Here is a 284,475-nt window from a genome sequence, read left to right as displayed (position 1 = left end):
TGACACGCTTACTCATAATACTTCTTTATGTGAAATGTCATTGACAGCCGATGCACGTCCGGCCCCCCTTTGAAGGGACGATGACAAACGTGGCCCCATTGCTCATTCTCACCTACTGTTCTTATGAGTGACTTTAGCAGACAGACGTATGGGGGACAGGAGCCTGGTCTGTCTTCGTCACTACACTATGTGCCTTCCTCCTTTTTCTGCTCTCTCTTACACACACACACACACACACACACACACATGCCGAGTGACGCAGCGGACAGCTACGGATTACACCGGCGGCCGATTTCTATCGGTCTGAGGTTGCTCCGTCACTTTCTCTTTAGCCGACGTCTCCATTGCCGCCGGCTGATTTAGGAGATGAGAGCTGCAGGTCCACAGATAAACTCTTACTGCCATTGATTCCCAATTATCTTCACCCCTCCCCATGCCTCATACGCAAGATTTATCCCCTCTTCGTCCCATCCTCCTCTTCCTCTCCAGAGAGCCACCACCAAGCTGGGAGCTGTCGGCTCGTGGGGGGTCTGTCACCAGGATTTCAATTAGAGGGCCGCGTTAACGACGGAGAGGAAGCTGTTAATGACAACAGGAAGTGATTAGTGTGAGTAATGCTGGTTTGGCTCTTTAAAAAGGAAAGGCATCCATGCAGCGCAACAATAACAACAATACAGTATCCAGTAATGCACGTGACAAGCGTTGCATCTGTACTGTCACTGTCTGAGAAACAGGTTCCTGTAGAGGGGATGTTAGTAGTGGCTAACTTACTCGCCTATGAACCAGAAGACCCAGGTTCAAATCCCACTTACTACCATTGTGTCACTGAGCAAGACACTTAACCCTGAGTGTCTCCAGGGGGGGACTGTCCCTGTAACTACTGATTGTAAGTCGCTCTGGATAAGGGAGTCTGATAAATGCCGTAAATGTAAAGTTCTAAAGGCCTGGCTGAGCCCATCAACCTCTTGCGAAATCTACACATCGTTTATTTATACAGCTAAAGAAGGCAAAGGGAGACTAAACTGGGCAAATTAAATGTGAAAAAGTTCTAATAAAGGAAAGTCTCCTTTCTGAATGATGGAGCCTGTGATGGAGGTGCAATTCTAAATATTGGACACTAGTTAGCAGTGGTGTCTCACCCTTCAACACACTTTACTCCAGAACATGAAGGTACGGAGCGTTTGTGTGTGTGTGTGTGTGTAGTGCTACAGCAGTAATTCTTGACTACTAACACTCTGCATATTCACTCCGGGCTCTCACGGGTTATGCCCAGAGGTCTTCTAAATCAGCGTTGAATGAGAGCGATCGAGTTGAATGAGATTGATTTTCCTTCTACAATCAACAAATTGACCTTCATCACACTTCAAATGTTACCTGCTCCTCTCATTAAGATATTAACAGCAGGTTCTTTGCTTTAACAGCAGAACATCATATAGGGAGGTAGATAGAGAGGTGGATGGATGGATGGATGGATAGATGGTTAAATACCTTCTGCATTGAAATTCTGAGCTGAACGTGGAATATTGTTCCCTTAAGGTCTTTTTTGCCAAGATCTGATTGGTCGACACAGAAGTATGTGACCTGACAGCCTAATATCAAAGGAGTCGGAGAGACACAGGAGCACGCAGACTCCACCCTCCAATGGAGAGGCTCTCCAGACCTCGGTACTGGCCTCTCCTCCCTGTACCTAGCGACACCTGGTTGCTATGGGAGCAAGGGGCAGCGCACTCGAGTAGAATCCGTTTGGAGGACCCTCTCGATGACTGCGGCTTCCTGAACCCACAGCAGCAAGCAGTGACTTCCGGAATATTCCACTGAAAACATCCATGAGTACTGGACATTGGATGTCGAAATGAGACAAGGTGGCACATCATTGCCAACAACCTTTATCATCAGTGCATATTTCATATTGTCATCACCAAACACACACATTAACTCTTAAATGTACATCTCCTGTGCAACAATCAAAACCTGAATTAAAAATGAATATTGCTCTTAATGATGTCAATCATTCTACACTAAAACGTCTACCTGGTTACAGGCCGTCTACCTGAATGAAAACGGAATGTTCTGGAACTTCTTTATAGCATATGTACCAAGGTGCCCTCCCCACCACGCTGTCTCCAGCACACAGGACTCTCCGCCAAATCAACGCTCAGAAGCTTGGATGGGGTCCAGTAGACCCTAATTTAGGCAAGAAGCTCTCGTCATATTGTTAATGTGGATTTTCAATTCCGTTCCTATACATGAACCGCAGAGATCAATTTTCCCAGATGGAATAATAAGAATTCAGGCCACATCATATCATGAGGTGGCAGTTCCTGGTTAACTGGCTTCGGATTTCAATGTTCCCAAAAGCTTTAACAATCCCACTATCATATTCTTATTACTTCATGAAGACCTGGAAGCCATGTTTTATGGAAGGAACAAAATCTGTACATTTTGGAAATTCTCAGCATCTGGGCCAATTATCAGCATGAAAAGACCATGTCTGGTATTTAGGTAAGTTAAATAGCAAAACTAAAATTTTAAATCTGCCAATCCTGATCCATTCCTGGTCTTACTCTACTGTACTTTGAAGGCATCATGTCACTCGGCTGCAAACCATTCTAGTGCATGCTGGGACAAAAGGTCATGCAGAAAGGCCACCGTCCTGATCCTCTTCCATGCCGCCCTGACCTTTCCACAATTCTTCACCAGGCTCCAGAACACACCTTCCAAAGACTTCAGCATCTCAGCAGTGAGGTTTCTGCTGTGTGGCCAGTATAAAGCCAGGAAGGATCCTAACTAGCAAAAATACTTAATATGTATTTTCACAAAGTTTTAATAAATCCTCATTTATTTCAAATAATTTTATTATTGTATCAGATCTGTCATTCTATTGATCTCTGAGCAAGAATACAGTGTTGTTTCCCATCTGTAGACTTTTGCTTGTAGGAGATCATTCATTACTTTACAGAGCTGGCACATTAAGCACAGAGGCTAATAATACATTAAAAGAAGTGAATGTGTTGAGTTCTTCGGCCATTTTTACTTCCTGTAAGTCTGGTAGTTCACCCGACTCCCACTGGGCTCTCAGATCAGTGGAAATCAACTTCAGTTCAGTTGAAAAGGGGATCATTAATTCAAATATAATCAATCCATAAGTACTGTACACATCTGTCTCTCGACAGAAATCCTCTTTCAATTCAAGTTCATGTCCACTACATGTGGGTCAATGAATTCTGCTGAGTGATGGCATAATTAGTGCACTTCATCAGGGCGCGGTGTTGAAGCCGAATGCAGAATGAATTATTATTAATTTTGGAAAATCAGGTCAGCTAATGGAGGTTTCCCGCCCACAGGCGAGGACTAATTCAGGCCGGCCGTGTGACTGACAGAGTTTATTTCTTGCCGAGAATTATTACTCCGCTCAGCTGCTCTGCAATAACAGCGTCTCCCTGGAAACAGCTGTCAATCAAGCGGCCGGATTTGCGTCCGGGGGACATATTTCCACGTCCTGCAGCCGCCTCGATTTAAAGCGAGATCCGTCGAGGTGGCAGAAACCTACATTCACTCTGACACTTTTTCACCTGCATTTTTTTTTTGTCCGGTTTGCTCGGTTTGGCCGACCTTTTGGTCTTTTGCCACCAGTGCAGCCCGTGGCTGGAAAATCAGAGGGTCTCTGCACGGCTCCAGATGCTCCCCGCGTTCTGGCAGTAGCTGTAAAAGGCAGAGCTGGGGGGGGAGGGTGTGAGCTGGAGAGAGATGGACACGTTCGACGACACACCTGACCGAGAGCTGGCGCGAAAAAAAAAAAAAACGCCCTGCACATTTTACAATTTTCTCACCCTCACGCTGCGCGTCAGCGGGCAGATTGACCGGATTGGACGTGATTTCGCTCACGAAGCAGGAAATGTGCTGCAGAAATGCGTCTGAGTCTGGACAAAGCCATCTAGCCAAAGGTTTATTTGCATATTGGGATCCATTTCTATAAATCAGCTGTAAACCGCCGAACGTGAATCGGTGAACGTCGTTGGAGCGTTGCCCAAACGTTCCCGGTGGAAAGGGCATGACTTCACGTCTTCCTATGAGCGCTGCTGTCAATCAGGTGCTTAATGGGTGCGAATGAAGCACGGGAGGGTGGGGGTGCTGATTTCAGCCCTGGATCAATTCCAGCCATGTGATTAATGGCAGCGGCGACTTTAACAATAGTTAAAGAGCTTCGCCCAGGGCTCTGAACCTGAAACCCATTAAGCCTTTCACTCCGCCTGTCGGAGGAAATGAAGTGCGTTTAGACGCCACCGCCGCCGCCACACACCTTCCTGGCCACATGGAACTGACTCTGGAAGCCCAAGTGTGTGTGTGAGTGTGTTTGTGGGTGCGTGTGTGTGTAATAGTGGATAGGAGATCCAGCGGGGTCGCGGTTGGGTCAAACTTCTAGCCACAGTATGAAGAGGGGTACTTCCTGTTTCCTGGTGGAAACAGCCTCGGGCGTTTCCACGTTTTACGCACCACACCCGCTGTTCCAGAGAAAATAAATCAGTCACAAAGAACTAATGACTTTCATTTGAAAGAAAATAAATGGTGTCCTGGCTTTATGTGGGTTGCGTAATTAATTAGCACTTTCAGGCACGGTACTCATTTTAATTTGGTTTAAAGTGAAAAATATCAAAGAATTGAATTATTATATAATGTAATTAAATATTGTTATGTAAAAATATATATAGTTTAATATAACATGTACCTCCAAAGGGCTGTTATTGGCTGATTTAGCATATGATGAAAGGATGGGTGCTGACAGCCAAAACCCTGAGTGGTTCAGGGACCGATGGCACAGAATATATTTTTATTTAGAATAGAATACATCAGGACATTAGGATTTTTATCTTAAATTCTTGTTTTTGATCTTGAATAACAATCGTCCAACTTACTTGGAAGCTTTAGCGGCAGAATAGTGCAAACTGATTCTGTTGGATTTAGTAAATGTGGTGTATTGCAACACTAGGGACAATACAATGAGCCCCTGCGACACCACTCAACAACACTAACAGGAGGGCAACTACAAAAGGGGGAATAATTACTAGTAAAGGCATAGAGCAGACTACATGTTGGTCATTATAGATTTGTCAGTAGGCCCTTTTACATGAGATATCCACCCATCGGATGTGCATTGCAATGCACCGCCTAGAGTGAGCAGGTCCGATCCACTAGCACCACTGGAAGTGAATAGATGTGTAGGATGCTGGATGTGCCTCATGTCTGGATGTCCGGTCACCCTAGTCAGTCACGTGTTGAGATTTCGATTCCAGTCGAGTTGCATAGGTACTTTTGAACAGCTACAGAGTGAAGAGGATGTCTGGCTAATTAGATACGGCTTTATTAATTTGAACACGTCCGTTTTTAAGTAGCGTCCCCTGCTGGTTTGGAGTCATGGTTTTGGTTTTGACGGGCAGGTTGCATGTTTGGGGCTCGGGGGAAAGGTAGAGTAAAGCCACGGCTGTCGGGAAAGTTCTAAGGGAGGTGTGACGCACTGAGCTGATGTCAGTGACTTTGAGGTGACTGCCCCTTTGCAGAACACCTGCCTCAGATGGCACCAAGCGAACCGCCGCTCCTGGGGAGCTGGAACTGAACCGCCACTTATTTCCAATGAGCATTTGATGAGCAATTATTTTACATTTTTTTCTGTGTGTGTGTGTGTGTGTATGTATGTATGTATATATATATATATATATATATATATATATATATATATACATACACACACACACACACACACACACACACACACATATATATATATATATATATATATATATATATATATTTTTTTTTATCTCATGTTGTTTTTTACTCGCCGAGTTTTGGCTTAGCCGCTGACCTGAGCGACGCCGTGTCTCGGCTTGTGCTCGCCGATCTCTGTGGTGCTTCAAAAAGCAGGCTCCTTTCCAGAGAAAGGACTGTTAATCCTCATAACAAAAGCACAAAGGGATCCCATCTCTTCATGCTACAGAGACAGTCCAAGCCTCCTGACACAGGGTTTTCATCCTTCCCACTTCAGCCTGTTTAGGACCCACTTTGGTGGCCAAACATGGGAATCACTTTCCAGTGTCTGTGCTGAAGCGGAGCATGCAGAGGATTTAAATAGTGGAGACGCGTTGAACGTCTCGGGGCCTAAATGCTGCCCATACCTACCGTCAAAATAACAAAGTCCTGCCGTTAAGTCCGACAATGGCCCAACTCATCATAAACCGAGTTGTGCTCTCCAGTAGTACTTCATCAGCAAGCCTGAAATTCCCACCGAGTGAGGTAATGTGAAGCAGATGAGGTAAACTAACAACTCTTGCTTTCTCCCGCTGATATGCTGCCACTTTTTTTTTTTATTTCAGTCGTTACGAATCAGGAACATGAATTGTATGCAGAATAAAAAGCTTAATTTCTGCAATACAAAGCACAATACATTTGATGTAAACGTAGAGGTACATGACAAGGACGTGTTTGTGCATGAAAGGCATGTAGAATATGGAGCAAACATGGATAATACGCCTCAGAGGCTGAAACGTTGCTGTAGATCATAGGGTTTTTTTTTTCATGTACAGGTAAACCATTGGTGTAATTCCCAGGGTCAGTGTTTTGCTCAACTTTGATTCTCCAGATCGGTATCTGCCTGTTCTTGTGAAGCGGATCTCAGCATCTGTCCCACAGTCGGCCAGGCTCCTGGGAAGGGGCCCATGGTGAAAACATCTCGAGAAATCACACATCTGTTTACATTTCTGACATATCGGGGAAATACTCGCTCTCAAACATTCAATATTTTCAGAAGCATCAGGTACAGTGTCACAGCTGATCTGATTTTTATGAATAGACTGGGAACGTATAACAAAAGACAAATATGATTAGCATGCAGAAGCAGGGATTAGTATGAAGCCTTCAAGGCCTCTGATGTCAAAGGTCAAGGGTCAATTCCCTTGACAAAATATGAAAATGAAAAGTGACAAGAAACTAGATTTCCCAGTAAATATTGAAATATTATTCACTGGCCAAAATTCATCATAAATTCATCATAAAATTAATATTAATATTACTGAAAGAATTAAGGATATTCTTATTTAAGGAAATTCTTATTTAGCTCATGACTGACAGTCAGAGCTCTCAATGCACTGCCATCACCAAAAAACTGACAAACTCAACAACAATACACTTCCAGCCTTATGCATCAGATTTTTGCACATCTCAACCTGTTTTGCACATTCCTGCACATGTTTGGCTCATCTTGTGCGTCCTGTTTGAAATATCCAACATATCCACTTACAAGCATCCTACATGATGTTGTCCAGTTATGTCCTGTTTGACCTGTTCATTGTACAGAAAAGTTTAAATGTTCTCCTATAGAGAGAAAGCTTTAGTTTTAGTTAGTACAGTTTAGCTTAGTGTGTATATACATAGTAGTAGCGTAGTGGGTAACAACCAGAAGACCCAGGTTCAAACACCACTTACTACCATTGTGTCCCTGAGCAAGACACTTAACCCTGAGTGTCTCCAGGGTGACTGTCCCTGTAACTACTGATTGTAAGTCGCTCTGGATAAGGGCGTCTGGTAAATGCTGTAAATGTAAATGAAATGATGTGAGTAAGTCATTAGTAAAACAGCAATCTTTCAGAAAGTGTGCATAACGAATGATGTCTCTCATTCTGAACCGATTTCTTCTCCTTGTAAGTCACTTTGGATAAAAGTGTCTGCCAAGTAAAGTAAAGTAAAAATTTATACAGTTATCCACGACAACAGAATCCAGGCACATTAAAAGCTAAATTGTTCTTTCTACCTGAAACAACCTTTCAAAAATCTTGCATATAATTTTTTCCCGATCCGCAGTCTTCAAATAAGCTCTCTTCCAGTCTGAAGATTATTCATTCAGTGCGAGTGGCCAGCCGATGCATCATTTTTATACCTCTGAAATCCTCGGGATCATGACTGATGCCCGGTTTTGACGTCATTTCTTCCAAATGCTTGCAGAGACACAGAGAGAAAAGCTCCATTCAAGATTGAACATCAAACGCTTCTGGTTCAGAGTGCTCCTCTGTGACCCGCCTGGACCGAGATGGGGTTCCACTAGGTAACGGCAGCTGAGGCCAGGGCTCTGGCCTGCAGTGGGGACCCTTTCATCCTTCCACTGTGTTATACTTGCTGATGGCGTACAATATGTTGTATTTCATCTATATCGCTTTATTTTAATATACTTTGTTCTCAGAAACATCAAAAAGGCAACAATACAGAAACAAATTCAGACCCACCCACCTCCAATGATCTCTGTATGAGAGATAAACCAGCCTGTCATGCTCCTCTTGGCCATATGTAGGTCCCTAAGTTGTCACACAACGACTCATTTGTAGATGATGAGCAGTTCTGCAAGGATCTATTCCCAAGCCTATTTAGTTCTTTTTAAAGTCGCTGAAACATTCTATTTCAGTATTGTGGAGCCAACTTCCTCGCTTGATCTTTTGTGTCATCCTAATTTTTTAACTAGTTAAAATGATTTCTTTGTGATTTTGCATTAACACAGTAGAAACAAATAAATAACTAACCTGTGTTCTAAACCAGCTTTATTGTACCATTCTGAAGTCAGAGAGAGAGCACAGATGCTGAGGACAGCAGGCATCTGCAGGCCCCTGTGGTTAGCTCTGGGCTTACTGCAGATGTCCCCAGTGGTCTCCGAAACAGACAAAGCCCTCTGAAAGCTTTCATCATCACTGGCCACTGCGCTGATTTAACACACATCTCTGAAGGCATTAGCCACATTCCCCCGTCGCCCAAAAATAGCAGCCGTCCCGCTCGACGGAAGCCATTTCATTAACAACAAAAACACACGAGGGGGAAAAAAGCGTGCCGGGGCATGAATCAAAGCTTCGGCTGTTTACATCGGTGGCTGCAGGCCTCTGCCCAAACTGAGGCATGGAAAAGGGCCTTTATGTGGCGCTGCATTTTTCGGAAGCTTCCCGGCCGGAGAGCGGACGCATCGCCGGGATGCCTGAGGACCGAACCTGGCTGCTCTGCCATGAATCAGCAGGACAGAGGGGCTGCAGAGGAACGCCGGGGAGGAACGCCGGAGGTGCCTCGTAACACAAACACGTCAGGCCAGATGGTTTGTCTTTGAACAGTGGTGGGAGCCTGGACACTGGTGTACCTGCACCTTCGCCTAATTTACTTGGCGCATGAACTAAAACCAGGACTTCCTTGGACCACCTTTGGTCAGGGCGTACCAGGAAATCCCCCAGCGAGATGCTCTGTCTCGGCCATTTTTCCTGCTTCCAGCACGTCCCCGTCATCAGCTGGTTGCTGACTTCCTGTCTAACACATCCACCCCTTGACGGGTGCCACCGTAACCAGATCATCAATGTTCTCGACTCGGAGGGTTAATTACGTTGCCGATCGCTGTAGACCAATTGAGCCGAAACAATGGGTCACAAGCGGAGCCACGCGTCCAGGACCTCGCCGAATAATATAATCAATCAACATTAGCAATGCAAGAACACACCCACTGACATGTGGTTTACGCATGACTGACAGGAGGCTAAACATCTATTTGCATGCAAGTCTTATATTATTATTAAATATGGCTTGGTCTCAATAAATGTACTTTTTATTCTTTATAATGTAAACAATGTTACAGCTGCAACTAAATAATGTAACTGTAACAGAGCAGTTGTAACAATTGAAAATATGAATTTTGCAATAGAGCACATTTTTTCTGACATATTCTACATTTCTGTATGAAGAAGGATGCTTTAAGGTCTGTGAAGGAATCAGGAATTGCAGGACCACAGGAAATCAGTGGGAATCCACGGTTATCTGCAAATAATAAATTTCCACTCTAGCGGCGGGAATAGAGATGACCTTTATACAGGGATTCCCACAGTTCCCTCATTTAAAAGAAAAATGCCATTTTACTTTCACTCACAGATATTTTTCTTCTTAGGAGATTCACCGTTTGTTTTCTTCCTGTAGGATCAATAAGATTTGATTTTTATGCCCCGGTGGTTTGGTGAGGTTTTACATTTTACACTGCATCCCTGTATACACTGGTGAATGGGAGTGGTTTTGGTTTGGGGTTTTGTTGTATTATTTTCGACATGCACTAATAATTAAAAAGAGCAGTAAAACAGTTAAGCTTGAGATGCACACGTTTTGACATGCACACAACGCAGAACCCGCTTTTGCACAAAGCTGTAAAGAGAAAGCCATAAGATCAAAACCATCAGAATACATATTAAGCATAGTGCCCACCTGAAACCCCAACATTTGTGGTTTGTTATACCCCAACAAGAACCCTGTCACAGGAATATGATGCAATTTGTTAAGTGCTCTGGGTACTTTAAAAAATGATTGATTTTTAAATAATGAAAAAGCTTTACGATTAATCCATCTGTCTGTCAAGAAAGAAATGAACAGAATAGCTATAAAAAAAATAAAATCTTTTTTACTTACAACCTCAGCGTGTGACTCCTGCATTACGTTCAGAATGGACAGGGTTGGATTATGACGTGGTCATGGTGCAGCAAGAAACCAAAGGCAGTTCTCCAAGATCAAATTATTTTTTTCCCTCAGAATTTTACACACAACATCATGAGGTTTTGGCAAATTTATTAAAATTAAAAAAACACATGTACGTAAGTGTTCATAGCCTTTGCCATGAAGCTCCAAACTGAGCTCAGGTGCCTCCTGTTTCCCCTGAACATCCTTGAGATGATTTGGAAAGGCACACGCCTGTCTATATACGGTCCCACAGTTGACAGTTCATGTCAGAGCACAAACCAAGCATGAAGTCAAAGGAATTGTCCGTAGAGCTCAGAGACAGGATTGTCTTCAGGCACAAATCTGGGGAAGCTTACAGAAAGAATTGAATGCCAGGCATCACATTTGGAGGAAACCAGGCCAATACCATCCCTACAGTGAAGCATGGTCATGGAAGCATCATGCTGTGGGGATGTTTTTCATCTGCAGGAACTGGGAGACTGGGAGGATAGATGGAAAGATGACTGCAGCAATGTACAGGGACATCCTGGGCGAAGACCAGAGTGCTGCAGAGTGCTCTGGAACTCAGACTGGGGCGACAGGTTCATCTTTCCGCATGTCAACGACCCTAAACACACAGCCAAGATTTTAAAGGAGTGGCCTCGGGACAACTCTGTGAATGTCACTGAGTGGCCCATCCAGAGCCCAGACTTGAATCCGATTGCACTTCTCTAGAGAGATCTTAAAATGGCTGTGCACCAACTCTTCCCTTCCAACCTGATGGAGCTCGAGGGAATTTCTGTTTTTTTTTTTTTTTATAAATTTGCCAAAACCTCAAGTAAACTTTTTTTCATGTTGTCATTTATTGGGTGTTGTGCGTAGAATTCTGAGGGGGGGGAAAAGTCAATTTAATCCATTTTGGAATATGGCTGAAACATAACAAAATGTGGAACAAGTGATGAGCTGTATTGATAAAGCCAAATAAAAAAATGCTATTTTATATTTAATATAATTAAATTTTTAGATTCCCGACCCCTGCACAGAACGATGGACAACATAGAAAGTTGCTATCGGTGGATGGAGGTCAGACAGTGAAATAGTGGGAAAAAGCTCGAAATTGTTCTCGTCCTACACATCTGGGGTCCCGGACATCAGCAGCAGCAGCAGCGTCCTGTAAATAATGTACACGGCTCTGAAGTGACTGCAGGAAGCCACTCCCTTTGTCTCGCTCTGGCTCTCCGCCCCATCCCGTCTGCTCCCTTGTTTCTTTGTTTCTCGCAGCACTTCCCTCCCCCTGTCCCTGTCTCTGCGTAATTCTCACCTCCAGCAGCAGAGAGTGTGTGTGACTCACCAGTCTGCTCATTAAGGCCCTGCCAAATCCCTCCGATTAAACAGGAGGAAGGATGAGAGGGGCAGGAGAGGAGTGCGAGAGGGGGGGGGGAGAGGCCCTGCAGGCGCCCTGCACGTTCGGCGACAAACTGGAGGTCACACGGACGGCCATAACGCACCGGTGGCGCTGCGCCCCCGTCCGGACCCTCATCACGCCTCAGCGCCGGGTCATGGCAGTTCTGCACCGCCGGTTCGATTTATGTCCCTGATTCAGCGCCGCTGCCCGTCCGCGGCTCTGATGGAGCCGTTCACGGTGGCTTTAACCTGTCACCACGTTTCCGCCCTGCGTCACGTCACATCGCTCACTCTCACTGTATAAATAAAACAGGGATTAAACATTTAGATCCCAACTGCCACCCACACCAGCCATCAATCAAGCACATATATTACACCTCGGAATGGTGGGAAACAGAGGAAACCGGCAGGAGATGGATGCTGTGCTACACCTTTAAATTTCCATCTGCACTCTGGACTGTGAAGCCCTGACGCTTCGCAATTTCAAGTGTGTGGTGAGACGACAATTAAGTTCACTTTAACATTGACGTATTGATGGGAAAGCATATGATATTTTACCATTTCATGACAGTTACAGTACAGGCAAAAAGTCTGGACACCTTCTCATTCAATGTGTTTTCTTTATTTTCATGACCATTTACGTTGGTAGATTCTCACGGAAGGCATCAAAACTATGAATGAACACATGTGGAGTTATGTACTTAACAAAAAAGGTGAAATAAGTGAAAACATGTTTTATATTCTAGTTTCTTTGCTCTGGTTACTGCTTTGCACACTCTTGGCATTCTCTGGATGAGCTTCAAGAGGTTGTCACCTGAAATGCTTCTCCAACAGTCTTGAAGGAGTTCCCAGAGGTGTTTAGCACTTGTTGGTCCAGCTCACCCCAAACCATCTGGATTGGGTTCAGGTCCGGTGACTGTGGAGTTCAGGTCTCCACTTTTTGTTAAGTACATAACTCCACATGTGTTCATTCATAGTTTTGATGGCTTCAGTGAGAATCTACCAACGTAAAATTAAAGAAAAATTAAATCTACCAACATGAAATTAAAGAAAAGACATTGAATGAGAAGGTGTTGGCCTGTACTGTATTTGCCACATATCACATCTCATGGTCAAGGCACCATCAGTGTTGAAAGGTTTATCCAGATGAGGTCTTCTCAAGGAAGGCCTTATATAGTTCAGAAAATTTTGTTTTTTCCATACAGAGTGGCCTTCAGGGTAAGGAAGAGGACTGTAACCAAAAGATTGTGGGTTCAAATGCCACCACTGCCACTGAGGTCCCCTTGAGCACGGTTCCGTCCACACACACAGCTTCCCAGGTGCCTTAATGTGATGGGTTAAATGCAGAGGACACATTTCAGTCACTTTCACATGGATGACACTGCAAGAATCCTGCATCTGTCAAGAATCAGGCAGTTCCTCGCTCACAACTCCAGCAACTGGTCTCCTCACTTCCCAGATGTTAACAGGCTGGTGTTACAAGGTGTATGGACCCCCATGACCCTCTCGTGGTACTGCAGCCATCTCTATATTATACTGTACGTTTTATAAAATATGAAATGTTTTATATCAGTTCTGTCTCTGGAGATTTAATAAAGGGTTAAAATGGGGTGAATGATGCAAAAAGAAACCCTAAAGTCCGGAACGGCGTTCATGGAGGAGCGGAGGTGAGAGCGGAGGTGAGGTGCTCTGTGAAATGATTTTGGTAATGGCTCTGATTAGCCGCCGCGTCCTCCCGCGTTAATTGCTGCGGCGACAGGCCTAGCGTGGACGCTCCATGCTTCCGTGCCATGGCGCGGCACCGGCCTCGGCCCTCGTAACACAGCCTCATCACCATTACCGTGTGTCTGAACCGCTTCGAAAGCAATCTCCCATCGACTTTTTGTTTTTTTTCCAGCCTCTCGCACTTTCATTCTTTTTTTTTTTCCCCCCCACCAACACTCGTCTCTATTTCATTACTGAGGCATGTGCAATACCATAATTAGTATTGTGCAGTCCGGCCCTCGTTCGCCAGGTTTAATAAGCACGGCAGATGAGTCATCGCCTGAGATGGAGGGAGAGAGAGAGAGAGAGAGAGAGAGAGAGAGAGATGAAGACATGACACTTCTGGGCATCAAACACACCCTGCTGCAGAGGCTCGCAGTCAATGTCCTGCTCACACACACACACACGCACACGCGCGCGTGCTCAAGTGCTGCACCATTCCCGTCCGCACGCACGAAGCAGCTTGCGACGTGCGGAGGGACGGACGGAGGGAGGGAAGGTGTGGTTCTCTTCCCCCCCGTCTTTCCTGCTCTGGAACACGGAGGACGGCGGTGAGGTGGTAACGGGGCCGGATGTCCGCAGCTGCAAACGTTACAGGAACGCGCTGCAAAACTACAGACTGATTGGCATTCTTGCGTCCTCTCAAGCGTCCAAAGAGTCCATATTTGTGATTGCTGTTTGTCCATTTTCCATTTTGTCTCGCTGTACATAAAGGAGGAAGCTGACCGATTTGTCTCGAGGTTTCAGGTCGGGGCTGCAGTGGCGTAATAACATAGACATATGAAATATAATCGTCAATTCCATTAGACTCCTTGCTTCTCTGCTAAAACTAAATGTCAGATCTGAGGTCAGTTTTGTCCCAAGAACCATTATGTCTATATTTATATTTTATTTTTCATCTGGAACGCTGGCCTTCTACGAGGGGGATTTGGTCCAAGATTAGGTTTAAATCTCCTGCGAGTGGGGCAGGTGGGCGGCTTAGGCATCTTCACCCCGTGGGAGAGCACAGTGTGGGCCACACATCATAATCCACAGTCAAATGTCAGACAGCGACCGGTCGGGTCCGCCTTGCTGGGTTTCGTTAATGAACAGGAGATGGGCATTCGCCGCCGCTCAGAATGCATCAGAGTCTTGCTGGCGATCTGTTCTGATGGAAATAAGCCCCGCCCAGCCTTTACGGTGACCCATCCATCTGTGTTTCAGCTGCACTCTTTACGAACGCTTCCGATCCGCCATATTTGCAAAAATAAACAACAAAATACAAGCGCGGCCCTTTCCTCGAATGCATTTTTAATTCCGCATTGGCGGTCAGCTCCCGCTATGTCGCCGCAGCTTGGCGAGAGCACTTCCGCTCAGCAGTCAGCAGGTGTCAGTCCATCCAGAATAGAGTGAAAGGGCATGACCAGACGCTGGTGATGATGAGGAACATCCAACATCCTGCACCCAAGGGTGTCTGGATGGACCGGGTTTGTACGGAGGGCCACATGAGGAGTCGCACCGAGCGAAGTTCCGATGAAAACAGTCCTCGTCACAGAAAAGGCCCCCAAAACGTTCACTTCTTGTTCAGTATTCACATGTTCCTCTGCAAACAATGACTCTTCTGTCCTGACTTTTCTAAGGGGCCAGAGAATCTAAAAATGGTCCGGTCTATAGTACCTATCCTTAACTTTTTAAACTTTTTAGTTAACTCAGCCTTTTAGGCCTGATTTACTCTCTAGCTCAGACTCAGTGTCCACCAACAGTTGGTGCTCATTTACATTCCTGACTAATAGCTGTCATATGATTTCAGTGTTATATGTCAATTTCCTAGGCGTGACCTGCAATTGCTCAATATCTTCTCATTAAAGGTTCCAAATATAACAAACTTGCTGCAATGTGTGCACTATAAATTACAAACATCAATATCTCAAGATACTTATCTCGATATACACTCTGCATGGTCACTCCTCAGTCATTTTCTAACTGGTGACAATGACTGATTAAAACAACTATTTTTACATAATTAATAAAGTTAAAACAACATATACATGAATAAATAAGAGACTAATAAATAAATTAAGGAGTAAATAAATAAATGAAAGCAATGTATTTTAAGGTTTTTGAGCCAAACAAAAAAAAAAACTCTCATCGCTTCTCTCTTTTTTTGACTAACACATATCTACAGTACAAACACTCATTGAGGATAACAATGATTAAGTGTATAAAAAATGTATAAAAGCAGTCAGAGTGATGGTCTTTCAAATGATTACCTAACTTGTCCTGCTGCTCACTTTGAAAGTGAAGTGATTGTCATTATGATGCACAACAAGCACAACGAATTGTGTCCACTGCTTTTAAACCATCACCGTTAGTGAGCAGTGGGCAGCCATGACAGGCGCCCAGGGGACAGTGCGTGGGGACGGTGCTTTGCTCAGCGGCACCTCGGCAGATCGGAATTCGAACTGTCAACCTTCTGATTACGGGGCCGCTTCTTTAACCGCTTGGCCACCACTGCCCCAAAGGCCGCCACTGCCCATACTAGTCCTTTGAGGCATTTCCTGCAAACAGGTTTGTCCTCATCTTTTGGTTGTCCCTGTTCATCTGCTATCCAAAATAATTCCAGATAGTGCTCTTGCTTTTCAGATTTTAAAATAGTTGTAGTCTGAGATTTCCATTAACCAGCAGATACAAAACAAAAAGTATTGCAAAAGTATTGATGCCAGTGCTAATTGATATCGAAATCGATACTCAATTTTAGTATTGATTAGTATCTTAGAATCTATTTTTTTTTGACAGCATTAGTTTGACTTGCATGATATCGACAGAATATTGATATCACCAAAGAGAACTCAGAGGCTTCAGTGTTGCCAGACGTAAAATAATTATCATCTTCTTATCATAATTGTACCCTCTGTTGCAGAAATCCCATAATGTATGATCATTTTACCCCTTCACTTTATGATATTTCATTAGCACCCGAGGTACAGATCTCGGTTTTCATCTGGCTGCACAGACATACTTGGCTTGTTTATGTGCAGTTGTCTCACATGACTTTGCATCCAGTTGCTGAACAATGTAACACATGGTGATGTACAGAGTGAACAACAATGAGTGGTTTAAGTGTGGATTTGCATGGCGGAGTTGCAGTTACGGAAGACCCCAGTAAAGCTTTCTGTTGCTGCTGCAACATGCCAATGACATTCTGAGTAACTTCAGAATGGAATATTGTGTGTGTACGATCATTTTTAATTATCAAAATTATTAATTTTAAGCTCCTGGTATGATGCTTCAACATTTAGAATTTGGCAACCCTTCCAGGCTTGGACCCAGTCCTGCATTTCTGCAGGTCTGGTTCGTTTTGTACCCTGGCTATTCCAGATATTCACCACTCATTATGGCCAACAGTCTCTGCTAGTAATCATGCAGACCCTGCAGGCCCCAACTCCATGTTCCTGAGTACCATTGTCTGGAATCAGACCTGAAATGACAGAAGGAATCCTTTCCAGAGACGTCTTTTCTTGGGGTGTGTAGGAAGATGCCGTAAACATGAGCCACTTATCTGGTACAATTTCATGCAGAACTCCTTTTGAGACATTTCAGTGTCAATTTTTCATTCCCAAAAGCGAATTAATCGATCCAAGTAGGGCACACACAGACCATTCACTCATGCTGTATCAATATTATTGATGTTAATTCACCATGGATGCTTATGCACTTGATGGGCAGAGTGTTTTTGTACACATTTGAAATTTTTTAAAATTATATGCCGTTAGAAAATACAATGGACAGAAAGGGGCATAGATGATATACCGTAGATAATAATGTAGATGATAATGTCATGAAATGGTTTATCGAGGCTACATTATATTAGGATGGATGGAATTAGGAGAGTCATGAAATCAGCTGTAGCTTATTTCTACTATATTACTCATGTGTTATATGTATCAATAAGGAATAATTGTCAATAAAGGAACAAGAAATTAACTTAATGGAAAAAAAAGAATCTTTACAATGTGATGTGATCGGTACACATGCACAATACACAATATACACATATCCATGGGGTATTCTGATAAATATAATTGCAATATATCAACATTTTTAATTAACGACATACATTGCTCAGCCTTGCTGAGACCAATGAACAAATTTGCACATATAGATAATAAGCACAAAACATACAGTACATATATCACCAGTGACATGTTATGAGCACATTGCGGGAGGAAAGGAGGACAAAGATGTGCACAACTCTAACACAACTGTGGGTTTAATGCACGTGGGAACAAATATAGCCACACGCCAATATACTGTCATTGCTGCCTGCTTTGTCTAGTTTTTCTCGACCTGCACTATTTTATGGTTTAGTGCACAATATCCACAATGTCCGTTGTCATGTTTTTGCATTGCGTGTTGTTCCATTTGTTTTTTTGCACACTGTGAATCTCAAAAGCTTCGCAATCTTGACTCTCTGTGTACTTGTATATAGTGAGATGACAATAAAGTGGACTTTGACTTGACTTTGAAGATTCACACACAACCCAATGTAGGAATGAGGGTGGACAGACATGGACTGGACACCTCGTGGAGAGATTTGTACATTATAGTTATTGTTGGAGGCATGTCTTTGGAAAAAGTAGTTATTTTAGTTTTTTCAGTCACATGACGTCCAGGCTCATTTTGTTCTAGTCAAGTTCCAGTTTGAGCATTTTAGTCTTGTTTTAGTCAGAATTATCCATGAATGTTTTAGTTTAGTTCATTTTATTTTTGTAGTTATTCAATTCTATTTTACCCAGTCAAATATAGTACGACCATCTGGTAGAACAGACAAAAACATTTTCGTTTAGTCATACCCATTTCATAATTAAGACAAGGTTATCTTATAATTATATTATTGTTACCTTATAGACTCAAGAATTCTCTACATTAAAGACGCTCTGATTTGTCCATGTTTGACGACCGTACATTCTGTTTTCTTTTCCACTTCATTGTACCGAATGTGTGTTCAAAGATCACTTCGTCTTTTTCTTCCAGCAATCCCACGTATTCTGAAATCTAACCTATGCTGCGAATCAGGACTAAGGACATGATGTCATCTGTGGAACCGAATGGGAGACAAAGGAAACAATAATACTGCATAACACGGTTCTGATGATAATGATAACTTCATGAAATTGAAGAGACATTTTAGTATCGTTTTTATTCATCAACAATATTACATGATATATTTGGTTATAATTATCATCAAATGACCAGCATTTACGTTACGTTGCTCGTTTCTGTCACGGATGGTTAGTTGACGAAGAGGCAGGCGGCCGTGGTGACGTCACCTCTGGCATGGCACTCAGCGGGCCACTGCGAGATGTTTCCTCTGTTCTGTCCCACAATCGGCTGCCCGTGGCAGGCTGTGGGCGGGTTTGGTTCAGGGGTGGTGTTTGTACTGAAGTTTAATTGCCCGACAGAAGGGCTGTGGTGTCTGGCAAAATAACCCACGACTCACAACAGAAGCTGTGTGTCTCCCAGCAGGCTTGTCCCCGCATGAATGAGTCAGCCCAGCTGTAATGCAGATGCGGCGACAGCTTGCTATACATACATTCATACGAGAGGAACGAACCCGCATCGTGTCCGGGCGCAGAAAAATAACACGCTGGTGGAGCTGCTGAGCTGAAGGTTGGTTTGCATCGCTCTAATAAGCCTAAAGGGCAGCGCCTGCCAACAGCAACCCTGGAGGTGTCCTCCAGGAGGTCATTACATGGATCAGAAATCCATTTTCAAAGTGGGTAACTGAATTCGAACGACTGGACGCGTTAAATCAGTTGCTGGTGACTGAATTGGGTGCGACCATAGATCAGCCTGCACCACCTCTCTCCAACTTGAAAGGTCAACAACACACGTAGGGCACGTGTCAAGCTTTTCACAAGACATTGTGCAAAGGACGAGGCTGAGGGGCTGAGAACGATGAAGGAGATTTTCGTTGCTCTCATTAGGACGTGGAGGAGCCTGAGCGCTACAGAAACCCTCCGATCTACACTGCCAGGAGGGAGCATGCCCTGCATATGTCCCGAAACTGCGACTGGAATCTACACAATGACAGTCCTTCACTATCTTCTCCATCAGGCTGGTGTCCAGACAGGACGAGAGAGAGTTAACGAAGATGCTTGGGATCAGTTAAATTTTTCTTTGAATGGCACCGTGTATGATGACGTCGTCTCACGGCAGCTCAGAACAGCTTGATGGTGTTGATGCAGTTTTTTTCTGAAATAAATCTTTCTTTGTACAAAAAAAATTGAGGATTTTCCAGTGTATAGATGCATCTCCAGGAAGCTGGAGAACTGCACAAAGTGTGCAGAACAATGACAATGGACAATTCACAACTAAACATCAAACCTTTATCTAGAAGACCGACAGTAAGAAAAAGTGGTCTATGCATGGTGGTGTAACTCCATCATTTGTGCCAAAATATGCTATCAGACGTTAAAAAATCCCGCCTTAAGCTTGTTGGTGTTCATCAAAAGCAGATGGGACAATTAATTGACTCCAATCTTATTTTTTCATTCTGAAACTGAATCATTCTTCTCCTTCAACACACAAAAAAAGCAATATGCATGTGGTGTACTTTTGACCATAGCTCTATCTCTGTAACAGGGATTCGGCAAGGTGCTGAAAATGTTAATTGGGGATTGTGGTCTTGGAAGGTTGACTCAAGCAGTTCCTGACATTTCCTGCTCCTCAGAGTCATCACTCGGTCTGTGTTTCCCCGGCTGCAGACTTTAACATAGACGCTAATCTGGCAGCAGCCTTCCAGGCTTCCACGTATTGATCACGTGACACGCGTAATAAAACCATAGCAGATATCAGACAAATGTCAACAGACAGTGCATTGGAAACTGTTAGTAAGGCAAGAGATGTTTTTTTTTTATCACACATGCCTTCCCTCCAGGACTAAATCTGGTGTCCTCATCCATGTCCCACCCCAGGTCTGGGCTGCAGCACAGAAATTTCCACAACGGGTGACAGGGCCGTGGTTGGACTTCTTCCGATTTCGGGATTCGCAGAGTGACATCAGTTGGCAGAAAGATCCGAGCGGAACTCTCCCTCCTCAGGAAATGGCTCACAAATATAGTTCTGGGCCATTTGCTGGTATTACTCTTCCTGTCACCACTCGTGGCAACGTCCAATGAAAAATGTACGAAATAATTAGGGGACGCATGGCGAAGTGTGACTCAATGAGCGACGCTCTCGCGCTGCCAGGGCGGCAAAGCACTCCATTTCCCCTCCGCCCGTAATGAAAGCCATCTGCCCAGAGCCAGTAAACAAGGAGCCTCCTTTCAAAAAAGCAATTGGCACGGCACCCAAACTGCTGTGTAAGTGGTGTGTGCGGCGCAGCCCGCAGCTTTCCCCGCATTTCACGGCGCAACGCGAGGCGGGTGGGACTGCTGAGCGTGCAACGTTCGGAAGAGGGCGGCGGGGAACACCTGACTCAGGTCGTTTCACTTTCCTTTCGATTTTGGTCCGGACACGGAGCAGGGCCTGATGGGTTCCCGAGGCAGACGCCCATATTCACAGCTCACAGGAATTTGGCACGGCCCTGATATTGCAAATCAGTCGCTGTGTATATGATAATATGATAATGCTAACGTTGCAGGGCCTTCCCACTGGTCCTCGCCATGCACGTCGCATTTTTTTAATTCATCCCATGGACAGCTGATAATGCAGAAAACCTTTTATTCCATTATGTTATATTCATTTTATTTTATTCCAGAACCTCATCCTGTGGAACTGATCTGTGGATGAAACATTGACTGGCCTGGTCATTCTCACTGTCACATTTGCCATGCATGCAGATGCAGAGGAATTTGTATAAACGATCCAGTGCGGAATTGTGCCATGGCAGGTGATACCATTTAGCAGCATTATGTTATAAAAAGTGCACACGTTGATCGTGGTAAAAACGGGCTTTATTAGGTTGCGGTTTGTTTAGCAGCCTGCAGGTAAAGGCAGGGATGTGGCGGTACCAGATGGCAGTCTGGTAAAGAGCAAATGATGTGATAAGCTGCCACAGTTAGAGGGCACGAGAAACGAGCTAGGTTTGACGGGAAAAACTACCTTTTACATTTCATTTTGCGGTTTAATGCAACGCAGACCCGATTGTGCGAGGTGCTCCAGCGATTAAGGCGCAATGACATCACCGACCTCCAGCCATGGCCATCTCAGGCCTGAAATAGCTCCGCCGCCGCAGACACACATCCGTCTGGTTACGAGGAAGACGGGACGGAGTAAAGTTGAAGAAGGAGGCTGGTGGAAATCCGTGGCATTGGGAGGTAATGCAATCTGGTGCTAGTGGCGGGGGGGGGGGGGGGGGGGGGGGGGGGGGGGGTTAGTGACTCATAGGTCACAGGAAGGGGGAGGGCCAGAAGACCTAACGTGTTTAACGGCGATAATGAGGCTCCGTGCTGCTCTGAAGCACCCTGCATTAAAACCTATGGCCTGGTGCGTTATTTCTCCAAGCTGGAAGCAGCGACCAGTAGTGGGGCGAAAACTGGTCACACTGGTCGGAACCGGTCATCCAGAGCGCCTTACGATAGCAGTAGACAGCAGACAGCGATTGTCACATGTGATACACAGCAGCACAGCACACGGTGCACAGTGAAATTTGTCCTCTGCATTTAACCCATCAGCCTGAGTGAGCAGTGGGCAGCCACGACAGGCGCCCGGGGAGCAGTGTGTGGGGACGGTGCTTTGCTCAGTGGCACCTTGGCGGATCGGGATTCGAACCGGCAACCTTCTGATTACAGGGCCGCTTCCTTAACCGCTAGGCCAGCACTGCCCCAAAAATATGGAACGCTTCACGAATTTGCGTGTCATAGTTTGCGTGATAGTTACAGGGAACAGTCCCCCTAAAGGCACTCAGTGGTAGTAAGTGGGGTTTGAACCGGTAGTGACCTGCTAATCCACTACAGCACTAATCCTCACCGCCCGTCTGTCTTTCTCGCCTTCACGCCGCTGACACGAGCGCACGTGCGAACCCGCCTCCCCGCTCACTGCCGCACTCTGCAGCGTGCCTCTTTTTGCCAGCAGACCAGCAGGCCCCGATCAGCCTGGACCGCGGCTCCGCCGCACCTTCCCTGGCACCGCCGGGTGTCCAATTTACAGTGTGGGAAAGGTGGAGAGTTTGTTATTTCCAGCTCTCTCGGCTGCCAGATTCTTTCCAACTCGGGGAGGGTGGTGCAGTTTTTCTCTGCTCTGTCAAACTTGTGTCACTGACTCGGCAACTATTATTACTACCTTTATGTATTACTTTTAATGTGCGAGATGCTGTGAATAAGAACTATAAAAATGTACTGAAAATGCACATTTTTTTCATGGATAGCATGAAAAGAAGTGAACAATAGCTAAAATGGAATTAATATTTTTGCATGGCCATAATGTGAATAAACCAAACTCGGCTGCTGTCACTAGCATTACAGTAAAATTAAAAACAACATTTTACAACATTATAAGTATGAATTTAGACAGCTTAGTTTAAAGGAGCAAAAGAATATTTAGTAAGTACTGAGCTGAGAAAAATACACAGTAGCCTACGGGGTTGACACACCTGCCTCGGGTGCAAACCCCGCTTACTACTATTGTGCAAGCAAGACACTTGACCCTGAGTGTCTCCAGGGGGGGACTGTCCCTGTCGTGATAAATGCAGTAAATGCTTCAGGGTCCCGTTTTCCTGATTGTCTGCATCTGACTTTCTGTGTATAAATTCGGCTTCCTGTCGGGTTGTTGGATGTGTGGCTTTGTTTCCCTGGTCCGGGTATTTTGGGATTTTTGTTATAAGTAGAACCCCTGTCTGTGCAATTGTGTCCTGACATACAAACATCTTCCAGGGGATGTTGCATGATTAATTTGACTTAAAATATTAATGATGCCAGCTTGCAATTACCATCTGATGTCTTAAGAGTAAAACGGAGGTAAGAAGGGTTGCTAGTCAGGAAGACCAGTTCCTAGCATGAATAAACACATCCTCGTGGAACAGGACGTCCCTGCGCTGTCGGCTCCTTCCCCGAGTCGTCGCATGAGAAGGTCAGCTTAGACTCGGCAGCTTCCCCGCCGCAGGGATCCTCTGCTTTATAGTGTGTTGGAAAATTACACTCGAGTCTGTCTGCGTGTGTCGGGTAGACCCCGTCGGGCAGAGGTTATCGCAGCAGGCCCCGCTGCCCGAGAGAGACGGCGCGCGTTTAACGCAGCCAGAGCGGCCTGTTAAGTACGAGCAGGAAGTGGAGGAAACCGCCCCTCCCCTCCTCCGCCTTCCTCAGCCGCGTGTCTCCGGGAACTGCGCTGCGCCGGTATTTAGGAGCTGGTGGAGGGTCAGGCACTTGGAATTCCAGGCCCATCACTTCCCCACTCGCCACTCGCACTCGACCGTTCTTCTGCCGATGCTACGTAACGATTGTGACGGTCAGATCGGAAACGGTGAGGGCAGTGTTGTCGGTAGGCATGCCAGGGCTCCTGTCTCACAATGCCATCACTCTGACGCCATCTTTTTCTAATATTATTTCATCTTGTTGCCTTGTATGCGGTCACAAGGTCCCGTGACCAGCTGCTGCTGCTGAGAGACGTTGCTTAGATACCGAAGATGCCAGATTGTTCCCGGGAATAAATAAAAATAAACAGGTCACCTGTGGTAACGGGACTGCAAGTGTTCACTTGTGTCACACTCGAGCGTGTGCTCATCAGAAGCTCCGATAATCCATCCGCATGTCGGGCTTGTTAGTAGATGTGGTCCCAGGATGAACGTGACAGAGGTCACGCTCGTGAAATCAGGAATGCATAAAAGCCGGGGAATTACCACAGGCCCCCAAATCACTACATCTTATACGCCGTCAGGGAAAAAACTACAATCCTGCCGCTGTACTAAGCTACGTTTTTCTTTCTAGCACGAATATGCATGAAGCGGCCCCCCAAATCAGAAGGTTCCAGTCCCGGTCCGCCAAGGTGCCACTGAGGTCCCCCTGATCGAAGGTACCGTCCCCACACACTGCTCCCCGGGGCGCCTGTCATGGTTGGCCACTGCTCACCAAGGGAGACGGTTAAAAGCAGAGGACACATTTTGCTGTGTCACCGTTTGCTGTGCTGCTGTGTATCACAATGACAGTCACTTCACTAAAACAAAAATGTAGAAGATAACATGATGACGTGATGAATGTTTTATCATCCAGACCAGTCTGCCATTCATTTAACTCAACATACACAAATCATTAAACATATATTGCAAATAACTGTTTACTCGTCCCCAGAGGTCTCAGATTTTGACACGTGGCTCTAATTTGTAAATTTCCCACTTGTGGGACTAATAAAGGATCATTTTATCTTAATTCAACAAACTGATTAACAGCTCTGGTGGGGCGGCCAATCAGATTTCAAGGGTGGCCGGTGGACACGCCCCTGGCCTACAGATAATTACTACTTCGTTGTACACTACACGGTGTGAACTATGGATGTCCTTCTCGATCCGACGGCGGGTAAAAATCTAGTTGGTTTCGGTGATACCAATCCAATACCGATACTTCATACATAAACTCAGTGTGTCTGGATAGTCCAACTAAAAAGTGTGTGTCCTGTGTCGCCATGAGATTTTCCGGGGGGGCAGAGTCGAGTGTCAGAGTACTCGTATTGATTACTGAGCTGCTGGGGGCGGGGCTTGTGCTCACCCAGGGCTCCAAACAGGCCGGGACCGCCGCCCCTTTCTGTGACATCAATGAGTTGGAATGTGGTACAGAAATAGAAGATCAAAAATTTCGATGCTTGTATCGACCCAATACTGATACCAGCTTGGTATCGATAGTATCAATACGCACATCCCTAGCATGAACAGTTGGTTCCTGGATGGGGCCACACTGGTCTCGGCATTAATTAAAGCCGTATGTGTGTGTGTGTGTGTGTAATGCCTGTTAATGGCGTGCTACAGGTGTGCGGACAGCGGTGGCGTATGATCGATGCTGTTTGCCGAGGAGACGCGTATGGGGAAGCAGGCGGTGGGCGCGTGGCGTGGGAATGCATAATGCGTCGTGTGAGCAGAACAAGCGTGGCACAGCTGCAGACATTTGCATTCAAATCTGGCATTTAAAAAACGCCGGCACAATAACAACACTGTAATTGTAACTTCTTCTTTTCTCCCCCCCGGATGATAATTAAATAAAGCGCGGTGAACATTTTATTATTTTTTGGTAACTCTGCTTCTAATGAGAAGGAGGGGGGGGGATTCATTTATTTCGACTTTACCTTTGGACTACAGAGATCCCCAGAGCCCATGAATCAGCGCATGAGTCATCTTCATTTGAAAAATGCTCCGCAACGGCATCAGGAAATCGGCTTTGTGAAATGAATTTGAGCCTCACACTAATTACGCTCGAGTCTTCGCTCTGCGATACAACCGCCACCAGTTTTGCATGGCTGCCAGCAACATACAGGACTTTTTAAGAGGCCAATGGCACCCTCATGCATGAGCAGCAGCTGCCGAATGACATTGCTTAGGGACAGCTGGATCCCTATTTCATTTGTTTAACCTTTGACCTCAGGCCACAGCTCACCACTGCTGAGTTCTCATGTCACAGCATGACGGCAAGTGGATTACAGCTTCATTATATCCATGTCCTCCAAATGGACCATTAATGAGAGAAGCGCTCACGCTCATTTCCTGCTTGGAATAAATGATTGTACGAACTTCTGACACAGGGGGAAAGTTCAAACTGCACCGAAGTGAAAAAAAAGACCCCCAAACTCCCATTTATTTTCTTTAAAGATCAATGAAAGGCTGGCAAAGTCTGAGCAGATTAGATCTGGTAACTGACTATAATCCATTTCAGCGCTCCAAACTAGTTCCAGTCCTGGTAATAAAGTAGGTAAAGTGAAGTTATTGTCACTTGTGATACACAGCAGCACAGCACACGGTGCACACAATGAAATTTGTCCTCTGCATTTCACCCATCACCCTCGGTGAGCAGTGGGCAGCCATGACAGGGGCCCGGGGAGCAGTGTGTGGGGACGGTGCTTTGCTCAGTGGCACCTCAGTGGCACCTTGGCGGATCGGGATTCGAACCGGCAACCTTCTGATTACGTGGCCGCCACCACTGCCCCGTTAGGCCGCCATTAGGCCCCGTTAAGCCGTTCATTTTCGTTCTTCAGACAGCAGCGTAGCCGACGAACGGCCAGGGAGTGCAGCGGCATGACAAAGCCGCAGAAGAAACATGACTTTCTTCCGGCTCCCTGTTTAAGCATTCAGAGAAAAACGTCCCCACGTGTCACCTGGCTGCTGTTTTATTGCCGGGACGGCGCCATGAATCACATTCAGCCAAACAGCAGCTTGTCTGCGTCTGCAACGTCCATAAAACCCAGGCGCTACCTGGCTGCCTCCATCACGCGTCCTCCATCTGTCCCAGGCTGCTGTAGGCGTGAGTCAGGAAGGGAGGAGAGCACTGAGGTCAAAGGATGCTTCGATATCTAGAAGAAACCAGCGCTGAGTGCTGCAGGGAGGCATCCGCGCCCACTCCGATCTTCCGCTACAAGATCCTGTCGCCTGGATGAGACGTTTCAGGGGAGATTTGGTGCTAGTTTCTACGCGTCTCGTCGTCGCGCTGGCTGAACGCTAACCTTCTCCTAAATGAGCTAATGAGCCGCTAGCGAAAATGCAGACATGTAACAAATGAGCCGAATTAGCCTGAGTTGGAGAAATTGTGATTGCCGCGGCTGGTGTAAATGAAGTGCTCTTAATTCTGGAGGAAAACAGGGCTCCGGATTCCTTCCGAAATTCATCATCGGCGCAACGCGGCCGCGAGCAGGAGCCGAGGGGATGCGCGGGCCTTCCGGAACCTTCCGGAACGCACTTGAAAGCTGGATGATGCAACTCTGGACCCGTTCATGTCAACGAGCTTCAAATAAGAATTGTCACACATCCAGCGAGTTCTCAAATTAGCCACCGAGCGATGAGGGGACGGTGACGCCGCTCCGTGCCAGGTGTGACTGATGCGCCACCAGACTTATAAAGTCCTCCAATCGCGCGGCTTTCTTCGTACCCCGACAGTCAGCAGTGGTAATTGTGCTACTTTATGTCCCTTTTATGACTCATGTGATGAACGAGGTATAAATAAAGCATTCGAAAGACGAACATTTCAGATTAAAAAAAAAAGCACAGAATCTGCATACAGTAAGTACAATAATAACGGGTTCAAATACCTCAATGTTATCATGAATTATTCCATATTTGTTTTTCACGAGGTCTCTGTCAGCCTGACCTGTCTGAATATAGATGTTCGATGAAGAATAGACATATGAAAAGTGCCGCAGTCAGTTTTGTATATTTGCTCTGCGTACTGCGACTCCAAATCCAAGTCGTGGCACATCAATATGCGTTGGCATGTGATAAAAATGAAGCCGTCCTCCTGGAGCCTCGGCACCGCACCGCAAACAGGGGAAAGGGCAGGCTGCATATTGCCGGCTCCGCTCATCTGGAGCCGAGCGGGTTTAATTAAGATGGGATCTGCCTGCAGCCTCTAATGCAATAATGAGAATCTGCAATGACGACTGCATTAAGGACCGACCGGCTGGACGGATCGAGTGTGGCCGCCACCGAGCGCTCCACGCCCACGAAATATTTCCAGTCCCTGATTAACTTGTGACGCCACGTCCCCGAACTTTGTACCGATTAGCAGGTCCGGGTGACAGAGGACGCTGGAGGGACTTCTGTCGTGACAGAATGCATCTTTGCTGAGAGGCCTTTAGGTTTTAAGCTAAACGCGGCTTTTGCGCTCATTAGCGCTCCGCCGGACTGGAGCTATTTCCCCGTCGGAAACGCGTCCTTCGTGTTCGTTTCACAGCAGCGTTGCCCAGCAACGGCCTTTGCTGGGAGGAGAAGAGTGACACCAGGGCCAACGGATCATGTCGGGTCACAACGTGGCACTGGAACGGTAAACATCAGATGCGCCTTTGCCGTGAGTAACAAAAGGCACGTGGCCCCTGCGCCGGGGCCCTCCCCTCAGGATCTGCAAGGATTTGTCAACGCTCTGAGCGGGCCGCATCGCGGAGCGTGTTTAACGGAGTGTGTTTAACGGAGGTCTCGGTTTCCTCTGAGCGACGGATGCATTTTCTCACACTTCCGTCGCGTTCATTCAGGAGGCGGAACGTCAGGTGCATCAGAATGATTCACCAGAGGGGGGGGTGGGGAGGAAAAAAACTTTTATATCACCCGGGATATTTTCAGCATGCTTTAGCATATTTCTAACGAACTGCTGTGGCGATGCATTAATTGGCAAGGCGATAAAAAAAAAGAGAGAAAGGAAGGAAGGGAGTGGGGCGTTCTGCTTGTTAGTTCCAGGATGACGCCTCCCCAGTCCCACCGGCAGCCTCGGCCGCGTCCCTCTATTTATTTTCTGAATGAAAGGCTAAAAATACACCTGCCGTTTTTATGAATGAAACATTCATCCATCGCTCGGCCCCACTCCCTCGTCCCCCCCCCCCCCCCATCTACTGTGTAATCGTACGGTGACACCCGGGGACGGATTCATTTCCTGAGCCGGGACGCGGGACGTCGGGACACATTATCGCCTGAGGACCTTGCCGTGGCCGTCAGTCCCGGAGGCCTTGGGGAGCGGCAGGTTTGTGAGATCCCACTGGCAGCGTCTGTCTCTCCGTGGCACATGCCCAGATTGACAATGAACTACCACCCTGCTCTCTCTCTCTCTCTCTCTTTTTTTTTCTCTCTCTCTCTCTCTCTCGGCCGGGTCCTGATTGGTCAGCGATGTTCAGGGACAGCGGGCCCGTCCCATTCACATTTTTTCACTGTCGCCACCCGAAGACACAGCCTCAATGTCCACCCACGAATCCCATACGCTCGAATTTACATTTACAGCATTTACCAGATGCCCTTATCCAGAGCGACTTACAATCAGCAGTTACAGGGACAGTCCCCCCCTGGAGACACTCGGGGTTAAGTGTCCTGCTCAGGGACACGATGGTAGTAAGTGGGGTTTACCCACTAGGCTACTACCGCCCACCTAATAACCTGTATGAATGAACCTCGTTGATGAGAAAGGGGTCACGTGGCTTTAATCGGTCTTGCTCTCCTTTGCTGACATAATCAGCTTTCACGTCTATTATTATTATTACTGACTTCTGCCCCTTTGTGTCAGATTAATAAAGTGCCATTTTCCTTGACGTGAACTGTGTGTCGATTGTTTCATTATAGTTCTGTAGGTGGTATTGCGACGCATTTTTAACCAGTGGCAGCCTGCGCTGAGTATGCCGTGAACAAGCTGCGTAATAACGTCATCAAGTCCGGTTCTACATTTACATTTACATTTACATTTACATTTACTGCATTTATCAGACGCCCTTATCCAGAGCGACTTACAATCAGTAGTAACAGGGACGGTCCCCCCCTGGAGACACTCAGGGTTAAGTGTCTTGCTCAGGGACACAATGGCAGTAAGTGGGGTTTGAACCTGGGTCTTCTGGTTCATAGACGAGTGTGTTACCCACTAGGCTACTACCACCTATGGTGTTCTAGGGGAACGTTCACATTTACGGTCTTACAACTGTAGTTACAGGGACAGTCCCCCCCCGGAGATCCTGTGACTTTGGGTTCTTCTGGTTCGTAGGCGGGTGTGTTTTTCTTATCAGCAATCAGAGATTGGCATCCCGAGAAGATATCTGTTCCTTCAGAGCGAACAGGAGAACGCAGGCCATTAATCTTCATTATTTCCTCGTTGAGAAATACGAAAATAACACTTTCTGCCACGAAATGCGGCCCGCTGGGCCCCCGAACGGAGCTGTCTTCCGGCAAAGGAACACTGGGACAGCGGCAACTATTCCAATTATGCCGCGATGCACTGTGGGCAGCCCTGAGCAGCCAGTGAGCAATGTGAGCAGACCTCACCTTACTAGGCTGGCTCCCCGGCCCGTGTTGACACTGGGTCAGCGATTCGTCAAAGTCGCCACTTCGTCGTGTTTCCAGCCGGTGAGGTAACAGAAGAAGTCCAGGTCCGCGCCGATGCCCGCCTGCAAGCGCGCCAGCTGTTTACATTCGGCCCATTCGCGGAAATGTCTGCACCGGCGCGGGAATGTAAACCACCATTATCTGTCTGGCCTAACGCAACATCCCCGAAATTCCCGCGATGCCTCGCCGAGGGCCAAACGCGACGGCGGCCCATTAGGATATTTACACGAAAAAGTGGGAAACGTTCTGCAGACTCAACAAGAACGGAGCTGAGTGGGTTAGAGGGGACCCGTTCCCGTTCGTCCACACGGACAGGACATTACATCACAGAGGTGGTGGCGGCGCGAGAATGGCGGCGGAGGTTTTTACTCTGCTGACAGTGTTAGGAATTCGGGTTCTGCACCCAAAGCCCGCATACCAGTCAAAATATTTTAATAGTTAGAATAGTTAAATCAGAACAGGTAAATTGACATCTTTTCCATGCAACTTTCCATGCAATTTTTTTTTGCAAAATGTACGGTGATGCTGTACCACAGGCCAGAAAGAGCGACGGTCAAGGTTTAGAGGTGACGGGGTTAGTAAGCGCAGAGACGGGACACAATGAAAACAACGATTTATTTCAACAATAAAGGAACAAAAAGGGGACAAGTGAAACCAGCCCGCAGGCGCGTGCCGATGGCCTGAACTCGAAACACATCAAACCGTTGCCAGGTCCACAACGAAGGTCAGGTTCAAGAGTTGGCGAAAATGTCGGCGCCGCCCATGGGCAGAACCGCGCAGTCTGGCCAATCCTGACACTGTGGAACGAAAGCGGCCACCTTTTCACCAAGCCGGCGACAGCTTCACCACGCCTTTATACTCTTAATGAGCGGTGGAAATCTGGGACCCAGGCTACGGAAATCCGCGGGCCTTGCCGGGGACTCCATACGGAACATTCCATTGTTAAGGAACGCCACGCACCTCATGATTAAATACGAATTATTGCTGCCACAAGCCGCGCCGCGGTTGTTGCGGCCTGTTGTAGGTGCGCGGGGGCATATGCAGGGTGCGCGCTCCCAGCAGTTAATTGGACGTTGTGGCGCGTCCCGACACCATCAGAGCCGGATTGCTCATTAAGTGGACATAACTGACTCATTTAAATGCATCAGGAGTGAATGATATGGGAGTGTGGGCGACCGGTGACGATTTCACCCACTGAATCGGGTCGTTTCTTTTAAACGCGAATGAGCTGAAGACCGAATTTTTCAAAAGAGGCCGCTGAAGCGAGACGGGCAGCATCGATTAACAAACCCACCGGTTTCAATCTTGAACGGCGATTCCTTTGGCTCCATCTCTGTATTGTTAAGCAGAGAAAAAACACTGCATTTAAAGGCCAAGAGTCTATCCCAGGGGTCGGCGACCTTTAACACCCCACGAGCCAAAGAGAAAACGGCGGGTCCTTTTGGACACGTAAAAAGAGAATAACACTGCATATCGTATGTGCCGTAAAGTGCCGTAAATGTAAATGTGAATGTTTATGCTGCATTGAGAGTCTCTTTCCAAGGAAATAAAAAGGCCAACTTACAAGTATATACGCAGCAAACTAAAACTGACTGTTGAGAGTCAAGATTGTAGTTTCGGGGGTGGGAGGACCGGGACGTTTGCGAAGATCGTACATGTGCGGATTTTTTGACGTTTTTGTTAGTAGAACGGAAATGCGCATAGAAGCGCATCGAAGAATCACCCAGACAAGTCTAAAAACCCAACCAGACGTGTTCAGGGGAAAGAGGACATCTGGTCACCATTACATAACTGTACACAACTTATTCATCAATTTAAATTTAACATATGTACTGTAAATCATTACTTACCCCAAGAAGCGTCAAATTTCAAAATGCTACTCTAAGTGATCCAATTGGTTAACAGCTCTGGTGGGCGTGGTCAGGCGTGGCGGGCCCTGGCTTAGCCTGCCCGCTGTCAAAAAGCTTGATAGATGCACGATAGAGGTTTGATGCATTTGCGATGCGTATTTTGTGCGACAGGAAAGTAAGTGCGTTGCATTTTAACGTTACAAGATCACGATGCTCTTCACATTTCGAGCTACAATTAAAAAAAACGACACAAAATGGAATCCGCTGCAATATTTTCAAAGCCACAGGGAGCCACAGTGTAAGAATGAAAGAGTGCGATAATATCGCACGTGCGGATGAGCAGTCGTTAAATGTCAGCTGACAATAAAGAACAACAGATTGGTGAGAAAATTCAATTAAAAAGCTTCCACGGTGAAAAATAGTTCCATTTACGAGTTAGCGGTTGACACTGTTGCTAAGTGACGCCGTGCAGTCTGGCTGAGACCAAATAAATCCATACCATGACATATGAGGGAAATAAAAGTGGATCGGACATGCTGAATGTTACAACCTGGTCTTTTCAGAGTTTCTAAATGGCAGAATTTCCCAGGGCTGGAAGCAAAAAAGCATTTTTTTTTTTCATTTCTGTGTATGCAAACGTTCTACACACACACACACACACACACACACACACACACACAGTAATGCTTTGGGTGGTTTGAAAATGAAGAGTGGGCCTTGTGACTCCCCATGCAGGAATCGGACAGGCTCTGCCAACTTCAAACAGGCGAGTCAGCGAGCCAAACGTCTGCCAAGCGCTCAGCGGGACCCCCTCCGCTCAGGGTCTGCAGCAGGGGGCGGGGCGGAGGGCTGAGGCAAGGAGAAAGAGGGGCGGCACGCACAACGCAACCGGCAAAAACACTGCAGACAGGCCACGATCGGTGGAGCTCCTAACAACGTTCCGAAAAGCAGCATGCCTCTGGTTCCGCGGGCCTTCCTCCTGCCCCCGTCTGCTGAAGTGTCCCTTAAAGCGAAACTTTTCGAAGCACCGTGTTCTTTGCCTGACCTCTCTGCCCTCGAGCGAGATTTCGGCAGCCGGCACCAGGGTGTCACCGCGTGGGCCGAGAATCCCGACGTATGAAGGAGTGAAGGGTTGCGCGCTGCCCAACGCGGGTCAGAGCCGCAGTCCGGACCTCCATAAATCACGGCCCATCCACGCCTCGTTCTAGCGGCGGGACTCACGGGGCGCGCCCTTCAAAAGTTGGTCAAAGGTCAGGCCCATTTCACCAACTTAAACCACAAAGCGAGTGTCATTAATATGATTGACAAAGTCGTTATTGGCCATTTTACATCGGTTTAGTGATAACTGGCGTCTGATCTGCGATCAAAGGCAAGGATCAATACAACGCAGCAGACACATTGGCTCTCCATAGCGCTCCGCATTCAATATTTTCTCGCTGCGGCGGTTATGAGAGCGTTGCCATGGTTACTATTAAATTAAAAAATGATTTACTTAAACCAGGAGCCTGACTTGATCTCGTAACAGACTAGCTTTCTATCTACCTGCCACTCTGAGCGGAATTTCATTTTAATGGCTGGTTAGCGATTGTCTGACGATGTAAAATCAGCGCATGGGCCGGGTATTAGGACAGACATTAATTAGTGGTCATTTCGTGCAGTAAATGTCTTTTAATTGCGAGGGGGTCACACACTCGACCACCGCCATTTTAAAAGCAGCCTAGCAAGACAGCGCAGAACGGTGTGGGGGCTCACTGAAGTTTAAGTTTTAGTATTGACCCACGATACAGACTGTCTGGGACACGTTGAAGAACACCGAACGCGCCAGATCCAACTTTCACCGCTGTAGAGTAAGTCTGTGGGCAGGGGGGTAATATTTGACCTTGATTCTACCTGTCTGGGACGTGTTGAAGAACACCGAACGCGCCAGATCCAACTTTTCACCGCTGTAGAGTAAATCTGTGGTCCCGGGGGGGGATTGTTGGTAATATTTGACCCTGATTCTAGCTGTCTGGACATGTTGAAGAACACCGAACGCGCCAGATCCAACTTTTCACCGCTGTAGAGTAAATCTGTAGTCCCGGGGGGGGATTGTTGGTAATATTTGACCCTGATTCTACCTGTCTGGACGTGTTGAAGAACACCGAACGTGCCAGATCCAACTTTTCACCGCTGTAGAGTAAATCTGTAGTCCCGGGGGGGGATTGTTGGTAATATTTGACCCTGATTCTAGCTGTCTGGACGTGTTGAAGAACACCGAACGTGCCAGATCCAACTTTTCACCGCTGTAGAGTAAATCTGTAGTCCCGGGGGGGATTGTTGGTAATATTTGACCCTGATTGTACCCGTCTGGGACGTGTTGAAGAACGGCGAACGCGCCAGATCCAACTTTTCTGTGGGCGGGGCTGGTGGTAATATTTGCCTCAGTAACACCTGTAAGCCCGTGAGTCGCTGAATTCCGCATCATCTGAAGAGCAGGATATTCATAACCCAACACAGCCCTCCGGTTCCGCGTCCTGGGCAGGGAGGGAGGGGCAAACTCAGAACTGGCCAACTGAAATAAACGCCGTTTGACATCATCGGGGTATTTATAGCAAGTAATATTTGGCCATGGAAGTGCCTTTTCATGTCAGAATCAAAGTACACTCTCACAAGACATGTAGTGTGGAACGCGGTGAACACACATACACACACACAGCCAGACGGACAGACAACACAAGCCTGGCTGAGTGTGTGTGTGTGTGTGTAAAGAAGTGAAACACACAACGCTCTTAAATAAGAAACCGATACACAACATTCACCCACGGAGACAATAAATAATGCATGAGCGTGCATGAATAAATCAGGTGTAGCGCGACAATGCACACATCACACACATAAACAAACGCACACGCGGACGCGCAGTGCGCCGCGGGAAAAAAACATATTTGACACGAGCGCACGGCAAAGGTCGGGTGAAGCCTAGACGTAGTGCGAGCGTGGCGGCCCCCACACCCCACGGCGCGCCACTTTTGCAGATAAAGAGGCTGACAAGAGACGGAGCGAAGTGTCTCGGGCCATAAAAAAATCATGCGGGGCTCAGGTTGTGCCGCGCCGCGCTCCCCTTCTGTTTGTTTAGCCGCGGCCTTGCGCGGCGGGTGCGGAGCGCCTCTACACGGGCCTCCGGCATCGGCGGGAACTTCCAGTCACGTCCCGCGTCCAGGACAGTGCGGGAGTGCTGCGTTTTGTAAATTAAATTGTGCTTTATATCCGTAATGTAATTAGAGAGAAGCATTTTCCTGTTCCAGAATACGGCCAAGATTTCATAATCCAATTCCTGGTAAGGGGTCTGCATATGAGAATCATGGGGATTATCGGCTGGTGGAAATGATTTGTTTAATGGGTTATAAGGAGCTTTGCATTCCCTCGCTGGAAGAAACACACAAAGAAGGAAAACCAATTTACTGCCATCTAATTATGTGTTAATCTGACCTTATCCACCGCACATTCAAACCCCCCCCAACCTTACAGGAAGTGGAACAAATCGTGCTACTTCTAGTGTGTCTGTGGTAAGAGTTGCAGTGAGAGAAAAATAAAACATTACAAGAAATTTTAATTGCAGCAAACCCTTTTTAGGCAGATTTACACATCAATAGAGCTCAAAGCTCTCGTTTCTTAGTCAGTCAAATGCAACACAAGTAAACACAAAATATGTTTAAGTGAAGGATTTTACTATTGAGGAAGAAAAAATAATCCAAATTCACATGGCCCTGTGTGACAAAGTGCTTGCCCCCTATACCTAATAACTGCTTGGGCCACCCTTATTAGCCACAACTGCAATCAAGCCTTTGCGATAGCTGGCAACGAGTCTTTTACAGCACTGCGGAGAACTTCTGGCCCACTCATCTTTGCAGAATTACTGTAGTTCAGCCCCAATGGAAGGTTTTTCAAGCATGAAGCGCCTTTTTAGGGTCATGCAAAGGCATCTCAATGGGATTCGGGCCAGGACTTCAACCAGGCCACTCCAAAGTCTCCGTTCTGTCATCACTCTGCCACGCAGGCCAGTATGGTGGAGTCATGAACACTGAACTTAACTGAGGCAAGTGTGGCCTGAAGTTGTGAGGTCAGCCACTCCTGGGAAGGTTCACCACTGTTCCACGCTTTTGCCATTTGGCTCTCATTGTGGTTCACTGGATTTAGAAATTACTTGATAACATTTATAACATTTATTTTCCTTTTGATATCGGCATGATGTGAAGCTTTTGGGGACCTTTTGGTTGATTTTTTTGATTGAGAGTAGGTGTGGCAGTAATCAGGGCTGGGTTTTTGATGTTCAACTTGCACGTGATGAACCAAGGTTAAATTATGTTTTAACAGTAATAATGAAATCATTCCCCTTTTGGACTAATATCTATTATTTTTTGATGATCTGAAACAGTGTGACTAACATGGAAAGAATATATATGCGCTGTTAGTATTCAGATTAAATGTCCGGTTAGGTAGCCTAATGGGTGGCCACAAAATCAGGAGATGATCTCCAGAAATGCAATGGCACTGAACGCCGACAGCAAAACCGTCTTCTGACTGACTTCAAGCAACAGTTCAGGCAGGTAACAGGTTTCCAGAGTTACCAGCGAGTCTGCGATGTTGCTCATGGGAATTTTCTCACAGCGGATGAGTCACTGCTATACTTAGGCCTATATATAACATGCAATTCATTCCTGCTCTAACACTTCATTTATCAACCAAGTTGCCGGAATGCATAATGCAACAAGCACAGGTGACGTGATGTCTTTTATCTGCGCTTTCTTCTGATGCATCTGAGCTCGGCATGTCCTCAGTCAATCAGTCACCGCGCAGTGATCAATAATGAATAATGATGAGAAGAAAAAAAAAAAAAACGGTTTTGACTGTTCAAATGTACTTTCAGCTTTATGAGTTTTTGTAATTGGTTTTCCGGGCAACGAGAGCAACGAGACAACCGACAGCACAATGAGCTTATGGTGCATAATTAACAAGACCAATCAACAACTGATCATTGATTCAGATGACTTGTTACCAATAAAACTCAATATTCCTGTCATGCGCCATCTTACAAACTGTCGACCCTCGAAGTACTGTTTGAGCTGGACAAACTGGGCTACATAAATGACCCTTCGTTCTTGCTGATGAGACCGACCACGGTCATGTCATCGCTGGACAGTCGTGGGTCAGCAGGGTGAGCAGCACTGGACTGAGCACACAGCCCTGAGGAGCTCCAGTGCTCAGTGTGGTGGTGCTGGAGATGCCGTTCCCGATCCGGACACACCGAGGTCTCTCAGTCACGAAGTCCGAGATCCAGCTGCAGAGGGAGGTGTTCAGGCCCAGCAGGCTCAGCTTCTCAACAAGGTGCTGAGGAATGATGATGCTGAATGCTGAACTGACTGAAGTCTATGAACGGCATTCGTCTGTATGTGTCCTTATTGTCCAGGTGGGTGGTGGTGGAGCATGGAGCGGACGAAAATTGCAGTGGGTCCAGGGTGGAGGGTCTTCATATGTTTCATGACCAGCCTCTCGAAGCACTTCATCATCATGGGTGTAAGTCATTAAGACACGACACACGTTGGAATGGTCCCCAGTGAGATGTTAAAGATGTCGGTGAGATACAAGTGAGTGTCTCCAGGAGGCACTGCCCCTGTCACTACTGATTGTAAGTCGCTCTGGATAAGGATGAATATATATATATATATATGCGCCTTTCAATGCCACGCAGATAATGGATTATGAAAAAGTTGGAGTCTGCTCACATGCCACTGCGCGGCCGATTCAGGCCTTGTGGTCCAGTGCACACAAGCCAGCATCGTGGATACTGAATTGGGGTGAAAGACCTCAAATACCGGACGCAGGGGCAGACAACAAAAGACCTGTACAACAGAAAGGAGTAATTCTGTTTTTGTAGCTCTGTCCTCTGGGGCAGGAAGAGTACGTGATAAACTGGGGAGACCTGCAGAACCGACCCCGTGGCGGGTGATCCGCTCTCATCGCGGCAGAAGGTCAAAAACAAGGACTTTTAGCTCACGCCGACTTGAGGTTTGTGGACTATCGCAGCAAGAACCACGTGTAGAACGAGTGCCTGCCAAGAAACGACGTCTCCCTCCATCCAGGTCGGGGTGTCGCCTCTTTCGCAGGAGCGGATGGTTTAAAAAAAAAAAAAACGGCAGAGCCTGTTTACTAGAAATTTCATTCCACGAGACGTTCAGACCTGCACTCATTCAGGCTCATTAGCATGCGTGATTAACGCACTTCATACAACGACTTGCAAATGATTTCAGTAATGCAATCTTAATAACAACCAATTTATTACGCCGCATAAAGATGCTATAGTATCTTATAATAGCTTTAATGAAAGGCATTAATGAAATTTAGCTTGAATGACCAGAGATGATCACCTAGTCTCATTGTAGCTGTAATTCTATTCCTCTTGCAGGCGTGTCATGGTAAGGCCCAGTGACACGTGCACTATGAGGCAGGATTTCGTACCTGTTCGTTTGAGTACTTCTCCTGCATTTGACAGGCGTCGCCTGGATGCTCTACAGCACGAGCTGAACATGGAGGAGTTTGTGCATGATGCGGGGAGTGTGTTTGTGCAAGATCTGGCTCGGCCCATTTGGGATTGTGTTTGTTTGCACGTCTTTCGGTGAGGAGGGGGGAGGGGGGGGGCGGGAAGGAGGCATGGCGTGGTGGATATCAGTCGGTAGGGGGAGGAAACACTTCGCCCGGCTCCCGGCGACGCTCCTCTCCCGCCCCTCCCCTCGTTCTTCCTTCGTTTCTGCAGCGCTGCTGCTTCCCCCACGGCTCTCCTTCCAACTCCGTCCATCCCGCCGCCTGCTTCTGCTTCTGTCTCTGCTTCCTTCCTCTTTTAAACCCATCTTTATCTCCTTCCCTCCCTCCTTTCTCCCTGCCGCTCCTCCCGACTCGGAATGTGGCGAGAAGCGGGCGGCTGCGGAGACGAGGCTACGTGTGAAAAAAAGAGAAACGGGCCGCGATCCTCTCCACGCCATCAATAATAGATGAGGATTACGCACACACTCCCGTGCAACGGCCCACTTCCCCCCACCCCGGTCCCAGGGCCCGTGATACGCTGTGCGCGGGGGCAATGGCCGGGTATGGCAGTGTGACACGATCCGTGCGCACACACACACACAGTAACATGCATCTCAGGATGTGCTGAAGCTGACCTCTGGTAATCCGGCCACGTGCCAGCGATGTCGCACGAGCAAGCTGGAGTGTCCCTGTCCCACCGCGGACATCGCAGCGCGATGCTGAATTGTCATTTTTGTCAGCGTCAATGGGCCGGCGGATCGTGCGGTCTGGCTGATAAGTCGTAGGTGCATGCTTGTTGGTCCGCGGTCCCTCGGCCACTGTGAATGCCGCCGCCCCTGAGATCAACACTCACAGCTGTCGTCAGCCATGATGGATCGGCGCGCCGCCGACTTGTGGCATTCCCATAAACCGCGAGAAAACAATGCATTGCGCCGAAGTAACGGTGAAATAAGAGGACGACTTTGCACTCTGCTTGCACAATTTTAATTATTAATCCGCGTTATATTCGGCTCTTCACATCCCTTCTGTTATGCATAGTTTGTAACGGATCTGCCATGTCCTGTCCTGTAAAGTGTGCCATTGTTCAGTGGAGTGTTCGACACCCATTCAACCCGTATCTACTGTAATATATCCCCACCATGCCACCCGCAACTGTACCGCAAGAACTTCACCGGATTCCGAAATATGAAAAAAGTGCAGTGAACAGCTGGCTTCCAAGTTGGTCCAGAAGAGCCAGGTTCAAATCCCACTTACTACCATCGTGTCCCTGAGCAAGACACTCAACCCTGAGTGTCTCCAGGGGGGGACTGTCCCTGTAGCTACTGATTGTAAGGCGCTCTGGATAAGGGCGTCTGGTAAATGCTGTAAATGTACAATACAAGCTGAAACTTTATACAACAGAGTCAGCGCAGGTAGAGCATGTCGTTGGATCTTCCACTTTTACAGCGGAAGCTAATTTGCTGCCATCATGCTGCCTCCAAGTTTTTACGGGGAATATCGCAATTACGAGTTCCGACCAATGTCGTATTTATTACGAGTGGGAAACATTTTAATGATAGCAGAGTTATGACATAGAAACACGACATCAGCTGTAAAGTACAGTTGTGTCCGACTTGGTTAAATGATGTCACGTGATGAACATTTTACAAACACAAGATTAGCTAACAGGCTGCAATTGCTGAAACTCAATTTCCTAAAAATGTCATTTACAACTGACTAGCCGGATAGTTATTGTTGATTCTCTACTGGCGGTAATTCTTAATTAATAAAAGCAATGGAAAATAGCTAAACGTTGCACTTTCAGAAACATCAGTAGATCGTTGTGGTACCTTATCACCTAAAAAAACCACACGAATGTGATATAAGTTGTTTTATGAACTCGGACGTAGGAACTTTGCAGCATAAATTTGCATGGAACTCGATATTTCTGATGCAACAATAAAACCCGCCTGCTCTTCTTCCTAGCGCTTATGCTGAATGACAGTGGAGCAAATCCTTCCCCTTACAAACTGCATGTGCGAATTGAAATGTGTGCAGTTTTATATTTTATATAAACAGATGAATGAACACACGTTGGTTCCCCTAAAGAGCAGGCCCGGGACAGCAGTCGAGTGGACTGTTCTGCTCCACTGTTCCTTCGTCTGCTGATCCCACCAGGACTTCCTGTATATGGGCGTGAGGCAGAATTGTGTACATGCAGGGGGGAAGATTAATAATAATAATAATAATAATGATAATAATAAAAAAATTAAATCCCCCAAATCCCCCCCGGAGCCACACGGCGGACAGGGGAGCGGATTAGTCTGCGAATTTATGGTTTCTGATTGCTATAAATACCTCTCTGATAGATGGGCTGTTCCGTTCTGTCACCTCTCCACACACACACACACACACACACACACACACACACACACGATTTTCATCCCTCATGCAATCGAATGAGGGCTTTACCGCCCCGGACGCTTTACGTAAGCAGCCATTTGTCACCGTAAGGAATTAAATAAAGTAACTGAGGTGGAAAGATGCTCTCATATTAGACGAGTGAAAACAGAGGCGTTTCAATTGTCTCCCAGTTTAAAGTAAGTCAGAGTGAACGTGTCATTTGTCAATTTTGACTCTCTCGGGCTGAGAGAAAAACGCATATGGTAAATAATGTGCTGATGTCAGGACTTCCGTTCCATCTCCTCGCCATTTCTCCCCTTCTCTTACACACGCACACCCAGCATTTAAAGATGAATGTGTGAGAACGAGACACAAGACAGGAAGAAAAAAAAAAACGGAGGAGGAAAGGAGGGGAGGAAGAATCCGGACCGGAGCGGAGGGGAGGGGCGAGAGCCGGAGCGCTGCTGTCGCAGACGGCTTGCAGGGATACTCCAGCCAATCAGGAGGCGGCGGCGCGGGAGGTGGGCGGGGCCGCGGTTCATTCACAAAGCGCGGAGCGGCGATGGCAAGCCGTCATGGCCGACAGGCGGCAGGTTGACGGCGCGGGTTTGAAAGGTGACGCCGTGAAGAACGTGGTGTTGCTGCAAGGAAACGTCCTGGGTAACGTGTGACGGCGTAAAAGAGCGGCGTTGAGGGGCTTGTTCGGGACGCCGTTCCTTTCGGCGTTATCTTCAGAAACGCGCGGTACCCTTGACGATTATTGGCCTTGACGGCTTGCCATACTAGGCGCCATCACGTTCAATCAACATAAAAACGCTCATTTAACGCTCACTTTTAATTAGCAAATGAAATGTACGTTTTAAAAAACAAATAAATAAATTGATATATTATTATTACTATTTTGGTTCAAAAAATATACATTTATACTAGCACCCAAACAGTGACAGATGCCTTCAAATTATGACCACCTGCACAATATTGATTAGGTCCCTTGTGATTAGAGGCAGTGGTAGCCTAGTGGTCATGGTAGGTTAAATGCAGAGGCCACATTTCGTTGTGTCACCGTGTGCTGTGCTGCAGTGTTTCACAATGACAATCACTTTCCTTTACATTTATGCCGTTTATCAGAAGCCCTTAAGTGTCTCGACAAGCTCAGGGACACAATAGTAGTAGGTGGGGGTGATCCTTTGTGGTCTTCTGGTACATAAGCGAGTATCTTATCCACTAGGCCACTATCTATTCCTACATGTTATTCCTACATTTAAAGAAATACCAGGAAACTGCTTCTCCTCTTCAATGGGTAATAGGCTTTTCAGAAGGATTTCAGTAAATATTTTCTATATATTTGCATATTTCGTATGTCATATGCCATATATATATGGCATATTTCACAGCATTTAAAAATAATTTTAAGGCCCTTCCCCCATCCACAGGGATCTCATGCTTGGTTTCAATATCTACAGAAATATTATTTTCTCCTGCCACCTATGCCGGCTCCTCCGTAGCTGTTTGCCAGATAATATTGTGAAATTCTGTTTACATGGAAATAACCACTATTTAATTCAGCAGTGTTATAAGGAAGACCATCTCTTTTTCAAAGTTATTTTAGTGATTGTAAAGTTCCTGCTAACTCCTGCATTTTCTTTTTGAGTCAAGAGATCTTGATGGCACCTTGGGACGGAGAGACTGAATGCTGTTCCTTCGGGAGACAAGATGAAAAGGTGATGAATACCAAATCTGTCAGCAGGCTACAGCAGTGACATGCGGCCAGTAGGGTGCACCTGTATAATTGATAAGTGAAACATTAGGCCAGAGATGCTCTCCAGTGAAAGAAGGAAAGAAAAGCTGCATGCCAAACTGCAGCCACACTCATTAGTTGTCTTTTAATTTAGTAATACTACCGACATTTAGGTCTCCATTGGCCCATCTGACAGAGCAGAACAATTCTGCATTCAGAGTTCATTCACATTTCTCACGAATTATTCACATGGCAAAAATTCATACCAGGCACGCTCATACATCTACGCGTAACAATCTGCAAAACTTTTACAAGGACCCGACACAAAGAGCGGACTCTTGCGCAAGATGGACAGACCCTGGGCCTGTTAAAATACAAAACAGTGGTGCCCAGCAGCCAATGACACCTCTGCAGTGCATCTAAATTGAGCAGGGAGTGATGACGCTGGGCTGGAGTCAATTGTAAATGCACAATGAGCTGAAGGACTCAGAAGAAAAGGCCGAGAGAAATAGTGTGGAAGCACATTTTTTTCTTAATGAGAATTGAAGAGGCTATTCAGGGCTCATGGTCAGGTCTGACTTAAATTCTATCAAACGGAACTTGGTGCCCGCAACAACTGCCATGGGAGGAGAAAAAAGAGAACGGCCTGGCCAGACAGATGGACAGAAACACTTGAAAATGCATGAAACATGGCAAGGTGACCTGGGTTCGAGTCCCAGACATGAGACAGCAAGCCCTGCCCATGTTCTGTTTCTTGTCTTCGGTCCAATTATAACATGCAAAGATCTGTCCTGGATAAGCGGGTACAGGACGTGGTTGGCTGGATGGATTTATACACACCAGATGATAAAAGGGTCGATCTAACTATATCGACACGTGTGTTGGTTTTTACAAAGCTTCGTGCCACGCCTGCCATTCACAGGAGGTGTTAATCGATCCTAATACTGTCTGGGTTCAGATTGGGACCTTCATCTCATTGACGTGTTCTACTTCATTCACTTTTACCCTGCAAGAACCTCAAGGCAGAGCCAAACCAGCATCCTGCTACGATCCATACACCTCTGGTCCAGTTCGGATTGTTCTCAAGTGAATGTGAGCAGTGGGCGGCCATGAAAGGCACTCGGGGAGCAGTGTGTGGGGACGGTCCCTCGATCAGTGGCACCTCGGCGGTTCAGGTCCGCTCCCTTACCCGCCAGGCCACCATTGAGGTCACTGCAGGGCGTGTGAAGCTCTTCTTTGCATCGTGTCGAAACCGATATGTAAAGCGTACTGGTTCTGGGGTGTTGTTGCGTTTTTTGGTCGTGAAACCTGCGGTATAAATAATGTTTAGAGGTGTAGAGGTTGGTTTTTAATTGGACTGGCGAGTGCCATATATATCTATTAGGCTTGAAAAGCGGCGGACTGACGCGCGGACGCGCGGGCCTGATCGGCGCGAGGCTCTGATGTGGGCTGCTGATGAGCCCGGCCACGTTTGATCAGGGCTGCAGACGGGCGCATGAAAGGGAGCGCAGGCGAAAAAACACCATCCCAAACATCGACTGAGGACGAGCGCGGAGATGCAGAAAGCCAGCGATGACTAATGCAGGACGGAGCTGTAACGCCCCAATTTTGCCTTTGTTGCCGGGAATAAGCGGTGTCCAAGGGCAAGGTCCGGGTGGTGGGGCGCATGGGGGGTTCTGGGTAGCCGGGGACCTGGGGGGCAAAGTGTCTTTGCTTTGAACGCGGTCTGAAATGTTAATGGTGATAATGTATGACTCACAGGTCCTCTCTTCTGACCAGCCCCAGCAGCCCCCCAGAAGCCCACTAATGAGCTCCTTGTCCGCTCCCACCCCCTCTCTGCTCAAACAAGTGCTTAATTGTTGGCTAAGTCCAAACTCTAATTGGGGAAGGAATACCGAGTCAATTCCACTTCTGGGTACCACCACGCCCGTCCCTAGAATCGGACATATGCACCCGCGTCTGGGGTGGACGGGTCATGAATCCTTCCACTGCTGGGCATTCACGGTCCCGTCCCGTCCTGCTTAATTAGGGCTGAAAAAGGACTCGGGGGCTGCAGCCTCCTCTCAGGCCTCGAAATGAACAACAATCATTTCCTCTTTGTAATCTACACCGTACAAGTAACGTCTCATTATAAAACGGACAGTTCTGGTTCTGTCGTCTGATTGGAGGAGCCATGGTCAAAGGTTGAATTATTGTAGTCAGCCATACCAACTAGGCCAACTTTGATTCAGTTTGGCATCATACATTTATAAGCCACGCCTCTTAATAGTGATGACATCACAGTATCCCATGACCCCTCGCTGCTCACAACCTCAAAAATCAGCTGGAAATCCACAGATATGAATGTAGTAACAATATCTTATTTGATAAATGTCACCAATGATCCCAATCAGTAACATCTCATTGTGTTTTATTGTGTTTTCAACTATGACTTAATGGTGGAGTTTTAATTAAGCACTTGGACGAACATCTTGACCTGTTTAATCTTGGATCGAGTCTCTTTTGCCCGACACTAGAAGAAATTTGCTTCTTCTAGATGACTTCAAAAGCAGCTATGCACCAAACCTGAGCAGCTCTTACAAAGGAATGATGTAATCTTAGCATTAATAAATGGACATTATAGTTATACATTACATTTTAATAACCAATTATCAGTCCAGTCTTTAATTAATCAGAGTGCAACAGAAATAGAAATCTTTTTCATTTCAAATTTGTATTGCACTGTACCACGTTGCGATGCTAGGCTAGCTGTTCCGAGTCGCTGCTGGACTTCATTTGACGTGCGCCATGGGCTCCTGACACGGTCCGGCTGTGGGACAACAGGTGGTCTGCCGAGAATTAATCCCTAATGGCTAATGACGGGTGACTCACGGCCGCAGCATTTCAGCCTCGCTTCCAGCGCCGCTATCAATTTTTAATCCCTTTTACAAACACGCATTAGATTATGCAGGAGATGGTCAAATGGGCCACCGTGTGCAGTTTTATATATATACACATATACATATATATATATATATGTTCCCCACGCACACTTTATACAGACCCACACATGCAGCACGCTGTTTAATGAAATGATAGAATATCGACATAAATTCTCGCCGCCTTTCGATGGCCCTCGTTTAGCTGGAAAGGGCCGACCCTATTGAGAGTCGTGTTCTTGAGTAATAGCCTCCGTGGGGCGAAGGCGAGACCCCTCTGTGCATCGCACTGACAGGATCATCAAGATGTTGGGCCGATTTGCAACAGTCGGCCATGTGCAGAGGGAGAGTCCTCACCTCACCATTTTTGACCTTGGATATATATATTTTTTCCATTTATATGCTGCTTGGGTTAATGTCTACAAGTTCTTTTCCGTCATTGAACATTGTAATGTAACATGATTAATCATTTACATTTCATTTCTGGCATTTATCAGACAGTCTTGTCCACCAATAATGAACAAATGCCTTTTTCTAAATCAAATAACCAAGCTGTGCAAGAATTTTTTTTTCTCATGAAATGAAGGGTCATGCAAAAATACATTCACAGGTCCTGTGAAAACCCAGACGTTTGTACACTCAATGAGGCCAGTCAAACGTTGTAAATTTCATAGGCAATTTCATTTCAATCAAATTATAAACACACACAAACAGCCATAACCTGGTTTCTTGCATGCTGGATTGAATATCTGGATTGAATTATGGGCGCTAAATGCATCACCGGCTTCTTTTCTCCACCAGGTTTCTGCTGCACCGGAGGCTGATCCAGATTGATTCCTGGGTTACTGCAAACTCTGCAGCTACCGGACGCACCTGAAGTGTGCGCAGACAGCTGTGGGTTGTGATGTAAGTCTTCACCTCCGGCTATTTTTACTCGGGGAACAGAAATAGAGAATTCCCAGGCCGTTTGCCTGAGAATGAGAACAAATCCTGGCAAAAACCTGGACAGATGGTGCTTCTAATGGCCTTTTGGCAAGGCCACGTGTCTTCTGCACAATGGAATTGTGCTACTTACCCACCCTGCCTCTGCAGAGACCGGACCGGTGACGCAGTCGCAGCGTCACCGCCTCGCCTCTCAGTTACACACAGACAGACGTGACTACATTTATAGAGATATTTTAGGATTGGTTGTTTGTTTATGGTGTGTGTGTGTGTGTGTGTGTGTTGTGTTGTGCTTAACTTGCTCAGACAAACATCAGGGATGGGTAAAGTCAGCGTGGACATATTTGCTCCTGAGAGTGAAATATTGCCGGGGCTTGAGCCAACATGAATGGAGCTGTCTTTGAGGAAGACAGTGACAGAGAGAGTGTGTGTGTGTGTGTGTGTGTGTGTGTGTGTGTGTGTGTGTGTGTGTATGCGTGTTAGCGTCGGTGACGCTGCTGTGGCTGCAGAACCTTCGGAGGCCGCAGCCCGTCTCTGACTCACCCCTCTCCCATGGGGCTTTGCTCTGACGTCAGGCGGCTCTGAGAGCCCAGCCCAGCCTGCCTGCTGTAGCATCCTGCACCACACACACACACACACACACACACACACACACACACACACAGCGCCAGCAGAGAGACAGACATGCAGACAGGAGACAGACGCGGGTCGGCACGCAGACAGGCGGACTGAAAAAGACTTTTAGATGAACAGAGAGAGAGAGAAAGTGGCCGAGACTGAGAGAGAGAGAGAGAGAGAGAGCGAGAGAGAGACCAGAAGACATGTCAACAGACAGACAGACGGACGGACGACTGGTGGTAGGTTGGTAGGTGACAGACTGGTAGACATTTGAATAGACAGACAGACAAGCACAGACCGGAAGATATAAGATATAAGTCAGGATATAAATGTAAAAATATCAAATCCCAAACTAGATTTTACACCACAGATTTTTCAAATAAGCAGCAAGCATGAGTTATGGCCAGTAATGCACCATATATGATATAATCTCCCAGCAGCCTGAGCTACATGATGGGAACGTTCCCGTCGCGGGCAGGCTGGAGAACAGGAAGAAGCGCCAGCTCTTCTGTTTGTGTTTTATGGCCGTCAGCTATTTGTCTCCGGAATGGTTTATGTGCCGTCTGCCTAAAATGTTGCTCCTGGGGGGTGATTGGTCGACCCTTCCTGCCCCCTCAGCCGGGTGCCGTAAAGAATAGTTCACCGTTACATAATCATCAATTTACTTGTGCGGCTTGCCGACTGTTATGACCGATTGTCCACTCAGAGGGTCTGATAAACAGCAGTGAAGAAAACAGCCATATAACACAGACGCAACAACTACAAGACTACACGTATATCATAAATCTTTCAATTAAAACAAAAAATTGATCAAGTCAAATGAAACACACACTATGGGTTTTAAATTGCTCTATGTTCTATGAGGGGCAGAACTATGACTAAAAGAAAAAAGTCCAAAAAAAAAAGGGAAGTGATTGTCACATGTGATACACAGCACACGGTGCACACAGTGAAATTTGTCCTCTGTATTTAACCATCACCCTGAGTGAGCAGTGGGCAGCCATGACAGGCGCCCGGGGAGCAGTGTGTGGGGACGGTGCTTTGCTCGGTGACACCTTGGCGGATCGGGATTCGAACCGGCAACCTTCTGATTATGGGGCCGCTTCCTTAACTGCTAGGCCACCACTGCCCCTGACTGCCACTGACAAGATTTGGTTCTGGCCACCAGTGACTGACGGGTCGTGCCCTGTCCATGAGACCTACCAGAAAAACGGTTTTGGCCCAAAACCATTCAGAAATGTGTTCATAACAAGCAATAAAAATGATGTGCATGATTTATTGTGGCTTCGAGTCACACGACTGAGTCGTTCTTTGTCTGTGTGATTGACTGCGGCGAGCGGCAAGCGGCCAGCGGAGTCACAGAGCCCTCCAGAGCCACGCGGCCTCGGTGACATCCACTCGCTCGCAGTCATGTGACTCAGCCTTAAGTGGCACAGATTGACTCATGAAATGCCGAGACGGAGGCCTCCGCGCAAGCCGCGAGGAACAATGTGACAAATTCTGCACATGACTAATTCATTTAATACCGACCCTAATCTCCCCCAACTGCTGGCGAGGAGTGTGACTCACCTCGCGGCACTCCGGCAACATGGCGGCTGGTTACACGGGGACAGGTCCCGCCCACACACTCGTCTCCATTAAACAGGTTCAGACCAATGTCGCCGAATCGCTCAGACACCGAGCGGCCGCGCGGTGACAGGCAATCACGGCAATAACGACCTCGCTGACACATGGGTGCACTGTGTGTGCCGTAATGGCCGCGTTCGGGCGCCTGCGGCCCGGAGGGATGGGGTCTTTGTGTTTGTGACCCCAGCCCGGCGACACTCAAACAGGAAGCGGCTCCCGCTTCACTGTAATCAAAGTCCATGTCGCCAAATGTCAGGAGGCGGCCGGGAGCGAGCTGTCTGGCCGGCCATCAGAGTGATGGACGGCTTCGGTCTGTGGGGCCGGAGGACGGGGGCGGGGGGTAGAACCGGTGGCAACGGCTCCCTCCGGACCACAGGGTTGTGTTCGCGCCGGGGCTGAGTGGCCATAAGCAAACACGAGCGTCTGAAGCTGCACCTGAAGATGGATTAAATCGAAAGGTCATCGGCCTGAGTCTGTACGACGGAGAAACCGCGGCCATTTCTGCTGCCCCCTTCCGAAGGGCCTGGGCCTTATGACGTGGGGACGGGGACATTCGGCCTGTTTTTCAGATAAGGGTTGGTAGTAACGTTTTTTTTTTTTTTTGCTGTGCATGTCCACCTTCTCCCTCTCACCGTCATGCTTGTCTACCAAAAAAAAAAAAAAACTTGCCTATAATAAGCCATGATTTCCTGAAGTCAGTTTATTGGTATTTAATTTTTAAAGGGTGCCGTTGGTTTTTTGGCTAATTCTGGAATTCTTCTCATGAAGATGTTTGCTTTTCACCGGAGCCAAGGTGATGTCATCATTATAGGTTTTTTTACCTTTAATAATCGTCCCAAATATTGTCAGCTTCCGTGTAGCTTGTGTACAAATACAGATAAAACACTGTGATTTTATTTAAATTAGGTGATGGGAGGGGATAGGTGATAATTTTTTGTTTCACTTTTATGTCAACAAACATAAATTTATGGGGGAAAAAAAAAGTGGTTTTGCAAGAAATACTCCCTCAGCATTCATCACAAACGCTGAATAAAGAGGAGAAAGGAAGCAGACGTGCTGGAAATGAATCAGCCCCGCCGGTACAGTCGTGGTTTCCCGCGTGCCCCTCCTGCGTTTCGGTGGTGGGGGAGCGGGGCGGGTTCCAAGGCCGTCATCTCGGCTTCTCCCCATCAGATCCTGGCAGCCTGATAAGAGCGGAATTACGGGAAAACGGGGGGCCTGGAGGAGAGTGATGCATCCACCGTGGCACTTACATTAGTGTAATCTCATTAAAATTGCCCTTCTCAAACGCTTTAGCGCCGACGCGTTCATCAAGCCGCTTCTCTTCGCTCAAGTCGAATAACAATTCATCAGCACCTGTTTACCGCGGCAAAGAAACGTTCTGTTAACACACAGAGATGGGGGGGGGAGTCACACCAAATTAATTCCAGCATCGCGTCCTAATTCAAATTTGTTGTCAGGGGCACAAATAGTGTAGAAACTTGCACATTAAAAATAACGAAAAGGCAAATGACGCAAAAAAAAATTGGAATTAATAACATTTCTACGACGTAGAGTGTAGAGGCATTAGGGTGATGTAGGATGGGCAAGGATCCGAAGCCAAATGACTGCTAAATTGTTCCCGTTATGACACTTTCTTGATGATTTCTCAGGCGATGTGCTGTAAATTTACATTTACAGCATTTACCAGACGCTCTTATCCAGAGCGATTTGCAATCAGTAGTTTAGAGGGACAGTCCCCCCTGGAGACACTCAGGGTTCAGTGTCTCGCTCAGGGACACAATGGTAGTAAGTGGGATTTGGTTCATGGGCGAGTGTGTTACCCGCTAGGCTACTACCACCCTAATTTTTAAGAACATGGATTCCTACTCCTGCTCGGTTGTTTTTCGAACTGATGCAGGGGTGATGCGGCACGAGGCGGGCAAGTGGCGGTGTTACCATCAAATGGTGGCCTAGCGGTTCAGGAAGCGGCCCCGTAATCAGAAGGTTGCCAGTTTGAATCCCGATCTGCCAAGGTGCCACTGAGGTGCCACCGAGCAAAGCACCGTCCCCACACACTGCTCCCCGGGCGCCTGTCATGGCTGCCCACTGCTCACTCAGGGTGATGGGTTAAATGCAGAGGACAAATTTCACTGTGTGCACCGTGTGCTGTGCTACTGTGTATCACATGTGACAATCACTCCACTTAAAAAAAAATTCAACAAGGCCAAGCGCGGCCTCCTCAGTGTGTGCTTAGCTATCAGGGCGAACTGCGGTGGCCCTTGCGACAGCGTTGGTGATACAGAGCAGAAGGCTGCCTGTTTCCCAAGCCTCCCGACATTGTGGAAAATTTGAACTTACACCGTTAGCCAGGTGGAGTCACTGGAATCTCCACAGATAAAGTCGGGGATTCCGGAATTCGGTTGCCTTTTTATGTGTTTTCAAGTTGGCCCACTCATCACATGTGGATCACATTCCCATCTTACACTCCCAGCTTTGTTTTGCAACTCAACCTTATCCGTCGAGCTTTGCCTGTTGAAAACGAGGTTTCTGTGGTCGTGATGTGGATGAAATCACCCAGGAATCCAGCAATGGACGTACAGAGTCAACCTCGAGAACTGAGTTCCAGCTTCACCCTTCGCTGTGCTCTCTCGGCTTCTAAATGTCAACTAAGAGGTAAAAGACGTGTCTGGCTGACTTGATGGTAATTGTGTTGGTTAATAATTAATAGGCCCAGTCTCGGTGTTGCTGCCGTGGCGTGATGGTGCGAGGGCGGGCTGCGGAGCTGCAGATTTACACCGATGAAATGAGACGTGAGTGTGAATGTGCTGATCCCTCAAGTCACCAATCTGTTGATTGTGGCATATCATGCCGTGTATATCTACCACATCTGCCCAATGGAAGGACGTCCTCGCAACAATGGAAATGGCGCCATTAGAATGCTGTGATGGGCTCCTGCCACGTTTAAAATCTCTGCCGCACAAATCTCCACCGTCCAACGTCAACAGAGCAGGGAGGACACAGGCAGCAGCGGCACATGACACTGGGATGCCATGGATGGAGCGGTTGGATTGAGATCAATTCCATGTCCTGTGGATCATCATCATCATCATCCTGGATGACAGAAAACATGGATCTGCAGCACATAGATCTGTCATCCTAAATTAACTCTGTCCTCTCGTGTCTCCAGGTTTGGCAGCGGTCTGTATAAAATAATGGAACTATGACACCGCATCTAATCGAGTCACATGTTTGGTGGCGAAGTGGGGCTCACAGGCGCAATATTGGGGATCAGCGGGTAACGAGTCTCCACCCCGCAATCACTGTCGAAATCCCACAATCACTCTGGAAGTTGTGTCCACGTTCCCTCTCCGCGCCTCGGCGCTTTTTCGGCGAGTTTCCGGGGGATTTTATTCATTCCGGCTTCATAATAACCCGGCCCTTCAGATCATATTGCTTTCAGACGGTAATTACAGTTGTCCGAGTAACCGGCCTGATATACTTTGAACTGATTTAATTTTCTCGGAGTCGAGGCCTTTTTTCAAGTGCGTTGTGCTTTGTTTTAATTAGAGTATGATTAATGACTCCGGGCGTGCTCTTCTGTTTGTACACACCACGTCCTGCTATTACCCGGCCCGGGGGTTGAGATGTGGGGAAATTTGTGAACCCCAATGTTGTGGGCTACGGGGTTTTTTGGGGGGGAGGAGAAGAGCCAAACCCGGGGAGTCACAGCAGTGACCCCCCCCCCGGGTAATGAAAATGGCTGTGGCACTTCCCACCAGGCAGCTGTTGCATTATGCAGCGACTCGAGCCTCGAGTGGCCTGAGGTCGGACCACCATCTGTCGAAGCGGCCATCTTTAGCAACTGGGATACCCTTATAATATATACTTTTTTTTTTTTTTGCAACCTGACAGTGAGGTCATTGAGGCCTTCATGATTGTGGATCGAGACACCGCTCTGCCACTCCAAAACAATGGAAGAATGTGAGAATGTCAGGTACGTGTGGCGGGAGGGAAAAAAGGACGCAAACCCTGACTCGTAAACACAGGGTTTAATCAATCTTTATTCATATGATGCTTTTTACCATGTACATTGTCACAAAGTGCCTAACAAATAGACCAGTGCTCAAAGCCCCAGGTGAGCAAGCCAGAGGCTCCCTCTAACCGGAAGAGAACCTTGAGAGGAACCTAGAACCCATTCTCCTCTCCATACGAGGGTTATTTCAGTCACTTGTGCATAATGAGATGGCATCCTTTCCGAACCAGGAAACTCCCCAGGCAGGATATACCATCCACAGTGGAGAGGATGATGAAGGATCGAGAAAAGAGAAGAGTTAGTGATGAGTTAGCACCAAATGACAGAACAGTACCATTAACTGCTGCAGCATAACTAATGGTTAACGCCTTGACTGCATAAGTAGGTTTTTAGGCTGGATTTAAATACTGATACTGCCTCTGAATCCTGTACACTCCTCAGAAGATTGTTCCAAAGATTTGGGGCTCTATAAGCAAATTCTCTATTTCCAGCAGTGACCTTGCGTACATGGGGGACAGCCAGTACGCCTTCTCCCACAGAACGAAGGGGGCGTGGCGGGTTATGAGGGACTAGTAGGTCACTAAGATAAACTGGAGCAAGTCCGTGCAAAGCTATATAGGTGATAAGCAGAATCTTGAAGTCAATCTTGGAAGCCAATGCAAATAAGACAATGCAGGCATAATGTGATCATTCCCCCCGACACACACTCGCACTGTGGACTAACTCTGTTGCACCTCTGCACTTTACACCTCATTGCTGCAGTTATGCACATGCTGATATACGGACTACCTCTTCATGTAATACTGATTGTAAGTCGCTGGATAAGGGCGTCTGATAAATGCTGTAAATGTAAATCTGTACAATATATAGAAGAGATGACAATAAAGTTTACTTTGACTTTGAGCTTCTAGTGCCTGTCAGAACCCTGGCTTTTGGATGAGCTGAAGTTTATTTAATTACAGTAATCCAGTCTAAATGCTATAAATGTGTGAACAAATTTCTCTGCATCAGAGCTGGAGAGAAACGTCCTTGCTCTACCAATGGTTCTTAGGTGGAAGTACGTCTTCCTGGAAATATTTTGAATGTGACAATCAAAGGACAAATCAGCGTCACACTCAAATTCGGATATGGCAAACCCTCAACCTGGGCTTGCAGAGTCTTAACTTATCATTTACTAGTCTTGATTTATGCCATTACTATTGCTGGAAAGTTCTGAATTTCTTCTAAACAGCTTCTTTGCATTTCTGCTGTTGACTCTGTCACTCGGCCTGCAGGGACACAAATCTGTATAGAACATCATGGTCCACAGTACAAAATTGGCCAATCCATCACAATATTGTGCCCCGGGGGGTCAATTGCTTTTATTGATGCCTACGTGTTTTCCTGACCATTGCACTTTGCAAAAACTACTTGTATCAAGGAATCCAAATGATTCACTCAGATGACATCACATTTCATCCGTGATCTGGAACAGGTGAAGAATCAGGCCAATGAAACGAGACCTGATAATGGCATGCCATCAATAAAACCTTATCAATTTCCCATCCCTCACTGTAGGCACATGGTTTCACTGTCTGTCCATCCATCTCTCCATCTGCTATGCTCTCTGTGAATCAATGCAGCTGTCCATGAACATCATCACCACGGTCCACCGCTGTAAACGGCTCAGGGCTGCATGGCCGCCAAAACGTGCACGCCGCTCCCAAACTGCAGGAAACCAGCGCGAGGAGAGGAGGGTCAGCAGGCTAACTGCTGCTAATGAGGTCTGGGTCAGCCATTTAAAAACCTCTCTGGCCATCGCCCAGCCACGGCTGGCCAACACTTCCACTGCCACCGTCTCTCCCTCCCTCCCTCCCTCCCTCTCTCTCTCGGCTCGTAGTTTCAACAAATGACTGCGGGAAAAGTGCACTTGCTAATGAGCCTCGGAGTGGATTATTAAATGTTTACAGGAAGCTTGACGTAGGCAGGTATCCTTCGACGTGATGGGCTGTTAAGTCACACCAAATTAAACCGCTGGGAGCCATTGGCAGACGGGATGTGATCCAGAGGTAATTTGCGGAAGCGGCCTTTTCCGATATCGGCCCGGGATGAGGCTGCTCGCCACTTGCACATTAACGGGAGGGGCGGTGACATGTTAAGATGAAGTGGAGGCCGGCCGGCAGGCCGGTGGTAGGGGGGGATGGATGGCCTGTGGCTGTAATATTCACTCCTGGCAGAAGACTGAACCGAGTCCATGAGAGCAGGGAATTTATTAACAGAAACAAGGGGAGGAGGGAAGGAGAACGCTGGAGCCCCGTGCAAAGGAGAAGTGGAAGTGTGTCAGGAAAGGAGAAGACAGGAGAGAGGTTGATTACAAGGTAGAAGGAAAGTCACAGGAGTGCGTGGGCGCAAGGACCAGATTGAATCCTGGCATTTAAAATGCAAATATCTTGACTGCGTGCATTCCCGTTTCATTACACTTAAAAAAGGAGATGGAGGGATCAGATGGTGGGACAGGTGGAGCAAAAGGAAAAGGAGGTGAAGAGAAAGGCGGATGAGTCAGAAGCAGAGAGTCGTGATTTTTTTACCCAACGCAGCAGAATGTTTGAGGTCTGCTGGAGGAGATGAATACAGTCAGGTCGGTGCGGCCATTTCAGCTCATGGTGACCATGCTTGGTTCTCCGTTACCAAGACATCTTGGAGGTGTAAACGTCCTCCAACAAAAACCTATTAGGATCTGCACAAATCCAGCTCTGACCCCAATGCCATCCAGCTCTGACCCTTCTAAATCCCATTCGGGAAAAACAACCTCACTGCTGCCAGCAAGAGCACGAAAAATACAGAACCTCACAATCACAGAGCCGTAGATCCAAGGTTTTCTGTTGCGTATTACCTCCACATGAATCAAGATCAGCTCTAGCCTTGGAAAGGCACTTGAATACATTTTGTGGCATTTGCACTGAATTCTGTATGTCACATAATAGTAACAGAACAAGAGAACTCGATAATAATAGACGTTCTGACCTATAAGAAATGCAAGAGTATTAATTTATAAAGCATCACAAAACAATTGGATCCTCTCGAAGGGCTAGCTGTAGCACATGTCAGGAGAATGATGAGGCTGCTCTTCATCTTTAACAGACCAGGTGCTGTGCACAAATACATGCATTAAAGAACAGCTGTTCCTGAGGGACCTGAGATTCGAAAACCTTCAGATGTCCCTTATAGAAGTCCACATCAGTGCACAGCGCAATCAATGCACATCCTGGATGCTTATCTCTGGCTGACCTATGATACCCAGGGGTAGTGGGATTATGTAACCTTTGACCTACAAACAAATGAATATAAATATGGTCATAAAAAGAACAAAAACGTCCATTACAGCGGCTGAAATTAAAATATCAGAATGGTTGAATTAAAGCACTGATAACCTGCATGTTGGTGTTGGCAGTGGGTGTGGTCATGTTTGTATATAAGGGGTATTAGGAGTGTACAGAACGGAGAATTGGAGGAGAAAGGGTGGAGATGGACGCTGCGCTACACCTGGCCATAAAACATATTGACAGGAGGGCGTTTAAATCCTCCAGGACGAGGGAGTAGGGTGTGTGACAGCTGACAGTCATGCATACAGGCTCCTCCCCTTTGTGAAAGTTGTCTATAAAATCATTATTAAAGTTCATCTTGTGGGTTTCAGAAATAATTGTTCACCAATAAAAAGGTGCCGATTGTGTAGCTTCAAAAAACGCATAGTTCAGAGGTTGTCACTACTTTTTTTTAACGCAAATTTTTATGCCACCGCCAGAAAATCACCAAGCGACGTTATCATGACGTAATCAATTATGTTCTGCACTGCATCAATGCAGAATGCCTGCACCATGAAGCATTGATTATACGATTCATTTCAACACCCCTACTAGTTAGTTCCAACTCAAGCAGTTTTTATGCTTAAAAACCCAAATGTAAAATTCTTGTGAAATTAGAGAACACTCCCCACTGACTTATTTAGTTTTGGCTTGTTTGCTGTCGGATTGATCAGCCTTGAAACTGAAATATCACAACTAGAACTTCCATGATCACCATCCCACACGACTGAATTTAATATTACACATTTCCCTTCACAAACCTGAGCTGTGATGCTGCATTGTAGTTTTTGAAGGAGTATATGTTACTGTTGTAGTCAAGACCGCCTAAACTGAGACCAAGACATTGCCGAGAGTGGAGGGTATCAAGACCAAGACTGAAACCAAGACCAAGACTGGTCGACACTGAGACTGAGACCGGAAACAGACAAGGGCAAGAATCAACATCAAATTACTCAGATCAACTATAGAGAAAAAAGGCATTGTGTCATTACTTCTTCAAATTCATGTTCTCTCTCATTTAAAATCTCTCAGGCTAATTCTCAGCCATCATCTCCTATAAAAATTTTATCAGACCTCATCCAGTGAAAGAGATGGGATGTACCAGAAAGACATTCATATTAAGTCTCTTATACCAGGGACAGAGGCTTCGGATAAGATATAAATATGGCTATGTAATGATCCCTTGCTTTGAATGGTAGAAAATGGACGTTTGGCTCTAAAAGGTTCACTGACACTCTTAAACATTTTCTTCTAGTGAATTAGCCAAATTAACATTAGTAAGACAGTGCTGGTTCACTGATCTATAGACTTAGTATATGCAGACCCTAAAGTACCAATTTAATTAAAATAATTTAATCTAAATTAATTTACATCTCCAAAAAACGTAAGGTACATTCTTCATGATGGATAGGACTCAGTTAATCGAGCTAATCATTTTTATCTTGGAATGTCATACAATGAATTCTGCTCTCGCACATAGACATGGGATTCTAATCAGCCGGACACATTTTCTGTGCATACTGAAAGATAACAGGCTCAGGCGATGGAAGGACTGCAAGACTGGGGTCGTGTTACTGACTTCATCCAGGAACAATTACAAGGTCCGGGGAAAATGGTTATAGATGGATGTCCACAAAATGCAGAGAAAAATGGCCTTAAAGCAAAAAGGAAGATGTTAGAATCGCATTAGCAGAGTTGGATTCCGAGGGGTCAGCATACAGGTGTAAACAGAGACTTCACAGGAGACATTGCGTCTCAAAGGAATATTATTATATTTGGCACGTTGATTCATATGACAAGTTTTTTTCTATGTGACAAACCTTTTGCCGTGTGTATTAATGGGTGTATCAATGACTTTTCATGAAAAAATTATTTGTCTGAATTCGTGCAAAACAAGCATTGACCCAAGAGTTATTGGGGGCCATTTCATAGAAGCTTTAGACGTATTACATAACTGTCCTAAACAGACCATGCTTGTGCACACAAGATAATACCTTGTGCGCGGAGGATATTTTTTTTCCCATTTCATGGTACTTAAGGGGCTCCATAGTAGTGTCATTTGCTTGTTTGTTCAGGGGGAGATTTTTTGTTTTTTTTCGCAAAATACTACGGAGCCCCTTAAGCACCATAAAACAGAAAAAAATAAAAATCCTAAGAGCACAAGCTTCTTTAACAGTCTGTGGGCACAGGTTTAGGACAGTTATTTAATAATTCTAAAGCGTCTAAAACATAGTCCCAATAACTCTTCTGGGTATCTGCTTGTTTTGTAGGAATTCAGACAAGTAATTTTTCATGGGAAGCTGTCGATACACCCAGAAAACACACAACCAAAAAGGTGTTAACTTGTCATATTGAGAAATATAATTTGGTCCCTTTGAGATGTAATGTCTCCTGTGAAATTTTCCCTGGACCTTATAATTGTTGGACAAACCATCACCAACCCTGCACTGACACCACTTGCAGGCTCAGTCTACCCTGTAAGGGCGTCCCACCTTCCTTTTATTTTGTGGAGTTTTTCCGTGTGTGCAGAAGGGTCAAGTGTGGGGGTGTCAACTGTAGTCAAAGCCCACTGAGACATACTGTATGTGATCATGGGCTATATAAGAAATAAATGTCATTGTTGTTGTTGTAGTAAGTTACCTTACTTTTCATGCCTGGTAAAAAGGGGTGCCAACTTTCTCAAGACCGAAGCCAAATACAACCCCACTACAACACCAGAAAACATAAACCACATCCAGTTAAAGGCCCTTATTTTTCATGAAACACTTCAGACATTTCCAGCCTCGACTTGCTACCAGGGTTTCAACCTGAAGATCACCGACAGACAACGACGAGCGGAAAATGAAGAAATTAATAGCTACAAATATACAGAAATCAAAAAAAAAATGTACAAAACGAAACAATTCAATAAAGAAAAGTGAAGACCGTCTCAGGGGTCCGGCTCTTCTGTTCCGTGGCATGAAGCTGCTGGTCCTGTAATTGCGTTAGCACCTGCATACACCACCGCTAACCATGAGGGACAGGTATGGTAACCGTTAGCGACGGCGCTTGGGCCTCGTTTGCAGACCACGCTGGCAAACTGACAAACCCTCCGCCACGAGCGCGGCGCGAGGCGAACAGCTTCATCTGCTCAACGCGCCGCTAATCGGCTCCTTCGCCGAACCCTGTCATTATATCAGCCGGCGGCCCGCGCTCGGTGTTTTTCCAATTCACCTCCTCCTCCTCCTCCTCCTCCTCCGGGCGGAGAGCGTGGGGGAAAATTACAGGCCCGCCGCGCAGACAGGACATTTCCGAGAGCGCGGCGAGCAGGGACTCCCGGCGGGAGAGGAACACACACACAGACACACACACAGAAATGGCCGCGTTCGGCGCGCGAAGGAGATGATGCCGCTGAACCACGGCGGTAAGCAACACCGCCACGGGCCCGCACAACACACATATGGAAGATGGCGCGACGGCACCAGCGGGCAGCCAACTTGTAATTGGTCACAACGAATTTAACACTAATTCTTTGTAAAAACTCACGCTGTGTGCGTTTATACGCCTTCGAACCGCTTCAAATCACGGCTGGAGCAAAGAGGCCTAAAATCAATAAAATAACTAAAAAGAATAAATGAGTCTGTTATCATCACACGGTTTATCTCGTCTGCGGATGATTAAATAGACGCTCTTATCGACTTACATAAATGTCTCTCATTGAAAAATTCCACATAACACTGAACCCAACTGTGTTATAAATATTTTAAAATCGAAATAAACATCCAGTCATTTCCTAAAAAGCTCAGTTTTTAGCTTGCATTTGAAGAATTAAAGTGAACGTGTAGTAGAAGTTCATTCCACCACCAAGACTGAGAAGAGTCTAGATCCTTTCCTAGTACCGTGAGAGATGGTGGTGCCAGTGGAGCAGGGCTGGAGGATTGGCGAGATGGAGGAATGGTGAGAGATCTGAGGCAGGAGGGTGTAACTCAGCCTTGGCTTTGTAGGCCAGCGTCAGCATTTTAAATCTGATGTGGGGGCACAGGAAGCACAGCAGTGGAGTGATGTGGGAGAAACTAAGTCGTGCTGCAGTGTTCTGGATCAGCTGCAGAGGTCCAGTAATCCTTAGGTTCAGACCAGTCAGAAGTGAGCTACAGTAGTCCAGTTTGGTGATGACCAGTGATTGGACAAGTATCTGAGTAGCCAGTGTCGATAGAAATGGACAAATCCTTCTAATGCTGTAGAGAAGGAATAGACACCTCTCAGTGCTGATGGGTGAACAAACCAGGAAGCATCATCACATCAGGGATGATTCACACATACAGTACAGGCCAAAAGTGTGGACACACCTTCTCATTCAATGTGTTTTCTTTATCTTCATGACCATTTAGGTTGGTAGATTCTCACTGGAGGCATCAAAACTATGAATGAACACATGTGGAGTTATGTACTTAACAAAAAAAAGTTAAATAAGTGAAAACATGATTTATATTCTAGTTTCTTTGCTCTGATTACTGCTTTGCACACTCTTGGCATTCTCTCGATGAGCTTCAAGAGGTCGTCACCTGAAATGCTTCTCCAACAGTCTTGAAGGAGTTCCCAGAGGTGTTTAGCACTTGTTGGTCCAGCCCACCCCAAACCATCTGGACTGGGTTCAGGTCCGGTGACTGTGGAGGTCAGGTCTCCACTTTTTGTTAAGTCCATAACTCCACATGTGTTCATTCATAGTTTTGATGCCTTCAGTGAGAATCTACCAACGTAAATGGTCATGAAAAAAAAAATGAGAAGGTGTGTCCAAACTGTATGTTGTAATGCTGTAGTTGCTTATGATGACATTTTACTCATTCTGCAGCCTTTTCCCATCCTGTGAATGGCGTCAGAATTCCAGCTGGGGATTGGCACATGAGGAAATTCATATCACATGACTTTCCACAACTTTTTTATAGGACAATACAGAGTAGGGGCGTCCATTGGGCCTGTCATGAAAATAGGTCCAAAAAGTGACATGGGAAATGGATGACTAACAAGCGCTCTGAGTTGTTTCAGGAAGAAATGAACAAATACAGTAAATATGTTGTAACGCAGGAGTAGTGAGTCCGCCTTTTTCCATCGTCTTGTGTTCCATGTTCTCATTGGCTGTAGCCAACGAGATAAAAATAACCATCAGTCCATTATAGTATAATGCTGAGCTGTACAATCTCCTTATAATGAAGCAACAACACACACACACACACACACAGTGGAAAAACACACACATACACACACAGTTACGCAGCGAAGGTCTTCCTCTGACGTCGCTGTGGGACTTCCGTTGTCCCCGTCCCATGGGCAACTCCCTGGCTGCACTGCAGGAAAAAACAATCAGTAACACTTAACTACACACACACAAACCCACAACCACACATACACAAACTGACCACCACTACACAGACACCATACACAAACACTGAAAAAGCCATGATACATGTGATAAGAAGACAAACAAAAATAAGACCAGTACATGCAGAAAAGCCAGAGAACTGAATATTTCTCTTATGTCAACTTATTCTTTTTTTTTTTTAAGAAATACTTTTGTCAACAAAGTTTATTCTAAAAAATTAGACAAGCCCTAAATGCTAGTCTATAATGACTAACAACTAAGACAATCATATTATACCAAAAATATACTGAAATGTCTTATATAATAATAATATTGCAGAGACTCTGGAGGGTTCCCCGGCTCCACGATCCAGACCGGAGTTCTGCGTGTCGATGTCGTCATCCCAAGATTCCCAATTCTTTGCAACTGTGTTGGGGTTATACATGGTTGCCTGATGTTTCCCGTCCTTGTCGGGTCATTGATTGTCTTGTTGAAGTCATGATGTGCTGGATATTAAATGCCCATTGTAGTAGTCGTGCATTTGCATCCATAGTTTTGGCGTTCCACCATTAGTTTCCAGTGTCTCACATTTGCTCACACATATGACATCCTTCCTTCTAATTTGAGCGTTATTTCGATTTCTGAATGGTTGTAGTGGGTCATACATGGTGGTGGGTTATCAGATGGACCCAATTTCTTTACAATGAAGTGTGTAGTGATTGTGTGCTCGAAAACTACAGGTAGAAATGTGACAAATGGAACAGATGTACAGGGAGTGCAGAATTATTAGGCAAATGAGTATTTTGTCCACATCATCCTCTTCATGCATGTTGTCTTACTCCAAGCTGTATAGGCTTGAAAGCCTACTACCAATTAAGCATATTAGGTGATGTGCATCTCTGTAATGAGAAGGGGTGTGGTCTAATGACATCAACACCCTATATCAGGTGTGCATAGTTATTAGGCAACTTCATTTCCTTTGGCAAAATGGGTCAAAAGAAGGACTTGACAGGCTCAGAAAAGTCAAAAATAGTGAGATATCTTGCAGAGGGATGCAGCACTCTTAAAATTGCAAAGCTTCTGAAGCGTGATCATCGAACAATCAAGCGTTTCATTCAAAATAGTCAGGGTCACAAGAAGCGTGTGGAAAAACCAAGGCGCAAAATAACTGTCCATGAGAACCTGTGGTCCATCATCAAATGTGAGATTTACAAGGAGGGAAAACAGTACACCTCTTTGAACAGTGTCTGGGAGGCTGTGGTTGCTGCTGCACGCAATGTTGATGGTGAACATATCAAAACACTGACAGAATCCATGGATGGCAGGCTTTTGAGTGTCCTTGCAAAGAAAGGTGGCTATATTGGTCGCCGATTTGTTTTTGTTTTGTTTTTGAATGTCAGAAATGTATATTTGTGAATGTGGAGATGTTATATTGGTTTCACTGGTAGGGTGGTAGTAGCCTAGTGGGTAACACACTCGCATATGAACCAGAAGACCCGGGTTCGAATCCCACTAACTACCACTGTGTCCCTGAACAAGACACTTAACCCTAAATTGCTCCAGGGAGACTGTCCCTGTAATACTGATTGTAAGTCGCTCTGGATAAGGGCGCCTGATAAATGCTGTAAATGTAAATGTAACAAGTTTTTGCCTGTTCTACTAGGTACCTGTAATATTTTGACTGGGTTAAATAGAATATAATTAATAAAAAATTAAGAGACAAAAATACAATTTCATTGTCTAAAAGTAGACTAAAATAGTCATGGATATTTCAGTATAAAATAAGATTAAATTGAGTATTAAATTGACTAAGACCAAGAGTAAGTAACTGAATATTCACCTGAACAGATCATCTACATATCTTATGATATGGCAATTATTGACTGTGGACCCGCCAACTGTCACAGAATAAAGTGAAGTGAAAGTGCTTTGCTCATTGGCACCTTGCCAGATTGGGATTCGAACCGACAACTTTCTGATTACAGGGCCGCTTCCTAAACTGCTAGGTCACCACAGTTCTACACTTACGGTATAATTTCTTTGTATTTTCGGTATATATTAAATCTAGACTATACGACTGTGCTTGAGAGACACAGTCAACCAGGATCAAATTCCTTGTATGAGTTCACTCACACACTTGGCCAGTAAATGTGATTCTGATTCTGATGCGGCTCACCATCTCACCGATTCCCCGTCAGGAGGGTCGCACTGTGTTCAAGCACATTTCTCATTAAGGAGCGGCTATTCAGAGGGGTGACTTTGGCATTAATCATGTCTGCACGACTTCAGCAACGTGTGCAAATGTCAGGGTATTGCAGGGGGCCAGACTGAACCCCCCCCCCCCCCCCCCCACCAACCAGGATGCTGTTAAAGCAGCCCTGCCAGCAGATGATGGTGAAGGAGCCGCTTTTCAGTGCGTCGTACAGTCAGGCAGTGATTGAAGACATCTTGGTTCCGTCGTGTGGGGCGACCAGCTTCAGCAGGCCAGAGCGCCTTAGCAGTTAACCAGAGGTTCCAGATGTGATGAGAAAAGGCTCCACCATACACACAGAGAAATAAAGGTGCACACAGGGTACAATATTAAACCTCCAGGTACAAAACTGTTCCTTACAGTTGACTGTACCCCAAAAGGTCCCTTGTGATACCATGTTGTACCTTTATAGGTACATGATTTGTGAAAGTACACAGTTGTACCCATGAACCTGCACCACATGAAAATGATCCCAATTAACCCCAATGGACCAAGAAAAATGCTTGTAAATTGCCAGATTTCCACTGGATTTCAAAAAAGAAGCTGATGTTCATGTTTGTAAAAGAGCAGATTAACGCAACAAAGGACAAAAGGAACGTACATGAAAATACATCAATGACAGAAAAACACAGCAGCGTATAGCTCGGTGGACTAAGACTCTGTGCCTGTGAGTTGAAGGTGGCCGGTTCGAGCCCAGCCTCTGTGTGCCCACGTCTGCTGCCCTTTGCAGGTCCCTACATCACACTTGTAAATGTAAATATAATTTTAAATTCCAGTCATGAAAGGTACACAATTGTGCCTTAAATAGTACAGGTGACTAAGGTACCTGCGAGGACGGGTACATTATTGTTCTTCAGAAGGGTACTGCACCAGCGACAAGCATTTTTACCCATACAGGTACACAGTGACACTTCCTTGGGGCAGTGGTGGCCTAGCGGTTAAGGAAGCGGCCCTGTAATCAGAAGGTTGCCGGTTCGAATCCCGATCCGCCAAGGTGCCACTGAGGTACCACTGAGCAAAGCACCGTCCCCACACACTGCTCCCCGGGCGCCTGTCATGGCTGCCCACTGCTCACTCAGGGTGATGGGTTAAATGCAGAGGACAAATTTCACTGTGTGCACCGTGTGCTGTGCTGCTGTGTATCACATGTGACAATCACTTCACTTTGTATTGTACTTTGTTCTCTGTGTGTAGGCCGTCGCAGAACCGACAGCGTTAACAGACCTGATGCTCTGCAGAGTGTTTTATTCATACGGCCCATGAAGCTCCATCAGATTAAATTCGACCAAAATCAAAAACGGAGCTCCTCTCCCTGGAATTTCATGGGCACTATTTTAACTGTCATTAAGCGCAGCTTAATCCTGATACTCCGGGCCAGGATTTCTGTGTGCTCCTTGTTCTGTGTTCCCTGTTCCCACCGGTACGTATTGGATGAATGTAACTGTGATTATTGTAATCCTCGTTCCTCGTCGTGTATATTGTTTTCATCATAATTAAATCCCTGTGTGTTCCATGGAGCCCTGCGCTGGATGCCCGCATCACTGTTCCCTGACCGCGGAGGTACGGTTCGCCCAGCAGGGTCGCGGTTCGGGGAGATGGTGAGGTATTACATGAATGCACCCCGTGTCACATCACGTTACATTAGCGAACATGCAGAACGCTGCACAGGGCCCTACAGTCTGCTCTTGTGTTGTTATAAAATGTGGAGACAGAAGACTGATTCACCGAATAATAGTCTAAAAGCCCATTTATGAAAGATTTGCAATTTGTTTTTGTAATTTCCACCGATCGCGTGTTTAATAAAACCGGGGCTTGATATTGATATTCCATGATTTTCCCTCACGTTTCCATACAAGCTGCGCTGGACACTTGGATAGACGTGGAAAAAAACTGGAAAAAGTAAAGAGGACACGAATGCAAAGTGCGAGATTTGAGGCGAGAATGTACATTGAGCAGAAAAGGTCATTGGAAACCTTTGGATTTTATAGCAGTTAATAACAATAGCTTATTTTTAGTTGCCTGTCTGGGGCCATAAATTCCATCCCTGGTCCTGCTCACGATCCCGTTGTATTGATCCGTGGAGATGTTTCACTCTGGGGGATGGGTGTAGATGAAATGAAACGCTTCATGCGTCATCCATGCCTCTGCGTATCGGAGAAGGATGACCACGAAGACCACCAGTGATGTGGCCTTGGCCACAGCTCCTAAATCCGGAGTATTCTGCAGGGTGCATTTTTATTTTTAATGATGGTTCATTAATTATCGTTAATTGTCTGGAGATTCGATATATTTTATTCCTTCTCTTGGTGAGGTTTAATTGTAAGTCGGCCGGCAGCTTCCAACATGGCTGTCTCTTCTGCCCGGTTTGATCTGCCTCCCATGAGGCCGCGGGGCCCTGCGTCATTCACAAAAATCATTCAAATGGCTGCGACCTCAAAGTCTCTTTTTTCATTCAAAAATCTTTTTATAGCCCAGGCTGTGCCAGCAGCAGGAACTGGGGGTGCTGTGGGGATGGGAGGAGGGGAGAAGACGCTCGCGCCCCTACCTGACAAGAATGAGACCTTCCTACTCTCGCCTGTGTGTGTGTGTGTCTCCACACCCTGCCTCGCACTTTGGCTCTCAGCTCCGCCCGTCTCGGGCCTGTAGACTGCGGATTGGGTGGTGCAGCCGTGGCACGAAACTGCCAGGCTGTGCCGTCATTGGACGTCTCCGCCTTCCTTCGGGGCTGGGTGGCAGGGGATTGGCCCGAGGCAGGAATGGCTGGCACTGACTAGCGGAGGTAGTTATTCAGAAAATTCCATGGCCTAGTAGAGTGCGCACACACACACACACACACACACACACACACATTTGTTTGTGCACGTTTGTGAATACCATAGTAATAACTATGTAACATATGTATTCTAAGCATGTTTCTAAATAACGTTTACATTTTCATTGACATTCCATATGTTCTTTATTTCTAAGGCTTTTCGGTCCTCACAAATACACACACACACACACACACACATATTTGTTTGTGCACGTGAATACCATAGTAATAACTATGTAACATATGTATTCTAAGCATGTTTCTAAATAACGTTTACATTTTCATTGACATTCCATATGTTCTATATTTCTAAGGCTTTTCGGTCCTCACAAATACACACACACACACACACACATTGCCACGCTCACTTAACCTACACTTGCCTCCTCTCACTCTCACTCGTTTTTATATAATTCAGATCTAGTTTGCATATCATAAGCCCCTCGAATGCAGACTGCACTTGTTCCTGCGGGGAATTATGTCCCATCATTACATGCGAACAGTAGGACCACTCGGCAAGAGAGACGATGATTTGACTACAATGGATCTATTCATATGTCCATGAATCTCTCTTTACAGAATTAAATTCAGTGTAGGACACGCTGGTTAATAACATCATCTCGAGATCCGAAGGCATAATGGCCCAATAATGATGCGGGACAGGCCGGGCGAGGTTCTCGCTGTTCTCCGTAGAACGCAACCTGTCGGCTAAATAATAATTACAAAAATCATTTCAATTTCAGCTCCTTCCTGTTCAGAACCGTTATTCACGTTTTCCTCCAGCTCTGAATCAGGGAAACACCAGCCAGCAGTCCAGGAGATCGGCAGTCCACAGATTGACAAAAAGGAAGCGGCCCCGTAATCAGAAGGTTGCCGGTTCGAATCCCCATCCGCCAAGGTGCCACTGAGGTGCCACCGAGCAAAGCACCGTCCCCACACACTGCTCCCCGGGTGCCTGTCATGGCTGCCCACTGCTCACCAAGAGTGATGGGTTAAATGCAGAGGACACATTTCATTGTGTCCCCGTGTGCCGTGCTGCAGTGTTTCACAATGACAATCACGTCACTTTCACTTTTAAAGGAGGGGGTGGGGCCCATTGGTGGAAAGCCAAGGTACCCTGGTGTCCCACAGCGTTTCCACCCTTTGTCCCAGTAATTTGTCCCTGTACCATCAAGGCAAAGTTCCGTCTCTAGAAGTCCAGAAGCCCTCCTCTGTGAACATTATATGCAGAAAAGCCGTGAGAAGTTCGGGCTTCATTTGCTCTACTACAGCTTCACAATAACGCCACGTTTTCCTTGGGAGTCACAGTTTTTTTTTTGCTCAACATCAATATAAGTGAATTTTTACCAATACGGATTTTTATCACAGGTGCGGGTCGACGAACGGAGATCAACCCGTCCTTATAAACCCACAACCACCCTGTTCCCACTGGGCCTCGGTGCTTCATAATGAACTGAGGCGAGCTCTTACCTCAACCGTCTGGACCCGCCCGCATATCCAACTCCATTTCACAGGAAGTGCTTCCTGTTTCCGGAAACACCCGCCCTGACCGCATTTCGCAGCGCGGGCACGCAGCAGAAGCGTCTTTATCCTCAGGAAGGAGAGAGCGCCACGAAACCTGATCATTTTGTTGAAATACAGAAACCGCGAGCCGGTAATTTCCTTCAGCACTTCTGTCACAACAACACATAATATCTTTGTATAAATTGGGTGACGAAAGGACGAGAAAAACGCAACTAGCGCATCGTAATAATAATTGTATTCCAGATCCACTTCATCACCCAACCCACCACCACCGCTGGATGAGCTGACGTCCGAAACCTGGACTTCACAGCACAGATTATGGCTAATTAGCGGGCCGGGGGGGCGAGTGTGCTATCATCGTTCGTCCCGCACCCAGCCAGGGACATGAGGGGACGCTGTGGGGGTCGTTTTCGGCACCAAAAATATTACTACGTTATTACATTTACATTTACGGCATTTATCAGACGCCCTTATCCAGAGCGACTTACAGTCAGTAGTTACAGGGACTGTCCCCCTGGAGACACTCAGGGTTAAGTGTCTTGCTCAGGGACACAATAGCAGTAAGCGGGATCTGTAATACATGTAATCCATTCACTGGGTGCCCTCCGCTGCAGGGTCGCCTTTCGATCCCGCCGAGGCGCTAAGGGCCCTGAGACACACACCTGTAGACTGGGTGGACAGCAGATGTCCCGCAGAGAGATGACAGAGCTCACGCTGGGTGCGCGTGTCACGGATCAGAGAGGCGGGGTGGCATCTCAGACATGTTCAGGCCCACTCCGTGCGGCCCAGAACTCCGGCTCTGTCCGCCGCTTCTCTTTAATCATTTGCAGGGAGATGCTGCACGCGTCTGCGGTTCAGGGAAACGCCGGAATCCATTAAGCTCCCCGGTCAGATAAAAAAAAAAAAAAAGACGCGAAAAACGACGCATTTCCATTTCCAATGAGAACGGAATCGATGTCCGATTTTCCGTTCTGGAGAAGCGGAATGCCCACTGCACCCAGTTCACAGTGTGGGTGGGAGAGAAATTCAATACGGCAACACACTGCTGATGTCCAGTGTCGGCAGTTCATGTGTGTGTGAGAAACCGGACAGCAGTGATGTTAAAACATTTAGAAATGGAGGTTTTTGTCTACTGTTAAAACATAAAAGTGCAGAATTGCTTATATGTACATATGATGATTGTCTCACAATCGTCAGTCATGGTAGTGGCCTAGCGGGTAACACACTCGCCTGTGAACCAGAAGACCCGGGTTCAAATCCAACTAACTACCATTGTGTCCCTGAGCAAGACACTTAACCCTGAGTGTCTCCGGGGGGGGGACTGTCCCTGTAAGTAATGATTGTAAGTTGCTCTGGATAAGGGCGTCTGGTAAATGCCATAAATGTATTAACGTGATGTCATTACAAAGGACAACGCATCAATATTTGAATATTTTATTAACTGCGCTTTTAAGGCCCTCGCTGGAGTTGGAGGAGTGGCCGGGTCGGGGGGCGGATGCCGGCCCCTCTAGTTGGTAGCCGGCGAACGCGCCGCAACACCGCTAACTTCGGCGTGCCGCTCAGTTTCCACGGTAACAAAGGAGGCGAGCCGCATTTAGAGCCCACAAGAACACGGACGTGGAGGAGAGGAGAGAAAACAGCGGCGTGTACCCGTACCGTACGCGGAGATCACAACACCTTAATGAAGCAGCGGACAGCCGCGTGCCCACACACACGCATTCTCGTTCCTTGACTTTTGTGACACGCTTGAGTCACCGAGTATTTAAAGACGCTGATTCACGCGGTACAGTACAAACGAGATCAGGGCCTGTTTATTTCTCTCTTTTACGCCCACTAATAAATGTCATCTGAATGCAGGGGCAACGTCAGAGGGACAGGCTGCGCCACCACGCCCCCGTCCCCCACAGAGGAACCCGACTGGAAGTCCATCTCCAGGCCGCAACCCCCAAAAGGGAGAAGCACACAGAGGATACTTGGGCGGGGCAGGGGAGTTTGGGGGCGTGGCCATACTGTACCTGATGAGGAGGGGACGGAGGTACGGCGCAAGCCACACTCAGGGCTCTGCGGCGGTACGGAGCTTATTGCCATGGCAGCCACAGTCCTCGCCTCGACCCACAGGTGTGTGAGTCATCAGTGCGCAGAGACAAGAACACACACACACACACACACACACACACTTGACTGACGCACTATATAAAACACCCACACGAACCTGAGCGCCCATTCACACGTTGGCACACACACACATACACACACGCCATTCACTCATCAGAGAACTTCTGTTTCCATGCACACACACACACACACACACACACACACACACACACACAAACTTCTGTTTCTGTTCCCTACACACTTCTGTACACGTCCGCACACACAGCACCAGAACAGGACGCCCTCTTGCCCACACAGACACAGAGTCACGACCGAACGGCACGATCAATTAATATTATTATTATTATTATTATTATTATTCATGGACGTTACAGATGAAGCCCCGCCTTCTTTCTACATGTCCGTCTGCCCGGCTTTCTGAAAGTGAGAGCCCATTTTCTCCCCTTCGTCCTCTTCCATCAAATCACCATAATCCATCGTGTGCTGATATGAGGTGACAGTCCGAGAGATGAGACGGTCACAGCCGGAGCCTTGCCCATTAGCGGGAACAGCGGGACGGGCCGCGTGGACGTAACCCACCGGAGAACAATACGGGGGTCAGGAGGGTGAGTTTCTGAAGCTCCTCCTGAGGCAAAGACGGACGCCACGTGGCAGTTTGGGCAACTTGCAATTAAGACATTTGGTTTAAAACAGAACGTGATCCAAGCTGAAAACCACCATTTAGACTCGAGGGGAGACCGTACGTGAAATCCTAAAATGCCACGACGTGACCGTGACTCCGTGTGCATCGCACCACCACGGCTGTCTGGCGTGAACTCTTCAACTCGAACGAATCGATACGGGATTCCGGCGTATCAATAATGCATCGCTAAGGGAAGCGGGCGCGATACATACGCACGTATCGACTTTTGCTTTCACCTTCAGCGGCGCTGTTCTTTTTTCCCGGCGTAAAAGGTAAATGACGCGCGTGGCAACTTCGCCGGCTGTTTGCAGCTGTACTACAAATGGGAACACGTTACGCGCTGAATACTTAATTACGTTTTTTTTTTTTTATTAGGTTGTTATTGAGAAAATATATATAAAAAGCACATTTGTCCTTGTCAGGGTTCGGGGGTCATCTGGCGCCTGGCGGCCGCTCGTAGTTTTGCGGAGCGCCCCCGCGGGTTTGCCTGCACCTCCTCGTTGGTGGGCGTGGTCATCTTCCTCAACAGGACCCACCCGCCGGTCTCTCCAACGTCACCGGCGTCATCGCCATGGTCGGGGCCTTCTCCCTTCTCCTCCCAGTGCCGGCTGCGGGCGTGGTCTCGGATGTTGTGGCGGGGCGGGGCCGACAGGTCCTCTCCTCGCAGGAAGCGCTTCACCGCGCGGTCCTCCAGCGAGTGGAAGGTGAGGACGCACAGCCGCCCGCCCGGCTTCAGGTGGGTCCGGGCGGCCCTCAGACCCGCATGCAGCTCATTCAGCTCATCGTTGACGAAGACGCGCAGCGCCTGGAACGTCTTGGTCGCCACGTGGGTGGGGCGCTGGAGGCGGTCCAGGCGGGAGTAGAGTGCAGGGGCGGCAAATGCACCTAGCAGAGAAGAAACACGGCTTATCAAACGTTCTAAGCCGTAACCACCTTGAGAACGTTTCACAGAACAGCATCCGTGAATATTTGTGCAATTGCGACAACTGCAGAAGAACAACGGTTCTCCAGCAGAACAGCGGTCAGAGCTGAAAGGCTGGGAGCAGAAAGCCAATCACCTCCTCACTGCCCACTCTTTACCCAGGAGGCCGTGCTTCCAAACGCCCACCAACGATAATGAGACGCTTTAAAACTTTGCTTGAGTAAAGAACGGATAACGACTTCACCGTTCCGTACTCGTATCATCTATTAAGTTGTAACCCGACTGCTAGTTCAGACTCGACTATAACAAACTGTTCAACATTCTCCTTTAGAAGGGTGGTAGTAGTCTAGCGGGTAACACACTCGCCTGTGAACCAGAAGACCCAGGTTCAAATCCCACTAACTACCATTGTGTCCCAGAGCAGGACACTTAACCCTGAGTGTCTCCAGGGGGGGACTGTCCCTGTAACTACTGATTGTAAGTCGCTCTGGATAAGGGCGTCTGATAAATAATGTAAATATAAATGTTTAGAAAGAAAGTTTATTATTATTAAGTCCTTACTAGAATGTTACCCACAATATTTTTTTATTAATATTATTACACTCAATACAGGTTTAATTAAATAAATAAATACAATAACTGTAAATATTTGAGTGCTACCCTAATAAAATGTGACGTTTTTTACATTTTTGTTTATATCACCTTTGCATTCAGACTTTAAGTTGATTTCTGCTGAAGGAAAATGTCGTTTTATGGTGTTTTTACAGGACTGACTGTAATAACCTGCGCCCGGGTGCTGCTGCTGTGGCCCATTTAAACAGGGGGGGGGGGGGGGGGGGGGGGGGGGGGGGGGGTTCACTCAAACTGCTTCGTGTCAAACAAACGAAAGGATCATTAAGGCAAACCATACAAGCGGCGAACTATGAAGGACGTCGTCCTTTTTATCTTTTGCATGACTGTCCAGAGTGGCCGCGGCCTTCGGCAGGATCTGAATTTGGAGTTTACATCATCTCCCACGCAGGTGCATTTTCAAACACTAGCCTTTGTTTTACTTTTATCACGGTTATTATTGGCACGCTCGGCCAAGTTATCTGCCTTGATCTCCTTTTATTTATCTGCAGCTGTAAAGTGAGACCTGCCGGCGTGATGGAGACGTCTGTGGCCCCGCCTTTAATGCCATCCATCCGGCAGCGGGGAGGGGGATGCGGTGGCATTTCTGTCGTCCCGCGGTCGGCTGCGAGTGACTCACCCTGCGATCGATGCGAGCGCGGCCCGGCCCGGCCCGAGCCCACTCCGCAGCCCCTCGTTCATCTTTAACACCGACAGGCGCGGCGGAGGAGGGGGGTGCGGGCGCGGCCACGCCGTTATTACAGTCGGCCTCATTTACACTGGCTGCAGGTCCGGCTCACGGCCCCGTCTGCTGACCCGACCCCGCCTGACACCCGTATTTACGGCCCCACTGCGCTCGAAGCTCAAAGTACCGTTTAATACGGTGGAAGCTGATCGCCACTCGTGTGTCAAAGGAAGAAGAATACATTTACATTTACATTTACAGCATTTATCAGACGCCCTTATCCAGAGCGACTTACAATCAGTAGTTACAGGGGACAGTCTCCCTGGAGCAACTCAGGGTTAAGTGTCTTGCTCAGGGACACAATGGTAGTAAGTGGGAATCGAACCCGGGTCTTCTGGTTCATAGGCGAGTGTGTTAACCACTAGGCTACTACCACCCTGGTTCATGGACACATTTACATTTACAGCATTTACCAGACGCCCTTATCCAGAACGACTTAAAATCGGTAGTTACAGGGACAGTCCCCCCCCCCATGGAGCAACTTAGGGTTAAGTGTCTTGCTCAGGGACACGAAGTGGAGTTCGAACCTGTGACTTTGTGGTCGTCTGGTTCATAGACGAAGGTCTCACTCTCTAGGCCACCTGCACTTTTATTCAGAGGCGGGAAAAAACGCTAAAAGACTGGGCAGACGTGAAATAAATATGAATAAAATTTCGAATGGTTTACTTTTTGCTCGGCCCACGTTGTGTAAAAAAATCATGAACGTGGCACACATTTTACTGACTAAGTATGATCCATAACGGGGGAGTTTTATAGGGAAATAATCAATTGTTAAACGCGGCCTCCAGGAGGCGTGACGCCGGCTCTCAGCCTTTAGCAAGCGGCTCTAATTAAGGCCACGATCCCATTGATTAAACGACATCCAACAACTGTTATTCATGGTGCGTTTTTACAGCCACCGGGGAGGCGGGGCATGTCGCCCTGGTCCCGCCGGCCCAGGGGAGGGGCGTTATTACTGGGTATCACCTCGATTTAGCACGCGCCAGACGCCGGGGCGGGGAGGGATTACTGGTGCCACCCTTTTGTTGGTGGGAGAGATAATTGACGGGGTCCCTTTCATTTGGGGACGGGGCGGGTGGGGTGTGTCATTGTGAGAAGAGGGGTGGAGAACGTTGGGGAATAAAATCCCCCATGGTGGCACGCTCGAGTGGGGGGTGAATAAATTGTAGCCCCCCCCCCCCCCCCCCCCCCCCCCCCCCCCCAACCCCCCAAGTCACCTGCTCCCCGCATTACCAAACCATCAATTATCTCGCGTTTGTCATGTCAAACCTCTCAACCGACGGAAAGTGTAATCAGTTTACGGATGCAGATAGAAGCGGCGAGGTACATTTCATCATTCAATAAATACAGAGAAAGATATTGTATGTGCAAAAATGTAGGCGAGTGAGAGATTTAAAAATAATTTAATTTTGAAATAAAATTACTGGATTGAAAATGTATACAAAAAATATATATATCGGAATTCAAAACTAAAATTAATTTATTATTAAATTACATGCGGAAATCTTATTTTATCTAATCTACAGGATTTAATTGCATTTTATCTAATCTACAGGATTTAATAAAAATGTCACAAAATACAAGTGAAATGACAAACAAAATATCTTAAATGTTTTTCATTTCCTACAGCTGGATTGGGAGGTTGAGGGTGGTTATTTCCTGCACGGACAGAGGAAATGTTCTTATGTAGCATATTCCACAGTTTGCCGGTGTTACGCAGCTGGCTTGGTATTTTGCATGGAAATGTGTACAGCTATCAGTCCTCCAGCGTGAAAACCGCATGAGGAACCCTGCATAATAACACATAACCAATTACCTGATCCCATGAAGTGTACAGACCACAGAGGGACCTTAGGTTTGTATTAAAAAAAAAAAAAAAACACAGATCCGTCACATTCATCTGGAATATGGAGGTTGTAAGACGCCATCTGCAAGCTCCTCCCTCCGCCCCTCGCCAGGCGAGAGGCGCACCGCCATCACTCTCCCCGGTGCGTCTCAGTTGTTTTCTGCCCATTTGAATGGTGTTTCTCAATACAGGGACATCATAGATGCCACGGCGACCAAAGACGAAGTGTTTAATATCACCAGATATCCCCAATTTACGTTGTTTTTTTTTTTTTTCTTTCAGGAGGCCTGGAAGGGCCATTACAGAAACCCACCAATGTTACATGCTAGTGAGGCATTATGCAGGTTTTATGGTAAGCAATACTTCATTATTAACTCATAAATCCGGCTTTATAAAAGCGGCGGGCCACTCGAGGATGCACTACATCATGAATATTGTTCTGGCTCAGCGTGCCACGCTGACACCAGCTCAGGGAGGAACTGAAACGATGGCTGAGTAAGCCAGACAGCATTGACTCTGTGATCCGCAGCAGGGTTCGGGCCAGGCCTCCACCCTCATGGAAAGGTTAGCCCAGGCGGCCAAATCATCTCCTCATTTCCCCTGGTCCAAGCCCAACATGGATCCACACGCCTTCCACACCAACCCCTCAAAAGCATCAAATACAACCTTTTTTTCTAATGTTAGAAAGAAATAGTTATTGATCATGTGACAGATAATAAAAATAAATGTGTGCAATAGTCATGCATAATGCAAGAAAACAAGTGATGCCAAGTCTGATGTTCATAATTGTTGGTGAGGCTGGTGAACAACAGATTTAGAGAAATGTTACACAATACACATAATATGCAGTTAATAACTAATTGCATAAAAAATATAGTGTTGGATAATACTGAGGCCACATCATGGTACACTGATCACTGCCATACATTGTTAGAAATGAGAAATACCTCTGTCTGTGTAGCCTCAAGTATTCAATCAAGACTTTTTAAATTATTAGATTAGATTCAACTTTATTGGGCAACGAAATGTAGTTTTATTTAACTTTATTTTAATTATCAGGAAAATTCTGACTTCTGGCAAATCTGATGAACTAATGTTTGAATTATTATGTGTGTGGGCAAGACTTCAAAGTATTTGAAAGACCATCACTCCAAAATATATGTTTTCGATACGAGCTTCGAGAGAGGAGTTAAGTTGTTGTTCAAATGTAATATGAATATTTTAATTGTCACTGTCAAGATATACTGTTCACATGCATATATTTGTTCACTATTTAATAAATCAATTGCTTCATTAATTTATTCGTTTGTTTTTATCAATTTATCAATTTATTTATTCAATTCTTTATGCACTTTATATATTATATAGTACATAATGATATTTTATATATATAATTCTGTATAATTCTAATTTAATTCTATATAATTCTAACTTAACAAAAAAAATTTAAAAACCTGCGTTTGTTTTTTCTCCCACTGTAGCATCAAACATAGTATCGAGTATTGAGTACCATCCTTAGTATCAGTATTGAGCCTAGATGGGAGCTGCAATTTCCTATAGCCCGACCTGATGCCGCTTTAATGGGCATGACTGACAGCTGATGGGAATCGATGAGGATCTGTAAATCAGTGTTAAAAGCCATGTCTGGGACCTTCTCAGGAAAGTCCTGATCGGTCGACTGACCGGCCAGAGAGCAGTAGAGGCGCGTTGGGGGCGCCAAACCCCTGTTCCTAGAAACAGAAACTCTTAACAGATCCAGAGAGATCAATTCTAATCACAGGCATAACAAGGGAACACTTCAAAGAATGATCAATATACTCATGATTAACAGGCCACACCGGTCCTACAGAGGTCGGGCAGCTTCAGCACTCGATGAACTGCTCTGGGTCAGAATTTGGAGTATCAGAAATGAAAAACGTTATCGTGCAAAATGTAGAATCGCTGGTTGCGTTTATGATGCTGGATGCATTGGACGCTGCGCTAAGTGCAGAGCTACGTACTTGTAAAGGGTTTCCATAAGTACAAGATCGAACCAGGATCTAGAAGCCTGAAGACTACGACCGATTGACACAGGAACATACTTTTTGTACACTTGTGGCATTCCTTCTGTAATCTTGGTACCATGTTGTGGTGTAACCATTCCATTCCTTAATGAGTTTAAAATGGGAGGAGCCTGATCTCTGACCCCTCATTTTGGACAATTTAAACGCACGCCCGTCAGTACGTGTGCAAACATCAGTAAAGACCGTGTCTCTTTCTCGCCGTTCTATTTGACGCTTAAAGTTTAGTGATGCACAGAGTGCCGGTTCAGGAATAGTGTCTATCTATCCATCACACAATTCATACTCAGACCTATTCATTTTAAACTTTAATTCGCTGACTTTTTCTTTGTTTAGGAAACAGTGTTGGCCTTTGCTCTGTCTAAGTGTGCAGGAGACGCCTAAGGCCAGGACCATGAGCCCCATCCGAAGACGTCCTGCCTCTGCTGCAACTGACAGCAGAGATCACTGTCACAAAGATATGACGTTGTGGCAGAGGACAGAAGCGCTGTGCTCAATGGCCGAGAAGCCGATAACCGATGGTCATTAGCAGGCGTGCAGCTTGTGATTTGTTGCCTACCAGGACAGCTTTCACGAGCAATTTGCATCCGTTCACGAGTCCCAGGGCTCCAAGCCAGTGTGTGTGAGGGGGTGTTCCACAGAATCGGGGCATAAAGCAGACATTTTCATACACGACCGCTGCAGGGAAGGGTCTGAGCCACACCCGGCCGGCCCTTTAAAGTGCAGCGTCACTCTGACGTCAGTGGAGTCTCCGTCCTCATGCACCTGTGTTCTTTATGAAAAACATGCGCAACTGAGCAAAATGCAGCGGCTGCAGCACACTGGCCGTCGGAGGGGGGGGGGGGGGGGTGGGGGGGTGGGGGGGGGGGGCTGTCGTGTATCAAAAATCAATCACGAGGTGAGAGAACAAAAAGAAAGAGAGAGAGAGAGGAGGGAGGGGCCATTACCCAGAACTCACTGGGGCCACTGAGGGGCTGGAGCCATCTGTATCCACGCCGAGATGGAGAGAAAGTCCCCTGGCACCTCTCGTTATAACACCCCCACCCACCTCCGCACACAGCCATGCATGCGTGCGTACGTGTGTGTGTGTGTTTTTATTTTTAATTTTTTTGTTTTTTCCCCTTCCCTGCTCGGCAGCGACTCCGGTTTCCCGCGGCAACCGTGTAGCCGGGAGCCTGACCATGACCCTGGGGACCCGTGGGGAGTCGTAGCCTTCTGGATTGATTGGAATAAACATTGGTGTTGACTTGCTCGCCCCCTCAGAGGAGATCAAACAACTGCCCTCCATCACACCTGTTTCTGCACCCGTGACGCACGCGCCGGGCTTGTGCCCCGCCCCCTCTCGCAGCCCGCCCCACCCCGCTCCCGCCAGCAAATAAACACGTAAATATAAACAAAGTGCTCGAAAAAAAAAAGGGGCGTGGAGTAGCGGCGTAAGTGTGTGAGTAAAGTGCTTATGTGTGCACATACGTGCCGCATGGGGGTGGGGGACTGCAGTGTGGGCCGGCGGGGGGGGGGTTTAAGGCGTGGTTTACGGGAAGCAAACGGGGAAACAAAAGGAAGATGGTGGAACCGGGAGAGGGAGAGCGCAAGTCGAAATGATGACGATAAATCTAGACGCCCCAAAGCGGCAGACGGAAAAGTCCAAACAAAGAACCCCGCCCACCGCCACTCCTGCCCTCCTTCCTCCCGCTCGCCCCGTCGGTGGACATGCGTCTCCACAGCAGCGACGGAGGCGATGCTTTGACCCTGGTGCATGATGAAGAGGGAGAGGAGGACCGTGATGGTCGGGATTACGGGGAACCAGCGTCTCATTCCTATTTTTCTCTCTTCGCTGGGACAAATAAGTCCCGAAGGGAGGACTAGGATTAAAATGACCCCCTCCCTCTCGTTCCCTTTCCACTCCCTCGTTTTTTTTTTTTTTTTTGGTAACCGGGAGACTGTGTTGGGAATTAATGAGGAGGGATACCTGCCACTACGCTGGCCAGCTGCTGGGTCCGGAGGATGGGGTGGATGCTGCGCGCCCGCACGATGGCTGCGGCGATTTTCCTGGCGTGCCTCTCCTCCGCGTACGATGCCAGGATGGACGCAAGCGCCTGTTGATCTAAGGCGTTCACCGCGTCAGCCGCGCAAGGCATGTTGGGGTACCTACGCACAAAGAGGAGCCCAATTAAGCCGCTTGACGTCACAGGTCCTCGCCGACACGCGCAAACACTGGCAGCCCATTGACACCACTGAACCCCCCCCCCACCCACTGATGTGGGCTTGAGATCTATAAAAAGAGGAGAGAGAGAGCTGAGAAAACTGAAATTAAACTGTCTTCATCGACATATATTTAACTTAAAAAAACAAAAACATCTCAGAGTTAGATGGGTAGATGGACAGATAGACAGATAGACAGATAGATAGATAGACAGATAGACAGATAGATAGATAGATAGATAGATAGATAGATAGATAGATAGATAGATAGATAGATAGATAGATAGATAGATAGATAGATAGATAGATAGATAGATAGATAGATAGAAAAATCCCCAGTGGACTATTGAGGTTCCGTGCCGCATCAGCAGCGCCGGGGAAAATGCAGCTCCTCGCCCGTCATCTAACCTGAAGACATCTGCAGGTGTTTGAAAAGTGATCAAATTTACGTCTGTCTCGCAATAGCTCGCCTATGAATTTTCTATATTGAGCGCACCGTCATCAATACAAGGCCGCGCTCTAATTTCAGCCTCACATAAAACATAAACTGTGACTGAATAAATGATCTCAGCAATTTCACCCCTGCAGACCTTGCGTTAAAAATGGACTTATTTTCGTTCACAGCGCTGGTATAAAAAGAAGAGGGAAACATGGGGCTAAATAGACGCCCACAAATCTGCAGTACAGCTTAAAAAGCAACCAGCGGTTGATCGGGGTACTTAAGAGACGAACAAAAAAAAGTTACCACAATAAGCCAAGTGTGAAAAGGATGCCGCAAAGTCACAATATAAGCATGAACGCACACCTCAAACAACACACATAAATCCAGAGAGAGTGGTTCTGGGGGGCTGATCTAAAGTGAACAAGGAGGCCAGCTCATATCTTGGGCCCGACATAGAGAAATCTCACTCAATTTCATGCCTTAAGTGGCCATGTAGGATGGAACACAGAAGCCCACCGGATGACCTCAGTCTTCCTGGAGGACATTCGGAGACGGTTTTTTTTTTTTTTTTTTTTTATATCTTGTTAGTGCATAGACATTTTGCTTCTAACTAAGTAAGAACTATATTGCAACTGTAAAGGAATAAAAGGTTCATTTAACGTCTCAGAAATGTATTCAGTGTAAACAAACTTGGAGCACAAAACGGAGAAAAACGAACTGGGGATGAATAAAAGGAACTCTAGTTGGCATTGTCTATATTATTCATGGTGACAGTATACATCACACTAAAACTGCCATGAATAAGAAACTGGCATGTGACTGTAAGGATACTTCGAATCTGGAGGAGGAATCGGTGCTCCAGAACAAAGGTCGGCTGAAGTTCATTAATTCATATTCATGATGGCCACATACGTGTAAGGACAGGTTCCACCACAAGGACATTTCCGGAGTTGTTGGGCCACGCCTTTTCTTCCTCTAAGAAAACGCTCCCAAGTGGGCGGAGTCTTGAGCGAACGTGAATGGACTGTCATTGTGAGACACTGCAGAAAATGTGTCCTCTGTTTTTAACCCATCTCACTTAGTGGGCAGCCATGAAAGGCGCCCGGGGAGCAGGGTGTGGGAATGGCCCCTTGATGGCACCTTGATGGCACCTTGGCGGTTTGGGATTCCGCTTCCACTGCCCCAATGCCAGCTGCACTACTGCTTCTGCTACCTTTTGCACGTCTGCACTGGGCGACTGGCCTGTTGGGACGGGTGGTGTTGTGCCTGGCAGACTGACAGCAGGATCACACTGTGGATAACTAGTCTCCAACGGATCAGAGCAATGAACGATTATTCTCCAGACAGTCGTTACTCATTAATTAAGCAGTTCCAGTTCATACCTCGTGACGAGCAGAGCAGGTCTCCCTTTATCCATGGGGTGAACCTGACATTTGATAAATCTGGGTTCCACTGAAGAAAACATTTCATTTACAAGAAATACAGATGTTTGGCCAATGATGATAAATTTCGGCATAGGGTAAAGTCACGTGTTACACTGAGGTAGCCACACATGTCTACAACTATGCATGTTTTTGGCGGCCTGTCTTAAATTTAGTTTTAGTCTAGTCTTCACGTCCAGCTGTCATTTTAGTCTTTATTAGTCATATGTCCAGACTCATTTTAGTCTATTCAAGTTTCAGTCAACTAAAACCAAAAAGCATTTTAGTCTTAGTCAGAAGTATCTAAAAATATTTTCTAGTCGAGTTTTAGTTAACACTTTTTTTATTTTAGTAATGCAGTTCTATTTAACCCAGTCAATATAGTGAAGTGAAGTGATTGTCACATGTGATACACAGTAGAACAGCACACGGTGCGCACAGTGAAATTTGTCCTCTGCATTTTACCCATCACCCGGAGTGAGCAGTGGGCACCATGACAGGCGCCCGGGGAGCAGTGTGTGGGGACGGTGCTTTGCTCAGTGGCACCTCAGTGGGCACATCGCTAGGCCACCACTGCCCCATTAATGGTATTAGTAGTTCGTAGTCAAACCCATTTCATAATTAAAACAATCATTATTATATGCGTTTAAAGATCACTTCGTCATTTTCTCGCGGATATCTGCTAACCCATCACAAGAATCCTGAAATCTAATTAATGCCACGAATGCATATAGTTGGTGTGACCGGACGGGAGACACAAAAACGGAAACCGTGATAAAGTCTCACCTTGTCTTTGTCAATGAAAATGAAGAGATATTTTACTACATTTTTTAAATTTGTTAACCATATTAAGTCTTGTTTTTGTTAGTCAACAATATTATATGACACATTTTGTCACATGACCAGCATTTACGACTCATCTTCATCCCGTCAAAAATGTATATTTAAAAGATATTTAGTCATAAATTTGATTGGCGAAAACAACACTATCTATAACTACAGTTATTACCGTAGGTCCTCACAAAGATATAAACTCAAATGTGCTGGCGTACGTGTCACAAGGAGCTGAAAACAGAATTCAGGGGCTGCACTGGAACCTTGAACAGGAACTCCACGTTCCCAGGAAACCCTTATTTTTCCAAAATGAAGGCAGCACACAAACACACAGACTCTCTCTCTCTCTCTCTCTCTCTCTCTGTATTTTAACAGAGTACAGTGATGAGTGGAAGCCTTTGTGCTTTGGGCAACTTTGACTGGAAGCGCACAGCGGACGAAGAAAATGCCCTCATTACATCGACACATCTGTATGCTACAGGGCCGCTACTTCCCATCTCAGACAGATCAGCGGAGATCCGCCGCAGATAACGCCACCAGTGCCCGGGCCCTCCAGCCACAGGCACGCGTCTCGGCAGGAGCGAGTCACTTATTTCCTCCGTTAGGCCGTCATTAGCACGGAAGATCTGCTCGGGTGGGGCAGCACCTCACTCACCTGGACACTGAGGAACCACTCATGATGTCACGTTGGCGAGCTGATGAGGGAAGTAAGTGCAGAGACGGGACATACTGGGAACAGCAAAAAATCAAAACGGCGCGATGGCCGAAAACAGGGAAAAGGGAGAGAACTTAAACCCGCAGCGTCCACAGTGCAGATATGGGGGGGGGGGGGGGGACTACAATTCCCACAATGCAGCGAGAGTGGCTCTGAAATGAAAGTAAGGGGAGGCTGAGGACGGGTTCTGGAGGGATCCGGGTTAGTAACGTGAGAGCGGCATTGGCAGAACGCGATCTCTGGGTGACTGATAAGATAACACCTCTCCCCGGACATCTGATCTGGGAACAGCGTGTCTGTCTGCTGTCTGTTGGTTCAACACCTCCATCAGGTTGTGTTACAAAGGAACGGGTGCCGAGGTAAAATGGCAGATATTTCGAACGGTGCTGGCGGAGGTCAGGAACCCAGGAGCAGGAACTCTCTAGGCACCTCGATCGACTGGTCACTGTCATTGTCAACTTTGACTCGTCAGTTTACATTGGGAGTGCAAGTGAAGTGGCCCGGAGCCGCGTTACCGATGTCGAGTTTAAGTAAAGCCGCCGGCGCCAGACTTACTGTTGCCCCGGGCGCGCTCTAATTAACGAAGCGAACGGGGTCACGGCGAACGCCGGCTGGAACGGGAGGCCCTGCTAGACTTCTCCACCGGACGGCGAGCCTTCACACTTCCTCCCTGTCTCCGCTCGTTTCGGAGCGCGGAGGCGAGGATTACTCTAATTAACCCCCCCGTTCGTTACCAGAGAGTGTAATTCACACGGGAACATCAGAAGCAGTTTCAGCCAAGCTCAGACGGGATGTCTGGAGACTGACAGACGAGTTGAAGCCGCACACCAAGGTGTCGCTCCCGTGCGGCGCTCCATCTGAAGTGTGTTCGGCTAATTATTTGCCCCTGTCTGTGGAAACACAGCGTTGATCTTCACAGCAGTGGTGGCCTAGCGGTTAAGGAAGCGGCCCCCGTAATCAGAAGGTTGCCGGTTCGAGACCCGATCCGCCAAGGTGCCACTGAGCAAAGCACCGTCCCCACACACTGCTCCCCGGGCGCCTGCCCACTGCTCACTCAGGGTGATGGTTAAATGCAGAGGACAAATTTCACTGTGTGCACCGTGTGCTGTGTTGCTGTGTATCACAAGTGACGATCACTTCACTTTCTTTCTTTCTTTCTTTTTCACTCATGATTCTTCTCCACGGCCGCAGTGACATCCGCTCCAATCAAATGGCATAACTGTGGCATAATTATCACACCCTGTCCCACAAGCAAAGTACAGAATAGCCCGGTCCAGACGAGGCACTCACCTGTCTCCGTCCATCCTCATGTCCAGCGGGCCGTCCTTGCTGAGGGAGAATCCTCGCTCCGCTCCGTCCATCTGCATGGAGGAGCAGCCGGCGTCCAGCAGGGCGGCGTCCAGGCTGCCAGGACCCAGACCCTGGCCACAGAGCAGAGGGCCCAGCTCACTGAAGCGGCCCAGGAGGGGCAGCACGCGACCCCTGCAGGGGCAGGAGCAGGAAGATGGAGACACAATCAGAAACAAGCGTGTTGGTACGTTCAAATCTGCAACCTGGGGCTCTTCAACTTTTTAAAATGACTTCTGACACACATGCGCAAGTTAAATTATACATTTCGGGGTGCAGTTTTCTGTCGGTTTGGGGAAGGGACAGGTGAACGCAGCAAATGGAAACGGGTGGTTTAATTACCCACAAGCCACTGCACACTACAATGACTGGCACATTAACACGTACCCCACGCCTTATGCATATTTTGCACAGTGTGTGCTAACATTTATGTAATATTATCGTTGCACAAGGTAAATAAAAAAAAAAAAAAGAAACTTTACCTATCACCGTAGAGACAAGGGAGGACAGGCAGAACAAGTGTGATGGAGAAGGAACAGCGCATGGCGCTTGAACACCCACATGCATGCAGCGTGTCCATGCGGTTTCGTTCTTTTTTTATATGCGCACGTCTTATGCAAACTGCAGCTCAGTGTGGGAAAAATACCTGGGTGGGTAGTAGCCTAGTGGGTAACGCCAGAAGACCCAGGTTCAAACCCCACTAACTACCATCGTGTCCCTGAGCAGGACGCTTAACTCTGAGTGTCTCCAGGGGGGGACTGTCCCTGTAACTACTGGTTGTAAGTCGCTCTGGATAAGGACGTCTGGTAAATGCCATAAATGTAAATGTACCTGAAAAGGCCTAATTTACCTGGTCTGGTGGCAGACCCCCTTGCCGCTTCGCCGCCAGTCCTCGCACGGATCTCCGGGCGCGCGGAGGCGACATGCATTTTTTATGTGACCTTTTCCGTCGCCGCGTGAGGGGGACGGAGGGCCCAGGTGAGGTGACAAATAATCAGCCCTCACATTGCGGCGAGGTCCCCGGCAGGGGCGTGTCGGGGGCCGCAGTGCCGGCGCCCTTTCACCCCCGAACGATCAATCACCGCGGCGGGAGCCCGGCTGCTCCGCGCCGGAGCGGCGTCGACACGGGAAAGCCCCCTCAAAAAAGAAAAAGAAAAAAAAAAACACAACGAAGCTAAAAGAAAAAGATCCGCCCCCGCCTGCCGGGGCTTTTACCCAGCAGGCACCGGGGTGCCAGTGTTCACCCGCCCACAGGCAGCAGAGAGATCAAGGGCACGGGGACGGCGTGCCCACGCTGCCCGGGCTTTCCCTGGCTCCTCGCTTCCTCTCTCATGTCCGACTTGCTCTGCGCCTTCATTAATTTGTGGGGAAATCTATAAGCGAGTCGTTCTCCGCGGCACCCGCGCGAACTGCACGGCGGGGGAGGAGCCAGGCCTGACCCCGCATCTCTGGAGGCTGTTTAACTTGGACGTGAAGCGGTCGCAGCGGAAGTGACTGGAAGTGACTGTCCTCTGCACCAGTGGCACCTCGGTGGCACCTTGGCAGTTCAGGATTTAAAGTGAGAAAGTGAAGTGATTGTCACTTGTGATACACAGCAGCACAGCACACGGTGCACACAGTGAAATTTGTCCTCTGCATTTAACCCATCACCCTTGGTGAGCAGTGGGCGGCCATGACAGGCGCCCGGGGAGCAGTGTGTGGGGACGGTGCTTTGCTCGGTGGCGCCTCAGTGGCGCCTCGGCGGATCGGGTCTCGAACCGGCAACCTTCCGACTACGGGTCCACTTCCTTGTGCGAACGCAGCCCCAATCTGCAGGTAAAAACAGTAGTTCCCACCCTGAGGGACCAACCTTCTGCCACGTTCACCATCAGAATGCTGGAATTCGAGTGCTGACAATATGCACGTCCAGAGTGGGCGTGGTCCCGTTTGTGACGTCCACCTGTGCACAAGTGGTATTAGGACTGTAGAGGACGGAGGGGAAAGATCCATGATGTTAATGAGCTCCATCACGTAACATCAGTCATATTTGAGAACTAACTTACTTTTATTAATCTTTCAGATACAGTCAGGCCATAAAGATTCAAACCCGCAAAAACGGAATGAGGTTTATGATTTCAGGCTTGTTCATGTCGTGATTCAGCAGGTGGTCCGTCCATCTCCTTCCCGTGTTTACCGTGTGAAATTGTGGGGTCTCTGGTGTGTATAAAAGCTGACCGTGCACCGTGGGATGTGGTGGCCACTAGTTAACGAAGCCGTCAAACGTCTGAGCGTGCCCGGGGTGGGAAGTGGTGGCGGGAAATAAAGTGCACCTGTCGCCTCGCGGCGCCCGCCCACTTCGCCCGAAGAGGGGAAATACAATAACGCCGCCTGACGGGCCCGGATCAATACCCGAGCAAAAAGCCCGATCAGAACGAACGGCGCAGAGGCGGCCTGCGTCCTTCAGCTAAAGGCCAGATTGTCTCTGCTTGAGCGCCGCGGCGCTCCTCTGTGGGGTCGAGTAGCCGCCGATCAGCTGTCGGCAATAGCGCGCCAGCGACTAACACATGAAGAAATATGCAGAGCTCGAACCCTCCTGCACGTTTATCCAGCCGACGAATGTCTTCGTGAGCGACGGGTGGCTGTTTGCAATGTACCCAGATGGGGAAAAAAAAAACTGCGAGCAATTCATTTACATTTACAGCATTTACCAGACGCCCTTATCCAGAGCGACTTACAGTCAGTAGTTACAGGGACAGTCCCCCCCTGGAGACACTCGGGGTTAAGTGTCTTGCTCAGGGACACGATGGTAGTTAGTGGGATTTGAACCTGGGCCTTCTGGTTCATAGGCGAGTGTCTAACCCACTAGGCTACTACCAAACGAGACTCAATCCAACCCCAAAGTGAGTTTCACCATTCGTAGCAATATGTTGGGGCAGTGGTGGCCTAGCGGTTAAGGAAGCAGCGCGGTAATCAGAAGGTTGCCGGTTCGAATCCTGATCCACTGAGGTGCCACTGAGCAAAGCGCCGTCCCCACACACTGCTCCCCGGGCGCCTGTCATGGCTGCCCACTGCTCACTCAGGGTGACGGTTAAATACAGAGGACACATTTCACCATGTCACCGTGTGCTGTGCTGCAGTGTTTCGTTGCACTGTTGCAGTGGAAATCACTTCACTTACACAAGACTGTCCATGAAACACGTTCCATTGGCTGTAGCACCAGTCATGCAGGAATGTCTTGTGGCGCCATTTTGTCATCTACAAGGCAGAAGAAATATGATGTCGATTCAAATTTTGACATGTTACAACGCTGTAACGCGAGATAGTCTACCTGCATGATGAAGGGGATCCCAGGAACCCCGGAAGTGGACAAATCAATTTTTAAATTGCACCAAAGCATCAAATTAAGTAAAGAGTAAAAATTCTCTTCTATGCCAATGTAATATTGGTCTTTACTTTATTACACATTAACCAAATTATCAGAAATAATAGGTGATTTCTGACATGGAGAAACCAAATAATAATTGTGATGCAGGTCTCCAAAAAGAGGTCTACTAGCTTTTGTTGAAGCTGATCAACACTTCTACTGCAACACTCTGCCAGACATTTGTTAACACTTGTCATTAGGACTCCAATTAACAAGTTCACTAGCAAATCTGCCCTCTGAAGACGCCACTTCCTCAACGTGACTGTAAACGTGCACACATCGGCTGAGTATTTACGCGGATCCTGGTCCTCGCTGCTCCGCGGAGGAACGCTGCTCCACCTCGGGGGTTTGTTAGCCACAGAATGATTTGAGGATATGCAAAACCCTTACATAACACTTCTAAATTATTAACTTCTTTATGTGTCTTAAACAGAGCGTAGGAGATATAAATGTCTTATGCAAGGCCGTATATTATTAAAGAGGACAAGTTTCGCTTGTGTGCGTGTGTGTGTTAGAATAGTCGAATGACCTATTTATATGCGTGCATCCCATCACACTGACATCACAGTAAAAAAGTGTACAGTAGAAGAAAGGCACCCCCTCCTGACCCGAACACCCCCTTCTTTGATGAGTGAAAAGCAGGACAGAAGAGCAAGGCGCCTGCAGTCGCCCTCGCCGGCATCTGCAGGAAGTCACCGGGACGTGCGGCGCACCGCGCTGTCGGCCTCGGATCACAGGACCCAGGCGGGACGCTGACACGGCCTGGGCGGGGATGAGTCACCGGCGCAGCCGGCATGGAGACCTCGGGCAGGTGAGTCAGAGAGATGCGCGGAGGGCCGAACACACACCTGCACACACTATACCTGCTCCCCGAGGCCGCTGCATTTGGGAAACTGCGGGCGGGGCAAGCTCGAGTGTGAAGTTAATGCAAGTTATTGTTGCAGATGGTGAGCCAGTATTGCATGCTTCAAACACAATGCCACGCAACGCAATTTTGCACCATGTCAAGCACCACCCTTTCAACAGGGTCTTTAAAAAAGTGAAGTGATTGACACATGTGATAACACACGGTGCACACAGTGAAATTTGTCCTCTGCATTTAACCCATCACCCTGAGTGAGTAGTGGGCAGCCATGACAGGTGCCCAAGGAACAGTGTGTGGGGACGGTGCTTTGCTGAGTGGCACCTCAGTGGCACCTTGGCGGATCGGGATTCGAACCGGCAACCTTCTGATTACAGGGCCGCTTCCATAACCGCTAGGCCACTTTCAAATGTAGGGACTGATTCCCTAAAAAGAAGGGACCTTGACAGTACCCAATGACGCAAGGTACAACATGTGTGTTGTGTATGTCTACCGTGAGATTTGAATGTTGAAGGAGTCAACGAACTTGTTGACTTTGTACAGCACCAATATGACTTTTAGGAAGAAACAAACAAGCACAATCCACATCTATTTCTCTTCCACCTACATTCCACTGATGGGGACTGGCTGCACTATTCAAAAATATAAAGTATAAATCCGTATTTGATCTCACATTCCATTCTGAGAAGAAGAACTGACCATAAATCAACTCAGAGATAAAGAAAACTGTACTATTTTTGCCACAAAAATAATTGAGATGAAATGCCAAATTGGCACACTCTTTTTTTATCTCAAGCAGGGATAAATATAGAATTTAGTTATTCTAAAGGAGAACAGTTAATATGAAAATAATATCTAGCATTAATTGTTTTATTTATTGTACATTAGACAGGACTGAGGCTGGACTGGGAAGAGAATCCAATCAATTATGAGACTTGGGGCCAGGATTATCGTAGAGGAAACACATGCAGATTAGTGTGATTATGATGGCATCAGGGCAGGACAGGAGCATCATTACAGATACAACAGACAAGAAAACACATTTTGCTTTTCCTTAATATTAAGGGTAAACATTTCAACCCAGTTAATGTCTGTTTACGAATGCAGAACCATTAGGGATTTGGGAACAGTGCAGATCTCCAGTGAGGATTTTATTAGCCAATTTACTTTTATATTCCAGCCAGTCCACAGCCAAATTGTACTACAACACAGAGCTCCATCTGTAGTTGTAGTAAACATCTCCAAGGCAACAAACTTTGATTCAGCAAATCCACCACAGCTGCCAACACCCACAAGAGCTCCTGACGCCACCAAAATATTAAAAATTGTTGGTTATTTTTGTCCCTGTTGACTGAAAATGTCAAAACCTGCAGATTTTAAATATTTTAGCTAACCAGTGTCGACCCATTGAGACCAAAGGGCTGTGTTTTACCCACACTCTATAAAATATTGCATATGGGGCATGTTCACTAATGTCAGTGCATTTATGTCATCTAAATGTGCAGAAATACACAAGTGGAAGAAAGACGTGTCTACTTGCTAGTTCTCAGTGTGTAGGGGAGGGGAACTAAATCCCCACCCAGCGCTTTCAATTATGTTTTAAACTTTAAAAGTTTTAAAGAGGGAGGAGCCTGTAGGCATGACTGACAGTTCTCAAACAACCTGGAGGATTCTGGACGATCAAGGGTGATCTCTGCTGTAGACTATTTTAGAGATTTACTAGATTATTTTTTAAACACTTAATCTAGCACTTATTTTTACAATGCATTGATTAATCTAACAATGCGTTTTCCCAAATTGGCTCGGTTCAATACGATTCTCAATTGTTTCTCGATTCTCAATTATTTCCACATGAAACCCGTAATCAGAAGGTTGCCGGTTCGAATCCTGACCCGCCAAGGTACCACTGAGGTACCACTGAGCAAAGCACCGTCCCCACACACTGCTCCCCGGGCGCCGGTCATGGCTGCCCACTGCTCACTCAGGGTGATGGGATAAATGCAGAGGACAAATTTCACTGTGTGCACCGTGTGCTGTGCTGCTGTGTATCACATGTGACAATCACTTCACTTTCACATCGTCCAGGTTTTTACAGTTGCCCAAAATTTGAGCTGCTTAAACATTCGTCACGTCAAGGGCATCCATCCTACAAGCCTATTCGTGCTAGTGGATCGATTTCCTGTCCGCTCACGATACAAAAATACTTCTAGGTATGCTCTCATAGCCTAATCCAACATATAAAGAGTATAAAGTACAGATTACAATCTAACTTCCATTTACATTGAAGTACGTATACATCTTTGACGATTGATAATTTTTCTTGCACTGTTGAAACTCTGAGTCACTTGTGTTGCTGCTACCCACCCGCGTCGCCATCTTTGTTTTGGGTCCCAACACATTGGCGCACATATTTTTGATGGCGTCGACGTGTTGGCCCAGCCCTACTCCAACAGTTGGTGTTTTAAACTGTTAACTGTTGGTGTTTTATTCCAAACCGTGAAACAGTAATGTGACATTTGTGAACACCCACCCAAAATATCACCTGGGAAATCATTTTTTTAAAAGTCTCTTTACCAAGCAAGCCCTAGCTTTATTACTTTTATTATTAAACCTATGCTAGTATATATTGTTTGTTTACACACTAATTTCTCTGCAGATGACAATAAACCCCCGGAAAGAGAATCCAGAAGTAAACGTGACAGAATGATGAAAATAATCCAAAAAATTCGAAATATCACTATGATCTATAACAGGTTAAACAATAGTCTCAGGTCTGCTCTGAAGGTCATTTGCTGTGAGGTTGTGACCTGTTAGTTGTGGTTGGACGCTTGGAGCTCAGCAGAAGAGAGGAAGAGAGAGAGAGAGAGGTGGGGGAAGAGCAATGTGGTTACCTAGTTACCCATTTACAACTGCATCAGCACCACTTCAGCCTCGGATCCGCAACCACACCGGCCACATCTACTGCTCCACTCATGCTGGAGCTGATTCCCTGCTGCCTCCATTTTACATACCTCTACTGAAGGTCAGCTGGGATGAGGGGTCTTAATGGCTCCTTCCTCACCACTGCACAAACAGCACTTCCTGATCAAGTGGATCATCTCAGCAGCGCGAAAAGGAGGAAGAAAGAAAAAAAAAAAAGTGCGACTCAGGAGTTGGTTTCCTCCTCCAGGCTTTACTCCACTTTCTACTTTTGGTGGAGTCTCGAAATGCTTGAGAAACAGGCAAGATCTCCCAGAGTTGGCTTTGACACACTCTGCTGATTAAAGCTTGCGTCTCTCCCTGATCTAGGGAGGGGGGGAAAAAGGCCAAAGAGTGGAAGAGCCTCGCGGTTATCGGGTTTATATAAAAGTGTCACACTTGTCCCCCCGTCCCCACCATAAGCTCTTAAGCCGGATACACATCGAATGAGACTCTTTAAATAATCAAACTGAAACAATTTCCTGTCTGCGTGGGAAAAATGGTGACCCGTGACAACATCGCCACCATCAGTCGTCGGGGCCGTCCTTGAACTCGTTTTTGCCGCACGGCTTCCATGCAAAGCAGATTAACCGCGTTTTTTTTTTTTTTTTTTTTTTTGTCGCATAAAGCCGTGCCGAATGTGCTGCGTGTTTGCCCGGGAGAGGAACAAAAGGTACATGTCCTCAACGGGGAACAGGGGGGGGGGGGGGAGATGTCCTTCACCCTGCCAGGACCCATGACGGGAAGAGAGGGCTTTAGTGTACCTGTCGCTTGGGTCTGATGTGGGTGAGAGAGAGACAGAGACAGCGCCTTACCTACGTCACTCTGGTCAAAGACGAGCAGCTGATTGATTTCTATCAGCAGGGGAGCGGGGACTGAAATATCTCCAGTCTACAGGGTAGGCGGAGCCAGGAGAGAGAAAATAAAGATATAATAATAAAAGAGAGAGAGATTGGAGCGTCACTCACAGGCTTTGGAGTTCTGAATGCTCCGAGGACGGCCGCTCACCTCAGCCTCCGAGGTTAAAGCTGAACGGAGAGATGTGCGGTCGATGTGCAGAGCTGTGGGACGCGAGGAGACGCCGACTCTGAGGTCCAACTCCCTGACAGTCGCATTTAGCGTCACTTCCAGTGTGAAGTCAAGCAGCAAATGTCGTTATCCGCAAAACTTAGCAAACAAGATGAATCGGGGAGCTAAGCACCCGCAGATTCACGTCACTTTCAATCGGTTCATTGCCTTTTGCTACTCTTAATCGGTTTTGCTGCTAGTGGGATGTTCCTGGTTCCTGCAGTGGTCAGGACCTACATAAAGTGGTCCAAGGAAGGAAGCCGGCATCGTGGGTGGCTAAGGCCCACTGGCGTTGTCCAATCTAGCAGACTGGCTAATGCCGGTTCTGATAGAACCACAGAGCAATGGAAGAAGCTGCCCTGGTCTGATGACCACAAAGTCACAGGTTCAAACCCCACTTACTACCGTTGTGTTCCTGGGCCAGACGTGTCTCCATGGGCACGGTCCCTTTGACATGCAACCCCTATCTAAACAGCATTGTGCATCCTGCCACACTGCAAAAATGGTTCAAGGAAAAAGCCCCCGTCTACACGACAACAACAACATTTACAACATTTATTTCTTATATAGCCCAAAATCACATACAGTATGTCTCAATGGGCTTTGACAGGCCCTACAGTTCACACCCCCCACACTTGACCCTTCTGCACACAAGGAAAAACTCCACACAAAAAAAAACTCTAGGAGAGAGAAAAAAAGAAAGGAAGAAACGTTGGGAAGGAGTGATACAGAGAGGGACCCCCTTCCAGGGTAGAGTGAGCCTGCAAATGGTGTCAGTGCAGGGTTGGATATGATATAATGATAAGTCCTATGGTTGTAGGGTTGGAGAAGTCCAGGATGTATTCAGTGTCATGGTCTAGATGTCCGTAATGATGTTACTGGTCCATTTGAAGATCCCTGAAGCTGTAGTTGTAACGGTGTTGGTGGCTGTGGTGACCCTCTGGTTTGTTTCATGTTTTGTCCTTGTAAAGCAGTTGTCAGGAACCAGGATTTTTTTGCTGGTCTGATCACTGGGGTCTGCCAGTAGTCTGGGCGCTTGATTCCGTGTCTCGGAGAAAAAAAAACAGAAGCAGCGGCAGACGGTTGCACTGTACGACCGATACTGAAATATGTGGTTATAGTGGTATATTGGTGCTACAGTGGCCCGGTACCCTAACTAGGACAGCCTAACTGGTGAATTTAACTTTGTCTGTGATAAACTGGACTTTATAATTGAAATCAAGTGAAATGAGGGTCTAGGACTTTAGCAAAAAGCCAGAGAAAACAGATAGGTTTTTCTCTAACGTTTTTCTCTAAGTGAATTTCTCTTTTCTGCGAATCTGTGTGGAAGGTAAAGCGTGAAAACACGGATGTATTAGCCCAACCTCCAACTATAAAACAGTGTTCGGGACGTTCGTGGGCGACAACATTTCAGATAACACTCCCGTGTGGACCAAGGTCTTTTCAAAATGACAACCAGTTTTAGAGGAGAGGCTTCTGGTGTGGCCCGGGCCTAAATTTAAGGACACAAGAAAAACTTTGAGTACAGAGTATCTGAGGGATGGGTTGGAAATCCAAGCCATGTGTTTGGAGGGACACATTGTTGGGGCAGTGGTGGCCTAGCGGTTAAGGAAGCTGCCCCGTAATCAGAAGGTTGGCGGTTCGAATACCGTTCCGCCAAGGTGCCACTGAGGTGCCACTGAGCAAAGCACCGTCCCCACACACTGCTCCCCGGGCGCCTGTCATGGCTGCCCTATGCTCACTCAGGGTGATGGTTAAATGCAGAGGACAAAGCAGCTGTGCTGCTGTGAATCACATGTGACAATCACTTCACTTTCTACTTTCTACAGTGACGGGGCCAACATGTTGACGGCGTCATCACAACACCTGTCACACGAAGTGTTGACACATTCCTAAATATCTGCAAAGAAAGTTGTGAGTACTGCTTGTACGTGAACGTAAGCCTGACTATAGTGTGAACGGAAACTTTCGCCGTCGAGATCGCTCACATGGCGCTGACAGATACGGAGCGGGGCTCCTCCTGGCCACGCCACTTTAGGCGTGGGCTTGCTCACGTAAGAGACGACATTTGGTCATTATAAAAGGCTGCACACGTGATCTTCCGTCAACGGGAAATAAGAACTAATTAACGATAATCAGTGCGCAGCTATGAGATATTCCTGCTGCATTTATTTACTTTTCTCACTTTCGCCGAATGGTCAACTGGTACCCAACAGAAGGTGTTGATGTCACAGCTGACGTGGTTTAGTTGGTGTCTCTGTGTGTGTTTGTGTTTGTGTACGTGTGCATGTGTTTGTGTGTGCCCGCTTAAATCTGTGTATGTGGGAAGTTGTTTAATCAATTGAATAAGACCAGAAGAAGATGGACAGATGTCCTCGCCATGAGCCTCGCTCTGCCGCCAAGTCGCCCTGGCCAACAGACCCAACTGTAAAAAAAAAAAGAAAAAAAAAAAAAAGTCCAGCTGAGATCACGTTCCCTCACAGCAGCATGGACTAAAATAAATGAATGGACTGGATGACTGGAGCCCATGGATGGATAGTAATACTCCATGATGGATAAGATTTGAGTAGCCCATAGTAGAGCTGTTATCGGACCCTAAAAAGTTAGAATCCAGCCCGAACTGAGTTTTTTTTAAAGCCTGGCTTTCTTTGCACGTATTACGAGTGACAGTAATACGGTGCTTTGCTCGGTGGCACGTCAGTGGCACCTTGGCAGATCGGGATTCAAACAGGCAACCTTCTGATTACGGGGCCACTTCCTTAACCGCTAGGCCACCACTGCCACACCAGGTTACAACCCCACCATTTCCTGAGTTGGATGGCCCAGAAATTGCTCTGGATAAAAATGTCAGCTAAATGGGTAGAATGGATTGTGGTATTTCGTACCAAGTAGTGTTGTTTTCATTAACAGAATTTCTGAGGAAATGTCCTCATCAACTAACCTTTTTGACCCTTTGAACCTTTGTTGACCTCATCCGTAGATGCTCCAAGCATAACTTCAAGCAAAGAGTAAGTTATCTTCTGTTTTCATGTACAAACAAATTCACAACGTGTTTGACAAACAATGACAACATGACTGCTGAGAATGTTACCGAGGTAATGAGAATCAGTTTTTCAATGCTGAGTGTCCGTAGCCTAAAAAAAATTCAATCAATAGTTCACTGACAAAAGAACTTGTCCAGAACAAGTAGTCTCGGTCATATTTCAATATCACAGGATGACTGATATATTCTCACATTTTAATCATCTCTCCATCTCCAAATAGGCAAAATAATTTTATTGAATTGTATCAAATCTTTTCTTTCACAAGTCTGAGCAAATAATAATAACAACACTAATAATAAAATTATTAACGAAAATGGTGGTATTTAGTGGAATGTCACTCTTAGCTGTCTTCAAAACTTGAGAGCCCTCCGTCCAATTAGCCTTTACCTGCTACTCGTTGGGATGGTGATTTTTTTTTTGATGTGTCTTTCTTTCAAATTTAAATTTGAAATTGGTTTATTCAAATAAAATTAATTCTAAGGCAAAACTATTCAGCTTCTTGTAACGAAAACTACACTAGCAGTGGAACTTTCTGCAATGCACGGAGCTCCAAATTACGGTCGACCCTGAATAATATAATATAAAAGGTAACCTTGTTTTAATTATGAAATGGATTTGACTCAAAGAAAATTTGCCTTTGTCTGTTCTACTAGGGGCTAGTACTACATTGACTTGGTTATATAGAGAAAAAAAAGGAGATTAAATTTTCATTGACTAAAATGTCATCAGTTTTTTTGTTGACTAAAACTAGTGTTAGTCGGTTGACACTTGACTAGACTAAAATGAGTCTGGACAAGACTAAGACTAAAAATAACTAAAACGAGGTGAAGACTAAACTAAAACTAAAATTAAAACAGGCTGCCGTAAAAATTTACATTTACAGCATTTACCAGACGCCCTTATCCAGAGCGACTTACAATCAGTAGTTACAGGGACAGTCCCCCCCTGGAGCAACTCAGGGTTAAGTGTCTTGCTCAGGGACACAATGGTAGTAAGTGGGATTTGAACCTGGGTCTTCTGGTTCATAGGCGAGTGTGTAACCCGCTAGGCTACTACCAACAACTATAGTACCAAGTGTTAGGATCAGATACATGAAGTCATGAAGGAAAATTGATTTATACAATTTAGGTAGTAGTCCAGAGTGGAAACGCAAGTGCCAGTGAAGTGAGAAGAGAAGAGAAGAGAAGAGAAGAGAAGAGAAGAGAAGAGAAGAGAAGAGAAGAGAAGAGAAGAGAAGAGAAGAGAAGAGAAGAGAAGAGAAGAAGAAGAGAAGATAGAGAAGAGAAGAGAAGAGAAGAGAAGGAGAAGAGAAGAGAAGAGAAGAGAAGAGAAGAGAAGAGGGTGGTGGTTCAGGCTCTGTGTGGGCAGCATCAGCTCTTGCTAATTGCTGGATTTCTCCTGCCTCTCTCACCTCTCATCAGCAGTGGGTGTAAAGGCCTTTCTGTCGGGGTACATTGCTGCTGACGGAATGCCTTGTCCTGATATTCTCTCTCTCTCTCTCTCATCTCTTCATTCTCCTCTCCTACGTTCATTTCAGTCGCAGTAGCAGAAGCTCCCCAGAGACAGGCTTCCCCAGAATCAACGTTAAAAAAAAAAAAAAAGAGGAATTGCTGCCCACACCGTCGTACCAGGAACATCTCATTTTCATCCGCCCTCACTCTCTCCCGCGCTCACACACCAACACACACTCTCCTGCTCTCTCTGGTCTCCTCCTTATTAAAACACGTCCCGTCCCCCCCCCCTCCCGTTCTCTGGGTTCTCCTCATTATTCGCTCGCTCTCCTCCGCAGTGTTACGTTGGGAGAACGAGTGGGCGACGGCGTCTCTCCCTGCCACTGCAGCCCCGCGGCCCACGCTCACAATATCCTGTTACCACGGCAGCCTGGAAGAGGGGGATCCTGCCTGCATCAACTCTGAAATGATCCAATAGGCCATGCACCCTCCAACAGCCAGGGCCTGGTGGGAGGGGCCGCGATGGGGGTGTGAGCACTATGCCAACAAACCACGCCCTGTTTCCGGATGTGGCAGTAATGAACATCGGCTTCAATTATTTCTCATGCAATTGGGCCTATGGTGCTTCTGGAAAAAAAAGGTTTTTAAATTACAGCATCATTTACTGAATTGGTGGGACTAGCAAAAAGCCAACCCAAAATCTTCAATACCATTGGTATAGGTAGCATGGGGCAGCTAAGGAAGCGGCCCCGTAATCAGAGGGTTGCCGGTTCGAATCCCGATCCGCCCAGGTGCCACTGACTGAAGCACCGTCCACACACACTGCTCCCCGGGCGCCTGTCATGGCCGCCCACCGCTCACCAAGGGTGACGGTTAAAAGCAGAGGACACGTTTCGTTCGTGTGCTGTGTTTCACTATGATAACTGTACAAAGCTCACCAAACAAGCAGATCAAACCCCCACAAACCCCCCCTAAACCACTGTCTCGATGTGAAGAAAAGCAGTTATAACATCTCAACATGACAGCAGAAGGATTTGCGATGGTGCAGTCATGCCACACTAGGCCAGAGTAAAGGTTGGATGTAGGCTCTCTCTTTACAGGAAGATTAAAAAAAAGTTTTTTTTTTTAAGAGTCATCCGACTCCCAATTGTATCCGTGTGTGTGTGTGTGTGTGTGTGTGAGAGAGTGTGTATACATGTGCACTTCAGACTTACGGGTGTTGTTCTGAAAGCTGCTGAGCCAATCTGTAGGCAACAGGGTCACGGTCTAGTGTCACCACTCTGACACCTGGGCTGCCTTTCAGAATGGCCTTAGTGTGACCTCCAGCCCCGAACGTCATGTCCAGCACAACCTGTGAGAGCCACACGCAGAGTCTTAGACGCATAAAGTGAGGCACTTTACATCCCATTCATGCAAGGGGCTGGTAGAGCCTCCCACTTCCTACACATGTAATTAGAGGCTGGGAGAAGATTGCAGATAACACCGTGGAGGTTGCTTAGCTCCATTCCAAAACGTTGAAAAATGCATTTTCACCTGATAACACAGCAGCCCAAGTGGACAAGAATGCCACACAACAGTGGCGGAAATTAATATTTCCGGGGGGGGCGGAGAGCACGAATGTATAATGCATACGTTTTTAATTGCAAGAGCTTCCTGGAGTGGTTATAAAACCGCTCGATCAGACGCGCACGCGCGCGTCAGCAAGACTGTCCTCTATTCTCCCCAAAAGTCAATGAGTGACTCATCCCTGCTCCTCTTGAAAGATCTTCAGTAGTCTCACTCTCACAAGACAGTCGTGAATTCCCCGGGCGATCCGCGCGCCCACGCTCCACACAACGCGCCTCCCGAGCAAATGCCACCGAACAATAAAGATCCGTCCCCGGCGGTGGCACGGTATAAATATTTACAATCAGCCTAGCTGCCAAACCGGGGGCTCTCTCGGGACCCCCCCCCCCCCCCCACCCACCCCCCGGCCCTTGAACGTCGCCGCTCCGCTCTCGGCCGGAGAACGGCATGTACGATGAGGAGCCGTCGCCTCGGCTCGGCACAGTCCGCTCGCGGTCGATTATCGGCGGAGCAAGTGAACACGCATCCTCTGGCACTTTGCTCCCTTGATGAGCGGCGTTGGGGCGGCATTTCTTGTCACGACTGCAACAGGTCCCCTTCAGAAAAACCTCTACTGCGCTTTTATGGGCCGGCGGTGGCCTAGCGGTTAAGGAGAAGGTTGCCGGGTCAAATCCCGATCTGCCAAGGTGCCACTGCTCACTCAAATTCAAATCAAATTCAAATTTTATTTGTCACATACACAGTCATACACGGTATGATGTGCAGTGAAATGCTTTCTGCAACTGCTACAGACCACAGTATTGCAAATGTTGCAAGTAAACAATGAACCAATAACCAATATGCAAATATTGCAAACATAACCAAGTATTACACTTTTACGTCTTTAACATAAAATATGTGTAACTGGTAGGGTGAAGGTGTGCAAATGAGTTACAGTTTTTTTTACAATGTTTAAAGAAAGAGAGAAAGAGCCATAAAAGAAAGAGCAGTAAGGACCTAAAAAGTGCAGAGTCATTTTGTGCAAAGTGATTTTGTGCAAAGTGATTTGTGCAAAAGAGTCCAGAGTGATTGGAGGTGAAAGTGCATGAGTTCTATGTACTGTTGTTGAGAGCTTGGACAGCCTGCGGGAAGAAGCTCCTCCTCATTCTCTCTGTGTTGGACTTCAGGGAGCGAAAGCAGGGTGATGGGTTAAATGCAGAGGACACATTTCACTGTGTGCACCGTGTGCTGTGCTGCTGTGTATCACACGTGACAATCACTTCACTTTAATCCATTTGTCTTCCTGCCTTTTCGCTAATAGACTTGGGTTCTAAATCGGTCAGGAGCAAAAGCGCAAGGCTGATGTTACCAGCCATGTAAATGGCTAGTAAAATGCAAAAAGTCGCCCTTCACCACGCCACGGTTAGAACTTTTTTTAGGCAAAAGGATCAGCTATGCTGAAAAAAATACTGCAGTCTTCTTATTGGTCAAAGAACATAAATGCATACACTACCATCAGCTACCCTTACATTTACATTTACATTTACATTTATGGCATTTGGCAGACGCCCTTATCCAGAGCGACTTACAACGTGCTTTCAAGTTACCATCGATGAAGAGATCAATTCCGGTTCACTAGGACCCCAACAATTAATACATCTATTTTATTCACTCTGTTGTAGATTCTGTACACAAAGTTCGACAACAAGAAAATTACAATTTAATCTACATATTCTTTAAAGAGGAAGGTCTTGAGCTGTCGTTTGAAGGTGCTCAGTGACTGAGCTGTTCTGACCTCGAGGGGAAGTTCATTCCACCACCGAGGGGCCAAGACGGAGAAGAGTCTAGATGAATGTTTTCCTTTTACCTTCAGAGATGGAGGGACCAGGCGAGCATTAATACGCCGTATTAATATTTCATATCCTAGAACATTCCACACCAAATCGCTAAAACCAACACTGAAAGTTCACCGGCATCTAGAACACAGAAACCTGCTGAGAATTTTACCACAGAAGGCTGACATCACGGTCACACACTGTTGTGGCAATACTGAAAAATGTTAAACAGCGTCCTGACAAAACTTGACATAAAATCCAGACATAAATAATTGAATTGACATTAAACATCCACATTGAAATAAAATTCAAATATTTGCAGTGAACCAATACTGCAGCTCTAAAATGATCAGGACACAAAGACATAAAAGAAGCCTCAGTTACAAAGGGTGGCAGTAGCCTAGTGGGTAACACACTCGCCTATGAACCAGAAGTCCCAGGTTCGAACCCCACTTACTACCACTGTGTCCCTGAGCAGGACACTTAACCCTGAGTGTCTCCAGTGGGGGGACTGTCCCTGTAACTTCTGACTGTGAGTTGCTCTGGATAAGGGCGTCTGGTAAATGCTGTAAATGTACTTTAGGGTCCAATTCGCCCTCTGACCTGCAACCTCGTTATTAAGCCTGTAAATGGAGGGGTAAACACAGTAAGTAACTGAGCAGTGTTGGCTGCTCTATACACCGTACACGCTTTAACGACCAATGATTTCACGAATTAATTTGACGTATTTGGTTCACCCCAGAGTAACCCATCAACGGCCGCATCATCACCTGCCTGAAAATCCGGTACGTGTGCAGGGACAGAACATGATGTTCTTGCCACCTCCACGAAAAACGTTCTCCACTTGAAGGAGTTCTCGGCGGCACAGCGAGCCGTATAATAAGAGTCCCGATGTCCCGAGTCGGTAAGAGAGGGAGCCTTATCTTTAACAGGTTAATGGTGGGGGGCGTGGGGGGGACGACGACACACAGAGCCAAGTCTCTTGAGCCATTAGCCGTGACGAGACAAAAGCGGACGAGCACCTCGGTGTAATCTGCTGCGGGAGCGGCCCTAATCTCGCTGCCGCCGCAGCGGCGCGCTCTTAAAGAAGGCGAGATCTCTGACACGATCTGGCAGCCGGCAATTACGCCGCTATCGCTCCACGAGAGGAGGGAAAAAAAAAAAAAAACAATTAACGAATGAAAGGGGAAGGCGCTATTAAACCACCCCCCTCCTCTTCCAGACGGCCTGATCGTGGCCAATGGTGGCCCGCGGCGGGCTCAGGCAGCAAGTGGATGCGCGTCTCCGGCGTGGCGTCAGCGGTTAAGGAAGCGGCCCCGTAATCAGAAGGTTGCCGGTTCGAATCCCGATCCGCCAAAGTGCCACTGAGGTGCCACTGAGCAAAGCACCGCCCCCACACACTGCTCCCCGGGCGCCTGTCATGGCCGCCCACTGCTCACTCAGGGTGATGGGTTAAATGCAGAGGACAAATTTCACCGTGTGCTGTGCTGCTATGCATCACATGTGACAATCACTTCACTTTTATTTTTTTTCCCATTTGATCTCGCTCCGAGCGTGGCTGGCTTGCGTTCCTGTGCCATCCCCTCGCAGGAGACGCTCCGAGTGCAGTGTTTTTTTTGTGTGTGTGTGTGTGTGTGTGTGTGTGTGTCTGTGTGACTCACTCCACCGCTTTGATATGTGACTGAACAGAAGTTTTTTGTTTTTTTTTTGGCAGTCCCAGCTTTCCTCGCACACTGCTCGGGCGGACGAGAGGGGGTCGTGCCACAAAGTGCTGAGCCGCTTTTCATATATTTTTTTTTTCCCCGCATTTATATATTTATATCCTCCTTTCTGAGTGATTCATCAGTCCTGAAATTTAATAAGCCACACCGTTGTTTCTCCTGGATGAATGTGTCATCGGAGTTGTATTATATTTTTAGTGGTCGACCATGAAGCCGTACGCCTATTTTAAGGCGCTTCTTATTTTAAGGCTCAGGAGTCTGAGTTACTGACGTAGACATTAAGCAGCAGCCAATCGGTAACCCTCTCCCATAATGCATCGTCCGTGGGATAAAAATAAACAGGTGCTTACGACACACTTTACTAAACACCTCAGAATAGAAACTTTTTTTGTTTAAGCGAACACACACACACACGCCTCGCATTTTCAACCTATGAACCCTGTTATAATATAAAGAGCCCAACTTTCAAAGTGCTATAAAGAACAGAAATCAAGAGGAACTGCTTGTTAGGGGGGAAGAAATCATTTGTATGTACCTGTATTCACAGCGCATCACTTTTTCCACATTTTGTTATGTTACAGCCTTATTATAAAATGGACCAAAATCATTTTTCCCCTGAGAATTCTACACACAATACTCCATAATGACAACATGAAGGGTTTTAACTTGCCGTTTTGGCAAATTTAGTAAAAATGAAAAGATCTGAGAAATCACTTGTAAAAAAAAAAAGTATTCACAGACTTTGCCATGAAGCTTAACTTGAGCTCAGGTGCCTCCTGTTTGTATATACATGTATTAAAAATTAATGAATAAATATATATTATTTATTTATTTATTTATTGAAATACTTTTTTTAAATTGTTTTTATGCCAAACTAAAAAAAAAAAAAAAAACACTCAACATGCTGCAGAAGTGAAAAATATATGCGCTGTTATTCCCCTTTCATAATTCAGAGTGATGGTCTTTCAAATTGATTTGCTTAATTTTTCGTGCTGCTCGCTTTGATAGCGACAACTTTGAAGCACTTCTCGCAATCGGGCTTGTCCACATCTTTAGGTTTTCCCCGTTCGTCTGAAATGCTTCCAGCCAGGGCTCTTGCTTTTTACATTTTCTAGCAAGCTTGGTAATGTGTCTCCCGTTGGGTCCTCCAGGTGGCCGAGGAAGGGGCTGGCTGCCGCAACGCCTGTTGAAAATAGTTTTTAAAATGTACACTAAATTATTATTTTTTTTTTTTTAGACAATATGAGTTGCCAGATATTTTCAAAAGCACACACAACTTCGGAAACGATCTGATAGGTTGCTATGTGATTTGCTGTTCCTCAATATGTGTTCTGAACAGGTAACTTCTCCCAAAATATCAAACTGGAAACAAAGAGAGCACGGCCCTCTCCCCTCCCTTCCTGACGTGTTCCCCTTCGTAACGCATCTCGGGGCCGCTGTGACTACAGTGCCACACATGCAGAATCTTACACCCGCAAACGTCTCCAACACTACACGCGAATGCATTCCTCCTGCAGACCGTCAGCAATCCTTCCTTTTTCAAGATTTACGTCCAACTGGGTCTGTGTCTCATTCACTGGCCATGGAAAATGGCCACTGGTCAGCATAGACCCGGACTGCAGCTGAAGCGCAACGTGCACTCTCGCTCGCAACGTGTCTTCGCTCCAGCTCTGAGGGACGACGGTGGAGGGACGACGCTTGCCCGGGAGGTTGACCCCCCCCCCCCCCCACGCCGCAGCCAGGTGGACTATGTCCGGGCGAAGCATCAGTAAAATGTGAAGCATTCGGATCGATAGTGACGTGGGCGGCCGGGGTGTGTGTCTGTGTGTGTGTGTGTGTGCGTGCGCAAGTGTGAGAGGAGGTGATCAATGGCAGCGAGGGATGCGTCTCTCCTGCCTTTTCTCTCGCGCTCCTGTCTGAATCCGAAACCCTGCAGCAGATGGGGAGGGGGGGATGACTCACGGCCCCTAATGAACTCTCTTGTTGGGCCATTCAATACCAGGAAAGGGAACGGGGGAGAATAACACAACACAAGCGGAAGTGGCACGGTCGGGTGGCCTTTAGTAAAAAAAAAAAAAAAAAGGGTACCCGTACGCCGGGGTGTAGCGCGTGTGGTTAACGGAGAGCGGGGGAGGGGAGCCGGCAATCGGGAACAAAACGACGAGCCTTCCCGCAGAACGTTCTGGAAAGGTGACGGTCTGTACTCACTTTAATCACACAGCCCGACAGTTCATATTGTCCACATTCCTGTGACAATTTCCGGGTGTGTGCACCATGCGCAATAGGGGTGGGATCGATACAGGTCACTCACGATTCAATTCTGTGGCGATATGAGGCCGACGATAATGATTATCACGATTCGCGATATCTTCGATATTCAATATATTGGAAGGAATTTCATCAACGATATATCACGATGTATGTGACAGAAAAAGAAAAACAAGGAAACAATAAGGAAATCTTATGCATTTATTAATGCCAATATTTCCAACATTGTGCATGGAAATGTTCATTTGCATAATAACTCACTGCCTCCTGGTCTTAAATGTAAACAGTGTACAGCTAGACAGATAAAAGTGCATGAATGTCAGCAGTAAGTTACTGTAACGTACTCGGTTTGCATTCATCATCACTTATCATTTATCATAGGTATTGTTCACAAGTGGGAATCCAAATGAAACGGAAACATCATCATAATAAGCATATAAGGTCATAACAGGCCATCACTCAGTAATAAATAAATTGAAAATCTACAGACATAATATCAGAATGATTTGTTTACCCATTATGCCTTTTGAATGAATCTAATTGATTGTGCATAAACTAGTTTGCTCACCATATCTGGACATTCCAGAAATGTCACTATACAATAAGATGCTCCGTCAATAGACACGACTGCACATGTATACAGGGAGCCGTCTTCCCACCACTAGAAGGAACAAACGGCAAACAACTGTCCAGACCCCTCAAATAAGACGGTCCCAGTGGAGGACCACTGAGATTATGGCTCTTCTTATTTATGTGTCCAGTGTCTGGTTTCGGAGGCGAAAACAACCATAAAAATAAATAAATAAATAAATAAATAAAAACGTAAAATATTGATGGCCACTGCGGCGCCTTTAAGAGCCTGGCTTTTACACTACTGGAGATGGACGCCGCAGCTCCCTCAGGGATTTGGATATAATGGGCTTGGCATTTGCAACGGCGATTGACACAAGTTGAAGTGAGTCATCTCCATTGATATTTTGTACGAGGTGAAGCCGGAAAGCCTCGCGCCGGGCCTGCCAGGGCCGGGTCTTCTCAGATCGGAGAAAGACGCGGTGGTGGTGGTGGTGGTTAAGGGCCTGAAAACCTGCTCCTGGTGGCACAGGGGCACGGGTGAGGCCCAACCGCACAGCTCGCGGCGAATCAGCGGCCCTCGCCAAGCGGCCTGCACTAACTGCCTTCGCCAGCAGAGGGGACAGGTGGGTTGAAGGAGAAGCGGGCAAAAAAAAAAAAAAAAAAAAACGGCGGGACGCGTCCAGGGGGGGCCCTGGTGTGCGAGGAGGGGGCGCCGGTGCGGCACCTCGCCTCCACTGGTCGGCCTGAAAGGAGGCCCCGGGAACCCGAGAGACGGGAGGCGCGGCGCTGCCGCTACCTGTGGCTCCCCGGCCCAGTTCAGTTACAGCGGGGGATCTAAGATGTCAGCAGGGGACTTTTGGAAATATCTCCTTACACCAAAGAGACGTCGCATTAAGGCGAGAGAGAGATTGACTGGAACCGGATCGCCGTTGCCATGGCAGAGTTTTTTTAAAAGGTGGTAGGGCTTGGTGGTGGTGTGCACATGTGTGTGTGTGTTTCAGAAGGCGTGTGTGTGTGTGTGTGTGTGTGTGGGGGGGGGGCGGGATTGACCCCCCCCACTCCATCTTTTTATTCAGCACAAGCCTGCGCGGCGCGGGCGCCGACGTAATTTGCACGCTCGCTAATGGAACACGGATTTCATGGCTCTCGCTGGGTTCGCCTCGAGCTGTTGGTTTCAAAAGCAGCGTGTGATTGATGGGCGTTGGGGGGAGGGGCGCATGCTCTACGGCTGGGTAGGCACCAGCCGCGGCTCCGCCGATCACGCGGCCGACGGGCCAGCGACGGTCCCTTTGACTTGCGAAGGGACGCGAGGAAGACAAGCGTGTGGAATGCGCAGAGAAAATGCGACTCCCCGTCCAGCAGCCGAGGACCCGGTGATGGACGCCACACCGGAGGTCTCAATCTCAAACTCCTTAAAAACCTTCATTTTCTAACCCCTCCCCAATCGAGCCATAATCTGATTTGGTCGTTAAAGGGCGTAACCGATGGCGACGCCTCCAGTGGACATTTGTCCAGGACAAACGTCAATAACACTCAAATTGAATAGTGAGTGCTGGCTGATTTGAGTTACGGTGAGACAGAAAGGGGTTGAGTCGGAAAACTCGGGGACCCGCAGATGAGAACAGTCTGGGGACTGGCATCTCCTTGTGTGTAGGGCAATACTTCATTTACATTTACATTTACAGCATTTATCAGGCGCCCTTATCCAGAGCGACTTACAATCAGTAGTTACAGGGACAGTCTCCCTGGAGCAATTTAGGGTTAAGTGTCTTGCTCAGGGACACAATGGTAGTAAGTGGGATTCGAACCCGGGTCTTCTGGTTCATAGGCGAGTGTGTTACCCACTAGGCTACTACCACCACTTCATGGTCTGGACAGAGTGGAAGCCTTCAGGGACGAACGTCTTGCGTCCCGGCGCTTCACTCAGCAGTGATGAGTGCAGAGAAGGGAAATGCACCTGGTGGAGCCAGCCGGTTGGCTGGGCCATCTAGTAAGGCAACCGGAGCGCCTGTCATGGCCGCCCACCGCTCACCAAGGGTGATGGGTTAAATGCAGAGGACAAATTTCACTGTGCGCACCGTGTGCTGTGCTGCTGTGTATCACAAGTGACACTCACTTCACTTCATCACTTCAGAGGGACGTCCCTTGGCCGGTTTGCGCCGCCTGACCCGCAGCGGCAGGATGTTTGTAACGGTTAGCGTCAATCTGCCGAATTCGCCGCTTAATTCCTGATAACAGCTGTCCTCGGCCAGCAGTAATTACAACGCTTGTCAGTCACGGCTGGCTGGTGCGCGAATAAAACTCGACGTGATCATCATGTCGTCTCTCCACCGGCTCGGCGCTTTTGTAAACACGGCATTAATTGGTGCAATCAGCACTCGGCCGTCTCCTTGGCTCCCTTCACGTCCGCGGCGGGGAAATAGCGCGTAACGCTCCAGGTTTTCGCAAGACGCCGAGAGAATTAGCCAGACGGGCCGTAACGAAGCCCGAGACGCGCTAATCCGTGATATTTACACGCAGCACCCCACTCGAGCGCGGGCCAGGTGGGGGGGCCGTGGAGAGACAAAAGGGCCGAATCAGAAACGTACGGGGCTCGGGCACGGGGGTGCGCCGGGAGCGGGGTCTCCCACTGCTCACTCGGGGTGACGGTTAAACGCAGAGGACAAATTTCACTGTGTGCACCGTGTGCTGTGCTGCTGTGTATCACAATCGTGCGCGTTGTTTGAGGCGGGACTATTTGGACAGGTACCCGGAGCGACCCGCCCAATACTTTTCAACATGGCCGCCGCAGCGGCAGCGGAGTGGATTGTGTGATGGATTAGTGAAAAGGGGAGGAAAAAAAAAGTAGGCCTTCAGGGCAGATCTTAAATTTTATCTATTTTATTTTTTTAACGCCTTTAAAAAAACCTTTGTTCCTTGCAGTCGATACAGCCAAACTTATTTTAAAAAAGTGATGTGATACACAGCAGCACAGCACACGGTGCACACAGTGAAATGTGTCCTCTGTATTAACCCATCACCCTTGGTGAGCAGTGGGCGGCCATGACAGGCGCCCGGGGAGCAGTGTGTGGGGGACGGTGCTTTGCTCAGTGGCACCTCGGCGGCTCAGGATTCGAACCGCCAACCTTCTGATTACGGAGCCGCTTCCTTTACCGCTAGGCCACCACTGCCCAGTTTAACGCGGCAAACTGGAAAGAACGCCCAACTCTTTAAGACAGATGTTACAATGGGGTCAACGCAGCTCAGTGTCATGGCAAGAGAGATCCTGTTCGGGACAAAAACTGATCCCCGCTTCGTGTCACTGTGTGGGTGGGGCAGACTGGGTGCTAGTAGCCTAGCGGGTAACACACTCGCCTATGAACCAGAAGACCCAGGTTCAAACCCCACTTACTACCATCGTGTCCCTGAGCAAGACACTTAACCCTGAGTGTCTCCAGGGGGGGACTGTCCCTGTAACTACTGACTGTAAGTCGCTCTGGATACGGGCGCCTGGTAAACGCTGTAAAATGTAAATGTAAAAGCTTGGACCGTCCTCTTTTCCCGCTCTCCGAGCTGCAGAACCCGCTCACCTCGGCCACCCCTGGCCATGCACATTTGATGAGGCAGCGGGTACACATGTAAGCTAGATGTCAGCAGTGATACGGAGATGGCACAGAGAGAGAGAGAGAGAGAGAGGGAGTGTGTGTGTGTGTGTGTGTGTGTGTGCACGCTTACTGTAGGTTCACTGGCCCAATCGGCTTACGCCCGCTGTGCCAAGTGCATCATCCTGTCGGAATATCCCCCGTACCCGGGCTAATTTGGATGCGCACAGGCCGCGTGGCATTAAATAAACAGGCGGCGCAGAACTGTCGAGCGCGATTATTTTCAAATGAGCGCTGGCGCGTGCCCCCCAACGCCACCCGTGACATTAAGGGCCGTGTTTTATTTAGAGGCTCCGTATCTGCGCGGCCCCGAAGGGCCCCGGGGCGACTTGGTTTCCGCTCCCTTCCTCGCCAAACGTGGACGAAAGCGGCGAAGTAATAAAGTGCAGCGACGTCCAATCAGACGCCTTCGTGCCCGTCGAACCGTGGCCTGGGTGGGGGCGTCGTGTTAATGTGCCGGACGCACGGGGGCGGGCGGGGGCGCTATTGATTTCCGGACACTTTCGCGGATGGTTAGCGCTCTCATTGGGCCAATAAAGTCTTTAATGGGGTTGAGATTGGCCGTCCTCCGACACGTCGTGGGCAGCGGTCCGATGCCAACGCTGGAGGGGTGTCTCCCCCCCCCCCCCCAACAAAAAGGCCGATGCCAAGAGGGCGGAGGGCCCGAGTCTGAGGATTTATTTCCCAATCTGCACCCCCGTACACGTCGCCGGTGTTCGCTGCGGCATCGACCGCGCGTCTCCCTGCCTCCCCCACAGTCGCCCGCTGCCAATCCGCTTCCCCGCGGCTCGTCACCCCGCGGCAAGACGGCCTTTTGTGGAGCGAGCGAGAGAGAGAGAGAGAGAGAGAGAGAGAGAGAGAGAGAGGAACACTATTTGCGGCGAGTTCAATTACGTAAAGGTTGGGATTGCTGTTTAATCGAATGACAGGAAAGCGTGCGAAGAACGGAGCTCGTCTACAAGTAGTTCCGCAGGGAAGTTGTGACAAGTCGGTTTCACCGCATGGCAAAGCCATGGACTCCGCGAGAGCGCTGAAGGTGTTCTGTGATATCTGGTGCCAGAATATCACAGAACAGCCGGGGAGCCTTCAAGTCCTGCAAGGTGCGAGCCGGCGCCTCCGCGGATCAGACTCGTCCCACAGACAGAGATCTTGGCCCCGAACTCTTCGTCAGGCTCCCGGAGCGCCTCTGCGGTTTGGCAGGGCGCGTTACGGGCACCGCCGGCAGGATACGCCGCTCCCGCGAGAGGGTGTAGGTGGTGCGTGTCAAACATCCCCATGAAGGCACCGCTGTTCCAATGGAGAAGGCCAGCAGAGCTTCTACATAAACACACACACACGGTCATAGAAAACTACACATGCAACGAGCATAGAAAAACAGCGGGGGGGGGGGGTATTTAAATGGCTGCGTCGGATGAGTGACAGCTGGTAATGAGCTGTTTTGATACTGCAGGTGATGGAGGCAGAGGTCTTCAGAGCGAGGATGACTCACCCTCCACCCTCCCGGCCCGCGAATTAGGAGCGCCGCTCCCCTCTTCCCGCGGCCCCGCGCAGGAATAATGCTTACTAATGACAACGCGCGCCGTCGTCGCCATCATCGCCATCGCCGCCGCGACGAATGCCAGCGGCCCCGCCAGTCAGTTTCATCGTCGTCCCTCGTCTACTCCGATAGGGGAAAAAAAAACAAAAAAAAACAGGAAAACTGCGAGGAATCAGAGGAGATAATATCTATTCCTTCCCGCGCCTTACTTCAGGCGTACTGCATTCATTATGACAAGGGCTTGTTTTTTTTTTTTGTTGTTTTTTTTTATCATGCATTTTTTTTTTTCTTGTGTTCGGTCTGGTTTGTCAGCTTGAGCTTTATAAAAAATATATAAATATATATAATAAAAAAAACTGGGCTAAAAACGAGCACGCAAGGTGATGCGTTTTAACAAGAACAAAGCAGGAAAAAAAAAAAAAAAAACGGGTCAAATTCTCAAATAAACGAGTGCTGGTCTCCGCGGCCCGACGGACGGAGGGACGGCCCGGGCGCAGCGTGCGGGGAGACAATGCGCACTATATATAACCCCAATGAAGCAGAGTCGGGCCTGCCGAACGGGAGCGGCCCGGTCCTTCTAGTCCCCGAGCGCAATTTTTATGGCACTAAGTGAGAACAAAAGGGGGGCTCCATTAAGACGTGTAAAGAAGGGGAGTGGGGCGAAGCGAAGGAACAAGTGAAGGAGAAAAAAAAAAAGGAAGTGAAGGCCCAGGATGTGGGGTTGATGGGGGGGGGGCGAAAATATGAAAAAGTCATGAATCGCGTGTTAATGTTTCTGTGTGTATGTTGTGGGGTTTTTTTATTCAATCCACGCCACCGGACCTGCATCTGGAGGAGCGAATTAGGCAGACGGCGTTTTCCAGAGGGACTTACCACGCGCCATCGGTCAAGTCATCAAATGTTTGCATGTAAAAACACAATTTTGCATCAATTCAGCAGACAACTTCAGAACTTCGAGACACATAAATGCCCTGACATGATGGGTGGCAGTGACGGTAACGCTCTTTCACCCATATGAACATCACTGAAAGGCGTATTTCAGTGGTAGTGACCTAGCGGGTGACACACTCACATATGAACCCAAGGACCCAGGTTCGAACCCCACTTACTACCATCGTATCCCCGAGCAAGACACTTAACCCTGAGTGTCTCCAGGGGGGGACTGTCCCTGTAACTACTGATTGTAAATGGCGTAAATGTTAATATTGTTAATATTGCAACGTGCATGTGGTTAAGCAGTTCATATTTACATTTACAGAGCGACTTACAATCAGTAGTTACAGGGACAGTCCCCCCCCCCTGGAGCAACTTAAAGTTAAGTGTCTTGCTCAAGGACAAGATGGTAGTAAGCGGGACTTGAACCCGGGTCTTCTGGTTCATAGGCGAGTGTGCTACCCCTAGGCTACTACCACCCTAGCAGTTGAAGGTCTCGAGCCATCCTTTTTAAATACTTCACAGTCCGCGGCACTCAGACTGATGGGTAAGGGGAAGACGCCGGGATCACTTTACCTCACAAAAAAAAAAAAAAGCGGAGGGACGAGGGAGTAAAGAGCGGATTCCGCGAGATTCTGGGCCGCTTCCAAATGGTGAGCTGCCAACCTGCGAGCAGCAGATAACCGGCAGCGCGCCTGCGTTGCAAGCGGGTGACACCGGGATCACAGAACGCCGCTGTCTTATCCGACTTCAAGGGACGCCGCCGGCTGAGTGGCACTTTTTCCTCCCAGAGACGCCGCGCAGGACGGAGTCCGCCGCCAATCGCAGGGCCCTGCCTCCGAGCCGCGCGGCGGGAGGGCCGCGTTCAGCCACCGCTTCGAATCCCGCGCTTTAAATGAGTCACGAACCGTTACGTAACGCGGCGGCGACGCCGGGGAGCGCTGACTGTAAACACGTTCGTGTAGGAGAGCGGGGAGAAATGCAAATAGGCACATGAGCATCTACGAGGAGCCACGCTCAATGCAAATGAGCAGCCCCGGCACGCTACTAGTAAAGCACGGCTAATATCAGCACGGCTATCGATACGGTGCTAAAGCAATAAACAGACCGGCCCTCCTGCGGAATTAATAAAAAGATATTAAGAGTGATCAGCGGCACTTAAAGTGATTGTCATTGTGAAACGCTGCACGGTGACACAACAAAATGTGTCCTCTCAGCAGGGGCCTGAACGGAGGGTTGCCGGTTCGAATTCCCGATCCACCGAGCAAGGCGCCGTCCCCACACACTGCTCCCCGGGTGCATGTCATGGCCGCCCACTGCTCACCAAGGGTGACGGTTAAATGCAGAGCACACGTTTCGTTGTGTCACCGTGTGCTGTGCTGCAGTGTTTCACAATCACTTCACTTTCATTTAACCATCACCCATGGTGAGCAGTGGGCGGCCATGACAGGCGCCAGGGGAGCAGTGTGTGGGGGACAGTACCTTGATCAAGGGGACCTCAGTGGCACCTTGGCGGTTCTGGATTTGAACCGGCAACTTTCCTTAGTAATACCGTGCCTGTTTCGCAACCACAAAGCACCGTCCCCACACACTGCCCCACAATCACAGTGGTGGCCTAGCGGTTAAGGAAGCGAATCCCGATCCGCCCAAGGTGCCACTGAGCAAAGCACCGTCCCCACACACTGCTCCCCGGGCGCCAGTCATGGCCGCCCACTGCTCACTCAGGGTGATGGGTTAAATGCAGAGGACAAATTTCACTGTGTGCACCGTGTGCTGCTGTGTATCACATGTGACAATCACTTCACTTTCACTTTTCAAATAATGACTGGAAATGGCACATCGTTTATTTGTTTATACATATTATTTGTTTCGTTTTTTATTACATCTGCAACTAAAATTTAACGGTATAAATGCAGAACAATAAAAATGAATACAAACAACTTAATTGGCTAAACTAAAAAAAGTAGGCTATACAATCCTTAAACAAAGCCCCGCTACAATGGCGACAATAACACAAACATCACAACACGACTGGAATCATATTATCACTGGTCCTGAAATCAGAGACAGACCCTGCCAATACGACCGAGCCAGCAGCGGCCCTGAACACGGCCTGGTTTCTACTGTGCTCTACCGTACCCCGGAAACGCGTGTTTACACTGGCCTTTCAGCAGCGCGCACACACAGGCACAATTTGAACAGCTTGTGGGACAAACAAAAGCAATAAAGGGCCCAAATATTCTCTTCTTCGTGCAATGAGACATGGAAAGCGTGTCACTTTTAAACATTTCCGTTGGTAAGGATTTCGGAGGAGTGATTATTTCACCAGCTTTACACGCATTTGTGGGACGTGAAATACATACAACAGACCAACCACATAAAATACGACAGGGCCTGTTTACCCCACCGCGCTGAGACGTGTGTGCAGAGCGCGGGCGGCCTGCTATGACACCGATACACTGCAAACAGATGACGTCCAACCAATGACAGCACGGCTTGTGATAGATCTTGCGTTTCTATCAGCACACAAAAATACAACTGGCGACGGGCAGGACGAGAGCGAGAGAGAGAGAGAGCCCCCTGTGACAAAGCCACGGTTGCTAATAATAGGCCGAGCCAGCAGTCACCCGGCCACGCTGGGCACAGACCGGGCGAGTAACGCCGTCACATGCTATGGGTGACAAAACCGGCGGGGCTTTCGCCGTAGAACTGTTCACTTCACAGTCGTATGATTCCACCACGAGTCACACAACGCCGATGAACTCCACGCAGTGCAGTCTGCCGTAGATGAGATGAAGCTAAAGATGAGCTCGATGCTTTATGTGACATAAGCAGCCCTTTCACTATATCAGTCATATCAGTAGCATACAGACTATTAACACAAGCAGTAAACACAATGTCTGACCTGAAATAGTTCTAATCAAAGATTATCTTCTTTGTAATGGTTCTGCAATTAAAATGTGATTTTACACACACACACACACACACACACACACATATATACATATATATATTCATACACATACATAAATACACACATATCACATTATATATATATATATATATGTGTGTGTGTGTGTGTGTGTGTGTGTGTGTGTGTGTGTGAGAGTGTGTATATAAAACACACACATACACAAAACTGCATGTTACTTCTTGACGTTGGTGTTTTTTCTGACGCTTAGGGGTGTGCACCATGCCCGTGGTTCCCAACCTTTTTTCCCTGAAGCCCCCCCTGCCTGTGTCCAAGAAAAGCCAGGACCCTCCAGGCCCAATTCCATCCCGCATTCACACATTAAACGAATAAAATGATATAACATTTTATTAGCAAAAAATAAAAATAAACAGCTCCACTATGCTCCTATTAAAATAAATGAGAGTCACACGGTCAGTGTTTTTACTGCAACGGTTCCACACAACCATGACCCTGCGAGCTCTTGTACAGTATTTTAAAAGCGCGAGCTACGAGCAGGGAAATGGGCAGATGTGCCTCGGTTTCACCTTGTCAGTATTCCTTTTCGCATCTCCCTCAGAATAATTAAAACGCGTCAAATTTGATGACTGAGCCGAACTGACCCAACCAAAGTTATAGAAATGGAGTACGAAGCCGACGTTCACCTGGTAAACGCCCACAGGAAATCAGATAAAAGCGCATAGCTCGTCATGAGCACGTGTTTTGTTTGTTTTCGCTCGTTTTCTTCCCCAGGCTCCTCCCCCCAGGCCGATTACAGCTGACAACACCAGCACTTCATCAGGAAATCATCTGCAGGTGGAGCAGGGCGGAGCTTCATGTATATCTGGCCTCTCAAACTAAAGGACTGGATTGCTGCCATTCATGCTATTGACCTTGGAGTGGTGACTTTGTAAAGAGACTTGACTTTGTATGGCGATTAGCTGTGTGGTGTTGTGTTGTGTAGGTTCAAAATGAAGATATATGTATACACACACACATACAGTAGAGGCCAAAAGGTTCGACACACCTTGTCATTCGATGTGTTTTCTTTATTTTCATGACCATTTACGTGGGTAGATTCTCACTGAAGGCATCAAAACTATGAATGAACACGTGTGGAGTTATGTACTTAACAAAAAGTGGAGACCTGACCTCCACAGTCACCGGACCTGAACCCAGTCGAGATGGTTTGGGGTGAGCTGGACCAAGTGCTAAACACCTCTGGGAACTCCTTCAAGACTGTTGGAAAAGCATTTCAGGTGAAGACCTCTTGAATGTAAATGGTCATGAAAATAAAGATAACACATTGAGAAGGTGTGTGCATATATATATATATATATATATATATATATATATATATATATATATATGGGTGAAGTAGTCAGCCAGTGTGTTATTAACAGTTAGACAAGGGGCTTTAATAGGGCTAAAAGTGTTTTTTCTTTCTTTGCTTTACCGCTGTCCATGTACCCTGCCACGCTGCCACCTGTATATGTAAATAGTCCCCTTTTTCACACACCTGACCACACTCGTGCATCACTCACATATTCACCACCCTGACCCCAGTCTAGATTTATATGCTATACAGGATCATTACGGATTTATTGTTAATACATTTAATATTTACTAGTAAAAGTCCATCTCCCTTCATTCTCGAACAGCGATTAACTGGCAGGTGACCGTCAGACCGACTCCTCCAGAATATCTTCATTTTGAACAGTTTGGTGAATTGATTTGTGTACAATATTCTTAGAGTGGCGCTCTGGCCCTGCGCGCCTATACGACGCAAACGCTCAGCGTAAAAAATGAAAGGCAGAGTATGGACGTGCCCTTTCAAACCGTACGCCAATATTAACTATTATAACCTCCACCTCTGTGCAGGAGGGGGTGGGGGGTGGGGGGGCTCCAGTTGCGGTGAGAGCTGCAGGAGAAACGCAGACGCCGTGTGCATTTCTTTTTCAGCAACACACATACACACACAGTTCCCTCCCACTGTGATTTGCTGAGTGATTTCGGCGGCTCCGCCTGCTTTTTTCCAGGTGTAAGGTGGCAGCGGCCAGGTAATGCATCCTACCCCACCTGAACTCGGGGCGCCGCTGCTCGCTCGCCCCGCCCGCCCCGGCTCGCGTTACAGGCCGCGTGTGCGTTCTCACATGGTGCGTAGGAGTGTGTGGCGCTGTAGCGACGTAGGTGCGCAACATTACCACCCTACGTGGGCCTTGACCACACGCCCGAGTGTATCTGCGAAGTTCTTACTAACGTAACGCCTGACATGCATCTGTGCGTGCGCGAGTGTGTAGGTGCGCCGAGGCTCCACAGTCGTGTGTGTGCGCGAGTGTGCGTCAGACCTCGTGGCACTTCAGACTTGCTCCCACTGGTTTGCTGGCTGCCCACCTCTCTGACTGTCGCACACACAAGTTCAAAGGAAAGTTTATCTGTTTAAGTGGAATGAGATGAAATAAGTCGACTTTTACGGTATTTTCTGTTCATACGTTGTTGTTTTTTTTTTACATTTTACAGCATTTATGAGACGCCCTTATCCAGAGCGACTTACAATCAGTAGTTACAGGGACAGTCCCCCCCTGGAGACACTCAGGGTTAAGTGTCTTGCTCAGGAACACGATGGTAGTAAGTGGGATTTGAACCTGGGTCTTCTGGTTCATAGGCGAGTGTGTTACCCACTAGGCTACTACCACCCTACCACATACGTCCGTGTGTTCCCTCAGCGAAGGATCTTTGCGGACCGATAATGACCGTGAGGGATAACCTTTCTCCTATGATGCGGATAATAATGCCGCAGCATGTTCTGTCTTCCTTATTCACCCAAATAAGCAAGAGAGCAGAATTAACTGCTTACTTGGTTTCTGTATGTTGGAGAGGACGAATTATTTCTGACACCCAGAAAGCCTTTTTTTTATTATTATTATTATTTTTTATTAATAACATTTACATTACATTTATCAGATGCTCTTATCCAGAGCGACTTACAATCAGTAGTTACAGGGACAGTCCCCCCCACCGGAGCAATTTAGGGTTAAGTGTGTTGCTCAGGGACACAATGGTAGTAAGCAGGATTTGAACCTGTGACCATGAACTTCTGGCAAATGTGTTACCCGCTAGGCTGCTACCAATAACAGCTCTCACTCACCCTACGTCCTTATTTTGGTCAATTTAACCCCCTCCTCTCAATATGACGCACACCCTAGTGTCCATCTCCTCCCTTTCTCCCCTGTTCTCTACACCCCTAATGTCCCACGTACACACAAACGTGACCACGCCCACTACCGACACCAACGTGCAGGTTATCAGAACTTTAGTTCCAGCAATGTCCTATGTTGCACTAGGAAAATATGACTCTACAGTTGCTTCTCACACGTTCCAACTGTAGATCTAGGAACTGTAGGATTGGGTCAGGGGTCATGATGCTTACAATTTGCACTTGCAGTGTTTTCATTAGCAGCATATTGTGTGCAGAATTAATGGCTTTTGGTTGGACGTGGGAATTAGCAGCTCAACAGCTCTGGTGCAGGCGTGGTTGGTTGTTATCAATGTTATAAATGGACTGTGTGGTAGGAGAGGTGCTGTATTTTTAGGGAACCCGCGGTAGCCTACGTGTTCCCTCCGACGAGTGAGAATGAGAAAGCGCCGATGCCCGGCACGCCTTCAGAGGTGCTGCACCGGCAACTGTCAAAAGAATGGACAAGCCCGCTGAACCTTGCCAAAGTTGTTCATTAAAGGAGATCAAGGACGGCATGCTTCACCCGGCACTGTTGCCACTCGGCGTCACCGTGGCCGTTCCTGGTAAACGCCCACAGGAAATCAGATAAAAGCGCAGGCCTGTTCATTGCTGGTGAGGATTCACTGGCCACAACGCCATATTATTGAGACCAGTTTTAAAGAGGAGGCGATTTTCGGTAAAATGCCATTCTGTTTTTAAATGGAACATTTTTTCTTACGCGTCATGATCGTATCGTACGTGAATTAATTCCCTTTGCAAAATCAGTCCTATTGGGATGTTTATCATTCAAATGTACCGTAAGGAGCACTAATTCAAGCTGATGCGAAGTTCAGCGATACGCAGTAGGCATGCCACTTGTTCGAGTGTTTAAGGTCAGACATTGTAAGGACTCGCATAAATAAATGGATAAAACAAGAAGGAGCTGCCTGGTAGTTATCGACAGTCGTCACAGACGCTACTTCCTCACCCTGGAAAATTTACATTTACGGCATTTGGCAGACGCCCTTATCCAGAGCGACTTACAACGTGCTTTCAAGTTACCATCGATGAAGAGATCAATTCCGGTTCACTAGGACCCCAACTATGAATACATCTATTTTATTCACTCTGTTGTAGATTCTGTACACAAAGTTCGACAACAAGAAAATTACAATTTAATCTAAATATTCTTTAAAGAGGAAGGTCTTGAGCTGTCGTTTGAAGGTGCTCAGTGACTGAGCTGTTCTGACCTCGAGGAGAAGAGTCTAGATGAGCGTCTTCCTTTTACCTTCAGAGATGGAGGGACCAGGCGAGCAGTACTGGAGGCTCGGAGTATACGAGGTGCAGTGCGAGGTGTAATAAGGGCTGTGAGGTAGGATGGTGCTACTCCATGTTTGGCTTTGTAGGCCAGCATCAGTATTTTGAACCTGATGCGTGCAGCTACTGGGAGCCAGTGGAGGGAACGTAGTAGAGGGGTGGTGTGGGAGAATTTGGGAAGGTTGAAGATCAGTCGTGCTGCTGCATTTTGTATGAGTTGTAGAGGTCGGATGGTACATAGTGGTAACTTGCACCCAAAATCCACTATTTCTTTAATTTGACGTGAATCCTGGAAATCTTTGGCCAATATAAATCATAAGCTATATAAGTGCATATCCATTTCAATACTTTCACCAAAATTCCATGAATTCATTAGCATCCTTAATATCATACGGTGGCCTAGCGGTTATGGAAGCGGCCCCGTAATCAGAAGGTTGCCGGTTCGAACCCTGATCCGCCAAGGTGCCTGTGGCTGCACACTGCTCACCACCAAGGGTGATGGTTAAACATTTTGTTGTGTCACCATGTGCTGTGCTGCAGTGTTTCACAATGACAACCGCTTCACTTTCGTCATAATGCATAATATAAGCATCATTACATTTCTGCGCCGATACTATTATAGATTCTGCGTTGTAACAGGGACGGTGCGGTTTCGGTGGATTTCTCGGTGATGATGCAAGCGGGCGGCCGCGCGAACGGCCGCTCGGTCCAAGGGCTTCGTGTGTGTGGGCGGTTCCTGTTTCCTGGCGTGACGGAGCACCGGTTCCCCCGCGGTGGGAGAGATCGGGAGCCAGCTACGAGAGCGCTCGGCTTCTCCCGGCCTCCACAACAACCTCGCTTAAGTTGGGAGTTCAAACCATGGCAGTGGAACCAGGCTATTATTGGCCACCTTAAAGCCTTCGCCTTGCAAGGATTTTTTTTTTTTTTTTTTTTATGTGAATAAATAAATAAGTGACTCATGCTTTTAATTAATCACTTTCTCCATTTCTCCAGGGAGAGGGGAGTGGTGCCAGCTGCTGAGGGAACACAAACATGGCACATATATGTTTCATGTGTCCGATGTTTTAAGGCTTCTTCGCCAAAATAATTCCATGTAAATGAGAACATGTTTAATCCTCGTACTTAGAACTAGGTAATATCCAAAAATTACTTCTTCATGGGCCTCAGTTAAGAGTTCATATTCTTTATTCATATTCGGTTAGTGTTTAAATCCTCCAGAATGAGGAAGCAGGGTGTGTGAGGGCTGTCAATCATGCTGGAAAGCTTCTAACCCCCCTTTTAAATTAGTTTAATGAGGTTTTTAAAGTTCTTCTGTGTACTCAGCAACAAAAAATACATTTATTTCCCTACATCTTCAAGACATAAAGACTGTGATACTGATAAACACTCAGCCTGTACTAAATTTTATATAGCCTCCGGGAAATGTGTTCTTTTATACTCATACAGCAGGTGGGCTAGGCTCGTCAAGATTCTGAAATTTCAAACTTGATACCGGGACTCTAAACGGAAAAAGAACTTTTGAATGAAGCCAGAACACCGCCGAACAACGCTGGTGAATTGCCACTGTTTTTCAAACAGTGCAGGTAGGGTGTGGCTCTTTAGGTCTTCCAAAAAAAAAAAAAAAAAAAACCCTACATCATGCATGTCGTCCCACGGCCTCCTCCACGTCTCCTGATGTACTGGCCTGTCTCCTGGCTGCGCCTCCATGCTCTGGACACGACGCTCGCCTTGATGTGCCATCCTGGTTTTCCTGGTTTGTGCGTTGGTGGTATAGTGGTGAGCATAGCTGCCTTCCAAGCAGTTGACCCGGGTTCGATTCCCGGCCAACGCAGTCCTCCTTTTACGGGGCAGTGGTGGTCTGGCGGTTAAGGAAGCGGCCCCGTAATCAGAAGGTTGCCCCAGGCACCTGTCATGGCTGCCCACTGCTCGCCAAGGGTGATGGTTAAAAGCAGAGGACACATTTCACTGTGTGCACCGTGTGCATCACAAGTGACAAATATTATTATTATTATCCTGGATGAGCTGAAAGCGCCGCCTGCATTCAAAAGTGACCAAAACATCAGTGAGAAAGCCAAGGAACCGAGAAGAGGTCTGTGTTCTCCACCTGTGGGACCGCGCCTTTATTGGGGACGTCTCACTAAATGCCTATAATCTCCACCCGTTGACTGTTCCACTTGCACAACAGCATGTGAAATTGTGGACAGTTTGATTTCACAGAAGTGTGTTCCCTTTATTTTCCCCCAGCAGTGTAGCTCTTGCTTTTCACATTTTCTACCAAGCGTGGTGCCGCTGAATTACTGCTAATTAAATGTTTAACGTGTCTCTCTCTCATGTAAACATTGGGTCCTCCAGGTAGCTGTGGGAAGGGGCTGCCCACTGCAATGCCTGGTGAAAGTTGTTGTAGTCTGCCGGAGAGTTCGTCAACCGGCAGGTGCAAGACTAGCATTTAATTTGGTCCAAATTGATATATGAAATCGATATAAAAACCGATTGGTATCTTGGAACACATTTTTTGACAACATTAGAGTCAACATTCCTGGAGATGTAGATGTGCACAAACCCGACGTCGGGCGCACCGGTTCTGACGGCTCCACTTTCATTAAAAACGCTGCCTGCTCCCAATTAACCAGTCCAGATCACGGCCAGTCTGCAACGCTCTGAGTCAGGCGGACTGACTCATCCACTAAAAGAAAACTTTTTTTTTTTTTTTTTTAACTTTCTCTTCTTCAGTTGTTTGTTGTTCCCTCACTCTTCCCGCTCAGTGCAGATCCGACTGAGAGACAATGACTCAAAAAGGAAGATGGAGTTGATTGTTAATGGTGAAACGGAGGAATTGCCAAGAGGAGCCTGGAATTCCTGGACTATGGAATCTTTATTGTTTACAATGGAATTACTGTGATTGCACATATAATTTATACGCATATGAAAAATACTAATATTTTAACGGTGAGCCCCAAAGGTGAATGGATTATTGTGTAGAAAATGTGTAACATTTCCACAGCCTTATACTGTATGTCCGGGCAGTGGTTGGCCGAGCAGGTTGGGAGGAGGAGATGTAACCGAATGGTTGTGGGTTCAAATCCCAAAAACCGCCGAGGCGCCACCGAGGTCCCCTTGATCAAGGTACCGTCCTCCCCTGGGCGCCTTTCATGGCCGCCCACTGCTCACCAAGGTGACGGGTTAAATGCGATCACACTCCACTAATAGTAAGAATGTGCATTGTACCTATAAAGTATACTAAATAAATAACGGAACATTTCTCATGCTGACTAAATGAAAACCAATCGCATATGCAATTGATGAGAAGTTCCTTTTTGCAGAACAAAATCAGAATGCCTTCACTGCCAAATTTGCATGTATTAAACAAACAGTGTAAGAAGCAGGACACGTTACAGACAAAACGTCACCAGCAACCACCCCAATGAAGGACCCCAACGAAGGACGCGTCGCGGCGGTGACTCATGTCCCCCCCCTTCCCAGCTGCCTGTGGGGCAGACATCTGATTTGCATGCCCGCGCTCACTCACCCCGCGCCAGCGTAAATATTGTAATAGCGCCCTCGGTAATACCGTCGCTCCCGTGTCTCGGGGGGGACGTGTGTGCGTTGCGTTGCGTAAAAAACAGGTTTTTTTTTTTATTCGTTGTGTGCTTTCGATGTTTCCCCCGACATCCCTCCCTCTCGCGTCATTCGTCCTCTGTCTCCACTGATGGAACGGGAGCGACCGGTAGACGCCGTATCGCCCCCCCCCCCCCGCTCCACCTGCGGCCCGGACACCGTGCCGCCCCGGCGGAGGGGTCGGGCCGCCTGGCGAGGGCAGCGGACGCATTTGGCTAATGAAGCCGCGGACTCGCTTTCACGACGCGCCCCCGCCGCAGAGGACCGATTGTCTATTCATGAGCGTAATGAGACGTCGGCCGGGGAGAGAGAGAGAGAGAGAGAGAGAGAGAGAGAGAGAGAGAGAGAGAGAGAGACGGCCACCAATAACCCCTGACCAAGGCCTTCATATCTGGCCGTCAATCAGCCCCACATCCCAGCTCCGAGTGTTTAATTACAGTTATCAATAATTAAGCAGCGTCCTCGTCCTGCAACACCAGGACAGGAGGGAGGACGGGGGCGAGACGATGGCCCATCCCTCCCGCTGAAACGGTCCGGTTGTCGCCGCTGACGAATCTGCAGCGCCGGGATCAAGGGGACCGCTCGGCTCCCAGTGACATTCGCCGCCATCTTCCTTCACCCAGGTGGCACGCCGCCTCGTCTCTACCCCGGAGGGACGGCGCGTTGGCGGACCCTGCCCTGGACGGAGGACTGACAGCTAATTAATCTGAACCCCCGGCACACACACACACACACACACACTCCTCCACGGCGACAAAGCGAGGATTCCCCCCGGTCGGCGAGAGACTGCGGGGATTCCACCGGCAGATAAACAAAACAAATCAACCGCCCACTCGGCGTGGGCGCGGGGGTGAACAGCGGGCAGAAGTTATAGAGGGGAAGACACAGACGGGGACGCGAGTGTGAAGAGTGACCCGTTCAATCACTGGCCGGGGGCTCCGGGGACATCCGGGGGATTCCACCCGGCCGGGAGGCCGTGGGCGGACCTGCCACGAAGACAAAGTGCAGCGCGGCTGTGTGGAGGTGGTTGGGGAGGATGCGGTGGGACTGTTTTATGCCTTCTGCTTCGAGTCGATATTCCCACCTAAACCTGCAGCTGGCCAATTTATGGTGGCACCAAAACGCCCGAGAGCCAAGCAAGTATTTTAAGTGCAAACGAGGACACTTTTCAGAAGTTGGTTCCTTTTTCTGATTCATTTTTTCATTGACAATAAACAATATTCGACATTTACGGCATTTACCAGACGCCCTTATCCAGAGCGACTTACAATCAGTAGTTATGGGGACAGTCCCCCCCTGGAGACACTCAGGGTTAAGTGTCTTGCTCAGGGACACGATGGTAGTAAGTGGGGTTTGAACCCGGGTCTTCTGGTTCATAGGCGAGTGTGTTACCCGCTAGGTTACTACCCACCCTGGATTTATCATATACTGGATTTCTGATTCTGAATTACTTTAAAACCCACTAGTGATTAAAAATTTTTTTTTTTTTAGTTGAAGTCAATAAGCAAATATGTTTGGACTGGTCTTAAACACATAGTGGGGGTGTTATTAGGAGTTATTTGTCCTTCTTGTGCGGGCACACCCTCCACGCATTGGTCTGGTGATGGTTAGTAGCTCTAAGGAAAACATGGAGGTAGCCTGTCGCCATGCACCAACAGTCTAGCCAGAATTCTAGCAGAATGCTTCACCAAACGGACGTGGTTTGAGCCTGTCTTCAAAGTAGTTCTGTGCAAGGTAAACCTTGCCTGCCACGCCCATGGCTCAGAGCAGGCAGTGAGACGAGCAGCCCGTTGTTCCAGGCAACGATGCAACCAGACAGAAGGTCAGAGTGAGCCTTTGCGAAGGTCACAGTTTTCTTCCACGACATCTACACACCCTACTACATCCTTGGACTAAGGCCAGATGGGCTCGGAGGAGGTTGTTGCAGCCTACGTGGCTGGTAGGACCTTACAATCCCATCTCACATCAACACATGCAACCAGTTAAGGACACCGAGTCCCCAGATATGGTGACACGAGGAGGTCTACTGTGTTCTAACATTGTGTGGAACTTTTTTTTTTTTTTTTTTGAGAAAAACGTCAGTGAGAAAAAAAAAAAAAAAAAGTCTATAAAAATACAGTAGACCTTCCTGTGATGCCTCCTTTATTGATAAGTCGTCGATACACTGGTATGCATCAGTTGTGGAGAATGCCCTTTTCAATTGATGAAGCAAAAGAAAAAAAAAATATTGACCATTAGATTTTAATCAATCAATCACACACAAGACATCATATTAATCTGGGGTTTTCAAACCAGTACGCCGCAAATTATGCAGCCCTATTATGTGCAGTGTTCCATATTAGCATAACTGTAAATGTACCTAATGAGTCAAGATTAACCGGCCAAATATTTTGATGCACTAGACCGTAAATTCATTGTGACGCTCATCAGACATACGGCGTGCTGATCTAAATGACACATTCAAAAGATGTTCTTGTTAGATTATTTAATTTATATAAAAAAGTTAAAAGGTTTAACAACATTTAACAAGATTAACAAGGATAGCTATTTTTACTTCATTTGATTAAATAAAAGTGAATATGCAGACCTCTAGTATCTAGTGTTCATACATCAAAGAAGACGGGTGACTATTTGAAATTGAGCTTTTGTGTGGCAGAAAAGCACTGCAGATTAATAGAGGTTTCTAAGTTGCATGGTTACACTATGCAACTTCAAGTATGTACAGATATGGAGTCACAAAATTAGATTAAAAAGGAGCTTTTTTCCTTCTTTATTCTTAAAAATGCAAAAAAGATTGATGGGGAACAATACACTTATTCACCCAGTCCAGTCCATCGGAGGCAGAAATCCTGCCCGCATGCCTCCCACATTACGTCCAGCAAACGCCCCTTAGGCCCCCACGCAGCCCTTTATTCAATTAGCCAAATGCTACGAGCGCATCCTGATGGCTAAGATAATTGGAATAAGATGGTTATCCGGCTCAGCGAGTGGATCCGCAACTCAAGGTGAACACAATCACGTCCAGTCGTAGCAAATGTAATCTTTTCAAGGCTAATTTGGTGGTTAATGGGGGCGATCTAGTTTGGTACTTTCTAGCAGGGAGGAGGTGAAAGACCCACACGGTCAGGATGCGAAGAGAAGGTATTATTATAGGTGATGGGTACAATGCAATATTTCCATGAAGGTATATTTTAGTATTGAGGGACCAATGTGGGGTATTGCAATATCTTTAAGCTACACCACAATGCATTATATATCTCTATATTTAGTATTGAGAAATGTAATTCTACTAATTTATACTAATGTAATTAGTATAAATGCTAAATTCAGCCCTTTATTGCATAAAATGACACCAATACAATGAATGTAACCCAGGTTTAATATTGGTAATGCTTTTTATTTTATATTTGAAGTATAATCTAGATGATATAAGTATAATCTGCTTCTTCTGTAGCACTTGAATCAGCAAAAAAAAATTAAAAAACATGACCAGGCAGTTGATACTTTGGGTGAAATGTCCTTCTGTAGGGTGACCAGACGTCCTCTTCTTGAGACATGGAAATTGTGTCCAGGTTTCTGAGCTGCTTGCACGTCTATTCACGTCCATTCGCGCTGGAGGAGGTTTTGTTAGCAACTCGCTCGTGCAAGTGAAATTTTCGCCGGCAGAACCAGGGTGACCAGATTTGAGAGTGTGAAAAAGAGGAGCCCTTTGGGGCGAACGGATGTGAAGAGGCCCATAATGTGAAGGACTCCGTGATGCCATGCTAAACAAGCTCCTGGGCTTGAGAAGGTCTGACAAGTGGTGGCCTAGCGGTTAAGGAAGCGGACCCGTAATCTGAAGTTTGCTGGTTCAAATCCCCAACCAAAGGTACCACTGAGCAAAGCGGCAGCCCCACACACTGCTGGTTAAAAGCAGAGGACACTTTGCTGTGTAATCGTGACTGATACGATATGGCCCACCTCTAGTCAAAGGTTCAAAATGCAGTCCTTAACACAGCAGACGACGATACTACAGCAGGAGTACCTTGACGCACAGGGAGCGCCTCCACCCACCTGCGCCGCGATCGCGGCTGGGCCCGGCCTCGCCGGCGCGCAGTGGGGGCGGAGAAGGGCCGCTGAAAGCCTGCATTTACCCACTTTGTCGTAATTGCAGCGTTTGCTCCCTGACTCCCTAAGTGCTCCATTCACCGGCGCTCCGCCTCGATTGGCGAGAGCCGGCCGAGAGGGGCTGATTGCTTTACAATGGCAGATCAAAATATTACCCAGGCTCCTTTCAAATGGCCCGGGCGCGTGTTTGAATAACACCCGCGATTGAGTTGTCAGCGAAACCAGTGTTTAGCGAGAGTGGGAGGGCTGGCGGCTGCGGCGGCGCGGAGCTGAACCGAGGATGAGGACACGCACGAGGATTTCCCTTCGCTTAAAGGTGCAACGTGTCAGACGTACAGACGTACGTGTGTGTGTGTGTATATATATATCCTTGGCCTGGCGGTTAAGGAAGTGGTCCCGTATTCAGAAGGTTGCAGGTTCGAATCCCGATCCGCCACACACTGCTCCCCGGGCACCTGTCATGGCTGCCCACTGCTCACCAAGGCTGATGGGTTAAATGCAGAGGACAAATTTCACTGGGTGCACCGTGCGCTGTGCTGCTGTGTATCAAAAGTGACAATCACTACACTTTCACTTTCATATCCAGCCTCTCGTTCAACAGTGGATCAATATTTCGCGTGCATACTCATATGCACACACCACTATAATCTGTCATTACTAGTCACCTTGGCCATTCCAGCCAGCAACCACACCACCCTAGTAGGAGAGTCCGCATCATCACCACACACTTTGTTTCCTGAGGAGTTTTAGATTAGATTAGATTCAACTTTATTGTCATTACACATGTACAAGTACAAGGCAACGAAATGCCGTTTAGGTCTAACCAGAAGTGCAGTAAGCAGCAAGTGCAGGATAAAGGTAGGATAAGTTATGGGTATACGTAGGTGATATGAAGAGGAAGAGACTGGATAATATTTACAGATGGATGTACAGTAGTGTGTAATACTATACAGTTAGTATTAACTATAAATATGAACATATGTATAATCAGAATTCTATATGTACAATGTAGTGCAATGATTATGTGCAAAAATGTGCAAGATTAAATAGTACGGTGGTTATCAGAAGTGCATGGGGGGTGGGGGGGTTATCAGGAGTGTATGAAGGTGATCAAATTTCAACATGCAGCCAACAAATATTGCCGAGCTTATTTGAATGCTTAACTGCACCACTACCAGTGGGCATAATGCCTACGCTGCTGGGAGTTTGGCGATTACTAAAACATGTGCTACGTGTTCAATAAGACTATGAAAGATTGCCAACAGGCCATGATGGACAGATTATCAGGGAGACGTGGCTGGTAAGAGGATGCGCAGAGCCGTAAATTTTTTTTTTTATTTTATATAACTGATTTTTTTTTTTAGACAGGCACTTTGGCAGCCGCCCTCGCACCAGTTGGCCCATGGGCGGTCGGTGGCGAAGTTAAGAGGTGCAAACTTGAGTGGAAACGGCAGGCACGGCTGCGCCCTGTGTCCTGCCAGCAGAGCGTCCGCGGCGCATCGCCTGACTCAGCCGCTGACCCGAAGCCCCCATCTGCACGGCCCGCAAGTCGTGCCTAAGAGCCAGGAGCGGCCCCTCCCGAGCCGAGCCACCAGAGCAGAAGGGCCTTTGACTCATGCCCATCTGTCCTGCTAGCGCGTTAGCAAAAGCCAATGTCCTGTTAGCATGGCTACATCCCCAGCCGGCTGATGAATGTGGAACTTCTGAAGTCTGGCAACAAACTGACCTCGGAAAATTCGCAGTAGGGCTGTGCGATATGGCGCAGAATGCATACGGCAATACAACTTGCACCGTAGATGGTATATTGCGGTATACCATTTGCTCTGTAAATTTAAGTGTAAATGCAGGAAGTTGTGTAATACACTCATGAAAGAATAAAGTTACGTTAAAACTTTATTGGTGAAATTACCAATACATTTGATGTGTGACATGACCCTCTTCCTATTGAAAAAAACAAAAGTTGGATCCAAGATGACCAACTTCAAAATGGACACTATGGTCACCACCCATCTTGAAAAGTTTGCCCCCTCACATATACTAATGTGCCACAAACAGGACGTTAAATGTCACCAACCATTCCCATTTTATTAAGGTGGATCCATATAAATGGCCCACCCTGTACATTCAGCTCAACCACATACCAGATGCCAATATCTGGAGAGTTCTACTGAAAGGGGACTGTCTCTCACACCCATAAGGCCACTGAAATTCCAGATATTTGTATTATGTGAGCGCTTATAACGTATAAAGGTTTACATTAAAATATTTAAATAACAGTAGGCTTGTTCATATTTAATTCTGCTTTTTGGGGGGATTTTTAAAACCAAAATGACATTTTTTGACTTTTTTTTTTTTTTTTTTGCCTTGGTCCATTTGATTTGCAGCATTTTTTTAGACCTTCAAACTCTAGATTTAGGGATTTCTAGTCATTTTGAAAGGTTGAATTTTGGGCTTTTTAAGGTGCTCTGCGCTCTCGCCCCAAAACTAATGGGTCACCCTGCTAGTAGGCATGCTTTCGCGCCGGTGATGCAACTTTGCCATTTATATCAGTATAATCTGATTATTCCGTTTATACCACATTTTTATATTATACCACATTTATGTCGCATACCGTTTATAACGCACAATACAAATTCTACTTCAACACAAATGTTGAAGTCTGTCTCAGAAATGCGTGATGGGAACTGTGTAACGTTTTAGGCAGCAGTAAAGCTAATTAAAGGCTTTTCCTCTCCAAAACAGTACAGGAAGGAAGGAAGGAAGTTATCTAAAAGTGTAAAAATAATCAGGATTGAACGTGAAAGTGGCCGATATCTGCAGACGAGGGGGTTGGTCTCCCTGAGGAAAGATCTGGTCACCCTAACTTGGTGGCTCTAGGCTAAGTATCTAGGCTCTGGTGGGGGGTGGCAGGTGTATGTACACGCGGCATTTGTGATGCACGTTTGGACAAAAATGTTAAAATGTTACATATTAATGACAAGATCACAATAACCTTCAAATTTCGGACTACTATAAAAAAACAGATCACCAGTTTTTCAAAGCCACAGGCAGCCGCAGCGTAAGGATGAAAGAGCTGCTGGCTGCCGACCCCTGAACCAAACTAGCCCCACTCGCCTATGGACCAGACAACCAGAAAGTCCCAGGTTCAAACCCCACCCCAGTGTCCCCGAGCAAGACACTTAACCCTGCGTGTCTCCAGGGGAACTGTCCCTGTCACTACTGACTGTATGGCGCTCTGGATGCGGGCGTCTCGTAAATGCAATGAAAGTAACGAATGGTCCACAGAAGACTATTGCTGCTCAGAGAACAGGATCAGTCTTGAATTAAGGGTTCTGTTTCAAGCATTCGTTTCAGTGTCTCACTGTGGGACACGCCATCGGAGAACCGGGATCAATGTCCGCAACATTACTTTTTCTGGCGTGTTAAAAAGTTCTCTTGCAGCTTGCATAAAAGATGGTGGTGTTTTCACTGGTCCATATTGGTGCTTTAGACTTTTTACATTACTTTTCTGGCGTGTTAGTAAGTTCTCTTATTCCTCGCAGCTTGGATAAACCACGGTGGTGTTTTCACTGGTCTGTATTGGTGCTTTAGACTTTTTGCACAGCGCAGTATGCGCAGGTGGAGGAAAAGCAAGAGTAAAACCTTGTTCATTTGGGGAATCTGGACTGAAAGTTTCCGTTTAGAGTGGATATAAAAAGTGTGCACGTCCCATTGAGCCTTTACGTTTACAGCATTTATCAGACGCCATTATCCAGGGCGACTTACAATCAGTAGTTACAGGGACAGTCCCCCCCCTGGAGACATTCAGGGTTAAGTGTCTTGCTCAGGGACACAATGGTAGTTAGTGGGATTTTAGTGTGTTACCCACTAGGCTACTGCCACCACTACCACCTTTAACAGTCTAAGGTGAAGGAATGGCGGTGGGAATGAACTCACCCGTGCATGTTGGACATCCAGGCACTCCAGCACCTCCTCGACCATGACAGGGGTGTGAAGGGGAGGACGGGCGGAGCTGGAGCCCAGCTTCCTCCAGCAGCACTTGAGGAACATTGCCACGGAGGCGAAGGCCTGTGGCGTGCCGCAACTGCCACCTGCGTGCCCTTGTGACTTGTGGACTCGAAAACTTGTTTTAGTGGGGCGAGCGTGTATTAAATGATGTCGCGGGTTCGAGAAGCGACACGAGCAGCGCCACAGATTCGGGGTTCCCGCAGCTGCTCGGCCGGTGCACCGCCCGGAGGTCCGGACGGGTAATGCGTGGTGAACACTTCCGTTCCGGGCCTCTGCGAGACGGAACCAGGACGGACAGCGCTCCGGGCTGTTCGGTGCAATGCATAAATGAACAGCTATACGGCAATCGTCAAATTCCGATTGAAATATCAGAGCGTAAAGGGAGCCCTTTTGTATTGTTACCTTCGTTAATGCTTATTCTTCATTGTTTTGGAAATAAATAAATCATAAAAAAACAACATAGTGTGCCAGCGTGGGTACTAAAAGATTACGCATCCCTAGGCCTGTGTTTTAAACGACATGTATTACGCTAACGACCTGTGAGGGGCGGTGACGTCACTCCGCGTCATCGGGGCCTGGACCAATGGGGTGCCGCGACCGGAACAGCGCTGCAGTTTGAAAATTCCGCGCCGAGAGCTTGTTTTGCTCTGGGGTCTCAGTTTTATACATTTTTTTTCCTGGAGGATTGGGCCCTTGATTTCCAGAACCGGTCGGAAACTCTGGAAAGGTACGTAAGCGGAGACCCAGATCGTCAACAGGGACACGGTGGCTGTAAACGTGCTAATGCTAGCCGGTAGGGACCGATTGTACGAGGTACAGTAACGCCGGCCTTCGGGAAATATCGGCCTATGGTCGGTCGTGGTCTTTCCCAGACGCTGGACCGATGGTGGAAGCTGCCGTTGATTTTGAGTGGCGTCTCGCCGTGTTACTGAGCAGTTCGGACGCCAGGAGCATAAAGGTGGAATTCAGGGTCTCGGCAGATCTTTACCGTGTAGTTAAGGGGTTACCAGTTATTGGCAATATCGGTGTAATTGGAAGAAAGAAAGAAAAAGAAACAATAAACAAAATAAACCACATAATTTTCACTGATGTGCTGGTAATATTGATTATCAATCGTTTCATTCCGTGTTTGTTCCCTCCCCCACAGCTCAAGGATGGCTGGTACAGAGGTGTGCAGCCACATCCGGGTGGTGGTACGCGTCAGACCCCCAAACTCAAAGGAAGGGGGCATGAAGAGGGTGGTCCAGGTGGTGGACAAGCACATGCTGGTGTTCGATCCAAAAGAGGAAGAAGTCACTTTCTTCCGGGGACAGCGGTCTACTCAACGTGACCTTCGGAAGAGAGTTCCCAAGGACCTCAAGTTTGTTTTCGACACTGTCTTTGGGGAGAGCTCCACCCAGGCCGAGGTTTTTGACAACACCACCAAAGGCATTGTAGACAGTGTGTTAAACGGGTACAACTGCTCAGGTTAGTGTGTGTGTGTGTGTGTGTGTGTGTGTGTGTAAAACTCCACCTTCGTTACTCATGATGATATTTTCATTCTGCCTGAATCTTTGCTGTGAATCAATAGTCAACCACGTCTGAAGTCCACTGGTCCTGACGTCTTTAGTGTAAATAGCAATAGAAATATTAACCATATTTTTTTTATGTAACTTAAAGCAAGTCCATTTAGATTAAATACATTTAAGATACAAAGTTAATTAATGTAGTGCTGAACTAAGAAGACATATTCTTTAAAGGTGTTTAACGATTTTGAATTTCAATGCTTGTCTGGCAAGCTTTTTATTGAAGGCAAGGACCATAGACATTAAATTTCATTTACTGAGCCCTAGGAATTATTATTACATTAAAATCTGTCCTGGCAGCCAATTGGAGGTATTTTAGAGCAGCTGACATGTGAACTGTTGTCCTGTGCTGCAGCATTTTGAATGTTTATTTTGCATATCATCGTATATAAACTGAATGTTATGGGACCTCAATTGGAGCCTTGAGGAACCCCATTAGCTGAGGACTGGTCTCCTAGGGAGACACTTGATCCAGAGGGCCAGCCGCACCACATCTAGCACAATGAATGCGTAAAAGAAAAGAAATTCCCTAGTTGTCAATGCTCCTACATGCAGCCCAAAGCTACTAACCAGTCAACCAGTAGTCTGTCCGTCTCACCAGCATCAGAATTTGGTCATATATGTAGATCTTTACTTCAGTGGGCATGCTCTTCATCATTCCGTGAGCGTGTAAGATTCCAGCGCTCTGCTGTTGACTGGTAGAGGGCCTTCAAAAAATGCCAAGTGAACAGTAAGACGGCGCTTGGTCATGCAGAGAGGGTGTATCTGTGTCTGTAGTCAGATCGAGCGGTGCCTTCTCATGGTGACCCAGCCGCTGTGATCAGATTCATGAATGAGGCCGAATCTCAATTCAGCTGATGTTCCGTGGGATTTTTAGCGTCTGCCTGTGAACGGCAGATGGCCACGAAAAAGCTTTTTGTTTCTCAGTTTTTTGTAATGAGACACATTTCTGGTTCCACACATTGGCTCAGCAACCAGTGGTGGCTGCTGCGTCAGAGCTTGGCTCGCAGTTTGACCCCTGCTGAGGGACATGATGATCCAGGGGACGCGCTGACATTGTTTTCTGTTCATTCGGCAGCGCCTGCGTCTCTGTTTCAGGAATTTCCAAATTAGAGCGCCGTGCGTATTCTCATTATCCGCAGGGTAGAGCAGGTTCTCTGAATTTGGAGCGTTCATTCATTTTTCATTCAACACCGACAGTGTTCGCGTACGGCGCTACGGGTGCGGGGAAAACCCACACCATGCTGGGTTCCGGTGCCGAGCCGGGAGTGATGTACCACACCATGAGGGAGCTCTTCACCCGCATGGACCAGATAAAGGACGAGAAGGTGTTTGACGTGGCCTTCTCGTACCTGGAGGTAGGAGCCACACCGCCGGTCGCCTTTCCCATCGCGGCGTGACTTCTGAGCAAGACGTTGCCGCGTGTTCTAAATGCAGCGGGTATCCTTGGCGATGGCGCGCAGCGATGAGTCACGTCATCTCATGCGTTGCGTCCCCTCCTTGTGTGCGTGCACTAGGTCTACAACGAGCAGATCCGGGACCTGCTGGCCAATTCCGGGCCTCTGGCGGTCCGTGAGGACGGGAATAAAGGCGTAGTTGTCCAGGGGCTCAGCCTGCAAAAGGTAGGAGTCCAGATGCCCCGGGCCGTTCGCGTCTCGGGTCTCGCCCGTTCATACCTGTCCCTCTTTTAAATCCAGCCATTATTCATCAATAAGTACACTCTTCCCACCAAACCGGTGACCATGCCGCTGGAAATGCACCGCAGTAGCACATAAGCACTCAACTTAGTGAGAAATTTTGACTGCCATGGGTCCAGCGATGAAGACTTTTTTTTTTTTTTTTTTTATTGACTTTAAGCAAGAGAGAGAAAACAACAAAAAAATCAAATAAACATACAATGCACGGGTAACATACAAAGATCGGGTAACATTGTAGTATAGAATTATAGGAAAAATGGCAATCTAGTCATATTCGAAGAACAATAGTGATAATAACATGTGCAATTCTTAGCCCAACAACCTTTCCAGAATAATAACCCCATCCTCATGCCAGCTTGATTAATACAAAAAAAGAACAAGACGACAATGTTGTTTCTGGAACTTTACTGGGTAGTACTAATAGTCGGAATTCTGAGACTGAAGGCTATTAAATACTCCAGGAACGGCCCCCCCACACCATGTGAAATTCTTTGTTGGTATCACCAATTGAGTAGCGTATCTTTTCGAGGCCTAGACAGGACATAAGGTCCCTCGTCCATTGTGCAAGGGTGGGAAGAGCAGCACCTTTCCATCAGAGTAAGACTGCTCAAAGGGAAGCAAAAGATTGCGCCCGGCATTTTACCGGGGTCATACTTGCATCACAGTGATTTAGGACATTTTAGCCAGGTGCACGCGCTCAGCGTTTTAGGTGCATGGAGTCATGGGCACGGCGAGTCGAAATGGCGTGAAGCTCTTGAGCATCGGATGCCTAGAGTAAATGTGAGAGTGAATAAATAGCACCGGTCCTCCTCAGATTCCCCTGCCGGATGGGGCCGGTAAAAATTGTCTGTGCGTGTGTCGCACTGCCGCATTACAGCCTTTTTAAAAATCGCAGCCCCGCGGCTCTGACTCGCGTAGCGTCGGACGGGGAGCGTCTGATGAATGAACGCCGCTCTGTGTGTGGTCCCCGCTCTTTGTAGCCCACAGCTGCCGAGCACATCCTGGAAGCGCTGGATCACGGCAACAGGAATAGAACCCAGCACCCCACAGACGTGAACGCCTCCTCCTCGCGGTCCCACGCCGTCTTCCAGGTAAGCGGCGCCTCACCTGGCTTCTCACAGCATGCCTCGGCGCCGTTAACCAGAAGTTTCTCTGTGTTGCTGTGTCTGTTGTACGAAACGGTGAATGCTGAGGGTTTTCTCTGGGCGCATGTGCATCTTCTGCCAGTAGAACCAGTAGACCAGTCCTCAGTAGCTGGAACTCCAGTCCAAGGTAGTAACAACTGGGCCATTGCTCGGGGCAGAGTGCTGGAGGACACACGCCCCCAGTCCTGCTTTTGGGACTGATGACACATCACTGCATTTGCATCATGACTGCTCCGCGGCAGCGGTGGCCTAGCGGTTAAGGAAGCGGCCCCGTAATCAGAAGGTCGATTCCCGTCTGCCAAGGTGCCACTGAGCACAGTCCCCACACGCTGCTCCCCAGGCGCCTGTCATGGCTGCCCACAGCTCACCAAGGGTGATGGGTTAAATGCAGAGGACAAATTTCACTGTGTGCGCAGTGTGCTGTACTGCTGTGTATGTGTATGACAATGACAACCACTTTCACCTTCACTGTACAATTACAGTGGGGCAGTGGTGGCCGAGCGGTTAAGGAAGCGGCCCCGTAATCAGGAGGTTCGAATCCCGATCCGCCAAGGTGCCACTGGGGTGCCACTGAGCAAAGCACCGTCCCCACACACTGCTCCCCGGGCGCCTGTCATGGCTGCCCACTGCTCACCAAGGGTGATGGGTTAAATGCAGAGGACAAATTTCACTGTGTGCACCGTGTGCTGTGTATCACATGTGACAATTAAAAAGTCATCTTAACGTTATTCCAATAGGTCACAGATCAACAACAGACAACCTCCACATTTTATGGAAATATTTATGAATATATTTATTAAAATTAAATGAACGGCTGCTGTTTAATTGGTTGTCAATGAAAATGCAACTGAGGTCGCATGTCAAATGGCTTCTGGGATGTTTGACTTGGCACCTCCACACAAGTCAGCACTTGACGTGTCCTCGATGAAGCCCCAGAACCGAGAACATGACCCATCAGGACTTAATGAAATGTACTGTGACTGCCGAGGTGTCACCAGAACACAAGCGCAAAAAAAGAACATGAGTCTTCACACGATTCTGTGACCCCTGACCTTTTGGACCAAAGAGAGTAGCTTTGTTTTTTTTTTTTTTTTTTTTAAAGATCTACCTAAGGCAGCAGGACAAGACAGCCAGCCTCAACCCCAATGTCAGGGTGGCCAAGATGAGCCTGATCGACCTGGCCGGGTCCGAGCGAGCCAGCGCCACCAATGCCAATGGTCCCCGCTTTCGTGAGGGTGCCAACATCAACCGCTCCCTGCTTGCCCTGGGGAACGTCATCAACACCCTGGCAGACCCTAAGGTAAGCTTGTGCTTTGGGACCGATCCATTCAGCGTATCCACCGATCTTGTTTCTCCCCCACGGACCGGAACGTCTTCAAGGACGCGTTGCAGTGGACGCCGCACAGCGTGCTGCAAATGTTTCCTCGTCCTGGCCAGGGTGGAGGCGATGAAACTGCTGCACAAACATTTACGGATTTATCCTTTCGCTCAGGAAGCGTTTTTTTTTTTTTTTTTTTTTTTTTTTTTTGTATTCTGGCTTTTTCGAGTCGGTAGGGTGAGCAGCTGGCTGGGTTCCCTGGCCCAGTGTGAAGCCGTGCGCTGTGGGACTGTCCCGAGGGGCGTCGCAGGCGGCGACCACGACTGCGTGTGGGGTCCCGGCTGGAGGCCCCGCAGGCCAGAGACGGAATTGCATCCAGATTTCCCTCCCTCGGCCGGGATCGGGAGTAAATTAGACGAGAATCCAGTTAGTGCATGACCGTGGCAGATCGCATTTGTGCAAAATGGGTGTTAAATCTCCCGCAGCCACCAGAGAAAGAGCACCTTAATCCGTAAACAGGGGTTTTACATTCCTTTTTCCTTCGCTTGCTTTCATGCCGTCGTCATTGTCATTCGCTCTGCTCGTTTCTGCTTTTGTTGTTCTCTCGTCACCGTCCCAGCTTTTTAGGTGGTGGTCGCCCATTCACTAGTTCCCCCATCAGAACGCTGGAATTAACCTGCATGGTGGTGGTGGGCGTGGGCGTGGTCACGTTTATGTACACGGGGTGTTAGGAGCGTGGCCGTGCCGCGTATTGACAGGAGGGTGTTTAGATTGTCCGGAATGAGGAGGTAGGGTGTGTGAGAGCTGTCTGTCATGCACACAGGCTCCTCCCCTTTTTTTTATACTTTGTCTATGAAAACATCGTACGTGTTCATCTGTGCATCGGAAATGATTACAAAGCCAGCAAAAGGCCAGGTGGGGGGTTATTTCCTTCCTTCTGTCTTGTTTTGACGTGTTTGCGCGGAATCTGTGTAAAAAATCCGCACATCTAGATGTGTTTTAAAGTGTGTAAAACATCATGTTCTGCAGGAACCCGTCTCCCGAGTGATTTAGGGCCGAGCTCCGGCGCTGGTTAATCAGCAGAGACTGCGCGCAATCAGGAAGTTTAGGCGTTTCGCGTCTGTGTTTACGGCCCACGAAGGGCCCCCGCGCCCCCTTTTATGTTTCTGGATGTTTGTTTCTCTTCCCTCCGCCCGTAATCAAATGCCCGGCCTGGTCCCGTCCTTTCTGGGCGTCTGCTGTGCCGCCGCCGCGGTAAAGTGAGTAGCCTTGCCCCGGCACGGGGCCCCACGCCGCTGAGAGGATTGTGGGTATTGTGTTCGTGCCGTCTGCATACATTAACCTGTCACTGAGTCATCTCGGCTTACCCCGTCCCACAGGAGGACAACGAGGGGAGACGAGCGGGACCCGCGGCCCGTTCCTGTTTGCTGAATGCGCTGTCAGCGCTGCTTGTGTTTGGCTGTGTTTAGTTCAACTTCTTCTTTTCTTTTTGACGTCCACCCTACATGCCGATAAATACTTAAAGCTTTAATACATTCATTTATATTCATAATAATAACTATTTTTTCCCAATACTGTTTGTCCAGTCGTGTCACCTGTACAGTAGTCTGTAGTGTGGCGTCTGTTGGGACTTAGGTGTGTTCTAGTTGAAGATAAGACAGCGTTCTTATCGTGAAATATCACCGTTTCGGGGTTTTTTTTTTTTTGCGTGTTTCTCTCTAAATCTGTCGGTTCGTGTCTGTGCGAAACGAGATGCTGAGTCCGGCCAGGGTTCCTCCGTCTGTCCCCCGAGGCGTCTCGAGAGCGCAGCGCCATTTACGTGTGTAAACAGTGGCGATCCGAACAGAACACCATTCATGTGGCTTTCCTTTGATGCGTTCCAGAGCAAGAAAGCCCACGTTCCGTACCGCGACAGCAAGCTGACCCGCCTCCTGAAGGACTCCTTGGGCGGAAACTGCCGGACGGTAATGATCGCCAACATCAGCCCGTCCAGCGGCAGCTACGAGGACACTCTCAACACGTTGAAGTACGCCAACCGCGCCAAAGAGATCAAAACGTCTGTGAGTATGGGGGCCGGCCACGCCTCCGGTCTACTTTCCTGGTTTACCATTCCGCGGGTTATGTGCAGGAGGCGGCCTGGCTCTGTGTGGGGGTGTTCCAGCAATATATCGGGATTTTTGTGTACAGGTTTAGTCCAAAAGAATATCGCGATATGTACAGTATCGCAATATATCGCGATACAATCGCATGCGTGGTGTATCGTGAGATCCTTGCCAATACGCAACCCTTGTTCTGTGCAAGAATCGTGTTTTCATATCAAGGGCGTATTTGAGAGAGAGTGTTGTGTGTGTGTGTGTATGTGTGTGTGTGTGTGTGTGTGTGTGTGTGTGTGTGAGATTCACATTCAAATTTCTGCAATTGTGTTCATGCAAGGCGCATGTGTGCGTGAACATGATGCTGGCCACTGTGTGTGGGAGACTTGAACCCCCTTTCTGAGCTCCGCAAATGGATTTGCTATTTTCGCATTCCCTCTTGGTTCCAAGAAAGCGGCTCTGCCCCCGCCGGGTTCAGCTGCAGGGCAAGGACGGGCGCGGGCCGGAGAGTCTGCTTCTGTCATTTGATGTTTTTAGTTATCGTCCTTCGAACCCAGCTCTCTCCGGCCGTCGGCCTCCCCGCACCCGCGCGGCCATTAGCGCGCCGCGTCCGGGCAGCGCGGCAGTGTGATGCATTAACGCTCCTTTCCAGCTGAAGAGCAACGTGGTGAGCCTGGACAGCCACGTCGGCCAGTATGTGGTCATATGCGAGCGGCAGCGTGCTGAGGTAACGCGACCTTTGCCCTTTACACGCCGATTTTCACCATAACACCTCTTCTGTGTTTTTATCCACACGCAATTTTATTAATTAATGTGATTAACCAAAAAGTGTTAGATTATTGATATCAGTCGTTTTCTATGCATGCGTTTTTGTGGCTGTCACATATAAATTAAAAAATAAAAAAAAACAGGAGTAAATGAATTCTTTATCCTACTGTTGAATAGCGCTTGCTGAGTGACCTTTGACCCTGGGCTCTTGTTATGCAGATCGAGGAGCTGAAGAAGAAGCTTAAAGAATACGAGATGGAGGCATTACAGGCCAAGAATCCCAACGCCATCTCCACGCAGAGGGGAGAGGAGATTCGGAGGTGTGTGTGTGTCTGTGTGTGTGTGTCTGTCTCAGTTTTCAGCAGCCAACACACATCTGGAGCCCTGTGGTTTCCAGTGTTTGTTTTAGCTGTGTGTCTCACGCTGTGCTTAACATGCAGCAGGATTTCAGCTTTTAATTGTCATTTATCATTTATATCAAGGAGACAAGAAAAGTATGAAAACTTAATCAGTCACAACAGGAGGAGACCCACACAATGTATTCATGAATGGTTCTGCAGGGGATCGTAGTTTCTTCTACTGCTGCATGCTGCACTGCTGTCGCTCAGCGAAGGGCCATTGCAGCAGGATGTGTACAGGGAGGTAAAAAAGAGAGAGAGAGAGAGAGAGAGAATGGGAGAGGGAGGAGGGAGGAAAAGCTGAATGAATTTCCCTCCCACGCACTGCATTCACCCGCATCAGAATTCAGCTCACATTGAGAGTCTGGGAGGAGGGGCCGTGCTCTTCTGGAGCTATGAAAGATTCAGCGGGCCGTTCCGACGTCACACACACACACACACACACACACACTCAGAGTGCACTCTAATAGAACCATATTTGTCAGAACCATTCAGCAGGCTGTCCAAGGCCACGTCTCTCCTCCAATGCTGGAGCCGCAAGCAAGCACACACACACACAGACGCACAGAGAAACACACTTGCTGCTAGATCATCTGACAAACACGCACACAATCAGCCTTCGCCTTTATATCACAGGGGTGGAAGATAAAAACAGGCCCGCTCCTACGTCAGTGCATGCACCCCGACACACACACACACATCTAACAAAGCAAGACGTACCCTGGCACTGACTTACATAAACACGAACCGTTTCCTCCGAATCGCCACTTGGCTTCAGGAGAAGCGTGCAGGGGAGCAGCATTGCACTGGGAGCGGCCAAATGTCCGTGAACAGAGATCACTGTAAGTGGGGGAAATTATGCAAGAACGAGGGCCTTTGTAACGGAACAAAGCACTGAACGTTCTGGACCGGCGTTACCACGCGGTGGTATTACGGAACAGGGCAGGCCGCTGCTAGCACGCTAGCCACACCTTAGACTATTTCTTCCTCCTTTAAACTTACTTTTGGTATATATATTTTTTTCTTAAAGGTCCACGTCATGAAAAATACACTTTGTGAGAATATTTAACATTAAAACTTTTCCCAGAGCCTGTCTATGGTCCTACAGTGGCTAGAGATGGTGATAGGTGTAAAGAGGGCTTTGGTCGTTCTGCTTCGCCATTCAGAGAGTGGCAGCCCAGACAGTCGGATCTGGAAATTGTCCCCTTATGACGTCATAAGGGGAAAGGTTACCTCCCATTTCTCATGCTTTTTCCAGCCCCTCCCATAAAACATTATCTCCACCGACCATCGTGGCTTCCAAATGAGGGAAGCAGTTGCTCGGTGATCAGATGTACAAATGAGCACAAATTTATTTTTTAGTTCTGTCACGTGAGACTCTGCGGAACCAGTGGGTTCATTTAATTTTTTCTGGAAAAAAGCTGACATCCTGTCTGCGCCAAACATTGTGGTTGGTGAATTGTGTTTATGTAATTTCCACAAATGGCCACTCAACTCCTATAGGCCGCTCTCTTCCTCGTTCCGCGTCTCTCCTCCTCATTAGCATTTAAAGCTACAGACACCGAAATGGTGCGTCCCAGGAAACCTCATTGTGGGACTGGATCTAAGTGGCAGTAATTTTGCACCAAGGCTGAATTTCGGAAAGAGACTCCAGAGACAGTATTAGGGGACCAACAAGACCAATATAAAAACAATAAATTAATGTCAGGGGACCTTTTAATGGAGTGAACTTGACTTGCCTTTTTTTTTTTTTTTTTTTTTTTTTTTTGTGCAGGGAAGGGTGTAAATCGTCTCCCGTCACTGCTAATCCGTCTGGACGGATAGATTGTTTTTGTCTGAGGTTCTTCACTGGTCTTCATACAGATGGAAGCTAAATTGTGATTAGGGATAAATCTTTGTGTGTGTAGGATGGTGGACTCTGTGAGGAGTGTGTTCGCGGGCCGCATGGTGTTGCGCCGGAACAGCTGGAGACGGAGCGCCAGCTGAAGGAGAACGAGTTGAGACAGCGCCACCGAGAGGACGCCCACCTGCAGAGGCGGATGCTGATCCTGGAGTACAACAATGAGAAGGTTTCCCTCCAATTAGTTTCTCACTCTGGCCACACCTCCATTTGTTCCAGACTTTCACTCCATCCCTCTAGACGTGTGTGTGTGTGTGTGTGTGTGTGTGTGTGTGTGTGTTAATGTGGGTTAAAGGTCATTCTCCTCCACACTCACAGGCCACTTCCCGCTACGAGCACAAGCTGGCCTCGCTGCGTTCTCTCCGGCAGCACTTGCAGGAGCGCCTGAAAGCGATGGAGATGCGCTTCCAGGAGAACGACGACTGGCTGCACCGCGTGGAGAACGAAATGAAGCTACTCGGCGAGGCTGGCCACGCCCCTGAGGTCCGCATCCACCGCTCTGTACTCTGTTCTGTTCTTATAAAATCACAGCGAATGCGGATTGGTTTGTTCCTACGTGTGTGTGTGTGTGTGTGTGTGTGTGTGTGCGTCGTGACCGGGTTTGTTTTTGCTCCCATTTGCTCGCCCCTCTAATTAGTCGTGTTCCCAACGCCTGGCCGTCCTCAACAGAGGACGACTTGACGCGAGAACAATCAATGTGCTTCACTCACCCAACGCACAGCGTCTCCGTCTTCCCTCCTGCTCCCCTCGCCTCTTCCAGGAAGTGGGGGGGCCTCGTCCAATGTTCCCGCCGCTGTCTCCGTCTGAAGCCCTCTTTTTACCAAGAACGGCCTTTCTCAGAGAGCGGGAAAAAAAAACACGTCTCCATCTCGCTGCGCAGCGCCGTGCGTTCGGGGCTTCGTTTAGGCCGCATGTCCGAAGCGCCCTTGTTGTTTTCTGAGCGAGTCTTGGTTGTTTGCGGCGCAGGTCTTGCAGCAGGAATTGGGACGTCAGTGGCTGAAGCTCCAGGTGGAGGATGTGACGGCGCAGCTGGACCACGCCAAGCAGCTCGTGGTCCTCCAGGACCAGGAGAACAAGCGCACCAGGAAGTAAGCACGACCCTCAACTCTGAACCGGCAGCTCAGAGCGGTTCAGCGTCTTAGTTTCCTGTTGGTGACTCCTCCCCCTCCCTGATAGGCTGGTGAACGCCCTGCTGCCGGCGTACAGGAGGCAGTATGCAGCGCTGCAGGACGCGGGCGGTCCCATGGACACCTACGCAGCAGAGCGCGAGCGTCTGGAGCACCTGGTGCTGAGGGAGAGGGGCGTGGCCTGGGCCGACCAGGACGGCGCAGAGGGACAAGAGGGAGAGACGCTGGTCCCAGACCCCGCCCACCTGCAGCCCCTTCTGTCCTTCTCTCACCTTGTGTTACACCAGAGCACACCATGCAGTGAGTTTGTTTCTAATTTAACATGGCAGCTTTTCCTTTCCACCACACTGGCCCTTTAAGAGTAGAATCAGGTTAAAGGTCATAGGCTCGCTCGCCATGACCCAGCACGCATAATTACTGCTGAGAGAGGGAATCTTGTGCACCATCCAGGGAGCCGACGAGCATTTGATGTGTTGAGTCACGGACAGCGGTGATTTATTCACCCAAGCGCGAGCTTAGCAGTGCCGCGTTTTTTGTGAATCACGTCGGCATCCCTTTCTAATTGCCGGATAATGTGTCGGGGGGGTCATGTGTGCAGTGACTCACGGCGCATCGCATAATCACGGAGGGTTTGTGAAAAGTGTAAGATGCAGGCCAGTGTTCAGGCACTCCTGCATGAAATTTACAAGATGAACTCATCACCAAAAACATTTAGTGCTGTTTATTTTTTGTATGATTGCATTTCCGTAAGTACGAGCACCCAACATGGGCAATACTGGGGGCAGCGGTGGCCTAGCGGTAAGGAAGCGGACCCATAATCAGAAGGTTGTCGGTTTGAATCCCGACCCGCCAAGGTGCCACTGAGCAAAGCACCGTCCCCGCACACTGCTCCCCGGGCGCCTGTCATGGCTGCCCACTGCTCACCAAGGGTGATGGGTTAAATGCAGAGGACACATTTCCCTGTGTGCACCATGTGCTGTGCTGCAGGGTATCACAATGACAATCACTTCACTTTCACTTTATAGCATCACAAGTGTCTCATCTTCCTTTCTGTTTTTTAGCTAAGTAGTGAAATACATTTTAGAAAGGGCGCCCAAACTTTTGCCCGCTGCTGTATGTGTTGAGCCGATTGGCTGCATGTGAGTCTTCGTCTCAGCCAGTAACGATGTCCACTGTCACTCAGGTGCCGAGAAACGGGAGAGACGCGTGTCGCTGCGCCTGCTCGCCAGAAGGCCGCCCACAGGTAAAACCCCACTTCCTGTCCCTCCCTCTGCGCCCCCCTCAGCCATCCATCGCCCCTGCCACCCTGCGGCCGCCGGGCCATCGCTCACTGCGGAGGCGGCGAGTCGGGGACCGTGCCGCGGCCCGGCACATCGTTTCTCAAGCTCTCGGCTGCCTGATGGAGCTGTCGGGAGCCTCGTGGCTGCATCGCTGACGCGCTGGCGATTGGCCGCGTTTAGACTTTTCAGTTCCCGAGACACGACTTCAGGGACCCTTCCTGTCCCTCCTCCCAAACAGTCACTCGATTGGCAATGGCAACGAGCGGCCGTATGCTCGCCAAGTTAATTAGCGAAACAACGGTGTCTGAAAAGAAACGTGATATACGGCGCGGAAATGAAATAACGGTGCCGGGGTGGCTTTTGGGGAGACGAGGGCCAGAGTGCGGTGAGTTATGGCTCTGCGAATTGTCCGTAATGATGTTCGCAGCGCAGCAGGTGGTGTGTGTCTGACTCGCGTCGTGGGAAAGGTGTCGTTTCTGTACGAAATGTCTGATTCTAATCATACGGATAATTAATTGTCTTCTGTTGAAATATATACGGCCTCACACCTGCGTATGAGCAGACACACACACACGGCTGGCTGCGGGACGTCTGAGGGACATTAACGGGTTTAAACCTGGTCATTGTTCCCGCGAGACCGGCAATTCTCGTTTTTTCCTCCGACTCGAACCTGAAAATAAAACGCATGTGACTGGATTTCATGTCCAAAGCGGGCCTGCACTGTCCTCCCCTGTCCATGTCCATCGTATAATGAGAATCATATTTTGGTCTTTGCACGTCTGAAGAATTGTGGTTAAAATGCATCTATTTGCAAATGTTTAATATAAATGAATATAAATATTCATGTTGTAATGCAAATTTTTTGTTTGTTTTTAGCTTGCATAACTTTTCTGTTTGGCTGTGGAGATTTTGGCCGTGTGTGTGTGTGTGTGTGTGTGTGTGTGCAGATGAATGGAGCTTGTGAATGGCGCTGCCTCCTCCCTCTCCCCACCTCTCTGACGCAGCGGAGCTCTGCTGCTCTGGGACAGGCCTCCATCTCTGACCTTTCCACGCCTCCACCTTCTCCTGCCTCTGTTGTCGTTTTCGTCTCAGTCTCTCTCTCTCTCTCTCTCTTTTCCTCCTGCCTTTTCACCTCTTCCTCTGCCTGGTCATGTCTGTCTCTCTCTTCCCTGCTCCTCCCCCCCTCTGTTCCTCCATGTTCTCTCTTCCTCCCTCTCCTACACGCCCCGCCCCCTCCCCTCGCGTTCAAGCTCATTCATAAAATCTGTGCTCTGCGGTAACGTACGCCGCGGCCGCCAGTCCGTGCGTGGGCGGGCGGGCGGGCGGTGGCGTGACGGCGAGGCGACCCTAATCCCTCTCTCTCCAGAAATAGCATCTCGTGCATGTATTAATCCCGCGGGCCAAAAATACGCCGCCCATCACTCCGGCCCGCCGTTCGGCGGCGGCGGACCATCACCGATTACGTACGTGTCTTTACTGCTCGCACTCGGACTTGCATCATGAACTTGCACTTTTCTCCTCCTTCTTCCTCCTTTCTTTTCAAGTCTTTTTATTTATTTATTTATTTTTCCCTGCCTCCGCCCCCGCTTTCTTGCTCTCTCCCTCTCTCTCTCTCTCTCTCTCTCTCTCCCTCCCTCTCCCTCCCTCTCCCTCTCTCTCTCTGGTTTGTCTGCAGTGCTCTTCCCCCTCTGCAGCGGGTGACTCAGCCTGGCACGTGCACGCATCCGCACTTGTGCCGGTACGCACCAAACACGTCGACGCCCTCGTTTCGCCGCACTTCCAGCTCCCCGCGTCCGGGAAAATGGTTACAGTGCCACGGGACTCGTCCCGTCCCCTGGGGAGGGCGTGCGTAACCCCGGCGCCCTGCTTTGGCCGCCAACTTCACCTTTTTTTTTTTTTCGCGGTGGCGCACATTGTTTGGGCCGATGAACCCAAGAAGGGAGGATGTCTCCGTTCTGGGACTTGTTCCGTGCTGAATTATTCATCCTTCGCTCGGTTCTGCCGCTCCGGTGTGAGCGTACTGGAGGGTTTTGGGTGGCTTTGGTTTCCTGCATTTTCTCTAATTAGTTCCCGTGGCCGCGCGCCGTTGGCCAAACAGTCGACCGGCCCTGCGTGCGAACCGCTGCCCCGGGGCGCTCGGGTTCGGCACCTTCTGAGGCGCCGGCTGCTGCTGAAATTAAGCAAATTAGTCGTCCACGCGGCCCGCCGTTCACTAGCTGCTAACGTTGCAGAGGAATAACTAGTTGGTTCAAGAGTGGTTTACATTTGCGGCATTTACCAGATGACCGTATCCAGAGCGACTAACAACCAGTAGTTACAGGGACAGTCCCCCCTGGAGACACTCAGGGTTAAGTGTCCTGCTCAGGGACACAATGGTAGTAAGTGGGGTTTGAACCTGGGTCTTCTGGCTCATAGGCGAGTGTGTTACCCACCAAGCTACTACCACACTTCTCTATGTAAATAAAAAGAAGACTGCCACTATTCATTTGCGGCATTTATCAGACACCCTTATCCAGAGCAACTTACAATCAGTAGTTACAGGGACAGTGCCCCCCTGGAGACACTCAGGGTTAAGTGTCTTGCTCAGGGACACGATGGTAGTAAGTGGGATTTGAACCTGGGTCTTCTGGTTCATAGGCGAGTGTCTTACCCACTAGGCTACTACCACCCTGTGGTTCTTCAACAGGGGACTGAATTCCCACAATCAAACCCGGCGTGTCATATAAAAAAAAAAAATAGGCCTCGGATTGAGACCCAACGTCACTCAAAGACACGTCTCTGGTGCCACTTAAAATAACGGCAGAGTCTCCAACTCTCCTTGCATCTGACGTGACGTTCGCGCTTTCGGTACGAGATCTGGAGAAATGTCACGCCAAGTCTATTCCCGTGATGAAAATGTTTTCGTCCCTTCATTCGCGTACGCTGTTGGAACACTGGAACCGAACCTCCGAATTCACCTAAATCTGTTTGCAAAGTTTACCGTCTTATTACTGTGTGTGTGTGTGTGTGTGTGTGTGTGTGTGTGTGTGTGTGTGTGTGTGTGTGTGTGTGTGTGTGTGTGTGTGTGATGATTGATAAGCTTATTTTTGGTGTCCTGACCATTGGCCAAACCTGCACGAGTGTAATAATGAAATTACATCATCGTTTTGGTTCATGTTTTTGTTTAAGATGCAGCGGCCCAGAAAGAGCCAGTCCCAACCAAGGCGCCCATCCGCAGGAAGCTGAATGTCGAACCTGCAGCGGGCTCGGCCGCGCCCCTGCGCCCCCCTCAGGACGTGCTGGAGGCCTGCAAGCAGGACTGCATGTTTCCGCTGCAGTACACGCCCGACCACGCCCAGAAGCCTCCGCCCGGCGCGGACCTCAACGGCACCTTCGACGTTGGCGGCAGCGAGGAGAGCAGCGGCGCCAACGGCGCAGTCGCGTGGTCTTCGGGGTCGACCCACAAGTCGAGCCGGGCCGCCAAACCCGGCAGCAGGGAGGACGTCCTGAAACGGTGAGCCGCGGTGCCTCCCGCCGGGAAACCGCCTGTGAACGCGTTCCGCCGTTTTTCCGCCCGGTGCTAATGCGCCCTCTGCGAAATCCCGCAGGCTAAATATTCCGTCCCTGCTGGACATCCGGCACATCAAGCCGTCCTACATGGCCATGACGTCGGCGGCGAGCGGCAAAAGGAAGCTCAACTGGTGGGTGTCCGTCTGCCGCACACTGTCCACCATAAATCTATATAATATATCGTATCAAAAATTCTGTTAATGACTTGAATTTGTGTGCCCGCAGTGAATCGGCTTCGGACGGCCTTAACGCCGCGAAGCGCGTCAAGCAGGACGTCGGCGTCACCGCGAAGCCCCTGCGCGTCTCCCGGGTCGAGGGTGAGGCAGAGTTAATGGGATTCGTTCCGTCTTGTCTAATCGACACCGCTTTCGCATGATCATTTACATGCGCTGTTGTGTTACTGCAGTTCATAACGACCGAAATGTTTTCTAGCCGTGGATCACCGTATTTGCGTGAAAAAAAAAAGGTGCTTCGGGCTACAATGCGGCCCGCTGCTAAAAAGTTTAAAGTGAAGTGATTGTCACATGTGATACACAGCAGCACAGCACACGGTGCACACAGTGAAATTTGTCCTCTGCATTTAACCCATCACCCTGAGTGAGCAGTGGGCGGCCATGACAGGCGCCCGGGGAGCAGTGTGTGGGGACGGTGCTTTGCTCAGTGGCACCTCAGTGGTACCTTGGCGGATCGGGATTCGAACCGGCAACCTTCTGATTACGGGACCGCTTCCTTAACCGCTAGGCCACCGCTGCCCAGTACACTGCTAGTACAGGCTAGTACGTTTGGCCTATAACTTTGGCCAGATACCGTGGCATTACCATATTTCACGGACACCGGCGCGGAACAAGCTCTCGGCTCGCCGTCAGCTCTGTATCAAGCCCCGCCTTTTTTCTTCCCGTTCATTTATTCGTTTATTTATTATTGATTCCACGCTCCCCACGCGTATGCCAACATTTTAATTAAACCTCGGCATTTCGTAAGCATGAGATGCCGGTATCGGATGCTGCCGGGTGAACCGAGGTGAACCATTCAACATGAATGAGGCAGGAAATACTTCAAAGCGCGTCTCACGCCGTCCACGTGAACTTCATGACTGAATGGTGTTAAAAGATGCGCCGGCCTGAGACCCCGTCAGAGGGGCAGATTGGGGCAGCGGACCCGTAGTCGGACGGTTGCCGGTTCCAATCTTGAGTTAATCACCCAGCGCGTGCATTTACATTACATTTACGGCATTTACATTACGGCGTGCCTGGCGTAGAAGATAATCGATCAATACGACAACACTGGCGGAACGGTTTATTTGTTTGTGTAATTTAATTTAAAAAAGGTGAACTATTCAGCCCAAACCGATCATCGGGTGCGCAAATGAAGATGTGTTCACGCCATCGGACATGCTCTGTATTGTCGTTTTTTTTATTGATCGATCGCTGGTTGTGTTGCAATATTTTCAACCTGATCTAAGCGCAGCGTTACACGTCTTTGGAAACGAAAGAAGCGCTTGGTAGTTTTCTGTATGGGGCAGTGGCGGCCTAGCGGTTAAGGAAGCGGCCCCGTAATCAGAAGGTTGCCGGTTCAAATCCCGACCCGCCACAGTGCCACTGAGGTGCCACTGAGCAAAGCACCGTCCCCACACACTGCTCCCCGGGCGCCTGTCATGGCTGCCCACTGCTCACAATGCAGAGGACAAATTTCACTGTGTGCACCATGTGCTGTGCTGCTGTGTATCACATGTAACAGTCACTTCACTTTACTTATCTTGATGAAGAGACGCTGATTTTATGTATACATATATATATATATATATATTTTTTTTTTTTTTTTGGCTTTTGTTTGAAAAGGCGGTCTCGGTTTTATGAAATGGGTGGAATCTTTAGGGGCCCTTTTTCCTTCTCTTGGCTTTATTATCCGGCTTTGTGTTTCCTTTCCCCCTGCACCCTGCACCTGTCAGCTGTAACACCCAATTCAGGCTCCTGCCAGCAGCACATGTTCCCCCACCCAGTCCCTCGGGCCGCCGGTGTTCTTTTCATTTGGCTTTATAGATCGGGGCCCACGTCCCCGGTCAGGCCCTGCGAACGAGGCCGTATGTCTCCATTAAACGTTACAGCTCTTTTAACAAGCCGCGCAGTCGGCTGTGTAATGTAGTGTTTAACCTCGGTGAATGAGGAGAGATGTGTGGAGTGTGCGAGCGGCGTTCCCCGCTAAACCGCCCCTAACGCGCGCCGGGGGGGGGGGGTCGACGTGCCGGCTTTTAAATGTAATTATCTTATTCTCTTTCTCCGTCCCGTTCAGCGTTGGAGCCCAAGCACAGGAGGGCGGTCCTGCGCAGCATCTCGGAGGGGAACCTCCACGCGCTCTGCGGCCGGAGGACGAAAGGAGGCCTCGGCAGTCAGCTGCTGAAGAGGGTCACCAAAAAGCTGTGACCCTCGAGCCATCGCACCACTCCACCCGTCCACAACAAATAAAGTTTGAAATCGTTATTTAAAAAAGAAAAAATAACTCATTTGTTCAAACTCATTATGCAGAGCTGCACTACAGACCCTTGAATGTCTGTAAATAAGTCCTACCTATGGATTTATCCAGCCGTTTCTGGGAAAGTTGCTTTGCTTTTAATGGTTTGGGTAGAAAAACAATGAGTAAGGGGTTTAGACTCACTAATTGTGCATCGGAAAACGTCTTTTTTTTTTTTTTTTAATGGTTAAAGACACCTAAATTGCTGTTTTTAATAAAGGCGTTTTGTCTGATTTTACCAAATGTCTGCTCACGGTGGCTGGCGCCTATGTGGCCTGGGGGGTCAAACCACCCTTGTGGTGTGGCGGGGAGGTTTCCAGCTCCTAAAACAACACAAAGTTGCCAACACAGAAGACACCGGTCACATCTTTTAGAAAATCTTTTTTTTTTTTTTTTTTTTTTTTAAATGTATCAAATCACTTTTTTATGGATTTAATTAAAACAAGCAAAGTCCAAAATATGATGCAACTTTCATGCAATAAACACCTCATGGTCAGAAATATTCTAATTGTCCCATCATGCTGGTGCAGGACAAACTCTTATTACCGACAATGCCTCTTATGCTGTACAATAATTTATTTTATTTTAAATGCAATTAATTTCACCATTCTCCATAGTATCACGTACATGATGGCTCCTGACTTAACCCTTTAAAGCCTGAACCAAGAAATAATGGACCAATTATTTTCTTTCTGTCTTTTAATGTTATGTGAAAATAATAATTTGTAAGTCATTTTTTGTTTGTTTGTTTTTTCATTATATTTGATACTTTAGGCAATAACAAACATAATCGTCCTCTTCATTGGGAGTACAATTCCTATGTTCCACTTTTTCCATCTTCCACCTTGTCAGCCTTTGTCATCGAGGCCCTCTGTGTCACTCAAATTGCCACTCAAGCAAGTGAACTTCCACTGAGGCATCCATAAATTAGCCGTCGCAAAGATTTCTGAGGCTAATTATTTGTTGTAAATATCATATTTCAATCTGTAAATTGTGTAACTGATTAATCCAAACACTGTGGAAATGTGTATAACATCCAGAAAGAAAACTACTGACTACTAATTCTCGCTTTATGTCGACTGTATAAAAGAATTGTTGTAGTGCAAAAGGTAGAAGAAAAGCATCAGATAGTATATAAAAGAGTTTTATGCAAAGTTCATTTCTCGTGATAATGCGATGGGTCTCAGAAATGCATGTTTTAAATATGATACACACGCCATTGAAGGGTTAAGCTTAAACTTATTGTATGCGATGGAAATTATTATTATTATTAGTTTTTTTTTTTAAATACTTCTTCTAGTTCTTAGTTTTTACATGTACAAACATGCTAAATAAAGTGGATTTTATTTTTTTTCCCTGACAACATTTCTTGGTTATCTGCCTCCGGCTGACGCACGAGTGAAGCGCGGCAGCCCTCATCACCTCCTCCATTCACAGAGCCCATTCATTCAGGCTAACGAGGACGCGGCGTCTCCGCCGCCAGCCTCGCAGGAAATGTACCTGAAAGGTTATTTGGGTGCCTGTGCAGCTAATGGGGGATTTAAAGACCCAGAGAGATGCTCTAAATTTAACCGGGTGGGCTGTTACCATAACTAAACCGGTCTGTCAGCGCTGACAGCTGTCACCTCTGCATTGAGCACCTTGATGGCCAGGCTGCCGCCCTCCTACTGACTGTATCTGACACCCGGCAGGGATGTCTGAGTAGTGGTAGCTGTAATCTGGGCATGAAGGAAGCCAGATCTATGTCAGTGTATAATATATAAAGGATATTTAACGTACCTTACAAGCACGCAATATTGTGGGTGGTAGGAGCCTAGTGGGTAACACACTCGCCAATGAACCAGAAGACCCAGGTTCAAACCCCACTTACTACCGTTGTGTCACTGAGCAAGACACTTAACCCTGAGTGTCTCCAGGAGGGGACTGTGCCTGTAACTACTGATTGTGAGACGCTCTGGATAAGGACGTAAATGTAAATTACCAGGCTCAAAACTTCATTAAATTTGCCAGTAGTTTTTTTTTTTAATTATTAATACTATTAATATTGAAAATAAATAATATGATGTGTAGCAATTTCATGCACGTTGTATCATAACGTATCTTCCGATACCAGGCAGTAGCATTGACCTTATAGCTATTAAAACCGGTGTAAACAGGGTGACTTGTTGCTATTGGTGTAAAACAAGACTGGTCGATGAAGATGCGAATTTTTTTTAAATGCCACTTGTGTTCGGTGACCTTTATTGAACACACGCACGCACACCCGAGCATGTGTTAGAGTTGTGATTGTGCACGGTCTCGTGTTTCAGCAGCATGATGACACACCAGCCACTTCAGCAGGGTGTGGCAGCCGGGCTTGGCCACGGCCCGCCGCCGCCCAGGCCTCGCCAGATCAATAGCGGTATTGAGAATTCATACCGCCAGACGAAACAGTAAGAGGATCCCAAATCCAACCCCCCCCAACACACACACACACACACACACACCTCACAATGGGCTGATGTTGAACAGGCAACCGGATCCCACCGCCACCCCCCACTTCTTCCCATGCATCTGCTGCGGCGTCTGCTCTCCGCGGCGGCAACGGTGTGAGGATGCGAACGCGGCCTCTCCGCGTCGACTCGTACTTCGCACGCCGCTCGACGTGATCTTTATTTTTAGCCCTCAACACTCCTGCGCCAGCAGCACAGACACCCCCCCCCCCCCCCCCCCCCTCCCTCCCCGTCTCGCTCTCTCACAGACCCCCGGCACTCGCACTCCCATTCACAAGAATCTCCACACGCCCTCCCCCTTCCCCGCTTTTAAAGCGCCAGCTCCCCAAACTAAAGTTTTATTAACTTCTTCCGCGGCCAATGAGAGGCCAGCTGCGCTTCAGATGCTGACCAATGAGGGGGAGCGAGAACGTGGAGGTGGATGTTGCTTAGCAACTGCAGGTAGAATCTGGGATCATGTCGAAGTCATTGTCTTATCTCCCTCCTCGTAGATGTCGCGTGTGATGCTGGAAAAAGGCACGGGGCCGCTGAAGTTGTGAGGACCTCCCGCGCACCTCCAACATCAGCGGGCGTGCACCAACGCTTGCAAATTGGTCGGTGGCCCCACCACACCGCTTTCTCGGCGAACGCTGAGGTTCCGAAGCGAGGGCTCCCACAGGAACACGCAGTCCCACTTCCACCCCACTCCAGCCCTGCAACTTATCATAGCCCCGACCAGAGGAGGACTGGTGGAGCACAGCCGAGCTTCCCAGGGCTGATGGATGACTGGGTGTCATGGGTTCTATTCTGGACCCTTTCAGTGTGAGAGCCCTCGGTTCTTCTCCATTCATCAGAAGATTTCCATTCCCTGACCTTTTTGTTGCTGTTGAACTTAAATTACGTTTTTCTATGAGAAGTTCAAAAGGGGAGGTGTCTGAAGTAAAGTCTTTTTTAGTCTAGTCTTTGCATCCTGCCATCATATTAGTCTTAGTCATGTCCAGACTCATTTTAATCTAGACATGTTTCAGTCAACTAAAGGTCTGAGCATTTTAGTCAGAATTATCCATGAATTCTTTAGTCTAGTTTTTGTCAAGGAAATGTAGTCAATCTAGTCAATATAAACACAATATAACACAATTCTATTAAACCCTGGGTACTTGTGCTAACAAGTACCCAGTAGAACAGGCAAAAACAACATTTTTAGTCAAACCCATTTCTAAATTCAAACAAGGTTATCTTATTGTTACACTGTTGTCATAGACTCAAGAATACACTAAATCTGCCAAATATATTAAGGAAAATTAAATTTATTCAATATAAAAATATAAATTGATACCATTGGACCACAATTAGCTTTTCAAGATTGGAATGATAAATAGTAATACTTGTTAGAAATGTGAAAATGTGGTGTGTATGTTCTTGCATCTAATATGGTAATGTACCATGGTCAACCCCTTTTGGCAGCAAATACTGGGGTTCTTGGAGGCATGCTTGGGGGAGATCCGTCCAGTGTCCCCATATTTCTGTCTTCTGGGGATAGAACAGAAATACCAACACTGTCAAAGAACACATATTCAACTCATATTGCTTGGGATAAGCATTGGAAATCACCTACGAGCCCAACATTCCAAGTGAAACGGTGTCCTACGAGGTACTGCTGGCCAGGTTAAGGGATGAAAGCTCAGGGCCCTTGGGATAATGGGAATATGCTTTGTGATGCATCTGACTTTTAACTGGCAGCCCTGATGTGTGTAAATTGAGGGATGCAGTTTTGTCACTTTCATTCATAGTGTGTTTTATATCTTTATTCACCATAGGAGATTATGATAATTAGAGGCTGGAGCGAGGAATTCTGGTCTCTTATTGGACAATCACAAACCCTGCCATGACACCACTTGCAGGCTCACTCTACCCTGGAAGGGGGTCCCTCTCTGCAGAAGGGTCAAGTGTGGGGGGTGTCAACTGTAGGGCCTGTCGAAGCCCATTGAGACGTACTGTCTGTGATTTTGGGCTATATAAGAAATAAATGTTGTTGTTGGTGGTGGTGTCTGTGTGTTATGTAATTTTTCTGGCTGAGCATGCGCTCCATAAAGCTCCTTTAAAACACAGCCCATGCAGGGCACTTCATATTTCCAAACTAATGCAGGAAGTGGAGGGTGGGAGAGAAATTCATAACCGGAGCCTCTGACAGATATTGTTCTCGTCATGTTAGCACAAGTGATTATTTCTGATTTCCACCGCTAACTGCGCTCAATTACTGTAAATTCATTTTATCACAGCCGGCCATTAAAGCGCCACTAGTTTTGTCCGCGGTGATATAGTGACCAAATCCACTCCCCCCAACCCGAGCTGCCAGGGAAGATGAATTTCTCTGCTGATCAACTTTATGAGCCGCCGTGACACACTGTCATTCACACTGTCACCTTTTATGACATGATATGACAGTAATCACTGCATAGGTGCTTCCTTCTGCATAAGTAGCTTGATCATGCTGCAGAAAGCAAGATTAATGTCACTTAAAATATAGGGGAAAATATAGGGACCTATTCATTTAAAAGTCTCATTGTCATTGCATTGACTAAAAATGGAAAGAGCAGTTTGTGTCCTTGCTTGTCTTCAAGTGTATTAGCTCTATCGTTAATGAAGGTCAAAGGTCAGTGTGACGTACATGTAAAATGTGGTTTGGAACAGGCCACTCAGAAGACACGTAGGCTCTGCAGGGCACTCTCAGCATTTTGCCCAATTATGAAATGTATTCCTATTTATTCACTCCATTATTTTCTTTCAAAATTCACTCTGCTCCACTTCTGTTCAAAATGGCTTAATGACGGTTTATGTAAATGTATGTATCAATAAATATGAAATTCATGCCGGGCTTATTACAGGACGTCCAGGGAGCTCGGGCTGCAGCCCTTCCTCATTCCCTGAGATTCGAAATGGAAAATATTCAAATGGCGGGTATGGAAATCCCGGGATGAGCTCCGGATTTGAAATGTAAAGCAGGCGCCCTGGGAGAGAGCTCCTCCGACCCTGGATCTTCTCCGTCCTCCTCCTCCTTCGTGGCAGCAGCAGCAGCAGCAGCAGCAGCAGCAGCCCGTGGGTCGGAACTCTCCAGAAGCGGGAGCAGAGTGCGAAGGTGGAGTCGGCCCTCGTTGGGACATCATCGTCCCCATGCCCATGTCTGCGCTGTGAGGTAAGCTCCTTTCACTTCTGTCACCTGCAAGTTTTGATCTTTGGACGTCCCACGCAGGAAGTCCTCGCCGTCTTGGTAAATGCTTTGGTGCTTTGGGGTTGCGTCCTTTTGCATAGAACCAGATCAGCGATTTCCACCGACAGGAGAGGCTCAGGCCGTGTCAACAGAGCAGCCAGTCAAATATATTCAAACCATCGAATCACAGCAGCGGGGGCGTAATCTCGCAGAGGGCCTGTCTCTCATCAGTTCATCACTATGTTAGCAGGCCCCGTCCCCCCCGTCCTGGTCTACTGGTCTAAAATGAAAGGCCTGTAGGCGTCCCAAGGTTCCGCGGCTGGGTACATGGCTTTTCGTTTTTTTTTCACCCATGAATGGCCCACGATTCCCATTTTAAAGATTCGTCTTACGTTTACATTTTACATTTACGGCATTTACCAGACGCCCTTATCCAGAGCGACTTACAATCAGTAGTTACAGGGACAGTCCCCCCCCAGGAGACACTCAGGGTTAAGTGTCCTGCTCAGGGACACGATGGTAGTAAGTGGGATTTGAACCTGGGTTTTCTGGCAAGTGTGTTACCCACTAGGCTACTACCAGCCCGTCTCTGCCTGCTTGGGTGGAATGAAAGGAATCTAGAAACATCCTATCAGTCATTACTCCAATTCATGAAATGCGCGTTACATGAACTTTCCTTGGGAAAAAAAACGAGCTCTGTGCTGTAGATCTGTGGACGCGCGTGATGCTGACGCCGATGCCGATCCCGACGCCGCTTAGTCAGAGCTTTTCTGCGTGTAGGCCGCGCGCTAACGACGGCCGCGCGTTTAACCGCGTCCAAAAAAGGTCTCCTCCCAAGGCGCTCTCTCTCTCTCTCTCTCTCCACCTCGCCCGCTCCTTCACTCCTCATTACGCCAAACGCAGAGCCGGAACGATGAAAACAATATCCAGTCCGTATCGGCGAGTTAGTGAGACTCCCACACTCATTTACAGCGCGAGGAAAATAAACCCCGGTGATGAGTCACCGCGCCACGCCGCGCCGCGCTCAGGTTCCTCATTTCTCTCCCTTTCTTCTCTCGCTGCTCGCTTTCTTTCCTCTCGACCAAAACGCTGCGTCCGTGACCTCCCGCGAGATGCCCACCACTCACCCGCCCACGGTACAGGTGTCCGGTGGCTTCCCCGGTAGAAGAGTCGAGCAGAACGTTTGGTGTTTGGTGACGACGTCGCTGGTCAGCTGACCCCGAGGCCACGGCCGTGTCCAGAGAACATGTTTCTGTCTCTTTTCCATCGGGGAGAGCCGCTTGTTTACGTTGCTCGCTTTACAAATTGGGCGTAAGCGGGGGGCGTTCGGTGCGGCGTGTTTACTTTGGAGACGGGGCCGGGAGGGACGGGCGGCCCCGCCGCGGCCCCGCTTCTGGGCCTCCGAGTTCAGCGTGTTAACAGTGGCCGTCTTATCTGGCCGCATCAACTTCGCTTTGTTTAAATGGAGAAAGAGAGAATTGGGGTGGGGGGGGGTGGGGGTGGTAACGGGACCCCACAACAGGCAGTCGGGGCGGCTGAATGGCTTTGGACGCAGTAATATTATATCTCTCTCCCAGCTGGGGGCCCAGACAAAGGTGCGCAGCCAACCGCCAGACTGAGCCATGTCATCTAAATGGCGGAGGCTTCTTCTCCAGTGTATTACATCCCGGCTCTTTGTGTCCGCTGAATTTGGCCGGGAAAAGGCACAATGGGGGCAGTTTGTTCGCCCCCGACAGGCGTGCTTTTATTTTGCGGCGGCCCTTTGATGTATAGAGCTGTGCGATTCGGCTGGGACGTCCCTCGCGGACAAAACGGAGAGGGGGGGGAGGCGGCGGTGGCAGGGGATATCCCACCCCCTTGTCCGGGCCCCGAACAATTCAGACGGGGCTTTCAGCGACGAGGACTTTCGTGCGCTCCGGGACCCCGACTTCAAACCTGTGCGCCTTCCATCTGTTCCTCCGGTGGGACGAGGAATGCCTGCGTTTGTGTGCGCGGCCGGGGCGGGGCGGGGCGGGGCACGACGGGACGGACATGTCGGGAATTGTTACGCACCTTGGGTCGCCAGGTGCAAGAGGGTTCACCTGGTGCCACGGCGCCGTTGCACCTCCCGTTGAGTCCCGCGCCCGTTTCATTACAACATTACTAGCAGAACAACATTACTATCTGCATGTTGGAGAAGACTACCCATGCAGCACTTTTTGTTGGTGTGTAATTACATCCGACACCCAGGAGCTGTTTTAACGGACAACATTTTAAAAGGGGAGGAGCCTGAAGGCATGATTGACAGCTCTCACACACCCAAAGCGTTGCAAAGCGTCCATCTCCTCCCTCTCTCCTCCGTTTCCCTCTACGTCCCTAACTGGGGATGTCAGTGTACGTCACAAATGTGACCTCTGCTGCTGACATCTCAGGGCCACGCCCACCACAAAACATGAACCTTATTTCGATTCACACTTTAATTGGGGCAAAAACGTTACGTTCCTCATTCTCCCAGATACTGAACTGAACTAAATAAAATTTCTTTCAATGGGTGACACCATAATAACGAGTTGTGTACTGATTGGATATCAGCTTTACATTCTGTGCATTTTATTTGCTAAATGTATATTTTTGCCGAGTACTGGTTCTGGTTGCATGTTTCAGCAACCTCCTTAATAAATACAGTGGACGTGCCAAGATGGCACAAGGACGAATTGCAAGGGGCAGAGCTTTGGGGTGATGTTGAAAGACCCCTGACATTGACACATGCCCATCAAATTTCATCCGGATGCTTTAGTGACACTCAGATTACTCCGTGTCAACTACCACTGCATGTTAAGGAATGCAACGAAGTTCCTATCATTTCCGTGGCAACGCCTGCAGTCCGAGTGGCTCGAGCAAGTTTCCTGGCGAGGGGGGGGGGGGGGGGGGGGGGGGGGGGGGGGGTCAAGGCCATGCAAATCCCTGCAGAAACCCAAACCCTCGGCCCCGAGCTCCTCGGCCTGGGGAGCGGGATGCAAATATGGCCGATGCAGTCAAATGCGCAAGCGCATGTGGCCGTGATCTCTCCGAGCCCCTAGGAGCGTCGAGGCGCGGGCGTACGAGGGCCGCGTCCTGCCCCTGCCTTTCGCTCCCCGCGCGAGTCGGCGCAAGCGGTTTTGCGCTTTGGAGAAGGCATTCCGGGAGCCTTTCATGCTGCTCACGCCAATCAGTGGTTTGTGGTTCCCTCGGTTGAATCGACTTTTTTATGGCAAACAGACATCGGAGGGAAATCAAAAAGTAAACCATCCGCAGAATGGACACGCCTGGTCAGGGAGAGCGGCCGCCTGCTCTCATTAACGATAAAAAACATAATGAAAAGGCCCCTATAGGGAGGGCAAATAAGCCGTTTTTGAGCAGCCATCACAGGTAAATGCAGCTTCTGCACCTGTTCCTGGGGCAGGAGCTCTTCCATTTACAGTACATGAAGAAAGGTGAATGAAATAAAAAAGATGGCATGTAGACCTGTAACAATAAAAAAGAGCCCCATTCATACAAATACAAAAAAAAGGGGGGGGGGGAATAAATGAAGATAAAATATAAATACATTTTTAAGATGTGCACTGCTGAAATGGGGAGAAGTGAACCACTGGGTGCAACATCCCCATCCAACGCCCTACAAAAGGCTCTCAAATTCTAGAAAACAAAGCAACAGTCCCACAAAAAGATTGTTTAATCCCCTCCAGCGGAATAAAATAAAGAACGTCCCGTATACACTGGGAGTGAGACGGAGGGGTGGGATTTCTTCCAGCATAATAAGATCAGTGAAGTGAGATGGTGGAGGATGAACAGTGGGAAGGCCGAGAGGGTTCCAAGCACGGCACTGCAAAACAATGAAAGGGTGGGACAGGACAAATGACCAAATGGGCTGGACTGGTCAGGGCTTGAGTTGCATGAAGTGCCATCTCTATTGCAGTTTTTAACCACAATCTTATTAGAGGGTGTAGAGGGTGACAAAGTCTGGGGGAAACAGGGTGGACATCAGAGGTGAGGGGTCCTCCAGTGCAGTATAGCTCTAATGTTAGCAGAATAAAAAATTGGGGAAGTGATCGTAACAAGTGCTCGGGGAGAAAAAAGGGTACAAGGGAAATATATATGGGGAGGCAGTGGTGGCACTGGCAGTTAAGGAAGCGGACCCGCAATCGGTAGGTTGCCGGTTCAAATCTCGAATGAGCAAAGCACCGTCCCCACACACTGCTCCCGGGGAGCCTTTCATGCCCAATGCTCACCAAGGGTGATGGTTAAATGCAGATGGTTAAATGGTGATGGCTAATACAGTTTATCCTTCCCGTCAGAGATTAGGGCGAGAGAGCCCAACCCTGGCAGTGCTGAGCCAGTCTGTCCATCAAAGGGGAGAAGTTATTTTGAAATAAATCTGAGTATTTTTTAATATACTGATGCTCCCTGTGCGGGGGATAAGATGTTGCAGAGTTAATTGGCATTAATTGTAAAATGTACATTTTTATTTTTGGAAAATAAAAGGCCAACCCTCGTATATCCATTATGTCATTGTTGCATATGTACTGTGTATGTTATATGTTGCTTTTTTAAGGTTGATTATGATGGCTGGTCTCTGATAATCTGATAATTTCGAATTTTCGAACGCGCCACTATGCTTGCATATTGTTGCTACTGTTGAAACGTCCGCATGCAGCGGCGAGCACATTTCAACGCGCTCTGCAGATCGGGTCCCCAGCGGGACGTGCACAGCAGGCCAGAGAACAGTAGGTAGAGAGGTAGCAGAAATGGCACGGTGCCGATTCATCCCCTCGCTCCCGGTGACTCACCTGCATTCATCAGCCGGAGCCTGTCAATGGGCTCCGGCGGGCAGCCGTGGGCTCATTCACGCCGGTGCAGCCGCGGCTGGTGTCAAGCAGAGACGCGAGTGCCGTTGCCGCTCCAATCTCAGCCTACCTGCTCACATACCGTGGGCATGCCCGTCGATGACCAAATCAATACCTGATCAATTACACAAAGGCCTTCTTCTACGTTACGGAAGGCAATGCATGTGATGAGATGCGTACGCTGATGGCCCTGATGCTGCAAAAAAAAAAAAAAAAAAAGAAGCAGTGTTTCTCATAAAGTGGCCGGTGAGTGTGCCTTCTATTTCGAGAACAGCGAGTCCAAATCCGGCGTGTCCGCCCCCCCCCCCACCCCCCATCTAAAGCCGCTCTGGTGTGTGCGCAGCTCAGCATCTGGCCTCATCATCGGGCCAGCATCCAGTCAGGGCCGCCGGGCGGGGAGCCTCCTGCCGCCATCAGTGCCGGGATATTTTTACCTGCAGGTACGAGTAATTCATGACGCACAATCCTCATTACCGATATTTATGGAACGCAGATTGAAACGCCGGAGCGATACGCCGTCCCCCGAGGGCCCATCCACTCTTAATAGTTGTCGGTAAAGTGAGGGAAGGTGGAGGCCGCAAAGTGCTGACGGCAGCTGGATTTTCCTCCTCTCTTCCCCGGCACAGCCCCGCTCCACGTCCAATAATGATAGCTGAGACCGTCTCGCGGCCCAAACGCAATTAAACAACATAAAGAAAAAATATTCCTCGTAATCACGACGACCGCGTCAAAGCCTGTCGGCTCGTGATGCATAAAGATTATTTAAAGAGCATCAAGTCAGTGTAACAGAGTTAATGACCTTCTCCCTTACATACGCACAGTTTTTTTGTGTAATAACTGTATTATAAATGTATAACTACCACTGCGTCACATGCAACCTGACGCTGACCCCTAACTTAACTGGAAGTGCAGCTGCGCCGGACAAGACTCATGGGAAACTATGTGTAATGAATGACTAAAGTTGACGTATATGGTGGTGCCCTGTTTCTTGGCCTTAGTGGTCAAGGACGCGGCCCCGTAATCAGAAGGTTGCCTTCTGAACCACTGAGGTGCCACTGCTCACCAGGGGTGAATACAGGGGACACTTTCACTGTGTCACCGTGTGCTGTGCCGCAGTGTTTCACAATGACAATCACCTCACTTTCACATATATAGTTTTTTGTAAATTTCCCACTTGTGGGACTTATAAAGGATCATCTTATCATCATCAAATATATATATATAGTTTTTCTTTCTCAATGCAGCACCTTCCCCCACATGGTCGTTCTCTGAAGGTGCGGCCAGGAAATCGACTGTTCCGGGACATGCGTGGCCTCGTCCGCATTCATTAAGAACCAATATGATTATTGGCAGAATTGAGTTTGGGAGAGGTACAGAGGCCGGACTCAACGTCTCCCACCATCGGATGGCGACGAGATGCCCAGGTTATGAAGCGGCGCCGCCGGGAGCCCCATCCCAGAGAAGTGAGTCACGCCCAGACGTGATGCGTATGGGAAGAGAGGGATGCTGGGACGTGGCCTTTGCTGTCGGTTCCTGGGAGGGGTGTGTGAAATAACACGGCGCCCGGCCCTGGGAACAGACGCGCTTCATAAAGATATCAAATCAGCCGAACGCACGAGCAGGGAAATAAGAGAATACCAAACATGATGAGAATCCCGGGGACAACAAGCGGACCAGCGGCCCGCGCAGCCCTCACAGCGGAATGGGTTTCTGCGGGGATAATAGTCTCAGAATTGGGCAGCGAGTGAAGAGGCGGCTTGGCGAGCTTCCGCGTCGCCACTTCCCCCAACCAGATCTGGCAGAGCTCACAATCAAACACAATCAATCACTACTATATGATGTAATGAATGATTGATTTCGGGGTGATCCACAGCTCAGAAAACCCCCGTGATTCTGAAGTGATTGTCATATACACAACACAGCACACAGTGACACAACGAAATGTGTCCTCTGCATTTAACCCATCACCCTTGGTGAGCAGAGGGCAGCCATGACAGGCGCCCGGGGAGCAGTGTTTGGGGACGGTGCTTTGCTCAGTGGCACCTCAGTGGCACTTTGGCTGACCCGGGATTCGAACCGACAACGCTCTGATTACGGGGCCACTTTCACCACTGGTAGGCCACCACTGGTAGGACTTTCTTATCAATCATTGTTTTTATGTTTGTTTTCATTTAAATGGAAGATGGAGATCCTCGATGGGGACCATTTTTTTAAAAAGAGGTTCTCTGTGTGCTCATGATGTCCCCAAAGCCATTTGGGGGTCCCAAACAACAGGGACCTGACTTTGTAAATGTTAACATGGACACATGTCATAGTTGAAGAGAATGCTAGATTGTGGCCTTTAGATTTTATGCAGGAACAATCATTGTGAAATTCTGTCTTTCTACCCAAATATGATAAGTGTAAAAGTGAAGTGATTGTGCACACAGTGAAATGTGTCCTCTGCATTTAACCCATCACCCTTGGTCAGCAGTGGGCGGCCATGACAGGCGCCTGGGGAGCAGTGTGTGGGGACGGTGCTTCGAACCGGCAACCTTCTGTTTACGGAGCCTCTTTCTTAACCGCCAGGCCACTACTGCCCCATTGGACAAGTGGACGAGTTTCCTTTGAGGAATAAGATCACCCGGCCTTCATCCTCTTACCATTAAAATACATAACCCGTGGATTATTGCAGATTAATGGCTGCAGTGTGAGTACATAACCATCCGTTACCCTCCAGGATCCTTTCATCTCGCCATGACCCAGCGTGTCCTTTGGACCCAGGCTCTGCGGCTTGTCCTCCACTCGAGTGCGAGGATCACTAGCGCACGCTGTGATCTCGAACTCGATTCTGGATTCGAATAGTCCCGGCGCGAGGGCGCGTGTCTCAGACTGCCCTCGGTGGGCGGGACCCCAGGGGAGGTGGGCGTGCGGCCCGGCTGACCCGCGGGGCAGGGCGGGGGGGGCCGGAGCGGAGGAGGCCAAGGAAGGCGCGGCTGGTGAGTCAGCGCAGGAGCCTGTGGAAGCCGTGGGAGAAAAGGCATCACTGACGGCGCCGAGCGGCGGCGAGAAACTCACCAGTCCGTCCTGACCGGCAGGTTCGGCAGCGCTCGTGTTCACCAGCTCACGTACAATACAGCGACCACGTTGCATTCGCTTTACACCAATTACTCTACCGGTTGTGACGATGACGAAACTAGTCAACCCGTTCGCTCCCTCTCACGAGACGTGTAGATTTATTTCCCACAACCAGCTGAATCCAGGACACGGTTCGTCCTTTCTCGCGGCAGCCCTGCTGTAAACACCTCCGTTTTTCAGAAGAAACTTGGTATCGGAACGTGTTTCTGCGCCGTTGACCAAATTGCCTTGGAGATCTGGCATATACGTAACTTAGCAACAAACACGAGTGTGTGGAGTGGCCCTTTCTTCTTATTCTCTGTGCAACTTCAAAAAAATTGGAAATCGCTTATTCTTAAGAAGAAGAAACGTGGTTTGATCGTGATGCTGGTTACGTTCTTTGTGTTTGATGAAATGGATTTGATCAAATCTGCATTTTCTTCATCTTTGCATGTCATATTTCTGCATATTTCGCAGGATCACTGTATGGCATTTGGTCCTCTGTCCTGTGGATTCCCATGGCTTCCCACCCTAATGACCACTGGCCACATTGTCACTGTCCTCCTTGACATGTACATATGGTGTTAATTATCCCTCGCTGTCCGCTAACCATCAACGCGTAAAATTATCAGGGTTCCCAGGTCCCGTCACAAGGCCACCTGGACCATTGGCACATGCGGTGAGTGGTGACCATCCGGGATCTCCGGATCTATAGCGGGTATTGGCCACCGGGCGCCCCAGGGTGTCTGAAAAATACACTGCTCGAGTTGAACCGGAATGGCGGCTGACTACCGACGCCCCTGGGGATCCCTGGATGCAGGAGGCGGGCTTATGATCGATCTCTCAGTAGAACCTCATCGCCTCGGGTTTGTTCCTCCTCGAGCCTTTAATTGAACCATGGGCATGGTGTCCTAACATGACACCCGTCCCGGAAGACACAGGCGGGCATGGGGAAACTTATCACACGGTTTCGCAGGGTCACGGCCTGTCCCGGAAGATGCCAGATGAATCATGGACGGATGTAGAAACAAAGAGACACAAAGACGTGTTCGGACCCGCGGGGCAACGTTCCTGCACAGGTGCTGCAGGGCGGCATGTTCCCGAATCCCATCGAAAAATTCAGAGCAGGGGGGGAATCAAATCAGGGAAATCAGCGCACGGGTCTGAAAACCAGATTGTGAGGAATGAATAAACTGGCATAAAAACGATGTGCTTGTGGTGGTGCGGCAGAGACAAAGAAAACGATTAAAAAGTTTGAATATTGATCGTCCCGGTGATAAGTGTAAAAATTAAACGGGGGAAACTTTCACCTCCGCTGGAGTAACATGGGATCAAGTGTCTGGCTCAGGGACGGACACCATGGAAGTAAATCGGGTTAAAAGACACCCACCGGACTCCACCTACTATCCTGTCAAGTGACGGTTCTTGATTTATGTCGCATAAAAATGCTCCTTTCTTCTGTGGTATGGATGGAGAGGATGAATGAATGGATGGATGGATGGATGGATGGATGGATGAAAGTTTTTTTTTTTTTTTTTTTTGGTTTGGTTCCAGTGCTGACGAGCTCCACTGTCCAGAATCCAATTCCTGGCTCCCGAAAGCAAGGATCACGGCTCAATTTCGTACCTGCAGTCTCTCTGCCTGTCTGCCTCTCCCTCTCTCTCTCCCTCTCTCTCTCTCTCTCCCTCCGACTCGCTCCTCCTCAGGTCTGCGTTCAGTGCGTCCCTGTGATTTTTGAAAAATTCTCCAAACAATTTTTTTTTTTATTTTTTTGACTGAGTTATTAATACCACGCTGTTCCACTTCTTTTTACAACTCCCTGGAAGGAGCTGCTCCTGGCTCCGAGAGCAGCAACTCTCACCTATTACTCAGATCACTTACCAGCACATTTGTGGCACACATCGAGGCATCGCGCCTCTTCACTGCATAACAATTAGATGTGTGCGTGTTCCGGGCGCGACTGATGGAATTTTACTGAAAACACACACATTCGGACCCGGAATTCGTGAGTCCGAGTTGACCGCCCGTTCCGAACCGCCGACACCAGCGCAGCAGAGCCCACCACGACAGGGACGAAGGCAGGACGAGCGAATCCGCGACGACGCAGAGCAGGAGCCCGGCTGGTGTGAGTATTACCACTCGGGTCGCCTCTCCCGTGGGTTCGAAGGCAGCAACAAGTCCCCCGAGAACTTTTTTTTTTTGTTGTTTTTAATGCGCACGGGAAATTGGCTTCTTTCTTACCTGACCCCCCCCACCCCCCCCCTCCACCACCACCACCAGCACCACCCTCCCTCCCTCCCTTCCTCCTCCTCCTCCTCCCCAAACCCGGCGGAGGAAAGCCGCGCGTAAAAGTTGAGGTCTGGTGCGTGGATGTGGGCGCGTAAACTTTTTCACGCGGCGCGCGTTATAACTTCGGCATGGGAGATGGGCGACGGGCAGTGCGCGGTCCCCCCCTCTGCCAAACGGGCTGCGTCTGAGGCAGGGGCGCTGCGTGGAAGAATCCCCGCGTTCGGTCCTCCCGGCGCAGCCGCCCAAGGTGCCAGAGAGTTTAGGCGCGCCGACACCGCGAAGGGTTATTAGCCTCATAAGTCACCCAAGTGGTGGGCGATCTACTGAGCTTCTCATATGATGACTTCAAACAAGACACATTACCTACCAGCATCTGTTGGAGTGAGTGGATATTAAGGCACTTCTATCTCCAGGACAGCAGAGGGGAACATGGTAAGTGGCGCGGAAACATGATCCGAGGCGGGAATATTTACCCCCGCCCGGTTTTTAGAAACATGTGCCGGGGGGAAGGGGGGGCTCCGGGTATCTTTCGGAGGGGAAACTTTGAACGGTTGAAAGGATTTTTTTGAAATTATTATTTATTTGTTTGTTTATTTATTTATTTATTTGTTTTGACGGTATTCGGATGTCGTGGGGCAATTGTTGGCTAGGGTGGGGTGGGGGCACTTTCCAAAGGGGGGTGTGGGGCTGTTTGCTTTTGACCCTCCGGCGCGGCAAAGAGCAACATGTGCGGCGCGCAAAAAGCGCACACGGCTGCGGAGCCTGGGCGCGTCTCTCAGGTGTCCCCCCTCGCCGAAACGATCGGATATGAACGGGACGCGCTCGGCGGGGACGCGTTTCACGTGACGAGGCGTGGGGAACGGTAGAGTAAAGGCAACGTCCAGCAGGAAAGTATAGATTTTTTTTTTCCTTTTTTCGCACCCCCCACCGGTAGCAGTGATTTCAGCACTTCGGACAGCGGCTCTGGACGCTCCGGTGGCCGCGGACGCCTGACCGGACGTCGCCTGGTTCGCAGAGATAGGATTTTATTTTTTATTTTATTTCTTTTTCCCCCCCTGTGGTCGCGGAAAAAGAGCCCGGGCTGTAGGCGCGCCTCCGGGGCGCGTAAAAGTTGAAATAGTAGCGCTGCTCTAGGCTTCTCCGCTCTTCGGCCCCTTCTTTCTTTCTTTCTTTCTTTCTTTCTTTCTTTTTCATTTTTTTTTTGGTCGCAAAAAAGCACCGCTCGGTGTTCGGCGTCAACTTTGGGACATGCGAGCGTCGCCGCTCTCGGAGATCTGACCACTGATCGTGGTTGTCGGCTCTTTAAAAAAAAAAAAAAGGTAAGACGCGTTTTCTCCTTCCCTTACACGCTGCCTGCAGCCCCCCCAGTTCGATCGGGGGGGTTTTGTCCAACGTTGACCGTGTGGTTGGTGGTTTGAAGTTGTTTGTTTTGTGTGAAGAGATTCGGTGTCGTTTAATAACGCCAGAGTTGTCGGGAAATTATGCGCACAACACATTCCCACTAATAATAATAATAATAATCATAATCATAATAATAATAAAACGGCATTTAATCCCACGTGCCGCGAAAGCATGAAATGCGCTAAATTCCCAGAGGACGAGAATTTTGCCAAATGCGACAATTAATTCGATTTTATTCATGATTTTTTTTTTTTGCGGAGATCATGCGCCATCTATCTATCTGTCTGTCGATCTAGATCGGGCTCTAGATCTAGATCTTCTTTGTTCCTTTGTTTTCTTCCGTCTTCCGTTCGTCCGTTTGACGATCCACGACGCGCCCTTATCGCCAAAATAAAAAAATAAAAAAAAATCTCGCCACCCATCCGCGCGCGCGGAGGTCCGACGGCCGCTGCTCTCACTACGGTCCGCTCCGCCGGTCCATTCATCCCGAGCCGCGGACGAGATCTCGAGTTGGACGGCGGCGGGATGCGGAGGGACGGGAGAGGCGGGGTCACAGATGCTGGAGATGCGATGGTGGCGGGTAGATGGAGCGCAGATTGTGGCCGAGAGGAGGAGCGCGGGAGGAGAGAGGAGCCGCCGACCCTCGAACCCTTCCGACTTTTCCGCGCCAAATTAACTTTGCTAAATCTTCTTCTTCTTCTTCTTCTTTTTTTTTCTTCCGGGGAGGAGGCGGAGGACGCGGCCCGGCGCCCGACTCTTCTTTGTATCCGTGACCGAAGCGAGCGAATGGCGGGCAGCCCCGAGAGCCGCCCCGGGAGCGTCCGCGCCGTTCCTCTCCATCCTTCCATCCTCCCTCCATCCGTCCTTCCTCTCCGTGGTTCCGCGATTTCACCTGCCTTTTTATTTATTGGGATGGGGAATTAATTCTTTTTTTCTGAAAAGGTGATTATTTCTGGCCGTCCGCGGGAAAAGGATGTATGAACAGTGATGAGTTGTTATGGCAACACATCTCATCATCATTATTATTATTATTATATTATAAATGTATCTATCTCATATGCTTGTTAGAATTATAAATGCATTATTGCAATGTAGAATTATCATTATTATTGTAAGGCTTTGTAAGGACGCGTCTGGCTCGCCGGGATGTGCCGGTTGTTGCGCGGGCTCTCGTATCCGCCTCCCCAGGAGGAAAAAAGAGGAAAAACTTCCTCATTTCCAGCACATTTGTGCGATTTTCCCTGGGAAACGGTCTGTTTTTTTTACAGGGCAGCGCCGAGAGAGAGAGAGAGGGAGGGAGAGAGAGCGAGAGAGAGAGATGCGCGGGTTTGGTGGTGTGGGCGTGGGCGTGAGGGGGGGTCTGGGTGGGGGGTGGCACGACACACTTTGTATGTATGAAGGTTTTTTTTTTTTTTTTTAAATAGAACTTTCTGCAATGTACGTCATCGGATGAGTCCATAAATGGGGTGGTGTTGTCTTACTGAGAATCCCCCCCACCCACCCACCCACCCACCGCACATCCCACCCCTGCCCCCCCCTACCTCCAACACCCCCCCCCCCCCCCCCCCCCCCCCCCCCCCCCGCGCTCTGCGTCCAAAACAAACCAGAGGACGGCGCGTCTGGCTGCGGGTTTTACACGTTGTGGCTTCGTTTTTATTCTGGAGGCAGAATTACCTTTTAAAGGAAAACTGGCTTCGTTCACCGACCGCCTTCGCTCCCGTTTTTTAAAAAAGAAAAAAATCCGTACGGATTTATTCATCGAAATAAATGAATTATTAATTCAGACGCACGCTGCGTTTTTTTTTTGTTGTTGTTGAAAGCGACTCTTAAATAAAAACCCCAGATGTGAGATGCACAGTGTCCGTTAGTAATAAAAAAATTATGCTGACGCGCGCGGTCCTGCTAATAATTGTAATAATAATTCCGCGAATATTTGAACGAAATACACGTTTCGCGTGACGACGTCGTGCCGCGGGAGGCCACTGCGTGGCTGGTGCGTCGCCGATTCGTGCGCCTGGTATCGATTGGATGATCGTGTATCGGGTCCGAGCGGGTGGGGCTTGTTCGTTTGACCCCGGGCACGTTGCTGTGTGTGTTTGGGGGGTGTCTTTCCACCCACCTGCGTGTTTTTTATGAAGGGGGGGGGGGTCGTGCCAGCCGAATTAGACTCTCCTGCCCCCCCCCCCCCCCCCGGTGTGTGAGGCTTGCAGAAGCGTGTGTGGTGACGTGTGTGTAGGTGTGTACTTGCGCTGTTGTGGCCCTGGCTTCGTGCGTGTGACACTGGTTGGACCGAAGGGTGCGTTGCTGGTCATCGACGTGTTGGGGACAGCCTGCAGCTAGATTATGAACCAGTTTATGAACCAGAAGACCCAGGTTCAAACCCCACTTACTACCATCGTGTCCCTGAGCAAGACACTTAACCCTGAGTGTCTCCAGGGGGGGACTGTAACTACTACTGGTTGTAACTCGCTCTGGATAAGGGCGTCTGGTAAATGGCGTAAATGTAAATATAAATGGGACGGAGGACAGGTTGCTGCTGGGGGTGTCCCGTATGGACGGTCCCCGGAACGACTCCGACTCACTCATATCGATGCACTGACATAGTGGACATAGTGGAAATGTCTCTCTGTGTACACACACACACACACACACACACACAAGAGAACAGAGCGCCTGGAGATCTGAGTCATGCGTGGGGCGGCGGGCGTTATATTTCTGGACGCCTTTCGTCAGCCTCGGATCCTCTCGCCTCTGCCAGGTTTTCTGTTTGAAGCACTGCATGCTGGGAACACAACGCCGGCGAAGGGGGGGGGGGGGGTGTGGCTGTTCCTGCGCGTGGCGCAGCTCAGGTAGGTCGCGGGACGTTTCGGACCTCGAGCCGAGCCAAGACGGAAACGAACCCGCACCGACGGCCACGCCGGCTCCACCCCAACGGCCTGCCGGCGCGATGCCAACGCCGGCGCACGTTTTTGAGAAAGCCGAGGTGACGTCATTAGCGACCCGACCTATTGGATAGAGAAACGGCCATCGCTTCTGACGCCGCTCCGACCCTCTCAACATTCAACATTCCTGCTTCGGGGACAGCCTGGGACGAGTCTGTACACTGATGTCGTAGTTCCAAGCGCAGGGGGGCTGAAGGGGAGCTCGGCTCCCCCCAAAAGGCCGCAAGCTCCCCTGTAAAACCTCCGCGAGACGTTTTGGGGGGGAGCTCTGGAAAAAAAAAAAAAAAAACGCTCCACTTTCATATTTTACATTCAACGTTTTTTTTATTCACAAATGTACAGAATTCCGCACTCGGACTAGACGTTACCGGCGACAGTGACAGCCCCGCAACGCTGCGACGTTTTTATTTTTCAGGGGTACCCGGGCGACTCCTGTAACTTCGAGCCCCCTGTTTTTCCAGCGGGCCGCCCTAGGCCTGGTCTTAGTAGAATGGAGAGAGAGAGAGAGAGAGAGAGAGAGAGAGAGAGAGACAGAGAGAGGTTGTTTTTGTACTTCCTAATGAGATGCCGAGTGATTTATTTATGAATTACCTGGTTGGAACAAGCCTGGTGTGCAGTGTGTGAGTGTGTGTGTGTGTGTGTGTGTGTGTGTGTGTGGTTTTTTCATTTTTTTTTTTTATCTTGGAGTCATGTCGCTCAGCAATTGCTGATGCAACTTTTTGTCATCCAGAGTTTGCCCTCACCTCCTGCGAGCCTCTGGGATGAGCTATATTCATCTTGGCAAGTCCCTGGGAGTGTTGGGTGAGCGAGAGTGTGTGTGTGTGTGCGTCTGTGTGTGAACGGCGGAGCAGATGTGAAGGGCCTCCACCTGCTGGGACCCCCGCCGCCCCGTTACCTGGGTGGAGGAGGATCATCAGCCGCTTGGAGACGCTCCAGGCCCCGCCGCCTTCCCTCGTCCTGCCCGAAACGACGCCGCCCTGGCCCCTCAAGCCTTCTCGCAACCTCGACCTACGACGACCCCCTGAGCCTCACCAGGTTAAAAAAAGGGAGAAGTTGAGGACGTCGGACATCTGCTGGGTGAATGAGGCCGATGACAAAGGCATAACCTAACCCCAGCGAGGAGGAGACCCTTGATGTGGTGGAGATGCGTCTCACTTTGAACCCGCCTTTCCATCCTAACAATGGGCAAATATCAGTTTCACACTCCGAGGGACCCATGAAACCTTAATAAGCTTCCATTAGAATGTTGGAGAGGTGACCCGGCTCCTCAGCATCTGTCCCATCACAACTTTCAAATGGTTGATGGCGTCTTGAGCCATATGCCGCCTTACATAAGGAGCAATGTGGTCTTATTCAGGAAGCGGCGCCGGGGAGCATGCGCACTGCGCGCCCGTCGCAGAAGATGACATTAAAAGCCATCATTCGAGGCGACATTTAACACGGTAATACGTTTTACCAGCAGACGTGTGGCGTTCACGACCACGCGTACTTGTGCGCGACAAAACGTGGCACAAAGCAACTTCAGAAAAAGTCGTGCGTTCCAAAAAACGCGGACCTCGGGGAAGCCAGGGAGTGTGTCGCGTCTCCTCCGTTTTGCTATAAATTTGAAGTGCGCCACGGCGGAGATCCCACCGCGGGGTCTCCCTCGCTGGGCGGGCTCGTGGCTCGTGGATCGGGCAGCCCACTCGGCCGGCGGAGTCACGTGCTCCCCCCCACGTCACGACGGTGAGCCGCTCTACCGTGGACGCGCGCGATGAAGCCGTCACTCCGCGCACCGCGCACCGCGCTGGGATGCTGCAGCTTGGTCCGCCCCGACGTGGGAGTGCGTCGCCTCGGTAGCGTGTGCTGAAGTTTCGGGGAGCACCAGCGCGCCGCACGGGTCCAGGAGCACCCCAGATGATCCAGTCCTGGTGATCGGGCTGCTTTCCCACTCTGGACAGTAAAAGGTATGGGGGTCTCGGCTCGGCTCGGCTCGGCTCGGCTCGGCTCAGCCACTTCGGGTCTTTTCTCGTCTGTGTTTTTATTTTTGGGGCGGGGGGGGGGGGCGAGTTTGTCGAGAAGTAATCAAGTGGTGGATCCCGCAGCCTGGACGCGGGGACTGAAACTCGAGCCCGGCGTCATTAATAAGAAACGCCGTTATTATGTTGATTGAATTTCTAATGGGCGACAGGAAAGGGGTCAGCGGAGGCAGACGGGGACGTTTTCTTGTCATCTTCTAGCAGCTTTCCTTTGAAAGTCGGAGGCGCTGTCCCGCGGGAGAGGGACGGGGACAGGAACGGGGCTCCTCGGGTTGGCCGCCGACCCGCCGGACCACGGAACTTGTGCGCCGGACGTCAGGACGTTGTGCACCGCGACGGAACCGACACGACGGACGTTCGGAGTGACTGGCAGCTGCGAGCTGGTAAAAGCCGGGGCTGAAGAAGTAAAAAAAAACTCGATTCTCATTAAGACTTTATGGAAACTTGAACCTTTACGCGTTGGTTTACTCGCCTCTCGGCGCGGGAGCAACTAGAAATAGAATCCGTCCTGGATGTTATTACTATTATTATTATGATTATGATTATTATTATTAAGAATTAGTCATCGAAAATAAAACGAATAAGAAATAAAGCAAGTTTGTTCTCTTCGTCGGAATGTGCGGGAAAGTGGGCCGTGGTCGTGGACGGAACCGTGGGCCGGGGTTGTAAATACGGGACTCCTCTCGTAACCTAGTTATAAAAGGCCGACTCTGTCCGTCCGGCCGTCCGTCCGGCCTGCTGCGTGCGTCCCCGCGTCTCCCAACTTCTCTCGCCGCGGGCCGGTGCGTTTACGCAGACAAACGCGCCATCTGGCGGCGACGCGCGGAACTCCCGCCTGCCCTCCCCTCCCCTCGGTGTCGCTCTTCCCCTCTTCATTTGCATCGGAGGCCTCGTGGACCGGCAACATTTGGCCTTGTCCCTGTCCGCCGATCGGTAAAAAGTGTCCCCGAGGCGCACCGGTACCCGGGGGCTGTGCGAAATGGGCCGTAGCCGATGTTCGGGATCGCCAACACGTCCCGAACGCGGCTGCCGGTTCTGGCCAGGACCTGTCCGTTCTCCGGTTACACGAAGACCCGAACGTCATACATTAATTATCACCGGAGTAATGTTTAATTTGTGCAGCTCTTTCCCCGGCGGAACACTCGGCGTGATGGAGCTTTGCATTTCATTCCGTTGATTGCCTTGGTGTGGGTGCTGGACCGCCTGCGCCCTAAGCCATCGAAGACCCGCACGAAGGTCCCCGCTGCACGTCCGTCACGTCCTGTGCGTGTTTATTTGAGGACCGGGGGGACAAAGGGGACGTGAATCACGGGAAAGGCATTCGTGGTGACGGTCGGCAAATGTGGGGGAATTGAACCTAATTGGGCTATTGGCCTCTGTGCGCGGGCCAGGCTCTCCGTATTTCTTCACATCGCGCCGTTGAGGCAGCTGTGTGGCAATTGGACGAAGCCCTGTCGCCATGGGGACCTGAGAAAACATCCTCCGGTCCTGCGAGAAGGTGCACCGAAGCGGCCGGACGCCTGCGCCTCGGGACTAGGGACTAGGGACAGGTCTGTCAGAGCGTGTCTGTGGCCGGACGGACGTCTCGCCGGGCTAAACGGTTTCGGCCAATGTCGTTCTCGGCACCAGCAGGTAGGTAGACTTCTGGCAACCGCAAGGTCTCGGGAACAGTTACCGAGTCGGCCTCTTTCCTCCGACCGGGGCTCGTTTCCATGGCTTCTTTTGCTCCAGCTTTACATGTCACCAGCAGCGGGTTTTGCATGGACGCCGCGTGCCAAAGCAAACACAGAAGTTGCTGTTTTCCTTTTTTTTTTTTCTTCTAAACGCGCCCTCGTATTTGGACAGCTTTTCTCTGCCCTTCACCGCGGGATCTCTATAGGGACAAGTCAATGCCATGCGGAACCTGAACAAACATCGTAGTGTAAGGGAGCGAGCCCTACCTGGCTTTGTGAAAACAACGGAGCAGGTGCACCGCGGCGCCCGGCCACGCCGAGAAAGAGACACGGCGGCACTTTGATCGTTGCAGTTAAAGAGGCGCCCTGTGGCGACTTGGCAAGTCTGGTGCGTTTTGATCACTTGATGAAGTCGAGCTGGGAGGTTGCCGCTTTATTGGTTCGCGTTAGCAGGTGCGATGAAAAGTGTCGAGCTGAATAGCACACCTGAAGTTGACTGTAGAGTAAAAAAAACGTATAAGATAGAAATATGAGGTGAAATAACACAGGCCCGAACACTGAGCCTGGTGGAACTCCAGTTGAAGTGTAAATATTACAGCCTGATTTGCGGCTTAAGCAACAACTGGAACAATGTTTTTCTCAGTTGTTTGTGTGTAGAGCACGTATTCTTCATGGCCCATAATCATCTTTCATCATGTTGACTTTGGACATGTGTGATTTGTTTTTTTTCTTATGCACTGTACGTTTTTTTTTTTTTTTTATGATATACAATAAATGCATCCAGGAGATTGATGTTCAACACAAAGGGAAACGATTCAGCTGTAAGTGCAATCATATCATATCTAATATATTAAACAAGAACAAACTTGGCCGAGTGGGATTTCATTTTCTTCTGGTCTGAATAGAACGCCTGAGTTATTCCGATCCAGTCCCTCAGCAATAAGGTGATTCATCGTCTAGATTGCATTTTAACAGGATGTTGATTGAGAGCATAAGCCATATTGATTCTCCTGATGGAAACAGGAAATAGCCGAGTTAGAAATAAAATCGTTTGTTGTTCCTGGTGAGAGGCGACCCAGAGGACCGACGAGCAATTGCCGGTTGATAAGTGGCACTGCCCCCTAACACCCCCCCCCCCCCCCCACCCACACCCCTTCCACGCTCCCTGTGGAGACCCGCCAGGGACGTCATCGGGGTTGTTGTGCTGCAAAATGACGCGTGCCCTCCCTTCCACATCCTCCTCTTCCACCCCCCCCCCCCAACCCCCACCCCCCCGTTCCAGCGCCGGCCACGCCCCTCCCCGCAAGCTCCGGGCGAAGGAGCGCAGGCCACGCCCCTGCCCGGGAGGCGGCGGGAGACGGCAGGTAGGACGGGACCGCGTGGTTCCCCGTGATCCAAACTTCTGGCAACGCCTGCGAAAACTCGCAGATGTTTGGTAACTGGGACCTTGGAGAAAGTGGGGCAGCTACTGGGCCACATTTCTGTGTGAAGGTACCGCTCTTCAGGACGTCCTCCAGGCTCTCTTTTGAAATTAAGCATTTGCATACATATATTATATTATATATATCATTTTTACGTGTGGGCAGCTTTCATTCATGCTGACAATGTAAAAAATAATCTCGGCTTTATTTATTATATTTTCAAGTGACGGACGTGAGCACGTTTCATAGCTGGGGGAGCCGCTGCACCTCATCCGATAACCATCGACCGGAAGCTTGCGGCTGCGCAGAAGCTGAGGTTCGAGGTTTCGGCTTGTTTTTGACTGCGAGGAGGGATTAAAGTTGCCCCCACCTTCCTCCCACGTGTGCATCCTCACACACACACACACACACAAACACACACCGGCCCCCTCCCCCCTCGTGGACTGGCACGTCACGGAGCCCGGGGGACTCGGCGCTCATTAAGCAGAAGGATGTGATATTCTGAATCGAGACCGTGGGACTCCCAGGCCGCCTATTTATAGGCGACATGTCACCATGGCGGTCGCCGCGGCCCCAGACGCCAATTAGAGAATGAAACAAATTCCTTTCGGACGGGGCGCGTCCCTCCGTGTCTCCCGTCCGCCGCTGGCTGGTCGGGGAGCGGGTCGGACGCCGGGAGAGCATCGGGCGGAGAAGGAGGAGGAGGAGGAGGAGGAAGGCTATTTTTAAATGCACCCCCCCCACCCCACCCGCCCAGAAAACCGAGAGCCGAGGTCTTTTTCTGCTTTTATCCTCCCCTCGATGCTGATGTTGTCGCGGTCGTCTGATACGTGCAAGCGGGGTCCCTGGGATGCCCACGGACGTGCCGAACCGTTGTGACGCTTAGGGGCTGCGGCAAGGTAAGGTGGCGGTGTGGAGCACGGAGAGGGGACGCGTGTGTGTGTGTGTGTGTGTGTGTGTGTGTGTGTGTGTGTTGCAGCTCTGTGGGGGGGGGGGGGGATTCCTGGCGCGCTGCGTCCTGCCACAATCCGCGCCAGATGCCGAACTCTCCGCGCGTCGGGCTGGAATTATGTCATCTCCGTCCCGGACTGCGCGGATCGGCGTGTTCGTAACCGGCACCTGTCGTGCTCCGCTCCGCTCCCTGCCTCCCGACTAATGGCCCGCTTCCCAGAGTCCCCGCGCTGCCCGCGGCTCGCCATTCACAAAAAAAAAAAAAAAAGCAAGCCGCGACACAGACCGGTAATCCGGCGACTGGCAGCTCGCCACCTGAGGAAGAGGAGGGCGCGGCGGAACGCTTCGCCATTTTAAACGAGATTTGCCGCGATTTGCATAGCCCCGCCTTGGTACTTTGCATGTCAAGTGGCGTCGCGGAAACTCTGGACACGTGACCTTCGTTGACCTTCCTAACCTTCTCGACTCACATCAGCAACCTTTCCTGCTCCCGTACAATATCAGACGAATCCGCCCTTATCTGTCAACACAGGCCACCCAGAGACTGGTTTAGTCCTTAGTAATCTCACGACTGGACTACTGCAACTCCCTTCTAGCTGGTCTACCAACTCATACAAAATGCAGCAGCACGACTGATCTTCAACCTTCCCAAGTTCTCCCACACCGCCCCTCTGCTACGTTCCCTCCACCGGTTCCCAGTAGCTGCACGCATCAGGTTCAAAATACTGATGCTGGCCTACAAAGCCAAACATGGAGTAGCACCATCCTACCTCACAGCCCTTATTACACCTCACACTGCACCTCGTATACTCCGAGCCTCCAGTACTGCTCGCCTGGTCCCTCCATCTCTGAAGGTAAAAGGAAGACTCTTCTCTGACTTGGCCCCTCGGTTGTGGAATGAACTTCTCCTGAAGGTCAGAACAGCTCAGTCACTGAATACTTTCACATGGCAGCTCAAGAGAATATTTAGATGTACTTGTAACCTTCTTATTGTCTGACTTCTGTACAGAAACTAGAACAGAGTGAATAAAAAGATTGTATTCATAGTTGGGGGTCCTAGTGAACCAGAACTGATCACTTCATCCATGGTAACATGGAAGCACGTTGTAAGTCGCTCTGGAAAAGGGGCGGCTGGTAAATGCCTTAAATGTAAACGTTCAAACGTCACCATTCATTAAGAGTGACATCACGTCCTGTCGAGCCCGGTGCCAGACCCCGCCTGGGCGCTTCTATTGTGTCATGGATTATGATTGTAATACAGCTCGGCGAGGTTTGTTTGATTCATGTTCGATGCTCGCGTGTGTGTGCGACAAGAAGGCTTCGGTGGGGCTTCGCAGCCGAGGCCTGATGCCCTTGTTGGGCCCGGTGAGGGTCACACATGATTTAATAATACCCAGGAGCCTCTGCACATATATGTGTGGGGCCGCCGCGCGACACCATTAACGCCTCTCCCGAGAAAATGAAACAGGAACAATCACAGGGCCCCGCCAGACTGCCGGGCCGGCCCGCCGCGGAGGAGAGTTAAGAGTCTCGTTACTGCGGGTCGATGGCGATTGACGGAACATGGGGATGGGTTAAGTGTCCGCTAATGAGGCCTTACGGTAAGGCTGCAGCGATAACCACTCCGCCAGGCGTGCATTTTTGAGCAGGAAGTGAGGTCGGACGCTCCCGAAAGTGGAAGGGCACCTCCCCTTCGGCTCGGTTTCTCGCGCTTCTACGGTGCGCGGGGGGATTTAACGTGCTCTTCTGTGTCTCTCTTCCCTCCACAGTTCCAACAGGTGAGAAGAGTGATGACCATCCTGTTCCTTACTATGGTTATTTCATACTTCAGTTGCTTGCGAGCCACGCCCATGAGAGACGCCCCGGGCGTGCGGGGCCACCGAGCGGAGGGCTACCTGGGCGTCGCGGCGACGGCCGGGCGGGACCACGGGACTCCACAGAGCGGGCCGGGCCTGCCCTCGCTCACAGACACTTTCGAGCAAGTGATCGAGGAGCTGCTGGAGGTGGACGGCGAGGCCGCGCGGCAGCTGGCGGCGGCGCCCGGGGGCAGCCAGGGCAGCCAGGGCGGGGGGGGGCCCCACGGCGGAGGCCAAAGACGTCGACATGTACGCACCGCGGGTCATGATCAGCAACCAAGTGCCTTTGGAGCCGCCCTTGCTCTTTCTCCTAGAGGAATATAAAAACTACCTGGACGCCGCCAACATGTCGATGCGCGTGCGGCGCCACTCCGACCCCGCCCGGCGCGGGGAGCTCAGCGTCTGTGACAGTATTAGCCAGTGGGTGACGGCGGTGGACAAAAAGACAGCCATTGACATGTCAGGGCAGACGGTCACCGTGCTGGAGAAGGTCCCGGTGCCCAATGGTCAGCTGAAGCAATACTTTTACGAGACCAAATGCAACCCCCTGGGGTACACGAAGGAGGGCTGCCGGGGAATAGACAAGCGGCACTACAACTCACAATGCCGGACAACCCAGTCGTACGTGCGGGCGCTGACCATGGATAGCAAACGGAAGATCGGCTGGCGGTTTATAAGGATAGACACTTCGTGTGTATGCACATTAACCATTAAGAGAGGAAGATAGTGTACACAATGTATAGATTTTATTGAGAGTTCTAACAAAAAAAAAACACAAAAAAAAAAAAATGAGAGAGAAGAGAAAATATCTATTTGTATATATACACAACAGGGTAAATTATTCAGTCAGATGAAAATTTTATGGACTGCATGTAAAAAAGATGAAGTTTATACAGTAAAGTGATACTACAGTCTATTTATTGAACATATTCATGACCTTGTAAACAATTAAAAAAAGATCTAATCAGTCATTCGCGCCCAGTTTAAATTACTCTATCACATTCCTCAAGGCATTGTGTTATTTCTTTTTTCCTTTTTTTACGTTGCCAAGAGCTCGATTAAAAAGGATGGGGAGTGAGAGGAAGAACTACATATCTAAATATATATATTAGATATTTATATATATAAACAACCAAAAAAAGGAATAAACTTGCATGCTGCTTCAATTGTGAACTGAGAGACTGTCCCCATGTTGGGAAGGACACGATACTGACCAAAACATTCCGTTTACATTCTCAGCAGTTAAAGGTTTCCTCATCTGAGTACTTTATCTGTTTACTCTTCTAAACTTCTCAAGGTAATGTTGGAATTACATACTATGTCAAGGTGCTGTTGTCAAAGCTTTGCTGTTTATTTTTTTATCCCCACAAGATGAAAGAAACATATATATGAAAAGAAAAAAAACTATATATATATATATATATATATAAATATAAAATTTATTCATTGACATATGTTCTGGATTAATATAATTCATTTTGTATGTTGTGAAGTTGTTTGCAATATTAAATTGAAATATTTGAAGAAATAAAAATGACTATAGGCAACTGAAAAAAAAAAAAAACAACAAAAGCAATGTGAATAAAGTTTGAGCTCTCCATTTTCAGGTTAAAAACTAATCACTGCTTCCAATGAGGCATAAAACGTTTAATTCCTTACAATTGGTACATAAAAAAAATTAATTGAATGAACTGGACGTTTTGGCCGCTACGTGCTGGCAAGAATTGCATCGTTTTACCACGATTTCAACATTTCAGCGACACTCCACACATGAAATAAGACCTCGCAGAAATGATTTTGACAGAGGTGAAGAAGAACAGTAAAGAACGTTGGCATTGTTCGCAAGGCACAAAACAGCAACTGGCAGTTCCCACTCCACCCGTGAGAACGGTGGCAAGGTAAGCGGGACAAAAGCATCCTGCACATCATTTTTATCTATAATATATAATCTTTAGACAAGAGCACTGCTTAATAAGGACTTCCAAAACCTTTGCTGTCAATCAATGGACATAATAATAATAATAATAATAACAACAATAATAATTATATGGATCTGACTATATATCACAGACCATATTAATATATCTATCTATCTATGTGTGAATATGAATATAAAAAGATGGCATAATATCCAGAGGCTATGAAGTGGCGCATGTAAACAGTCCCTCCAGGATCCGCCTGGTGGCCCTCAAGGCTGCGCCATACCGACGCAGAACGCGACGTCCGCCGCGATCCTCTTTCCCGCCGGCCGAGCTCCGGAGGTTTTAATTTTCGTCCACGTCGCTCCGGCCCCGAGTGCCGCCCGCGCCGTCCGGGCCAGTGGGACGCGACTCCGTCCGGCGTTTCGGCGGCCTGAGCGGCCCCCCCCGCGTTATGCGCACGGCCGGTTGCCGCGGGCAGTCGTCCTAATCCCCGTCTTAATCGCCACCCGGGGCGCTCGGCGGCGCGGAGAAGAGCGGCGAGAGCACCGGCCAGACGGAACAGAGCGGCGCATATAATCGGTCCCGAGATGGCGTCGCTGGGGGAACCGGTCCGACTGGAGAGGGGTAAGTTCGGGCGTCGGTCCGCGCCGTCGCCTTTTCGGCGGCAGCCCGCGGCGAGGAGGCGGCTAGCCCCGCCGAGCTAGCTTGTTGTTAGCCGGCGCGCTGGCTAAGACGCCCGGGTCTCGGCGGGCCGCCTTGCTCACATCTCGCCCGGACCCGAGCGGCCGCGCCCGTTCGCCGCCGCAATAGTTCGGCGTCCGGAGTCGTTTTTTTTTTTTATTTTATTTTCGGCCGCCGCTGGACGCAGGAAGACCGCCGGGCCCCGCTAGCATCGCCCCGCTAGCCGCGTTAGCATCGCCCCGCTAGCCGCGTTAGCATCGCCCTCTGGGTTCACGGGCTTGAAAAAAAAGCGGTCCTAGACGAAGGGGGCTGGGTTCTCGGGTTCTAAACGAGCCACGTTCTAGACGAACGTCCCGCTTCTCGGGTTCTAAGGGGGCTGGGTTCTATCCCGTGTTGGCTTTCTGAGCTCAGTATAGTGTCTTTTCTCCACGACAGACGCCGATTTACGCGTCATTTCTGTCCCTTGTACTGTAGCATTTAGGTAACTTATTATTATGTTTTAAATGCATCGACGGTGCGCACAACGAAACGTGTCCCCTTCATTAATCCATCACCCTTGGTGGGCAGCTGGCGCCCGGGGAGAAGTGCGTGGGGACAGTGCCTTCATCAAGGGGACCTCGGTGGCACCTTGGCCGTTTCCTTACCCGCCAGGGCATCCACCGCCCGTAATAATCCTTTAGTAGAGAGGACTGTAGTGTTTAGGTGTAAGAAACTGGGACCCACCGGCTGACGGCGTCTTCGCGCTCCGCAGATATTTCCCGGGCCATCGAGCTGTTGGACAAGCTCCAGAGGACCGGCGAGGTTCCGCCGCAGAAGCTGCAGGCCCTGCAGAGGGTCCTTCAAAGCGAGTTCTGCAACGCCGTCCGAGAGGTGAGCAGAACATCCACCACTCTTCCCATCATCGGTGTAGGGGTCGCAGGGTCCAAATTGGGAGCAAATTATTGTTTTCTATAAAGGTCCCCTATCATGAAAATGTGTTTTTTGAACATTAATTCGAGTTCCCCTGGCCTGTCTATGGTCCTGCAGTGGCTATATATGGCGATAGAGGACATTGGTCATTCTGCTTTGCCGTTCAGAGAGCGGCAGCCCAGGCGGTCTGATCTGGAATTTGGCCCCTTATGACGCCATAAGGGGAAAGATCACCTCCCGTTTCTCATGCTTTGTCCACCCAGATATTTTTTTTTTTCTGGAAGAACGCCAAACGTTGTGGCCAGTGAATGGTGTTGATTAGCGCTGCAACAAACGATGTTTTAGTAATTGGAGAACCGAATTAAAAAAAAAAAAATCTTTAGAAAGTGTACACACATCTTGTTCCTTGAGCTGTTATAATAATAATAATAATAATAATAATAAAGTAGAAATGGACTTGCACAAAAAACACACATATATATGCTATACATTAAAAATTATGCACCAAATATGGACTTTAAAAAAAAAAAAAAAATTTTTTTTTAAATAAAGTGCCATCTGAGCTGCCAGAACAATAAATAATTCAGTAAAAAATAATAAAGAACAATACAAATCAGAAAATTGAACAGGATTTGTTTGTCAGAACTCGTTATCTATGCTACACTGACACACACTGGACGTGTCAGGGATGCAGAGATGTGTCCTCTGCTTTTAACCATCACTCTTGGTGAGCAGTGGGCAGCCATGACAGGCGCCCAGGGAGCAGTGTGGTGGGGGGCGGCGCTTTGGGGCAGTGGTGGCCTAGTGGTTAAGGAAGCGTCCCCGTAATCAGAAGGTTGCTGGTTCGAATCCCAATCTGCCAAGGTGCCACTGAGCAAAGCACCGTCCCCACACACTGCTCCCCGGGCGCCTGTCATGGCCGCCCGCTGCTCACTCGGGGTGATGGGTTAAATGCAGAGGACAAATTTCACTGTGTGCTGTGCTGCTGTGTATCACGTGTGACAATCACTTCACTTTCACTTTGCTCGGTTTCGAACAGGCAACCTTCTGACTCCGGGGGCCGTTTCCTTACCAAATTCATGTCTGGGGACGTTTTAAATGTACCGAAAATGAGATTATATTAATCTTCATTAGAAAGTAAATGCGGTCCGCTGTGTATGGGTCTGTAATGGTTTGAAACAAAAATGTAGAATTGGCAGAATTTTTAAATTTTATTTATTTATTTGTTTGTTTTTTAGGGTGATATAGTTACGTAAAATGCTCTAATACAATTTGGAGAAACTGTCTGGTGGACTCAAATCCCGAGATGTGCAGTTTTGTTTCTGAAGGTGGCTGCCATGCGAGTAACTGAGACTCCGGGGTGTGCGGTGGGTCTGGAGCACCGCCGGCAGTCGGACGTGGCGTCCTGCTGATCGGTCATCTGTCGCTTTCCCTCCCGAATCTCGCAGGACGCTGGAGTCTTAACACCGGCCACGTCGCCCTGCTCCGTTTTAAAGCTGTGTGACCGCGAAGTTGGTGAAGAAGGGCCACCAAGCATGCTTAGGATTTGGTGATGGCAAGATTGACACACAACCAACAAACCTCTGTGACCTCTGTGTGTCCAGTCTAAACCTTTCAGCGAGCCGGATCAATGAGCATTCTCTGTCATGACCGGGTTTATTTTTCTGAGATTGTGACCGTATCGTTCGCATACGCTCCTCTGTCTTGCAGAGAGTAAAATGTTGCCGTTTTTAAGACCCGACTGCTGACTTTTTACCCCCCAAAAAGGCTGAGAAATCCTGAATATATTTAGCCTGAAGTGATCAAAAGCGGTGGATACCGAAAAGGCACACAGGCCTGGCAGCACCGCCACGGCCTTGCACCTGCTATAAAATGGCCCGGGGCGGGGCCGCTCGCCACCCTGCGTCTCCAGGGCATCTGCCGTCTTGCGTTGGACTGAACTACGCTCCTCGGAGTGCGTGGGGCTGTGTAGGTGTGTTTGACCTGCTAGTTTGGTGCTAATCACCGTGGAGACGCTTGGGGTCAATGAGCCACTTTGTGTGGATTAGACATCAGAAACGATTATCACCGTTTTTAGAATGCCAAATGAATACCAATGTTCATAGTATAGTTTGGAAGCCCGTTTTAATTACATTTTTACTCTGCTCTTTGCATCCAGTTGTCACTTTGTTTTTATCAGGCTTTATCACGTCTATACTCATTGTAAATGTCAAATTTCAGTCGACTAAACGTCAGCATTTTTAAAAACTAATATTTCAGTCTAATTTTACTCAACGAAAACGAATTACATTTTTAGGGCTTTTAGAAAATATCGACACAGCAAAATATCGTGATATACATGGACATTAGATTTGCCGGGTACAAAAAAAAGTGTGCCAGCAGAGATGAGGCTCAGCGTGCGACCACAACCTCCACTCCTGTAGATGGCGCTGTACAGCTGGGTACTTTTATTCAATGCCTGCCATTTCAGGCAGAGTGAAATCGCAAAACATTTTTACGCACGCAGTGAAATGTGTCCTGTATTTCACCGATCACCCTGAGGGCGCAGTGGCATGTAGTGGTAGTAGCCTAGTGGGTAACACACTCGCCTATGAACCAGAAGACCCGGGTTCGAATCCCACTTACTACCATTGTGTCCCTGAGCAAGACACTTAACCCTAAATTGCTCCAGGGAGACTGTCCCTGTAATACTGATTGTAAGTTGCTCTGGATAAGGGCGTCTGATAAATGCTGTAAATGTAGGACTGCAACTATCGAATATTCTTGTATATTTGTTTATTTTGTGTTTTTTTTTTTTTTTTTTTTTTTTTTTTTTTTTGTTAAACAGCAATATCAATAGTGTGTTATGCAACATGAAAGGCCTCTTAAAATGAGCAAGCAATTTGTTATAGTAAAAAAATGTTTTACTTTCACTAGATCAAACCTTAAAACCTTTGGCTCATTGGCTCCAGAACTAAGACAATTTAATCAGCCTTTCTGTGATAAATTTATGATGCACATGAAAAAATAAAAAACTTCACAAACATATTAACCTAGTTGTCCTTAATAAATAAAGTGTTTTTCCCCGTGCTAAAGCCCATCTGAGTACAAAGTAGTGCTATAAATGAACAATTCAAGCATTACTAATAATTCAACTTAGAGTTTTGTTTCCAACCGTATTCAATTTCCATCAGATTTTGAAATTTTAGCAGCCTTTGAATTCCAAACCCTGTTTCAACATGTAAAACTGGGCAGAATAGAGTAAAAATATCTCTCTCTACACACAAAAGCACTGTATTCAAACTACTCCAACTTGATGTTACCTGGCAGAAAGAGGCATGGCACAATAGAGGTTAAAAATAAAGTTTCTAATTTATTAACACCAGTAAATTATTATTGCAGTTACATGTGAATATTGTGTGTAAAAAAAGGTACCAATGTTACAGAGAAAACCAAAATGAAAGGCAGGAGGAAAAGATAGAAAAATACAGAACAGCCGGAACCAAGCTTCACAGACATCACCTGATCCAGGAGAAAAATGGGAGGAGAGAAAAGACTCGAAAGCCAGAAGGCTTCCGATGGAAAAGCAGCTGAGGGGAAAAAAAGTGAAGTCCCGCTACCACATGTGAACAATCCTTTATAAACCTGACCTACAGGAACCAATCAGAACCTGTTGTTTCTGACATCACACATTGGTGCCTCCTGTCTGGGGAAGACAAAGAGAGCAGGCGGTCCCGATGGCCGGCGCCTCACACCTTTGGCTCGGGGGAGGGCTGCCAAATGCTGCAATGCCGTTCGACAAAGACATGTAAAATGGAGGTGTTGAATCTTCATGCACAACAAAAGTGCAGAAACGTCATGGCTCTGCGACGTCCCATCTTACAAATACTAAAAGAAAACCAATTCAGCTTGCTCAAATTCCACTTGGGATGTTTAGGCTCAGGCTCACGATGTTCCAGCATACTGATAACCGTTAAACAAAAGCCCGCCCACACTGAAATCTGATAGGCTTATTTTGTGAAGCAAACCAATCAGAATGCGGTTTGTCTGTGGTGTCAGAAACACGCACTGTGATCCACACACTCTCTCTTCCTCATTCTGTCATGTGGGCATGTGATGCAAAATTGTCTCGCATGCATGCTCTTGTTTGCTTGATCTAGTTTTGAATTTCCGCCATTGTCATTCAAAAAATAAATCGCGCCACTTTAAAACTCTGAAACGTTCCGCAGTTAAAACAATGATACCAGCGCTGCTCAGCGGGAGTGATACGTTAAGAGACAATTTTGACCCCACGTTCTGTTTTCTTCACTTCACTGCCCGCTTTAGTCAATTCGTCATTTTCCCCCCATCTTTTATAAATGCCGCGATTGCGTTTTGCGGAAGTGACGTCTTCTGTTCGACCGGATGGATATACAGGAAACAGAAACTAAGATGTAATAAAGCAAATTAAATGAGCAGAAAAATAACGCCAAGTCTTGTTTGTCTTGTCAACGAAATTGAAGAGAAATTTTAGCATTTAAATTTGTATTTATTTATTTTTTATCTTGTAAACCATATTTAGTCTCGTTTTAGTTTGTCGGCATTTTATTTAGTTCTAGTGTTCGTCTTTTGTTATATTCTGAGTGTACCCAGCACTAAGCGCAAGTTTAGAGGATATTCTGTCAGCTGCCAAATTTTGGAACAATCTGCCTCTAGAGACTCGACGGGCCTCTTTGTCAGTTTTTAAATCCATTTTTGACACCTTTTTTACAGATTTTTTTTTAACATTTAATTTAGTTTTTTTGGACACTTTAGTGATTTTTATAGTGTTTTTTTTTTTTTTTTTTTTTTTTTTTAACTTTGTTGGTTTTATTTATTTTCCATGCATTTTATTTAGTTTCATATGATGCTAGTTCCTTTTAATTTACTCTCCTAATTTATTCACCGTACAGGACTTTGGTCCTATGTTGGTTGCTTTAGAGTTTATACTTATCGTCACACCAGCATTTACATCTCGTCTCATCTTAATCACTTTAAAAAGGATCGTTGACAAAAACGCTAGTTCATGGTTAATTTATTAGCAATTTTTGTTCATGTTTGTGTTACAACGGGAGTCTGGTGGATTAAGTATGTAGATAAACGTCAGGCGCCGTGGTAAATACGATCTTATCTACGTGTTTATTTTCACCGGTGATCATTTTCCAGTCCAGATTAATAAGTGGGTAGGTGTGTGCTTGATTGACATGTTCAGATTCTCAGATATGATTGTTTGCTCTGTATGCCTCATGACTCATAAAGTGGACATCTGTCCTGTAAACATGCCGTTGCTCGAAATGTCCTTTGGTTATTTTAAAGCGCAATTGTTATAAATATCGCACAAAGTCGGTCTGTCAGATTTTTTCATCCGTGGCTGGAAATAGTAGCTTTTTTTTTTCTTCTCTTCTTCTTCTTTCGTTTGCATGAGCAGCCTGGCCGATGTGCTGCCAGAAAAATGTGTGCTTTGAGGCTCGCTGGCTGTGACGCAGACACGGTGGCGGAGTCTGATGACGCGGGATAGGAGCGATATCAATCGCGTCCTCTGTCCCTTCTCTCATGCGGTTACACAGTACCCGTGTAATCCATAACTATCCTTAACCATAACCAGTAGTGACCAGCGTTGTCTCCGTGATCCGTCGAGATTCGGAAACGCTGATGTTTCTTTTTTTCCAAATCTGTCACAATATGAGCTGGCGTGAACTGCGCTTTGATCCACACGTGAGAATAGGCGGTTCGTTCGGTTTCTTATGAAGTGATCATAAATGAGGCATTTCTGTTCAGCATGTCAGGGTGGTAGTAGCCTAGAAGGTAACACACTTGTCTATGAACCCCACTTACTACCATTGTGTCCCTGAGCAAGACACTTAACCCTGAGTGTCTCCTGGGGGGGGGACTGTCCCTGTAACTACTGATTGTAAGTCGCTCTGGATAAGGGCGTCTGGTAAATGCTGTAAATGTAATGTCAGGCAGCATTTGTTCACAATCATTATTAAAAATTGGCAAGTGATGCAGATGCACTAATGCAAATCTCTAGCAAAATGCCCCGAAAGCAGAAGATGACCGAGCCTTTCAGGTATTTTCTCAATGTGTAAACGACTTCTCGAAAGTGAAGTGGGAGGGGAGTACACGAATCACACTGTAGCTAAACATGTGAGCACCCCACAGGTCCACTCTGGAACCTCGTCGAGATCTGTATGTTGAGCACTGAGCTGTGCTTCTCCTGCAGGTGTACGAACATGTGTACGAGACCGTCGACATCAACAGCAGCCCCGAGGTCAGGGCCAACGCCACCGCCAAGGTTGGTTTTCCCTCTCTGTGCACAAACGTGCACACTATTCTCTCATTGTTGCAATGTATAAACGTGTGTGTAGGGCTGATATTGGTATTATAACATTAATCGCACTGTAGCTAAATCTGTAAGAAACCCAGAGTTCCGCAGTTGTGGGTTCTATGCCGTTGCCCCCCAGGCCACGGTTGCGGCGTTCGCTGCCAGCGAGGGCCACTCGCACCCCCGGGTGGTGGAGCTCCCCAAGACCGAGGAGGGCCTGGGCTTCAACATCATGGGCGGGAAGGAGCAGAACTCGCCCATCTACATCTCTCGCATCATTCCTGGGGGCATCGCTGACCGCCACGGCGGACTGAAGCGAGGAGACCAGCTGCTGTCCGTCAACGGGGTGGTACGCTTCAGATCACATTTACATTTATGGCATTTATCAGACGCCCTTATCCAGAGCGACTTACAATCAGTAGGTACAGGGACAGTCCCCCCCCCTGGAGACACTTAGGGTTAAGTGTCTTGCTCAGGGACACAATGGTAGTAAGTGGGATTTGAACCCGGGTCTTCTGGTTCATAGGCGAGTGTGTTAACCACTAGGCTACTACCACGGTCGGTTCGAGTTAGAAACGGAAATCATTCGAGTCTCTCTTTCCCCCCCTGCCAGAGCGTTGAGGGCGAGCACCACGAGAAGGCGGTGGAGCTGCTGAAAGCTGCTCAGGGCACGGTGAAGCTGGTGGTGAGGTACACCCCGAAGGTGCTGGAGGAGATGGAGTCTCGCTTCGAGAAGATGCGCTCGGCCAAGCGCCGGCAACAGAACAGCTACGCCCAGTAGTAGAGGGCAAATCGTCTCTCCCCCACCCCACCCCACCCCACTCCACCATCTTCTAATCCCTTTCACTCCTACCCTCACGGTTTCCTGTATGTACCGCCCCCAACCAACACGTTCCGTTTCTTCTGGCATGAAGCACCACATATCGTAACCTTTCTCACTCTGACTATAGAGAATGTAGAGAACCTACCTGTAACAGCGTCGCCACTCAGAACCGTTCCAGATCAACCAGCACTTCAGACCGATGTGGACATGGTCAGAGGGGACACTCATCAGCGGAACAAATGTACAGCTTTACCGTTTTGCACTTCGCGTCCATTCTTCTTGGCTAGAAAATCGGGTCCCAGAAGGACGGTTCTCTGGCGTGGCTCAGATCGTGTCTGTGGTGCTTTCTGTAGCATGCATAAGAGGGCGCTCCAGCCACTTCACCCTTACCTCCCCCTCTCTCCACACATTGTGTTGGTGTAATTTGGCTTTTTAACCACTGACCTGTTGTGCAGTTCGCGTTCTAATGGTTGAAATGGTCTTGCCGTCGGCTCCTCTGATGTTCTTCCCCGTCCCGACTGTAAAAATCACCTTCAGAGTTCATCCCTTTTAAGGCTTCAGAAATTTTCACCCGAATCGACGAATGTCCATCATGTCCACCACCTTTACCGGTGCTCTTCTGGCATGATGTTCTCATGAAGTTTTTTTTTTTTTTTGATTAATGATTGTTACATTCAGGGTCGGGTCTGAGCTTGTGGGACAGAGCCGAGGCCCTTCACCCCAGGTCACCTTTCTAAGCCTTATCGGAAATTCTAGGTCACCGTGCCGTGCTGTGCGATCGCTCACTTTTTCCTGCAATATGCAACTAATCCAGCATGCCGGGACGGCTCACCGGACCACACTACATGTTTCTGCTGTATGATGACTGGCAACTGAGACGCCAGAGGCCTAAGCACATATATATGAATGTCCTTTCCTCTCATCTACAGAACCGTTCTATCCACGCGATTCTTTTTACCGTCTCTTATTAGCGACGCTGTTTTTTTACGGCAGAATTGCCAACCTTCGCTCCTCTGACAACGTTCTGAAGTTGGTGGTTCTCCTTGGCCAGTGGCGATTTATGATTCACATGTAGCCGCTCTCTGGAGGGGCGTGGGAGTTCCGATGAGCCATATCTACTGACAAAAGGAACTTCAAAGTGCGCTGGTGGAGATCCACAGGCCGGTTCTGTTGACCAGAACGCCATCCTCCATGCTGTCCATCTTTGGGCTTCCACCAGTCCTGTTGAATCCATCTTCTTTTATTATTATTATTATTTTTATTTTTTTTTTTTAAATAAAATAACACTGAACAACTGAGTTATGAACGAGATGAGGGAAATAAGGACGCGTTCCCGAGCTTGACTGGTCTAGAAAATTCCGAGGTGTCAGGTGGCCATGCGGTGCACAAGACCCAATCAGACGTGTGGGGAGAACTGATACCAGTTCAGATCTGTCTGTAGAGCACCACCGATAGGCATTTCATACCCACGCGAAGCGTCTGAAGGGAGAATATCACAGTTTTCTTTTAGTTTTTTTTTTTTTTTTTTTTTTTTTTTTTAGCCCTCATTTGCATAGTTCCATAACACACATATTCTGACCCCCTTTTCCCATCATTACCTTTTCTGGAAAAGAAGTAAAAAAAACAGCAGCAGCGCTGTAACATTTATTTTTAACTTCAAATGTAGGTATTTCAGCGTCTAACGGTGCAGAGACATCTCTTTTTGTCCCTTTCTTATTAAATATTTAGCACGTTTTCCACTTTTAGTGTCTCATGAATCATTCAGGGCTTCAGATACGTAGGTGTTTGGTGGATGATGTCAATGGGGAGGAGTGAGCGGGGCGGCCGCTTTTAAAGGAAACCTTCCCTGGGTGCACAGGGCCGCGTCTGCGGTGGAGCACTCGCCCATCTAGAGGCGCGGCAGGAGAATGCAGCGTTCCGCCCCGGCCCGGGCTCGTCACCGCACTCCGCCGCCGTAGCAGCGTTCCGCCTGAAAATCTGGACTTTTTTTTTTTTTTTTTTTTTTTTTTTTAAAAACGAGCAATAACAGCGGAACTTTGCACCCACTCCTGCGTAGTCGACAGAGAGAAACGCCGGCGGTTTTTCTGGCCCCGGTTTCTTTTTGATACTGCCGCCCTATTTGATAAGGGATTTTACTCCATGTTTCCTGTGTGTGGTGGTTTTTTTGTTCTTTTCTCAGATTCTTTTTTTACACCCCTGCTCCCCCCCGATTTGACTACAAAGACCAAACTTGACAGATTTTTCTGGAAACTTTTTTGATATGTTGAATAAGTAGTCAGCTTAGCTTCGGAATGATATTTTGAATAACAAATAAAACAAACAAAAATGTGTTTTGTCCTTTTTCCTGTCCCGTTGTGTTATGTAATGTCGATGTATAGGTTTACTTGGATTTTAAAAGGTGACAATTGAAGCTGCACAAAATAAATTATAACACTGAAGTTTAAACTGTCTTGTGCTTTTGCCTTTATTTGAGATAATTGTGTATTGTCTCTCTTGATGATGTGATGCTGTGGTGGCCTAGCGGTTAAGGAAGCGGCCCCGGAATCAGAAGGTTCGAATCCCGATCTGCCAAGGTGCCACTGAGCAAAGCGCCGTCCCCACAAACGCCTGTCATGGCTGCCCACTGCTCACTCAGGATGATGGTTAAATGCAGAGGATAAAATTTCACTGTGTGCACCGTGCGCTGTGCTGCTGTGTATCACAAGTGACAATCACTTCACTTTATCACTTGATCGTACTTTTTCTTTAATGCCATTTCTGGGGGGTTTTGGGAGAGCGTGGCCCTGCATCACATCACCTTGCTGCACTCAGCCTGAAGGGGGCAGTGTTGGTCAGTGAATGGCGTGTGTGGGCTGTTACTGTGGTGAGGGCCACAGTTATCGGTTGCATGTCCTGCTGGAGGTTTAATGACGAGGACCACTCACACACAGACACCTGCGGTCTGCCCGTCGCGCCCGTCCCTCTTCCTCATTTGTCTGCAGCGTAACCCGCTCTGATGTCACGTTAGGCCGATTTAGTGCCTTGTCATGCCTGTCAGCACCTCGCCGCTCGATTCGGGGTGTCCGTTTCCATCTTGCAGACGGTGTTGTCACCCAGCCGAGGAAAGAGAGACCCGCCGGCCGACTGACGGCTGGCCGCGTGACAAGCGCCCTGCCAGGGCAGAGGTGAAGGCTGGTGCGAACATGAAAAATGGCCTGGGCGCTGGAACGACTGGTCGGGTGTCGTCTGCGCTCATCATCTATTTAAAGGCAGCTTTTAAACAATGGCTTTTCGCATCAATTCATAAATCTGCTGTATCGATTACTGGAATGGCGGCTTCCCAGTGCCAAGACTTGACAAGTGGCTGCTTGTATGTTGTAGAGGAGGAACTAATTACCCACCCGGTGCTTTTTGTGGTTGTGTAATTAATTCTGACACGTTAATGACGTTTAAAAAAACAAAAAAAAAAAAACAAAGGCTGAACAAGGGAAGGAGCCTGTAGGCATGATTGACAGCCCTCACCCGTCCTACATCTTATTCTGGACCATTTAAATCCCCACGCCCCGGTTTCCTCTCAGTGTCCCTCCAACCTCTTCACTCCTAATATCGATTATACTCAAACGTGACCGCGCCCACTACCAACGTCAATTACTACATGCCTGGTAAATTCATCATTTTATGAAGTTTTTTTTTCTTCCCCCCATTAAAGACATCACACCTTTTTTAAGCTCAAAAAGATTTAGTAAAATGTCACCCGGGGGGTTTTGGTGCCGACTGACTCGAGCCTCTCGATGCATCTCCAAATTCTCCTCGTGGGTTATAAAGTAGACAAGCTGCACCTGGGTGCCATGACGTTCAGAAGCAAAATAGAAGTAAATAGCTTTTAAAGTGCCGTGGTGAAGAGAAGCCGTGCTGGAAAATACCGCGCTTGTGTGTGACAGGGCTGGCGCGCCACGGTTGTTGAAGCCAGGATTCCGCACGACAATTACACGGCCTTCCCCTTCCCACTTTAACCCCGAATTTTGATGCCGTGCATCGTTTGGCCAGCAGGAGTCATTCCTCCCTTTTGCCCCCTTTGTACGGAAGCCACCGGCATTCCAGAAGCTTCCATTCTCTCCCACAGGCCGCGCCGAGCATCGTGACCAGTCCCTGGGAGCGGAGCGGAACTGGCTGGCATGTCTGGCTTGGCACGATGCCGTGACCCTGGAGCTCGCACCTGCCTCGGTCACACGACTGCACCTGGACACGTCCACCTCTCGGGTGATCGTGACCTGACGCTGAGAGGCCGTGTTCTTTATACATATCGAAATCATTTAGCATGCTGCAATAAAACTTCAATAAAATTAAACCCTAAGACAACTTTTTTGGGTGTGAGGAATTAGCATTTTTTTTATGAACTTTCTATGGTATAAAGTCATCATAAATAAAAATCTCATTCTTAGAAAGTATGCCACAACTTTTTTTTTATTTTTATTTTTTTATTATTTAGCACAAAATCAGAATGCTATTCATCAAATGTGAAGAGTGGGAGGGGGGAAACTTCTGAGCGCCATATCCCACATACTGTATTATTTATTCAATGAATGCAACAATGAAATAAATTAACAACAACAACAACAGCAACAAAAATATGAAGTGGGTGTGAAATGGCAAACAGCAAAAAAAAGCAACTTAGATGAAAGAAAATGCAACATGGAAAACAGGGAAACCGATGATACATAGTCTGGACCATCGCCGATCCTGGCTGAGTTTCAGCGGTCACTCACTTCTTGGCTTCTTCTTTGGCGACTTGGGCTAAAGGTCATTAAAAAAGGAATTAAAAAAAAAAAAAAGTGTTTGACAAATCAAGGTTGCTTTTTTTTTTTTTTTTTTTACTCAAGAGTAAAAAAAAAAAAAATTTGTAATGAAATGTTTTATGAGCGGCAGTGAGGCAGTGGATCGGTTACGGCGGTGTTTAGGTGGTCTTACCTCAGCAGAGACAGTCTTATTCGCGAGCTGAGCGAGGAGGAGGGGGCGGGCGGGGCAGGAGTCAGCGTGAAAGGTGTTAAAAGACACACAACAGAAGCCATGGATCACGAACAATCCATACTGAACCTTATGAAATGCATCATGGGATACCTTCAAAGGTTCTCAACCAATCGGGTGCTTGTTCCATAAGTAATGGGGGGATGTTAATGAGCGAACAACTAGTTTGTTAAATGGTTTAAATTGAAAATGTCAGGATGCAATTTTCCAAAATACGAATAACAAGCGCCTGTTCTGGAGAAAATTATGTGTGTGCGTGCTGGATAAGCTATGAAATGAAGACTCGTGTCATGTTGTGACTGGTAATGTGATTGTGGTTCTTTTTCTGTTCCTGTCGTGTGGCAGCAAGATGCCAGAATCACAGCTAAAAATTATTTTATTTTTCATAGGCTTTCCCCTGGGCAATTGCCCTATTGCATTCACAAGCGTGAAGTCTTAATGCACAAGCCCTTCGCATAATGTGTTTTAATGCATGTCCTGTAAATGTAGGAATTTTACTATGAAATGCAGATGCATTCATCCACACGATGTGATTTCAGAAGAAAGCAGCTCTGTGGAATGTGCAGGATACTGGTTCAGAACTTTAAACATTAGTCACTCACACCTCAGGGCCGGTGCCGTGCAGAGGGCGTAAGGAGCCCATCGGGTATAAGGTGTCGTTACTCACGGCGAACTTCCAGTTTGCACTCCACTATGTCCTCGCCGCTGTCGTTCACCGCCTTGCACATGTAGACGCCGCCGTCGAAAGGGCAGGGCTTGCGGATCTCCAGGGTCAGGACGCCCTGCTTGCTGAACATGCGGTACTTGGCCTCGTTTGTGATGTCCATCTTGTTTTTGTACCAGGTGATTTTAGGCTGTGGGGGACATGCGATCTGGTCCGATTACATTCATTACGGAGTGACCTTTCACCTCTGGGTCCTCTGCTCACCTTGGGGATGCCCCTGACGGAGCAGCTGAGGGTGGCGTTGTATCCGGAGATGACCGACCGGTTCACCAGGGGATGAGTGAATTTGGGAGCTTCTGAAAAGTCATGGTCCTTATAGGATGGGTGCTTGTACACGATGCCTGGCAATGCAGCACGTTAAATACAATCAGCCAATAACATCATACATGATTAAAGAATGTATTTGCAAACGTGAAATTGCCATCTACGACCAAAGAAACATGAAAGAGAGTGATTGTGAACATTCTTTTTACAGATCAAGCATCCAGTAGGCTTTTATTTCTGCTCACAGGAACAGGAATCATTAGAAGTCAGATCCGGAATTTGCAAGTTTGATTTAACAAAGGGGCAGATTCCATGAAATATAAAAGTTTAGATTCCGCCGCGGATGCGTTGTGTCATACAAAGGTCTGGATAGCCTTGGTTAAAATGTCTGTTAGGTGATCAGAAGATGAACAGATGAGGCCTTTCGCAAGTCACCTGTTTTCTGAATGACGGCGCTGTCCTTGGAGAAGCAGGGCTCGGGGCTGCTGCCCACCATGTTGATGGCGTAGACGCGGAACACGTACTCGTTTCCCATGATGAGGTCAGACACCACGCAGTTGGTGCGCCTGTACTGCTCGTACACGGTGTACCACTCCTGTCGTTGCGGTCATGAAACAGGGAACAGGGTATGATGCGGCCCGTGGACACAGATATACCGATAAGCGGCTCGTGCATGAGTCCCGTCCGAACGCGGGGACGGGGTTTTTATATTTAGCCGCGCCGCTCCGGTCGCCCTTTGAGATATTGTTTTGCCGAAATGTGATAATCTCACGTCTTGCTGCCTGCTGGCCTGGACGGGGACAAATTAATTGGGCCTAATGGCGCCGAGAGGGCGAAACCCAAACCGACCGCTTTTTATTTAGCGGCTAACCTTTGCCTGTCGAGAGCACAATGGGAGAAGGACCAGGTTGGACTCTCCTAAATCAGGACAAGGCCGTGGCGCTAAGATTAGGGCATGCCTGCCCTGCTTGACAGGGAACAAGCGTCCCAGACACGAGGGAACGGTTTCAGGGTGAACGGACCCGGGGGCCCAGAATGCATTTCTGCTCGCCCACAGGCCCCCCACATGGGCCGCTAATAAATCCCCGGGCATCCACGCACTGTTGTGCCATCTCCCGAATACTGTACATACATTTCTCAATTATAGTCAGGAGTTGGGGGGCTTAGCTGCATTGCCTGGACCCTGTTGGGGTGGGGGGGGGGTCCAGCAGGTGGCGGCCAGAGCCTCCCCGGTGGAGCTTACGGCCAGAATGCTAACCGTATTTGCCCTGGGACCGCGGCTATTGTTCATGACTGCACTGCGGATCTGGACGCGGGTCCGTCGTGACCAAGACACAGAGCAGCCATGACCTCCACCTGTACTCACCATGGATTTCTTGTCTGCTTTCTGGATGGTGTAGCCGGTGATCTCGCAGTTACCGTTGTCCTTGGGGGGTTTCCATTCGAGGGCAACATTAAAACCCCAGATGTCCACAATCTTCAGGTTGAGTGGAGGGCCTGGGAGGTCTGAGGGGGACAGCGGCGTCATAAGCCGAGCTTTATGCTACGGTAACGAAATCTGACCAGTTGCAGGGGTTCCTTCTAGAACGTCTTACCCACGATCTGAATGCTGATGCTGGCTTGGTCCTCCATGTTCTCGATCTGCACCTGCACCTCATATTTCCCAGAGTCCTTGCGCTCTGTCCTCCTGATGAAGAGGATGGTGTCCGTGTCGCTGTTGCGGACGTTGACCTGCTTGGGGTCCACCGGCTCGCCTTCCCTTGTCCAGGTCACTTTGGGCCTTGGCTTCCCCTGTAGCCACATACAGTAGCAGAGGCACAACACATTGCATTATGGGAAAAATGCAACTTATGCAGATGACAACTTAATATCAATGAACATCAAACGTAGAAATAGCACATTCCCAGTGCATCCCTGTATTACACATAGCTCTGACCTAAACCTCGACATGGATGCCAGTCGTTCTCGTACGTCCCCCAGATGACAGACCAGGCCATGCGATAGCCTCTGGACACTTTAAATACCCGCCGTTTCATACGTGCACAAGTCCCGGTGAACCTCCACGCGGGAGTATGGCTGGGGCCCAGGCGGTCAGACTCCTGCATACGGTTGCCCTGGTTGTGTATTTATAGAGCTCTGGGGGGGTAAAGGGGGACCTTTACTCCTTCAGATCAACACGTCAACATGTCAAGAGCCGAGCTCCGGTTTCAGTGAGGGATGCGATGAAGATGCCGCATCCCATCGGGTGCACGGAGAGGAGGACTTCGCCTCCTGTAACCACTGACTCTGGTCCCGTCCCTGGGTGCATTAGTTGTCCCCCCAAAAAACACCTGCAGAGGTCCAGGTAGCTCACCTGGAAAGGAATAACTAAGTTGACCGTCTCCCCAACTCGTTTGATGAGGGTCTGCCGCAAGTTCCGAGGAAGCCAAATTTTGGGACGCTCTGCAGGGGGGGGGGGGGGAGAAAAGAGCAAATGAACAAGACTGTGGGAGGAACAGGAGGTTCTCTACAGACACCGTCTTCTCCTGGGGGAGCACTTAGCGCAGTCACAGCCTGTCCTCGTGCACAGTATCCGATCGCTCGGCACCCATTAAGATAATCAGCCGTGTGCTGGGGAGGGCGGGCGAGTCAAAGACCCCCTTCTGAGGAACGGCCGGAGGAGTAAGGGGGGGGTTAGGTGTAAGCGATATGCTGCTTTGGACCTTTTTAAAGATGAGGAGTGGACAGCTTGGTATGGTCACCTTGTGGGAAAAGAACATATTAGTACACGCGTCCATTAAATCAAACCTGTCGAGGCCTACTAACTAAACTAGAATCTGCATCGTGAGAATTCAGTTCTGGAGCTGAGGGCTGATGCCGTGTAAGTGCAAATAGTGGACGTGTCCAGTGTGCCACCAATTTGACATGTGATCTGACTTTTCAATGTCATTGTCGAACGAAGCATTTTCACTAGTTTAGTGGGCGTGTTCACGTTTGTGCCGTCCACAGATACACCCTCAATTATTGTACAGGAAGGCTGGAAATTGTGGCGAAAGTGGGAAAAGTGCACGGAGAAGTTTGTGAGAATCATGTCAATCATGCCTCCAGGCTCCTCCCCCTTTTAAACTGTTTTTTTAAAAAAAAAAGAACTAAAAAGAACTTGACCTATGCAAGACACAGATAGCAGATAGCATGCAGCCCTGAACTGTTCCATCTGCAAATCCGTATCAGAATAGTTGAACGCGTGCCTGGTCTAATTTAGCAGCGTGAAAATCATCAGCAAAGAGCCCCGTTATTTCTGCTGCTCTGGATTCGGAGGCCGGTGGGACACTCACGCATGATCTCGCGGATCGTGACTGGCTGGGCCAGGCAGGTTGGGGCGCTGGGCCCGGCCATGTTGTGCGCCCGCACGCGAAACTGCATCTTCTCGCCCGTGGGCAGGTCACGGATGACCACCGACGTTCGCTCGGTCAGTCCCTCGAAGGCCGAGACCCACTCGTCCGCTGCCCAGGAGGAGAGAGAGACGCTTTTGCATCCATTTTACAAATACAGATCTGATTATACATTTGTTTCCTACCAACCATTAAAGAAAGTGCAGAATTAGGTAGGAACGTGGTAGTAGCCTAACGGGTAACACACTCGCCCATGAACCATAAGACCCAGGTTCAAATCCCACTTACTACCATTGTGTCCCTGAGCAAGACACTTAACCCTGAGTGTCTCGAAGGGGGGACTGTCCCTGTAACTGCTGATTGTAAGTCTGGATAAGGGCGTCTGATAAATGCTGTAAATGTAATTGTAATTAGAGCTTGATTATTGATAAATGGGTATATGTAGTTTCTTCACCCAGGCATTGCTCTCTCTCTCTCTGGCCTTAGGCGAGAGTTAGAATCTTTTTTTTTTTTTTTTAATCAGGCTGCCCCTGTGGAACCAGTCCTGGATGAAGATTATAAAAGTTTTTTAGATAAGAAGCTCTTGGTTTCAGATTCATGTGAACCTATTGATCCATAGATTAGGAATTCAGATGACATTAGGACCAACTCAGAACGGTGTTTACTACTGCAGATTGGTTGCTCTGGCTGCTACGAGGAATCCCCATAAACAAGCTGTAACTACATGACCAGCCTAGGTTTCCAGCCTCTTGCTGTTTCCACACACTGGGATGGACACTCACAGCCCTCTTTGCAGTATTCCACGCTGTAGCCATCCAGGTTGGCGGAACCAAGCCTTTCCGGGGTCCTCCACTTCAGGGAGATGGTTGTGTCACTGATGTCATCAACACAAAGGGCTATCGGCTCGCTGCTGGGAGCTGGGGAAGTGCAGGAAGTGCATCACAGGAAGTGGTTATTCCACTATAATACTATCTATCTGTTGTAGTGCAATATATTTCACAGTAACTGGCCAAGGGTCTTGACTTCATTCACAATAGTGATGTTCGAGTCGTTAACAGATGTACTGATTCCCTGGGGAAAAAAATGATCCAAATCACTGTACATGCATGAGTAACTCGCTCTAACTCACTCTTCAGGCTATATTAACAAAACTGTGTTTTCCAGGGGAATCCTGAACAGCAACCTGATAAAGTCTCCAAGCACCTCCTACTGACTCTGATCATGGTGACCATGACTCTAGTGGCCAAAATTAGTATTAAATCAGTAAATCCGTAGTCAAAGTAAATTAAAAAATTAAGCACAACAGATGAATTGCAATATTTATAGTAATATTGTAATAAACACAAATATAATTTTTAATTATTACTGAGTGAATCAGTGACAGGGGCAGTGGTGGCCTAGCGGTTAAGGAAGTGGCCCCATAATCAGAAGGTTGCCGGTTCGAATCTCGATCCGTCATGGTGCCACTGAGGTGCCAATGAGAAAAGCACCGTCCCCACACACTGCTCCCCGGGCGCCTGTCATGCCTGCCCACTGCTCACCAAGGGTGACGGGTTAAATGCAGAGGACAAATTTCACTGTGTGCACCGTGTGCTGTGCTGCTGTGTATCGCAATGACAATCACTTCATTTACTTTTAATACACTAAGTGAATTGAAAATGTAATAAAATCTCTAAAATGAGCAACTGCATATTGGGTGTATGTAGGATAATATATAGAAAATTGTGGTGCATTAAAATGTGATGCATTAAAAACAGAATATTATGGCATAAACAATATATGACCTATAGTAGGTTTAATTAAGGTGACCTTTTTATATTTCAAATGCAGATTTGTTGATTTAGTTGCAACCTGTAACCATGCGCCATAAACATCAGATTAAAACACCCACTATCACCATGGTGAGGAACCATGGAAACTATGGGGGGGGCTCAATAAAACTTTAAAAGTCCTGAAATATTATCAGCATCACCTTCCACTCAACCTTCATACGAAAGCCCCTCTCCAAGCCCCCCATAATCTTGGACGCTGCTGAGTCCAGGCCTGACAGCAGTTTACAATAGGGCGCTAAGCTGTGGGACTCAAGCTAAAGCTCCCGGTTTCCACTTCAGCAAGGTGTGGCTGGCCTGATTACCGCCTGACAGGATATATTTTATGGAGGCCCTTTGTCTCCCCGTCAAACGTGAAATCTCTTTTTAAAAAAAAAAAAACAGGGTTAAACAGTGCAACACTGAAATGGAACGCCCAGGACAGAATATAGACGGTTGTCATCGCAACAGCGAGATCGTCCAGAAGACGATGCCGTAGCCTCGGCCGCAGGGGGGTGCGCTGTCCTGTTCCTGCTGATATGGTGGCATGCCGGAGCACATGTGTGTGCTAGTTTGGAAGTGGGAACAGAGCGACGTGCTACAAGGACAACAATAGCACAGACATGCGTGGAATGCGTCCACGGCCCCTGCCTGCACCTTTTCACTTTGAAACGCAACGAAGACTGGAGCCGGACCGGCGGTGCACCGCTCTGATCGTAATTCATCTATGAACGGGAAGGAATAAATGCGGAGAAAGCAAAAGAGACAAGAGGGGTCAGCACTACATGACCCTTGTAGCAGCCCACACACAAAGAGGTTTAAACGTAAGCCCTACTGCCAACAGGCTCCGGTTCTGGTTCGGGCTCCGGAGCTGGAGCTGGTTCAGTGGAAGCTGCATCCGGAGCTGGAGGTTCTCCATCGGCTGGAGGTTCTCCCTCGGCTGGTGGTGCTCCCTCGGCTGGTGGTGCCCCCTCGGTCGGCTGAGCTGCATCCTCGGGCGCCGGGACCCCCCCTGAAGCCTCTTCGGCTGCTGCAGCAGGTTCGGCGGCGGCCTCGGGTGCAGGATCTTCAGGAGGTGGAGGCGCAGGCTCTTCTGGTTCCGCTTCAGATTTGCTAGGAGGCCCGTCGGCAGGCACCTCCTCGGCTGGCTTTTTCTCGGCCGTTTTGGGGAGCATGGGCTTGGTCATCTTGACTCCAGCGGTCAGTTGAGGCTACTGTTGCTGCCTCCGTCGGTCTGCAAGGTGGCTAAATGTGACCGCAGTGGTTGGCTGCACTCCTTCTGCATGAGTGCGCGCACACACTCGCACACACACACACACACACACACCCTCCCACACGCACTCCTCTGCTCTCCCGTTGGGTAAAGTGATCAGTGGAGGCAGCGCAGTGGTCAGCGGTGGCTCCAGCTGGCGGCGTGTCCGGAGGGCAGGCACATGCAGAGCGGACTGATTTTGGGGCTCGAGCCCATAAATGGCCCTTTGGAGAGGGTTAGTACAGACACGAACATTTCCTAACAACGTTTCAGTCCACAATTTGTGAAATAATCGTATATTAATCGATTAGTTTAAGCACATCACTGACGCCAATCAGTGACATCAGCCACAGGCATTGATGAGGTGCACTGGTGCCGGTGGCACACATGGCGAAGAGCAATTTAAGGTCGCTTAAAGGGTGATGGTTAAATACAGAGGACACATTTTGTTGTGTCACCGTGTGCTGTGCTGCAGTGTTTCACAATGACAATCACTTCACTTCAAATATGTAGATTTGTATAGTTAGGTCAGATTCAAAAGAAGACTAAAGTTGCATATTTGTTTGATTTTACGTGACGTACCACATGAGCATACAGTATGGATACAGTATAATGTAAACTATGATGTATGATTCCATGTCTTGTTTTGAGGATACAGTCTGGAGATTTTTTGATGGAATGGTCCTATCAACATCAGGTTAATATAATTTAACATATTTTGCTATAAATATAGTTGTCTTGCAAATCTTTTTTTTTTTTTATTGACCCCCTGCCCCTCTAGAGGTCTCTGCACGGCCCTGCCAGTGAGCCTTGGTTTATAGAGGAGGATGTCAAAGACCGTCTCATAATCACCTGGTTTGTGGGTTCATCCGGACAACTCAATCATTGGCCCTGTCACAACAACGACAGCCGACTATAACGAAACGGAGAGCCAGAAGGTCCCTTCTCCTTTAAAGCATCTACTAGGAGAGTAGTTCTTTTAGACCCTCAGTAGGTCACATGACCTGCATACAGTGGTAACCTGACACCAGGATAACAATTAACAAGTAACGCAGAGCACACCTTACTTGGTCATTTACCACGAAGCATGGCAGTAGCACACACACACACACACATATATACGTTTACATATGTATATACAAAAGTTCTTGTAAACAAAATAAAAAAAATATTTGCAACTCACCAACTGGCACAAAAGGCTGGGAGGCGGGGCTATGACGTGACATTCCAATGGCATTTACCGCATACACACGCATCTCGTAGGGCACACCTTCAATCATTCGCTTGGCCTCATAGGTAGTCTCCTTGTAGGGGTCAAAGTTCAGCCTCATCCAACGGTAGCTCTTTTTCTTTTTCCTCTCCAGCACGTAACCTGGTGTGGAGAAGTGCCCGGGTGTAAGGTAACGGTTCGCAATTCAAGGGCAGAGTGGTCACCATGCGGGGACTGAACAGCTCGGATGGTGACACCTGTAACACGGCGCCTTGGCCAAATGTTCCCGGCGATGGGATCTACTGTCCGACTGAAGGATTGCGGTAATTAGCAAATCCGAGTGGCTGGAATGAAACGCGGAGGAGGATTTGGGGATTCTGCTTTCGTAACCGCACCCCGTATTCTCACCGAGCACTGGTGAGCCGCCGTTGAAGAGGGGAGGATCCCACTGGACAATGCAGGAGTCTTCCCCAACGCTGAGGATTCTGGGAGCATGGGGAGGATCAGGCACATCTATGGGAGAATTATTCAAGAATTATTCCTAAAAAGCTCCATCCCGGTCACACGCAGGTATATTTTGATGGTCCCACTTTATTATGACAGGTACACTGTGCTACGAACATGCAGGATATAATGTCCATCCATTCTGGTGCTGTGACACGCTGGGGCTTAAATTTAGACTCCTGGGTCCGGAGTGGTGACGTGTTGTAATCAGGGCACGGTGATTATCACCTACCACTGTGAGTGAAGGGTGAAAGAACCCAGAACTGAGGCCTGTTCCACACCGCATCTCTATCAGTTGTCCGACTTTATTTTTTTTTCGATGTATTTTTCTGTACTGAATTTTCGAGATATTATGGCTGTTGGTCACAATATTAGCAAAATGTGGGATGAATTGGTAAATTTAAGGTGATTAATTTGTTGGTGTAAGATTGCTGTGAGCACCGTAATATGTTTAATTGGAATAGATTTTGTTATCCTGGACAGACTGTTGAAATCTCTTACCAACAACCTTGACTGTGATGTCAGCAGTGTCCTCCCCTGCAGGGTTCCGCACGATGACAGAGTACACGCCCTCATCTTCACGCTCCGCCCCCTCAATGGTGAAGATGCAGTGGCCTTTTGTGCTCTCCACGTGGACACGCCCGTCAGTGTCTGACATCACCTAAAACACCCCCCCACACACACAGGGATTCATAATCACCTCTGTGTCACCCCACGGCGTCACCTGCCCTCACTCTGAACCTGAAGTCGCGGTGACACGTCTCTCATCTACATACCACCAAGCTCGCCAGTTCCCTGGGATCAACAGGGTTCAACAGCCGGTGACTAGGTCACTCTCATTATGACCGCGTCCGATGAGCTCTGCCCACTCGTGTCGTAAATTAAACGAAATTAAGGGTTTCGTGACGTGAGTAAAATCTGTGCCACTTGTTTCTTGCGCTGCGTGAAGCAGAAAAAGTGAGCAGGTGGCAACTGAGCGTCCTCTACTGTGAACTTGGCCCGGCCCGGGGGAACAACGCGTGCAAAGCAGCCCAGAACCGCGTCGCTAGGGAACCAGGGGGCCGGAAGGAGGCCTCCGCAGGATCCGTACTCACCTCGCCGTCCTTCATGCACCACGAGCGCGCCGGCTCCTCAGGCTCCTGCCCGTCCGCTGCCTTATCCCTGTCCTACACAAGCAGAGCAGAGCAGAGCAGAGCAGGGGCGGCGAGCCATAAGCACATCGGCGCAGACAGACGCAGCGCCACACATGTAATTATGCAGCAGTGGGGTGGGGGGGGCGGTTTAGGGTGGTAGTAGCCTAGTGGGTAACACACTCGCCTATGAACCAGAAGACCCGGGTTCGAATCCCACTTACTACCATTGTGTCCCTGAGCAAGACACTTAACCCTAAGTTGCTCCAGAGGGGACTGTCCCTGTAATACTGATTGTAAGTCTCTCTGGATAAGGGCGTCTGATAAATGCTGTAAATGTAAATGTAATGTAAATGTTTAGAGGGAGCTGTGCACAGTTCAAATACGTCTTTGCCGAGGCCACTTGTGCACATTGGTGTAACAACATAGTACATACACAGCAAGCAGAGAGAGAGAGAGAGAGAGAGAGACAGTGGAGCCACTCCCCGGCCCAGGGTGGAGCGTAAGCAGCGTGCTGCCGACAAGCTGGTAGAAGAGGGACGGGTCCGGCTGCAGACCTCGCCTCTCAGGCCCACGACGCCACCCCAAGGTCCATAAGCACGGACCAACGCAACTCCGGCCAACAGTCTTTCAGGTAAATAAGTAATATGGCCATGAGTAACCTTTTGTGTTATGCGTTGTATGTAATTTCAGGGCTCATTAATTGTTCAGGATTGTGACCTCGTCCACACTCCATTACCTTCCCAAATACAGGAGTGGGGTGGTCTGTGGTTTACAGAACGGCCCACTGATGCACATCACGTGGTGCGTGTGGCATCGCATGTATGTATTATACTCTGAGGTGAGCTGGGCCTGAGGGAAAACAGCCGGGCCCGGAAGGAACGTCTGCAGAGAAACCTACTGACAGCAGGGGTGTCTGGGGCTGTCACCCCTGAGTTCCTACCTGTGTGAGATCCGTGCCGGATGAAGGCTGTTGTCATGGGAACCGACATTAAAACCTGACTCAAGTCCGAGTAAACAGGCCAAGATGGCCAGCGTTCAAGATCTAAAATCCCACATTTCCTCTCCTACCTTCTCTGACTTGGTCCAGACCACAGTGGGTGCAGGATCTCCAGTGATTGGCACGTCCAGCCTCAGCTTATTTCCAGCCACCACCACTATGGTGGACTCCGCCGTCTGTCCCATGCAGTCCAGGTGGATCTTGGGAGGATCTGGGCGAGGAAGTTGGAATTGATTTCCAGCCATTCAGCTGTCAGTGTACCGCTTCCAGATAATTTGTACCTTGGCGAGGAACATAGTCAATCTTCACCTCTGTTAGAGAAGAGAATAGAATGATATGAGTAGAATAGAATAATATACGTATATAAATGTGCCCTGGGCTGTAAGATATGTACCCAGGAAGTTGAGTTTGGCTGAGAGGTTGAAGGCGTAACCCTCTGGAACAAACGTGTAGTCGCCCTCGTCCTCCGGTTTCACGTCGTCTATGGTGAGTTTGTGGATCCTGTCAGAGTAACAGAGATCTTTCGTACTGAGATAATCAAAATCATGTTGCAGGTTTTGACCTTCTGGTAACACAGGAACTCGGACCTGCCGATGTGCGAGACGTGGATGCGGGAGTCAGGCTGCACCTCCACGCCGTTCTTGTACCAGATGCCTTTGACATTCTCGTCAGACACCTCACACTTAAACACAGCCTGGTCCTTCGCCTTCACAGACAGGTCCGCAATGCTCTGGTAAACCTCCAGCTCTTTCTCTGCAGGGTTAAAGGTCAAAGGTCAAAGAAAGCAGCAAAAACAAGATATTATGGTCCGTAATTGGTTGGATGACATGAGGAGCTGCTGATTAGATTCTCAGATCAACTCAATCCCACCAAGCAGGGGAAGATCTTAGAGCCACTGATGCTATTTAACCCTCCTGTTTTGACTCTTAAAAACCTTCCTTGTGTTGTTATTATTATATTGTATATCCTTGTGTTGTTATTATATTATGTATATATTATTATATTGTTATAGTGGGTATGATTGCTAAGCATTTTTGTAAGATCTTTTCATTTTTCTATATGAAGCTAATGAAGGTTTTAACAATTGCAATTCAGATTCAAAGTTGATGAGCAGATTACTGAAGAATATAAAGAAAAGCAAATACGTATTATTTATATATTAGAATACATATTATTTACTATTTAATGCGAATTATTCTTGTGCAAATTGTGTAACTGTACATGGATCTACAAGTGGTTTTTATTAAATTATTATAACAATACCCAAAACACAGTAGTCCCTTCTAGAATGTTTTGGGGGTTCTGAAGAGGGCACACTTCTACAGTTCCACCTGGGTCAGTGCTCTGTGTGTGTGTGTGTGTGTGTGTGTGTGTGAGAGAGAGAGATAGAGAGTTGATCTGATGCCCCAGGAGGATAAAGGGAGTATCAGCTGGCACAGGCTGGCATCCCTCTTCACAGAGGCACAGAGAGAGGGAGGCGGCATCCAAATTACCCCGATGCACCCTCTTAGAATGGGGGAGAGAGAGCAAAAAAAAACGAAAGGAGAAACGTTTTGTACTGGCCACGGCGCCTATCTATATCCGGCCCCTGGGCCCCGCTGGCCATGTGACCTTGGCAGGTGGACGTGAGTCACAACCGTCATGTGTCCAGTGTGGGACGGAGGTGAGAAATTTGAATGACAGGGCCACTGGGTAGACTAGCGGCTACGGGAGGCTCTGATCGGCCGGCCTGTCGGTCGGGGTGTATTTCAAAACCGAGACAGGAGGCAGCCTTGACTTGAAAAGGGGCGCTGCTGATGGCCGAACCCTGACCCCTTTAAAAAAACCTTTTGGCCAGACGAGAGCTCTCGGCTGATTTATCGCGTAGAATTCCATCGAGTCGTCACCATGGATGATTCCCAAACCGAAACGAGTGTGCTGTTGTCAACGGCCGTGTGTAGCAATGCAGCTCCCTACCCTGCACCATGAGCTCCGCCATCGACTCCCCCCCATTGGTCTTCACGCAGTAGTGGCCACAGTCCTCCTTGCTGGCCTCGTTGATGATCAGGTAGTGCTTCTTGCCATCCTTCTTGAAGCGGTACTTGAAAGACTCGTCTCTGGTCAGCTCCACGCCGTCCTTCTCCCTGCATGCAGATAGTTGCTTGACTACAGAAGACAGATGACCCTGAAATTCAGTTTACATGAAAACGTGGGGACTTGTGGGGACGATGTGGAGATGATGGTCACCTGGTATGATTTATGGCATTTTCATCGAGCCGTTCATTGATGATTGTACCCACAGCCCCACAGTAAAAACCGCCGTAAGCGGTCCACAGACAAATGATCATATAATGCGTACACAGTGCAGTCACAATTGATTGTGGAACTATAAAAATGTTGAGGCATAATAATATAACTCTTTTCATAATATAATATTTTTTTCCAAAATCTTTTTTAATTACTGTAATTACTTAATTTATTACATTGGGAAATAGTAACTGGTCTTCTGTATTGTTTTTCAACCGGTATTTGAGAAAAAAATTTAAATCCATACATAACTGGACCTTTCTATATTAAAGATTTAATGAGCTGAAGTTAGAATATACTTATTATGTGATTCTGTGCAAAATGCAAACAGAATGTAGATTACTTGCAAAGCACAGTAAGTGACAGTATGTGTGTCATTTGCATGGGGCCATCGTGAGTGGCTTTTTTTTAATGCCAGGGGTAGTGAACAGAGACATATCAGCATAGAGTTTCCCTGCGAACCAGAGCCACCCTGACACCCGAGACCCTCCTGCTCCAGCGTCACCCGCCTCGGCTGCTCCTATTTAAACTAAGCCAGCATAAACTTGGCCCAACTTTCCGACAAAGGACACAACAGAGGCGTTAAAAGGCTGCCGTGACCTTTCCCTGGCAGCGATCACTTATGCCACCAGGAGATATACAGCCACGGCCGTGCCAGCCTTCACGCACGGCTCTCTGTTGGCCCATCTGAGCGGCTGGGACCGGGCAGCAGCATTGTGGGGACAGGTGCAGCAAGGTACACACATGCCATCTGCTGGACATGTGGGGAATGTCAGTTGAAGGAAAATGAGTCCTCGGCAAACGTCGTCCAAAAACCGGAACCTTGCTCAGTGCCAAATTGTGATTTATTTGAAGCTGTATAAATGACAGCCAGAATAGAAGCATAAACATAATTCATCTACCACTGTCAAATTCAAACTAAGAAAGACTGGGGCAGTGGTGGGCAAGCGGTTAAGTGTGAGTGTACCATTTGACAAGAGCTCCCTCCTCAGACACCTCGCACTCGAACTCCACCCGCTCTCCCTTCATGGCCATCTGATCTTCCAGGGCGTGGGTAATTAACACCGGGGGCTCTGGAGGAGGAAGTCGGGGAGAGATTGGCAATAATAAAACTTGAACAGAACCTCCTCTTCACATTTTAATATTTCTGTCATTAGCAAACATAAATAAAAAAGTGGTACATCTGCCATGTTTTCTGTATATTTATAGCAGAAGCTGTTTCGTCGGGAGGAACTGAGAAGCTCGGCGCCACGGCCCTGCTGGTACCTTTGACAAAGAGCTCCGTGAAGCACTTCTCATCTCCCACCACGCAGGCGTAGGCCGCATCGTCGGCCAGGGAGCAGTGGGTAATGGTGAGGTAGCGCTTGTTGCCCACGCTTTCAAAGATGTACCTGAGGATCACACACACGCGCAGTGAGACGGCATCCGAGCACACAGTTTCCCCTCTGCTGTGCCGTTCTCGTGCACCAGATGGGGACAGAACACTTTAACGAGGGCCTGAAAGTATTCCGAATCTCACACTCGGCCTGGAACAGCTCAGCCGTTGGGATTTCGCAGGAAGATTAGAAAGACTGCTCCATGACCCGTTCTTTGAAACAACACCCTGCTCCCTGCGCCCTTCGGATGAAATGGAATATTCTAATGGAGCATCTGCATTTTAATGTGCCCTCGCGCCCTCCGAGAGGATCCTCCTTGGGCCTGGCTGTCATGGCAACAGTAAAACAGAAGGCCCGTGACGTCAAACGGACGTAAATAGAGTGAGTAATACAGACATACCGCTGCTCTCCCCTCATGAAATATTTACAGTGTGTTCAGGCTTAGTGCTATAGCATCGCTTACCATGCTTGGCACCCGCCGAGCGCGCCGGACCGCGTGCTTAAGAAACTGCGCTACAATGCCACGGGGGTGCTATTTTCAGACAATTCCGCTCCTTCTGATGTCTGTCTGGGAGCCGGTGTGGAGGGTGACAGCGGGGTGCCAGCATAATGGCAGCCTTCAAAATGGAATGGGTGAATCACAAAGGCGAAGGTTCGAGCCGGAGCTGTCGACGCACCGCGCTCTCCGTTCCGATGACGCGTGCACGAAGTCAAGCGAAGAAATTTACGGCATTTATCAGACGCCCTTATCCAGAGCGACTTACAATCAGTATTTACAGGGACAGTCCCCCCCTGGAGACACTCAGGGTTAAGTGTCCTGCTCAGGGACACAATGGTAGTAGGTGGGGTTTGAACCTGTTACCCACTAGGCTAATACCACCCCCATGACTTCCAGTGACGAGGCCTCAGGCCTTCAGGTAGAGAGCTTTCATGCAGAAGGCCACAGGATCCACTCACTTGCTGCAGGCGGGAGTCATCGCCAGGGTCCAGACGTCCAGAGAGAAGGACAGAGAATTAAAATAATCAGAATTGACTCGACATTTTAATTCTATTTCACCAATCAGTGCATACCAGAAACCACGAAACATAAAATGATATACAATTTAATGGTTGCTCATTCATAATGCAGTGTAAGTAAGTAAGTAGTGATTTATTGTCATCTCAACAATACACAAATATCAAAATATCATTCTCCAGGACCACAACATTCATTATATCCACTACACAATGCCAAATTTAATCATTTTTATTAGGATGAAACACTGTGTAAATCTAGCAGGATATGTACTGCCATTGTAATGAATATCTGGAATTTGTGAAGAACAATGCACTTTTCTGACCAATCAGCAACCTTTACCTTCCCGAGGGCTGGATCTCCTGACCGTTCTTCAGCCATTTCACCTCTGCATCCTGATTGGCCACTTCAATTTCCAGTTTGATCTTGTGGCCCTTCTCCACCTGGTAGGCGGGGTCGAGCTTCCTCAGGAAGGCTGTGTGTCCAAAGACGGCCCAGTGAGAAACCCGAGCCGCCGCAGCCGGCCACCGTGGCGGAACGTACAGAGATATACATTTAAAAGGTCTGCCGTGCACTGTGGAGACTCCGGAGACAGCAGCTGCTTTCGAGCTCCGCTTTTATACTGGAAGTCTTTCCAGGCTACGCCACGCATTCTCACACGCTGAATACAGCCTGGAGAACAGGTGAGGGCGAGCGTACCCCGCTGCTGAGGCATGGCATGAATGAACAGCGTTGGGTCCTTAATCCAAACGCACTGAGTGATACTGAACAAATTGTTTTCCCATGCGTTTATGTTAAATGGATACCGACCCTTCCAGTCAAATCTAACTGCCTTATAATACATTAATTATGTTTTTCGGAGCTGTACGGTGACTATAGTAACAGTCCCTCGCTCACTTTCCTTAATCCCGTCCTAGTTAGGGTTGCGGTTGCCGGAGCCCCTCCCGGGACAGTGGCCGCAGGTTGGAGACTCACCCAGGACTGCAGGCACACACATGAACCATCCACTCACATACACACACCAATTGAGTATTAATGCCTGCCTTTGGATGGTGGGTGGAAACCGGAGGAACCCTGGGGAAACCCACGCAAACAAGGGGAGAGTATGCAAACTCCACCCACACAAAGTCCTGTAATCGAAATCACAATCCTGGAGACCACATATCTACCCATGTGGCTCTATAGTAACAATAATATCAAAACATACATTTTTTTTTTTTTCCCCAGACCTAGTCGTCTGGGGAAGTAGTCTGCATCACTGTGTGGTTTGGAGCCTGCAATGCGTCCTGCCATAAAACTCTCCAACGCATAGACAGAGCAGCTGAGAGAATCATCGGTGTCCCTCTCCCCTCCCTCCAAGACATCTACAGCACACGCCTCACCAGAAAAGCCCTCTGCATAGCAGCCGATCCCACCCACCCAATGCAAACCTTCTTCAGCCTGCTGCCATCAGGGAGGAGACTGCGGATTCTCGAGGCCAGGACCAGCAGACTGAAGGACAGCTTCACCCATCAGGCTGTCAGGAAGCTTAACTCTCTCCCGGCTCTGCCCCCACTCCCCTCACTCCCCTCTTCTGCCCCACAAACGTTTCTACCTCACACTACTCAGTCAGTTTCAAGACTGCTCTGACACTTTTTACACTTTACAAGCTCTGTTGCACTACATTGTTCGCATTGGTTACGTGGTTTGCACTCTCCACCATGTGCCCTTATTTGTATATTGTGTTTTCATATATTATGCCTATTTTTATATCCTTGTATTTAATGTTATTGTTGTATTCAATGTTACTGTTTGTATTTAATGTTACTTGTATTCACCATGGGTCTGAGAGTAACGCAATTTCAATTCTCTGTATGTCCTGTACATGTGGCAGAATTGACAATAAATTGACTTTGACTTTGACTAGGTAATAAAGCCTCGGTGCTTGTTGGGACAATAGGACCACACACCTGTACTCTTCTTCTCCTCTTTCTTCATCTTCTTCAGCCTCTTCAGCATGCCACGCAGGTCAGTGATTCCATATTGGAAGGCGATCTTCTCGTACTCGCTGGGTTTGGCGCTCTGGAGGATGTCCCAGACGTCCACGTCTGGCTCGGTGCTGATCTGCACGGCACTAACGTGGAGAACAGGGGTCACAATGCAGAACACGCTAACAACTAACACAGGAACACATAGTAATGAATGCACATCATCAGCAGTCACACTACAATTACCCAGAAATTTTTATATGATTATCAGGTTAATCCCATGGTTATCACAGAACAAAAAACTGCCCACAACAATTCGAAATATTAATAGCAAAGATGGCGAACGGACTTACCGCGGAGAAGCTTTAAATAAACTGCTGCACTCATTCAGACGCAGGCATGGCAAGACAAACCGCAAAACACGTTAATGCACACCTTCACAAAAACAAACAGGTCCCTACACGGCATGCCACGGAGCTTCATGTCACAATGCCCAAAAAACATCATGCAATATTGTGCTGTGCTATATTTTACAACATGATATTCTACTATTACAATGTCCACTTCATTAAAAGCATCTACCAGATCATTAAATGCAAATCGTCTCCCTCCAACATAAAGGTCAAAATGCTGGTTGTTAGTTTGGGTTGCTGGATATGTTTGTAGGGTAATGAACTGAGGTGTAATCGGTGTAATCCTAGATAATTAAGATTAGGGCTCGTGCGTGTTATTAATGCTATTAAATGACATTAAACTTACTCTCTGCGGACACAGCATCACCCAAACGAAGAATGTGAAATACAAAAACACAGTCAGCATTACTACATTTAAATATTGTTCACAGTTAATGGTGTGTGTAGTGTGAAGGGTTGTGCAAAAAAGTAAAGTAATGGGTGAATACTGAATATTCTGCCCCAAATGTATTGCATTACAGAATTGCAGAATTGCCTTATGTTTCCATAACAATTTTGAAGTACATATTAAACATATTTTATTAATACAATTTATAAATTATAATATAACCCAAAATGAGCAACATCCCAACTTAAATAGTACAGTTGGCAAATAGCATCTCTGCATCAATATGCAACATTTATTGCCTGTCATTCACATTTACAGTGGAGCGTATGAAGCAGAACTAATTCTAAACGGTATCTTGCCGCAGATGGAGTCTGTAAGCATACTGCAGTGGTGGCCTAGTGGTTAAGGAAGCAGCCCCGTAATCAGAAGATTCCCACTGAGGCCCCACACACTGCTCCCCGGGCGCCTGTCATGGCTGCCCACTGCTCACCATCAAGGTTGATGGTTAAAAGCAGAGGACACGTTTCGTTGTGTCACCGTGTGCCGTGCGGCAGTGTTTCACAATTACATCTCACAAAGTACATCTTACAAAGTACATCTCACGGTTACGTGTATTCTGGCCGCGTGGAACCAGACTCACCTCTTCTTCAGCAAGGCACTGAAGTCCAGTTCTCCGGCCTCATCGCCTCCGTCTATGCTACTGCTCACCAGAACCAAACACACACACACATGGACCAAATGAGCTTTCACAATGCAGACACACTTTTTACCAACATTTCTGATTTGTGTATTTGGCAGGGGTTGTACCACCTCTTCTGGGGTTATTATCAGAGACCATGGGACCATGTATCAGCGCTCCATTGCAAATTTACTACTGATCCATTAATATGAAGATGAATTAATACTGAATGTAAAATATTTAGTGCTTATCCAATGGTTCAGTATGCCTGAAAATTTTCCAAAACCTGATGCAAATCGGTAAAAGAAGAACCATCATCTAACTGAGAATCGGCGTCCTCGTGTTAATTGTGAACCAGAACAGCAAGCCGTGTTTCACTCTCACATTCTTGGCAAATGCAATACGCTGTATCTCACAAGCCTGCCGGAAACGTCTGCGTGCGGCACAACCACGACATAAACACCCGCATAAGCACAATGATCACACCGATCGCTCCTTATGTGGTGTCTATTAGCCGGTATACAGCATTGCATCGTTACAGAGGGCCTGCAAGTGCATTCTAACATCCACATACAGCATGATGCTAATTATATTTTGTGGCTAATTCGTGTTTGCGTATGTCAGTCATTCCGTAAGGAGGTTTTATCCAAGGTGATCCCAATTACCTGGATAAAGTCCCTTTTGAAATCCACACCCAACCCGGTCCTGAGTGGATCAAACGTGTGTTTGCATTTCAAAGACACCAACGTGGACAAAGTTATTGCAAGACGGCAGCTGTTAATCGGACGTGGAAGTGGCGTCCGTCGCCGTGCTGTTCGGGATTTGAGAGGATCACTTGTTTGAGGGGCAGGACCACAGTGCCATTTCCCATTCCCATCATGCACCTCTCCCCCCATCCCCCGAGGCCTGCGCGTCGCGGTGCACCCCACCACACTACGGGGGTCATGTTTGTGCAGTTGGTTCCACTGTTTCTGTCCAAGCCTCAGTCAGCAGGTAGAGAAATGGGATTCATCATCTCAGGCCGTTTTATGAATTATGGATTATCAGGCCGTCCGGTTCTCCCCCTGCGGCCGAGTTTGAAGGAGACAGTGGACGGAGGTCCGTATTCTCCGATGCTCTGAGGTTTAGTGGGTTTGAAAGACAGACAGACGGACGCCACTAAATCCTTAGGCAGAGAATACGGCCCCTTCGATTGCATCAAACCCGTCACTACCTGCAACTTGGTCCAGACTTCTTCTTTATAGCACCCGCCGCGCTCCTGATGAAGTTCCACAAGTTTCCAAAACATTAACAGTCTCATCACAAAATTCCCCAAAAGGCATCAGAAGACCGGAGACGAGGGCCTTCCCTAAATCTCTGTTTCTCTTTCCAACTTAACGAGCCTCCCAGCCAATGGCTACGCGTTTACCCGACTAGAACTAGAGACGGGGGGGGGGGTGTTGAACTCACGTGCGCCTGAAAGCAGCGCGGATGTCGAACTCTTCCACGGCCCGGGCCTCTGGAAAACACGGATCACACAGGCTGCTTCACGTGCACGAAGACGAGCGTTTCGCGAAGACGAGGCCGCAGCGCTCCTCACCGTGTACAGCCAGCTCGAAGTTGCAGCTGTCGAACTTGTCCCGAGAAGACACCTCGCAGCGGTACCCGCCAGCGTAGTTGGCTTTGGCGCCGATGATGTGCATCTCGAACGCGTAGACCTGCGACGCGGCCGGAGATAAGCGTGGACAGGTCGATGGACAGCGCGCGGCGGGTGAAAACACTGACCTTCGTGTTACGGTCATACGTCTCCTTTAGCTGAAGGTGTTTCCCGCATTTGCTGGCCAGGTCCATCCACTTGCCTTTGAACCATTTGACCGTGGGCTTCTTCAGCAGGGACGACGCGTTCACCTTCGCCAAAAAGGTGATGTTCTCGCCTGCAGCAGGTGCACAAATCTCTCTGTATGGTTGTGACCTCCTCTATGCCATCTGTGTGTGGTGTGTGAGGTCAGAGTCACTGACCTACAGTGACCTCTCCGCTCTGGGGCCTCTCGGTGAAGAGTCCGGTCAGGTCTTGCCTCGTGTCCGGTTGACTGTCAGCAAGGGACGGACGACCTACGGAGTAAACAGAGAGAGAGAGAGAGAGAGAGAGAGAGAGAGAGAGGTGTCCTCGCTGTCTCTAATTCAAAACCACAATGATACTCGAGATATGCGGGCCTCACGCTCATCTCCATCGTGTTCGGGACCGTGGCCGTTGGCTTCCGCCGCAGGGGCCGCTGGGGCGTCCGCTGGGGCCGGGGTGGACTCAGGAACAGTGGAGGGAGCATCCGCGGGCGGGGCTGCCTCCACTGCGTCCTCTTTCTTTTTCACTGGTGGACACGCAGAACTTCAGTTAGTCTGGAAGCTGTCTGCACTGGGCGCCTCAGCAGCGAGCATGCAGGTACAGCAGGTTGTGGGACACCAGGAACGTGGAGGATGATCTAGAGCGCTGTACAGTAAAGATGTCCTACACCATTTATAGAGTGCAAGTGGAGAAGGTGGCGAAGACAAAGTGCCTGACCTTGACCTTCATCTGTGAATAGAGCTGTGCACTGTTAAGGCACTAGAGAACAGAAGAACAGGGTGGTAGTAGCCTAGTGGGTAACACACTCGCCTATGAACCAGAAGACCCGTGTTCGAATCCCACTTACTACCATTGTGTCCCTGAGCAAGACACTTAACCCTAAATTGCTCCAGGGAGACTGTCCCTGTAATACTGATTGTAAGTCGCTCTGGATAAGGGCGTCTGATAAATGCTGTAAATGTAAATGTAAGATGAGCAGAAGATGAACTTATCAGCAAAGGTTTTATTCACTTGTATTCACCCATTTGTCCTGGCAAAAGACTTCCAGTTCTACAAGGTTCTTGGGCCCTCTTGCATGTGTCTCTCTTCTGAGATCTCTGCACAAATTTTCATGAGGTCAGTAGAAAGCGAGAGCCAGGGCTAAACCTTCAGCGTGCACCTCTTGGGGTATTCAGTTGTGGATTTTGACATGTTTTTGCTGAAGGTGACATGTTTCCATCTGGAATTTGTTGCCATTCTTACCTCTACCCATGAAACTTTCTCTGAGCATGATTTACATTTACATTTACAGCATTTATCAGACGCCCTTATCCAGAGCGACTTACAATCAGTATTACAGGGACAGTCTCCCTGGAGCAATTTAGGGTTAAGTGTCTTGCTCAGGGACACAGTGGTGGTTAGTGGGATTCGAACCCGGGTCTTCTGGTTCATATGCGAGTGTGTTACCCACTAGGCTACTACCACACCTTCCTTAATATCTGGAGAGGTATTCCTCCATGTTTTCCCCAAACGTAAGTGGGACACCCTTCATTGACTGGACTTGTTTCATAGGGCATCAAACTTCAATTTTGAAACTTTTTCTGACCAAGAGACCGGAAGGTTTTTGTCTACCATGAAGGTCATATTCATCCAGACGGTGCTGCACAATATAGCAATTATACAATACAAATTATTACACAAATCTGTAATACAAATGTACCCTCTGGACATCAGTTCATCTTCAGCTCACTTTTCAGTAAGAAACATTTTTAGCAGGGACACAGTCAGCATTTCTGTATATGTACCATTAAACTACATTTACATTTACATTTATGGCATTTGGCAGACACCCTTATCCAGAGCGACTTACAACGTGCTTTCAAGTTACCATCGATGAAGAGATCAATTCCGGTTCACTAGGACCCCAACAATTAATACATCTATTTTATTCACTCTGTTGTAGATTCTGTACACAAAGTTAGACAACAAGAAAATTACAATTTAATCTAAATATTCTTTAAAGAGGAAGGTCTTGAAGGTCTTGAAGGTCTTGAAGGTCTAGCACTATTTCAGTCATTTCCTTATTTGTATTCAGTATTATTATGTCTCTGTCCCGTCCAAACATCATATTCATTCCTCTGTCTCCCCCCTGCTGCTGCCCAGAGTGAATGACACTCGCGTTTACGACGGCTTATCAAGTTTCCATGAGCGCGAGCTTTATCTTTGGTCAGATGCCCCGTCCCCATTCTGTCCTGACCCCGCCCGTGCCTGCTGGGAGGGGATGAAGGTCATCTGCGTTAGGTGTGAGGTTAGAGTTGCTCCAGTCCACACAAGTGCTGGCCCTTAGCCGCTATCTCCATCATTAACATGCCACCCGAGCACAAGTGTGTCTGGCTGCTGACTGACTGTAGGGGCCAGTGGAGCAGCCGTGCTTCTTCGTGATTGGTTAGAACGGCTGGTGACCTCCTAGCGGTTACTGGCTGGCAGGAACATTCGGAAGCGTGGGCGAACCCCACCCACCTTCATTAAGCTTTAGTTCAAATTTGACCTTTGACCCTCCTGCGATCACACAGTAGCTCGCTGCATCCTCCTTGGTGACGTTCTTTATGACAAGAGAGTGTCTGCCACCCTCTGCCGTAATCTCGTACTTATCGCCGGCGGAAATGTCTTTAGCATCCCGCTGCCATCGGACCTTGGCGTCGGGCTTCTCGGTCTCGGCCTCGAACACGACGGCGGCACCGGGCTCCGCCTCCTGAGACTTCGGCTTCTTGGAGAAGGGGGAGACTGGGAGAGGCGGGAGGAGTCAGAATAAGACATGGAGTGTGTTCCTGGAGTTTTCTGGGACCGCATGGCAGAATAAAGGAATAACCGTAGTACAGACCGCCCGCTATTATAAGCATTCAGTTCTGACGCGGAATCACGTAAGTAGACCTGTCGTCCGCTGTGGACGAATAACGACAGGTTTTACTCGATTTCCAGAAGGCTCACCGCGAACCAGGCCTGGCAGCTGACTGACGTCAGCTCAACACCTTCAGCCAGAGATCCTTCATGTGCGAACCGACTCAGCAGGCAGCTGGGTCTTTGTAACCAGAGAACGAATCCACACCTCGTCTGACAAATGAGCGAGGAAGGTCATCTGGGAAGCCAGAGAAAATGGTTCTTCTCTCGCCACGCTCTCCTGCTCCCATGGCGACGAATAGCGGTGGTGGCCTAGCGGTTAAGGAAGCGGCCCCGTAATCAGAAGGTTGTCGGTTCGAATCCCGGTCCGCCGAGGTGCCACAGAGCAAAGCACCGTCCCCACACACTGCTCCCCGGGCGCCTGTCATGGCGCCCACTGCTCGCTCATGGCGATGGGTTAAATGCAGAGGACACATTTCACTGTGTGCACCGCGTGTATCACAATCACTTCACTTTCACTTTTTAGCTTCAGACCCCTGGACCGGCTCTTTATGAATAATCTAGCCGGCTGGGATTCATATCAATGTTTGACAATGTTGACCACACCACACAAAGGTTGACTTTTAGATTCATGTTTCATCATTTTGGTGGCACTTTCAGCCGTAGTGATGCCTTTTAAACGACGGCAAAACTCAGGAGTGTTTCATTTTGTTTAATCTCACGGCCAGCGCGATCATCAACAGGGGAGCCATGTTAATTCCCGCCATCCCATGCACTGCGCCGACCTCCCCACAGATAGAGCGCCGGACAGTAAATATAGAACGCATGTGCGCCGCAGCGCCAGGCTGCAGGTAGTTCGGGGGGGAAGGGGGTGGGATTAGTCGGGGTCTATTTCAGTAGTCGAGAAAGCACTGGAAGAATGGAATGCATTCGGCGATGCCACTCCCGCCAGCAGTGGCGGCCGCCCACCGCACTTGTCCACCAGATTCATGCGCGCCGGCAATGCCATCTCTGTCCGGGCCGCCTGAAGTGTTTGGGAAATGAATATGTGCATTTGGGGAAAACAATTTCCAACTCCCGACGATGATTTTGAAAAACGTGAAAGTGCGGTGGGCCGGTGCCCCGCCCTGGGTGAGTCCCGGCCCCAACGACCCTCATTTGGATTGCAGCACGTTGAGTATGAAAGGAATAGTTCTGTGACGGGCTGCTGTTCTCGGTGGCACTTGATCCATGCGAGGCAGCGTGACTCTCGCATGGGTGACCTGTGTGATCAGAATCTCATCAGGGGTCGCATCGCGCCGCTGGCCAACACGTACGAGTAAATCAACGAGCGGAATGCTTCACCGTGGCCCGGTCCTCTGCCTCGCGTCCAGCATCCCGTGCCATTTGGCCCGGGGCAGTGGTGGCCTAGCGGTTAAGGAAGCGGCCCCGTAATCAGAAGGTTGCCGGTTCAAATCCCGATCTGCCAAGGTGCCACTGAGCAAAGCACCGTCCCCACACACTGCTCACCAAGGTGATGGGTTAAATGGAGAGGACAAATTTCACTGTGTGCACCGTGTGCTGTGCTGCTGTGTATCACAAGTGACAATCACTTCACTTTATCATTTAGATACTAAATTGCCCCAACTTTTTTATACAAAACAAATGAAAGTACCTTTTTAAAAAAAATCTTCTTTGGCGCCATCTATTGTTATTGCATATATTCCAGCTCATTGTCCACAAGAAGTATTGTTTTTAAGCAATATTTTATTTTTTTATCTATAATTATTATATCGCTGTGCAGCGCTCCTTGGGGAACATGTGTAGGATTTTCTCTTTTGCACGAATCCCAGTCGCCACCATTCTGTATCATCAGCCGGGGTGATGTAATGATGTAAATAGCACATCAGCTGTCCTTACAGGCCACATTCTGGGCATAACCGTGATTCACGGAGGGACCCCGCTTCGACTGTATGGACCCACTTGCGTGGATGCCGGACAGCGCAGAGTCACCGCGGCCACTGGGCCTCCGGCAGCACCACACCGAGATGTAAAGTGGGCAGAAAAAGCCTCCAATTGGTCACTGATTTCGACACAACATGGATGCTGTCGTGTCACATCCAGTCACATATCATTTTTACCAGAGTGCACTGTGCACTGGGGGACTGGGATGGTAAATGATAAATACTGCACATTTTCTCAAGCTGCCATGTAATAACACATTTAAGACTAGGAAAAATACAACATCCTGTAAACATAAAAGTGTTGTTTTAAATGATAAATACTGCACATTTTCTCATTTTTCATTTAAGATTAGGAAAAACCTAACATGTAAAAACATCTGAAAAATACATTTTAAACGATAAATACTGTTTGTAGTAATGAAGGAATTTTAAACCACAATACAAGACATGCATAATTTTGAGAAATAATATGATGCTTTGTCCTGTGGTATTCATCAAACGGTACTTTAGTACCAGCAATGTCTCTGACGTTCTCCACGACGGAGCCCGGCGCTGTTTACCTGCTTTTTTAGCTGGTTCAGGCATCCTGGTTCACGACGGGTTCCTCTGGCTTCTGACAGACTCTCACGTCTCTGTTCCCCTTTAATAGCCACCCTGACCTCTCCCACCACCACCAGCCCAGCCCCGCTCTCCTCTCTTTTCAACCATGAGATAATGAGGGAACACCTCCAAAGCCTCCACCTCCCCCCAACACACACACACACTCACACACACACACACATGGCTCCATCCCCACAAACGTGGACGTCCATGACACCGCCACCCCTCCCCTGACTGATGGTTGGTGGAAAAGGGGACTTTGCTGTGCTTGGGGGTAAATTTAGAGGTTGACTTCAAATCAGATCTGTGCTGCACCAAGCGCTGAAGCGTAAAGGAGGGCGGAGAGAAGGGACACTAGAAGACAGGGGCCGAACAACAGAGGGGCTTCCTGGAACCATTTCACCGGCCGTTGACAGCTGCCTGGCTCCGAGCCTGGTGCTGGCGCCCGGGCCTTATCTAATGCCTGCTGAAAATGTTAAATATTGCCTGGAACAGGAGTCTCTGGTCAACACGAAATCGTGAAGCTGGCTCTGGGAAGCCACCAGTCACAGAACCAAGTTCCTCTTCACAAGCAATTAAGTTTAAGGCTGGAGTGGTCCAGAGATGAAAATAAACCCTGTGAAAGGGCATTGTGCCACATCCACACACTCCAAGATTAATAAGGTTTTCTGATTCTGATTCTAGAGCATTTTATTTGGATAATGACTTTTATCATTTATTGGGTCTGTAATGGTTTCCAACAGAGTATTTATCACTTTTCCACTATATAAAGCATGCCTTGTGGACAGCAGAAGCTTTATCTGACACATTATATGTTAAAAACCAATGTGTCTAAAACGCTCAAAGAGGCTGCATATCAATATTTCTCTGAATTTGGCTATTTATCACAATAAGAGTGTAGAATCCATAACATAGAAAGTATTTTCTTCTTCGTAAAACAGTGTGACAGACAATTTACATTTACTGGACGCCATTTATGTCAGACGTCCTTATCCAGAGCGCCTTACAATCAGTAGTTACAGGGACAGTCCCCCCCCCTGGAGAGACTCAGGGTTAAGTGTCTTGCTCAGGGACACGATGGCAGTCAGTGGGGTTTGGACCTGGGACTATGTGGTCTTCTGGTCCACTAGGTTTCTAACACCCAACTGACCACTGACAGACGTAAAATTTTCTGAAGTGTTTCAGGTGCCACTGATACGTGCCAAGACAGCCTGTCAATCGCTCACAAACGAGTGTGACCTTTCTGGAAGGAGACTTTTGCGGCATAATGAAACCCGTCCATCCTGGAATCAATCTGCGCGTCTCTGATGATACTCTGTCCACCATCGTGCCAGTCTGATGCCCTCTAGTTACAGTAGGTCTGCCAAACCTGTGGCTGCTCAGCATAGCGTCCCAGGCGGGGATTAAGCCTATTTCTGAACGACACGCCGTAAGTTTCTGTTAAAGCAGGCTGGAAAATTAAACCATATAAATCGCTATAAATCTCATCTTGGTAGCTGGTACGATCAAAAAAAAATCGGTCATTCTTCTTGGCTATACAGTACAATTCCTCCTTGATTGAAGTACTCATGCAGTTGAGTATTTGAAGTATTGAGTATTTGAAATGCTGTCATTTTAAAAAGTAGTGGAAGTTTATACATTCTAACTATAGGTGTAATCTGGTGTATAATCTGACATTAAAACAGCACTTATGAGTGCGTAACAGCAGGTTACATGAAATAAACACGACAACGACGGCCCATATTCTGCGTCCGTATTTCACCGGTGGGAAGTGTGTTGTGGCTGTCGTCTGTGTGGCATGCTGCCCCCTTCTACGTGCCGGCGGCCCAGTATATCATGGCTTGGCAAGTTCAAGCGCTCCTGTTGCATTCCCAGTCCCGCAGGGCCTTTCGGGGACCCGTTGACACCTGTCAGCCCCCCGCTGGTCAGCGGTGTGGGGTTTAGCAGTGGCCTTGTGTGATTCCGAGAAGATTAGCTGAAGTCTGGCAGTAATTCTGTGGAAATCTGTAATCAGCCCAGAAAGGCCCGCTTGGGATGTTAGTGCTTCAGCAGAAAGGTTTTGGGTGTTACTGACGCACATAAATGCATATTTTAAATGACAGCATGGCTAAGTGACATGGTGAAAGTGTGTGTGACTTTTATTGATTTGTCACGCATACAGGCTGGAAAACATGAATACAGAAGGTTGTTTCGATAATTGACACCAGTTTGAAATATTTACTTTTACATTTACAGCATTTACCAGACGCCCTTATCCAGAGCGACTTACAGTCAGTAGTAACAGGGTCAGTCCCCCCCCCAGAGCAACAAGGGTTAAGTGTCTTGCTCAGGGACACAATGGTAGTATGTGGGATTTGAGCCTGGGATTTGAATATTTATATGTTACTGAGATGTAAAACCTTACATGATAAATATAATTTTCCCTATCAAGATCCTCCAAAAAGTTATCCAACCTGTGACATCACAGACGTGACTGACAAAGACTGATCAAGACTATTGCCTATAATGGAGGAAGAAAATCTTAAACTGTCACAAACGCCACATAAGGTAATGGCAAAAGATATTAAGATAACAATTAGTCCCAAAAGAACAAAATTTGCATAGCCACAGCAGAAATTGGACAGTATTCGATAAGAGCAGCAAAATAAGTGGAATTTAAAAACTATTCTAAAAGTACAGTATCGTTATGACCAATATCGGAAACTGAAAAAATAAATATGTTTGAGAGTATTGAAAATATACATGTATAAATGTGAATATGTAAACTTAGATCAATACAAAATTGGTATGTATGTACAAATATTATATATATGAATATATTTAAGTATATATGTACAGAATGGATATACTGTACAGGGTGGGCCATTTAAATGGATACACCTTAATAAAATGGAAATGGTTGGTGACATTGAACACATTTTATAAGTGGTCAGAAACTTGTAAATAACTCATGAAAGAATAAAGTTAAAACCAAGCACACCATTGTTTTTCTTGTGAAATTACCAATAAATTACCAACTAATGTTCCACAAACAGGACGTTAATATCACCAACCATTCCCATTTTATTACGGTGTATCCATATAAATGGCCCACTCTGTATATACATACTGCACATAAGACCACACTATGGTGTATTGGATCTGTGGTTTGTTAGTCTATGTATGTGTGATCAGCTGCGAGGACTTTGTTGTAGAACCTGACAGCGGTTGGATCTTCTGAATCGCTCCGTCCCACATTGTGGATGCAGGAACCTGACACTGAAAGAGCTTCTGTGCCGTCAGAGTCTCCTGCATGGGGTGGGAGATGTTCTCCAGTCACCCACTGGCTCCACTGGTTCCAGAGGGCATCCTAGAGCAGAGCTGGCCCTCCGGATCAGCCGGTTCAGCCTCTTTCTGTTCTCGGCAGAGACGCTGCTGCCCCAGCAGACCACACTCTGAGCAGCAGAGTGGTGCAGCGGTTAAGGAAGCGGCCCCGTAGTCAGAAGGTTGCCGGTTCGAATCTGCCAAGGTGCCACTGAGGCTGCCAACTGCTTACTCAGGGTGATGGGTTAAATGCAGAGGACAAATTTCACTGTGTGCACCATGTGCTGTGCTGCTGTGTATCACAAGTGGCAATCACTTCACTTTCACACTGTAAAAGATGGCTGAGGTCACCACAGGGTCATGGAACTCTGACCCTTTTTTTGTAGATAGCATTTGTGTTAGGAAGTCATTCCAGTTTATCATTCAGTCTACCACCAGCTCCTTGGTTTCTCCAGCATTGATCTGGAGGTAGTTGTGCTGGTCAGTTCTCTGTGCTCCTGTACGTCAGTGATGAGGCTGAATATGTTTCGTTTTTGCATGAAAGCGCATGGAGGGGTTAAGGTCTCATGCATCAAAATAAAAACCAGGTTTAATTGTTGGCATAACTCACATACTTCCTGTCGGGCGGGGAGGTGGGTGCTGCAAGGCTGTGTTGCATCATGGGACACCGGGTACTGATAAACGTGGCTGACAGCACTCTTAACCCATCGGTGAGGGCCAGGGACCCTGGGGCTCAGGTCATGTGACCTCAGCTTCATGCAATAATCTTACAGAGAGATCCAGAATTAAACGGTTCCCTAAATTTTATCCTGGGATTCTTCAGGATTCGGAACAGAAGCATTAAGAGGCCAAAACATGCAGATTGCAAGAAAAAAAAAATCCAGCATTGAAAGTAAATCAGAAAAGATTGAAAACATTGTAACCAGGCGCAACGTTGCTTTTAATAACAGAACCTTCCAGCAAGTCCATCCTGGGTGGTTAACACAGACAGAGAGTGTTTGTTAATCATCTGTTTTTTTATTCATCTTAACAGCTTGTCCTAAAACAGACAAAATCACCACGATTAACACCCGTAATATCTATCTAACCGGGTTAGAGTTCTGCTCAGTGGGAGGTTTTGCTCCTCAGTAAAGGCTCCGCAGTTGGAGCCGCGTCCTTCTTGGCGCCGCCGCTGCGAAACGCGCAGACCTGCTCAGCGGGGACCCTCTTCTGGAAGCCCTGGTGGAGATATCCGTTATAGAAGTCCGCCGCCGACAAGCTTTTCTTCAGCTTCACCGTCCTGAATCCCACCCAGCCGTCCTGGAAGAAACGGAGCGCCCACAGCAGCAAGTTTCAAACGGAAAACCACGGATTCATTTATGTTAAATGGGATGAACGTGGAATAAATTACCTTACAAAACACTGCCAGAATATTTGATTCCTTCAGGAAACGTATGGACCCTGGCGCTGGTTTGTGTGAACCTGCAAATGCCCACTTATTAGCTTTTAGAACAGAATCTAATGCCAATTCAACGCCTGGCGAGCGTGACGTACCAAAGAAGGAAACGTTGCATTTCCCCACAAAGTCCAGCAGCTTGACGGTCTTTCCGTTCCAAACCGTTCTCAGCGGAACCTGTCAGTCACAGATATTCAGTCAGAAGCTCGTAACCCGTGTCTCAGCAGGTACAGAAATTACTATAAACCCCCCCAGCGCCTCACCCGAGAGCCAATGGCGCGATAAAGCCGGTCGATCTGGACACACGTCTGTTGCTCCCAGAGAATCCAGCTCATGGCGGAGTTGATCTTTGGTGCTGGTGAAACGACAAAACGCTCAGCGATCTGCACAACAGGCATCGGATCCTTGATAAGGGTGGTAGTAGCCTAGTGGGTAACACACTCGCCAATGAACCAGAAGACCCAGGTTCATATCCCACTTACTACCATTGTGTCCCAGAGCAAGACACTTAAACCTGAGTGTCTCCAGGGGGGGACTGTCCCTGTAACTACTGATTGTAAGTCGCTCTGGATAAGGGTGTCTGGTAAATGCTGTAAATGTAAATGTATGATAAAGCAGGCACTGACCGAAGGTCGCGCCCTCTTTTGACTGCTCCTGTTGGTGCAATATTCTCTCTGGAAGATTCTCCAATGTCTCCATTAACTGTACACACAGATGTACGGTGTCCGATTAAAAATGGCTGCCGTGGCTCGAAGTAAACTGCGGTAATAGTGCGACAAAAAAAAGCGTTTTACCAGCCTGGCACCCACAGTCGCCAGAGACGCCCCCAACTCCTCCGCTGTGCAGCGCTCTGGCACCCGACAGACCTCCTGGTGGAGAATAGGACCAACGTCAAACCTACAACGAGCACGGGAAGGGTTTCAGAAGTTCACCAACATGCTCAGCGCAATGAGAGTGGCAGCGAGCGGCGTGTTCACCTCTTCGGCCGTATCTGCATTATTGTGACTCCGGTGATGGTGTCGCCATGCAGGACGGTGTGGAAGACGGGGGCGGGTCCTCTCCATCGGGGAAGCAGGCTGGGGTGGACGTTAAGGATGCCGCTAGAGCACAACACACACAAGGATGAGCTCAGCATGGCGCCTTGATCGTTGTTTTGCGCTCTTACAAAGACAGGACGAACCACGGCAGCTGCCCGATCAGCCTCTCCGGAAGCAGGCAGCCAAAGGAGACCACCACGCCGACGTCGAACCGGCCAGCAGCGTCCACGTCCGGCCAGCTGTGCACCTTCAGCCCCCGGCGCTCCGCGAGCCTCTGCACAGGCGCGGAGCTGGACAGTGTCACGACTTCAAGCGTCTCCACGATCCCCCCGGCGGGTCCCGAGCTGCGGAACACATACACACGCGTTACATTTACAGCATTTATCAGACGCCCTTATCCAGAGCGACTTACAATCAGTAGTTACAGGGACAGTTCTGGTTCATAGGCGAGTGTGTTACCCACTAGGCTACTAACACCCTATAACGTCAGGGCCGAACCCACCTGGAGGCGTGAAGGCGCTCCAGGGACTCGGCGGCGAAGCCGTCGCTGCCGAAGAAAAGGACCCTCCACGGCGGCCCGGGCCGGGTCGCGCAGGACCTCCGCGGCCGCGGGGCTGCGCGGAGCCCGCGGAGTGCTCCGCCGACGCAGCCGCAGCGTCTGGTCCACATTCTCTTTTTTTTTTTTTTTTAAATTAGCGTCCGTTTTGTGCGGCGCGAACGCGGCATCGCGACGGGTGTTTTTTTTTTAAACGTTTAAAGGACGTAAAGTCTATAGAAGTCGGACGAGAGTAACGGGAGGCGCCATCTTTTCCTGCCGGTCCGGCAAATTAAATGTCCGGAGGCGCCTTCCACAGAATAAAGGTTCCGCTCTGATTCGTCGAATAAAGCGATGTAAATGTTGCCCGCTGTGTACTGAAATTGTACTTGTACTTGATTATTTTGAAAATTTATCATGTTTTACAGGTTTAACTACAATATTGTTCAAGTTGAGCTTTATCGTCATTTCAGCACAGAACTAGAGCATCTAACATTTAAACAAAGTTACATACTGACATGAAGTGCGACATTGACAAATCGGCTACATAAAGTGCAAACAGGGGACAAAAAAACATGTAGACAGACAGCGCAGCATAGACAGACACAACTTCTCATTCAATGTGTTTTCTTTATTTTCATGACCATACGTTGGTAGATTCTCACTGAAGGCATCGAAACTATGAATGAACACATGTGGAGTTCTGTACTTCACAAAAAGTGGAGACCTGACCTCCACAGTCACCGGACCTGAACCCAATCCAGATGGTTTGGGGTGAGCTGGACCCCAACAAGTGCTAAACACCTCTGGTAACTCCTTCAAGACTGTTGGAGAAGCATTTCAGGTGACGACCTCTTGAAGCTCATCGAGAGAATGCCAAGAGTGTGCAAAGCAGTAACCAGAGCAAAGAAACTAGAATATAAAACATGTTTTCACTTATTTCACCTTTTTTTGTTAAGTACATAACTCCACGTGTTCATTCATAGTTTTGATGCCTTCAGTGAGAATCTACCAACATAAATGGTCATGAAAATAAATAAAACACATTGAATGGGAAGGTGCATCCAAACTTTTGGCCTGTACTGTATACTGAAGGTGCCAAGTGAAAAATGGTGCAAATGCTGCTGTAATGCATAATATGTTCTGATCGCTGGCATGGTGATAATACAGGACTAGTAGTAGGTGGTAGTAGCCTAGTGGATAACGCACTCGCCTATGAACCAGAAGACCCAGGTTCAAATCCCACTTACTACCATTGGATAAGGGCGTCTGATAAATGCCGTAAATGTAAAATGTAAATGGGATAGCTAATCACACTTAAGAGTATTGATCTGTAAAGACGGCCAGCTCGGCCCCGACTTTGGGGTTTGCTGTTACTAAACTGGACGTGTCCCAGGGTTCATTCACTCTGAGCTGTTCTAAAAGTGCTTCCCATAAAGGAATAAATTCCTCTCGTTAAATGCACGAATACCTCAGCAGTTAGAGTTGGCAGGTACTTGACCTCTGGGTCGTCGACTGTTTTTCTCCCTCGCTCGTGTTCTGTGGTGAGGACCTGACTACAGACGGGAGCAAGGCCGACCAAACAGCCCCACGGCAGCTGCCATGGTCGCAGACCTTACAGAGCGAGCAGCAACACTGGACCTGGTCCTAATGCGGCCAACGTGATGAAATATCTCACGTGGACACCAGTTAAACCACTATAATGCAAGTATACCAGATACATGTAATAAATACATGTCTTGCATTATATATATATATATATGCTTTTAAATTTTGTAGAAATCATGGAGTATATATAGTGGTAGTCAGTTACTGTAAAAAAGTAAAACAGTTGTGTAAGGGAAGAGGAACATTAAAGTTCCAGGGCCACTGACCTTCCATAAAACTCCAGGAGTTACGGGGAGGGGTTGTCCACCCACATGAACCTTTGCCAGCTTGGCTACGTGAGTATGAACATCCCGCACATTCATTGCCTCTCACCTGCGGCTCCAGCACATACTTGGTAAGTAATTAACCGGATACTTCTTTTTCCCAAAATGATCCTTCAATGGCTTTTACATTTTGCTCCGAAAGCTAAAAAAAGGACCTTGCAAACGAACCTGTCAGCACCGGCGTGAAAGAACGTGTCCGTAGATACCATGGCTTTAGACCATGGCTTGTCAGGAGGAAGTCTCTGATGCCTTAACACTGTTAAATCCCTGCAGAATGATGCTTCGTTCCTGGTTTACCCTCTGCATGCTCCTGCAAGGTGATGTTACACACCCAGTATCACATTAATATTAACTTATTAATATTAATACGTCTTCTCATTATTATTGGAACCTGCAGTAAAGTGTCCGGCGAGTGTATCTTAACGTGGATGGATGTGTGTTCAGGCGCAAGCAGCTTCATGATCCACAACACCTTGGAGAGCCTGTGCCTGGAAGATTCCCTGAAGGAGGACACGGTTGTCCTGAGGAGGTGCAGCCTGGACAGTGAGCGGCAGCAGTGGGCGTGGCATGACGCCGCGCTCCTGGTAAACGTGGCCACGCTGAAGTGCCTGACCGCCATCCCCGAGCGGCCAGTCCTCACGCTGCCCTGCGAACAGGCCGACCACCAGCTGTGGACGTGCGAGAACCACAGGCTGGTGGGCCAGAGCAGCTCCCTGGAGCTGAGCGCACAGCGGGGGCAGCTGGTTCTGTCTCCTGGGGGGGACGCGTCCCAGTGGAGGTCCCTGGACGAGGGCAACATCTGCCAGGAAAAGCTCCGTAAGTCCATTCCACAGATCACAAAGTCATGTTTGACATTCCTCGCTCGGACTTCAACACCATTTCACGATATACAGTACAGGCCAAAAGTTTGGACACCTTCTCATTCAATGTGTTTTCTTTATTTTCATGACAATTTACGTTGGTAGATTCTCACTGAAGGCATCAAAACTATGAATGAACACATGTGGAGTTATGTACTTAACAAAAAAAGGTGAAATAAGTGAAAACATGATTTATATTCTAGTTTCTTTGCTCTGATTACTGCTTTGCACACTCTTGGCATTCTCTCGATGAGCTTCAAGAGATCGTCACCTGAAATGCTTTTCCAACAGAAGGAGTTCCCAGAGGTGTTTAGCACTTGTTGGGGTCCAGCTCACCCCAAACCATCTCGACTGGGTTCAGGTCCGGTGACTGTGGAGGTCAGGACTCTACATGTGTTCATTCATAGTTTTGATGGCTTCAGTGAAAATCTATCAATGTAAATGGTCATGAAAATAAAGAAAACACATCGAATGAGTAGGTGTGTCCAAACATTTGTCATGTACTGTATATAAATACACACACACACACACACACTCTGCTAGGAAATTTCTCCCCAGTCCCTCCTTCCCTGGAGTCAAATTGGCCCCAACCTACCAACAGGTCATGTGATATTTTCAAAACTGTGCACACCACTAACCCATAACCCATAAGGCCACAATATTACCTTCATATGCATTAAAATAAATAAATAACAGTTAACAGCTTCTGACAGAGGTGTCAGTTCAGAATGACACCAGAAAGGAATCTGAAGCTTCTAAAATTAAATGATCTGTTTTGGAATCCATTTCTTACAGCCGAACGTGGGATTAGAAAATCAAGTGTTGCGAGTGACCTTTGACCCATCAGATTCCTTGTGTTTGTACGGCATACAGTATGTACAGCAAAGCTCATGCGTCCAAAATCTGGGCAAAAGAAACTCGTCTCGCTCTCCTGGGCTCCACTTTATTTTGCCAGTGAGACAGTTAACTGGCAGCAGCATGGTTGGTGTGTGTGCTTGTGTGTGTGAACCTGTCTTGTTTGCTTTTGGCCCCTGTGCGAGGTTCCAAAAGGACATCGAGTGATTTCGAACGGGAGTTTGTGGAAGAGCCGTCAGTGGAGAGCACCATGAACGAGGAACAGAGGGAGTACTTGCGCTGGTTCTACCGCACAGAGGACCGTGAGTTTGACAATGAGACCTTGATGCATCTCATCTATCTATCTATCTGTCTATATATATATATATATATATATATATATAGAGAGAGAGAGAGAGAGAGAGAGCTACATTCTGTTTGAATGTATACAATTTATTATATTACATTTTATTTGAATATATAAAATATAGTGGGGAAAAAAGCACTGGTTTTCATTTGAACCAAGTAGTTACTGTATAAATGAAACAATCATCAACATCAAAATATTTACTTATATGAATATAACATACATGCATGAATATAACCAGTAAAAATATTCAAATCAAATAAAAGTCAAAGTCAACTGCAAGTTTTTGCCTGTAATGATTTCCAGTTCATTATTAGAATTTTTTTTTGCAATTGGCATTAAAAAGAGGCTGGCGTGATATGAGCAGGACCTTGGGAAGGTGAAAGGCCCCTGCTGATGTTATCTTGTCTCAGATAACCACATAGACCATGACATCACCACAGAGCTCCGTAAACCAGTGGTGCACTGAAGTCTACTAATACCGGAATACATTTTCCAATCCACATCTCTCCTTCATCAGAGACTAAATGGACATTTGCGATGCTGGCCCTGTCCTTCGCCGCACTGCTGCTGGGAGGAATTCTACTGGTCACGGGAATTATGGGCAGCAGGTTAGCAAGTTATCTACTTCTTTATCTGTTGAAGCATATTAGTGCTTGTTATAATACCAGCAGGAGCCACTGAAATAACTTCGACTGGTATGTTTTGGCCTAATTCAAGCATTGTTTATTGCATTTTTGGTTCTGGCGCAGGAGCAGGAAGAAGATCGCCAAATACAAAGCAGCGGCAGCCCAGGGTCTGAGGCCTCGGATGGAGGAACTGCAGGTCATCAGCGAGGAATGCAGCACCACCATCCAGGATGACAAGGCCTCCAGCGACCACTGCGAAGAGGAGAACCACCTCCACCCTTCCACCGACCATCAGCAGTTCAAACACGGAGACGTCATGGTGACGTGGAAGGACGGGAACGTCACCAGTCTTTACCCAGAGGGCAGCGATGAGCAGCTGTGAGCTAAAGCCAGAACTTCATTTATAAAGGTTTTAACAATGTCACATTTTTTCCGATTTATATTATTATCATTTCTGCAGAATGCAGAAATATTAATAGCATTTTATCTTGTGCTTTTTTGCTTTCTTTTCTTTTTTTTTTAAATAATGGTCAATAAAATGTCATAATTCACCATAATGCATATGTGACTTAATCCACTATTATTATATCTATTTTATTTTACCACTAGGCCACTACCTTGTTTCTAAGAGAGTAACCATGCAAAGGTTTAGAGTTTGGCTTTTCTTTTTCGGGTGTGAAAAACAGGAAAAGACACAAGAAAACTATTCATAACTATAAAAAAATGATGCTGATATTTATTGGAGGCCAGGGACTCAAATACGCATCCACACTCCTGCGGTTTTTAGATTCAACCGCCAGGTGGCGCCCACCACCACCACCTTTCACTTATTTTAGCAGTTTACACAAATGAGTACAAGTACAACATACTACCAACATTCAGTGAAGTTTCATTTGTGACATATCATAAACATAAAGTGTGTTTCTTTTTCTATGCAGTCCCGTTTATGTGAAAATACATACTTACGTTGGTGCTCATTTATTGTCACGTTTTTCTTTTGTAAAAGGAGGTCACTTTTACACGTCTAGTCCACACTTGTGCAGAGTATGACTTTTGGAAACAGTCGACTTGCGCCCTCTAGCGGCCGCCTGGCAGTGATTTTTATTTTTCAGGTTAAAAAATAAATCCCAGTTTCTTTTCAGATGCCATAGTAACAGCGACCTTCCACATCATTCCATGAGTGTTTATGGTGGACAATCTTGCTCATGGATCTCTTCAGTGTCCTGATCATTTGTCCAAACTCTGAGTCAGAAGATCTTGAAGCCCTTGAGCAGGGTGAGTGTCGGGGCGCGGCGTTTGCTCTGCGCCCTGGATGACTTGACGGTGACCAGTTTGGCCGTAGTCGGGGTGGGGAGCTCCCTGATGCAGGGTGTGAGCTGCGGGGGGACGGACAGGCCGGCGACGGGCTTGTCCTCGCTGATGAACAGGGGCCGGACGGCGGGCGGCCTCTCCGCTTCGCGCCGCACCTCCCGCACCACTTCGTGGAAGACGTGCTGCACGGACGCGAAGTCCAGGCAGGCCGACACCTCGAAGAACAGGCAGCTGAAGCGTGATGCCAGAGACAGGCCTTCCGCCTTACTCACCTGTCTGAGGGGACGGCAACAGTCACCTACACTCACTCAAAAAGGGTGGTGGTAGCCTAGCGGGTAACACACTCGCCTATGAACCAGAAGACCCAGGTTCAAATCCCACTTACTACCATTGTGTCCCTGAGCAAGACACTTAACCCTGAGTGTCTCCAGGGGGGGACTGTCCCTGTAAATACTGATTGTAAGTCGCTCTGGATAAGGGCGTCTGGTAAATGCCGTACATGTAAATGTAAGTTTTCTCTGGCCACTTTATTAGAGACACCTTTGATCTCTGGATGTAAGATGTAGGCGTGTCTAATAAAGCCAACCCAGGTATGCAACGGTAACACAAACATGTAGAAAGTCGTCCACATTAAGGACGTGGTAATATTGTAGAATTACTGAAAGTGCGTTCGGCTCGAACCACCACGAAATCTGAGGACGTAGGAGAGGCCTGCACGCGCAGGAGAAGAAGTGGCGTACCGGTGCCGCTCCATGTCCACTTTGTTGCCCAGCAGGACGACGGGAGCCTCCGGCTGGCCGGCTTTAGCGTTCAGACACACGACCTCCAGGTACGACTCGCAGCCCTCGAAACTCGGCCGGCTGTCGATACCGTAGACGACGATGAACGCGTTGGCCCAGCACAGGTAGCGCCCGCAGTTCACTGGCCCATCCTAGAGGTCAGAGGTCAGAGCAGGTCACATTTCTAACAATTTCTAACCAAACATCTAATATCTAATAGCCTAGCGTCCCCACCCACTGCTCACCAAGGGTGATGGTTAAAAGCAGAGGACACATTTTACCGTGTCACCGGGTGCTGTGCTGCAGTGTTTCACAACGACAATCACTTCACTCTCATGTTTAAAAAGCCATGAGAGCAGCCAGGAGATGTTACCTGGTCTGCAGTGTCCATCACCTTGAGAAGAACAGGCTGCTGGTCCACCGTCTCTTCGGACGAGTACGTGTCCTCTGGAAGGCAGTGGAAATATTTTGGTATTTTAATCCCCTTCATTTGCTTCCATCTGGAGCTGCTTATGGTGCATCTGACAGCATTGGGGTTACGTAACATCTGTGCCTGCATCTCCACCACGTTCCCTTGGCGGGAACTGACCCCCAGGTCGACGGATTGGGGGTCAGGTGCACTGACCCTCACAGTCAACAACGTACGTGTGTACCCTGACTTTTCAACAGGAGCAGGGACCTCGTGAGAGTCGGTGGGAAGCGATCTGGAGATGTTCTGATCTCGTCAGACTCAAAACCAACTGCAAGTTTTTCAAGTAAACGTAAATTAATAGGAAGGTTTGTGAATGTATTCTGAACGTGTTCTGAATGTTTCCGGCGTGGAGATGGTGAGACTGGATCATGCTCTGCATCATGTGCAAAGATGGACACACCAATACAACAACAACCACGGTGACAATATTTCTGACTAATCAAGTTCTTTAGGAGGCTTTAATGGGCCTTGAAAGAAAAAGAAATGTGGTCCAAATCACTCTCGACTTCTGGATGACGCACTAAAAGACTAAAAATAAAACTGGCCACTTGCAGACAACGGCACCCAAGCGAACAGGAAAGAAAAGCCGGGTGAGATGTGTGACGTACCCAGGCTGGGGTCGTACTCGCCGATGAAGCGCTTTGTCAGGAACTTCACCGTCAAGGCTGCAAAAAGGGCGGCAGAGAAAAAGGCATCATGGGAACGTACGCTGCTCTGTAGGGTCTCGGCAGGGGCATGAGAAACCGGCCGCTCTCGTAAACAATCAGAAATAGCGCGTCGTCTCGTGGACAATTTTCAAGGAGGTTGGTGAGACATTATGAAGGGCCCCCCCCCCGATTCACCTGACTTCCCAGAGCCCGTGACCCCCAGCACCGCGATGTTGACCTCCAGAGCCCCACTGCGCTCCGCAGCGGTCCCAGCGGATCTCACCTTCGCGAACATCACGGACATCTGGGGCTGGATCAGAGCGAGAACATGAAGTGAGTCGACTGTAAACCAGATCATGAGAGTAGGTGGGGAAAAAAAAGACATGAAGCCATCTGGAGATGTTCTGTAGAGATGTTGTGGCTGTAAGTAAAAAAAAAATGCAGGTTTTTCATATAAATGTAAATTAATCGAAACTTTGAGAATGTATTCCGGATGTTTCCAGTGTGGAGGTGATGAAACTGGATCATGTCCTGCATCATGTGCAGATTCGACAATATTCATGTCCTAATGAGTCCAAAATCACATACAGTATTTCTCAGAAGGCTTCAGTGGGCTTTTAAAGAAAACGAAAATTGGCCTGGAAGGGTGACTTCGTAATGTCACCTGATTCACCAGCACAGTAACAACAAAAGTCATTCCGATCACCAGTAAATTCGACTTCGAGTACATGTACTGGGGTCGAGTTATGAAGAAAGCAGGCGTCTCACCTGAGAACTTGACGCATGGACACGTCCGTCACCGTCACCCTCACCATCTACAGCGCGTCACCCCGAGCCAGATCCCCGCAGCGGTCCGGGATGGAGAAGCGTGTGGTGAACACCCAGCCCCGCCCACACCCAGCCCCGCCCACATCCAACTGTAGGGGGCGGGGCGGCGCGCTCCCGGGGTCCGGATTGTTACGCGTCCGTCTCCGTCACCATCTACAGCGCGCATCGCGTAGCGCCGAGCCAGATCCCCGCAGCGGTCCGAGGTGGACAAGCGTGGGGGAGAACATCCAGCCCCGCCCACATCCAACTGGGGGGTCCGGATTCTTACGCGTCTTTCGGGGTTCCTTGTATGGACAAACGTCACGTATCGTCGTTTCGTTTCCGCGCGTAAACGTACACCGAACCGCACTATTAAAGGGACACTATGCCGAAAAGAAGACTCGGACAAAACGGCCACCTTGTGCTCAAAGTGCAACACCGAATCCCGATCTGCCAAGGTGCCACTGAGGTGCCACTGAGCAAAGCACCGTCCCCACACACTGCTCCCCGGGCGCCTGTCATGGCCGCCCACTGCTCACTCAGGGTGATGGGTTAAATGCAGAGGACAAATTTCACTGTGTGCACCGTGTGCTGTGGTGCTGTGTATCACATGTGACAATCACTTCACTTTTAGAAACAAACAAGCATGCCCTCAACTGTTGACCCTGTGACCTCTGACCCGGAAGATTTTAAAAGTCTCATTTTAAAAAAACATAGGATGAAGTGTGTTTGTGGACCAGCACATCACTAAAGAAATTCTTTGTATTTGTGTCGATCTGGACGTCAATGTTTGTAAAATGTAAAACGCACTAATATTTATCATGGCTTCTCTCGATCGGCCCATACCCAGAGGGGACTGTGATCTTGGAACGGGGTCTCTCCAGCAGCAGCTACAGTGGAAAAAGAATTACCGCGGCTCTCCCACCTGGCGCCGGATAGATTTCCAGCTCCCAGTGGGCTGAAGCGACGAGGCCCGACTCGGCTACAACAGATCAAGTTCTTTAGGAGGCTTTAATGGGCCTTGAATGGGCCCATTAATGGGCCACGTTCATGAATCGGTCGCCCTAAAAATGCAAAAAAGAAAGGGTCGGGCTAGCTGTTGCATTCGAACCCTTCCTGTGTGGCATGAGAATAGCGTGACCTTGGAAGGGTCACACTGCAATGCTCACAATGAAGTCCAGCCAGGAACCATATACCAGAAATGTCTCAAATAACTGTCCTCTGCAGCCACAACGAAGCGTCTCCTTCGTGGCATCCGGTTCATCCGCACGTTATAATGCACCTCGCGTTCCACGTCTATGTATAGTCAAGGCTATTCTTGTACTTTGGCTGTGAACAAAAGCGGAACCCAAACAGTGGATGTCCATCTCGCTGCTGCCAAGGCATGGCCGAGGTGGAGCGATAGCCTGGACGTTGCTGGCGCATGGACCGTCTCCTTCGCACTCTCGCAGCTCTGTCACCCACATGAGGACCGGCTCTGGCTGTCTGATGGACCCCGGCAGCTGCTCCGGCTCGCTGGAGAACGTCGCTGAGGGGACGGCCGCCCAGCCGCCAGACGCAGTCCACGGCCGCCTGAGGGTGAGGGTGGAAGAGAGCGTCTTCGCGGTGGACAAAGCCCTCCTGCTGGAGGGCAGCGAGTACTTCCGCGCCCTCTTCCGGTCCGGGATGAAGGAATGCCGACAGCAGGAGATCCGGGTGGGGGGGCTCAGCTCCGGGGGCTTCCTGCTCGCGCTGAGCGTGCTGAACGGAGCGAGGCCCGTCCTGAACGCCGACGAGATTGTTGCCGCCATCGAGTGCGCCGCCTTCCTGCAGGTGGAGCGCCTCGTCCAGCACCTGATCGACTCGGTCAATTCGGACAACTGCCTGCTCATGTATCACACGGCGGGGACGTACGGCCTGCCGGAGCTCTTCAGGAGAGCCGCGCTCTTCATCCGGGACATGCACAGGGACCTGGAGGACGGCCTCGCCAGCTTGCCCAAGCAGTTGGTGGATTACGTGGAGTCGCTCCTTCCCAGCAGCTACGTCATGGTGGGCACACACTCGCCATCGGACGAGCTCCTGCGGGATCCCGTGAGGACGGTGTGCTACCTGGACGAGGACGAACAGGACTGGAGAGTTCTCACCCACCTGCCTGTGGACGTCAGCACCACCATGGCCGGCGTGGCCGTCCTGGACAACAAGCTGTACATAGTCGGGGGAGTGAGAGACATGAGGAAGAACGTTGTAGACTCTGGGTTCTGCTACGACCCGGTGATGGACGCTTGGAGCACGTTCCCGAGTCCCAGGCAGCTCCGCTACAACCTCACGCTCGTGGGCATCGATGACCGCCTCTACGCCCTGGGCGGGGTGCACGAGCGGAAGCCGCTTTCATCGGTTGAAGCTCTGAGGGTTTCCACCAACACGTGGTCATTCGCTGCGGACTTGCCGCGCGCCGCCACCGCCGTACCGTGCGCCAAGGCCATGAGCCGAGTCTTCATCTGCCTGTGGAAGTGCAAAGACACCACCGAGCTGTACGAGTACGTTCCGCTCCGGGACCAGTGGGCATTCATCAGCAGCCTGACGCGGCCGCGAAGCTACGGCCACTTCATGGTGTCTCACCGCGACAACCTCTACATCGTGAGGAACGGGCCCGACGACGACTTCCTGCGGTGCATGATGGACTGTTACAACCTGACCACCAACCAGTGGACCGCCCTTCCGGGCCAGTACGAGGCCCTCTTCACCACAGCCATTCGAGGGGACTCGGCATTTACTCTGAACAGGAACATGACCCTGGAGTACGCCATCGGTGATCTTCAGTGGAAGACGAGGAGACGGATGAACGGGTTCCCGAGGATCGGCTCCATGTGGACGTTCCTCCTACGGTTTCCCAAGAGGAGGAACGAACCTCCTGGAAATACGGCGATTATGACCAACAGCCGAGGGCTGGGTCACTGCGGTGTCCTTTCTAAGAGTCCCCCGTCACCCTGCCTCTACTGAGGAAAGGTCGTATCTGCAAATCAAGGCTGCATTTACGGAAATAAAAAAGTCCTGCCTGCTAACTGGTCACCTGTGTTTTGGAGCAGAACTTTCTGTTGGTGTGTAATTCATTCTTACACCCAGATGGTGAAGTTCAATGGTGTTTTTACGAACGGCATTTTGAAATGGGAGGAGCCTGTATGCATGATTGACAGCTCTGGGCCACACCCACATTAATTCATTAAGCGTTCTGATGTGTGAACTAATGAATGTGACATCAGTGAACATCAGTGGAGGAGCTACATCTTATATAGCTCTGAGCAAACACTGCACACGGCCTTCAATCTTGAACAAAAAATTATTTACATTATTGTAACAATAAAAATCAATGAGGTTTCCTAGGGTGGTAGTAGCGTAGTGGTTAACACACTCGCCTATGAACCAGAAGACCCAGGTTCAAACCCCACTTACTACCATCGTGTCCCTGAGCAAGACACTTAACCCTCAAAATTGCTCCAGGGGGGGGACTGTCCCTGTAACTACTGATTGTAAGTCACTCTGGATAAGGACGTCTGGTAAATGCTGTAAATGCTGTAAATGGTGATAATGGAAAAGTCACTCTGTTATTAGTTATTGTCTGCGTGTGCAGTGCAATATCCTGATATCAGTGTTTACTCCATGGATGAAACTCCAACAGAGAGATAACTTCAGATCCCAGTGGGAGCCAGTTGAACAGAAGAAGCAGGAATAACGTAGCCAGCAACATAGTTCAAAATCCCGTATTAAACATGTGAATAAAGATGGGCTTTTTCATTCATTCATGTGTTCAATTACATTTTATTTTCTTCTCCGTATGCTGTCTGTTGAAAATTCACACAAATATATCAGAACAAGAACCATAAAACCGCAACAACAGAAGCATGATAGCAAAGTGCTGAATTTAGCGTTAGCATTTTCATTTTCATTTTGGTCAGTAGAGGCACCAAAAAAAAAAAAAAAAACATACAAAATCTAAGTAGAACAAATATCAAATACAAAACTGCAGTAAAATCCACAGTTTTGGTACCCACCAGGATTTCCATTTCCATTCATGCAGAAGATCTATGGTATATCCAGTAACAGAACAGTGTTGTTTTTATAAAAATCTTTAATACTGTTCTACTCGTTCTTCTTGTCAGTCAGGCTACACGCGTCATGAGCTCCTCCAGGGCGCGCTCGCGGTGGTTCTCGTGCACGAGCAGCACCTCTTTGATGGTGTTCTGCTGGAAGCCCATCTCATTAAACTGGGTGAGGAGGTGCAGAAACTCCTCGGCCTGAGAAGAGAAGAGAACCCATAAAAAATATATATAAAATTATTCCATTCAGCACAACAATGTGAATTCAGGAACAAGCAGAACGTCTGGATTCAGAAAAGGTCCCATTAAAAAAGTCGTAGGGTGTACCTTGGTTTCGCAGTTCTGGAACATCTCCAGGGCCTCCTCCACCTGAGCTTCATCGTAGCCTTGTTCACACAGGCGATCGCAGGCCACCAGGTAACTCAGGATCTGTGGAGAGATGGATCATCACATGTGAAACGGGAGCTTGTGCAGAGGCTCTGCAGAACCTCTGCTGCTTGGTTCTCTCAGGTGTGGACCTGCCTGGACAAGACCAACGAATCCAGAGAACCTGGAGCAACTCAAATTTTCAACTCTAAAGTCTTGGTTTTGAGGAGGACCATGTCTGGGGTTGTCGCTTGCAGGGTTCTAAGGAGAGAACCAACCATGACATCAAAGGAATGGAGCCAACAGTAGACAACCGTGAGTCGTGTGGGGCGTGGGAGACGGAATGCGGGGAATTCATCTTCATAATCCCTTCTCGCTCATCCTCACCTGTCAGCCCAACACTCATTACCACGGCAACATCAAACCGCTTCCTCCTCGATCAGGCCGACATACCTGCACACCGCAACTCCACGTTCCCCGCGGCCCACAGCCGTAATTCTGTCTAATGAAACCCTCTGCCTGCTTCGGTGTAAATGTTTACTCGAGGACGCCGCGTTGGCATGGCGACCTGGCCCGGACGACTTCCTTTTTTAGATTTAATCAGCCTAGCGCGACTGAGATCTGAGCGCTTCACCCAAACAGCCTCGAGAGTGATGCATCGTTTGTGATGGCGCTGATAAGCCGAGGAGAAGCGGAGAAATCTGATCCTCGGCCATCAGCGGCGCGGAAACTTCCAGAAGACTCCAGGGACAGATCTGCGCCTCTCACAACATTTTCCTGGAAGGCAGGCGAACGCTTCTGGCTGATCACATTTTACAGAATTTCCCACAATCCCATGGAGCGTTTGTTTTTGCTCTTCTGACTCGCTGCTTAGCTCCCAGACCGTAAAAAGCAGGTTGTGGAAACGGAGAGATCTGGTGTCTATTTTTACCAAAGTCGTCTCTCTCTCAGCCAAAAGTGGAATCTGAAACCAGATGTAGTTGGGTTGAAAGCGCAGTGGCCACAGACTGCGACAAAGTCGAAAGATGTGTGTGTGGGGGGAGTGAAAATGAGTTTGACCAGGCGAACCATCTACAGGGTGGGCCATTTATGTGGATACACCTTAATAAAATGGGAATGGTTGGTGACATTGAACACATTTTATAAGTGGTCAGAAACTTGTAAATAACTCATGAAAGAATAAAGTTACGTTAAACTTTATTGGTGAAATTACCAAAAAATTTGATGTGTGACAATATTGAAAAAACAAAAGTTGGATCCAAGATGGCCGACTTCAAAATGGCCACTATGGTCACCACCCATCTTGAAAAGTTTGCCCCCTCACATATACTAATGTGCCACAAACAGGACGTTAATATCACCAACCATTCCCGTTTTATTAAGGTGGATCCATATAAATGGCCCACCCTGTATATGTGAAAATGCAGTGCTATTTATCAAAAACCATCCATCTTAATGAACATCATACTCGAGCAATAGAAAAACACCGAACGGATGAGACTATAACCTTTGACCCTGCATTCTTGTTCTATGTCTCCAGTCTGCACACCCACAGAATAATATGAATAGTGGCTTTAAGAAGCAGCGCTGTTTATCCTGCCATGTTCAGCTGACCTCCTCGGGGCTCTGCTGGCCGGTCTTCTGCAGGGCGATGATGGCGGCGCGCAGCGGGAAGCCCTGCTCTGTCACGGCCTCCAGCAGCTGCCGCTCCTCCGGGCTGAGGGCCGAGAGCAGCTCCACGGCCGAGTCCAGCACTCTGGCGTGGGAACCCAGCGTCCGGGGACAGCGGCTCAGGGCCTGCAGAGGGGTAACAACGCATCACCCGCACTGGCCTTGGAGAGAAGCCCCAGAGATGCTGTCATGGGAACGCAGACTGGCTCCTTTCATTATAGCTACAGCAAGAGGCAGAAACTTCCTAATCCTAACGAATTTGGTTCTCCAGTTTCAGAGCATGATTTTACACAACTATAATTATCCCTGCATGCTCACACATATCTTCACAAGTCTTCAAGTTGTTTCAATCCTACATTTCATTTTCCCACTGCTATCCAAATTTATATATAATCTTATGAACAGTCTTGTAACAAGGTTTGAGTTTGGCTGCAGTCCGGGGAACATCGGGCTGGCTATTGTGGGGTTATTTAAATGCTCGCTCTGTGTTATTCTGGCCCCTGTAGGTCAGAGATTATTATAGCTCGGCCACAGCCACCTTCCAAGGACATCTGCTCTGCTCTCATGGACCACATTCCCATCGGCCCATGCAGAACCTCCCAGGATCTGGCTGTTTTACACCAGAACACACAACACTTATCCCGATTAATCGCAACGAATCACAATTAGTCACAGAAAGACTGGTATTTTTATTGTTTTGTACTGCATTCTTACCGACTGTGGGGGATTGTGTGATTGGGTGCTGGAGCCGTGGTGGGACTGGGATTGGATGCTGTTGGGTAAATCACACCGTGCATGGGGGGAGCAGGCCTGACCAACCGGCTTCAGGTTCTTCTGGGACATGTCCAGCACTGTCAGGGATGTCTGCCGGGTGGTCGGCCTGTGTAACTCTCCACGGCTGCTCTGATTGGCTGGTGGGTTAAGGAAGCATTGGGAGGAGCCTGTCGTGTGACTCTGCTGGGACCCTTGGCCCGGAGCGTCACCTGCCAGGTATCTACCCTCGTCCTCGTCTTCCTCAGAGTCTGAGATGGTGAACTTGACACGGCGTTCCAAGGCGCACAGGTGGGCGGAGTTCAGGCTGCGGCTCCGTGGTCGGGGGTCGGGCTCCCAGAGGTCACTGCTCCAGCGGCTGGCCAGCCGGCTCTCCTGCGGGCTGCTGAACATCATCCAGTAGGGCGGGCAGCTGGGCACCATGTCGGAGGGCGACCGGGGAACGGGGGGCGTGGCCTGGCTGGGGTAGCTGTCCTGGAGGCCGGTGAGCACCCACTTCTCCAGGCTGAAGACATACTGCAGAGAAGATGTTGCATCACTATCACGTTTAATAATGCAGATATTGTAGTAAAGATCAATATCTGTAGTAAAGATGAATATATAAAAAAATATGCTGAGAAAGGGGATTTGCTTTCGACATTGATTTTCATTCAAACCTGAGATTGCTGTTTTCAACCTTTTTATTGTACAAACTGTTCTCTTTGGAAGGTAGATTTACTTAAGGAACAGTGAATCCGTCCGCTGTAAGTACAGTAACACACACACAGCTGAGCATTACGCAACAGGCCCAGCTCTCATTCCTCAGTACCGTGCTCAGCAGGTACCGCCTGTTGCTTTTGGCCCTCGCGCAGACGCCCATACAAGGACATTGAGGCCCCAAACCTTCGTTAGAGGAGAAACGAACGGATCAGGAATTATTTCTCCTCTAGAACTCCCTGACCTTCATCACGTTCTTGAGCAGCGGTGTGTTAGGTTCATAAATACAGTCATTTTGAAAATATCCTAAAATAAAATGTTATTAATTGATTAATAAGTGATAGTGATGCTCATATCATCTTCTCACTGCTGCCATCTGCATCATAGCTCTTCTTGATGATAGAATTGTAAACTTCAATTTTACCAGCTCTTCCTATTTAATTTGTAGTACTTATGAGGTTTTGGTCACATCAGACTGATGCCCTCCTCACCTCAGTGTCCTGCAGGACCTTCAGGCAGTCGGCAACGGGGATCTCCGGAGCTGTGACCGGCGTTACCTCCTCCTCGGCCTCCTCCAGGGGACCCAGGGGAATTTTCAGCGGAACCTCGTCCAGGGTGCCCATCCTGCTCACACTGGAGTCTGGAAGTGGTAAAGAACACCGGTGAATTTATGGCACGGCTACAGCCATGAGGGTTGGGGTTACCAGGAAAATCGAACCTTCCTCTCAGTCTGGCTTCTGCGAACTCCCTTCCTATATTAGTTTCCTCCATTACACAACAGAGACGTCTGGGATTAGGGATTACAGGTTTACCCCGAACCACCAGATGACAACATGACTGCACGGCCACCGTCACACTGTTTATACTGACCACACCAGCAAAGGCCCCCGAGACAGGTTGCAGCGGGACCCCCCAAATGTCAGTCCAGACTGTTCTTATTAAAGCATCATTTCGCTGACGTCTCCGCAAGTCTGATGCGTTTGTTTAACATTCGTGCGCAGATGACTGCTGTGTCAAGATGCTGGGTGGTGTCAGTCCAGCAGCAGCAGAAGGTCCACTGACGCACGGAGCAGGTGCTGCAGATTTCTGACCGAAGACAGAGTCTTATCCGCCAGATGCTTCCTAAAACCCCAGATTTATCCTGAAGAGCACAACAATGGAAACCAAGGCCAAGCTTAACACATTTACTATTAACTTATCACCAACTTTCCAGATTAGGAAAGTGCTTTCTTATCATATAATGTGAATAACAGTGAATGGAACAGAAGCACAGCGAACCCAAGTCCTGACTTTTAACCTTTATTTACAGGTTCATGGGTAGGAGGAAACAGCACAACATCCATTATGGGACCTGGTTGGCTGATCATGCTGATCTTCTTAAAAAGCCAATAGCTCTGCATGTTCCATTTAATTAAAGTATTTTTCTATAGCTATCATCAAATCTCAGAAATTACAGAATTGTTGTGGTTTGATTCAATCTAGAAACAAAGTGACATGAGAGTACACTGCTGTAAATGACATTTTATGGTCTTTATAGATTAATGTCAATTCCAGAGATGGCATAAATGCATATAAAATAAAACACGTTAAAGTAAAACTGGTCCAGCTGTCTGTACAGAGCTTGAAATACGATCATGTCTGTGAAAACATTTACATTTTGGAAGTATTTACTTACACCACCGAACCACCTAAAAGAGGCATCTCTTTTCTCCAGCCATGTGTTTCCTCTTTGACACTGTTGCCATGGTTACCAAGTACACAGATTCTTAAATAGTGATCCCAGGGAAAGATAGTAAACCTTAGAACATTTCCTCAAAATGTTAAGCCACATGGTACATTGAAGTAAATAATGTAATATGATTTCATTTGTATTTGAACTATTTTAAGCTCTTCTTGTGAAGTAAGTGACAGTATATTAATCTATAGATGTTTTATGTCCTTAAAAAAAAAAAAAAAAAAAAACATCAATAGAAAAATAGGCTACAGGATCTACTCATAGCTTCACGATTTTTCATAGAATAAACCTGAATTAATTAGCACTGACAAATGCAAACCGGCATAAGCAAACAAACACTGTGACGCCTGATGGATTCACACTGACATTGATTTGGAATCGGACGTTAGGAGCCTCTGAAGCAGGCGAGCAGCAGCCACCCATCATACACCCGATCTCAAAAGAAATAAACCAACACTTTCCGGCATCAGAAGTTACGGACTCACCTGCGTGTGTGTGATCCACCAGCCGCCAGGAATGCGAGTGTGTGTGTGTCTGTGTGTGTGCTATGAGCCACGCCACAGACGGGCTGCTGCTTACAGCCAGATTATTCCCCCTCTCACTAATCCACTGACATAACCCACTCACGCCTTCTGCTCACCTGCTCACGCCTTTACCTGGAAGTGGACGACGACCAAAACAAGCGTGTTTACATCCACTTTATTAACATATGAACAAACAGTAAGTCCTCACGGCATGGAAAAAACGAAGCCGGTTTCACTTCACAGTCCAGATTTTCCATTAATGCAGTTGCGGTTCTGTCAGATGTTTCTTTCCAAAGCGGAGGCCCACGCGTCATCTGCTGGAGGGCCGGGCAGCACCCAGCCCTCAGGCACAGGGCTTCCGTCAGGGTGGTCCACAGGCACCAGGAACTGATCCCACTCCCTCCTGGGGGGCAGGAGAGAGGAGATGGAGGGAATATTCAAATATCGATTATAAATAAATATAGTAAAATCTAACACATTATTATTCACATGGTTGTAATAACATGGCTTGCAGATTTTCATGATGAAATTTTTTCTATAAGACAAAACAACCTGCAAGAAGAATACAATCTAATCCTTAATTTTTAAAAATTATTATGCTTATGTCTGACTCCAGGAGCATCTGAGGATAGGACACAGCAACCATATGGTGCTCATGGTAACACATGGCGTGAACAGAGGGGTTAACTAATCCGAGTTGCCTGGTGACGGGGACGAAAACGCACCTGATCTGAATGAGCGTGGGCAAGGAGTTCTCCGCCTGCAGGAAAAAGTCCTGGAAGGGCTGAAGGGGGTGACCGGGGGGCAGCTCAGCTGGAAAAACAGAGATAAACATCAACAGCTTCATCAGGACCCTGTTCCTACTGGCTGCAGATTGACCAGACCAGATACACCAATGTAGCCAATTACATTCATCATAAGTCACAAACACTAAGGATGAAGGTAAAGTGAAGTGATCGTCATTGAGAAAGATGGTGACAGAATGAAATGTGTCCTCTGCATTTAACCATAAAAATAAAGAGCATACTGAAAGACTCCAGGCATCCTGCACGGTCACTTTTCAGTTTCCTGCCATCAGGCAAGAGACAATTCACACACGATTCAGGAACAGTTTCTAGCCCAGTGCCATCAGGCTATTCAACACACAGTAACTGTGGTTCTCTTTTTGAGCAATAAATCGATTTACGCTGCACAATATGTAACTTACTTAACATTATGCACTGAAACTTTAAATTATGCACATTCACTTTATGCAACTTAGCCTTCTGTGACTTATTTATTGCTACTATTCTATGTCTTCTGTGCATCATGTCCTATGTTCTGTCTGCGTGGGAGGGGTTTTCAAGTAAGAATTTCATTGTGCTCTGTACGCTGTACTTTGTACATATGACTATAAACTTCAACCCTTGGTGAGCAGTGGGCAATCATTACAAGCTTTGATCAGTGGCACCTCGGCAGTTCAGGATTTGAACCCGCAACCTCCCGATTACGGGTCCGCTAACTCACCCGCTCTGCCCACAACTGTGAAAAGTATAGTAAAGTATATGGGTGGTGAAGTGAATTATGGGAAATGTATTTTCTTTACTTCTTTTGCCTTGTAAAACATGCAAATGTCTCTCTGGTAGTAAAAGAGAGAAGCACGCAAACACCGCGTCTGTTCATAAAGGGATTAATGTCTTAATGGATTAATGCAGAGACTTTCAGTGCTGCTCTTGATTTCATTTCCATGATCCCCTAGTGAGACTCAGGTTCTCGTTTACAGCATCTTGTTGTATATGGCAGGCTGAAGCCACTTACACATCTTTACAAAAGAATTTCCATAATTTTCAATTACTCTAAGGCAAATTTTCATGACCATACGTTCACTGAAATCTATGTAAAAATTTGAAAGAAAGTAAGAAGGAAAAGAAAACCCTCATAAAAATTCTAATTTACCAAAATATTGGTAAATTATTTCTGACAACCCTGAAAAGCTTGTCTTCTCCCTCCATGTTTGCACAGCCCGAGCAAAATGTGCTCCATCAGGTTCGGGCGTAGATAATCATCTGTAATTTATGTGACTTAAAAGAAGGCTGAGAAAGTTCTTGAATATGGAAGCAATGGACACAGCAGGACATGACGTGGTTCACTATGTAAAGCCAGCAAAGTTACTATAGACTTGCGCTAGTTTTAAATGTTGTAGTTGTAAATGTACATTTTCATGACCATTTAGATTGGTAGATTCTCACTGAAGGCATGAAAACTATGAATGAACACATGTGGAGTTATGTACTTAAAAAAAAAGGTGAAATAACTGAAAACATGTTTTATATTCTAGTTTCTTTGCTCTGATTACTGCTTTGCACACTCTTGGCATTCTCTCAATGAGCTGAAATGCTTCTCCAACAGTCTTGAAGGAGTTCCCAGAGGTGTTTAGCACTTGTTGGTCCAGCTCACCCCAAACCATCTGGACTGGGTTCAGGTCCGGTGACTGTGGAGGCCAGGTCTCCACTTTTTGTTAAGTACATAACTCCACATGTGTTCATTCATAGTTTTGATGCCTTCAGTGAGAATCTAGCAACGTAAATGGTCATGAAAATAAAGAAAACACATTGAATGAGAAGGTGTGTCCAAACTTTTGGCCTCTACTGTAGTTCCACTTCCTGAAAGACTGCACAAGAAATATGTGCTTTGTCTTATACATTCATGTGTCAGATTTTAATAACATTTTCTATAACATTATATATTTATTTTCATATTCCATAACCTTTCATGGCATGGAAAATTCTCTTTTCAAATACCATGACTCTTGCAGGACCCTGTCTGCATATTAAAATCCACCTCCAAAAAGCACGGCCTCTGCCTCCCTCCTCTTCTCCCGCTCTTTCCTCTGCCGCCTCTCACGCTCCTGCTTCCGCTCCTCCTCCTGCTCGCCCTCCAGCATGACCCTCAGGGCCTTCTCCTCAGCGCCGTACACGCCCATCCGCCTGTGGATGAGAGAGCGCAGGCGCTGCAGGTGGCCCTCGAACACCTCGTCACTCTCCTTCTCAGGGAAAACTCCTGCCGCATGAAGCACAGGATGAACACTCGGCCCGAGGCAGATGTACGACAAGATGTGGTGGGGAAATTATTCTGCTTTTCGCACCTTTCCTTGCCGCCGCCTCTTTTCTGAGCTTCCTCAACTTTTCTAACGACTTCAGGATATCCACCATTCTCCTGGCGTCGGCCTGCTTCTTCCGCACTTCAGCCAGAACCGAATCTGCGGCCCGCTTCATCTCCTCTTCCTGTAGAGAGACATGAGTTTCAAACTGAGACACTCAGAACTTTAAAATGACACACGTGATGTTGTGTAGTCAAAAAAAAAAAAAAAAAAAAAGGCTCGAAAGAACTTTTCCAACAACCCTGAAAACGTTCATATGTTGACAACTTGTCACTGCTCATCCTTGACTAAGTTAATAATATCTCAATCAAGTTATTTATGATGAAGATGATGATGCCTCCATAGAGTATTGTGTCCACACGTCAGCCTGTAGTACATTCCTATGCAAAGTTCTAGACAGTAGTGAAACATATATATATGTGTGTGTGTGTGTGTGTGTGTGCAAAAGATGAGAAAGGGACTATATAAAAATTTTAAAATGACCAATTATAAAAAAGTTAAAGTGTGAACAACGTTGATATGTAAAGATTACATTTATGGCATTTATTAGACGCCTGATAACACAAAAAACTACAGATCCCACAATGCGGGGCTTCCGTTGCCTGCAGCCGAATCTGTACAGGAGCAGCTTCCACATCGACAGCAAGTAGCAGATTCCATGCCGTGCGAACTTCTTGCGTAGGACACTCCGTTTGTCAGCCAAGCATGCACTGCATTATGGGAACTGTAGTTTGTGTGTTATCAGCGCTTCACATCGCTGGGCCGCTCATCTGACATGACAATGAAGTTGGCTCGAATTGTCCGTTCCACCTTACATGCTGCAGTACCCGTATTACGCCCGTCAGCGAGACAAATAGTCAGGAAATCTGTTGCAGAAATGAACAAAGCTGTATGTGGTAATGATCTATATATCCAGTCCAAATTCTGAACAATTAGAAATAGTACCACTCATTATCCACCTACCAAAACACTGTATTTAACGTAGAATTTGCCCGGGAATGTTGCTCATATTCACATAGGTACTCCATGTAATATAAATAGAGCTGAAAAGTTTTGGGCAACTGTTTATGGGCTATCTTACTAACATAACAACATCGGACCCAGGGAAATCTCGCGAGACCATGCACACATGGGCAAAGTTCCCAGGTGAATTGCACAGTGTTGGGCCAGACACATAACACCTTATAATATTACTACACACCCTATTTTAAACTAAACAAGTGTGTTTTCAGCGGCCCAAAGCTTTATATAAGCTCTAATCTATATTACACGGAAATGTCCATATTCATAACAAGACTGTGCATAGTAAATATAGTGTAGATCATGACCTCATACAGGTTTATGTTGACTATTTGTCCCGCTGGACCACACCCCCTACAGGCGTAATACGGCTATTGCAGCATTTAAGGTGGAACGGACCATTCGAATAAGGACTCAACTTGCTGCTCAGAGCCTCTTTCTCCACACACATCAGATAGAAACTCACCCGGGTCTTCTCCTCCACCTCCTGGATGCGCTTCATCCGCCACCGGTCGATGGCAGCCTCCCGCTCCGCCCACCTCTCCCGCTCCTGCTGAACCTCCTCCGCCCGCTCCGCCCTCCTCCGCCGGCCCCTCGTCCGCTTCTTGGCCGCCAGCAGCAGCTTCCTCCGGACCCCGCTCAGCGTGTCGGGGTCGCCGAGGGCCAGCAGCTTCTCCTGCAGCTCGCCCCGCAGGCCCTGGGCTTCGGGGAAGGACCGGGCCCAGGCTCCGTCGTCGTCCACGTCCTGCCCCAGCCGCTGGCAGAGGAGGGTGAGCTGCGCCAGGAGCCGCGCGGCGCCGTACAAGTCCTCTCGGACCCGGCCTAGAGAAGGTCGAGCCGCCCCCTGCTCTGGAGGGGAGGGTTCCTTCCTCCTGTCGGACAGGAAGCGCTGCAGCCAGCGCTGGTCCTGCTCCCTCTGGATGGAGTCGGGGTCGGGCGGAGGTCCGGGGTCTCCCGCGGGGTCTCCGAAGGGCCAGTCTGGTCCGGTTTTAAAACGGCCATCGCTCCCGCCGGACGGGAAGCCGAACCCGGGTCCAGGGTGCGACAAATACGGACTGTCGTCAAACGGTCTGGGGGGAGGACCTCCGTGCGGCGCCCACGCGTTCTCCGCGCTTTTCTTCCGCTGCGCCTCGACGAAGGCGGATACCTGGAGCGGCCCCGGAACGCCGAACCCCGGCGGCGGTCGGGACGGGTCGAACCGCGGCGGGCCCTGCGGGAACGCGAAGCCTTGGTCCGCGGACGGGGGGAACGGCGGCCAGTGGCCAGGCTCGGGCTGGTACGAGCTCCGTCCGCTCCAGAAGCCGGGAGGATTCGAGGGCCCGGGCGGGACGTACTGGCCGCGGCCGTCGGGATTCATCGTCGGACGGTTCTCAGGCCACCCGTTTCCTCGCACCCCGCGACGCCATTTTGACAGGATGTTGTCGTGACTCCAGCTGTGTTGCCAGATCCGGCTGAAGGCTTCCTGACATTTATTTAAATTATTTATAGTCATTATTTTCCAAGCTTTCTGAAGTTACTGCAATACTGCAATACAAATGTGAATTAACTGACTGCGACATCCGAAGGCGGCCGAAACAATTGGTTGACATCGGAGCCGCCCAAACTGGCAACACATTTTCCGATCGCAGCGGGAAAAAAATTAAGATAAAAAAAAAACATTTAGTTTAATATGTATATTGATCCGAGTAAAATATCCTTATATAACCCCCTAAAAAGAATAGTTAATACTGTGTTTATTTCAGGGCCATGTTGAACAATAAACTGGACTGGACTCATAACACAAATGCTCTCTACAAAAAAGGGCAGAGCAGGCTGTACCTGCTGCGGAGGCTCAGATCTTTTGGAGTACAGGGGCCGCTCCTAAAGACCCTTTATGACTCTGTAGTGGCCTTTTACGGTGTGGTCTGCTGGGGCAGCAGCATCTCCGCTGGGGACAGAAAGAGACTGAACAGGCTGATCCGGAGGGCCAGCTCTGTTCTAGGAGGCCCTCTGGACCCAGTGGAGGTGGTGAGTGACAGGAGAATGGTGGCGAGTCCCTGCTGGACAACATCTCCCACCCCATGCAGGAAACTGACAGCACTGAGCAGCTCCTTCAGTGGCAGTGCTACTGCACCCACGATGTGGGAAGGAGAGGTTCAGAAGGTCTTTTCTTCCAACCGCTGTCAGACAAAGACCTCACAGTTGAACAAACACACACATCAAATACACCACGGTAATTATCAACTGTACAGGTGTACCCTTTGCACTTTACCCATTACTTTCCCCATTGCACGTTTAGATCTCAATTGTACATTTGTAGATTTTTTCTGCTGCTATTTACCTCTGTTTTTGCTGCTACTTCTGTTTCTATCCACTTTCTGCCGTAACAAATGCAATTGTGGGACTAATAAAGATTGATCTTATCTTATGTTGATGTACAGATGTGCCAGTGTTGGGTTAAAAGTTCTTGAATTTAACCAATTCATCATACATACATACATACATATATATTACAATGATGAATGGAGTCTTTACAGGGAATTTAGAACAAAACGAAGAAAATAGAATTTAAATGTTAATGTCCGGGTCACTACAAAGGCCAATCCACCTTCTTCTCATTCTTCATTTGACAATTAATTAAAACTTCTGTTCTGTCCAGAATTGTGAATCCAATCAAATAGACCCATTTGAAATCTAGCTGGTACCTAAACAGCAAGTCTAATACGAGTACATGAAGTACACACACAGGGCAAAACCTACACAATTGCAGGTTTGCAAAATTGCTTGTTTGAGTAAGCATACGACTGTACAGTTTGCTCAGAAAACACCCAGTAAACAAATGGCTCCTAATTTTCGCTCTTGAAATGATCTGTCAATTTTACAAAAATACACTTGAACGATCTTTCTTATGTCAGAGGTCAAGGGATGACTTCAGTAGTCGACAAGTGCCACTGATCTCAAACCAAAGAAAGGTGAAGAGATTGTTGAATGGATAGCAGGCCAGGGCAACATGCAAGTAAAATATTTAAATATTTTTAATACTGTGATACGAACGTTCACACCACCATCATGGACAAGTTGAGTATACACTATAATGTATATAACACTATTCTTACCCAAATGTTAAGAGTCTAGTTTCAGGATATTTGATAAATGACTTATCAACATTGCTTCTCATATTAACTGTAACCATGGAGAATAAAACAGTTTTAAATGGAAGTTCTGTGGGAAGGAAAATAGAAGTTTGTTGATGGTCTGGATTTTGCACAACCCCGTTAAATAAAAATGGCTTTATAATTAAGTTCTTTAGGTACCAAAGTTTTGAGCTCTTCGGATGATAGGCTGGTGAGTAGTCCACATTTTAGTACAAAACACGACAAGTTTAATATGAAGAGCTGCGCAGCGTGCTCAGTTTTTAGCAGCATCCACCAGTCTGACCCAGCTCTCCTCCTCATTTCTAGAGTCGTACTCTTCCTCTCCAGCATCCTTAACTTGAGCCCTGCAAGACCAAAACACATCATTTACATTTACATTTACATTTACAGCATTTATCAGACGCCCTTATCCAGAGCGACTTACAATCAGTAGTTACAGGGACAGTCTCCCTGGAGCAACTTAGGGTTAAGTGTCTTGCTCAGGGACACAATGGTAGTAAGTGGGATTCGAACCCGGGTCTTCTGGTTCATAGGCGAGTGTGTTACCCACTAGACTACTACCACATCAGTTATCTTTCAAACCTGAAACCCACCTATTATGGTTAATTTGAAGGAAAAATCTGTCTACAAAAATAGCACAAGTGTATTCCCAGAATCCTGCGCTACTTGCCTTACATATGTGGGCGTCGTCTTGCCCTGAACTACATCCTGACTCACTTCAACAGCCACAATGTCGGACTGGGGCACCTCAAACATGGGCTCCAGCAGCAGCTTCTCCTGCATTCAGAAACTGTACGTGAATAAATAATGCCTACGGTCCTCAAGGGTCATTTCCACATTGGGGACAGACTCCCACCATTATGGATCTGAGACCACGGGCTCCAATTTTCCTTTCCAGGGCGTGTCTGGCGATGGCTCTCAGTGCATCGTGAGTCACAGTGAGTTCACACTAGACAGATAAAGCAGCACAACAAAACATTATATATAACTCTGTTATATAATACATACACATATTCTGCACTCTTTGTTATATTGAGAGCAATATAATATAGACCGTAGTCTGTACATTCTGTAAAAAATATTCTCCTTTAAACCTGTTTTTATATACAGAAAAATGCAATCTTTTGTGTAAAAATGTAAAAAACGATTTATATTTATACAAAGAAAACGCTCACAATGTCATTGTATCTGCTAAATCAAGATTCAGGTTCTGTATTATTTTATAAACACTGCCATGAAACTGACCAGTTAAGAGAATCACTATCATTAGTCCATTTTAATTTTGTTTATAATATGTGTGTTTCATTGTTTAGTACCTTGTCCATGCTGAAGAGCGTCTGGTACTGAGGCACCAGAGCATTTCGGGGCTCGGTCAGGATCCGCACCAGCATGTCCTCGTCCAGACTGTGGAGAGGCACGACCACGGGCAGCCGGCCCACAAACTCCGGGATCATGCCGAACTCGATCAGGTCTCGCGTCTCCACGAGCTGGAGCAGCCGGTCCTTCTCCTCCATCTGCCCGCCGCTCGCCCTGTCGGCTGCAGCTGGTGCACGACGACCCTGGCCGGGGCTGCATGGCGAGCCGAAGCCCAGGTACTGTACCGACACAGGAAATACTGAAGAAATAAAACAGTTTGTGATGTGCAATTAATCTGCGGTGTTTGCGAGACGTAGCGACCCCTGCCTTCTCATTTTTCCTCCTGCTGATGATGCGGTCCAGTCCGTTGAAAGCTCCAGATGCCACGAACAGAATGTTGGTTGTGTCCACCTGCACAGTCTCTCCTCTCAGCTTCCTGGAGTTTTTCTCTGGAACATTTACTATCGTCCCCTCCAGCAGTTTCAGAAGACCCTGAAACGTGACCCACTAAATTACAACATGGCATTCGGTGCTTTTTGGAGGGTGTACGTTACGCCGACCACACACACTTCAAACAGCGGAAATCATTTCACAGACCTGCTGGACTCCTTCACCCCCAACATCCCTCAGCTGATGGATTCCTGGCACGCTCCCGATCTTGTCGACCTCGTCCAGGAACACGATGCCTGGACGGTGCCAGAACGGACATCAGCGAGTACTTTACATGAGAATGAACCTCGACTGGTGTCCTGCGTTGCTTGTCCACTTGCCTTGCTGGGCCTTCTCCACCACGTAGTTGGCATCTTGTAAGAGCTTGCCGATGACAGACTCGATGTCCTCTCCCACGTACCCCGCCTGCGTCAGAGTGGTGCAATCACAGATGGCAAACGGCACATCCAGGCACCTGGCCAGTGTCTGAGCCAGAAGCGTCTTTCCTGGAAATAATAATAATTTCCCGGGTCAAATAAACTAAAAAAAAAAAAAAATGGACATATCTAGTCTGCCGCATTCTGTCTATAAACACAGGCATCATTCTCAGAAAGTGTAGACTGAAGGCTGAAGAGGCGTTTCACCCAAAGGTCATTGAAAGCTGCATTGCAGCCCACGGACACGAGGGGGCGCTGTACACATTTACATTTACAGCATTTATCAGACGCCCTTATCCACAACGACTTACAATCAGTAGGTACAGGGACAGTCCCCCCTGGAGACACTCAGGGTTAAGTGTCCTGCTCAGGGACACAATGGTAGTAAGTGGGGTTTGAACCTGGGTCTTCTGGTTCATAGGCGAGTCTGTTACCAACTAGGCTACCACCACCATAGCTGTAGTTTAAATTATTTTAAATGTTGCAGTCGTGTACAACCCATGCAGCGATTGATCGTTCTGAAATGGAACCTGAGCCTGTGGGTCCCAGCAGGACAATGTTGCTCTTCTCCAGTTTGATGTCGGAGTGGGTGGAGTCCAGCAGCTCCCTGCCCCTGCGCTCGTGAGCGCACTGCTGGTTCTGCTGCTGCTGCACCGACGCGCCAAGCGCACTGCCGTGGGGACTGATCCCGGCCACCTGCAGTGGCTCTGAAACACAAAACCAACCACGGTTACAGACAGAGCACCTATGGAGTGCTGGCTAATGTCACATCAAGTCTTTCGAGAAATACACAAATAAAAAGGCACTTTTTGATGGTGTGTAATTATTTCTGACACCCAAAAGATGAACTTTATGTTTTTATGAACCAAGACACTTAACCCTGAGTGTCTCCAGCGGGGGATTGTCCCTGTAAGTCACTCTGGATAAGGGCGTCTGAGCAATGCTGTCTATGTAAAAAGGGTGAGGAGCCTGTAGGCATGATTGACTGCTCTCACACATCCTAATTTCCTAATTCTGGACATTTTAAACCCCTTCCTGTCAATAAGTGTCAATTGACTCAATCTTCATACCAAAAAGCTGAATTCAATCTACCCGGTACTCTCCTTGCTAACATGATATGTGCCAACAGTGCCCTCTGTGGCCCAGCTTCTGTTCTATTTATAAACTCTACTCACCCCATGTACGTTTTCACTGGGTAATGAGGTTTGGTTACACTGGACATGTTCACCAGTAGCTTATAACCCGCCGCTATACAGCGAAATACAGTTGAAAATCCACCCTTTAAAAGGGACACTGTGGTGTGAAACGATGTTAGCCTTGTTTTATTTTCATCACCAGAGGATCCCTTTAAGCGGAGACGAATGGCGCTTTTTTGAGTTTTGAACATTGTATCATTTTCCAATTGGATTTGGTTTCAAATATTTCTCTCTGCCGATTGGTCGAATTAATCGCCGCGGGAACAACAAAAACACACAAAGCAGACGACATGGAAATCTAGCCATACTTCACGGCTCAAAAATTTTGATTTTGGTGATTTTGTCCTGTACATTGACCTAAGTACGTGTTCTCACCAGACGGACAGCACCCGAGTTCGCGATTTGGCCCGAATCGAGATGACGTCTTTTTGTGGGTTTTGATGCGAAACGAAGTTCGATTCAAATGCACTAAAGCCTGAAGGCGTGAAAGCGCCCGTAGTCACAGATGCAAAGCATGCATTCTTGTTGCCAAGAGCAGCCATTTGTCTGTATCGTGCCCTTCCTTAACGTTTAATGCTCATCGTACATCACTTACTCGTGAATCTGTACTCATCCTCGCGTCTCCTCAGCTCCAGCTCTACGGAAACATGGGGAAAGCAATCAGCAGCATGCAGGCACAACCTCTCGTGCTTGGCTCGGCTGGTGCACAGCTAGCGCTCTTCAACGGGGGATCAGATCCCGACCAGATGCGATGGCGCTGGACTGATGAGGCAGCGGCGTGTTGGTGCAAACGGACGAGAATCTGCTCACTAATGCCGCATGCACGGCTGGGGTTTAGCTGTATGCTGTTTCGAATCACAACTTGATGGGCCAAGCGCCGAAAAGGTAGGGGAACACCGGGCATCGGAACCAAGAGTAATGCAAGCTGCCCTCTGGTGCAAGCATCCTCACCCCGCGGGGGAACAGAGCCGCGCCTTTCCGTGTCCGCCTGCTGCTGTCTGTTGAAGATTCGCTTGTAGTGATTGTAGATGGCGACTGACAACACTTTCTTGGCGTAGGACTGGCCAATGACGTATTCATCAAGATAGCCGTAGATCTGAAAAGTCACACACACAAACAACAAACCTCTCATACGCAAAGGCTAGACTTACATTTTATACATTTATTCTGACTCAGTATTCAGGAATACGGCAGGAGGCATAGTGCCTGTTTTAAACATGACACAAAAATGATCGGTCTTCTTGGTCCCCTAATACTTTATCTGAAGTCTCTTTCCAAAAGACGGGAGACACCGGGGGCGTGAGGTCAGAAATAACAGGTTCTGATTAGTCTGTGACAGCTTCCTGTAGGTCAGCTGTATTTTCCATCGGAACTGGGCCTTCCTGTTCTCGAGTCTTTTCTCTCCTCCCATTTTTCTCCTGGATCAGGTGATGTCTCTGAAGCTTGGTTCAGGCTGTTCTGTCTTTTTCTATCTTTTCCTCCTCTCATTTTGGTTTTCTCTGTAACATTGGTACATTTTTTACATACAATATTCACATGTAACTGCAATAATAATCTACTGGTGTTAATAAATTAGCCCGTAGCACTTTTAAGCTCTATTGTGCCACGCCTCTTTCTGCCAGGTAACATCAGGTTGGAGTGGTTTGAATACAGTGCTTTTGTGTGTAGAGAGAGTTTTATTCTCCACGGTTTTACAGTGAGCATACATTTTTTCTCAAAAAGGCTAAAAGTACATAATACACCAATCTGGCTGCGATTGGACGAAGCCAGATTTGGAGATTTGGTGCCTCACCGACAGGCACCAAACCAGCACTAAACTTGGTGTAACCGTGCTGGGTACCTTCTTCGGAGGCGGCGGAGGTTTCTGCTGGAAAGCCAGTTTCACTGCCTCGGCGGCCAATTCCGGTTCCTTCAGACTCTTCTTGGTGTCCGTTTCAGACAGCACCACGAAGAAGTGGTGGCATTTTTCACATTTGACAAAGCGGGTGGAAGCTGCAAAACAAAACGAGGGGGCTCGCGATTTCTCACACCGCGGTGACCAAAAACACACACACACACACACACACACACACACACACACACACACACACACACAGGATGCAAGCAATAGCTGCTCCTGTAAATCCCCTCCCAAGGGTAGCCATGCTGCAATCCAACACTCTCCACAGGCCAAGAGTTTAAACTCATCTGGGTCAAAGGTCAGCGAATAAACTTGGTGAAGGAACAAAATCACTCTGCGCTTTTTACTTTACTGCTCTTTTTTTTTTATGGCTCTTTTTCTCTTTTCTTTAAACATTGTCTTTAACTCATTTGCACGCCTTCACCCTACCAGTTAAAGACGTAAAAGTGTAATATTTGGTTATGTTTGCAATATTTGCATATTGGTTCATTGTATACTTGCAACATTTGCAATACTGTGGTCTGTAGTTGTCGCAAAGAGTATTTCACTGCATATCATACCGTGTATGACTATGTATGTGACAAATAAAATTTGAATTTGGAAGCATGCGGCATTAACACTCACAGACAAACGTCTCCACGTGAGTGCAGAGGTCTCCGCACTTCGGGCAGCACAGCCGACCGCCGCCTTTCCCAAAGTTTCCCGGGCCCAACCTCTTCCCGCTTCCATCGCCCAGGGATTTCTGCCAGGGATTATTATTACACATCAGACGCACCGAGTCATCTTACGGCGGGGGGTGGGGGCTTGACCCACAGACGTACCTTCCCGCCGTCCCCGGGGCCGTTTTTCGCCGCGCCATCCTTCGAGGCCGAGCATACAGGCGTGTCTGTAAATGGCCTGACAGCTGGTCCGGCTGCCAGGAGCAGCTCTCGGTGTCCCGGTCTCCTTTTAGACAGCAGCCCTGCGACACAAACAGCACGGTTATGGAACGTTTCAGGACCAATTGCGCCGTAATGCGAAAAAGCCAGCACAATTCACATTTAAGCAGCACGTACAGAGGTCAGGTACACGACCTCTGACCCCGGGGTTTTAAAAGCACCCATCATGAAATGAAATAATAGTAATAATAATACAGTGGTGGTAATAAACCTCCTCCCACGCGTTACCGTGTCTTTACCTCTATGTGCGGAGCTCAGGAGTAAAGCTCTCGCCGCAGACGCGCAAGCGTTCATCTTCTCTGGTCAGCCGAAGTGGGTAAATGGAATAAAAAACGAATATATCCTGACGCCCAGTAATTGTTTTCCTGTTGGATGTCAAGTTCGGGAGCGAATGCATACACATATATAAATATATATATATATATATTTAGACCTCCCCTGGTCCAGAACCTGCAGGGGTGAAATATAGACGTAATTTAGCGATCTAACGCTCGGGAGAACGGAACGGGAGCCGATGTTTGTTAGCTCAGGAGCTAACGGGCTTCGCCACGACCAGCGCCCCGCTCACCCGCGGCCGCAGCCCAAACCCGGACGCCTCCAGGGAAACCGACGCGGTCCAGGCCGGTAACCGGCACTCCGTTCGGCTGCTTTTCCACCGGCGTCGGTCCCGCAGCGGACGGAGCGGCCGTGCCGGCTGCAGTGGCGCCGCCGCGCCTGTAGGGGGCCCGAGGCGGTTTTTAATCCACCAGAGGACGAGGCACAAACGGCGCCACCGTTTAACGTAACGTGGATCAAATATTGACTTGCCTAAAGAACTTTTTTTTGCAGAATTTCCGAATTTTCGTGAAGCAACTACACATCAACACCAACATTATTCACACTTCCACGTTTTAATCGTTGTTATTTGTGTGTTCAACTTTTAGATAGCCCCTTCCTCGAGTATTTCTGTTACTGTTGGGAAGATGAAAAACCTTTAATTAGTTTCACTACAGCTTAACCATGACATCAGCGAGGAACGTCAAATTAAAAAAAAAAAACAAAAAGACACAAACTTCTTAAGCAACTACACAGCAATGTCATCTTTTTTCCGAAAACCCCCGGTTAAAGATCATTCACTAGGTTTTGCACACGGACACCATTTCGTCACTATTGTGGTTTCGCGACCCAGCTGACCGCACATCAGCACAAGGAGCTCAAAACCCCCCCCAAAAAACAAGCGATTCGTGCGCATGCGCGCGGCGGGGGCGTGGCCGTCGGTTCTGGAAGACGCGGAAGTTGTTGTCATGTGACTTGCAGGGGGCTACAATGTAGCGGGTCTCACCGTCCGAAGTGTTGTGAACGGCGAATGAAGCACCGAACCTGCACGGTACTTTTTTTCCGTCTTTGCCCGGACCCGCCGGCGTGTGGGTGTCCGTTCTCCGTGCTTGCGTGCTTTGCTTCCGCGTTCCTTTTTGCTGTTTTACGTCAAGGTTTACGCGGTGTAGTTGGTAGTACTCGCTGCGGTGAGATTATCGGCCGATCGACTACGGCACCGTGCCAGATCGTAACGTTCAGAATGTTTGCGGGTTTTGTTTTGTAATCACTCACTGTAATTTATTATTGGCCACTGGCTGCAGAATAATTTTAAACCACATTAATGTTAACAAGGCCATTTGGACTCGGCCTTGTGTTATATTTCAGTGTTTTTGCGACTTATTCCGTATTTTGTTTCTATTGCCACATTTTTTTCAGAGATGGAGGAGATAAGAGTGTCTCCTGACTACAACTGGTTCAGAAGTTCAGTCCCTCTGAAAAGGGTAAGTCCATCCGTTGTTGCACATTTCGTTTATGGCACAATCATAAGGACATGTGATGTACTGTTTTTCTACTTTCTGTGCACTAGGTGAACAATTTCTTTGCGTTCATGGTTAAGCAACATCGCAGCGCTTGTGACAGTTAGATGACCGAGAGAATTTGTTCCTCCTTCCTCCCACAGATCATTGTGGATGAAGATGACAGTAAAGTGTGGTCCCTCTATGACGCTGGGCCAAAGAATATCAGGTGTCCCATCGTCTTCCTGCCACCCGTGAGTGGCACAGCTGAAGTGTTCTTTCAGCAGATCCTGGCCTTAACTGGCTGGGGGTATCGGTGTATTTCGGTGGGTAAAACGGCGACCGGCATGCCATAGTGCCGCATCAGTATTGTTTAGCATCGTATTTCTCATTTGTCTCCTTGTCCATTTTCAATGATCCACTGATTTAAAGTTTAGAAATTTGTCTTAAACATTTGGTACCATGTGACAATAATAGCTGTACAAACATCTCTCCGCTATTGGAAGTCTCCCTGATATACAGTATCCTGGAAATATTCTGGAGGGTGCACTTAGCTAGAATTAGGATATGTAGAGACAAACGGGGAACCAGGTTTACAGTCGACGTCATTTTGACGAGAAAGTGATTGTCATTGTGAAGCACAACATAGCACAGCACACTGTGACACAACGAAAAGTGTCCTCCGGATTTAAACCATCACCCTTGGTAAGCCGCAGGTAGCCATGAAATGGGGATGGTACCTTGCTCAGTGGCACCCTGGCAACCTTCGGTTACAAATCCGCTTCCTCAGTGGCAGTGGTGGCCTTCTGTCTATGTCCCTGTCTGTGTTTGTAGTCATCCATTGTGTTCTTGTAGGAAGAACAGGTCTTTTAATAGGTTTAATGTCTCCCTTTCAGCTTCAGTATCCTGTCTATTGGGATATACTGGAATTCTGTGATGGCTTCCGGAAGCTCTTAGACCATTTGCAACTGGACAAGGTTTGACCTCTACTTTGTCGTTTTTTTTTTTTTTTTTTTTTTTAAATGATGATGTCATCATTTGATTCATGGGCTTGGGGTTTTATAATGTCATTAAAAGATTCTCTCTTTTTTCCCCTCTTCTTCTTTCTTTCTTCCTTCCTGTTTTTTTTTTTTTTTTTTTTTTGGCAAAGGTTCACATATTTGGTGCTTCTTTGGGGGGATTTTTGGCCCAGAAGTTTGCAGAGTGCACACACAAATCCCCCCGAGTTCAGTCCCTGATCCTGTGCAACTCGTTCAGCGACACCTCCATCTTCAACCAGACGTGGACCGCGAACAGGTGGAGGACTGACCCTGCGGCATCCCAGAGTTCCACAGAGTCCCCGCTTGTCCGCCTTGTTGAAATTGTCCCTCTCGTTGCAGTTTTTGGTTGATGCCGGCCTTCATGCTGAAGAAGATCGTGCTCGGGAACTTCGCCAAGGGGCCGGTCGACCCAAAAATGGCCGACGCGATTGACTTTATGGTTGACCGCGTGAGTGGCTGCTCTTGCTGTGATAAACTGCTTATCATTATTGCTGTAGTGCTTACGGGGTAACGGTGGATTAAAGTGGCAGCGAAGACGGGGAGTGATCATGTCCCGGAGGAAATTAACCTCATTCCTCTCCGATTTGGGTGACAAAGGTCTGTCTGTCTGTTGTGCTCCCTGTGTCCTTAGCTGGAGAGCTTGAATCAGAGCGAGCTGGCATCTCGACTGACGCTCAACTGTCAGAACTCATACGTGGAGCCTCACAAGATCAAAGACATCGCGGTGACCATTATGGACGTAAGTTCACTTTCCGTCTTAAAATGGATTAGGCCGCTTCCTGAATAATTTAAATTGCGTAACGACTGTGCAATTCAAGGTTTGGTAAGGTGTGTTCCTATTGGCCCTTTCTGACCACTGGATTCAATTATTCTCATTAACAGAAATGTATTCGACATTTCCCATGGCCCATGGAGACGTTTGAATGATTTTGTGTGTGTGTGTGTGATGCCTTCATTGCAGGTGTTTGATCAGAGTGCCCTCTCACATGAAGCCAAGGAGGAAATGTATAAGCTGTACCCGAACGCCAGACGCGCGCACCTGAAGACCGGAGGAAACTTCCCATACCTTTGCCGGAGTGCAGAGGTCAACCTTTATATCCAGGTAAGTGTATGTAGGTGTTTCCGATATGACTAAAATCCACCTTAAACCACAGAGTATTTTCTATACTTCTACTGTACTTCTAAATTCAGGAATGAGTTCCACTCAGCAAGCAATTTGCCCGGAAAATCTATTTAAAAAAATTCCAGTCTGGCGACAGCGCAGCATGGTTGTTTATGGTTGTTCACATTTCTCCCTAGGCATATTATAATTTATCCTAAATGTAAGCAATTCATATAATGACCTTTTAGGTCTTTTTTTTTTTTTTATATAATTATATGTGAACAGCAGATCAAGGGTGGTTGTAGCCTAGTGGGTAACACACTCGCCTATGAACCAGAAGACCCGGGTTCAAACCCCACCATTGTGTCCCTGAGCAAGACACTTAACCCTGAGTGTCTCCAGGGGGGGACTGTCTCTGTAACTACTGATTGTAAGTCGCTCTGGATAAGGGCGTCTGGAAAATGCTGTAAATGTAAATCAAAAATGCACCATCCAAAAAAAGACCAATTATAGAGGACTGAGTCATTTTCGTGTACAGTTCTCAGTGTGACTAGGAGCGTGCGAGGAAGTGAAACTGGCATGCTAACACACACTCGCTCAAGTTCTTTTCCCTTTGTTGTGTTCTGGCTGTTTCAGATACACTTACGTCAGTTTCACGGGACTCGGTACGCAGCCATTAACCCAGCTATGGTCAGCGCTGAGGAGCTGGAGGTCCAGAAAGCCAACATGAGTCACGGCAGAGACAGTGACGAGGACCTTTAAGAGCCCCAGGGCTCAACTCGCCAAAATTTCGAATAAAAATCATGATGGACGGTCGAACTTTTCACCCTGTTACAGCAGGCCCTCATCGCTGCACCCCTTTTCTGTGATTCGCTGTTCACTCAGCAGTTTTAAGGAGACAGCATTTCTGTTACAGTCAAAGAAATAAAAACTATATTTTATTAATTGTCACTGTAAATAAACATGAATTATTATTTTTAACAAATAGGTTGCAATATTTGAACCTACTGCCTTATGTTATGACTATTCTTTGCACTTTTGGCTCCCCCCACCCCACTTTCTGTTCCAACACTGCCAGTGATTTGCCCTTTTTTGGTTAAAGCAAATACAAAAAACATGCACTGAAATGACAAATGATCCCACCATGAGAAGGAGTGTCCCTGTGGAAATGATTAAATGCTTTGTTTGCTCTTGTTAACTGACCATTGGTTTGTCATCTTTGGGCGATTATATGTGTTGTTTGGAAGTTCCGTCTGTGAAGTACGGGTTCCATACATACAACATTGTGATGCGTTTTATTCAACAGAACATGGATTCTCCGTTAGAATGGCTTTCTACACAGTGCTTTCACTTCAGCTATAAAATGCTCAGGGATTCATGAAAGTGGAACCCACAACCTTCCGTTTATGAGTCTGCTTCCTTACTAGCTAGACCTCCAGATTGATGGTAATTATTCTTATTTAAAAATATCTGGGGCGGTAGTAGCCTAGCGGGTAACACACTCGCCTATGAACCAGAAGACGCAGGTTCAAACCCCACTTACTACCACTGTGTCCCTGAGCAAGACGCTTAACCCTAAGTGTCTCCAGGGGGGACTGTCCCTGTAACTACTGACTGTAAGTCGCTCTGGATAAGGACGTCTTGTAAATGCTGTAATGTACACGCACACTTGTTTCTTACTTCTCTTTAATCATAACCTTTCACCATGCCATGCACATCACCAGACCACATCATTTAATTTGGCTTCATTATTGCTTTTCAATTCAAAGCAAATTAGGAATCGCTGGTAACTTAAAAAAAAAAAAAAACATTTCAACATTTGAAAGTAATAAACAGCATCCCTGAATATAATCATTTTTGTGCAACATGGAGACTGATTGTTCTGTGCAAGTGATGTAAAAAGCATGCAGGGAACGTAAGCTCCAGGTTGTCACCAAGCAAGACAGTACAAATGTAGATAAGACAGTATAAAGGCAGATAAAATGCATCCACAATCCTTCAAGCATCAAGGAATTATTCTTCAGTGCAAGGAGTAAAAACATGCATTGCAATTCAGTAGAAATTTTAAATGGAAGGTCAATTAATTCATTTAAACAATTAAAATGATACAGTGTAAAAAAAATCATGGTTGCTGGTGCTCGGTTGTGGACCAAATGCTCAGCATGCCCTTAAACCAGAGCTGCCTGGTGGCTTGGTCCTTTTTGCATGGCCGAGCATTTGGGCTCAGAACGTCAAAGTCTACAGTATGGTGCTGTTGAAGCCACCTCAGTCCTTCTCCACCGTTGCTCCCTGAAAGTGTAACCTTCACATTGCGCTGCACTTTTTGGGCGAGTTGGGGTCTGCGTTGGCTTTCTGGCGTATGCACTCTGCCATCGTGGGAGAAACGACAAAAATTCTGTTTATTTTAGGTAAAATAGCATGGTCCGTTCATCTCAATCACTCACCTGCCAGGTCTGTCCTGTTGATCCCGACCAGCGCTTCATATAGGCCTTTGATGGGATTTTCCCCTGCGATGACCACGCCATGCAGCCAGATGAGCAGCATGCGGTGGCCGTGCTCTTTGTAGCTTTTTGTGCCTTTAAATGGTAAAGCGCTCTGGTTGGCATGGCCATATGAATATGGCAGTCGCCATATGAATATCGTAAGCAGCAATAACTGACCGGTCCACTGGTGCTCGATGGCCCGGACGTGTGCGTCCGTGAAGCCCCAGTACTGAGCCAGTGTCTTCCACTCTCCCTGGCCCAGGTACTTGGTGGCGAGCCTCCAGATGACGGACCGCATGTGCTGGGTCTCTGGCTGGTGGTCCTGCTTGAAGGTCAGGGTTCGGCCCGCCAGGGGGTCGGTATCAGAGGTCATTTGGTCCTGTAAAGATGTAGAAAAAAAAGAAATCCTCCTTAATCTCAGTCACATAGTGATTTTGTTATACTGAGAACAGTATGCTATATAGAGTCCAGCTGAGGGAAAGCTCTGAAGGCTGAAAATGTTCTAGCAGATGGGCCTAGATCAGGGGTTCCCTGTCCTGAGAGAAAGTTTTCCTTCCAAACATCAGTCAACTGTTGTGTTGTAAAGATTCCTAATGATTTATGTGGCAGGCTGAAAGAACAGAATGTTGGAATTAGGAATCCCTGGCTTAGGGGCCCAGGACTGGGAAATACTATAATATAAAGCTCTGGGAAAATACAAGATCACTTCACAAAAGAGCCTTTCTATTTCTACCAAAACCAACCAAAGCAAGTTTATACACACTATTTAATAAAATAATAATTATTATAATACTTATATTTATATATAAATATATGTATAGATATTTAGTTCATATAATAAGTTTTTCATGCCAAATGGAAATTAATTTTTGATTGAAATCAGTAGTTTATGGCTGAATATGAAGAACATATTGTTATAATTTGCTCTGACAATGGAGAAAAAAGTGAAAAAGAACAGGAAATTGTCAGCCTGACAACCTGTGGATGCCACGGGAATTGCAATAAATTCCATCCTGGTGACATCCCAGGAAAATGCATACACTGAAAGAAAACACATTAACATATTTCTAGGATATTTCACGGTCATCTTGTAGTACGGGAAGTACCTTCTCCCACTTGTAAAAGCGGTCCGCTTTAATGATCATGTCCACCACGTTGACATGGTTTCCTCTGGCTGCCACGTCGAGGGACGTCTTCCCTTGCTGTAAGTATCAATGCAAAATGACTGGGATGGATTCTGGGATGCTTTACAGACCATAACAGTCTATAACCCCGGTTACCTTATCCAGCAGTCTGAGGTTGACTCCAGCTATAATTATGAGCTCGACCATGTTGTGCCGACCGTGTTCGGCTGCCATGTGCAGCGCCGTCTGGAGTCTCTGGTGAGGACATTGACAGTCACAACCACAGATATTTCGTTCACCCTGGTAGAAGCTTAACGAGAGGCCTGTTGCTGTCGTGAAACACATCTTACGTGGTCTGGAATGTCAAGTTCACATTCAGCATCAATTAGGAGCTTCACAATCTCGGTGTAGTTGCCGAGGACAGCAATGTGCAAAGCTGAATTGTGCTGGGTCTGCAACAGAAAATTCAGCAGACATCACTAAAACCTCCCGAGACCCTGGGGACACTGCATTTTGGCTTCTTTTTACTATAATATTTGATTCTGTTCAGGTAAAACCCTGCTGTCCTTATTCAGGGACCTCGGCTTGCCCTCTAGTGGTCAGAGAGGCAATATCAGCAGCATTCTTTTTTACGGTGCCTGTCGCTTCTAGGGGTGTTGAAATGAATCGTATAATCGATGCATCGCGATGCCGACATGGACGATATTGCATCGATGCAGTGCAGAGCATAATCGATTATCATAATGATGTTGCTTGGTGATTTTCTGTTTGTGAATCTCGTTAAAACGTAGTGCAGGTAGTGACTGTGGCGGCCTGTTCTACAGAATACAGTGCCGTTCCGCGAGTTTTACGCTGCATGGCGTGGCAACCATGATGTATTTTGCGGGCGACCAATAGAATCCAAGTGGGGGTGTCTTCTTTCCGCCACTTCGAAACAGACACATGGAGAAAATGGAGAAAAAGCTGATCTTTCTCTGAGTGTTCAGAGATCTACAACACAACAATATCATCTTACCCAGATTTACAAAAACACGCATATTTTTCGTGCGGTGAGCATTCAGTTGAATTTAAAAAAAATTTATTCTGTAATGAATACTATTTGGAACTGAGGTGTCAGAATAATTTGGACATTACACGTACCAAATATTACTGCTTTTATGTAATACAAAATGAAATAATACAAGGACCACAGAGCTTGGACCAGTCCAGTTCCTCTGCTAGGTGGAGATGTCGATCTGCATCAGGACCGGGGCAGACGATTAACTCTGCCCACAACATAGTGCCATGTGCAATTAAAGGAGAACTACCAGTATATACAACTGTTACAAGGTGAGTGCAGACGTAACAAGTTTTTCTGCTCTGGAGCAAATCAGAGCGTCCACACAGGCGAACGAGACCTTGACTTCATGTGACCATGTGGAAAATGTCTGGGATGCATCGATATCGAGGCACTGATAATCGTAATCGAATCGAATCGTGAGACCAGTGAAGGTTCACACCTCTAGTCGCTTCCCAATTTGGACTGTGCATGCCTGCGAAAGCCACCCTGCTACAGCCTAAACCTGACCGTGACCAAAACCGGGTTTCCGGTCCAAATTGGGTTGCCACAGTCAATCCAGACACATAAGTAGACAAGATACTAATACTCATCCAATTTTGAGGCTGAAACTGAAATGAGATTTTTACTTAAAGTGTCTGTAGTTTTACATGGTAAGAATTTGACCCGTTTCAGTAGTAGTATTGTAGTATTTTAGTAGAATTTAATAGTAGTAGTAGTATTATTTTAAGACAACTATGATTTTATTGGGTTTTATTAAGAATTAAGTCCCGAAATCCTTACATAAGGACATTCTTTTTTCAGAAAACAAGTTTTTTTGTTTTGTTTATAATGGGATTTTAATTTATCCCAAACAGTAAAAGGAAATTAAAAATTCACTCCAATCCAGAGCTCGGGTCTCAGGAGGATAATCACAGTGCAACTCGACAAGTTAAAGTGCTTGAACTGCCGATCAAATGTAACATTAGTCCAGATTCTGATGAGGGCTGCCAGACATGCCCCAGACTCACGTTGTCCACCACGTTGGTGTCAGTCCCGGCCTCCACCAGCAGCCCGGCCTCCCTGACGAAGCCACGCTGGGCAGCGAAGTGCAGAGCGCTTTCGTTTTTCTGAGGGCGGAGAAGCACCGGCGTCAGGCCAGAAGCTCTTATACGTGTGCGGTAACGTGCAGTCGTGTGGGAAACTTGCATTGGTCAGTGCATTGACGCTGCAGCCCATGTCCATCAGCAGTCTCACGCAGTCATAGTGTCCCCCGTCCACAGAAAGGTGCAGGGCTGTAAGCCCGTCCTGAGACAGACGCGTAAATCTTTACATTATCACGGCAAATGATGTCACAGGCACCATCTCCTCGATGGAACTCACAATGTTCTTCTCGTCTATGTCCTCTCCCGTCTCCACGATCTTCTGTAGCACCTCAGCGTGGCCGTGCTTGGCTGCAAGATGCTGAGCTGTGTTGTCCTCCTGAGAGCAGGAGGAAACACGTCAAATCTGTTCATCGTGCAACAAACTCAGTCATTTCAGGATCAGTTGTGAAAAGTGCAGAAATACAGTACAGGCCAAAAGTTGGGACACCTTCTCATTCAATGTGTTTTCTTTATTTTCATGACCATTTACGTCAGTAGATTCTCACTGAAGGCATCAAAACTATGAATGAACACATGTGGAGTTATGTACTTAACAAAAAAAGTGCAGACCTGACCTCCACAGTCACCGGACCTGAACCCAGTCCAGATGGTTTGGGGTGAGCTGGACCAACAAGTGCTAAACACCTCTGGGAACTCCTTCAAGACTGTTGGAGAAGCATTTCAGGTGACGACCTCTTGAAGCTCATCGAGAGAATGCCAAGAGTGTGCAAAGCAGTAATCAGAGCAAAGAAACTAGAATATAAAACATGTTTTCACTTATTTCACCTTTTTTTGTTAAGTACATAACTCCACACGTGTTCATTCATAGTTTTGATGCCTTCAGTGAGAATCTACCAACGTAAATAAAGAAAACACATTGAATGTGAAGGTGTGTCCAAACCTTTGGCCTGTACTGTATAAAAACCCAGAGGCTGCACCACCTTGTCTTTAATGCTGTGGGCACAGCCCAGGCCAATGAGGAACTCCACCACCTCCAGCTGGCCATGTTCTGCTGCCAGGTGAAGCGCCGTCTTTCCCGACTGTCGGTTAATGAGACAAGGAGAGAGATGACAGGGTGAGCGAACCCTAATATGACAATATTTACACCCAATGTGACGTATTCCAGAAAGCATTTGTTGGATTTCCAACGCCTGGTCAATGTGCAACGAAAACCAAATACACAGTAAATGCCCAGCAAGACCTGCTATGATCCATGACGTGGCCAAAACGTCACCAGCACACAGGCACACCGAAACCAGCCAATTTATGCATGAGGCAACGACTGTGATCTGATGCTGTGTAAACATGGCAGCCACACACCCACCAAGACGACACCCATTCTCCACCGATCCTCTGCTCTGGGTGTGGAAGCTCACATTTCACGTATTACTACCGATTCTACAGTCATGCTGCATTCTTATCAGTATGTGGGAGTGCAACCTGAAACCAGAGTGGCACCAGGAAGGTCCCTGCTGAACTTTACATATTTAAACACGAGATCGTTTCACAAATCATGCCGCAGATCATATGCACAGAGGGTGGTGACGCCGGATTCTGACTTTTTAACCCCCACGACGCAGATACCAGCAGGAAGGCACATTCACTCGACCAGCCACAACTTTCAGCACCTGCCTGATGTCGCCTGATGTCGCCCAGCCTGCCTCTCATACCTCTGCTTTTTGACCAGAACACGGACAGATCGGGCAAAATTCTACATGTTTGGTGGTTACTGAACATTTTCGGCACCATCTTCATTGTCACTCCGGTTTTATGGCCATTGGTGGTATAATGGTAAGCATAGCTATTTGCCAAGCCATTGACCTGGGTTCAAGCTTTATTAGTACAGTGGTGGCCTAGCGGGTAATGAACTGAACCCCCAAGGTCCCCTTGAGCAAGGTAGCATCTGGGGGGTGGGGGGAGGTTTTCATGGCCACTCTCAAAAAATATTTCCCACTTGTCATGTTACTCTACAGATTAGTGCATTAATACCTAAATCATACATACAGCACATGCAGGATTCGTGAAACATTTCTTGATCCTCTTTAAATAACCCACCTTGTCCGCTCGGTCCAGCTGGACATCCTCCAGGTCCTCCACGATGAACTCCAGCACCCTGATGTGGCCCCGCTGGGCGGCGCAGTGCAGGAGGCTCAGCCCATTCTGGCCACACAGGCACATATTTCACAAATGTGACATGACGCTGTGACAACAGCCATTAGAAGGAGTTTGGAGGGTTTCTATTGACTGTCACAACATTTACACTGTCACACAAACCTACACTGTTCCATGCGACCAAACATGTTTATCCTCTGTTGCTATGGCAACTCAGCTCCCTATCCTAACTTCATCCAGGCCCTGGGTGAGGCTGTTTAAAAGGCTAATGAGACTTTTGAAATAAATCATATTTTTATGTTTATTATATTTCAGCCCGTTAATCCAGTTCAAATGTAACTTACTTTATTCTCACAGTTCAGCTTTGCACCACAAGCCACCAGGATCTGCAGGATCTTCAGGTGCCCGAACCAGGCGGCCAGCAGCAGGGCGTTCATGCCAAACTGTGATGGATGGGCGGCAGAAGATGAACACACAAGGAAACGGCAAAAAAGATCAAGTTTACAAAAGTGCAGCAGCGCTGACCCCCGGGGCAGAACGGCCGTCGCAGCAAGATATGAAAAATTCATCACGTGGAAAAGTGGCCTAGCAAACCATATTAAATAATAACATTCACGTTTCAGGTGATTATTAACCCTTCCAGCCTGGTAACATTTGACTACCACTTGACTCGGCTTTTTAAAATTTGCCTTATTTGTTTATTCCTGGTTAATTTTTTTTTTTGGTCAGCGATCCCTCTGAGGAGAAGTAAAAACAGAACTAATGTGAGCTGCGTGCATTGAATATGTCCAACTTGCCAGTGCTGACTGATAATAACTAAAGACGACTAATAATAACAAGAACAACAACATGAATTAAAAAAACAACACGGCTAAAAGATCCTTTTGATTTCAACTCAGATTTTAAAAGGGTTCATGTGTTGGTGTGAAAAAAATAAAGCACAATAATAATTCTAAGCAATAATATAAATACTTTGAATATTGTAAATATTATAAATGGTTAATATTCCACTAAATAAAAACTAAATAAATATTAAATAAATAAATAAATATTAAATAAATAAAAAAATATTACAATAATACTTAAGTGCAGGGGCTTCACGCTGCAGTTAAATTGTTCTTATTGAGGAAGACTATACTCTATGTAATATATACCTACACTGTCCGCATGGTCCACGTCGGTGTCATGCTCCAGCAGCAGGCGCACGGCCTCCTCGTTTCCAGCCCCCGCGGCCCAGTGCAACGCCTTCCTGTCTAACTGAGGACAGTTTAACAAAAGCCCGGTCAAATACCACACACACACACACACACACCAACACACAAATGAGAACTACATCAAACCTCTCCTGTGGTTGGGGGATTTCTCTGCCGGACGGTGCCAAATCAGGGTCACATCCTGTTCTATGGGCTAAAATCTGTCTGTGGCACCCCTTCCCCCCGGGACACTGGGAATGTTGGCGTTCCTTACAGGGGGCGTGCGGTCAGTCCCTGGCATCTAGGTAAGCTCCTCACCTTGTTTTTGGCCTTGATGTCGACCCCTTTCTTCATCAGGTCCTGCATCCGGCCCACGTCGTTCCTCTTGGCCGCATTGTGAAACTCCTTCTCTGATCGAAGCACTGGAAAATACAGCCAGCTTCATCAACTTCCAGTACAAAACACTTTGAATGTAAAACAAATGAATTCAATTAATGGAAATAAACCTGCCTGCACAAATGGCATGGTGCAATTGTCAAGCTAAGGTCAGTACTTATTGCGCATCATTGCCGCAATTAAAATATTAGAATACTAAATAATCTTTTTACTGGAGATGCTCTTAATTTACAAAATTAAACTAATGATTTAATCATCCTGTTTTCCTTACAGGCATTCAATTATAAAAAATGCTAATTATTTCAGTATCTACTCAGCCGATATCGACATCATGTGAACGGACGCGGATTCTGCGCTTACAGATATCATCCTCCGACACCAGATAATCCTCCATTTTAATGATCTCCCCATCGTCTGAAATCGCCCCGATCGACGCCGCCGCCGCCCTCCGGCCCGCTGCGCCGCTCCGGCGCGTCTGAGTCGCGGCGTCCCGGAGAGCTGCGCGGACTTCACGACACCGCGGGCGCGACAGCGCAGGCGCCTTTACGGCAGGACGCGCCGCCGTACGACTCGCACATGGCGGAAGCCGCTGCGGAGGGACGGCGTGTGGTCCGACAGCTCGGTACGATTATGGGCAAGACCAAGAGCAGCAAGTTTAAGCGGCCCCGCGTTTCGGCGGACGGGCTGGCGGCGGGTGCGGTGAAGCGCCCGTCCGGGGACGACGAGGAGGCGGTGGAGACGGACGAGGACTCCCCTGCTGCGGAGCTGCTGGAGAAGGTAAATCGGGTGTTCCATCATTTCACCCTACTTGTCGAAACGTCCTGCCGCCGCACGGTTTAGTCAGAGTTTAAAGGAAAAGACGGTAAGTGCTGCACCAAATACTATCAGAACATACTTGTTTGTTTTTGGACAATAAAGTGTCATAATTAATATTCAAACAGGTAAAACACTGGTGGTAGGACGATCTGATGGGTGTTTCTGAGCTACCACAACATACTACTCACATACTACTACTTGTGGTTTATGGACAGTACAATAGTATAATTATTATTTAAACAAGTTGCACATCGCATTTGTACAGCTAGCAGGAACGGTCGCTTTAAAAACATGCTGCGGTAGGAAATTCAGTCCGGTGTTCTGTCGGATTGTCCTACCTTGGCAGAATTTCCTACCGCAGCATGACAGGTAAAACAAGGTTATGAAAAATACGCAAAACTCTCAATATTGTTCAGTTTGTATTTGAAATTGCGCACTATTTATATGCCTATAGAGAAGAAGTCCCTCGTGGTTTGGAGCATGTGTAATGTTTTCTTCTTTATATCTTTTGGAATTTGCACTTTAGTAGAATCCGTAGCTCTAATTGACTATAATTATCCTTGCTTGCCTTTTTTTTTTTTTAACTACTAATCTATAACTATTACTTTAACTTTGCATGGTGAAAATGGAGCGCTTCACTGCGCATCATACTGCAATTATTATGCAAAAATCCCTGCAGTCGTGTGTTGATGTGATATATGAATTGTTTTGTGTGTGTGTGTGTGTGTGTGTGTGTGTGTGTGTGTGTGTGCGCGTGCTGCAGCTGCAGAGCCCGTGTGCAGATGTGCGGGAACTCGCCTGTGCCGGCATCTCCCGTGTGGTCCAACAGAGCCAGACCATCCCCGCCTTCCTGCAGAGGGACGCCGTCCGGCGGCTCGGGCCACTTCTGCTGGACCCCAGCCGGGCCGTCCGAGAGACCGCGGCAGGGGCGCTCAGGTGGGCTGGACGAGCCTCGCCGTCGTTCCCTTTCTCCGTCTGTTTGAGAGTTGGTTGAGAGGAGCTAACGCGTGTGTTCTGACAGGAACCTGAGTGCGTGTGGAGGACCCGAGGTATGTGAGGACATGGTGAGGCAGGATATCCTAACTCCACTTGTCACTCTGCTCCGAGAGGTAAACCGCGTCCTTTGTCAGGAATCTGAATTCACAGCGTTACGTTAGTCGCTTGCGGGTTTTTAGTGATTTGGTGGCTTCTTTGCGGCAATGCGTCTCAGTTTCTTGGTGCTTTCATCTTCGCCAGTGCTGCTCGGCCTTCGAGGTCAGTTCAGCTCCATCCTCCCAGGAGCCGAAGCACACGGTGGAGGGTGTGGCCAATGAGGCGGTGAACCTGCTGTGGAATCTGTGGTGAGCAGACAGCACATGTACACACTCGAGGTGTGAACCCTCACTGGCCTGATTATTCGATCACGAATATCGATGCACCGCGATGCATACATTTTTCTGCACGACAAGAGTTAAGGTCTCGTTCATTCTTGTGGACACTATGATTTACTACAATGAGCAGAAAAACTCACCTAATGTCACAAACACTCACAAAATAGACGTGGTGCCTGAAACACTACCCGTAAGACGATAATGTCGTATTGTAGGTCTCTGGACACTCAGATACTATTAAGATCAGCGTCTCCTCCATTCCCACTTTATGTGTGTGTCTTACGAAGGGGGAGACCAAACACTAGCCCGCTTCGACACTATGATTCTATTGGTCGCCTGGAAATACGTCAACTTTGACTGCGGTGCGTGCATAAGGAGGTCAGGTCTCCACTTTTTGTTAAGTACATAACTCCACATGTGTTCATTCATAGTTTTGATGCCTTTGGTGAGAATCTACCAACGTAAATGGTCATGAAGATAAAGAAAACACATTGAATGAAAAAGGCGTGTCCCAACTTTTGGCCTGTACTGTACTTATTGCTCACCTCTATATAGAATAGTTTTTTGTGTATTGTGAATTTTTGCATGACCACCTTTTAAGGTCATATTTGTGTGTGTTATTATTCCCCGTCGTGATGAACTGCCTTGATCAGCGAGAGCAGCACTCGGGCCGTGTCCACGTTCAACAGGTCAGGCCTGCTGGACGTCCTGATCCTCTGCCTGGACCGACGCATGCAGAACGTGGAGCTGGCGCTGTCTGCAGGTCGGTAGCATCAGGGCGCATTATGTCCTGTGTTGTTTTACGTTAATCAGAACAGTTTCTTTATTACGTGTGTGTGTGTGTGTGTGTGTGTGTGTTCGTAGCACACTGTCTGCACACGGTGACTGAGGACAATGCAGAGCTGCTGGGCAGCGTGAACACAGCGGTCCTGAGCGCCCTGGAGTCCGTGCTGCTCTCCACTCACACTGGAATGGCGCAGACGCTGTTACGGACGCTGGCCGCGGGTGAGCTGGAGGGAATTTAAACTAGGGCCGCACGATAAATCTAATCGCAAAATTCATATTGCTATATATATTGAACCATAGACTGTAAACTGTATATTTCGCAGTATGTAATTAGATAAGACAATTTGAATGTTTTTGAAAGGGTAACGTGTCCATAGCGAAGGCACTGCAACAGGAAGTTGTACAATAAATTTCAACATACAACATAACCATAACCAGAGTAGGGCTGCACCTAACGATTATTTTAATAATCGATTAATCTGTCGATTATTTTGTTTGATTAATCGTAGAATCGGATTGGAAAAAAACAAACAAGAAAAGCGTTCATTTCCAGCCCTTTATTCAAAAACAGAACCAAAATCTTTAGAAAGTGCACAAACATGTTGCTCCTTGAGCTGTTATAATAATAATAATAAAATTAAATAAAAATTGACTAACACAAAAAAACATACACATGTATGCTTTACATCTGCCAAATATACTTTTTTAAAAATAGTGCCACCTGAGCTGCCAGAATGATAAATAATTTATAAAAAAATAAAGAACAATACAAATCAGAAAATTTAACAGGATTTGTTTGAATGTCAGAACTTGTTCTCTACACTACACTGCAGATGCACACACTCACAAACTCTCACACTGACACACACACAACACTGCAAAAAATGCTTTTCTAACTTAGTAGTTTTGTCCTGATTTCAGTCCAAATCTCTAAAGAATCTTAAATCAAGATACATTTACTAGACACATGAAATAGCATAAGAAATGATGTCTTGTTTTCTGATAAAACATCTCAAAATTAAGTGATTGTTTAAAACAAGCAAAATTATCTGCCAATGGGGTAAGAAAACTAATCTTAATGAGATATAATCTCAAACAGAAGTTTTAAGCATCACTTAATTTTCTCATGCCATTTTTCTTGTCTAGTAATCTTGATCTAAGATTTTTTAGATATTTGGACTGGAAACTAGACAAAATTACTAGGTAAGAAAAGCTTTTTTTGCAGTGTAGCTATACATGACAACAGATTGAAAAATGAATGGTCCAAAAAAGGCTAGTGAATAAAAACATGTCTTTAGTCTTTTAATGCAAAGTAACTATAGCACCCCTGCTTTACTACTGTTATTACCGAGCTAACGCTAACTCGTCATGCCTGTCAAGCTGGATGACGGGTAAACATTTACATTTACAGCATTTATCAGACGCCCTTATCCAGAGCGACTTACAATCAGTAGTTACAGGGACAGTCCCCCTGGACCAACTTGGGGTTAAATGTCTTGCTCAGGGACACAATAGGCGAGTCGTCCACGCGGAGACGCAGAGAACAGTCCGAACGCTGTTTCATCCCCCTCCACACCTGTAGGTAGCGCTGTAAGTCCCCGTCTAGTTCTCCTCCGCGCCGAGTTAAACACCAGCACCAGGGACATTACGTTCCTCACTTCAAAACGGAACAAAAGTAGGATTCTGTAGCGACTTCCCCTGCTGCTGAACTCCCTTCCTCCTCATCAAACACGCGTTTCAGGTGCTGGATCATTGCCGTGGTGCTCCCGTGCCGTGCCATGTCGCTTTTGCATATTTTCGCGCAGATTTCTCTGCCTCCGCCATGTATCTTTCCTCTACGTTCGCTTGTTTTTTTTTTTTTTTTTTTGCTCCACGCTGTCTATGAGGCGGCATGAGTGTGTTCACTCCGCTCCGCGCTCAAATAAAGATTTTTTTTTTAATAATCAAACGTCTCCGCGTCGCGCGTCATAACGAATCGATTAGGAAATTAGTTGCCAACTCTTTTAGTAATCGATTTTTATCGATTCAATCGCTTCGTTGTTGCAGCCCTAAACCAGATAAAACAATATCTGGGCACTTCTACTGAAAGTGGACTTTGTTTGATGCCAGTGATTATATAAAAACTTTGAATTTTCTCTGTTCAGCTTTAAAGTTTACCTAAAATATTGTCAGAAGATATGTAAATAACTCTATGCTTGTTCATGTTTTATCATGCAGTCCCTAACATCGTGCAGTCCTAGGGTTACGGTTAGAAAGTGAAGTGATTGTCACATGTGATGTACAGCAGCACAGCACACGATGCACACAGTGAAATTTGCCCTCTGCATTTAACCCATCACCCTGAGTGAGCAGTGGGCAGCCATGACAGGCGCCCGGGGAGCAGTGTGTGGGGACGGTGCTTTGCTCAGTGGCACCTCAGTGGCACCATGGCGGATCGGGATTCGAGCCGACAACCTTCTGATTACGGGGCCGCTTTCTTTCACCGCTAGGCCACCACTGCCCCTAGAGGGTACCCAAACCCTCTAGGGTTCCAAGATTTTATTTTGTGATTTTTAAAATCACAGGGCACCAAACAGCCTAGGTCCGCCTGTCAGTACCCAATCGGTGCCACTTGCCCAATTGGTGCCATGCCTGCGTGCGCATGCGGAATCCGAGGTGACCGTTACGGCCTAAACCGAACCCTTCTCCAAAACCGAACAGTTTCTACCCCAGTACCAACACGCTATTCAACACACAGTAACTGTGGCTCTTAACATTATGCACTGTCACTTTAAATTATGCACATTCACTTTATGCAATTTAGCCTTCTGTGACTAATTTATTGCTGCTGCACCACTTTGTCTTCTATGTCTTCTGTGTATCATGTCCTATGTTCTGTCTGCGTGGGAGGGGTTTTCAAGCAAGAACTTCATTGTGCTCTGTACGCTGTACTTAGTACATATGACGATAAACTTCAACCTCAAAACCGAACCCTATTCCAAAATCAAAACCTTCTCCAAAACTGAACCCTAACCCTATTTTTATTAAACCTGGAAGTGTGCAGTGACCAGTGGATTACTGACAGATTGAAGGCCTGTTTTAGATTATTCATTGATTCCACAGTATTTTTAAGACCTTTAAGGATTAATAGTTATTTTTAATGATTTTTAAGGGCTTATTTTTTTTGGAAACTCAAATTTAGGGCTTAAATAGCCGTGGTTTCACACAGGTGATGCAACTCATTTTCCTGAGGAGTGGATACTTCTGTGGTTGTTCGGTATAATCAAAATCTCTCCTGTTGGCCAAATTCATATTGTATACCGTTTATACCATGCGGCCGCAGATTACCTGAACGCAAAATGATGCAATTTATATCCTAAGTACATGAACTTACTCCGTTTGGGAATGGATACAGAGTCGGGCAACGGTGACCTGGCAGTTGCTAAAAGGCTCATTTTGTTGTATGGCAATATTTTGGCTTTAGACAGACTGACACTGAACAAAGTCAAAGTTGCAGCAACATGACAAATTAGTATCAGCGCCAAACCCTAAAATATCTAATTTATATATTACTATATATACACTATACTACTATATATATTACTTTATTTAAATGTAATGGTTTTTGATAAATTCTTTAAAAAAAATGGTTAATTTATTTTTTATTAAGCTGCTGTATTGGAAAAATAACATTTGCAAGATTTTTGTGTGTTAAATTTAGTAAACTATTGTAAGTTTTTCACTTTGTTATATGTAATTCGTATGCTTCACTTTGAAATGAGAGATTTTGTTATTAGTAATTTTAGTAATTTGTAATTAGATTTTTTATTGCCATATCGCAATATTCTTCTTCCCTAATTTGAACCTTCAACCTCGTGACACAGAACAGAAAAGTTGAAATTGATTTTGGTGAACGGCAGGTGTGGTGTGGAACGTGAAGGCCAGCCTGCCGGCGGCGCAGCACGCCCAGACTCTGGGCGCCCTGGTAGCCACGCTGTCCCGCAGCCTGGAGCTCGACGCCGGGAGGCTGGTCCCGGAGCTGCTGCAGGCAGAGGCGGCCCGATTCGCCACCGGTGGGGGCAGCGCTGCGGCCACGGAAGGGATGGAGGAGCACATGCCGGCTGACAGAGGGGTGGGGGCAGGAACGGAGGAGGAGCTGGAGGAGGGAGACGGGGAGGTGCATTTGAATGGGCTGGGGAGAAGCAGGAAGACGAGTGGAAAGGAAGACGACTTCTCTGACCTGCTGCCTGTAAGAGCTCCTCCCTGCTGTTCTGGGATCAGTTTTCCATGCTAATGTAATGGAAATGTCAGTTCCAAATACAACCATGGACCTGTAGTGTACAGGCTCTAGACTTAACTTTTTACACTGGCACACTGCACGAGGTACTTTTAAACTGCATCGCAGTTAACTGCAAATCACTGTAAATATGGGCAATATTGACTTGTAAAAGATTAACCAACATTTGAATTTATTTGAGGGACTGAAATTAAAACGAGATGAAATAAAAAGAAAACCGGCATGTTTTAAGGGCTTGAACTTGATTATGGTCTCGGCCTGATCTGTTCGCTGCTTCCAGTTGCTGTTTTGAAGATTTTGCTGTTTTATGTGTTTTGTAGGTGCGTTGTGCCTTTTCATTTCCATCACTTTTAATGTCTGTGTGTTGTGTGATTTGCTCAGCGGGGCAGGGAGGAGCTGAGGGAGGTCACGGCGCTGCTGACGGCCCAGCAGACGTCTCTGGAGATCATAGTGAACATGTGCTGCTCGGACGGTGAGACGTCGGGTGGGTCGGGTTCATTCCAGCCTGCCACATACTTCAGGTGTTTGCACACGAATCCTCAGCCGGGTTTCCACGTTTGCTCAGTAGACCCCTCTGATGATGAGTGGGAGGAGACGTCGAGCGGCGATGAGGCTGAGCCAGGCGCAGATGGCCTGTTGGAGGGAAACTCCAGCCTCCTCTCTCCCTTGTGCCTTTCTGCAGAGGTCCACGGTGCTCTTATCCACCACCACATCCCACAGAAGGCACGTGGCTCCGCCTCCCGTCCCTCCTTTCTCGTCTCCAACTCACCTGTGTGGAACTGGCATTTCATCAGTTTTGATTTGCATTATAGGAAAGTGAAAATGATTGTGTGTGTGTGTGTGTGTGTGTGTGTGTGTGTGTGTGTGTGTGTGTGTGTCAGGTGCTGCTGAAGGCGGAGTTCCCCAGCGCTGAAGCTCTGGCTGCGTGTGGAAAGACGCCCGCATGGGGAGGAGTCGTTAAAAAGTAACGCCCCCCTGTTGGCCACATCGCACTAAAATGAAGTTCTTCTCTATGACGTACGTTGTGTTCATGATGACGTTTGTGCGGAACAGGATGTACCGCGTTCAGTACCGGGCTCTGACATGCCTCCATAACATCCTGGCTGCCATGGATACGGAGTCTCTGGGCGGACCTGTTGGTCTACAGGCTGTGGCTCAACACCTGGCCAGTTTGGTCTTCAGCTCAGCAGGTTTGGACGCTGGATGTTCATGACTGGTTCCAAACATGTTTAATAAATACACGACTTATTTCAATATTCAGAGAAACTAGTGTCCTGTTTCTACTCTTTATTTCTGACCCATTACGTAATTCATGTAATTTATCAAGATGACAATAATTTTTTGTTCCTGCTGGTTATGTTCTGCAGAGGTTCTTAAAGACGACGAGTTTCTGGAAGCGGTGACCAGCGCTCTGCGTTCCCTCCTGCAGATTATGGCCTCGAAAAACATCCCACAGGTGAGATGTCCCCCCTCTGCAGCATGTTGTCCTCTTGCTGTCCTCCAGTGTATTTGTGGTTTGTCCCATAAAATTATAAAAAAGTATATATGTGTGTGTGTGTATGTTTGAAGGGGTTATGAAGTGTCATTTATGTGATTTTAGTGCATGAGCCCCCAGCAGCTGATGAGCCTGTGTGAGGCGGCCACGCGTTGTGACGTACTGAGCGTCAGGGTGAACGCTCTCGCCATCCTGGGCATCACCGGCAGCACCCTGGCCAAACAGCCCGACTCCGCAGAAACCCTGCAGGTATGGAGGGGAAGTGACATCGGGACGGTCGGCTGTCCTTTTTCTCACCGCCGCCGTCTCCTTGCAGATGATTGGAAACGCCTTACTGTCAGTCGCGACGAAGGACACCAACCTGGTGGTGTGCGGTGAAGCCCTGGACGCCCTGTTCGACGTGTTCGCTGACGGCGAGGAGGCGGAGAAAGCTGCTGCAGCCATCCGCCTGCTGCCCGCACTCAAAGCCCTGCAGCCCGTTTTCAAAGCCAAGGTACCAGCGCTGATCTTGGTACAGATGAAGGTCACTTTCTCTTAATGGCTGAGTGTGGCAGCAGGATGGACCATCAAAAACCAGTTGTGACCAACTTCCCTACAGCACACATGAAGCTCCCGTGTGGACAAGGACAGGGACACAACTTTCCACAGGGGCTCTAGTGCAGGGGTGGGCAAACTTTTTAGCTCAGGGGCCACGTTGACTTTTAACATTTGTTGGCCATAAACATAAAAAAGGCATTACGATGTTAATGTGTGGAGAAAGGAGTGGGTTGGATGTGAGTAAAATAAATAAAAAGTGAAGTGATTGTCACTTGTGATACACAGCAGCACAGCACACAGTGCACACAGTGAAATTTGTCCTCTGCATTTAACCATCACCCTGAGTGAGCAGTGGGCAGCCATGACAGGCGCCCGGGGAGCAGTGTGTGGGGACGGTGCTTTGCTCAGTGGCACCTCAGTGGCACCTTGGCGGATCGGGATTCGAACCAGGAACCGCTAGGCCACCACTTCCCCGGTTGAGTAGTTGAATGTTGCATGTTGAGATGTGGGTTACAGTTTAATGTAGGTGAGTAAGAGCAGCCACATTCTCATTAGTCAATAAGTTAAAATGTGGGCGTGTTGTAATATTGACTCCGCCTTTTTGCTTTGTCAAGAATGTGGAAAAAATTACAATCCCAGACTTTGCTTAACAAAAATATAATCGCTAGAGGCTAGCGTCCATTTAGACTCCTCAGCCTCCATTTCCATAATCTAAACGCATCACCTGACCATTCATTTTACCACACAAGCCCGCGTCAAAACTCCAGTTCGGGTCTTGAGGTGCTTTATCTGCACCCAGTGCGCCACCTGGTGGAAGGCCAGGCATTACAGGAAAACGTCACCTGGAGTCATGATTTCATGGTTTTAACAGGCCGGATTAAAAGGACCAACTTTGCCGTACTTTGCCCAGCTTTATTGTGCTCCTGGTGACCCTTTTGCTGAAGGCTGTGTGGTTTTGTGTCGCAGATCCGTAAGGAGGGGAAAGGGAAGTACAGCCCAGAGCAGCTGTGCGTGCTGGACAACATCAAAATCAACCTGCGCCGGTTTGTCGGCTACCTGGAGAAGCAGGCGAGGCGCTGAACCCCGACCGGAACCACCGCCCTTCTGATGCCTCAATGAGGGAAGAGCTGAGCGCTCAGCTCTGTCATGTGGACACTTAAGTTCTTTCTTTCTGAAGCCAAATCTCAGTTTTTATCCCGTTGTATGAGTGCGCTGATTATGTTAATAATGGTTAATGTATAATTATGGCTAAATCTAATTTTGAATGATGTTTGTAATAAACATCACCATGAAAGTAGTGTCTGTGCGTATTTGTCACCTTACAGTGAAATGCCATGTGTTTGGGTACATTTTTTTTACATATTGGTGCCATCTACCAGTAATCAGAACTGAATTATTAGAATAAATAAGATTTCTGACGAGCCTTCGATCTATGCGGGTTGGAGACGGCCGAGGGCGGTCCGCGGCAAGCAAGTAGCAGGCGGACTTTGCGAATGCAGGGTGATTTAGTTCTCGAGAATCCAAAATGAAAATAAAACTTGGATTAGCGGAGTCCTCTCCATCTGGAAGAATGTACCTGAAGTTTTTGGAAATGTAAATTAATTTAAGAGTCTTCATACACCACGTCTGTAGATCAGTGAACCAGCACTGTCTTACTGATGTTAATTTGATTAATTCACTAGAAGAAAATGTCTTCAAGAGTGTCTGAACATTTGAGAGCCAAACGCCCATTTTCTTCAATTGAAAGCAAGGGATCATTACATAGCCATGTTTATAACTTACCTGAGGCCTCAGTCCCTGGTATAAGAGACTTAATATGAACGTCTTTCTGGTACATCCCATCTCTTTTTTTTTTTTTTTTCCCCCTCAGGCCTCGAATCTATGAAAAATCTGGGACATTTTTAAATGAGAGACCTATGGAAAATATAATTGGAAAGATAACATGAACTTAATTTTTTTAAGGAGTAAGGACGCTTTTCTCCAGTTGATTTGAGTAATGTGCTGTCGATTCCAGCCTTGGTCTGTTTTCAACCTTGGTCTTTCCGTAGTGTGTCTTGGTCTCAGTACTCTAAATTCTCGGCAGTATCTTGGTCTTGGTCTCAGTTTAGGCAGTCTTGACAACACTACATGTCTTAAAAGTCTTAAAATTGGCTTCCATAACCCTGCAGAAACCCTGGGTGACGTGGATGTTTCTGTGGGGCAGCTTTACAGCAGTGCTTGATAAAAGGAAGCATCTGAACAATTTTCACATTCAGAACCCACCCCCAGTCCATTTAACATCCCAGCCCTGATCAGGTATCAGAATAAAACACCAGTCTAAATCAGTTTCAATTTTTAATATGATTTTTTTTCCCCTGTTTTCGGTTTAAACTTAAGAATACGGACTGTAGTGGAACCACTGGTGAAAAAAAAGAAACCTGAAGGAACTTTTTTTTAATATAGATAATATATATATATATATATTGATATATATATTACAACCACAAAGAGAAAACAAGGATAAAATAGCAGCTTCATTCTGTACAGACATTTAGAGGAACATCTGAACCGTAAAAAAGTTAGAAAAAGTGACTAACAAACGATCTTTATGTATGGTGGTCTGCCATGTAACTGAAAGACCAGTATAGAAATGTCTGAATTGCAAAAGAGAGAATACAACGAACTTTTAATTATAACAGTAAAAAAACAACCTCATAGCGGTCAGTCCTGTCGGTGAGAGCTGCTCATCTTCACTCTCACTTCTTCCCTTACAGTGTCGGCTCACGGCCATTGCAATGGAATTCAACTGATTGGACTGTGACATCGATGACACGAGCTTCTTGACGTCCTCAGGGGCCAAAATCTGTGCACGCTATAAAATAAAATTGCAATGCTGGCCAGGGTGCTAGAGGTTATATGTTAGGGTCACCATTCGTATGTTTTTTGACGCCACTGTTTCAACAGCGCTTAAGTAGGTCTGCCTGCCCACCTGCCCCAGAGGGTAACACAGCTCACAATGGACAGTGTACAGCAGTGTATTTAATAAAAAAAAAAAAAAAAAAAAAAACACATGAAGTGTCATATTGTTTGATTGGTTCATGTT

At 47.8% G+C, this 284,475-nt stretch overlaps 15 protein-coding genes and 1 non-coding gene across 33 annotated transcripts; 8 read left to right on the top strand and 8 right to left on the bottom strand.

Annotated features, from left to right (window-relative positions):
* Positions 1-71,177: 71,177 nt before the first annotated feature.
* Positions 71,178-130,735, bottom strand: mettl15 (methyltransferase 15, mitochondrial 12S rRNA N4-cytidine). Of its 3 annotated transcripts, none has more exons than XM_028956850.1 (5): positions 130,445-130,735; positions 98,464-98,600; positions 84,407-84,598; positions 79,472-79,650; positions 71,178-72,205 (listed from the first exon to the last, which is right to left on the bottom strand). In XM_028956850.1, the coding sequence occupies exons 1-5, from the start codon at positions 130,556-130,558 to the stop codon at positions 71,739-71,741; spliced, it is 1,089 nt and encodes a 362-aa protein (XP_028812683.1). In that variant the 5' UTR covers positions 130,559-130,735; the 3' UTR covers positions 71,178-71,738. The 3 variants fall into 3 exon arrangements, with proteins under 3 accessions (XP_028812683.1, XP_028812684.1, XP_028812685.1); XM_028956851.1 differs by lacking the exons at positions 98,464-98,600; positions 130,445-130,735 and adding exons at positions 87,620-87,697; positions 91,740-91,750; XM_028956852.1 differs by lacking the exon at positions 98,464-98,600.
* trnag-ucc (transfer RNA glycine (anticodon UCC)) lies at positions 120,546-120,617 on the top strand. The gene has a single exon. It is a non-coding gene; the product is annotated as a tRNA-Gly (tRNA).
* A 335-nt stretch (positions 130,736-131,070) lies between the features above and the next one.
* kif18a (kinesin family member 18A) lies at positions 131,071-151,111 on the top strand. The gene is given in 19 exon segments (XM_028956552.1): positions 131,071-131,243; positions 131,664-131,983; positions 133,282-133,439; positions 133,599-133,703; positions 134,759-134,869; positions 136,026-136,223; positions 138,125-138,301; positions 138,987-139,061; positions 139,322-139,422; positions 141,408-141,454; positions 141,457-141,569; positions 141,719-141,883; positions 142,367-142,488; positions 142,577-142,827; positions 143,711-143,770; positions 146,976-147,300; positions 147,395-147,487; positions 147,582-147,673; positions 149,646-151,111. Coding segments are annotated over 18 exon segments (2,637 nt in total). The 5' UTR covers positions 131,071-131,243; positions 131,664-131,670; the 3' UTR covers positions 149,777-151,111.
* A 4,300-nt stretch (positions 151,112-155,411) lies between these two features.
* On the top strand, positions 155,412-179,023 carry bdnf (brain-derived neurotrophic factor). The gene is given in 3 exon segments (XM_028957024.1): positions 155,412-155,528; positions 177,966-178,273; positions 178,275-179,023. Coding segments are annotated over 2 exon segments (792 nt in total). The 5' UTR covers positions 155,412-155,528; positions 177,966-177,986; the 3' UTR covers positions 178,780-179,023.
* Positions 179,024-180,244: 1,221 nt separating this feature from the next.
* On the top strand, positions 180,245-191,154 carry lin7c (lin-7 homolog C (C. elegans)). Its single transcript, XM_028957008.1, has 5 exons — positions 180,245-180,598; positions 181,407-181,525; positions 187,785-187,856; positions 188,026-188,235; positions 188,500-191,154. The coding sequence occupies exons 1-5, from the start codon at positions 180,562-180,564 to the stop codon at positions 188,665-188,667; spliced, it is 606 nt and encodes a 201-aa protein (XP_028812841.1). The 5' UTR covers positions 180,245-180,561; the 3' UTR covers positions 188,668-191,154.
* Positions 191,155-193,134: 1,980 nt separating this feature from the next.
* On the bottom strand, positions 193,135-220,456 carry mybpc3 (myosin binding protein C3). 6 transcript variants are annotated; one of them, XM_028956998.1, is made up of 33 exons: positions 220,300-220,456; positions 215,299-215,445; positions 215,099-215,191; positions 214,865-215,013; positions 214,680-214,797; positions 214,550-214,598; positions 214,314-214,358; positions 213,062-213,121; positions 212,380-212,382; positions 211,603-211,766; positions 209,996-210,128; positions 209,596-209,598; positions 208,529-208,653; positions 208,230-208,335; positions 206,933-207,099; positions 205,564-205,729; positions 205,371-205,477; positions 205,258-205,287; positions 205,048-205,187; positions 204,920-204,946; positions 203,941-204,012; positions 203,348-203,507; positions 202,751-202,855; positions 202,316-202,504; positions 198,855-198,989; positions 198,016-198,183; positions 197,055-197,143; positions 196,297-196,492; positions 196,068-196,207; positions 195,137-195,296; positions 194,642-194,778; positions 194,381-194,567; positions 193,135-193,482 (listed from the first exon to the last, which is right to left on the bottom strand). In XM_028956998.1, the coding sequence occupies exons 1-33, from the start codon at positions 220,322-220,324 to the stop codon at positions 193,451-193,453; spliced, it is 3,627 nt and encodes a 1,208-aa protein (XP_028812831.1). In that variant the 5' UTR covers positions 220,325-220,456; the 3' UTR covers positions 193,135-193,450. The 6 variants fall into 6 exon arrangements, with proteins under 6 accessions (XP_028812831.1, XP_028812834.1, XP_028812832.1 ...); XM_028957001.1 differs by lacking the exon at positions 203,941-204,012; XM_028956999.1 differs by lacking the exon at positions 204,920-204,946.
* A 4,134-nt stretch (positions 220,457-224,590) lies between these two features.
* On the bottom strand, positions 224,591-226,925 carry mtfmt (mitochondrial methionyl-tRNA formyltransferase). Its single transcript, XM_028957005.1, has 9 exons — positions 226,617-226,925; positions 226,258-226,458; positions 226,055-226,177; positions 225,872-225,974; positions 225,704-225,779; positions 225,341-225,432; positions 225,176-225,254; positions 225,033-225,103; positions 224,591-224,941 (listed from the first exon to the last, which is right to left on the bottom strand). The coding sequence occupies exons 1-9, from the start codon at positions 226,781-226,783 to the stop codon at positions 224,747-224,749; spliced, it is 1,107 nt and encodes a 368-aa protein (XP_028812838.1). The 5' UTR covers positions 226,784-226,925; the 3' UTR covers positions 224,591-224,746.
* A 3,606-nt stretch (positions 226,926-230,531) lies between these two features.
* Positions 230,532-231,657, top strand: LOC114766309 (organic solute transporter subunit beta). Its single transcript, XM_028957009.1, has 3 exons — positions 230,532-230,597; positions 231,162-231,252; positions 231,394-231,657. The coding sequence occupies exons 1-3, from the start codon at positions 230,546-230,548 to the stop codon at positions 231,650-231,652; spliced, it is 402 nt and encodes a 133-aa protein (XP_028812842.1). The 5' UTR covers positions 230,532-230,545; the 3' UTR covers positions 231,653-231,657.
* Positions 231,658-231,976: 319 nt separating this feature from the next.
* On the bottom strand, positions 231,977-235,452 carry rasl12 (RAS-like, family 12). 2 transcript variants are annotated; one of them, XM_028957006.1, is made up of 6 exons: positions 235,248-235,452; positions 234,675-234,789; positions 234,441-234,497; positions 233,734-233,807; positions 233,322-233,512; positions 231,977-232,857 (listed from the first exon to the last, which is right to left on the bottom strand). In XM_028957006.1, the coding sequence occupies exons 2-6, from the start codon at positions 234,781-234,783 to the stop codon at positions 232,518-232,520; spliced, it is 771 nt and encodes a 256-aa protein (XP_028812839.1). In that variant the 5' UTR covers positions 234,784-234,789; positions 235,248-235,452; the 3' UTR covers positions 231,977-232,517. The 2 variants fall into 2 exon arrangements, with proteins under 2 accessions (XP_028812839.1, XP_028812840.1); XM_028957007.1 differs by having other exon boundaries at positions 233,755-233,807.
* Positions 235,453-236,670: 1,218 nt separating this feature from the next.
* On the top strand, positions 236,671-238,763 carry kbtbd13a (kelch repeat and BTB domain containing 13a). Its single transcript, XM_028956847.1, has one exon. The coding sequence runs from the start codon at positions 236,751-236,753 to the stop codon at positions 238,263-238,265; it is 1,515 nt and encodes a 504-aa protein (XP_028812680.1). The 5' UTR covers positions 236,671-236,750; the 3' UTR covers positions 238,266-238,763.
* A 482-nt stretch (positions 238,764-239,245) lies between these two features.
* ubap1lb (ubiquitin associated protein 1-like b) lies at positions 239,246-245,163 on the bottom strand. Of its 4 annotated transcripts, none has more exons than XM_028956501.1 (7): positions 245,084-245,148; positions 243,582-244,004; positions 243,355-243,503; positions 242,111-242,683; positions 241,340-241,522; positions 239,687-239,788; positions 239,246-239,557 (listed from the first exon to the last, which is right to left on the bottom strand). In XM_028956501.1, the coding sequence occupies exons 3-7, from the start codon at positions 243,484-243,486 to the stop codon at positions 239,423-239,425; spliced, it is 1,125 nt and encodes a 374-aa protein (XP_028812334.1). In that variant the 5' UTR covers positions 243,487-243,503; positions 243,582-244,004; positions 245,084-245,148; the 3' UTR covers positions 239,246-239,422. The 4 variants fall into 4 exon arrangements, with proteins under 4 accessions (XP_028812334.1, XP_028812335.1, XP_028812333.1 ...); XM_028956502.1 differs by having other exon boundaries at positions 243,734-244,004; XM_028956500.1 differs by lacking the exon at positions 243,582-244,004 and having other exon boundaries at positions 245,084-245,163.
* Positions 245,164-245,281: 118 nt separating this feature from the next.
* On the bottom strand, positions 245,282-250,703 carry pdcd7 (programmed cell death 7). The gene is made up of 5 exons (XM_028956498.1): positions 249,748-250,703; positions 248,247-248,385; positions 247,943-248,161; positions 245,848-245,935; positions 245,282-245,525 (listed from the first exon to the last, which is right to left on the bottom strand). Exons 1-5 carry the CDS (start codon positions 250,636-250,638, stop codon positions 245,399-245,401), a joined length of 1,464 nt encoding a protein of 487 aa, XP_028812331.1. The 5' UTR covers positions 250,639-250,703; the 3' UTR covers positions 245,282-245,398.
* Positions 250,704-252,277: 1,574 nt separating this feature from the next.
* clpxa (caseinolytic mitochondrial matrix peptidase chaperone subunit Xa) lies at positions 252,278-259,400 on the bottom strand. Of its 3 annotated transcripts, none has more exons than XM_028956492.1 (15): positions 259,240-259,400; positions 258,911-259,121; positions 258,555-258,694; positions 258,358-258,475; positions 257,674-257,825; positions 256,785-256,929; positions 256,429-256,470; positions 255,168-255,344; positions 254,542-254,706; positions 254,369-254,457; positions 254,099-254,263; positions 253,732-254,010; positions 253,272-253,364; positions 253,086-253,192; positions 252,278-252,759 (listed from the first exon to the last, which is right to left on the bottom strand). In XM_028956492.1, exons 2-15 carry the CDS (start codon positions 258,963-258,965, stop codon positions 252,669-252,671), a joined length of 1,818 nt encoding a protein of 605 aa, XP_028812325.1. In that variant the 5' UTR covers positions 258,966-259,121; positions 259,240-259,400; the 3' UTR covers positions 252,278-252,668. The 3 variants fall into 3 exon arrangements, with proteins under 3 accessions (XP_028812325.1, XP_028812326.1, XP_028812327.1); XM_028956493.1 differs by having other exon boundaries at positions 258,911-258,970; positions 259,240-259,391; XM_028956494.1 differs by lacking the exon at positions 256,429-256,470 and having other exon boundaries at positions 258,911-259,399.
* A 518-nt stretch (positions 259,401-259,918) lies between these two features.
* On the top strand, positions 259,919-263,822 carry spg21 (SPG21 abhydrolase domain containing, maspardin). Its single transcript, XM_028956503.1, has 9 exons — positions 259,919-260,037; positions 260,403-260,467; positions 260,647-260,808; positions 261,379-261,459; positions 261,633-261,778; positions 261,862-261,970; positions 262,154-262,261; positions 262,484-262,624; positions 263,261-263,822. The coding sequence occupies exons 2-9, from the start codon at positions 260,405-260,407 to the stop codon at positions 263,384-263,386; spliced, it is 936 nt and encodes a 311-aa protein (XP_028812336.1). The 5' UTR covers positions 259,919-260,037; positions 260,403-260,404; the 3' UTR covers positions 263,387-263,822.
* A 597-nt stretch (positions 263,823-264,419) lies between these two features.
* ankdd1a (ankyrin repeat and death domain containing 1A) lies at positions 264,420-272,773 on the bottom strand. 3 transcript variants are annotated; one of them, XM_028956495.1, is made up of 15 exons: positions 272,474-272,773; positions 272,036-272,139; positions 271,683-271,781; positions 270,869-270,967; positions 270,468-270,572; positions 269,354-269,452; positions 268,651-268,749; positions 268,477-268,575; positions 268,299-268,397; positions 266,582-266,683; positions 266,388-266,486; positions 266,214-266,309; positions 265,285-265,486; positions 265,069-265,200; positions 264,421-265,019 (listed from the first exon to the last, which is right to left on the bottom strand). In XM_028956495.1, the coding sequence occupies exons 1-15, from the start codon at positions 272,505-272,507 to the stop codon at positions 264,856-264,858; spliced, it is 1,632 nt and encodes a 543-aa protein (XP_028812328.1). In that variant the 5' UTR covers positions 272,508-272,773; the 3' UTR covers positions 264,421-264,855. The 3 variants fall into 3 exon arrangements, with proteins under 3 accessions (XP_028812330.1, XP_028812328.1, XP_028812329.1); XM_028956496.1 differs by having other exon boundaries at positions 264,421-264,990; positions 272,474-272,765; XM_028956497.1 differs by lacking the exon at positions 272,474-272,773 and having other exon boundaries at positions 264,420-265,019; positions 271,679-271,781; positions 272,036-272,067.
* On the top strand, positions 272,681-282,690 carry heatr3 (HEAT repeat containing 3). Of its 3 annotated transcripts, none has more exons than XM_028956487.1 (15): positions 272,681-272,890; positions 273,693-273,865; positions 273,951-274,038; positions 274,166-274,269; positions 274,953-275,062; positions 275,164-275,304; positions 278,985-279,313; positions 279,743-279,833; positions 279,930-280,084; positions 280,243-280,325; positions 280,415-280,551; positions 280,729-280,817; positions 280,962-281,105; positions 281,173-281,349; positions 282,360-282,690. In XM_028956487.1, the coding sequence occupies exons 1-15, from the start codon at positions 272,690-272,692 to the stop codon at positions 282,471-282,473; spliced, it is 2,136 nt and encodes a 711-aa protein (XP_028812320.1). In that variant the 5' UTR covers positions 272,681-272,689; the 3' UTR covers positions 282,474-282,690. The 3 variants fall into 3 exon arrangements, with proteins under 3 accessions (XP_028812320.1, XP_028812319.1, XP_028812321.1); XM_028956486.1 differs by having other exon boundaries at positions 279,927-280,084; XM_028956488.1 differs by lacking the exon at positions 272,681-272,890 and adding an exon at positions 273,540-273,565 and having other exon boundaries at positions 273,671-273,865; positions 279,927-280,084.
* Positions 282,691-284,475: the final 1,785 nt, after the last annotated feature.

The sequence above is a fragment of the Denticeps clupeoides genome, chromosome 16, assembly GCF_900700375.1.
Source record: "Denticeps clupeoides chromosome 16, fDenClu1.1, whole genome shotgun sequence".
Lineage (NCBI taxonomy): Eukaryota > Metazoa > Chordata > Actinopteri > Clupeiformes > Denticipitidae > Denticeps > Denticeps clupeoides.
Note: the sequence above shows the minus strand (reverse complement) of the source record. Positions and strands in the feature narration are given on the sequence as shown.

Coding starts and splice junctions, on each gene's coding strand:
- mettl15 (XM_028956850.1), bottom strand. CDS start 130,558: ATGTTCCTCAAGTGCTGCTGGAGGAAGCTGGGCTCCAGCTCCGCCCGT. Junction 98,601..130,444: donor TGGATGTCCAACATGCACGG/GTGAGTTCATTC, acceptor TGGCTCTCACAG/GTTGTGCTGGACATGACGTT. Junction 72,206..79,471: donor GCTGGCCAGCGTAGTGGCAG/GTATCCCTCCTC, acceptor CTTCTCTGCTAG/GTGCATTTGCCGCCCCTGCA.
- lin7c (XM_028957008.1), top strand. CDS start 180,562: ATGGCGTCGCTGGGGGAACCGGTCCGACTGGAGAGGG. Junction 180,599..181,406: donor ACCGGTCCGACTGGAGAGGG/GTAAGTTCGGGC, acceptor CGCGCTCCGCAG/ATATTTCCCGGGCCATCGAG. Junction 181,526..187,784: donor TCTGCAACGCCGTCCGAGAG/GTGAGCAGAACA, acceptor CTTCTCCTGCAG/GTGTACGAACATGTGTACGA.
- mybpc3 (XM_028956998.1), bottom strand. CDS start 220,324: ATGCCTGAACCAGCTAAAAAAGCAG. Junction 215,014..215,098: donor GAGCGGAGAGGTCACTGTAG/GTCAGTGACTCT, acceptor CACCTGCTGCAG/GCGAGAACATCACCTTTTTG. Junction 204,947..205,047: donor TCTGGACCAAGTCAGAGAAG/GTAGGAGAGGAA, acceptor CCATGACAACAG/CCTTCATCCGGCACGGATCT.
- mtfmt (XM_028957005.1), bottom strand. CDS start 226,783: ATGTGGACCAGACGCTGCGGCTGCGTCGGCGGAGCACTCCGCGGGCTC. Junction 226,178..226,257: donor CTGATCGGGCAGCTGCCGTG/GTTCGTCCTGTC, acceptor GTTGTGCTCTAG/CGGCATCCTTAACGTCCACC. Junction 225,975..226,054: donor ATGCAGATACGGCCGAAGAG/GTGAACACGCCG, acceptor TGCTCGTTGTAG/GTTTGACGTTGGTCCTATTC.
- LOC114766309 (XM_028957009.1), top strand. CDS start 230,546: ATGAACGAGGAACAGAGGGAGTACTTGCGCTGGTTCTACCGCACAGAG. Junction 230,598..231,161: donor GTTCTACCGCACAGAGGACC/GTGAGTTTGACA, acceptor CTCCTTCATCAG/AGACTAAATGGACATTTGCG. Junction 231,253..231,393: donor ACGGGAATTATGGGCAGCAG/GTTAGCAAGTTA, acceptor GTTCTGGCGCAG/GAGCAGGAAGAAGATCGCCA.
- rasl12 (XM_028957006.1), bottom strand. CDS start 234,783: ATGTCCGTGATGTTCGCGAAGGTGAGATCCGCTGGGACCGCTGCGGAG. Junction 233,808..234,440: donor CGAGTACGACCCCAGCCTGG/GTACGTCACACA, acceptor ACTGCCTTCCAG/AGGACACGTACTCGTCCGAA. Junction 232,858..233,321: donor GTGGACATGGAGCGGCACCG/GTACGCCACTTC, acceptor CCGTCCCCTCAG/ACAGGTGAGTAAGGCGGAAG.
- kbtbd13a (XM_028956847.1), top strand. CDS start 236,751: ATGAGGACCGGCTCTGGCTGTCTGATGGACCCCGGCAGCTGCTCCGGC.
- ubap1lb (XM_028956500.1), bottom strand. CDS start 243,486: ATGGGCACCCTGGACGAGGTTCCGCTGAAAATTCCCCTGGGTCCCCTG. Junction 241,523..242,110: donor CACACAATCCCCCACAGTCG/GTAAGAATGCAG, acceptor ACCCCTCTGCAG/GCCCTGAGCCGCTGTCCCCG. Junction 239,558..239,686: donor TCCAGAACTGCGAAACCAAG/GTACACCCTACG, acceptor TTCTCTTCTCAG/GCCGAGGAGTTTCTGCACCT.
- pdcd7 (XM_028956498.1), bottom strand. CDS start 250,638: ATGAATCCCGACGGCCGCGGCCAGTACGTCCCGCCCGGGCCCTCGAAT. Junction 248,386..249,747: donor AGGTGGAGGAGAAGACCCGG/GTGAGTTTCTAT, acceptor GTCTCTCTACAG/GAAGAGGAGATGAAGCGGGC. Junction 245,936..247,942: donor AGAGGCCGTGCTTTTTGGAG/GTGGATTTTAAT, acceptor CTGTTTTTCCAG/CTGAGCTGCCCCCCGGTCAC.
- clpxa (XM_028956492.1), bottom strand. CDS start 258,965: ATGAACGCTTGCGCGTCTGCGGCGAGAGCTTTACTCCTGAGCTCCGCA. Junction 257,826..258,357: donor TCACGTGGAGACGTTTGTCT/GTGAGTGTTAAT, acceptor TTTGTTTTGCAG/CTTCCACCCGCTTTGTCAAA. Junction 254,264..254,368: donor GGGGTGAAGGAGTCCAGCAG/GTCTGTGAAATG, acceptor GTCACGTTTCAG/GGTCTTCTGAAACTGCTGGA.
- spg21 (XM_028956503.1), top strand. CDS start 260,405: ATGGAGGAGATAAGAGTGTCTCCTGACTACAACTGGTTCAGAAGTTCA. Junction 261,460..261,632: donor ACCATTTGCAACTGGACAAG/GTTTGACCTCTA, acceptor TTTTTGGCAAAG/GTTCACATATTTGGTGCTTC. Junction 261,971..262,153: donor TTGACTTTATGGTTGACCGC/GTGAGTGGCTGC, acceptor CTGTGTCCTTAG/CTGGAGAGCTTGAATCAGAG.
- ankdd1a (XM_028956495.1), bottom strand. CDS start 272,507: ATGGAGGATTATCTGGTGTCGGAGGATGATATCT. Junction 268,576..268,650: donor ACATAGACGAGAAGAACATT/GTGAGTTCCATC, acceptor CGTCTGTCTCAG/GACGGGCTTACAGCCCTGCA. Junction 266,310..266,387: donor ACCTCAGACTGCTGGATAAG/GTAACCGGGGTT, acceptor TGATACTTACAG/CAAGGGAAGACGTCCCTCGA.
- heatr3 (XM_028956486.1), top strand. CDS start 272,690: ATGGCGGAAGCCGCTGCGGAGGGACGGCGTGTGGTCCGACAGCTCGGT. Junction 275,305..278,984: donor GTTACGGACGCTGGCCGCGG/GTGAGCTGGAGG, acceptor GGTGAACGGCAG/GTGTGGTGTGGAACGTGAAG. Junction 280,085..280,242: donor ACCACCACATCCCACAGAAG/GCACGTGGCTCC, acceptor TGTGTGTGTCAG/GTGCTGCTGAAGGCGGAGTT.